Source organism: Acanthopagrus latus, chromosome 20 (assembly GCF_904848185.1).
Source record: "Acanthopagrus latus isolate v.2019 chromosome 20, fAcaLat1.1, whole genome shotgun sequence".
Taxonomy (NCBI): domain Eukaryota; kingdom Metazoa; phylum Chordata; class Actinopteri; order Spariformes; family Sparidae; genus Acanthopagrus; species Acanthopagrus latus.
The window spans coordinates 20,470,568-20,684,114 of record NC_051058.1 but is presented as its reverse complement, the minus strand read 5'-3'; the positions used below and the strand labels follow the sequence as shown (position 1 = coordinate 20,684,114).

The 213,547-nt window shown below is 42.6% G+C and overlaps 8 protein-coding genes and 1 long non-coding RNA gene across 53 annotated transcripts; 6 read left to right on the top strand and 3 right to left on the bottom strand.

Annotated features, from left to right (window-relative positions):
- Nucleotides 1-16,273: 16,273 nt before the first annotated feature.
- Nucleotides 16,274-141,903, top strand: ank3b (ankyrin 3b). Of its 43 annotated transcripts, XM_037080225.1 has the most exons (52): nt 42,912-43,653; nt 69,801-69,902; nt 71,020-71,118; nt 71,997-72,095; nt 74,146-74,244; nt 77,178-77,363; nt 78,507-78,530; nt 81,030-81,128; nt 82,507-82,605; nt 82,831-82,929; nt 83,038-83,235; nt 84,554-84,652; nt 85,338-85,436; nt 86,391-86,489; nt 86,869-87,066; nt 88,254-88,352; nt 88,471-88,569; nt 90,023-90,220; nt 90,612-90,710; nt 90,886-90,984; nt 91,101-91,199; nt 91,323-91,418; nt 92,146-92,218; nt 92,634-92,693; nt 94,933-94,968; nt 97,783-97,906; nt 100,670-100,681; nt 103,222-103,306; nt 104,812-104,856; nt 105,263-105,369; nt 106,849-106,881; nt 107,830-108,054; nt 112,565-112,719; nt 112,822-113,033; nt 113,200-113,407; nt 113,853-113,949; nt 114,047-114,275; nt 114,801-114,926; nt 115,711-115,833; nt 116,362-116,388; nt 116,975-117,056; nt 118,345-124,599; nt 128,205-128,279; nt 130,311-130,442; nt 130,849-130,992; nt 137,003-137,714; nt 137,803-137,995; nt 138,149-138,232; nt 139,605-139,688; nt 139,864-140,142; nt 140,925-140,996; nt 141,801-141,903. In XM_037080225.1, the coding sequence occupies exons 1-51, from the start codon at nt 43,537-43,539 to the stop codon at nt 140,970-140,972; spliced, it is 12,570 nt and encodes a 4,189-aa protein (XP_036936120.1). In that variant the 5' UTR covers nt 42,912-43,536; the 3' UTR covers nt 140,973-140,996; nt 141,801-141,903. The 43 variants fall into 43 exon arrangements, with proteins under 43 accessions (XP_036936130.1, XP_036936153.1, XP_036936152.1 ...); XM_037080235.1 differs by lacking the exons at nt 42,912-43,653; nt 100,670-100,681 and adding an exon at nt 16,274-16,756 and having other exon boundaries at nt 103,207-103,306; XM_037080258.1 differs by lacking the exon at nt 100,670-100,681 and having other exon boundaries at nt 42,901-43,653; nt 103,207-103,306; nt 130,849-130,929; nt 137,636-137,714.
- A 410-nt stretch (nt 141,904-142,313) lies between these two features.
- On the bottom strand, nt 142,314-148,036 carry LOC119009234 (zinc finger protein 2 homolog). Of its 2 annotated transcripts, XR_005071663.1 has the most exons (4): nt 147,768-148,036; nt 146,916-147,101; nt 144,923-146,521; nt 142,314-144,888 (listed from the first exon to the last, which is right to left on the bottom strand). XR_005071663.1 is itself a non-coding variant. In XM_037080271.1 (3 exons), exons 1-3 carry the CDS (start codon nt 147,883-147,885, stop codon nt 144,996-144,998), a joined length of 1,830 nt encoding a protein of 609 aa, XP_036936166.1. In that variant the 5' UTR covers nt 147,886-148,036; the 3' UTR covers nt 142,314-144,995. The 2 variants fall into 2 exon arrangements, 1 of the variants encoding a protein (XP_036936166.1); XM_037080271.1 differs by having other exon boundaries at nt 142,314-146,521.
- Nucleotides 148,037-150,435: 2,399 nt separating this feature from the next.
- On the top strand, nt 150,436-159,429 carry LOC119009923. Its single transcript, XR_005071851.1, has 4 exons — nt 150,436-150,587; nt 152,086-152,164; nt 156,667-156,756; nt 159,290-159,429. It is a non-coding gene; the product is annotated as an uncharacterized LOC119009923 (long non-coding RNA).
- On the bottom strand, nt 158,826-162,631 carry g6pca.2 (glucose-6-phosphatase a, catalytic subunit, tandem duplicate 2). Its single transcript, XM_037081658.1, has 5 exons — nt 161,531-162,631; nt 161,330-161,439; nt 160,525-160,645; nt 160,061-160,176; nt 158,826-159,768 (listed from the first exon to the last, which is right to left on the bottom strand). Exons 1-5 carry the CDS (start codon nt 161,758-161,760, stop codon nt 159,266-159,268), a joined length of 1,080 nt encoding a protein of 359 aa, XP_036937553.1. The 5' UTR covers nt 161,761-162,631; the 3' UTR covers nt 158,826-159,265.
- Nucleotides 162,632-162,895: 264 nt separating this feature from the next.
- On the top strand, nt 162,896-166,558 carry g6pca.1 (glucose-6-phosphatase a, catalytic subunit, tandem duplicate 1). The gene is made up of 5 exons (XM_037081659.1): nt 162,896-163,113; nt 163,201-163,310; nt 164,703-164,808; nt 164,878-164,993; nt 165,129-166,558. Exons 1-5 carry the CDS (start codon nt 162,896-162,898, stop codon nt 165,635-165,637), a joined length of 1,059 nt encoding a protein of 352 aa, XP_036937554.1. The 3' UTR covers nt 165,638-166,558.
- A 2,093-nt stretch (nt 166,559-168,651) lies between these two features.
- Nucleotides 168,652-172,527, bottom strand: psme3 (proteasome activator subunit 3). Its single transcript, XM_037080944.1, has 10 exons — nt 172,370-172,527; nt 171,815-171,847; nt 171,669-171,731; nt 171,093-171,197; nt 170,959-171,007; nt 170,724-170,842; nt 170,451-170,587; nt 170,269-170,323; nt 169,486-169,572; nt 168,652-169,383 (listed from the first exon to the last, which is right to left on the bottom strand). The coding sequence occupies exons 1-10, from the start codon at nt 172,409-172,411 to the stop codon at nt 169,303-169,305; spliced, it is 771 nt and encodes a 256-aa protein (XP_036936839.1). The 5' UTR covers nt 172,412-172,527; the 3' UTR covers nt 168,652-169,302.
- Nucleotides 172,528-172,550: 23 nt separating this feature from the next.
- Nucleotides 172,551-187,376, top strand: nbr1a (NBR1 autophagy cargo receptor a). Its single transcript, XM_037080942.1, has 22 exons — nt 172,551-172,804; nt 173,148-173,210; nt 174,347-174,365; nt 174,484-174,506; nt 174,959-175,141; nt 175,389-175,466; nt 175,942-176,165; nt 176,267-176,386; nt 176,656-176,955; nt 177,330-177,489; nt 177,896-178,144; nt 179,282-179,407; nt 179,531-179,606; nt 179,722-179,832; nt 180,496-180,675; nt 180,775-180,921; nt 181,085-181,230; nt 181,306-181,763; nt 182,330-182,415; nt 182,807-182,894; nt 183,100-183,199; nt 185,677-187,376. The coding sequence occupies exons 1-22, from the start codon at nt 172,703-172,705 to the stop codon at nt 185,863-185,865; spliced, it is 3,228 nt and encodes a 1,075-aa protein (XP_036936837.1). The 5' UTR covers nt 172,551-172,702; the 3' UTR covers nt 185,866-187,376.
- Nucleotides 187,377-188,721: 1,345 nt separating this feature from the next.
- tmem106a (transmembrane protein 106A) lies at nt 188,722-194,378 on the top strand. 2 transcript variants are annotated; one of them, XM_037082321.1, is made up of 8 exons: nt 188,722-188,878; nt 190,425-190,580; nt 190,788-190,851; nt 190,947-191,100; nt 192,424-192,567; nt 192,664-192,707; nt 192,822-192,875; nt 193,848-194,378. In XM_037082321.1, exons 2-8 carry the CDS (start codon nt 190,430-190,432, stop codon nt 193,954-193,956), a joined length of 720 nt encoding a protein of 239 aa, XP_036938216.1. In that variant the 5' UTR covers nt 188,722-188,878; nt 190,425-190,429; the 3' UTR covers nt 193,957-194,378. The 2 variants fall into 2 exon arrangements, with proteins under 2 accessions (XP_036938216.1, XP_036938217.1); XM_037082322.1 differs by lacking the exon at nt 188,722-188,878 and adding an exon at nt 188,930-189,031.
- A 2,078-nt stretch (nt 194,379-196,456) lies between these two features.
- On the top strand, nt 196,457-200,069 carry arl4d (ADP-ribosylation factor-like 4D). The gene is made up of 2 exons (XM_037082577.1): nt 196,457-196,598; nt 198,329-200,069. The coding sequence occupies exon 2, from the start codon at nt 198,456-198,458 to the stop codon at nt 199,062-199,064; it is 609 nt and encodes a 202-aa protein (XP_036938472.1). The 5' UTR covers nt 196,457-196,598; nt 198,329-198,455; the 3' UTR covers nt 199,065-200,069.
- The last annotated feature ends 13,478 nt before the right edge of the window (nt 200,070-213,547 follow it).

Here is a 213,547-nt window from a genome sequence, read left to right as displayed (position 1 = left end):
GCTGCTGGTTGTTCTGGACCAGATGGAGCCGATTCCAAAAATCAGTATTTGGTCACAATGTGTGAAACCTGGTTTTCTTGTCTACAAACAGTGTAAACACTGAAAATGGTGTTTCTGAATATCTTCACCCTGGCAGGAGTTCTCAAAGAGCTCAGTTTTCCGTATACAGAAGAGCAAAACGCATAGAAAAAGCTTTAATTTAAGAAATACACGTATGCAGGTTCTTTACTCCATGTGACAAGTGAACCTATCGTCATATAAAACAAGCGGAATGCCCCTTTAAATGTTCGTGTTGGAGCCAGTGTGACAGAAAATGAGATTAATGTCACATGTTAAATACTTTTATAAGGAAAGAGAAGCAGAGAGCACAAAACATCGACACCTCAGTGAAACTTTGAGACTAATCTGAAAAACATGAACCCAAACTTTGAGCTGATCATCAGTAAGTGTAATATTTGTTTCTGTTGTTGCTCGTCGCCCTCTTGTGTTATAAAACTGTCCCTGCAGCTTCTGATGCTTCACTGAGCTGCAGGATTCAGCTGAATCAGTGCACGTCATCAGTGGATCAATAAAGTTTTACTTTGTCACTAAATTAAATATTATTTAAATCACTGATAGTTTGTATTCTTGTACCAGTTGAATTATTCAATGTTAATCTTACTATTTTTTTTTTTCTGGATAATTATTGTGGTTTAAATTTTTAGACTTATTTTAATTTCTGGTTTTTATTTTTTTTAATAACATTTTATTTTTCTTGTTTTTATTATCAGATTATATTTTATAAACTTTTTAATCAAAATGTTTGTGCAATATTTAAATTTCTGTCTATCATAATTTTTACTACTTGTTTTCATCTTTTATTCTTTCTCTTTTATTATTCTAACTTTTCATTTTGTTGCAGCTGGTGTTCGTGCATGTGCAGCTCTCACCGAAGATTGAACAGAAGGTGAGACGTCTCACTCTGTTGTTAAAACGGAGCGTTCAAGACACATTGTGTTAAGCGCTGCTGCTGCGATGCATCATAGGAGGAAAATAATGTGCTTTTTGATAATTAAAACATTTATTTCATAGTTTATTTATCTTATGCAGCAGGAGAACACAGCATTTTTTTTTTTTTATAAGCACTAATTATGTCCTCCAGAAAAGGTGTTAGAAACTGTAATCTGACGAGTAACCGAAGCTGTCAGGTGAATGTAATGGAGTATAAAGTCATGTGATCTGTCTCCAGCCTCCGGCATGTTGCAGGGACTGTGGCCGGATGCTGCCCTCTAGTGTCGGCTGTCCTCTCAGACTCGCTCCGGGCTGCAGCTGGCTCCTGCTCCGCTCCACCTGGAGTCTCCACCGGGACAAACCCCCCCCCCACCCACCCCGCCGTCCTCCGCGCGCTGCTTGTGACCCGTGAACGCACCACGTCCCTCCGGTCGGTCAGACGGTGAATCTGTCCCGCAAATGTCCCCCCTTCCTCCTTCTGATTCTTCTTATGCGTTCACACCGCGATCATTCCGAGAGGATTTACCTGCTTTTTCTGCTCAACTCGTGTGATCAGAGTTCACCTGAGAACCGGAGCAGCTGCTCGGCTTCAACATGGCTTCTTCCGACACAGGTGACCGCGAAGAGCAGGTAAGCGGACCGAAGCGACTCAGGAGCTCTGAACCAGGACTCATCTGCTGGTTTCTGCTCGTGTTGTCTTGTTGAGAGAGTGTGAGATACACAAACCCAGAGGAGCGAGTTTGTTTCTAAGCTCCTGATTGTTTCCTTAAAGTTTCATTTCCTTATTTCTCAGAGGAGAAATCTCTCCAGAATGTTTTAATCTGACGTTATTTCACTTTAGTTTTCAGTGAGTGCAGTCATCCAGCTGTCAGATACAGATGTGTGGTTGTGTTTTAAGTTGTACCTGGTTCATTCTGATCACAGAGCTGCTTCTTTAATGACAGTCAGAGTTTTTTTTTTTACTTTCACTTGACTCCATGAAGCGACTGCTGACAGGATCTGTCTTCACCTGAGCACATAGTTCATGTCAGAGAGAGTTGTTCACTGACCGGATCACCATCAGTCTGTGTGTGTCGCTCACTGTTTTTAAATGTTTGTCTTGCAGCTTAAAAATGTCAATAAGCAGCTGTTGACTTCCATTCATGTTGACACTGTCACACATTTGCTATTAATGTCGCCAAGGTCATTTCTTAAATGTGAATATTGGGTAATTAACTGTGTTTCTGGGGAAACCTGTGGATTAGTAAGTAATAAAACAGACTTTTCCTCACTATTACAGGCAGCCGTTGACCTCCATTCATTAATATAGGAAAGCAAACTGTTGATAGAGTTAAACTTTTCTATTTATTTTACCAAGGTTGTTGAAACAGCGTCCTTTTAGATAATTAACTTTGCCTCTGGGGAATTCTGACTTCATGGACAAAATGATTAATCAGTTAATCTAGTTAAAACAGCATGTGGCAAGTTAATAATAAAACAGACTTTTGTCCTTTTGTTACAGGCAGCCGTTGACTTTCATTCAGTCCAGTTGAAACAGTCAAACGTTTGCTGTTATTGTTGCCAAGGTCATTTAAACTGTCCTTTTTTAGACAAAACTACCAGTTTGATCCCTGTTATGGTTCTTAAAAGTGAATATTTGCTTGTTTTTGTTTTAAACTGTCTCAACTTACAGGAAGTTAAATATATTTAAATATATTTGGGCTTTGGACTCTAATCTAGACAAAACGTTTAATATGAATAATTTTGACTCTTTACTTAATCCAGAAAACAATCTGTGGATTAGTCAATAGCCAAAAAGTTAGTTGCAGCCCTATATGCTGTTTTCTCCCCATGATTACAGGCAGCCATTGACTTCCATTCATTTCTATAAGAAAACAAACTTTCAAACAGACTTACTTACAGACTCTTACTTTTGCTGTAATTGTTGCCAAGGTCATTTAAAAGGTGCACAACAAACAAACTGCCACAGTTTGATTCCTGTTCTGGTTCTTAAATGTGATATTTAAGAACTTTATTTTTATTATCTTTACTTACAGGGAGGAAAATACCTTCAATGTGTTTTTATCAAAACAAGTAATATGAATGAAATATGAACTTTGCTTCTGGGAAATTCTGATTCTCACTTATTTCTCAAACGAACAAATAATCACTTAATCCAGAAAATGGTCTGTGGATTAGTCAGCAACCAAACACACCATTACAGGCAGCCATTGACTTCCATTCAGTCCTGTATCTTATGAAAGACTGTTAGCAAACGTTTCAGACTTTCTCGAGATGCGTATTTCATCAAAGATGTGAAATTCCAGTCAAAATTATGATGTTTTTGCTTGGAACATCGACTTCAAGATTCATGATTTGCCAGAAAACCTGAATAGCTGCTCATCTGGTTTGCTTAACTGTAGTAAATGGGTTCAAACATACAACATCATTGGTAAAATACTCTATATTTGATTAGTGTGCCTCATAATCTTGTTCCATAATGAGAAATCTATATTTTATTTATCTGGAGAAACTACAAATGTTGCATGGTCTCTTCTGGAAATGTTCTGACAACATCCTGAAGGAGCGTCTGAGGTGACTGTAACTACCGAACCAGAATCCTTGTCACCAGAACCAGAACTCAACCTTGACTCAGTGGGAGACTGAGTTTTTTTTTTTACTGCAGGATTGAGCTACGAGCAGACTGTGTGTTATCAGACCGGATCATCAGTAACATGTCGCGACCTGTCTGCAGATATCAAAAAGCCTGTCTGTCTGCACAGGTGTCTTTCCTTCAGTCGGACTGTCTGTCTGTCTTTCCTCTCTTGTTTCCTGCCTTTCCCCCGGCCCGATCAGCAGAATGTGGTTCTGGTTCTGGTTATTTACGACTCCTTCTGGGTATCTCTGTGTTGTGTTCTGTATCTTTGCTTTCTGAGCACTTAAAGGCAGAATATTGAGAACGCGTATAAGAACGATGCAGTCGGAGCTGAACAACAGATATTTCTACCCATCCACTCTGAAGTTCTGGTACCGTAAACAGTATAATCATGTTCATGAGCGACTCTGGCAGGTGCTGTAGAAGAACTTGACGGGCTGCATTGTTTTGTCAGACCAGGAAATAATCTGTGCAGCGGCCGACATCAAACGAGTCGCAACCGCAGAGAGTTGAACATGTCAGGAACGGCTTTAAATCTGTTTGTCATTTCTCCAGCGACGATGTAATTAAAGTATGTTTGCAGCTGGTTTGCACCTCGTCTGACATCGTACGCCCCTTGTGTATATGTTGCTTCCTGTCCATCTGGGCCTGTCGATCTCTGTTGTTCCATCCTGTTTGTCTTTGGTTCCTCCCATGTGTCCCATTAATGGTTGACCACAGCTCTGAAATGTGGGGAAAATGGAGGGGCGGTTCAGTTCTGTCAGTGGTGGCGGTGATCACTGCCTGTTGTCAGGACGCTATGCAGGAGGTTTATTGTGGCAGAGCAAACAGACTCCACCTAAGTCCTGGTGGAAAGCAAATGGACAGCACGGTGATCTCGCTCCACCTGCAGAGCGGAGTGTGTGCACAGCGCTCCGACAGGAACGACATCCAAGTACGAGGAGGAAGTTAGGAAGTGGGTTGTCCTTTAATCACAGTGCAAATAGCAGCTAATTATACACATGTATGCTGGTTTGGTTGCTGGTAACCAGTCGCACCCGTCACAACAACACAATCTCATTTCGTGGGCGAGTTAGCGCCAAAACTACTTGGTTAGGTTGAGGAAAAGTTCATGGTCGGGGTTTTCTCACATTGGCGCAGCAAACTGTCACAATCACACGCCGTCCTCCGGTTGATTGGTCGGTCTGTTACATGTTTCAGTGTGATGACAGAGTCACAATCAACATTTTGCTGCTGTAGCCTGATCAGTACGATCAGGCTACAGATATTCACTTTATTATCTTGTATCAGTACAAAGAAAAGCATCAAACCATTTATTTGAGCAGTTGGAGCCACAATATTTGGATTTTTTTGCTGTAAAAACAGTTTATTATTTGGTTTTCAGTACAGATGCCAGGTAACAGTCCGGTCTGACGGTCGACTAATCAATAATCCACTACTTGTTGCAACTCTGACTGGCTGATAGATTGATCGTGACCACAATGTGCTCCAGAAATCAACTGTTGCTCTCTTGTGCACAGACTACATCACGTGGACACTGTTTCTATCTCTTTCTTGTTGCTTACCAGACATCATATGTCAGTTCCTCTACATCTGCAATGAGCTAACTCTCGGCCTGGATGATTGATTATTGGTTCAGCCCCAGTGTCGTCATACACACTAGGATTTAAAATGCCAAAATAAAAGAATCATCTCTGGGAGAAGATTTACTTGAAGGGACCAATTAAAACAAACAAAGCTGAGCACAGTGATTCCGGTCTCAACCTTTCTTATCAAGATGACATAAAAGTTGATGGTGTAACACTACGCTAACGCTAACAAGCTACAAAAGCACCGGACACTAGGTGTTAATTAACATTTAACTAAAACCAGGATCGTTCTCTGACACCCTTTTTCTGTCGGACTCTTGTGTCAAAGTCCGGCTGTTTGTACTCCAACTAACCACCTGATCAGCTCCCAGCGAGTCTGACTGTGAATAAATGTGTCGCTTCATTTACTTTAAAACACACATTGCATCAGATCAGCTGCACTTATTTCAGACAAATGCAATTAAGTTAGTAAATGTCCTCCTGCGACTTCATATACTGACATCCTCCCTTCTATCTGTGGGTCTTTGTCAATCGCTGCCATTCAGCCTGTGTGTCTGGCTCAGCTAGTCACAGACCAGCACACAGACACACACACACACACACACACACACACACACACACACACTTGAAGTGCAGACACATGCTAACGCTGCTAACGTGACATATATCCTCTTGTTCGTGCCACATACATAAACACTATAAATATGATTATAACCGCTCGTCTCCTCCACAAACAAACACCGACTGACTGACTGACTTGACATCACCTCATTACATCTGAGGTCATGTTTACTCACCACAATAGCCCGCACTGACTGAGCGCCAGAGGGATCAGTCAGCTCGCTGCCCTCACGCAGCGGCGCGCTGACTCAGCTCCACTAGACGGTTCTCAGTATAATGAAAAGACTCGTGCTGTATAAATTAATACAAACACCAGAGAGATTAAGCAGGCGAGGTTTTAACCTTTTGTGTCCTGTGGCCTCTCTGGTCCTATGAATCATTACAAAACTCACTTTGTGGACACATGAGAGTATTTCCGAGCTACCTGTGCAGCAAAGATCCACTGATTTGAAGAAAATGATAGAATAGAGTGAAAGATGATGATCATAGTTTGTGCAAAATAGTCCAAAACCCAAAGATGTGATGTCTGCTTTCACGTAGAAATAGAAATAATCAGTCCATTATCACCTTCCAGATGCGTGAAGCCGCAGGATGTTTGTCGTGTAGCTCAGTAAACGACTCAGTGAGAAGGCTGTTGTCACTTAGCGTTGATTGACAGCTGGTTGGTGGTTGTTTACACTCTGATCCGACCCTGGTGTGAGTTTCCGCTATGAGTCACGGTTGTTGATTATTAATCCAGCTCCATTAATGTTCGAGGTTTCAGCTCGCATCTCGTCGGCTTCTTGCAGGATCTCACTGAAGCGGGATAACTCTGTGGGTTAGCTTAGCTTTGTGCATCAACGGAACAACACTGTAAATTCACAGTTCATCAAAAAGGTTCATATTTAAACCACCGACTTTGGTCCCATAACTGTCTGCACACCGTTCGTATTTTGTGGTGCAGTTTGGACTGTTTAGAGAAAAACAAAGCCGACCAAAGCAAAAGGCTTTTGTCGACTTAACACAATCGTGAAATAGTTTGATAATTTGATCATCTACCCCACAAGATCGGAGGTCTTCAGCTTCAGCTCCTGATTGAACTCTGGTGGAAGGAAACTGCATCTGAAGCGAAACATCTTTTATGCTAATCAGAAAACATGCGGTTGAGCTTGTTCACATCTGACGTTGCTGTAAATATGTCACAACATTTCTCACCCCTGACAGTAATTTACCACAGCCACTCATAAATATCTCCCGCAGGATATAAACAGGGAGGACGTTTGGTTCGATGACAGGAGGAAATATAGGTTTTATGTTATAGATCGGTGTTGACAGAAGCCTTCCTGCGACAGCATGTCTGAACTAAGAGCCTGTAACTGATCCTTGCATCATCGGAGTTGGTTAGAAGGTGATTAGTGACGACAAGGCAAACTTCACACGGTCTCCATCAGAGTCGAGTCTTTTATTCTACCTGCAGCAATAAAAAAGAGCTCATAAAAGAAGAGATGAAAGTCAGACAGTAATAATTAACCTGGTTTATTTCATGTGTGCAGCACTGAGGGCGACTTCAGCTGTTAATTATTGACAAAATTAGGAAGGTTTTCATTCCAAGGAAAAGTATCTACACATTAACAAAACCGTGTTGCTCAGTTAATTGAAATAAAGGTGCACTGCTACTTTTAGAATTGCAGGCGGTTAACTGTTTAAAGTATACTGCTGATGATAAACTCATAATATATCTCATTTATAACTGAAACTTTGTGCTGTAGCGGCTGGAAGCAATGTGCCGTATCTTAACTCTGAGCCCTATTTTGAATTTATGACACTACAGGTCAAAAGTACAATAAAATATACTGCAGAAACTATAATCATGTCGGTACAGGTAAAGCTCCAGGTACGAAACTGGAGATGGTTGTGCAATTATTCAATTACTGTGGAATTTAGACACGAAAAAAATGACACCGTGCTTTTATTTTGAAAGGTTTAACTTAACTAATGTTTCGACATAAAGATTAGATGATGTTTCAGCGACATTTCAGGAATAAAACTCTGGATTTGAGATGATTTTCAAAGAGCAGCATCATGACCGTGACTGTCTGAGCATCTGCACACATCTGGATCAATGAATGAATGAGCGCCAGTGTGTCAGGACACACAGACACACACAGACACACACACACACACACACACACTCAAACACTACATGCAGGGTCACAGCACTGACTGACACCAGGGTGTTCAACAGTACAGTATGGGATGTATTCTGAGCTGCTCTTATGTATCTATGAATGGATCAGTGTGTGTCAGCTGACCCTCTTCTCTGGAGCTTAAAGTGCGTCTGACGTTGGTGAATGTTCCCATGAATGGGTTTGTCAGTCAGGACTGATGTTGTGTCCGGACAGAAGGAGAGAAGTGAAGCAGTGAAGTGTGTGTGTGTGTGTGTGTGTGTGGAGCTACACTGCAGACTGGAGGCGCTGCTGTTGATCCAGGACCATCGTGAAAACAGACCAAAACACTAAAAGTCCGAAGCAATCTGCGGCTGAACGGGTCAAGTACAGGACTCGTGAGCCGGGATTTATTTACCAGTTGGAACATGTAATTTCCTGCTCACTTGTCGCTATTTGTTCAGTTTAGGGAACTAAAATACTTGGTTAGGTTAAGAGAACTAGAATATTCGGTTAACTAAAGGGAATCTTCCACTTCATGGACACAAAGTTAAGGGAACTATAATACTTAGTTGAGTTTAAGGAACTAAAATACTAGTAAGGTTTAGGGAACTAAAATCCTTACTTGGATTTAGGGAACTTAAATACTTGATTAGGTTTTAGCAAACTAAAATACTTGGCTAAGTTAAGGGAACTAAAATACTTAGTTAGCTTTAGGGAACTGAAATACTTGATGAAGTTTAGGGAAATAAAATACCTGGTTAGGTTTTTAGCAAATTAAAATACATGGTTAAGTTAAGGGAACTAAAATACTTGGTTAAGTTAAGGGAACTAAAATACTTGGTTAAGTTTTAGTTCCCTTAACTTAACCAAGTATTTTGGTTCCCTAAAGGTATTTTAGTTACCAAAACACCTGATTAGCTTTAGGGAACTAAAATACTTAGTTATGTTCTTGGAACCAAAATAGGTTTAAAGCTTATTGTTGCGGATAAAGAAAAGACTCAGTATGGTGTAAATAAGGAGACGATGGCACACATTTTGAGACGGTCTCTCCTGGAAGACATCCAAAATGGATCAATAAATAAATAAATAAATAAATAGATAAATATGAAATGATTTGAACAGGAGAGCTGTGGTGCCGCCACGCAACAAGCCAGTCGGTCCAACAGGAGTTGATCCAGTAGAATCCACTGATCGCAGTTATTCCCTTTAAAGTGTCATAACTGCTGGCGTGACGACTCTTTTATTCTCCTCAAGTGTCACTTCTCTTATCTGACGCTCACTTCCTGCCTGAGGCCTGATCTCCATGTAGGCTGCTCCTCCATCTCCTCGCTCTCCCTTTCTTTATCTCCCCTCTCTCCTTCTCCTTCTTCTTTCTTCCCTAACTGTTGATTATCAGCAGACTTTGCTTCTCTGGCTTTTCTTTCTGTCTCCGATAAAAATGTGATTTGTTGTGTGGACTGCTGTAACCAGACCAGCAGCCCGGTGTCTGGAGTGAAAAAGCACTTGATTCATCAACGGCTCCCAGAGCTGTGGAGCAAATAGACGGATGTTACCAGGCCACAGCGACGGACCGAGCGTCGTACATTTGTCTCGTAGTCGCAGACGAGGCTTCAAACTCCTCATGACTGTATGATGAAATAATGGTAGTGTACAAGAAGCAGCTCGGTGCTAGAAAGTGAGTCAGGATCCAACTTTCCAGCTCTGCTCCTGTCACCGGGCGGCTCACTGTTGGCGATGAGACCATTTTAGGCGTGGAACCGCGTCCCCTTTTTTTGCTGCCATTAGCATTGTGTGAGCGCGCCGGGACCCGAGACAAAGACGGATTGTAAATCAACGGGAGGTTGGAAAGTCTGTCTCTTTGTGTGTCTGCTCTTTGTCAGTGGTGGTGTTTGTGTCCGTGTGTGTGTGTGTGTGTGTGTGAGGGAATCCTTCTTGTCCGTGTAAATGAGCCTCTTTCACTTTACGAGTTTTACTTAACCTTTTTCATCCGACGCTCAGCTCGTGTTTTCTCAGGCGTGTTGCAGAAACACACGCCCGTCTGATTGGTCCGATAAAGGACAGGTTGAAAAATTCCTCTTACCTCAGCAGCTCATTCACTTATGTAACTGTATGTTTGATGCTGCAGTTTGTTGGAGCAACATATCAGATTATTATTTTACATGAATCCCTGACAGATGAGCAGATTTTTGGGCTGATTTCAGGGTAAAACAGACTCAGATATGAATAAAAAGAATGATAAAATCCTTACATAAACAATATAAGCCTGAAAAAACTAAGAAAATTAGTGAATCTGGAAAAAAATTAGCACTATTTTACTTTCAGGTAACGTCTTTCACCTTTATATTTCATGTCCATCTTATCTTTTCACCTGAAGATACATGGGAAAAAAAACCCCGCCCTGTCTGAAGTAGCTGTACATTTTGTGTGGATGTATCCTTTACACATCTCGGCCCAGGTGATAAACCCACCGTAGGCCACCTGCGTCCGTGTTGACCCTCAGATGACTCCAGAAGAAAGTGGGTCAAACTGCGACTGAGACTCCGACACACACAGAGTGAAACCAGTAGCTGCACTGATTGTGAAATCGAGGTGCTGGTTGTGCCAAACTTCCTCTCCAAATCCCCCCGATTGGTTCATCCAGTGGGATTTTCCAGGTTTATGGCGTCGTCATGGTGAAATCATGTTTCCATGGGGATCCACGGCACAAAACAGGCATGAAATCAGGCTCATTTCCTCCTGGCGGGTCATTATGGAGATATCATTAATATGCAGAGAGGATCACTGATAGTTCGGACACGAGCGTTTCTAATTTTTCATTCAGTTCTGCATCTAGTCGGTCGTGTGAAGCCACTATCTTCTTTTGGGAGGAGAGGTGATGACAGGAACGAGTGAAGTGAAGATATGAGCAGAAGATGGTTTACATCCAGACGCTGATCTTATCAGGCGGCCTGGAGACATTCCTCAACGCCAGCCCACCAGAGATGTTTTTAAAGAAAGAAACCTGTTTGGAAGAGAGACACGTTTTGTTTCCTTTTTGTGAGATTGTTGCTTTTGATGTGTGTGTTTTTATATTCTGATAATCATCTGCAACATAAAAGTGGCATTACAGTTGTTATCATGAGCGCCGTGAAGTGATTTCACAGAGCGAGTTTTGCCTCTGACTGTTTTTTTATTTTTTATTGCTGGATTTCACAACCTTCCTGCTGCACGAGACAAGTTCACACCTGCGCTCTGGAGTGCATCAGGAGGAATTTTTTGGGGTGGAAACAGGATGTATGAGAAGTGATACGGTGGTAGACCTGCATGTCTCAGAGAAAGTGTTAGAAAATGCAGAAAGGAAATCACAGAGTGGATGATTTACAGTATAACACGAGTTCGAGTCTCATTAGCTCACATCAGCATCTATGTCACAACAAAACCACTCGGCTGGTCGGGCTGCGATCTCTGAGGCACTCGGAGACAAAATCTCAGGCTTCAGCGCAGAACCACACCTGACACTTCAGGCTCTCACAGAAACACCGAGGACGCGCCTGCAGATGGCTGAAGCTCAGAGCTGTGTCAACTTAAAGAGCCAGAAACTGACAGAAATTCAGAATCGTTTTAAGACGGAAACTGCATGATGATGATACCATTAATGCAGGTTTTTTTTTTTTTTTACTACACTCTGCCTCTGTGCAAAAGTGTGAAACTGTTTAAAAACATAGTGTAGATTTAAGCGGATGTGTATATTTTAGGTAAGACTTATTTTACATGGCTAAAATCATCTTACTTGCTGCAGGTAAAACACTGACTGGGCCTCACACAACCCCACGTTTGACCCGAAGTCTCCCTGAAAGTGCAATTTTCAGGTACTTTACTTGAGATCGCAGATTTCCTGCAACTTTATTATTTTATCGGCAATCTGACAGAAAAATCAGCGACGATGGGAGGATGATGAGAACTGAGCTGAACGTGCATGCACAAATTTTTTTTTACCCAAATTTCAGATTTGTGACGGTTTTTGTCGTGACTTTTGTTGTGAAGTGGAAGTAGAATAATCGTTGCACACACACACACACACAGAGTCATCTTTGAAGTGTTGTGGTCAAAGTTCACACCCTCCTTCTCTCTCCGGCTGAAAACCAGCCGAGCGGCACATGAGAGCCTCGCCGCGTCCGTCTGCTGTGAACTTGCAGACGAGCGTCGTCGCTGCAGCGAGGAATGTAACGTACAGATCTCACTGTGTAAACACGGAGCTAAATATAGACGCCGGCTTTCTTTCTTTTACCGTCCCTCTCCTCTCTGATCCGTCCCATCTGTCTCTCACCGACGGTTATCTCTTCTGCCTCCCATCGAAAAACATTTCCACAATCATTTAAAGACGCCGTTTACTGATTGTTCTGGTCCACGTTAGCCAAACCGCCGGTGCTCACCAGAACTCTATCTCCTGTAACCACACGCTCCTCTATAATTTACGTTTATGGAGGCCTCGCTGTGGGGTTGTAAAGCCTCGCCCTCTTCCAGCACGCCTTTAATGGCTGACTGAAAGAGAATATTAGCCATAAAAGTATTGTGTTACCGCTGGCTGCATGGATGCAACCAATTTGCAGGCACATTATTGTGTGTGTGTGTGTGTGTGTGAGGCTGTCATATTGGATTCAGGCTGTAAGATGAGGAGACACATCAGAGAGACGGGGCTAGAAGAGGAGAACAGGAGGGAGGCGGATGAGACTCTACAGTGTTTGTTGATACACAATCTGAAATTGAACACATTAATAAAGAGATTTTCGGCTGAATAATGTCCTCAGAACGTGCAGAACAACAGTTCAAGCTGTCGCGTACGTTTTAAAGACGTCTTTATCCCTTTTGAATATGATGTAATTCCTGTTAAAGTGGCAATAAAGCAACTGGAAACTAACAGAATATTAATTATAAAGATGCTGTTTGGTTTAACAGGATGACTTCAACCTTTAAGGATGTGGAATGGCTTTTATTGGTTTGATTTTTATGCTCACACTTAAAAAAGCAGGATGAGCTCATGTTCAAGATATATTTCCAGAAAGCGACAATGTTTTTTTTGGGGGGGGGAATTAAAGCAACACTCGCTGTCAGTATCTGCTCAAGTTTGTGCTTCACAGCGTCGCAGCATGAAGCCGATAACGCACAGTTAGGAAATATTAACGTCTCAGTTATGCTGACAGAGACTTTTGTGGCGCCGGAAGTCCACAAGAGGGGCGGAGAACCATGGGACCCGAGTCCGAGTGCCTGTTCTGGGCCGTCCTCCCGTGTCCGCTCCCTCTGGGTGACCTGGTAGTTGGATAGATCAACAGAAGAAAAGGAGCCCCGAGTTTAATCAGACAATAAAAGAGACGTTAGTTATCTAACGTGCATGTTGAGTGTGGTGATAGTGGGTTGATTTATGAGGGGTTATAAAAATTAATTGAGGACTAATGAGATACATTTGAATTTAATATAAAACAAGTTTCAATGCATGGGAAACACATGCAGTGTAACTTTTAATATAAAACTTGAACTCATTAATTAAATATGTTGTAAGCATAACTTCAGGGGCTTTTATTTTGGTGTCTTGCAGTTCAATTCACCGCCATCATTGTTTCAGAAGCTGTTTGAATTAGTTATTAAATCAATTTACATATTTGTAGCACTTCAATATATTCAGATATGTGATCTGGGGCACTTCCTCTGGATGGAAGTGTAAAATATATTATTTCTCATGTGACTATAGCAAGATAATCGTGTCGAGGACTGAACAGAGGTCACAGGAAGAGTTTAAATCCAATAATCTGATTCAGATTGTTGAGTTATAGATGCTCTTTAACTCTCCACAGACGCTAAAAACTGGTCTGGACAGCAAATATATTGATCACTGATTAGTCATTGAGTCATTTTTTAAAATGCAGAAATAGTCTGGTATGAATGTGGAAGCTTTATTTGAATCATATCTAGTATGAGAACATCCATCTTTGTTTTAATCTTTGTGCTTTTTATGGGTTTTAGGTTGTTGGTGTCACTGCAGGTTTTGGCCACCAGGTGTCAGTGTGGACTCTTCAGTTCGAACAGGAAGCGTGACAGTAAAAAACTTGAAAATCTCGTCACTGAGAGAGCGTGAAGCGGTGATTACCATCGACTCTGCTAATATCAAGAGAAATGTGACAGTTTATTGACTTTTAAAGGGTTTTGTGTGTGTGTGTGTGTGTGTGTGTGTGTGTGTGTGTGTGTGTGTGTGTGTGTGTGTGTGTGTGTGTGTGTGTGTGTGTGTGTGTGTGTGTGTGTGTGCCCTCCTCCACTGAGATCAACAATAATGAACAGCCCTGAATACAATCCTTGAGTCATTGCCCTTCTCAATGGATGATACAGTTATAATTGTACTGGGCGAACTGGCTCACATTGGCTTAATCCACTGACGACACACACACACACACACACACACACACACACACACACACACACACACACAAAGAGCAATAATCCACAGTGATCTGCCACCAGGGGGTTTTCCTCTCTTTGTTCATTATTGATAAAGGAGGTGGGGGGAGGCAGAGGGAGGTGTGCCAACAGGAATCCATCGCTGTCCCGCTCACTTTCCACATAACTGTACCGACTCGCCCCGTGTTCCGGGTCGTTCCTCGGGGTAGGTTCTGTGAAGACGAGACAACGTGATGTCGGACAGCTTTCTTCACACAGCCTGAGGGAGAGTCGCCGGTTCATCGGGAGCTTTTAAGTCGCCTGAAAGAGTCGCTGTTATCAGCCGAGAGGTGGAAACATGTCATGGTCAAACGCTTTGGTTAAAAACACCAATTTACTTTTGGACTTTGGTTTGTTCGATTAGCAAATCATCAGTGAATCTACAGTGAAGCGTCTATAATAATTGACACTGTTCATTTTAAGCTGAGTGTACAAGCACAGTGAAAACATTAATAAATGTTAAGATACGCCTTTATTTTGAAATTCTGTGACACCATTTCCGTCCCTGTGCAGCTCCTTTGGAAACAGTGCCACCTATTTATTTATTTATGTCCTGAGCCGACGATAAAATCATGTTTCCACTGAAGTTACAGTAAGTTAATAAATGAAACAAATTTTGTTAAATGGGAATATGATATTGTCTCAAATTATCGCGGCTTCCTGTATCGAATTGAATCGTATCGTATCGTTGTCCTGAGAATCGATATAATATCGTATCATGATGAAACTTGTGCGATTGACACCCCTGTTGTTTATCCAGCGTCCAGAAACGGCTAAAAGCGACAAAACGAAACAGTAAAACACGTCTGAAATATAAACAGGACGAGACAGGAGTTGAGTATTGATTTTAGGGGGAGACGTGGCTTGTTGGCTGCCATCACGGTCAGTTGGATGCAGTAAAACTGATGAAGGAGCTAATGGGCTGCGACCCGGTTTGACTTAACATTTGGTAGAAGAGCTGCAGAAATAAATAATTTTATCCTCATTCATATTCGACCAGCAGAAGTCTAGAGCACGCGCTCTGTGCAGAAGATATTTATTGTGATATTAAACACGTGAAGTCGAACTTTTTGGCTAAAATCCTCCGACTCTGTTCTTCAGGTGTCATCATACGTCTAACACTGTAGCTGCTCGAGCTAACGTTAGCTTCACTTTTTTTTAAAGGGTTTAAAATGCGTCCAAAAATGAGTCCAACCGATATATCGATATTTTCGACCTATCGCAGATGTATCAGTATCGGCTTGTACGTTGGCTGACATGACATCTTTTTACAGAATGTTACGCAGAAAAAGATGCTTTTAGAAATTAAAAATCATTAAATTCACAGTGACGTTGACTGTTTGAGTGCACTGATGTCATTTTGGACAGTAAATCTTCTTGTTAGACTATAAAACATCCTGTTATCTACTAGCTTCGTCTCGAGTGTTCAAACTAATATATCCAAATTTAAAATGTTTTTTATACTGCTTATCAGTATTGGCATTGGCCCCAAATATCCAGGATCGGTCGGGCTGCATTCCAACATAAACTCAAGATGAATCTGCAAAAGTCAGAGTCTGTTGTTTCCTTCGTCTTTGAACCTGTTGAGGAAACATCTTCTGTCTCTGCACACAGTAACACGCTGATGGGCTGATATTGATTGCTATTAATACTCGAGCCCCCGTAGTTTCTCTTGCTGCTCTCGCTCTCTCACTTGTGGAGCGTGTGGGAGGCGACCAGAGCCACAGACAGGTAGAAGTGAAGCGTGTGTGTGTTTGTGTGTGTTTGTGTGTGTGTGTGTGTGTGTGTGTGTGTGTGTGTGTGTGTGTGTGTGTGTGTGTGTGAAGCAGGAAGATAAAGAAGGAGGGAAAAAAAACAATCACAGCACAGAGACGACGAGAAAGAGCGAGAATGTTCGTCTCTCCATCGCTCCAGCCAGGCAGCCTCGTTGGCTCCTCTCCTCCTGTGTGTGTCTGAGTGTGTGTGAGTGTGTGTGTGTGTGTCTGAGTGTGTGTGTGTGTCTGTCTGTGTGTGTGTGTGTGTGTGAAAGTGGGTGTGAGCAGCTGAGCGAGTTGGTCGCTGTGCACGTTGAGAGTGGCCGCCACTCCACTCTGCTCCGCTCATCCATGCTGGATTAAAAAAAAGAAAACCCCCCCCCTTTTTTTTGTTTGGGGATTTTTTTTTTTCTTCCTTCTTTTTTTCGTGGGATTCATACACACAGCTGTTCGGGACACGCACACACACACACACTCACAGCTGCTGAAATGAGCGAGGAGGTTAAAGAGAAGGCGGCGGGGAAGTCAGCTCATCGCAAGAAGAAAGGAAAGAAGGTAAAAGAGGTTTGAGTTAGTAAACAACACGGTGTGGCCGGATCGTTCTGAGCGGCTCGGAGGCTCAGCTGTCACCTCTTTTATATTCATGACTCAAAAGTTGTGGAGTGTTTCTTGTATATACGTCTGATTTGACATTACAGGATGGTTGTTGGGCTGTTTCTGAGGCGCTGATTTGTCCTTTTGGAAGTTGTGCTTTTGTGGATGGAGAGCAGCTCTCTCATCGTGGTCTCTCTTTGTTAGCCTGGGATTTGATGACAGAGCATTATCATGGCACAGCAGAGTCTCTGGTGGTTAGTTGGGCTTTTGTTCTTCACTTATCCAACAAAACAAATGGCAGTTTAATCACTGTTGATGTAAGACTTGTTGTTAAAATTTACATTTTGTGCAGGTAACTCATCCAGAGGGTTTGTGATGGGGAGATTTTGCCGGAGTATTTCCATGAATTTGCATTTTATTCCTCCCCTTCATGTGTCATGCGCTGTGTTTTTATTTCCAGCATCCGTCCTGCTGTCTTTATTTCATGATATTCCCTCCTTCTGTTCTCATTAAGTAGAAAAATCCTTGTTTTTGTGCCACAAAGTGCATCCGCAGGCAGTCGAGCACCTGTTAACCTGCTAATGTGCCCACAGGGAGCTGAGTGGAGGATAAAAAATTTTAAAAAAGAGAAAGAAAGAGAGAGAGAGAGAGATCAGATCCAAACAGATAACAAAAGGAAAAGGAGAAGGGAGGGAAGACATGACGTAAGGTAAAAAGGTAAAAGGAGCTCGAGGAGGGAAGCAGGGCAGGAGGTGAGAGTGGAAGTGGGAGGAAAGAGGGGAGGTCACGATCAGACGCACTTCCAACAAACGTGTCTGCGTGTGAATCAACACGACGGCCTACAGATGCCTCTCCAGATCCATGTGGACGACAAAATGGAGAATTTGCTGTGATTGAATCCACAACGAGCAACATGAATGAGAATGAGACAACATGGCAGCGATCTGAGGCACGAAATGCCTCCTCAGCTCACGATCTGTGATTAAAAAGGCCTTTTTTTTTTTCTTCCTCTCTGCTCACTGAAAACATCTAGGATTTATAGTTCTACATTAGCTGGCTGTCTGGATGAGTGGGTGGAGTTGTGTGTGTGTGTGTGTGTGTGTGTGTGTGTGTGTGTGTGTGTGTGTGTGTGTGTGTGTGTGTGTGTGTGTGTGTGTGGCCTTTTGTTTATGCCACAAAATCACATCTCAACAAGGAAGGCGATCTGAAAAAGTCTTCCCTGGAGGAATATTCGCAGGACTTTCTGAGCAGATCAGGTTCTTGTTAATGAAGGTAACAAAGCGAGAATGAGATTAACGTTTGGTTTAATGAGTTTAGTTCGGGCGTGTTTTCATACCAATACTGACATTATATATGATATATTATAGCGCATAAAAGACTGATTAAGTCGCCTCAAAACAACATGGCCACTGCAGCGTACAGCGACAGGCGGACCTTCGTCGTGCAACCACAGTTTGTTGATTTTTATCTGAAAAATTTATATAAACTGATTTTATGGGTTCTTATTAAGATGCACACAGCTGAGGAACGTTCATGTGGGGGGAAAAAATAATTGTGGGACCTCGAAGTCAGCAGAAATCTACCTATCGACCCATGAAATCCTTTGTTTCAGCTGATGTTTGGAACAAAATGGGAGAAAACCTGATAAATCTGATCTGTTATCATGAGAAACATGATCAGATGATATTCAGTTGATTATGTTACATGTTGGGGACCAAATGAAACACGAGTTACGATGAATAAATGTCTGGAGTTCTCTGGATTTGAACATTTGTCGGATTTGGGACGATGTAATCACACAAAATGCATCAGAAATACAAGATTTTAATGTGGAGATGGTACATATTACATCCTGCACATTTATTTTATGTACTCATGATGATAAATGCGTAAAATGTCAGAACATGACTTGCAGTTTTGAGAGATCTTTAAAGGACCAGTTTAAATCACAGGGCTGTAATCTGGGTTATCTCTGTGAGTTTAGGCTTAATTTAACTTTAAGCCTGGCAGTAAATTACAAATCAGAGCTGTGGAGACGGACGTGGAGGATCTCTCTGCCTCTGCTGCTTTGATTTGCACCAACTTTATTTAAAATCCGTCTGTTGAAAGTCCAACAACTTCTGGATATCCCCCTTTTTAGATAAATCTCAGATCCAGCTTTCAACCAAACTCCAATTTAAAAAAGAAAAACTCTTGACAAGTTGATTGATTGATGACAATCACTCTGAGACGCCGAGTGTGTTTTATTGACACCTGAGCTCCTCCGGCTGAGGTGTTTCAGCGGATGGTCTTCGCTCTCTCTGCTCTCCGGTCTCACCTTCATCGCGCCCACATCCAGACGCTCAGTCGTTTCGCTCCGGTCGGCGTTCCCAGTCGCTCACACATCACATCAGCTACTGTGGTTACTGTGGTTTCATCGCGGCCTTAGCAACAGGTGGAGAGAGGAGGCAACACTTATCTCATCCAAGCAAAAAAAAAAAAAAACATCTTCCTCTCCTCCTTTTTTCCCCCAGATTACTTTCTCCTCTCCTGATCTCTCTATTTATCTTGTCTGCTCCCTCCTTTAATAGCCTTCCTCTATTTTCTCCTCCTCTTCACGTCCCTTCATCTGCCTTCCTGCCTCCTCCCTAAAATAGAGCCGTCAAGAAGCCTCCCTCTCTTCCACTTTTCTCCCCCCCAACACTCGTCTTTTTCATCTGCTCCTCTCTCCCTCCACTCCTCCACGCCCTGACTGTCTCTTCCTCGCAGGATCGCGGCGACACAACAGTCATCTCTCATCAGTCGTGACGCCGTCTCGCAACAGAGTCGCGAGGTTATCGCTCCAGACTCTTGATGATTTATCTCTTTCTACCCTCGTCGCCTCCCGTCTCCCGACTCTCCACACCTCAGCATCTCGTCCTCCACACCCCATTTTTGACTCCTCCTCCTCCTCCTCACCTCTTCTGGTCTCTCTTTGTCTCAGTTTGCTTCCTTTAAAATGCAAAAAGAATCATTCATCTCAGCAGCAGGTAGCCAAACACACACACACACACACACACACACAGGTACAAACTGTAAGAGGACGCAGCATCCATATACTGAGACGCACTAAATCATAAACCCTGTTTGTTGTCGCCTTTGTTCCGCTGCACGAGCCAAAAGCACCTGTTACACAGAATAAACAGAGAAGACTGCGGTGTGTGTGTGTGTGTGTGCGTGTGCGTGCGTGTGTGTGTGTGTGTGTGTGTGTGTGTGTGTGTGTGTGTGTGTGTGTGTGTGTGTGTGCAGGGAGACAATTAAGAACAGCTGACTAAACATAAGGCTGAATCTTATAGAATAAAGGTGCTGAGCCAGCAGCCTTTTCTCACAGCAGTGTGTGTCGGCTCTGCACAGGAACACACACACACACACACACACACACACACACACACACACACTGTAAACACACAGATATGTTAATGTATAGACACACAACCACACGTTAAGCCTGCTGACTGAGCTGCGTTTTTGGTTCTGACTGATTTAAATGTCTGTAAGTTGCGACATCACATCTAAAAACGTGAGTGTGTCCAGTTACTTTATACTTAAAGACACATATTGTACTTTTTTTCAGCATTAGCTTCTTTCCAGGTTGCAAGTTTTAAACAAAAAATGAGGCTTTATTTGTATTATAACATTTATTTTGATACATTTATTTACTAGTTGTGTGAATAGTTATTTGTTTTATATTGTTGCAGAGATGGAATGTAATTAGATACATTTACTTAAGTCCTGTACTTTACTGTATCTTACTTGAGTATTTTATACCTCCACTCTGCTACATTTTAAAAACAAATATTATACTTTTCCCTCCTTTACATTTATATCCTAACTTTAGTTACTAGTTACTTTGAAGACTGCAGATACTTCTACTCAGCTTCAGAGATATATATTTTACTTTTCTCTCCACTTGATTAATTTGAAATGTTCCAGATTACAATTTTACCAAGAAAAAACACAATGCATTACACTTATTGTTATGTTTATTCGATTACTTTAGTTTCTAGTGACATTACAAGTTAAAGAAACATTGATTCTGATAATCAGAAAAGGGGAAATTATTAGATCTTATAGTTTATTTGTACTTTTGCTCCTGAAGTACATTTAATATCACGACACTTTAAGATTTGTACTCGAGTACTATTCATCTGGGTGACTTTCACCTCTACCAAAGTAATATTTCAACATCATAGCTTTATTTTTTACTCAAGTGCGACTCTTGACTATTTTTTACAACACTGGAATAAACAAGTTTCCCATGTGTCCACATTTATAAGGGTATTTGATTTTGCTCTCTCACTTTGCTGTATTTTTTTTTTTTTCCTTATTTGTGTGTGTGTCAGAGTGCGTTGAGCTCTCAGTGTCGATGTAAAGAAGTAATGTAACGCTCAGCTCCAGCAGGTGTTAACCTGAAATTACTGTCCCCTTATTGATGATTTATGTAAACGGTCGATTCGGGAATTCACAACCAAGATAAAAATGTTTTAGAGAGTGACGAACACGCCGTGACGCATCCTCCGTATTTGCCTTTTTTCTGCTTGTGTCTCCAGCTGTAATTACATGCCACCGGTCCTCTGTGAGTGTGTCAGGAATGGGAGGGAGGAGGGGAGGGATTCGCGGGGGACCCGAGAGCTTAGCAGGTGTGTTAATGGATGTAACCATGACAACCAGAGACCCGCCGGGAGAAGGAGGAAGTGAGAGAAGTTTAGTCATCAGGAGGGAAAAAAATCACACACAGCTCAACATCGAACATCGAGTCGGTTTAGAGCTGCGGACCTCCACCAGTGCGTCTGTGATTGAACTGGATGAACTCGAACACAAATTGATATGAGCCGCCTCGCCCTGCACTGTGTGTGTGTGTGTGTGTGTGTTTGTGTGTGTGTGGAGTGTACACACATATGCGACGGGCTCGGTATGCAGTTTTACATATTTGCTTCGTAACTCAAAGCCCGTCGGGGTGAGTCTTGTAACTGAGGAGGGAAACAGGAAGACGGTGGCAGACGATCCTCTCTGGCGAGACACGTGTACCGAGAAATACCTCAACAGAGTGCAGACGGAAAATAATCAGTTTAATGTGCTCGAAACTGTTGCTTTTTTTCCCCCCTAAAATTGGATGAAAACATCAATTTGGCAGCTGTACGGTACCAATTTGTGCTAATAATTGGAATCAAAATCCTGGACATGACACGATGTAATCAATATAATCATAATTTGTGATTATTTCGTCTTTGTTTGTGAGCAGAATCGGCGCTCTGCTCTGTAATAATGACAGCTCCACTCTGATAAAACATCCCATCTGTTTCGAGGGAGGCGAGCAGCACATATATGCATGATGTATCAGTGTTTTTGTGCTGTTTTAACTGAGAGAAGTGGACTGTTGCTTATGTAACATGACTGCCCACGTTCAGTCATTTCTCAACCCACACCCTCTCCAATGTCAATACTGTCAATGCTTTCAATAGGCATGAAGTGGTAGCTTCAGCACACTGGCAATCTGATTTATCCAAAGTGCAGACGAAGAAAAATAGACAGATTTGTTCACTGGAATTGTAGTCTGTCATTTTCAGATCAATACATTTTGTACGCGAGTGACCGACGAACCTCTAGTCATTCATTCTTTTTCACCATCAGTAAGTTTGTGCATCTCAACGGGAACCGCGCTCGATTTCAAAGTGATACTACGACCCAAAAATCTGTCTTTTTAGAGTAGGAAGCTCTCGTCCTGTGTGAGGCTGTAAAAAGGTTGGAGGAGGTTTAGTCTTCACTGAGGCGGTGGTCAGCTCGGATCACATCCAGAGATAAAGGTCAGCTCCTGAAACGTACTCCACTTCTCTGCTGTCGTCTGTCTACGCTCAGCATTTTCCAGACAGACATACACAATAAACAATGATGTATAGATCATTTAGCAGGAGGTGTAGGGGAAATTAGATCAGATTAGAGTAGATTAGATAATGAATTAACCAGAGATATCTTCCTTTTTAGGTGTGTCATGGTCGCAGTGGAAAAATGTAGCATGTAAATGAGTGATGCTAGCTTCAAGCAAGTGTTTATTCCTTTTCAAACAGCTTCGACTGCAGCCACAAAATACTTTTATACAAGTCTTTAAATACAGATTATTGAAAGTAACATTTCTTCAAGAGTGCAAGTGTCAAAATACTTAATCAGCGGAGAAATGTACAGAGTTTATTTTTCAAAAACTGTCTTGGAACAAACCTTCGGGACTGCTGTAAGGTTGTGATGTCAGCAATAACTCACAACCGCAACAAGGTGGGCGGAGCCTGCTTAGGCCTGTGTGAGCTGACCAATCAGAGCAGACTGGGGCATTTTTTTTTTTTTTGCTGGGGGCGGGCCTTAAAGCAACAGGCACTCAAACAGAGCATTCAGACAGAGGGGGTGAATAAAGGTGCTGCAGCATTGAGACAATATGAGACAAATAATGTGTTTTTTTGAACATTAAACACTTTCTAACACCTAGAATAAAAGCATGAACCTGAAACACCGAACTGATTTAACACCTCCTCTCAGCAATGCGCTCTTTTGTTTGTTGACTGCAGTGTAAGTCGACCCAACACATCCATACTGATGTATATATACTTATAGTTTTTGTCTCTCTTCATGTCCTGCTGCTGCCTTGAAGTGCAGGACAGGTGGAATCGCTCTTCAACACCAGTTGAACCATATGCTCGCTCGTACGCCGTCATGGTTCCAGGCGACACGAGGGTAATTCCACCTTGGACTGAGTTTCATCGTCTTCCAGAAGGGTGGTACTGGGTGGAGTCAGACAGGTTACTCTATACCGGGGCGTAATCTCAGCTGGAATGCCTGGCGCACAGCATTTCACGAGCACGGTGCTGGCTGCCCTCCCGTACAGTTCATCACTCCTGACAGACGTTGCCAGGGATATCTGATCACTCCTCGGGCACTATCACGAGCCATTCAAAGGGTTTGGCCCGGTTGTACTATGGGTGCCATATTGCTCACGCTTCTCTGAAAGCAGGAAGTGTTGGCTGTAAAGTGTAACATTAACTGAGCTGCCCATTCTTAAATTCTGCTGGCTTGCTCAGAAACTCAGCAGTGCTAACCTTAAGTCTCACCCCTGGCAGGATCCGTCTCTGGAGTGAAAACAGGGAAAGCATTTATGAGCACCGGTTGTAGAAACTACTGGGCCAGTTGTGAGTGGGCCCAAACACCGGTGTCATTACCACCGTGGGTCAAGAGTCAGAGAGATCAGAACCAGAGACTCTTAAGGCAAAAGAGGTAGCTGGGTTAGCACAAGCAAGCTAGTGTTAGCTTTTACAGACCAGGAAGGTACTAGCTTACAGATCACAATACGCTATGGATGGCTCAGACACCTTGACTTCTTATGCTGTTAGCATGATTACTATCGCTGGCTGGAAACTCAGTGCAGACCTACGAAAAATATGATGTGTTAAAATTTCTCACCTGATTGATGAACACTATATCTACATGTAGAAATCAGCAGGAGGAGAGCTAACTAGCTGTTAGCAGCAGAGTCCTGCAGTGTGTTTAACTAAATGAAGAGAATAGCCTGAAACTAACAGAGCTAACTGAGCAAACAGCTAACAGAGCTAATAGCCTACAGCTAAGAGAGCTAATGGAGTCTGCTGGCTAATGGCGCTGATAGCCTATAGCTAACAGAGTTAACCAAATAACAGCTAATGGATCTTATAACGTAAAGGTAACAGAACTATCTGAGCCAGCTACAGCTAACAGAGCTAACCAAATAACAGCTAATGGAGCTGATAGCCTACAGCTAACAGAGCTAACTGAGCAAACAGCTAACGAAGATAATAGCCAACGGAGCTAAACACACAGCAGGACTGCTCATGAACATGAAGTGTTAAACAGACAAGAGTCAACTGTTAAAGTATAATTTAGAAATATTTTGATTGCTTATACTTTCTACTACAAACCATAAATGATTATAACTTAGTAAAGAACTTTTTCAGAACAGTTAAAACTGTTTCGTTTAAGGCAGGTGGAGGATCTGGATCTTTACATGTGGCTTTCAAATGCTGGAACGAAGTTTGTAGTAATAATGTGGTAACAAAATGAACATTCAGTCTAAATATCAGCCACCATTTGCTTTTCACAAAATGAAAAAATGAAGAACTGTTGAGGTAAAATTCCTTGGAGTGATACACAAAAAAAAGGTCAAGAGCTTAATTCAGTCTTGGTTTGTAGTTTAGGTCTGCAGGGTAAAACCGGGTGTCCTTGAATCACAGAAGGAACACGGCGCACAAAATATGATTATGATAAAAACTGAAGCAGCCATGATGCGATGAAAAGCACACATGAAGAAGATAACAAGCAGACTCAGTGTGAATACACGATGCTGCAATTTTCCTCCCCATTCATCATGCAGCGATTTTTCACCCCCCTCCCCGGTTTATTGTCCTGGTAGAGACTCCAGCACGCGGCGTAATGAAGCCCATGATATTCTTCGGGGTGAGAGTTGCTGCCAGCCGGGTCCTTTAGAGCCAACATATTGTGTTTTTGCTGAGGCAGCCGTGGAGCAGAATGCTGCGCTTGGCTCTATTTCTCACACTTCACGGGAACAGGATGAAGCTCTGTTAGCTCTGTTAGCGCTGTTAGCTCAATGTACAGGCCTCTCTCTCTATCACATACAGAGAGAGAGAGACAACGAGGAGTTCATGGGAGATGATAAGCTGAAGGGGCTGAGCGAGGCAAGAGAGAGAGAGAGGAACAAAGTGAGACGGTCCGACTTGTTGGCCTGGACCGGTTGGTTCTGTTCCAAGTGCACTTTGCTTGTGTTCGCCTCGCTCAGCAGTTGACTGCGACCCAGGACTGCAGATCTTTCTTCCCTCTTGAGATCTTCGCTTTAATCAACTCCTAATCCTCAGCGAGACAGTGAATCTGTGCAGCATCCACTCGTAATTGCAATGAAAAACACGGGCTAATGGATGAATATACTGATTCGTACGTTGTTCTCAAACAGCGATCGACTCTAAACACCTTTAAGGTTAATTAATAAATTAAGTCAAAGCTGTTCAAAGACACCAGCATAAGCCGTCAGTAGGAAACAGGAAATGAACAGCACGTCGAGTTTAGTCTGTTTTCACCTTTCATACTTAATATCTCTACATGTTTGTAGGTCTTCCTTTATTTTCTCTTCAGCTTCCTGTCTGTGTTTCATCCGTCTGACTCATTTCTTTCCCGTTGTTGTCACGACCACTTCCAGTATATTACTGCTGACGTCATCGCAACGTCTAATATCTTTATTAAAAGCTGCCTGCTAGTGCAAAGGACGGTAATTTTAAGATAATCAATAGTGAGGAGAGAATAATTGCCTGGATGTGATTTGGTATTAAACATTTTGGGGTTTTTAATCAGAGCTAAAAGTAGCGAGATACCAGTTTACAACAGGAAGGTAAGGCGAGTACGTTTCCTGCGCTGTGGTGAACATATTAAACTAGTCGTCATTTTTATTGCTTATTCCCAAGGCTCGTTCCAGTTCATTAAAAACAAACACACGGCCTCGGTGTTGCTCTTCACTCGACGCGTTGAGCCGGTGTTAGTTGTGCAGTTATAAATCTAATAAATCCAACTGCTGAGTGAAGTTATTGCTGAGCGTGAGAGGCTGTAGTGAAAAGTTAGAAAGAAAAAAAAAAGTGCACAAATGACACATTACTGGTGAATTAGCTTAATGTTACAGCGACTGACTAAGCAGCAGCGGTGGTCTCAGAAGGAGCCGCGGTCTGCAAGAAAAGCTGGCGTGGTGTCAGCTATAGATCACCGCTGAGCAGCCACAGCAGCAGAAATGTTCTCAGATTCATTTCTTCCCTCGGTCCTGATGGAAGCAGAGAGGCAGGGATCCCCCGAGGGGTCGCACGAGGATACAGGACAGGAGAACAAGATAATCTATTTATCTTTTTTTACATTTGTTTCTTTCCTTTTAATGTGAATTATCAAATTTATTTACTTTAACATGATTTTGAGGATTAATTAAATCAGTCAGTTAGCATTTTAGCACCTCCAGTTCAAATTCAGCTGTTTTTTTTAAATGATTTTTTATTAAATACCTAAAAGAAAGTTTACAGTCAACACAAACATGAGAAACTGAAACAAACTTAAATACCCTGCTGTGATTTTAAATGCATTTACTTTTCATCAATGGTTGGTAACTTTTTTTGTCGGGGGGTGATGCTAACTTCCAGGCTAGCCTACAAAAACACGTCGCCTCATGCTGCTCCCCACCGAAACACAAGCAGTACGTTTCATCAGAGGTGCTCGACACCTTTCCAACGTCGAAAACGCTGCGTCAGACCATTTCTGTAAATTTTCAATACCTGCCAGCTACTCAGCCGGCATCTTGGCAACATTTGTACAGGCTAACAAGATCAGACACCTGGATTTATGAATGGGGAGAGAGCCAGAGCTTCACTTTACATGGTCACCTTGACTTAAAAATGTAATATATCGCACATTTATAGTTTTGTATTTATCTCTATAATGTCAAAACTGGCAAAAATCTATACAAGAAAGCAATGTTTTGTTATTGGTAGAGTATTTTTTGATGAGGGAGAACTCATGAATGAAATCTGTAGGCTCTACGACAACAACAAACTGGATGATGGAGTTATTTTTGCGTCTTTAACCTCTCTGGAGACTCACGCAGCTCTCAGGCTCAGTCCCAGCTGATTGTATGTACACATAAAAACAACGTGGACGGTTTTGTGTCTTTACAGTCCTCTCTCTCTCTCTCTCTCTCTCTCTGTTGTGTTGTGTGCTCCTGTTATGAACTAATTGGCTCCAGACTCGATCTCCAGAGTGCATTCGTTCATCATATCTCTTAAAGCAGCCTCACTTTGGCCTTCAGGCCGGGTGGTGGTGGGCGAAATACAATATATCAGCTTCCATTCAAATCAAAATGACAGGAGGAGGCAGACCAGACACGGTGAAGTGCACAGCGACCTGGAGTTCAGGCGTGGAGCCGGACGAAGGCTAAGCGAAGGTGTCAGACGGCCGTATGATTAGGCTAATGTGACTCTGTAGCCATGGCAACAGGAGTGTGCAGAAGGTGATGTAATGGTTTCAGGGGATCCATCCATCTCTCTCCTTTCATATTTGTCACTGTGCATCACTCCGTCACACCCTTTCTCTCCTTTTCTCCCCTTCAGTCCCGTCTTTGTTTCTCTTTCTTTCTTTCACTTTCAGTCTCTGGTTTTTGTGAGTGTTGCCGTCGCTGTTTTGTTTTTGTTTTTTGTCTTTGTCTCACTCACACATCCTCCCATTACCTCCTCCTCCTCTTCCTCCTCCCCCTCCCCTCGCTCACTTCCTCCATCCTCCTATCTTCCTCTTCTTTTTCTCTTTTTTTCTGGTGGAGACGACGGGCAGACAAAGGCAGAAGTAGGCTGTGCCAGGGAGAAATGTGGACAGACGCTTATGTAGGTCAGATGTTTGGAAAGTAAACTGGCACAGACATCTTAACCCTCAGAACCAACATCTGCTCAGTTTCTTCTCACTTTATTTATCGTCTTGTTGCTGGTTCAATACTGCCCGAAGGTCTTTTATCAGGTTATCAGGATAAATCAGGCTGCTCAGAACTGCTAACATGTCTAATATACTTTCAAAGCCCTGTCAGATATTTGAACCACTGACGTTTCAGTCTGTTGTTAGCTCACTAGGATAATTCATCAGTTTACATTAAACTTTAGCCAACTATTTCAACCCTCTGCTGCTTTTAAATGTTATAATATCACATACAGTCTTTTACTTTTACTGTAGCATAGGCTACATTTAGCTTTCTGTGTTAAATGTGCAAGCTAACATTACCGAAAGCTAATTGTTTCAGCAGCTTGTTAAGTAGTTTTAGCTAACTGTGCTGTGTTTATCTATTAGCACATAATCTTAACTGTTTATCCATTTCCCAGTAACTTACTATTTGATCTATCCATCTAATTTTAACTAACTATGATACTTAGCTAAGTCTTCAACTGTTTAGCCATTGCTTTTTTTGGCCAATTGTCAATTTTGTTAGCTAACTATTTCAACAGATACTCATAGCTAATTCATCTCTTTTAGCTAACTATTTCAACTGTTTATCAAATGCTTTTAGTTGACTTTTCAAACTTTCTGTTTAGTCTATCCGTTGCTCTTAGCTAAGTATTTTAACTCTCCTCCTTTTAGCTAACTCTTAAACTGTTTGTGCATTTAGCTAACTACTTGTTGTTAAATAGTCTAGCTCACTTTTAGCTTAATCGTCAACTGTTTATCCATTGTTTTTAGCTCAGTTTTCAGCTGTTTATTTACTTTTAGCTTTTAGTTTCTTTTTTTCTAACTTTTAGATAATTTATCAATTGTTTTAAACCAATAATTTCAGCCATCTTTGTTGTTTATGCTTATCTAATAGGCCTACGTTGAGCTAACTAGACATATTTCAGCCATTTATCCAGTAGGATACTGTCTATTTCTACCCATTAAGGCAATTTCAAAGGGTTTTCCATACTTAGTGCTAGTAAGCGCTAAACAAGAAGAAATCAAATAGCCTAAATATATAGCCTAAAGCTATTCCTTTATGTAAATGTAACAGAAGCTTTAATTTCGGTGGATTTTGTCACCCCTCTTCTTCTCTTCTGTGGTCTGAATGATGTAAACAGTAAGTGTGACAGTGTGATCCTGCCATGGAGTCAGTAAATTAACTGAGTAATGACTCTGAGAAGAAGGGTGACGATTTGTGACAGAGCGTGCATCAGTCAGACGCTCCTGTAAGGCTTTAACTGCTTCGAGCAGATGGCGGACGGACGAGTAAACATGACAGATAATAAAGAAATAAAGAGAGGAAGAAGAACAAGCGATGATGTGAGGAGGACGAGGAAAAGGCAGAAGGCGGAGGGGTTTCTGAACTGGAACATTGAGAGTACTGGCAGGTCGCCTGCTGGAAATACCCAGACTGTTCCTCACACACACTGAGATGGACGTCATCGTTGTCTGCATGTGTGTGTGTGTGTGTGTGTGTGTGTGTTTGGGCGCTAGCGAGGACTGTGTGCTTACAGTTAATCGCGCCATCATCCATCATGTCATGTTGCGCCGCTAAAGCTAAAGGTGCAAACTAGCAGACGCACACAATCTGCTTGTTTAGTGTCCAACATGAGCGGCATCGTACCTGCAAACAGCACATCAGAGAAGCACGCGTGACATCTTACATCCTTAATGTTGCCGTCTATCTGTCTCTGTCACTTAGGCACACACACACACACACACACACACACACACACTTACACACACACACTGATATGTCATATCAGCACAAAAACAGCACACATGTACATTAAAGTAATTGGTTTCATTGCACGGTTGAGCACAAATAGGTGCAAACGCAACATTTCTGAGCTGACCACATGTTATAAAACCCACAAAATTAATACGACTGCTGGTGATATTAACATCAGTGAGACATTTGTTGTTTAATATGACCTTGTAGTGTAAAAACTCAGTGCACATTCGACCCTTCTGCTCATGTTCTGATTCCTCTCAGAGGCTTTTTACGTTTCTTACACTTGACAAAAATGTAAGTAAAGACGGAGGGATGGGAGACTTGACTTATCTGAAGAAATATTCCACATTGATGTAAATAAGCTGTTAGAAGACATAAAGCTGAACATAAATCCAACTTTTGTGGCGCTTGTATATCAGTCACACACTCACACTCTGTCAAACATTTCAGACTTTTTGAGCTCGTTGTTGTCTGCGACACCAGAAGTTCTCGGCTGCTTAACAAGTGATTCAGACTCCGGTTTGCTTCTGTAGTCATCGGTAAGAATCTCGTTTATACTTGTTATAAAATGACTTCCTCTCTGGCAGCGTTACAGCCCCTCGAGGAAGTTGTCATGTTGCAATCACAGCAATTAAGACAAATTCAGCCGTTCCCTGTGAGTTCTGCACGACCTTGCAAATCTTGTCTGCAGACGATATTCTGACATTTACCAACATAACAATACTACTTGAGACTGTGCCAGGAACTTCACATGCGAGTGCTTTTATTCCTGCAGAACACACCCAGAAATGGAGGGCATGTTTGTGTTTAACAGCTCAGACATTTTATGCCTCAATAATCTGAAAAAAAAAAAAAAAGTCTGTGAAATCCTGGAGTGACTGCGAATACACGCTATATCAAGAGAGAGCTCATCAGAAACTCCAGTAGATTCATGAATAAAGGGATAAAGATCAATTAAGGGGACAAAAAGACCGATCAGGTTCAGTTAGTCATCTGTTAATCCATTACTTGTACTTGTCTTGTTGAACACAGAGAGCAGATGCTGGTCGACACCTGCAGACACATCAGTCTAGTTTACAGCATCGTTAGCTGCCGTCCTCGTTCGCTCCTTCATCACCTCCCTCGTCTGACACGTTCCGGTCTCTTTTATCTTGTTTCTCATCACGGCTGCTTCCGCTTCCTCTCATTCCTCATTTTTTACCCCCTCCATCCTCCATCATCCTCCTCCTCTTCCTCCTCCTGCCAGTGACCACATGCCTGCCTCTTGATGTGTTGCCATGACAGCCGGCCAAGGTGTCATCGCCAGGGTCATTTGCATAGCTCTACTGAGCATGCCCACCAGAGTCGGGTCAGGATACCCGTCCTGAAGCGGCTGCGTCCTGTTGCGCTCGAGTATGCTCGCTCTCCACGTGTGTGTGTGTGTGTGTGGAAAGTACATGCTGTTTGTGTGTGAATACGCGGATTAGGATGAGCTATCAGTGTCTATAATAGAAAGTTCATGTCTAATTAACCTTTATAATGTCAGGGAGGGTTATCATTCCACATGGATTAGAGCGCAGCCTCCAGACGCACACATACATTCAGATCAGACGAGGGTGGGGGACATATTAAGATCTGATCTCTGAAGACGTCGACGTGAAAGCGAGCTTTTCAAGATGATCCTCAAGGAGGCGACGCGAGCCATCGCCGCGGCTCCTACGGTGTTGTCAAGCCCGAAACATTTAATGAATGTAGTGTCGTCTTGTTACGAGGCTAAAAATAAAAATATACTACTCATATTCTTGTTGTGAGGCGACCCAGCAGACGCGCCTCGTTCAAACCAGAAGTTATGAAACTTGCATCATTATTTCATTAGAGGACGAGCTGCAGTTTTAGAACATGAAATAAACATGAAGTAACCCTGAGTATTTAATATTTAGAGCTGGGAGAAACAGACTGTCATTCGTTTCCATGAATCATTTTGCAGATAAAATGTGAGAGAAGTGATCTTATTCAGGTACGTCGTTTTATTCAACAAACAGTCTGAAACTCAGACGCCTCGATCAGGATCAGACCACAGGCGCAGCTGCTTCAAAAACACCACAAAACTGAGATTAAATGCTTCATGTTCATGTTTGTTTGTTGGTCAAATGAAAATAGTATGTTGTCACAGTGCAGTGCTCGTGGTTCGGTCAGGTTTCAGCACAGAAACCACGACAGAAACCTGCTCAAAAGAAATTAATTCAGGGTTGAAAAGACGCAAGAATCAAAATATTTGTGTCTGTTTTTTAGACGTCTCCTCAGCGTTCACTAGAGATCATTTTAGACAATCTTTCAGCTTCAGGTAAAGACGTTTGAAGAACTTCTTGTGGTTTAAAGACGACCAAATTTTACTCCTTTCAGCAAAAGCTACACGGTGGATTCAAACCCCGAGCCTCGACCTCAGCAGCCTGCATGAGTCGTTCTCTTTACCAGGAGAGCTATTTTCTTTTATTCAGCTTTCAAAAAGCTCCATGTTTTGGTGATCAGCTTCAACAACACCTGATGACGGTTTGATATAGATTGTTCACATATCCTTTAATTTTAATTTCCAGTTTGAACAAAAATTAAAATGATACAGAAACATAGTTCTTGAATGTCTGACATGTGAAAATGTGGATTGCTTTTTTTTTTTTTTTTTTAAGAAAATTTTATAAACGAAAATGTCCCTCGCAATTTTTCAAGCACCAAAACTGACGGCATGAGCTAAATTCAGAAAGACCTAAACTAAAACTTTAGGATATTTAACATCACACCAATCACACAAGCGGTCAATCAGTAGGAAATACAAACACCTCGTTCCATCAGTGAGATCTATCTGTTGCTGCGGAGTGTTTCTGAAGTGTGTCGGGGTGCGATGTGGCTCGATGTGGCGGAGGGATACTCTGCTCGGAGGAGCTATTTGTGGCTCGTGTATCCGGTTGCCGTGGAGACAGCTGGCAGAGAGCCAGCAGGAGCCCGAAGTTGACCTCAGACAGACAGACAGACGGAGAGACAGACAGTTACAGATAGATGAATAACAGGTGGATGTAAACACTGCAGGCAGACAGATACTCCTGAATGTTCAATACATGCTGACTGACTGTCTCCCTCCCTCCCTCTCTCTCTCTCTCCTGTAGGTAAGTGGCTGTAATGGTCTCTCTCCCTCTGAATGTGGTCTCAGCCCCTCAGTTATCCCTCGTTTGTCACCCGGCCCACCAGCTGTGCCTCGCTGTCTCTTATCTTGGGAAGTCAGCAGGTAAAAAGCAGGAGTGTTTTTTTTTTTTTTTTTTTTTGTTCTTCTCAGATGTGATTATCCTGTTTTTGACATTTGAGAGAGGCTGGATGGAGGTGCATGAACGAGGGGCGACCGCTGCTCTGCCCACACCAGCTCGACCACGAAGTTAATGGACATTTATCTTCTTCTTATGGGCGAGCCACACCCAGACTCCCTCTCCTCCTCCTCCTCCTCCTCCTCCTCCTCCCGAATGTGATCTAATATTCCTGTCCTGATTCTGCAGGCCGGCATCATCTAACAGTTCGCTTGAGTAATATGCACTTACTGTACATGCATCCTCATCTAGTGTTTTTAATCGGGTTTACGGTGTGTCGGATGTCTGGATTGTGCTTTGTCAGTGTCGGTGGAGTGAGCGAGGGAGAAGTAAAGTGTTTGAGAGCGTCAGAGAGATTCACAGAGAGTCTATCAGACAGAAGATGGAGACAGCCAGAGGAGAGAGAGAGATGGAGGGAGGGAGGGAGAGAGGGAGGGAGGCCACGTTATGTCCAAACAATGAGAGCACTTCTCAGACATGACGGCTGAGAGTCGCCTCCAGGGCTCAGCTGGAGCATTTAATCGTATAGTTATGAGAGAGAGAGAGTGATACTGAGAGTTAAAAGGTGTAGAAATAATACTGGCACGTAAACACGTAACGTAGAACAAAACTTGAAGATGTTAAAGATATATTTCATGCCTGTTTAATGATTGTGGAGCACCATCTGTGGCTCTGGTAACGACTAACGGAAACACAAATAAACAATTAATGACCCACTGCTGGAGAACTTTAGAAACTACACCGCTGAAACTTTTAATACAGTTCGATTGTTTGACGTTATTATCTACCGTTTAGCGGTAAAGTGTCAGCTGTAACAAAGACACCTGTGGAGCTGAGCTGATTGGCCGTCCCAGGGCTCCTGCTAACGAGCTACACCTGAAAAATCCAGGTGTGCTGAATGTGAAATGGGCATTATATAGTTTTGGAGATCATAGTCACACTCAGAATTTTAAAAAGAGGAAAATGAGGTTCCCCAGGATAGAAAGGTGGCGGGGTCCGCCATATGTAAACAAAGTGAAACGGTATGAAACTGTGTTGTCAGTTTGTTTATTTAGTCAGTGAAGATCTTTCTCACTACTGATTGAAATGTCTTTCCTCAAAACTACACAGTGCACCTTTAACGCAACGTGAATTATGGGAACATTTCTGCAGTTACAGTCACAATTTGTTATCGTTTCTGTTGTTTCGCTGACAGAAGTTGCATACGGTGGATTTAAAGCCTCTTTTTGTGCCACTCTTTTCCTACTTTCCCTTCTTACTCCTCAAAAAAAAACCCGACTACAAATAAATAATTTTAGCCAGTATACTTTATCAGATCAATGTCAGCGTCTGGCTTAAAAGTACTGTATTGATCGTTTATGGGAATTGGTCTTAATGTCGTCTTGTTAGAAGGTGAAGCTTGTTGAGTAAATCTAAATATCGTCCTCTTTAATCTTAAACGCATGAGACTTGACCTTTCATACAGAACGCTGTGACTCAGGTGAGACGCTGTGAACGTTGTTTTTTCCCGTTGATCTCAGAGACAGAGAGCTCTCCTCCAGCACTGTTTTCACTTTAAATGTCACACGACGTTTGCTGTAATTTGGCGGGGGGGTTGAAGGCCGAGGGGGTCGGAAGCTTCTCACATATTGGCCCTGAAATGTGTCCCGGCATCCGCGTCTCCGTTTCGGTTAATTAGTATATCGGTTTGCAAGGTTGTCTGTGCCCTCACACGCTGATACACAAATAGAGATGGAGTACGGCTGCCAGCGAGACGCAGCGTAGCGGCAGCAGCAGGACATCCTCGTGTCCTGTTTGTAGTGATAAGGCTTCGACGATCAGCAGGTGTCGTGACAAGATAAAGAACAAACAGAGGTGGATGTAAGAAAGGAAACTCAAAGAGGGTCGTAGAGATAATTCAAATCAGTGCAGCGACCCCCTTCAACGCTGTTTTATCAGTTAAAATCCTGCTTTTCTTGAAACTAGTGGAGAAAATCTGCTCGTGCGGTGAGATTTACTTTCTTCCAGTCAGCTCCTGACTTCAGTCTTGAGAGAATTGTGTTATCGAGCACCAGCAAAGTAAATTCTTTTTCACATCATCAGCATATATTTGTGTGAATGCAGCTGCAAACAGAGAAGAGCGTCCCATCTTTTACATTCAGACACAAATCTGTGTGATTTTCTGGGCGTTTACGACGTCAAACCCGTGACCAATGTGAAAAGTTTCCGAGTGGAGTTTGAGTCCTGATGAAGCCGCATGTCGAAAGCGTCTTAATGGCATCAAATCGGAGGCACTCTCCTATCGATTCAGGATACTGTGGTGGGACATAATGCAGGGCTAAATGAGTGGGACATCGTTGCTTGGCCAATAAGATGGAAACTGAAGCTCCAAAATGGATTAAGGGACACCACACAGGACCAGACAGACAACGAGGAATCACATTAAAAAGTAATTCCATGGGGGAAACTTTAATGGAACATCGAATGACACAACGCTAATGTCCTGATGCTGTAATCCTCACCCACCTGGTGCTCTGCGCAGGTGGAGGCGCATTGCAAGAACAACTTCCAGTGCTTAAATAGTTCCTTTTGTTCATGAGCAGGTGTCCACGTTTGTGTCTTAACACAGAGACGTTTAAAGGAACAGATTAACGGATACCACATGGAAAAAAACTAAATATTAACAATTTGTCATCTTCTCGTGAAAACACTGTTAAAGAGTTCATATTATGCTGATTTTCAGGTTCATACTTTTATTCCTACAAGAACAGGTTTACATACTTTAAATTTCAAAAAACACATTATTTCTCTCCCATGGTGCATCACTGCAGCTTCGCTTTTCACACTTTGGTGAGAGTTGCACATGGGCATTACTTATCGGGCAGCATGTAGCCAATCAGAGGCAGCGTAGGGCGAGGTAGTGTGATCTAAAATAACGGCTACAGCAGTAGCAGCTGCTTGTCTGTTGACTGACTGGAGTGTGTATATTTTATGATGAATATATAAAAATATATATTTATATAACTCCTGTCACATAGTGACACACATGATTTACTAGTTACTTAGTAAGTTAGTCAGGGAGTTACTCAACCCCCTTATATGTGTACTTTTTCATGCACATAAATGCTGCGTAACACGATAGACGATTAATCCATAATCGATGGAAATGACTGCACACTGTAGCTCATGATAAGAGAAGTCTGAGCTCTGCGGTTCGCTCACTTTGTGTTCCTGTCAGCTGGGCTGGAGTCCAGCTGGAGGATGTTAAGTTGGAGTGCTGTGCAGACACTTTATCGACAGAGGCCTGAGCTCTTTATTCTAATTAATCACCAAGTGCACCGCGTATCAGATTAAACTTGACTTCCGGTACAATTTAAATCTATTTAGCAGCACATGAGTAATGAGGGATGCCTCGGGTTGGCGCATAAAAAACATCATATGTCTGATTTGTGCATCAGATCAACTCCAGTGAGGCTGAACAAGACCGGAGTGACATTAATGGATACCTGCACACCTGACAGGTTCATCTGATAATCTCCCTTTATTGAAAAATCACCCTCAGTTTGTGGTTTTAAAGTAGAAACAACAGTGAGGCATCAGCTGTGATCCTCCTCTCTCTCTGCATGCTGCTGCCCCCCAGTGGTCAGATATGAAAACTGCACCTTGTACACATTGTACTGCATCAACAAAACTGGGTTTGTGTTTAGTTTCCATGGCTCAGTAACCAGTAACACCCTGAAAGTAAAACACACACTAAACACACAATCCAGATCGTATCTGTTGGATCAAAATCAACCCTCAGTATCATCTTGTTCTGCAGAGCTCAGGCAGAAAACTCACATTACTGTAAATTAACTTCACACTCCCCATATTGCCTTCTATATTATTTATTAGGGTTGTACGTCTAGTGGCTGGAATTGCTTTGCAGGCTTCATGTGTGGATGAATAATTCACAGGGCCTGTAAACACCTGAAAGATTTAACATCCACTCTGGAAGCTGCTGAGGTTCATGTTTTGCCACTAGAGGGAGCCAGACACCACAGGAAGCGACTGTAAACATCAGCGTTTGTGCACGAAAAGGTGCAGAACAGTTTGTTTCAGTGCTTTTGCTTTTGATTATTGTTAAATAAAACAATATAATTCTTCTCTACTAACCACACCTCTCTGCACATTTCCTGGGAGGGATGTAAACTCCACCCGGGATAACTCACCCTCAGCTTTATTCATGCGTCCTCTCTCCCCTCCTGTCGTTACGCTTTTACTGCCTGACTCTGATCCATTAGGCACAAACACAACCCACCACTCTCATGTATATTCACGCCTGCACATGCGATGTCTCCAGTATATACGCTGCACACTGTATGTGAGCCGGTCAAACAGGAATGTTTAGTTTCTGCTTTACATTTTTGATCTGCACTGCAGTGTGCAATCTACTGCGGTTTGTGTGTGTGTGTGTGATTATGAGTGATTGTGTGTTTTACAAGGTTGATGGTTTAATGCATATATATGAAATATATGCAGGAGGTCTTTGTGTTCCTTCATCTCTCTGGTCCTCTGCAGGAGGAGCTCAGCATCTCACTGTGGTGGAGGCTGATGATGAACATGTGGAGTGGGTGTTTGTCGTGTAGTGTCCTCGGACTCTGTGCAGACTGGCTGATGGTTACCAATCATGCTCTGGACGGGTTTAATCCTCCCCTGGGTCGCGCACCAGTGGGTGATGTTTCCAGTGTGACCGCCATTCCGAACAATCGATGGTTTGATATTGAGTCGGTCCAGAAACGAGCTGTTGTTACGGCTTCTTTGGCTTTTATTCTCCTCCGTGCATCATCATTCATCACGCTGCAGTATAAGCAGCAGTTTGCATTTTACATTTTAAAGACAGTAATTCACTGTTAAAGTAATTTTTTGAGCCATACTGCTGAAATTTGAGCTTCTTAGATGTGAAAGTTTCCTTCTTTTATCTGTTTCATATGATTGTAAGTTGAATATCTTTGGATTTTGGGCTGTTAGTCAAACAAAACAAGCAAATTAAAGGTCTCGAGAACATTTTTGGGGCATTTTATCTAAGTTTATTGAAAAAATGTTCTAAAATTGTAATTAACAGAGCTCTAATTCATACAAATTCTGAATGACTTTGGTTGTAAACATGCTCACAGCTCAACAGTTCAAATCACATGATATCTGTGTTGTCATGTTCATGTTTTCATTTATAAAATGGGCCTCAGTTCTCCGATTAACCCTCGAGGCCGCGCTGTGTTCATGCTTCCAGGGTGCAATATCGTTTGTACCCTGTGGAGGCCAGTAACACACACGAGCCCGCGACTTGATTAACTGCAGTTTCGTGGTCGTGTGCACCGAGCGGTTTGCTGCAGGGAGCGAGTAGCATTCAGAGGGGTTAGATCAGCAGCACAGGGACACAGAGATTGATACAGCAGAGATGGAAAAAAAAAAAAACCCAGAAAGGATGTAGGAAGAGGGAAAAGATGATGAACGAGTACACGGAGAAATAATGCATCTGACTGGCATATTTGCTGCTGACCCACATCCAGAGCCTGACGTTACTCCTGAGTGTGCTGTTTCCCGTCCGAGCAGAAAACGTCGGCTGTGCAGCAAAAAAAAAAAAAAAAAGGAGGAGAAACATGAAAGTCCGAGATTAAACGTCATGTCGCTGTGAAGACATCAACCCGAGACAAAGCGAGCCTAAACTCCTAAACCTTTAACATCATCATCTTTTGTTGGGATAGTTTTAAATTTCTGATCCGTGTTCAGAGAAATCACCTGCTGTTAATCCCAGATCCAACACAGACAGACGGCCTTTATGGTCCCATTCATAAGCTCCTCTTACAGATGGAGATAATGAAGGATTACTTTAATATATCTGGAGCCGCTCTCTGACTGATGACTTATTATAACTGCAGTTTGGTTTATGATTAGGCGGGTGAGGATTTACTACTTAATGTAAGATCTCGCTTTGAACATGTTTCTGTTTTAAAGGCTGTCGGAGCGTTTGTCACATTAACCTGAGTAGAACCCAGAGATTGTGAATAAAAGGCGAGAGACAAAACTTTTTATTCTTTATGGCTCGACGGTGGGAGCGACAGTGATGGATTTCATGAACTCGCAGGTGTTGCACGGTTTATTTTGCGGACAGGCTTTGAACAGATTCATATAAAACTGCTTCGAGCGTCGGTGTTGTAACCTTTAACAGCTGCAGAGTGCAGCTGTGCAGTCTGGGGCAACATCTGCAGCCGGTGGTGGAGTCTGAGAGATTCCAACCCCACCAGTTGTTTCACTGTGGTACCATCATATTAGCCGAAAGCTACAAAGTTAGCATCCTGTGTTATTTGACTTGTGTCGACATGATGGGTTTCTGCACCCTCTGTGCGATTTGTTCATTTCCCGTTCCTCCGTTTCCTCCATTTTTGCCGTTTAGTTGCTGACTGGAGTCCTTCCTGAATTCTTGTAGTTCTTTCAGTATAACATCCACCGATTGGTCCCGACTCACCGTCCGTCTGCATGCTGGTCTCCATCTTGCTAATGCTACTAGCTAGCAGCTGTTTATCTGTCCTGTCATCGTCACATTTCTTTCTTTGTGCGAGTGTTTTCTTCCCCTTTCTGATGGGAATACTCACTCACTCAAATATTTTGGGAATATTGCAGGAATGTTACAGGCAGCAGTGTGTCTGTACGATCCTGTCATGACTACATGCTCCTACTTTTGACTTGGATAATAAAGAACTCTACAGATATAGTACAGAGATAAGTATTGACAGTATCTTGTTTGGAGATGCTGCTGAGTAATCGTAAGAAATATTTCAGAATATTACAGGAAAACTACAGACTGTGTCTCTATGATCCTCTCGCTCCTCCACGCCGACATGTCGCTTGTCACTATGATCATGATGAAGCTGACAGTAAACAGGCCACAATATAGAATAGAGTTGAGTATTTAAACCCTGGATTTATCAATGGACAGCACAGTCAGGCTGATGATGTAGGTTGTAACAGCGATACACACTCAGCTGACAGAACCCAAAAAGGTTTATCGCCCGACCCGAACTGTGTCCACTCCTGCTCCTGAATTATACACGACGTCATGCACGATAAACGTGGAGTGCTGTTTACACTTGATGCTGCGGTTAATGGCATTCAAGTCAGGTCCAAGTGTTCATTCACTGATTGGCTCGAGCCCAGAGGGAAATATCTGGGGCACGAGCTGTGGAGCAGCTTGGCTGTTACACTCGAAGGTTGGTATAAATCATATACCAGTGTGTGATACCGCCACAGATCATCCTCAGGCGTAATGCGGACAGATAATTAAATATGTAAGATCTCTTTATGTCTTGTAATCAGCAGGTTGTGACTCGGATCATTAGAGGTAGAGTTGATGCAGATTTTCTGTATTGAGACATCTTCTTCTCCTCTCTTCTTCTTCTTCTTCTTCTTCTTCTTCTCTCTTTGTTATTGTCATGTTGTAGGTTGGGATCTTCCCTCTCCATTTTAGCCAATTAGGGCTCGCTCACATCCCAGACAGCCAATAGCGAGGCTGCCCTGCTGTCACATGTCGTTGTCAACTGCTGCAATCCTGCATCTTGGCTCCCATGTTGTTAATATTCAAAGACTGAAATCTGCCCACATGAGCTCATACCGGCACTGATCTCACACACACACACACACACACAGACACACACACAGACACACAATGCGCAGCTGTAAATCACCTACATGAGTACATATCGACACACAGAGGACGACATCACAGGCCTGAGCGTGTTGTCAGGTTTTAGTTCTTGAGCTTGTGTTTTGTTCAAGTCGAGAAATGTAATCATTGTTGTCGCCTGAGGCAAAAATCTGCACGTCTTTCTTCTCATTAGATCAAAGCTGATGGATGCAGATGCCTTGAATGTAGCTAATTGCTCCGATACCTTTAAGGTACGACTCTCTTGTATCTGTGTATCTCAGTTTATTATGAATAAAACATTAGATTCTCAATAATTGATCTGTTATTGCACAGCAGCCTGTGTGAACCTCTTCTGTTTATCTCTAAAAGTCAAGTGAAAGTGTTTCTTTTCCAGGTCACTTACGCCAGCGAGGATTATCGTAATAAATCCCATGTTTGTCGACATGTTGAGATGCTAGCATGGCTAAAAATGCTAATAGCTGTTAAATTGCTGGTAAATGCTTATTTGGAGCTGGATCGTCTGAATGAATCGAGTCCGTCCTCATCAGAAAAAAACATTCATTTAGGTCGACTGTGAAAACATTTTACTGTGACCCATTTGTAAATGTTCTGTTGGGCGGTGACCTCCAGTGGTCGTAGTTATTATTACACCTGCAAAGGAGGGAGTGAAGTAAAATAGTATAAAGAGCGCCAAAGTCTGTTTATGGAGCTAGTCGGGTTTGACAAGCACAGGACTTTCAAACCCAGAGCCACGATGATTTCCTGCCTGCAAGTGTGTGATGAAGTTCTGGTACGACTGTTGCTGGTACGCAACGGTCGTGTTGTTTTAGGAATCACCAGCAATCATCCTGCTCTGTTGTTTATGTATCAGGATGTGTTGGAATCATTGCATTTATCTCCATGACACAATCAACCTTTTTTTCCTGATTATTAACATCAGTTCATTTTGTTTCTTGTTCTGTTTTTGTTAAAGCTGCTGTAAACTTCCAGTCTGTTTTCTACATTAACATAATGACACGACTCCTGTCTCTGTGTCGAGGCAGCTCTCTTTGTCTGTTTGGTCGTATAAGTCACCACCAAAACTCTAGAATTGGTAGTTCTGCCATTTCTGGTGTTGTTTAGCAGAACAGACGGATCTCTGCAGGTTCACGATCAGACTGGACCGCCTCTTCATGGAGTTCTCCGTCCTGATTGGGTAAAGTGTGCAGGGATACTGCAGAATGCCAAATATCACGCCATTATTTGCACTTCTGTACCTGCGGTGATTGATTTGTTGATCACTTGGTCAGTCGTCTTAATCATTGTCTCAGCCTGACTGTACGTGATTCAGACGTCGTGGCTTCTTTTGTGAATTTCACGTCAGAAATCTGAATTCCGCTCGTCGTCAGCTCCTGTTTTCCGGTCCGGAGGCAGAGCGGGAGGTATCGGCTCGGCGAAGAGGCTGCGTTGAAGAAGTTTCATAACAGGAGCGTCATGGCTGCACACTTCCTGCACACTGAGCTCTGCTGGACTCCCAGCGTGAGCGTGTCCTGTACGCACCCTGTGTGAAGCATCATCCCCCACCTTCTCTCTCTTTATCTCTCTCAGCCATAGCCAGCTGGTACTAAGCAGAGGTATTCATCCATCCCTTCTCCCTCCTATTTTTTTTTCCTGCTGTCCCAGCTGCTCTCTCTACCTCCCTCTCTGCCCCCTCCTTCCTCACCCCTCCCTCCTCCTCCTCCTCCTCCTCCTCCTCCTCCTCCTATCTCAACCTCCTTTCCTCTGTCATTTCCATCCTGTTCATATGTCCCGGCGAGACGTCGCGGGCTGAGCGTGAGAGTGTGTGTGTTTGTGTGTGTGTATACACAGAGGATGGCTCAGAGCTCAGGTGCAGGCGGCAAGCAGCTCTGGGAACCAGTCAAGCAGGCAGCCGGACCAGTTAATGTACCCAGGAGACAGAGCACTCTGCTGGGCTAGAGGCTGGAGCTCGGACCTCCAACCCGGAGCCCTACGAACAAACCTGGACCCGAAGTGTTTTTATACATTATTCTTAATCAAGAGGACATTTCATCAGGCTGTGGACCAGATACATGAAGTGTTTTTGTATTTTTCTCTAATTGTTTTGCACTTTGAGCACTGGGCAGTGGAAGCAGCTGCCTACAGCGGCGGGAGGAGGTTAACCACAGAGGAGTATGAACAGTCTCCGTCCTGCCCCGAACTGGACCGGTGTGGATAACTGCTGAGGGAGATAAGGAACAAAAGAAAAAGAAGGAAATCTTGACAACGAGGAGAGGAAAACCCTTCCCCTCTCACACACCTGTCAGGGCTCCTTCTCTGACAGAAAAAAAACACTCAGCCGAGGAACAAAAAGATAATTAGGAGCTGAGAAGAAAAGAGGCTGCAGAGCAGACTTTGGGTCCACGCTCTACTCCTCCACCCATCCCTCCATCCTTCTCCCGTTTCCCCACCTGTGAGGATTTAATTGGGCTGGAGCAGCATGGCGCATGCCGCCTCGCAGCTGAAGAAGAAGGCGGATGAGAACCTCAACGCTGCGGAAGACGAGAAGGAGAAGAAGAAGGTGGCGAGGAGGCGTGCGCGCGTAGAGAAGAAAAAGGTAGAGAAAGAGGAGGAGGAGGAGGAGGAGGAGGAGGGAAAGTGATGGTGATGGTGATGGAGGAAAGGGAGCTGACACAGGGGAGGGAGGCTTGAGACGTGTCGGTCTGGTGGAGTCTAGGAGGTTCTCTTTTGTCATGATGCAGCCTCCTCACACACACACACACACACACACACACACACACACACAGTGCGATAATAGTGCCGGGTGGTCCCACTGGGAATACTGGGGGGGGGTGGAGGGCGAGAGAGACGGAGGGAGATGGATGAGCCGAGAGCACGGACAGGGAAGAAAAGAAAAGATAACAGGAATCAGACAGAGAGGACGGATTTTAGGCTGCGTGTTGCCAACAATATGACGAGTGTGTGTCAGTGTGTGTGTGTGTGTGAGAAAAAGATGGAGATGATGACTGCTGAGTTATGAAATATTTCTCACGGACATGAAATGAGTTGTAATGACTCTTTAGCTGTTCAGAAAAAAAGCTAAAAATAGGATCAAATGTACTTTCATATCCAAAATGTCTCTCTCACGATCAAGTTGTGTGTGTGTGTGTGTGTGTGTGTGTGTGTGTGTGACTTGCACTCAGTCACCCCGCTCCGTCTCCATGTTTTCACTTTCTTCTCCAAAAAAAAAAAAAAATTCTTTCCTCTGTTTCATCTCCCTGATCTGAAAACAATGTGTGTGTGTGATGTGTTGGTGTGAATTCAGGGAGGAATCTGTTCTGAAGCCAGGAGCGTCAGCAGTCACACCCTGCGGTTAGGTGTGGGTTGTTTTGGTGCGTGTGTGTCTGTGTGTGTGTGTGTGTGTGTGTGTGTGTGTGCATGCGACATTGTGCAAGGACAAAGTTAAGACTTGATTCGGGCGATCGATAGGTCTGACTTGTGATCAATAGTCATTCTCACTTCAGTGGCAGCTTTTGACAGAGCAGTTCAGCCGAAGAAGTGTTTGGATAACTTTGTTGACCCGAGTGTGTGCATGTGTGTGTGCGTGTGTGTGTGTGAGATTATGATTGGCTCGGTGCTTGAAATCATTTGTTGTTTGGCTCGAGTGTGTACATGCTGACATTTGGGCGTGCGTGTGTTTGCTGACTGGCCCGAGGCCGTCATTAGCCCGAGGTCAGCCACCTGTCACAACCAGTCGATACCGCTGACCTCATTAGCATCAAGGTCAAGCTGGATTGAGAGGCGACTTCCTGCGGATCCAGGAAGTCGCCTCTCAGGTCGTTGTGTTGGGTAGTTTTACCACAAAGACGAGAGTCCAGAGAGAAAGAGAGACGAACGCTCTCCGGAGGGGCATCTTTAAAAATCACACAGTGTCCTCCCAAGAAATGTCCTGTGGTTTTGGAAAATGCCAACAAACGACAGATGTGCCCTTCAGCGGTCGCAGTGGGGAGTTAGTAAACGTTGTTATAAAGTACGTTTCTACCCGCCTGATTTAAAAAGGTCATATGATCATAGATTAATTTTCAAAAAAAACACATCATTTTTCTCAAATGGTGCACTGCTGCAGCGTCACTTCTCACACTGTGTCTTGCACAGAGTGAGACATCTCGCCTCTGTTTGATCTTCGGTGAGTAGGGCGGGTCATGCCGAGCAAGGTAGTGTGATCTAAAATAACGCCTGCAGCAGTAGTAGCTGTATGTCTGCTGACTGACTGAAGGATTTATAGTTTAGAATACGAATATAAATATATATATTTATATAACGCCTGTTACATAGTGACGCACAAACCAGATGTTTCAGGCAGCGCAGGAGTGTTTTCTATAGGAGACAGTTACTCTCTTTGGCCTGGACTTTTTAATTTTGCAGAACTTTTATATGCACAAAAATGCTTCATAACACAATTAAGACAAAAACCCAAAAAGCATCATATGTCCTCTTTAATACACATTTTCACAGTGTAAATGCTAAAAATGTGGTAAGCAGCCCTCACCCTCCCCTGCAGAGGCCACTAAAGATGAGGAAAATCACATAAAACAATCTGCAGATCCAGTTTGGTTTGTCCTTTCTGGGCTACTGTAGAAACATGGAGTCCTCCGCTCCTTCTTTATATATAAAAGTTTCATGTTGAGGAAATAAAAACCCAATTTTTAGTTTCAGATGATGAAATCATAATCATGAATATTATGTTCTATCTTTTTTGAGCCGAAATCTACTTAATTCCTGCACACTGGACCTTTAATTCACATTTTCTTTAGCAGATTTTATGGAAATTCCGTTCAAATTCACATTTAACGCTAAACGATACTGTTGATGTTGGTTTCGTTTAACCATGTAGTTGTTATTGGTCTATTATAATGACAGTAAAGTTAGTTACTGGGAGATGAACGACATCCTTTAAAAGACTAAATGAGGTCCTTGTCAGGAAAATTTGATCTGTTTATGGCTTTAATTATAATGTTTTCTAACTTTGGTTTAAATGGCTCGGTGCCACATTCACGTTTCTTCACCGATCAGCCAAGAAAAACAACGTTACATTTATAATAGATCTCGTTCTGGTTTGCAGCAGTATTGTAAATTGCATTACATGCACATTTTTGAACGAGTTTTGACTTGGAAGAGAATAACAGAACATTATTGATCCTCTCCCTCGTGTTAGACGTGTGATCGATCTCCTGCATTATGACGAGCTTCCATCAAACACTGACAGGATTTTTGAGGCAGAACTCTCTCTGGATTCTGCCGCTGAGGCCTGAATGCGATCAGAAATGGAGGAGGGAGGTTTGACCTTGACTGCGCAGAAACGTGAGCCTTTCTGTGATCTCAGACTTGGCGGTTTCCCTACAAGGCACCAACAGGTGAGGGGAAACGTGTTGCTGCTGTATTATGTGTGTCAGGTGGCATCAGCAGTTTCTCTGTGCTTGTAGCGTAGCGTTGTAAGGAGGGTATCAGCTGTCCCGGGCTCGCTCAAGGTAAATCCATAACACCGTCTGCCCTCGGCCAATTCTTGGCACCGCTGGGCAAAAAATATCCTCTCCCTCCTCGGATCGCATCACCTCAATTAGCTTTCTTTTATTTTTCCTGGCCTCTCCTTACCTCACCCCTCTCCTACAGCCGCTCCTGTTGTGTCTCTACCTGGCTCGGCTTCCTGTCCCCCTCTCAGGTGATTTAACAGACACTCGTCCTCTCTCAACCCTCCCTCAGCAATTCAGTAATGATACATATTTGCTTTCTCTTCCAAGAGTGCCACAAGAAGATCGATATCAATTTCATTTCTGTGCATTAGCCTAAGTACAGTGTCAGAGTCAGGAACGTGTTAGCATAGCTTAGCTTAAACAGCCTGCCTCTATACAAAGCTAACAAAATAAATCTACGTTTGTTTTATTTTATTTACAGCTGTTTGTTTCCCACACATGAACAGAAACAGCGAGGCGAGGGTCACGTGATTTATTGTTACCCCTAGCTAGCACTACTAGCGAGCTAATCTGCTAGCATGTCTAGCACAACGACTTTATTTTGTTGTCATGTTCACCCACTTATTTTTTTCAACGATATGCAGCGCTGCATGTAATAACCTCGTTCCCCTCCGCTGAACCTTTCACTTTAAATTGATTCGGTGATGCGTTCCAGGACGGTAGCATCCGCTGGCCCGTACCGCGCACCGTTCGGTGTGTTTATGGGTCTTACAGGAAGAAAACAACAGCCGTGCATTACGAGCAGCACTCAGATTCACTGTGCAGCTGCCACTAAAGCTTTTAGCTGCATGCTTCACACAAACATGTAATGTTGAACTAAGTCATGCTTTAAGCTGCGACGTATGAGCCAGTCGATCATACTTTTCAGACTGGCTGGTTGGTAAGATGACTGACTCGTCCGCTCTCAGCTGATCGGCTCATTTAGAGGCTGTCTGTCTGATTGCTCTGCTGAGTTTTCAGTCCAGCTGTCTGGCTGACAGTCTGATCGGCTTAGCAAAGCTAAAGCTACACATCAGTCGTTAATATGCAACATCTTCTACGTTTTTGAAGCAGTCAGTCATTTTCGAACACAAATATTGATATTTGTGCGAAGCGCCATCTGTGCGCTGACCTCCCGAGGCAGTCGGAGAAAGTAATATATGTCTTCCAGCAGAGACTGAAATTGGCAACTGGACAGAATCAGTGTGTGCAACCAAACGGGTGTAATGAAAACGCTTCTCCCAGTCAGAACTGTTGGCATCGCTCGTCTTCTCCCACTTGTTTCCTTTCATCATGTCTGGATCTCGTGCTCTCAGTGAGGGTGGAAGTCCAGACGCTTCACCTCCGCTCCGTCCTCCGTCTCAGATAACACTCACTCAGACACGAGGACGATGACGGATATAATCAAAGGAGAAGAGGTTATCTCGGCATACATCGCGACGTGTATCCTGATTAATCTTTGAGTTTATCAATAACAAAAATGGGATTATTCATAACCTCAACCTAAATTACGCAGATTATGTCCGGAGGAATAGTTTTTGCTGAAAGATGTGACACAAAATTATTATTCTTACTGATCATGAATAATATCACAATCATAATATCTGTCAAGATAACAGTAATATGTTTTTTTTTCACTGTAACCTGCAGCCTTAGTTTGTAGTTCAGCCTCAGTTGTGCTAATTAGTGAATGTTAGCATGCTAACAGGATAAACTGATGATAAACGATACACCTGCTCAGCATTTATGCATGTTAGCATAGCATTTAGCTCAAAGCATCACCGCACAGCTTCACACATGTACTTTAGGACTTTTAATATAACTTAACATTATATGATATAGTAAATGTTGATGGCTGTAGAATAATCACATCATCTGCATTTAGGTTGTTCCATATAAACTCACGTTCTCACGTTCACTGTGCAGTTTTATCTGCTAACAGGCACCAAATGAAGACTGACTGGTGATCTGCGGTCGCTCGAGTTGCAGCCTGGCACCACTTCTGTCTGATTTATCGTCTCCATTAGACAATAAATGAGTAAACTGACGCCTCGGCCTGTGTTGTCGCTGCTCGGAGGGGAAACGAAGAAATAATCTGTTTGCGTTTTGTAGCAGCGGCGCCAAACGATGCTGCCTGGAAAGACGCCGCGGAGGGAGGGAGGGGGGAGCTGTTTGTTTCAACTGTAAGGAAAAAAAAGCAATTTCATCCAAATCTGTTGAAGAAATACTGTGGGATTGTTTGAGAGGATTAAGATTAGATGGCTCCTCTGAAGCATCCTACAGATAATCTCACATCTGACGTCCATCACAGATCGTATACTGGGATGATTTGAGATGAGAATAATCGAGGGGAGGGTGGAAAAAAAAACGCTGCTTCTTCTGAGGTTTATTTTTGGGATGCACTCGATTCTGGCTTCTCTCTCTCTTTTTTTTTTTGTTCATCGGCAGACTCCTCTCCTCTCCTCTCATCTCCTCTCCTCTCCTCTCCTCTCCTCTCATCTCCTCTCCTCTGCTGTCACTCCCCCACCTCCCTTTATCTTCCCCTCTCCCTCCCTCCCTCCCTGCATCCCTGTCAGCTGGCGGAGGGCTGTATTGTTCTGCCACACTTCTGCTTCTGGGACCTGGGGGGGGAGGAAATCTGGCTACCACACACACACACACACACACACACACACACACACACACACACACACACACACACACACACACACACACAGCTCCCTTGTGACCAGGCATTGTACCGCATTAATCCCCCGACACTTATTTAAGCCGAGATTCATATTTCCAGCCCCTCGTTTCGTCCTCCTGCTCTCCAGCCAGCGTCTCTGCATCTCTTTGTTCTCCACTTAAAAATATTCAATCTTTACGTTTTGTTTTTGTTTTGAATACGCAGCCGATTTACATTCGTCAAAGGTTGCACAACGTATAAGAACATTAGTCTTTTGGTAGAAGATTGGAACTGTTTTCCAGAAAAAAGGTGTTTAACATAGCCGAGAATTTACTTTAGGAAACTGACATTTGAGTGAATTTCAGTTCCTTTTTTTATCAATCAATCGATCAAACTTTGTTTATCAAAATGCAATTCAAAGTGTTTTATAAGTGATTTTATGAAAGTGGGTTATTAAGAAGACAAAAACAAAGAAAAAGAGACAAATATGATGAGAAAAATGGAATAATTAAAGATAAATAAATAAAAATAACGATTTTATCATAATATAATGACAATAATAGATATAAAGAATAAAGGGTTATGATAAAAAAAAAAATCAGACTATAAAACTATAAACATTAAAATCATGAATGTATAAGAAGCTACATGAGAGCATGACAGAATAAAAACATTTTTTGGTTTAAGTTTAAAAATATTCATATTTCCAGCTTCTCTCTTCCGTCTTCAATCTTCCATCTGTTCAAAGAAGCTCGTTACATTTTCAGTGTTTACAGAGCAAATAAAATAACGAGTGGATCAATACATGAACACGCAGAAGATTAATTTGAGGCAGTTTAAGTAATTTTTCATGCCAAAAATCTCGAACTGGGGAGACTGAGCGCTCGTCTTCATATTTCATAAACACGAACGATCTCTGGCTCGAGAAAGTAATCAGCAAATTGATTCATAGTGGAAATAATCATTCTTTGTTTTTGTTTCTGCTTCCCTCAGTCTTGCATCAATCCGCTCTTCAGTCAGTCAGTTAATCAATCACTCTTGACCCTCGGGGCAGTGAAATGCAAACACAGGATAAAACACAAAAGATCATGTGTGTAGAAATATAAAATGAGAAGAGTTAGTGTTTAGTTGTAAAGACATTAAACACAACGTCACCAGACTGTCGCACGTCTTTATAAAGCTGATATGATGAAGATAATCAGTGACTCGCCTCCTTTTTGCTCTGTTTTTGGTCTCCACCACCACCTGAAAGAAATATGTGACTCGTTAGCTGCAAAAACCATAATCTATAAAAGTGATTTTGTAATTACCACATAAATATTGTAAATATTAAGATTTTGAATTTGAATTTTTCTCCAAATCTACGTAGTGCCCCTTTAATAACCTCATTCCGGCCCTTTGATTGTTGAGCTAGAAGGCCAATTAGCTAATTTATTAGTTAAGTCACAAAAATACTCTTATTTCTTTAGAAAAATGTATGAATAAAAATAAAAGTGTCTAATGTGTTTTCCCCCCTGCTGCCTTCTTTTGAATGTATATTGTTTCTTTTTTGATTTTGAAAACTAATTACCAATCAGGAAGAATCACAACAGTCACATTGCACATTATTATAGATATATTGATCGGCAGCAGCTCTTATTTGTACGAAACAGACGTCTTTGAGTATTTTTGTTTCACAGTAGAGTGAAGCTCACAAACAGCTCAAAGAAAATGTGCAACTCGACTCAATTACAGCTTCATAAATCGCTGTCACAACATGAAACGTGGCCGACGTCTTCTGTCACTCTCTCCTTTGTTGCTTTTTCTTTTTTCGAGCTGAAGCAACTTATTTCTGTCATCGGGAAGAATGCCGTCGTTTGTTAGTGTAACGCTCAAAAAAGGGAAAAGGAGGAAACTCATGTGGAGCAACGCTGAGAATCTGCCAGCACTCAGTCGGGGATGACGAAGTCGGAAACGGGTAAACCGAACGGAGGAGAGAGCGTTTATGAATTATGGAATAAATCCATTAGCAGAGCAGAGGAGGGACGAGTGGAGGGAAGACAGAGCAGAGAGCCCGAGATGAAGTCTGAGATGAGAGGAGGAGGAGGAGGATGGAGGGGTTAGGATGGCGTCTGTTAAAGGTGGCGTGGTTGATGCCACCCTCGCGGCACCAGGCTGTGATGTTCGCTGTCGAGGGGGTTGCTGGGCCAGAGGATTGGTGCAGAGCCTGCCAAGCATCGTGATTGGAGGATAAGGGGGGGACGAGGAGGGGTTGGATGTGGATGTGGGGGAACACATCCCCAACACACTGCGAGGAAAGAGATAGAGAGCGAGAGGAGGAGGAGGCGGATGGGATCAAATTAAAATGAAAGAACGCGTGCAGAGATGGAGGAGAGCGATTGATGAGGAGCAGAGAACGAGGGGGGAAACTGGAGAGAGAGAGAGAGAGAAGATGAGGATGTTGTTCGTTGGGCCTTTCATCCTCCTCTCCTCCGCCTCCCTGCAGCTCCTCGCTCTCCTCTCCGCTGTAAAGTGGAAGATCGACACTCAGAACTGGGACAGTCCATTTACTAACACACTCCCACACACACACACACACTCGCATATCAGCATATCCACATTTCACTGAACACGCTGCTTGTTTTTGTTTTCATTTTTTTTTTCTTTTCTAGGGGCGGATTAGTGTTTAGCTGCAGTGACACGACAGTATATTAAATTAATCTGGCTGAAAGAGACGCCTCCGTGTTTTTTATATGTGCCGTTTGCAGCTTTTACAGGCCGTTACTGTCGCATGTAGCTGAGCGCTGATGACAGACGGTGTCGTCGCTCCGCTGTGCATCCTGCAAACAGCTGAGAAAAAAAAAGGTATAGAAGATAAGTTGCGTTTCCCTCAATTGGAAATGAATTTGTGCGAGCCAGATCAGTTGCTTTTCCCAGATGAGGCAGTGGAGACATTACCACAGTCGTCCACAGGGGGCGCCAGAATCAACAGAAAGAAAAGTTTCTCGTTGCTGCTTTAACTAGAGTCAAATCAATACTTGATTTTCAGGACTGAAACTGATATTAGCATCTTTTTCTGCATAATTATCAAAAACAAGTTGCGCATCTTAAATTATATAAGCTGATACTTCGTGTTCATATGTCATTACATCGTAGAGAGGTCTCAGCAGAATGGAGAACGTGACTTTACTGACTCTTTAGTGTTTTATATTTTGCGTCGTGTCGGTCGTTGACGGCCCTCTTACACTCCTGGATTTCTTGATTATGCAAAGCCGACATAATACGCATAATTATACATCACGTCTGCGCTTTCATGGTGCATGAGCGACCATATTGTGCCGTTCTTGCAGTGACATTATTGCAGATTGCTGGAGGAAGTTTACAGTATTTTGGGTCGGGACAGGTGCTCAGCGGTGTCGCCACAAGGTTCAAGGTTTACACGTGTTGACTTAAGAGTTTCCTTCTGGCTCTTTGGCTTTGTACACAGTCCAAAAACAAACAGGTTAGTTGAATTTTGAAATTAAAATGGAATTACAGGACTGAATACTTGTCATTATGTGAGTTTAAACACTTGGACATTATTTGTAAAAGATAATAAAGTGAATGTGGCTGCTGGTGTTTGTCTTCACACGCCAGGTAAGAAAAGCACAAGCAGAAAACAGCAGTCGGTATAAACGGTGTAAGAAAATCTACGATCGAGGGAATTCCAGCAGAAGAAAAGAGAGAGAACCGGGGGAACAGGATCATGAGATGTGTGGGACCCCGTGTCGGCTCTCAGTGGGCGAGGTGTTGATCCGCGGCTCGGGTCCAGCACGGAGTCACGACAGAGACAGGATGTGAGTCTGTCTCCTGTATTCTCAGGGTGCTAGCGGACATTTTGAAGGTGAGCAGCAGACAGACGGAGGATCACACAGTCACACACAGTTCACCGAGAAAGAGAAGCTGGTCGAATTGAAAAAGTTGGTTTAGCATTAATTCACTCTGGTTGCTTCCGAGCGCCTAATTAGATCCTGTTGTTGTTTGTCCGAGGCCGAACTCATTCTCGTCTCGTCTCGGCTCCTAAAAAAAAAGCTAACGGCTGAGTTTTAACTAAGGAAAACGTGTCAAGGTGAGAAAGCAGGTGTAGTGGCCTCTGGTGTTACCCTCCTGTCAGAGGTCGTGTTCTGGATTTAGCTGCTTTACTCTACTTGGAAAGTCGCCATTTGTTAGCCGAGTTGTTGGAGGATTCTCAAAGACAGTTGCTGCTTCTGTTTGGAGTTGCTGACGATGATGCCAATATATTATAATTATATCAGTGACGGAGTTAAAATGATGATGATGTTTATTGCAGTTATTTCTGGGACAAAACATCGTCCAACAAAAAGTAGCTTTGGTAACAGGCCCGATCTTAAACTGGACGAATCAGTTTACTGATCAAACTGAAGTAAGCGTTTAACCTCATGAACACACCTTCCACAGTTTTGGTGTGAAAGAGGCTTTAAGTGATCTTTCGAGAGCAGCTACAAGAGAAATCAGACTGTCGAAACGCTCAAACTGCGAGACGGCCAACCAGAATATCTGACATTCCAGAAAAGCCAGATCTTTGAGAGGCCATGAGCTAACACTAACCCTAATTCTGGGCTAAAATTGGTCCAAATCGGCCCTCTGCTGCCTGGTTTTAGATCTTGTATTTAACTTTTCTTCACACCTCTTTTTTTTTTTACAAAGCTTTGAGTATGCATGCGCGTCAGCTGGAGCTCCATTTACTCTCATGTGAAGCCTCATCATCATCTCTGATGTATTTGCAGAGCTTCTTCTCTTTTTCGTCTGCAAACGAATTTTCATTTTTATTTTCTCTTTCTCTAGAGAGTGTTTGAGATTTAGTCCCGCTCTGTTTCAGGGATCTTGTTTCGAGGACGATTCGTTGGCATGTCGGGATGATTCTCAGCCTCCTCTCACCTTGAATAAGAACGTGGAGGTGTATCTAATGTAAATCCTGTGTGACTCTCTCTCTCTCGCTTTCTCGCAGTGCTCCAGTCGGCTTCTCTCTGTGAAAAGCTGCACTGCTGCTTTTTGTTTGAGAGGTTTTCAGGGTTTCTCAGTTTATCTCTGCCATGGCCCACTAACACTGTGCAGAGGTTTGCAGCAACACGAATCATGGGAGTGCTCGAGAGCCAAAAAACACTGTCCTCATTTACACCGTTCCCTGCTCCCCCTCTCTATAGGAGTCCATGTTGTTCCTTCTTGCTCTCCATAGAGCTCATTACATCTCCCGTTAGTCGGACGCTTGTATGATTTATTTTCAGTGTGTTCCTGAGATTGACTTTTTTATGATATAGCTCCTTTCAAAATGCCTGGAAGCTCAGCAGCAGTTTGATTAAAATATGGTGGATACTGTCTGTGGAGTCTTTCATCAGCATCAAAAGGATTTTCAATGAATTAGACTATTAAGCATCTGCAGCTTCCTCAGTTGTTAGGTGGCCTTGCACTTTTATAATTATATATATTAAAGAAAACAATGACTTTTTTTTTGGTGCAAAATGATCCCAGAGAGCAGAAACTATGTTATCGGAGGTTATTTTTACATCATTCATTTTGGCACTGATGTCATCATTTAGTCACCTTTACCCTTTTTTTGATTATATTTTAATTTTTTGAATTATTAGTCTGCTGTGCTTTTGTATTTTATATTAATGTTACCTTAATTTTGAGCCTTTTCTAGAACTAGAATCTGCTTTGGGATCAAACAAGTTGTACCATATCATACTGTACCGTACCGTACCGTACCGTATCGTATCGTATCGTATCGTATCGTATCGTATCGTATCGTATCGTATCGTATCGTATCGTATCGTATCGTACCGTATCGTTCTGTACCGTATCATTCCTTACCGTACCATACTGTACTGTACCATATTGTATCGTTTCTCACCATCGTCAGTGGGCTTTTGAACAAAGTTTTCCTGCTTCTGGAACCCGACCAAGAAGTTCTGGTTTCACTCTGCTGTCTTTACGATCCACAGCTGAGAGAAGGAGAATAAAAACAGAATGTAGGATTTCAAGATGGCCACCACATCCCTGGTGTGTGTGTGTGTGTGTGTGTGTGTGTGTGTGTGTGTGTGTGTGTGTGTGTGTGGCTGGTCAGCAGAGAGGAAGCAGCCGTGCTGATGCAGAACACACAGCTCGAGTGCCTTTATTGATTCTCTGAGTAATTCCTTAATTGCCTTTTGGACTGTATGAGCTGCGAAGCTGACGGTCACTGCGCTCCTGTTCTGTCTGTTTACTGTAGATTTCATCAGGCTGGATGTTTGTTTAATGTGTTACCGGCCAGCGAGTGGAAAAAACAAATATTTAGCAACGAGCAGGAACTGAAGCTGAATTATCAGAATAACAATATTGACGGATGGAATCACAATCACCACATTTTGTCACAGAGGAGGATTGTTTCAGTGAAAATCAGAAGCTTTACATGAAAAGAATAAAACTAATGAAAACTTTTGGCGATAAAATGTGAGAAAATACTGAAAAATACATTAAAAAAAATGTTTTACAGATATTTACAGATTCTAAACTGAAGACGACATCATCAAAATGTCACCAAACCCCCAAAATATTCAATTTATAATCATGTAAAAACCACAAAAGCAGCAAATTGTTCACATTTGAGAAGCTGAAAACATTATTTATTGTTCTTTCTTTCTTCATGACATTTAATCAATAACCAAAATGTTTGATTGCATTTTCTAAATGAATTCATTCAGCGCTGAAAACACTACTGACCACTGTTTTGTTTTAATATGTATTTACACACAAGGTACATCAAGATGCCCAGAGTCAGAAGAAAATTAACTGAAATATATTTAATAAATCAAGTAAATAAGTGAAAAATATCATTCCAGTCTGTGAAATGTCAGGAAATAGTGACAAATATCGATCAGTGATTCACAAAACACTTTCACGTCTCGTTTAGTCCACAGAGGAATAAAGACACCAGAACATATTCACATTCAAGATGCTGAAATCAGCTAAATTTGCGAGGAAGGACGTCGACAAACGTGACTAAACATAAAGCGAATGAAACTTTAAAGTGTCTCCTCGCCTGAGAACATCTCTGTCGGACAGACAGTCATCAGTAATGTTCCTCACGACGACACAACCAGGCCCACAACCAGAATCGACACACTGGGTGTTTAAACTCTGCATCACTCTTTGTCTCTTTTATCTTTATTCTTCTGTCTGCGTGAGTTCACATTCACCACACTCTCCCTGTTGGTTCACTGTGTGCAGTCGGCCTCGGCCAGATGTTAATTTATTCATGACCAGAGCGCCGTGTCTGTCAGAGGAGATTAACCCAGCAGTGGTACAGTAGCTTCAGTCCTTCTGCTCTTTGGACCTCAGTGTGTTCGTGTCTCGTGAGCTTTAGTTGTCGTGGACACACCAGCAGACGTGATCGGTCTTTCTGATTTCCCTTTTCCTGGCTGACCAGCGTGTCTACCTTTTTAACACTTCACCACATCCAGCCTGACATCAGCACAGCATCTGTAATCCAGCAGCAGCACCACGTCACCCGCCTGTCGTCCAATGAGGGGCGAGCGGAGCAGATCTCGCTCAGCCAATCGCGAGGGAGCCCCGACGAGGGCCGGAGCCTGCAGCTGACAATGAGAAACAGTCGGGAAGGAGGGAGGGCTCTCTCTGACGCACAGCGCGAGCATCTGATGTCTGGAGTTTGGACGTCTTCAAAAGAGACTAAAAATACGTCCAGATTGTGATTCAGCTCCTCAAAACACGTTCAGACGATTCAATAAAAGATCACAGATCTGGAGTCAGTGCAGAGGAGCGAGGCAGGAGAGAGCAGCAGATGAAGAGTTGTACGCTGTGTTTTCATCCGGCCCTCAGCCGCCGTGAGAGCACTGAGACTGCAGTAGACAGGCAGCCAATCAGACGGCAGCACTCGACACACACACACACACACACACACACACACACACACACACACACACACACACTCAGGACGCTTTTATCTTCACATTCTCTGTCGATTTCATAATTTATACCAAAAACAAATGATACGAGGCTTCAGCTAAAAAAGGAAACTGACTCGTTGTTATGTAACGAGTTCTTCAGATCACTGTGTCGCATTGATACAACAGTATTGATTCTGTATTAGATATTTGTGTTGTGTACTTTTACCACTTGTCTTTACGACAAATGAGGAGGGACGTGTTTTGATTTTTTTTTTATTAGTGTTTACATTAAAAAGACGTTCATCATCTCCTGCTGCAGTGGGTGCAGTACCACAGAAAGACCACCAGGGTCCGATAGAGGACCTGAGAATTAATGAGAGTGTGTGTGTGTGTGTGTGTGTGTGTGTGTGTGTGTGTGTGTGTGTGTGTGTGTGTGTGTGTGTGTGTGTGTGTTACTCTACACTTGCCAGTGCAGCAGTCTGTTTTTGTTTTGTCCATCTCACACACACACACACACACACACACACACACACACACACACGTAGCTGATTATTACTAAAAATAATACTGTTGGCTTCAGACTCGACCTCACTTTTAATCATTCCACAGTAAGAAAACAAAAAATAGGATCAAAACAGCTATTTTGATAATTAATTGTTTGTTTCAGTAATTTTTCAAGCAAAAATGTCAAACTTTCTTTATTTTAAAGCCTCTCAGATATGATTCATTGATTATCTGAAGGTTTTTATGTAGGAACCAAGTAGGAAACAGTTATTTTGTCCGTTGATTAATCAATTTGTCAATTAGTTTTGTGTATGTAATGTCGGAAAATGGTGAAAAATGTTGATCAGTGTTTCACGAAGCACCGAGATTACGTCCTCAAATGTCTTGTTTCAGTTTACGGTCCAAGAGGAGGAAAAGAAAACAGAAAATATTCACATTTAAGAAGCCGAACCAGTTACTCAAAGGGACGAGTCATAGTTTGTTGAGTCGTTAGGCGGATTAATCAATAATGAAAAGAATGTTTATATGAGCCTCTTTCTGTAACGACCCCTGTGAGATGTGATGTCATCAGTTTAAGTAACAGTACCAGAACTCGATGTCTCACTGCGAAACGTTTTTTTTTCGGCAAACATCTTTTCAAATTCGACAAAAACAGCCGATCAGACTGATCAGATGTTCAGTGTTTGTTTGGACGCAGTCGTACGGGAATTTTTCATAAATTAAGTTTCCATGGTTATTATTTAAAACAGATCTCTAACTTCAAATAATTTGACAATAAAAGGTTTAAAGAGTTGAAGTCTTCGGACTGAAATATCTGCATCAGTTCGTAGGAGAACAGCTGGTGTTTCCACTGCAGGAACTTTCCTCAGAGAGTCAGAGGAACATCTGGAGGGTCTGAATTTAGGATCGGCAGCATTATTTTGCATCCGTGCTCAGGGGGAGGAACTTCCCAAAACCAGGACCTCTGAGGACGGGACCTGCAGCACTAAACATTCCTGAGTGGACGATTACTTGCTGAAACTCTCGGCGTAGGAACAGATTTCACCTCTTCATACGTCAGCAGACGAACGATTAAGTTCCTTTTAAAAAAAAAAAGCAGTTCCTCTGATTCACAGTTCTGTCTACATTTAAACATCTGTATCCAGACGGTCCAGATGTGTCCGAACAGACTCTCCAGGTCAACTAACCAACATGTCAGCATGTCACAGTTCTGACACCGGATGGTTTTTATTCATCCCACATCAGGCGGTGAAGCCGGTGCAGCGCTGCTAAATTTTGGAGCTTCAGTTGCCATGGTAACCCCCTTCTCTCCCTCTCTCTCTCTCTCTCTCTCTCTTTCTCTCGCTCGCCCTCCTGCCATGTCGTCCCCCCCGGTACAGATGTCATAAAACACCAAAGACAGATCACTGAACTGTGTCTGTGTGTGTGTGTGTGTGTGGGGGGGGAGTGATGTGAGTGTCATGGTCGACTCCCACCTGCACTGACAGAAGAAGACACACAGTTCTTTTTTTTTTATCTTAGAGCCGGAAAGATTGAAAAATAACCTGCGTCAGTCATCATGATAATTCATCTTACGTCTACGCATGTCGCTCTCAGCAGTCAGTGAGTGTGCGCCTGAATGCATCGTGTGCTGCAGCCGGATTGACAGACATTAAGCGATCAGGTGGAGGATTCGGTGTCGAGCTCAAGGAGACTTTCGCGGCGCTGTGTGTGGCTGTTGTCTGGATTTACTCTGTAATCTGCTGCAGTTCAAGAGGTTCTGGGCTCGGCTGCCTCCGTGCCTGATCCAGTCCAGCGTTCATACGTGTGGCTATCTGGAGGTGATAAGGAGATCTGCCTCTGTCCTTTATTTAGACTTTCCGGCAGTGTGTGGTCAAGTCCAGCGAGTGAACTCATTCTATAAACACACTAGTCATTCTCAGAGGTCACAAATCCACTCTGAGACGATCTAAAGGAGTTTTAATGAGGATTTTTTTGCACATAAACGACATTTTCAGTTTCATAGTTTTATTTTGGGTTAATACGAGACTAGGTTTACATGCTTTAACACTCAAAAATCACATCATTTATTCCCCCTCTGTCTGAAACACTCCTGTCTCTTTGAGGCCCCTCCCCCTTCCTGAATACCCAGTCTGCTCTGATTGGTCGGCTCACAACAAAGCGGCTTCGCTAAATCAACTCTTACATGTCAATCTAGCCACTACACATAAATGATACACATGTGTGTGATGTGGTGATGTCACAAAGTCACAGAGTTAAAGGCGGGACTGCTGATGAGGCAAAATCCCATTTTCAACAAGGCCTCCTCGTTAGCCGTGTACGTATTTAACACATTTAAACCGACACTCTTCACTCTACCTGGTGTTTACATGGTCTGTAAGCCAGAAGCCATCCTGCTTGAGAGTTTCAAGTAAATATTTGTCTCTGAAACCCAGTTTTTCTTTTTGTACGCCCCCGTTTTTTATTTTTTTGAACTCTCACTGTTGAGCTAATAAACTGGCCGGTGCCCGATGCAGCCTGCCTCTTTAATACCTGAAAAACCATCCAAATCCTGCTAATCTGTCTCCTGGGCTCCGGGCCTGATCTCTCTCTTTATTTTTTTGTTGTGTATGTGTGTGCGTGTTTGAGTAACCTCAGCGTGTTGCACCGGCTTCTCGATCCTACTATGTAGAAAGAAAGACCAGGAGAGGGAAACATACTGGAGGATTTTACTTCCACAGTATGGTTCATTTACATCAGGCGCTCCACAGACGGCTTCTCCTGCGAGTGGATAAGTTGGCGATCCCTGACAGGCTGGAGATTATTCTGGGTGCCGGAGCTGCTGTGTTTACTATGCGACCAGCGGCTCGGCTCAGTGGAAGCAGGAGATGGTGGATTCAGATATGGTGAGTCAGACCGAGGGATTCCCTGAACATGTTCCATGCACGCAGACACACAACAGGAGACGTAGTCGTACTTTAAACCCATGAAACTCACTTTTTCTGTCATTAAAGGATGATTTCTCAGAGCCCAGCGTCACATGTGCAGATATTTAGATTCGTCTCAAAGCATTTTAATAGAGAGAGAAGCAGTAAATCCTCATGATAAGATGCTGAAGCCAGCACGTTGTCGGCATTTTAACTTATTTTATGAAAGCTTTTGTTTCAATTTACCAAAGTGACACTAAATGACAATCTCTCATCATCTGCATCATGTTTTTGCAGCTCTATCTTTGGATTTCTTTTACAGGTAAACTCTTAGTTTGAGAAGTCATCAGTATCCACAGCTGTCAGGTGAATTTAATTGGCGTATAATCAGCACAACATCTCCCTCGAACATGCAGCGGAGTAAAAGTATAAAGTCGCGCTGACTGGAAAAGTAACTTCACACACTGGTTGCGGCGCATCTGTGGACTCTGATCCCACGTTGCTCCAGTGAGAGTCGGTTTGAGATTAACGCCGGAACTCGTCTGTCTCGCCCGTCCCTCACCCTCCCTCACCCTCCCTCACCCTCCCTCACCCCTCCTCCACGCTCTGGACTTTCTCACTGCAAGCCAGGTATTTTTAGCCGTGACATAATGCCCCTATCTCCCCCTCCCTCCCTCTATCTCTATCTCATTCACACTCTTTCACTCCCTCACCCTCTCTCTCTCTCTCTCTCTCTCTCTCTCACCCACAGTCAGTCCCTCCCCCTCTCCTCTCCTCCCCTCCCCTCCCTCACCCCCTCTCTCCCCTAGCTTCCCCGGCTATAGGGCTAGCTGCTACAGTAATTGAGTGCTCAGGTTTCACACGTTTCAGCTGCAGGGCTGAAGAAACATGGCAGTGGAGGAGGCAGCAGACTATTTGGCAGAAGTAAGTCTCTACTGTCTGTACTTTCCTGAGAGCTGACTCGCTGTAAACAGACGTCCTATCTCTCTCTCTCTCTCTCTCTCTCTCTCTCTCTCCTCACACATTAATCCTTAACAAGATTTGGAGGGGAGAGGAATTTATAGCCTGTAGGATTTGCTGATGTTGTGGTCGGTTAGCAGGTCCGGAGACGGGACATTTGTTGGATGCTGGGACGGGTCGCAGTGGCAACTCTGCTGCACCACTCTGCTGCAGTGTGTGTGTGTGTGTGTGTGTGTGTGTGTGTGTGTGTGTGTGTGTGTGTGTGTGTGTGTGTGTGTGTGTGTGTGTGATTCTGCTTGTTTAAACCTGCTGATTCTGGACATACAGTTGCTGTGTGTGTGGGCACAGTTTCATGTTGCACAGGGATGTTGCATGGGAAGCACCTGACCTTGGACAGTGGCGCATGCTCTGTGTGTGTGTTTGTGTTTTGTGGAAATGGTGAGAAGAAGTAGAAATTAATAAATCAGAGGACGAGGAGAGAGGTTGGAGGGTTTTTTTGTAGCAGTTCATCTTGTAATTAAGTCAGATCCAGTGAGTGAGGGACCTTCAGGAGCTCCTGGGACGAGTCAAAGTCTCCCTAAAGCTGGTGATATGTGATATACAGTATGCAGTATGTGCACGATCGGCCCGCTGCAGGAGCTGAGCAGCAGATCTGAGCCGGTCGAGGTGATCCAGGATCAGATCTGCGTCTAACGGTTAATTTCATTATCGATTACACTGCTGATTATATTCACGATAAGTCGAAATGTCATGAAATGTCAGTATGTATCATTTTTACTGTGCAAAACACGAAGACTCTTCGTTTACTGTCACAAATGACAAAGAAAAAAAGCAAATGCTCACATTTAAGAAGCTGGAACCAGCAAATGTCTGATAAAAATCAAATTAAATCAAGTCCAGTGATGTAAATCTAACGTACCACAAGTGTTTTTGTGAAAAGTAACCGTCAGAAAACCCAGAGACTTTCAGAAACTGGCAAGAAAAGCAGCAAATCCTCATATTTCAGCGGCTAAAACAGCAAATATTTGACTTTTTTCCTCATGAAAAATGACTGAAAACATGAACTGATTATCAAAATAGTTTGAGGATGTAAATCTAATAAATTAAATTGTTAAAAAATGAAGCTGGTGATGTGTCTGTCTAACTCTCAGGTTGCAGGGGGCAGCACCCATGTTGAAATGATGAGAGTTAGTTAATTTTCTCATTAGCTTAAAATCTGCTGATCTGCGTCATCATAAAAATGTGAATAAATGCTCAACAAAACACCAAATTAAAGTCTTTAAAATTGCCTCTTTTGTTCAACCAACTGTCACATTTAAGAAGCAAATATTTTGACATTTTTCTGTTTTACAATTATGAAAAATGATGTTATTCGCTGTCGCAGTTCCATCTGCAAAGAAAAACTGAGTAGGAGGAAATAAATCTAATGAACTGTACTGTTACAAAAAGCCGGCTGGTCACATGTCCGACTAACTCTCTCTGTGTCGTCACTGTTGTCGTGCTCTCATGCTGAAATGGTGAAAAAAAACTAGTGTAGAACTATAAAATGAAGCTCAGAGGACGATGAGAGAGTTTTTTTTGTTATCAGTTAATTTTCTTATTAACTCAAATCTACCGAGAGAGTGACCTTCATGACCAAAAATGACAAAGACAGGCAGCAAATCCTCACGTTCAAGAAGCTTTGCTTGAAAAACGACTTGAATCTTTGAATCAATCATCGAAACGGTCGGCGATTAATTTTTCTGCAGATAAAACAAAGTAGGAGGATGTAAATCTAAAGTGCTGTAGTGTTGTTTTTGCTGGATGTTGGTCAGAAAGGCCGGCCTGTGTCCTGGTCCTGGTCCTGGTCCTGGTCCTGGTCCTGGTCCTGGTCCTGGTCCTGGTCCTGGTCCTGGTCCTGGTGGTCCTGGTGGTCCTGGTGGTGCAGGGGGCAGCTCCCATGTTGGAATGTGTGTAACCGTATGAGCGTGAGGCAGCCTGCTCCGGAAAAAGAGCGACTGTAGCATTCTTTGCATATCTCATGTATAAATAAAGTCACAGCGACTGAAGCCTCCACTTCTGCTGTGACGACCACAAGACGACATTAACGTCTGAAATGACTCTGAAATGATGTTTAATAGAATTTTTGTTCATTCGGTGACCAACTAACACTTTTAAATGTCAGCCGGAGCAAAGTGCTGCGTGTCAACCGGACTTCAAGTAAATCTGAGCACGTTTTGTCCACATTTATTCAGACCTAAAATCTCTTTGCTTCTTTCTGTCGAGTCATAATGTTGGACGAGGACGATTGTTTCCATTATTCTGATTATTTTCCTGATTATTCGCCTGAATCTGTCGTCTGAAACCAGAGTTATAGTCTTTAAATTGCTTGTGTTGTGTCTTAGGTCAGAAGATATTTAGTGCTATGACTATATACCACATCGAGTCAGAACTACTGAGTGGTCAGAGTCTAAAGGATCATGTTGCACCTTGTTTTTTTAGCAAATTGATGCCATTACTTGATGCCGAATTATCAATTAGCAGTTTCTGTTTGCACTGCACACATTCCTGTACAGGCAGCGATCACTGGATCACTGTGGCGCTGAAGAAAATGTAAAAACACGATGATTTTCAGGGAAGTTTGGTGCTACGAGGAGACTCGTTGTTATGATGTGTGGTTTGAACGTGTTGTTTTTTTATTTGCCGTGAATCCTGTGGGTGTTGAAACGTGAATAAATCGTATAAAGAAAGAACTGAATGATTGTCTCAGCTCCTAACGTGGACGCAGGAGCGGTGAGATAAACAACATTGTCACTTCTGCATTCCTGTCTCACACCAGCTGATGTGGCAGCAACACGATAGTGAAGACGGAGGACGGCAGCGCTGCCTGGCATGAACATCCACACGAACAGAATGCAGTTTAATTGAGTCTAATTCTGTAGTCGAAAGGCCTCCGTGGAGTCTCTGCAGCGGCATTCCTGTGTGCACGTGTTTGTGGATGAACAGCACATCATGCATGTTTCCTGCATGACTGACGGGAAGCTTTGTTTTATTCCCTTTAACTGCTAATATCTTGTTTTCTTGTCACATTTTTTTCCTTTTTGACACAATACAAAGATGCCAAACAGTACACAGGCTTGTGAATATATGAGCCTCTGTTGTTAAAGACTGAGCTGCGGTTGAGTTGTGCGATCACGCACGCAGGAAGTGAGGCGCTGAGGTGATGATGTCATAGTAAACGGTGAACAACATTGATGTAATTTGTATTAATTTGAGTGTGCAGGATGACTTACATCTACTAGTTATTAAAAACAGTTTGCAATTATTTGTTTCGCACTGTAGTAAAGAGCGAATCTGAGCACCCAACACGCTACAGGTCAAAGCAGCCAGACTCCCTTAAGAAATCACTCAATTTTGTGAGTCGTTGAGTTAAGAGAAACTTTACAAACTGTGTGAAACAATCAATATGATGAATTCTTACATAATTGGGCCTTCTTGTTAATTCGGCATATGTTATACATTTAGTTATTTCTTTCTTTGTTAGAAACATGGTGGTTTTGTCGGCTTCATTTCATGGGTGCTGCAGCCCCCTCAGCAGCCCTGGTGCACATGTCCATGTGTTCAGTATATTAAAATATTCCAACCTCCCACCAGTCGTTAGCCCAACAGCTAATGACAGTATGTTCGCACAATTTACGATTTTGCCACGTTCCACCAGCTCTCTTAGCTTTTTTTATGTGCATTTGTGTTTTAACAATTCAAATAACAGCGATGACAAATATAAAAACAAATGACAAAGTTCTGCAGTCTGCTTGTCTGTAATGAAAATATAAAGGTTGTGACAAGTTGTGATCTGAGATGTTTATTCATTGTATTTTGTAACGTGCAGCTTTTGGTGTCGGATTCACAAAAAAACAGAGCGTCACTCAGCTGGACTTCGGTACTTTGTAGGAGCAAGATGCTTTGAACTGGAATTCTGATAATGCTCTGAGTTATGAGCGGCCGAGCCCGGTGCTCCATTTAACTTAAAAGGCTTGGCATGGTGCCTTACAACCTTTCTCAGGGTTTAGAAAACCTGCACAGCACTCTGCAGTCTCACAGGCTGCTACTTCCATCAAACAGTGGCTCAGTCATTCGCAGGAAAATCATGTTTTTGTGCATCTTTTCTGGCCATGTTTGATTCTTTTCTGTAATGTGATGACATGCAGGTCACGTGACACAGGAGTTAATATCTTAGTCATTCCTCTGCAGGATGTTTTGAAGCTTCTCCAGCAGACGTTAGTCTGTTTCACATGAAATCATAAAAAAGAGGCTTGATGATGACAGAACTTGCCTGAGAATCATCATGATTTTAGGTTTTCTTCAGTATAAAAGTCATCCAGTGATATCTGTGTGGACATAAACAGGCACACTGCAAACACAAACTGCTAACAGATTATTCGGCATACTTGTTTTTATGGTACCAGTTTGATAAAATGTGGACTCACTCACACAAATCTGTGCCAACAGTATAATTCCTCTTCACATCTGCCAAAGCCTCTAAAGTTCGAGACCTACAATCTCACAACTTAGTGCATGATGAAGAAAAATAAATAGAAGTGAGACGAAGAACAATAACAGGAACGACTTTGATAAAAGTCCATCATATCAATAGTGACGGTGGTAGTTTGTTTAATTAGACACCTTTATCTTTACTGAAGAGGCTAATAGAGTTACAGCAGCTCATGCTAAATTATTTTGCAAAGATGGGGGTGGACTGTGTGTCAGAACGGTGAGATAAGTTAAAAAAAGCAGAAACATTTGCTGGTTGCAGCTTCGTAAATTAAAGGATTTGCTGGTTTAATGAGTCGGTAGTGACGGTAAATGAGGAGTGTTTGAGTTTTGGACTGCTGGTTGGAGAAAACAGGCAATTTGAAGACACAAGACATTTTTGTGCCATTTTATAGACAAAAGGATTTGCTGTGATCAATCGATAGTGTTAATAATCATAAAGTAGCTGCAGACACAGACATGAACTCTGACAGGGAAGACTTCACTATTCATCAGGGAACTGAACTCCTGTTTTACATCACTTGATGATGCTTTGACGATGACGTAACAACGTTCAGAAACATTTACAAAGACTGAAGAACAGTAATAATGTCAATAAGTGATAATAAACGATAATCTAGAGAAGCGTTCATTCAGTAAACTTCTGCTGTCATGACGTCCGGTGAGCGCCCCACAGGCTGGGTGCTGACAGCAGAGTGTGTGTGTGTGTGTGTGTGTGTGTGATGATGAACTCAGATAAGATCCATTCACTGAGTGGGAAATGAGCTCAGCGATCAGCTTTAGCCGACAATCTGTCTACGATAACAAACCGTCACGCCGCAGCGAGCACGGCGAGACTTTCTGCATCGCGAGTTAATCCTTTAAATTACAGAAAACAAAACTCTGTGTTCATCGACAGTTTTTTAAAATCCAGTATCATGTCATCGCATGAAGCTGTTACAGCAATAAAAGCCGGGATCAATAGACGTGCTACGACTGTGGTTAGCATTTATTGTGAGCTTTCAGGAAGAGATGTTTGAGTTCTTCATGGAGACATTTTTACATTAAATGTTAATGTTCTTTATTTTGTTTTATTGGGGATGATTTTACAGCATATTTGCGTTCTTTGGAAACTTTGAGCTCTTTTTCCCTTTTAGAAATAAAAAGTAGAATTTATTAGCGGTAAATCATTGTTGAACTGGTGTGAATGTTTATGTTTATGGTGGCAAGAGTTTCTCTAGCTGTAGTGTCTGTTAAATATCACTGTGTAATAACTTTAACTTTAAGACTTAAAGAGACGAGAAAATAACATTTTTTTGTGAGTTTTTTGTTGGTATTTTCGAGGCACCGACAATAAATTTGTTGAATGACGTTAGTATACCAAACATGTACAGTAATTGACTTTTTCCTTGATAAAACAAGTTTAACAATGAACCTGAAACCAGATTACCAACAGATCTGTCCTTTAATGCGTCGTCTCTGACTGCTGATCAGCTCTAGTGTCTTTTCAGGAGAGTTGTGTGTAAATAAAAACAACTCATTTATATTTTTGCCTGTGAATGTTGAGCAGTTAGGAGTCTTTTTCTGAGCGACGTCTGAAGTGAAGCGGCAGTTTATGTGTCGCCTGAGAGGCAAAATTTGGGGCCCGAAAATAAACAAAAGTCAGAATCACACGCCCACACCTTCCTAAACATCACGTTCCCCAGTGTTTCCAGGACTTTTCCAGGCCCATTTGAATCAAATTCCATGACCCAACATGGCACAAATTGAGACACAGATCCAGGTTAATATCTTCATTTCTCATTTTTATAAACTAGCAGGTTTGAATGTTCATTCCACCGACTCCTGAGAGCTGCTCAGGGCCGCCAGCATCCCAGAAATTACTGTTTACAAACACTGTAGTGCATTTTTTTTTTTCTCAGAAGGCAGCGAAACTGGGACACACACACACAAACACACACACACACGAACACACCTACTACATGCAGCATGAACAACAGTTTTGTGTCTCAGGGGGAATCAGCAGCAGCAGCGGCAACAAAAGCAGAACAATTTGCAGTTAACCCGTCAAGACTGACGATTATCATGCTGAGCTGTGGAATTTACAACAAATACTGTGTGTGAACATGTCTATCCGTGTCTGTGTGTGTGTGTGTGTGTGTGTGTGTGTGTGAGGATTCAGGGTGTGGTTTGGTGGATGTGATGAGAGCGACAGAGCGAACGGTGACAAGCGAGCGTGGGGATGAAAAACCCGGCGAGGACAGGCGGGCAGGAGGGCAGACGGGCTCCGATTTCTTGATTGCAGTGCAGCGCCACAGCCGGCCACACCCATGTGTTCAAACTGATACTCACACAGCTTCAGCACTCTCCAATTACCCTCTGCTCCGGTGCTTATTAACCTACTGTATTCTCTCATTTACACACAAAGAGGGCAAACACAGGGGCTGGAAACAGGCCGACGCTGCAACATCGCAGACGGTATTCTCTCAGTTCTGCGTCTGAGTCGGAGCAGAATTTATGTCCAGAATTGCTGAGAGATGATGGAAATATCTACGACTGGATTATTGTTAATAATCCCCATTTATTCTACAGTGAACGGGTAGTAATGGGCCACATTTTAAAGAGGCACTGTGAAGTTTTTGGAGAAGAAATACAAACTCATAATTTGAATATTTACACTGAAACAAACTCGTTTTCCGTCACGGGATAAACGAGAATGTTCTCAGATGAATATAAGGTCCAGGAACTCTGTCTGAAGCTGGAGAAGGTGGCGGGGTCCGCCACATATAGACACAGTAAAACAGCATGAAATTAAAATGAGTAGTTTGTTTATTCTGTTTGTTTAGGTATTAGAAAATCGCTCAGTGATTCCGTCCCCAAAAACTACACGGTGCTACAAGTTCGATTCATGAAAGTCCTGCTGATGTGATCCAGATGTGAGACGCTCTGAGGTGATTAAAGGTGTGTTGCGCAGGGTTTCAATCTTTCCTTGAAGTCCCTGGAAGTTTAACAATGTGAGGGGACTTTCACAGTAAGAGCAGACACAGAGTAATAATACACTCTCTTCTTCTTCTTCTTCTTACATAATTATGTGCATACATCAGGAGCAGCGATCGCCGGAGATATTGTATATCGGCAAGAATCCAACCGAGTGCATCTGTAGCTGGCACCGAGCGAACCGTCTTATCTATCAGATATAGTAAATCCCTCGGCTGTAGGCCTGGATTTGGCAGGCTGGTTATTCCTGGCGTGCCGTTGTTGTTGCCCTTCACTGAGCAGCAGGCGTGTTGGAGACGATGTACTCTCACTTCTCTTCTTTCACCCTCAAAACCTGCTCAGATGTTTGTTGGGTTTTTGGCTTTGAATCAACTTCTGTGAGCTGTCTGAGGGCTTGCCACACAAAATTTACCCTATTTTTTCCCCAGTTAATAACACACAAGCCCGCGGAGGATTCATTCAACTTATCTCTCGTTGCAGGGATCCGGGAGGAAGCTGTGGCACATAAAGCCGCAAATATTATTTATTATTATCATAAAAATAAATAGAATGAATGAGCTCTGGGTTATTAGAGAATGTGTAATTGCAGTTTTTGATTAATTCACGCTGTTTATTTGCACGTAGAAAACTGCAAATGGAATTAGTTTTGAATCCCGTTTAATTTTTACCGACCTCACGTTGTCATTTTCTCCTGGCTTCACACACCTGCAGTCACCTTTTCCACGTCAGCTCACGAGTCGAGATGACAAACCAACTTGTTCTCTCTCTCTCTCTGTGTTTTCCCGCAGACGGATGTAAACGCCTGTTACCTGCGATCAGCTCGAGCCGGGAACCTCGAGAAAGCTTTGGACTACCTGAAGAATGGAGTCGACATCAATATTTGCAATCAGGTGAGCCAACACACGTAAATCCTCAGGAACAAGAGCCGCACTTCCACTTCGTTGTCGTCTTTTTTTTCAATCTTTTACAATCACAGTGAAGCTGAAGGTCTGCAGAGATCTTGAAGTGATACTCCAACTTGAATCAGCCTCTCAATTTGTCCTGTAGCAAATGTGGAAAATGTTTTTTTATATTCTGGGCAGATTATTTTAGAAATGGTGAGATTTGATTGTAGCTATGGAAGAGGTGTGGCACTTTGGACCTGGACTGAAATATCAGACTGATATTGGGCTGACACGAACCCGTCAGGGTGATTCCCAATAACTTTGATAATCTGCTACGGCAAATGTTGGCCGTATAACCTTCTACCGTAAGGTCACGTTGGACCATCAGACACCCGACAAACAAAAGAAGATGAGCTAAAAAACTCAGTTTTCCACGTCGACATATAAACACTGAAACACGGCGATTCTGAATATCCAAAAATGCTGTTTACATGTGTACAGAAGGTCAGTCTTGCTGTTTAATAACCTTTATCTGCAACATCCTTCGTCTAAATGTTTGACTTTAACTTTGAGTTTTGCGTTGATAAAATCTGAGTTGTTGTGGAGCCACGGTAAAAAATCTAATTCATCTGCTGTAGAAAATATTTTGAAGTTATATATTTTACTGTATTTTTCTTCCTGAGGTGGCTGTTGTTCATGTTTCAGTCTGTCTTAATCCTCTGTTGTCCAAAGACGACTGAAAACACATCGACGAGCCTCTCTGGAGTTTAGTTTGACTGAAACCCACGTTCACCAAAATGCAGCTGGAAATAATCCCTGACAACAAACTTCTGTGGTGTGTAAACAAACTGCAGTTCAGTTCACAAAGAGATTGGAGAGGCGGACTGAGGCGTTGTTGGTTTTGGTCTTTTCATTGCATTTGTCAACAGTAACAAAAAGTAGAATAACATCAGCCGAGTTCTTTCATAAGGATTATTCGCAAAAGTTGTAGCGTTTTGTTTTGGATGCTTTACGGTCAGAAGTTTAATATCAGCCAACTTTTAATATCACTAAGTAAAAGTGCAGAAAGCTCTTTAAAGGACGGACGATAAATAGAAGCTCACTCTCTGTTTTCTCCCTCCAGAACGGACTGAACGCTCTCCATCTGGCCTCGAAGGAGGGCCATGTGGAAGTGGTGGCTGAGCTCATCAAGCATGGCGCCAACGTGGACGCAGCGACTAAGGTGTGTGTGTGTGCCACCCAGGAGTCACACACACACATACACACACACACACACACACACACACACACACACAGTCACCCACACAGGCTCAAAGTGTATGCATGACTTCACACACACACTTTGCTTTGTCAGCTTCTTCCCAATGTCACATTGCTTAAGCAGCAGTAAAAGAGATGAACGGCTGTGTGTGAGCGGACTGATTTAGTGAAAGGGGAATAATCCGTCCTGTGTTTTTGCACGATGGCGTTTCTCACATCAGAGTTTTGTCGGCCGGTCGGTGAACCCACTGTAGCCTCCTGAAACCAGCAGGGATGAAAGCTTTCAACTACAAACCTCCCTGTTGGGTTGCTAACAAAACAACTAAGTGAGAAACCAACACTTGCTAATGCAGCCGTGTATTCACCATATCAACTTTACAGGGTGAAAATATATTAGTGTTGTGTTAACAGGTGGTTAATTGAGGTTTAATTGAGCTAGCTACGTAGCCGTCATAGCTCACGTTAGCTAATATCGCTCAGGAGTCTGCAGCTCCTGTAGGAGTCGTGAAGCTGGAGAGGAAAACGAGCTGCAGCAGGAGTTCAGACTCAGGAATGAGGGAAGTGTGTGTCTGGAGTTTCCACCAGCAGCTGCTGAGCTGCTGAAGCTGACACACATGCGACAGGTGCCTCCATTAGAGGCTCTGCATCTCTCTCACACCGAGACAGTCTCACTTCCAGCTCCTCGTTTTTATGGTTTCCATGAGCTGGACGTCAGATAGCGACAGCTGCTGCAACTGCAAGTGTTGATAAGTGGAACAAACCAGTGTGACAAACTCTCCACAGTCCATCACCTCCATTTCAAAGTGTAAAATGTTTTTTTTGGTTTTTTTTGAATAACAGAAAGGAAACACAGCCCTCCACATAGCTTCCCTCGCCGGCCAGACAGACGTGGTGAAGGAGCTCGTCACTCACAGCGCCAACGTCAACGCACAGTCTCAGGTAAAACACACACACACACACACACACACACGCACACACAAAGCTCTCCGACTGTGAAATCATCTTTTTGTGGAGATCCGTGTTGAGTGTGTGCGCTCATGCAGATCGATGCGTATACAACTGTTGTACACACACACACACACTGTCCATCTGTGTGTGTGTGTGTGTGTGTGCTGTGTCAGCAGCTCTGCAGTGCTTCCTGGCCCACATTCAATAGTCAGCATGCACACACACACACACACACACACACACACACACACACACAGCTCTGGTCCCCACAGCAACGATAATAACGTCAATGTCAAAGCCGAGGTCGGAGCTGTGGAGAGGAGGAGAATTAAGTTGGTATCGATGAGCTGTAACTTTTATTGCTCTCCTGAATCTCGATGAAAAGTTTGATTTTTGTGATCATCTCTGAATTTATTGAAGAGGAACCTGCCAAACAAATGAGACGAGCCAAAAGAACACAGCTGTTTCTGAGTATCTTCACCCTGGCAGGAGTTCTCCAAAAGCTTTGAGTTTCGTTTTCAGGGACGTGAAACTGTGTTTACACGCGTACAGAAGGTCAGAACACACAGAAAAAGCTTTGACTTTGAGTTTTGCGCTGATACAATCTGAGACGCTGTATACAGAAACACTTAACACCAAATTTGACTACTGTTGAAAATGATGCTGGACCATCAGAAACCTGCCAAACAAACAAGACGAGCCAAAAGTTTATTGACGAGCATAATTAACGTTACAAGAGAACCAGACGGACGGATCAGTTGATGTGAACTCGATGAACAAAAGTTTCAGACCGTGTTCAGGTGTGTGAAGTTTTAAATTCCACTGAGTCCTCGACCACAGCGGCGCTCTGACTGTGAGGTTTGAGGACGAAGCTTTTGGTGCATTGACACCAGAATAAATACACAGACGAGGAGGAGGAGGAGGAGGAGGAGGAGGAGGAGGAGCGTTTTTGCATGCTGAAGTGATTTTTGGATCGTTGTGTTGCTATGGAGATGTGCCTTCTTGGCCTTGTTCTAGTGTCGCACCACACTCACACACACACACACACACACACACACACACACTCGAGTCCTCTTCAGCAGCTTCTGCTGTTATCAGGTGTGAGTGATGCGGCGAGGTGGCCGTATGCACCTCATGACGGCTCTGCTGCAGTCTGATGCGTTCAGGTGCAGTCGGAGAGATCAGGAAAAAAACAAAACAGATCAAGTCTTCGATCTCCGGTGCTTTTACAGGATTTAATACCGATAGAACAAATCTGCCTGAAATTCATTTAAGAAACCATTTATAGATTAAAAACCTGGTGTCAGTTTTTTTTTTTTTTTTAGGTACTTTATCACATTAATGCAACAATCCTGTAAATCCAATATTGCCATGAAGCAGTCCTGCTTATTGATTTTCAACACGGCCTGCAATGAGCTAATGCAAGTGGAGAAATCGTTGAGATAGATATTAACTATCTGGAAGACATTTTTAAAGCTGTATCACTGTTATATTTAACTTCTGGTTTTCCAACAACGTACAGAAGCTTGTGAAGAATTTTCTGCTCACTGTTTTTACTGCAGTGGTCCAACATTTTCCCTGATATCGTCCTGGAAATTAAATTATTTATAACTTTAAATGTATCTGAGACAGAATTTCTCTCATTCTAAGACTGCTAACTTTCCACCAAGACCACTAATTATGATATCATATTATAAAAAATATAAGTTAATGGCTTTTTACTGTGTTTACTGTATCAGAATTGTCTTTATTTTCCATTTTGACATGTTTTCTTCGATTTGAAAAGGTCAGCACTTACACAAGTATATAAAATACAAACATACACCATGTAAGAAAATGGAAATGGTTCATACAGAAGCACAGAAATGAGAAAATAATCTCAAATGTTCTCCTGTTATGAGATATCAACATCATAATCACAAGATAAGGCCTCCACGTTTTTATTTTGATGAATGTAGGGCACCTCCTTCTTCGCAGAGGATTAAGCGGTTTAATGAGCCTCGCGAGACAAACGTCACGATCGTCTTCTGTTCTCTTCCAGAATGGCTTCACTCCGCTCTACATGGCGGCTCAGGAGAACCACATGGACGTGGTTCAGTTCTTACTGGACAACGGCTCCAGTCAGAGCATCGCCACCGAGGTAAGTGAGCAAACACAACAACCTCAGCTCCACTCTCTCCTCTTTTAGCCACTTCTGGCTCTCGAAAAACAAAGATGGCGGCGGCCGTGATGTCGAGCACGAGGCTTCACAATGTTTACACCCGCCCTTCATCCAAACCCTCAGTTAGCCTCCCTGTGATTAGACGGCAGCATCACGAACAACCGTGGCTCATTTAGGAGAGTCGTCCTTTACTGGGATGAAGTTCACTGTTTTTCTGGATGAATCTGTTAAAGAAAGCGAGGGCGGTCACTGACAGCGGCGTGTTCAGCTGCCTTCAGAAGGAAACTAACGCCGTTACAGAAGTCTGTCACGTGAGGTGTGATCGAGTGTTACAGCCGAGAGTGTGTCAGAGCGATCCATCACCTCGCTGCCTGAAACACGTTTGTGAGGTCACTGATTATCACATTAAAGGGTCACTCCGCCTGTTCTACACGTTAAAGTGTGTTTACAGGTGCACTAAAATAGTATAATGCCTTTTTGTGGCTCCAGAGGAAGCTGCATGTGAGCTGATACATTTCCTCCTGTGATGTCACTTGGTGGCGAGGTTGCATTGTGGGTAATGTAGGCAGCAGGTTTTTGAGAAGGAAGGTGACGTCTCTGGTTGTGTATCAGGTTTTGATCAACTGTCCATTATGAGTTCAGCAGTGTCAGACCAGTGGACTGCTTTTCACACACTGGCGCCTACATTACCCACAATGCAACCTAGCCACTGAGTGACATCATTAAGTTTTTGCTCTGTCACAACATATCTGCACTCTACACAGTCCGGATTCAACTCGTTTGTTTGCAGAGCTCGTTCCTCGACAGCTAATTCTTCTTCTTCTTCTTCTTCTTCTTCTTCTTCTTCTTCTTCTTCTTCTTCCTCTTCCTCTTCCTCCTTCTGTCTGCCTCCTCCTCTCCCTCGCTCCACCACATCTCGCAGCACTCCCTCTTCTCCTCCTCCAGTCGGAGACGGAGTGAATTATTCATGCGGGGAAATCTATATCCATGTTTGAAGCAACTCCGGGTGTTAAATAATTCACGTTTAACCGCTTCAGCAGCACACGTGGCAGAAGAGATCAGAAAATCCTTTGTTTTTATAATCTTTTGTCTGCATATCATATTTTTTTAATTGTGTATATTATATTCTGGAGCTTTAGATTACATATAAACATATAAATGTATGTACTGCAGTGCAGAGTGTGTTAATATTCTGCAGTTATATCCACATCTGACCTCATTATTTCCTTCATGATTTGAAGCTCGTGTGCGTGTTTATTTGTCAAGTTTCAATCGCCTGATTACAGTGAAAACAAGTCGTCGTGTTTTTTAATATTTGCTTTCTGTAGTTTAATTTCTTTGATTTGATTTTATGAATTTAATCTAATTCTGTTTCAACGAGGCAAATTTGCTGAGTCACTGTAAGTTTCAAAGCCTGAAGATAAAGATCAGAACTCCTCCGTTAGCGCCTTTTTTTTCTGTTTCTGCGCTGCTGTCTGTTGTGTTTTGATGTATTTTCAGGAGATTAAAGTGACTGTGTGTCTTTTTTTTTTTTTCCTGACTCCGTGATGGAGCAGATGAAACGGGAGGAGGGTGGAGCTCAGGGACGGCTTCTGACTTCTGAAAATCTTAAAAAGGCTAAATTTATGCGTGATCGTGCACCCGTGGGGGTGGGCCGTATGTTTGTGTGTGTGTGTGTGTGTGTGTGTGTCTGTGCTAACATGGGTGTGTTTGTTTGTGAAGGTTGTTTGTGCAGTTGTGTGTGTGTGTGTGTGTGTGTGTGTGTGTGTGCTGCAGGATCTCTGAGGGGAGGTTCTGCTTTGATGTGTGGGTGTACTGATGCTGACTCGGTTCTATCCAGACAGTCTGCGTCCTGTGTAAACACACACAGAAACACACACACACACACACACACACACACACACACACACACACGTATAATCGCTGTTGTCTTGTTTTCTCCTTGATGATTCATGGTTACCGCTGCTGGTTGCCTCGGCTGCATCCCTCATTTGTTACTCCGCCTGTGTGAAGTGTGTGCTGCAGGATGCAGTGAGCTTCGTCTTGTCTGCTGCTCGATCTGCAGCCATTAGCAGCTAAACGTCCTTCGATTTGTCCTTGTGTGACACTAAACTTGTAACGAAGCACTCAGAATATCTTCAGAGCATAAACTGAAGCGCCTGAATTGCCGAATGGCTGTAAGATTGTCGTGCAGTTGTTTAGTACGGGCGCCCCTTCACGTTAATCTGATGGCGCTTCAACACGTCTGTCTGAATAAACGCTCCGGCAACCTGAACGCCAGAATAGATGTCAGCTACGTGCATTTCTGCAAAGCCACAGATAAAGTTAACAACTAAACACTCTTTAATCACGATGCTGTGTTTACCCACAAACAACTTGGTTAGGGGCAGGAAAGCGTCATGGTTGATAGAGATGTTTGCAGGTGTCACTTCAATGTAAAAATGCAGGTTGAATTGTTGAGCAACATTATGGAGTAATTCATACTTTCACAGCGATTTTTCGCTCCCACTGATTCTTGGGAAAGTGAATACAATCCTCCTGTAACAGTTTGCCAGATGTAATGTAACGTTACGGCCTGGCTACAAACAAACCTCAGCACGTCGTAACAGTGTTACACTCTGAAAACGTTTGTCTTGAAGTTTGCGCACAACTCAGAACAGCAGCAGCAGCACGATCAAGCTAACAGAACCTGTCCAGAGACAACAGCAGTTCGCTAGCAGAGCTGACTTGCGGCATTTACAGGTTGCCTTCAGGAAACTCTGTAAATCGCAGAGAGTTGACGCAAATCAGCGAAAGGGGGATGAAACTATGCTAGCTTTATAAAGTGACAGATGTCTTTAGGTGCTCGCGGCTAACAGCAGCATCCGTCTTGCCGCCCCCTGCTGGTGTTGACTGGTTCTGCTGCTTCACAGGATGGTTTCACTCCTCTGGCGGTGGCGCTGCAGCAGGGACACGACCAGGTGGTTTCACTCCTGCTGGAAAACGACACCAAAGGGAAGGTCCGCCTGCCCGCGCTGCACATCGCTGCGAGGAAAGACGACACCAAGGCCGCCGCGCTCCTCCTCCAGAACGACCACAACGCTGACGTGGAGTCAAAGGTACAGAAACAGAAACTACAACGGGTTTTATTTATGTCTGTACAATCCAGCTTATCCCTAACCACATGATTTAAATGAATTCTGGGTGTGACTTTGGGAATCCTCTGTCGCTGAACCTGTGTCTATGAGTATGTGTTGAAGTGTGTTTCCTTTTCTTAGAGGATTTTAGAAACTAAATACGATAAAAAATGTGAATTACTAAGTCTTTTATGTGCAGGTGGACTGAATCAGACTCGCTGTTTCCACCTATTTCTAATCTGTTAGCTTGGCTACATTAGCTGTCTGCTGGTGGCGGCTTCATAATTAGCGTACAGACGTGATGGTTGTTGATCGTCTCATCTAATCTTCAGCAAGACGGCGAATAATTCCCAAAATCCTGCATGTAAAGGTGCTGAGCTAGTTTAACATAGCATCTGTCAAAATAAAAAAGATAAATTTACACTTTTCTCTTTTTAAAAAAAATATTTTATAGATATATATTTGTATTGCTTTTACTTTATTATTTGATAGTAGAACCAGAAATAGACAAGAAAAGGGTTCAAATCTAAACCGGGCTGCTGCTGCTCGCCTTCCGGAATTGACCATAAATCAAATTAAAGTAAATACAAGACATTGCAATAAAAATGGTGAGAAGGACTCTCAGAAACCTCCGAGGACCTCTAAGAAAAGTTAAAACACACGTAGCATACCGCTAACTACTCCAGGCAACAGCTCAGTGAACGAGGTGGGTAACTTCCAGCACTTATATTCTGATCTTCACACCTGTCACAATCTGAGGGTGAGAACGATGTAGTCCTTATTTTAATAAAATAATATGCAGATATATTTATTGCATATAATTTCTCAGTGTAGAATAAATTAACAGACGATGAGGGAGAGTCTCAGTCCGTCATCCAGTCGTGTGAACCTCTCTGTTTCGTTTCCTTTCATTTCCTCATTCTCATCCACCCATCCTACAGCTTCGTGCAGCCATAGTGTTGGTGTTGCTGTTTCAGTTGTTGTGGTGCACTAACCACCCCATTCTCTCCTCCTCCTCCTCCTCCTCCTCCTCCTCCTCCTCCTCCTCCTCCTCCTCCTCCTCCCTCTATTTGTTCCTTTTTTCTGAACCTACCGCTTCCCCCGTTTTCCCCTTTTCCCTTCTAGATGATGGTGAATAGAACAACAGAGGTACATCTTCTTCCTCTTCTCTTCTCTTCTCTTCTCTTCTCTTCTCTTCTCTTCTCTTCTCTTCTCTTCTCTTCTCTTCTTCTTCCTCTTCTCTTCTCTTCTCTTCTCTTCTCTTCTCTTCTCTTCTCTTCCTCCTTCTCTTCTGTCATTATTCACTCATGGTCACCATTGCTCAAAGCCAAAGCCTTCTGTCTGCTAGCATGAATGCTAAATGCTGGCATGAATGCTTTTGCTGCTGACCGTCTCACCTGTGTGCCTGTTTTCTTTCAGCATGGATCGCTTTTTGACTTTTTTGCTTTGCGTCCAGCAGCTTGCTGCTTCTGTGCAGAGATTGATAAGAAATATAAATAAATAAGAGTTTCAGTCGTCCTTGGAAACCATTTCTCCTTCATCACAGGCTGATTTGGGTCTCTTACAGTTGATAATTTAATATGTGTAATTTGATTTATAGCAGGATTAGAGTCGGCATAATGTACATTTGTACAGCAATTAAGAGTCTTGTTAGACTTCGCTGCTCTGATTTTTTTTAACTTCTTCATTTTTACCAATCGATGTTAAGCTGCCGTCACTTCCTGGAGGATTTTCACTGTAAAAGACATAATCAGGAAAGTTTTGAGTTTGCATCAACTGGAAAACAGGTGAAATACTGAGGAACAAAAGCCTGTTTTTAATATGAGCCTGTTAGAAAATAAAGGCCTGGTTTGCTCCATAATCCAGGTCAATAAAGTTGTCTTCTTCAGGAGTTTATTGTTTGTATATATTAGTTACTTTACAACTATCCGGCTGTTCACTGATGGATCTTTCGACAGATCTACTGGTAGATGTCAGTTGTAACTTTCTGGTCAAACTACAACGTGTAAAACATGGACGTATTCTGTCTTTAAATGTTATTTAAAACTGTTATCTTAGCTCAGCCTGTACCGAATCCATTAGCTTAGCTTAGCTTAGCACAAAGACGGGAAATTTGGACAACAGCTAACCTGGTTCAACAAAATCCACCTACTAGCACCTCTAAAGGGAACGTATTTTGAAATACCCGAACTTAAATGATTATAAAGTCATTTTTATTTTTGTGGTTTGGCCAGAAAATGACTGACATGTATTGCTCATGCACTGAAAAATGATTCTTGTTTGTTTAGTGTGTTTGTATCAGAGCACAAATCAAAAACTCACAGCAGGACGTCACAGTTCGCATCCGCTACATCGCACAAAATATAAAAAGTTCAGTTTTTATCCTTTTATCCCACTTTGACGTCTCTTCTTCCACAGCAGCGCCTCGAATTACAGCGATAGTTTTTACATCCATCGCTGAGGAGCAGTGCTTTCGTTCGAGCGACTGCATGTGACGCACATCTTCTTCAGTTGTCTCAGTGTTGTCCGTGCTGCTGTTCACTAACGTCCTGATCAACTTTAACTGAATTTGGTTGTGCATGTGATCATCTATCTCCTGTCCAGCTGTCAATGAGAGGGACAAAACTGGAGGGCTGACGTGATAGTAATGACGAGCATGCCCATAGATTTTTAGTTAATTGCGTTTTTTTTTTTTTTTTTAATGAGCAGGAAGTGGACATTTGTGCTGACTGTCCCTTTAAGACGATGCAAATTAGTGTCAGAAAGCAGCTTCATCAGCTTTAATTAGAAACGGCAACCGTAGCATGTTAACGTATGTTGGCACAAGTTCAGGATTTATGGATTTATTTATCGGATTAATGCTTTTTAGAGCACTTGAGCTCGTTCGATCTCTTAAAGGAACAGTTCGCCCCAAAATGCAAATCCAGTCAGTATTTACTCACCTTGATGGATGATGGAAGCAGTCAGGTGAAACTTTGTCGTCCACAAAACACCCTGAGATCCCAAATTGATATGAAAAGATGCTAATTACATGCTAAAAGTGTTAGCACGCACCTCGTCTGAAGCGGGTGCACAAGCTCGGCCGTGTGTTGAGGATTTAAATAAAGTCTTTTGGAATCTTGGGGCTTTGAGCGACCTGGATTACAGCTGTGTTCGATGACTTTCATTTTTTGGGTGAAACTGTCCTTTAAAGTGGTTACTTTAGTTGCTGACTGTGTCTTTAAAGCAGCTTTTTTTAATTTCCAAAACTATCAGATCTAGATAACGCATGCTCACCTGCATGTCTGCTTATTATCTCCAGCCTGATGAGCACAAATCACAGAAGAGTGCAAATTTTAGGCGCTGAGAGAAAAACTACAGATAGACTCACAGAGTTTTGGACCCTTGCATGGTTTTCCGTCTGACAGAAGCTTCACGTGCTTCTGTTTTTGAGATCCACTGAGAAAAGTGAGAATCCAGCATCTGATGCACGTTCAGCTTCTGCTCAGCTCCGGTCTGCTGCGCTCTGTTAGCTTGCTTTTGGCAAAAGAAACCCTCAAAAAAAACCCATCATGCTTTGCCCATGTCGCATTACGAGAGAGATATTCCTTTTTCTCTCTCTCTCTTTAATTGACTCCATTGTTTCTCTGTGTCTCTCGTCCCTCTCAGAGCGGCTTCACTCCTCTACACATCGCGGCTCACTACGGCAACATCAACGTAGCAACGCTGCTGCTGAACAGAGGAGCGGCCGTGGACTTCAAGGCGAGGGTAGGCACTCGCCTTCAAAGATGGCACACACACACACACACACACACACACACACACACACACACACACGCATGCGTGTGTGTGTGTGTGTGTGTGTGTGTGTGCAGGAATCCAGCACTGACTCATGTTATGCTACAGCTGTTCTTGTCGCTCTGCTGCAGGACACTTATACATGTTGTCTGTGTGCTACATGATCCTGTAGACTCCAGGAATGTTTCTCTGTTAGTAGATAATAATAATAATAATAATAATAATAATAATAATAATAATAATAATAATAATAATATAATATAATTGATATGAAGATGAGGCTGGTAACAGTTTGTATTTTTCTTGGTATTTGACAAAACAATTGAAAAACACAGACATTGAGATTATTTTTGACTGAATCTTTCATAGAAAACTGCTCAAAATCAACTCTGTGAATTTGACTAGTTGCTCCTGTTCGAGTACAATTTGCTCGAAACAACAATGATATCCAGCTGTATCAGAGAATTGTTGAGCCATTTCCTTTAAAACTGAAGCAAAGTGTTTTATGTAAGATAAGGAAGAAGGAACGTGTTGAGAGACAGAACAATACTTTTTGATTTTGTGTTCGGGTGAAAACATAAAAATTGAGATTTACAACAAACTGTGAAATAAGAAATAAAAGTTCCGACGTGTTGCATGGATATCTACTGAATGTACAGTCCGGACCGCTAACTGCTGCTAACTTTACCTACCGTTAGCGATAGCCTCGCAGTTAGCGGTCCGGACTGGGAGCTCTGAGCGTTTTGCTCCCTCCTACTTGTTTTGTGTACATTGCACGTGTGACACCTTTAAGTAAAATCTAGAATAAGTCACATCCTTTAAGATTTACTTCAGAAAACTGTGCAAATTAAGGTTAAACAAATAATATTGTGATTATTCTGACAGATGTTATGATTTTGTCATGATTCAAGATTAATTGGAATGATTATTTTTTTTGCTTAAACATGTTTTCTTGCATCTGGAGGAGAAGATGTGTCGGCTTCAGCTCTTCATTATAACAATGTTTGTCTCACATGCAGATGGTGTAATGAAACTATAATGAGTAGACCACATGTCACTATGTAAGCAGATCATGATAGTATATAAAATACAGTGAAATCTGAACAGTGTGCAGCTGAAGGTGTCGGAGTGTTTCTGTTCCTCTAGAGGGGGATGTTTGTCAGTTTTCCTCCGGAGACAAATCGAGTCTGAAAAAGTTCTGCAGCATCATTTTTGGCAAATTGTGTAATTGTAGCCCATCGTGTTCACAACATAATACGGAGACAAGAGTCAGGATGTTCTGTGCCTCGTTTCTGTCGTGTTCCTCGCGTCTCTGTGGCTGAACGACGCTTCTTGTTCTCTCCCTCAGAACGACATCACGCCGCTGCACGTCGCGTCCAAACGAGGGAACAGCAACATGGTGCGCCTGCTGCTGGAGAGAGGCGCCAAAATAGATGCGCGGACCAAGGTAACCACTCAGTTTAATTACCATAACTTACAACATCAGTAACATTTTATCATCTCAAGGTCTTATTAGCAGCTGATGGATTGTATCAGCGTAAAAAACAAACACTGAATCCCCAAAAATCCTCCTGAAGCAAGTTGTCTTGAACCCCCTCGGTGCTTCATCGAGGATTCTGTCGGTGGTGACATGAAGCCGACGCACCTGTAACTTCTCTGTTTGTGTCGACAGGACGGTCTGACTCCTCTCCACTGTGGAGCGAGGAGCGGCCATGAGCAGGTGGTGGAGATGCTGCTGGACCGAGGAGCTCCGATACTGTCGAAGACCAAGGTACGTTTCACCGTCTCCTCTTCTGTTCCATCTCGCCTTTCGTTTCTCTCTTTCCCTCTGTTTTGTCGGTTCAACACGTCCATCCACATCTCCACCTCCTCCCTGCAGAACGGCCTGTCTCCGCTCCACATGGCGACGCAGGGCGACCACCTCAACTGCGTCCAGCTGCTGCTGCACCACGAGGTGCCCGTGGACGACGTGACCAACGACTACCTGACGGCGCTGCACGTCGCTGCCCACTGCGGCCACTACAAGGTGGCGAAGGTCATCGTGGACAAGAAGGCCAACCCCAACGCCAAGGCACTGGTGAGGATGAGGGGGGGGTGGAGGAGGACGCGCTCCACCTATTGTAGCTGATTCAGCTTTAAGATTTCCTTATTGTCTGAGGCATGAAACACACATTTTCTATCAGTTTAAGAATGTGCAGTAGATGAATTCAAAGGCAGAAACTAGCAAATAACTTTTTTAAGGTCAAAAAGGACAAAATAATTGTTGTCATCTTGTATTTCCACAGTGTGGGCAAGTGTAGAACTTGTTGCAGTGCGGCCTGAGACTCCTTCACAGTATTTTACGGCTTAATAAACAGATTATTATAACTTTCTTTATGATAATTAGGGGACTAATTGATTATAGCACATCTCTCAGCAGAAGGAACAAGCGGTGCATTGTGTCGCTCTCTGGGTTTCTCCCTCGTGTTGCTGCAGGCTTCACTTGAATGTTTGCATGTCGTAAAAACTTGAATTTTATTGTGATTTTCTTTAGTAATAGAGATTAGAATAGATGAATATCTGCCGACGTGCGTGTTTGCAATCAGCTCGCGATGACTTCAACCACCAATTAACCAGAAATGTCTTCCTTCCTTTCAAGTCTTTGATTTCCTCTCCTCCTCCTCCTCCTCCTTTTCTCTCCTTACTTCCTGACCTCCCCTCATTATCCAGACTTTCACCTTTGTTTACAACAAAGAGGCAGAAATAAGATACTTTAATGGAGAACAACAAAGCATGAAGGAAAAATTAATGAAGGAAACAAACGAGAGAAAGGGAACGTAAAGAGACTTAATGACCTCGACCGGTGTCTCGGTGTAAGACAACCATCTCTGCTGTGTAACGGGAGAAGTCTGGGTGTGGTTAGAGCGCTGGGACTTCATAGCCAGAGAGAAAAGAAAAAAAAAAAGAGAGAAAGAAAAGAGAGAAACGGACACGGAGAGGAAAATGAAGTCATAGGATTGAGCCAGAAACCTCAAAGTGGAGCGAGTGGGAGCGGGAGGGAGGGGGAGAGCGAACGTGTTGGCTGCAGAAGAGTTGAGTTGTAAAAAGAAAAAAGTATCTGTTTCAGCAGCAGTTTAATTTTTTTAACAGCTGAGAGTCGATTGTTTCCACACATGCTCGTCTGGTTCGTGCGCGCCGAAGGGTTAACAGAGAAAGTGTAAGAAGGAAAAAGAAAAAGAAGGTTTCCTCTCGTTACTCGTACTGTATTTTCCACTCGCCGTTCCAGATTTGTCGTCTGCCAGCACCGCGGGAAAAAAAAACCCAAAAACAAAAGAAAAAGACCTGCAGCAGCAGAGAAAAACTATTTTTTATTCTTTAAAATGTTTCTGTTTTTGATCTGATTGTCTTTTTCTTAGAATGGTTTCACTCCGCTGCACATTGCCTGCAAGAAAAACAGAGTCAAGGTGATGGAGCTGCTTCTGAAGCATGGAGCGTCCATACAGGCGGTCACTGAGGTGAGTGTGAGACTGAACACGTCGACTACAGGGAAACAATCTACTTTACTGCTGTCGTCACTTCACACGCTACACAAACCTTCATCTTACAACGTCATCTTTATCTTTATTTCATCCTAAATGTCTTTTATTTGAGTCCCAGTGAGGCGCCGACCTCCCGCTCGCTGTTTGATTTAGCCTTGTACGCGAAGCGATTGGTCAGTTTCGCTGCCAATCAACATATCAATATCTTCAAAGTTACTAAATCTTGTCCCTAATCAATTTCCTCCCGTGTTACTTCTGTTAGTTATGAGATATGAGGCACGTCACTCAGCTGATAGTCAGCTGATCGTGGCCGTGATAGACGCTAACTCAGCCCAGCAGCGTGTCGCCCACAACAAACACAAGACTGATTCCTCATCTGAACCGCAGGAAGGTTTAATCAGGAATGACTCAGGATGAAATGTGGGCCGCAGATATTTTTACCCTTCACAGCTCCAATAAACTGCATTTAACTTAATGAAAATAATCTTAATGATTCTGAGGAAAGTGATAAAATGTGCAGTTCACAGATATTTAACACTATTAAGAGTCTCTTAATACTTCACGTCCATTTCACTGATCACAACCTGAGTAACTGTTTGATTTTATATTCAGTGTGTTGTGTTAACTTCTCTCCTCCTCTGTGTGTTTCTTCTCTGCTCAGTCCGGTCTGACTCCGATCCATGTTGCAGCGTTCATGGGACACGACAACATCGTCCACCAGCTGATCAACCACGGGGCTTCACCCAACACGAGCAATGTGGTGAGTTCAGGAAGTTCATCTTTGTCTCATTCTGTCTCGCGTCCTTCTCATACTTTCTTGTAGTTTCTGCTGTCACTAGTTGTTTTCACGAGTTATTTTACTTTTTACAGAAGAACTTCTGATACCGACAAATGTATTTTTGGCCGTTTGAATTGTAATTAAATGATTGTTTTAGGTCCAAAGAGTTTTTCAAAAAGCAAAGATTTCAGACAGCTGAAAAAAAGGTAGATGAGTCAGATTTGTTCTCTAATCGTCTCACAGTCTACTCAGATTTCTATCTAGTTAAAGTCAAAGTTAAATGCTGCTGACAAAATAATAATGAGTGAATATTTAAGGTGCTTTGTTTAAGGTAAAGACAGAATTTCGGTGCTTTGACATCGTCGTATTTTAACTGATATCTGACACCTGAAACACTAAATCTCACAGAGTCACACTCGGATGTTCGAACATGGAAAAATGACCTCACGGCAGCCTTTATTAGTTTGTAGAAAACTGAGCAGCGCCTCGATAGTAAAACTCTGAAGTTTAAGGGAGGAAGACATGAAGTCTGTTAGTGTCATCGCAGGGAAAAGATAAAGTAAAGAGCGATCGATGGAGCTGAAAGAGAAGAAATGAGCGAACAGAAAGAGGGGGAAGAGAGAGAGAGAGAGAGAGAGAGTCCTGCACAGTCAACGCTTCAACCCCAAAGTATTTGGTCGCCCACGCCGTGTCTGTGGCCAGGTTACCGTAGAAACGGAGTATTATGGCACGTCATTATGGTGAACTGGGTGTGGAGAGCGGGGGGGTCTCTCTCTCTCTCTCTCTTCCTGCACACAGGGCGAGTTTCTGGAGGAGTTGTGTGTGTTTTCATGAAGGAAGGAGGGCAGAAGAAACGTAGGAATAATAATCATCAATCCCTGTTTTTCTTTTGTGTGTGTGTGTGTGTGTGTGTGTGTGTGTGTGTGTGTGCTCCAGAGGGGGGAGACAGCCCTCCACATGGCGGCGAGAGCAGGACAGTCGAACGTGGTCCGGTATCTGATCCAGAACGGGGCGCGGGTGGATGCCACGGCCAAGGTTAGACCACGTGTGACCTCCAGATAAAAAGGAAAAAAGAAAAAGTCTTCCTTCTAAATAGAAAACACGTTGATCTCGTTCAGCCGCGACACTTTTGTGGTTGTTTGAGACGCAGTAATGAGCGCGTGTTCGCACGCGTCTAATTACTGAGTGACGACGTCGTGGAAACTTTCCTCGTGTTTCCAGTTTGAGGGTTTGTCTCCAAGAAAAGACGGTAAAAGTTTGGACATGATGATAGAAATCCATTAATTTGCTTTCCTCTTATCATGGAGTCATTCCAAGTTGTGTGATTATCTTAAATTGATGGTTTCTTGGATGTACATTTAATTAAAAATGGACAAAAAGCTCAGTTAAGTGAATTATGTCTTGTTTCCATCAGGACGACCAGACTCCGCTGCACATCTCCAGCCGTCTGGGGAAACAGGACATCGTCCACCAGCTGCTGGGAAACGGAGCGTGTCCGGACGCCACCACCAGCTCCGGCTACACACCTTTACACCTGGCAGCCAGGGAGGGACACAGAGACGTGGCCACAGCGCTGCTCGACCAGGGAGCGAACCTGGGAATCATTACCAAGGTGACTGTCACACACATAAACGAGAAGATGTGATCTGTGAAGAAGAAGAAGGAGATGATGGAGAATAACTGTGAAAATCAGCTCTCGTATCGATCAGTCGTGAGAAACTGATAACTATCGTTTATAGATTTCAGCTTAAAAACATCATGCAGCTCTAAAAAGAAAACAACAGTAAACTCAGTGAAAAATCCTCAGTAGAAACTATAATTACTTTGTCTGGAGAGTCAAACGTTGGTTGTTTTGGTGGCCGGAGGCTGAAAACAGGCCGATATAAAGAACCTGTTGTGTCGAAGAGGCAGCGGGACATTCAGCGTTCACTGAGTTATGTTTTGTGTTTATTTAAAGACGCGACTCACATTAATTAAACACGACTTGTCCACATGTCACGGCGGTCGACAGCTGCAGATCGAGGCTGATTTCACATCCTTGATTTGTCGCTGGCTGAGCTGGAGGCGCTCTGACCGTCTGCCAGCGGGACAGTTTGGTCGGAACGACTTTCTGTTCTTGCTGTTCCTGGAGAGGCCATCGTTCTGAATTACTCGTTTCGTAACATCTATTTAAGCTGTTACGGAGCAGTTTGATGGGCACGGTTCTCGACGCCGAGGAAAGTCCCTAAACTCTAAATACAGTCGAGTACAGAGGAGCTGATTCCAGGTCAGAGGAACAGACTCTACGTGATGAATTCGTGTTGAGGATCGACCGGTCCAGTAGTCCGATCTAAGACAGAATAATGTGTGTTCAGGTTCATGCATCATAATCATTCACCCATCCACCAGAGTTATGGATTCATATCGGTAACATTCAGGGATCTCGAGCCAAGAACCCGCTCTGGTTTCTGTCGTCGAGTCCCGTAACGATCAGCCGCCTCTCAGTTGTGCACAACCGGGTCTGTCTGCACTGAGTCGGTTCTGTGTTGCCTCATGGCTGAAGAATCTGATGTAAGACGCTCTCCACACCCTCGCTCGGTTTAAATAATCAGTCTCTCATGTTGTCATGACACAACCCTGCAAGCCCCCTCAATTATAACTGATTGAACACATGTGGCTCTTTCACGGAGAGGACCGTAACAAACGTATCACCTGGAGTGTTTTTTAACAGCCGCAGCACATTAGTCGATGAGATTGTTGTAATAAATTTTGGCTATAATATTATTTCTTGTCGTCGTGTGTGTGTGTGTGTGTGTCCAGAAGGGCTTCACTCCACTACATGTGGCGGCGAAGTACGGGAAGATCGAGGTCGCCAACCTGCTGCTGCAGAGAAACGCTCCGCCCGACGCTGCAGGGAAGGTAAAGACGTTTATAACTCACCTCATTTCATTGTTATTCTCTTTATCACCTCACTGCACTGTTCTGTATCACCTCACAACACTGGCTGTGTGTGTGTGTGTGTGTGTGTGTTGCTCAGAGTGGACTAACTCCACTGCATGTGGCGGCGCACTATGATAACCAGAAGGTGGCGCTGCTCTTGCTCAACCAGGGAGCTTCACCGCACGCAGCAGCAAAGGTAAGAATCGGTCGAATGTTCCCGACTGCATGAAAGCAGCGAAACATCCCTCCCGCTCTCTGTTTTTTTGGCTCTGGGTGAAGTGAAAGCAGGCTGACCTAGTTTCAGTCACTCACATAGTGAAGCGGGCCGAGCGGAGCGTCGTCATTGGCTGGCTCGGATGGACGGATGCCTCTTCCACAGCATCTTTTCCAGAGAGAGCTGCCACTGAAATTAGCCAGGCCCCAATAAAGCTTATTCCCTCGTAGAATATTGAATAAGTTAGTGTTTCCAGGCAGCAAACCCGGACGAGATGGGAATCTTTTAGCCGAGGCTTTTCTAGGAGAGAAAGATCTCCATTGAGTAATTTTTTTTTTTTTTTTTTTAAATGCCTAAACAAACTGAATGTGCTTATATGTGGCGGACCCTGCCACCTTTCTGGCTTCAAGCAGTGTTCTGGGATCTTATTTTCCTCTGAGAGAAGCTCGTTTATTCACTTATGGAAAGAAAGAAATATATCTGAGTTTGTCTCGTCACCTCATAAATATTGTTGATATTAAAATTCTGAGTTTGAAGTGTAAAAATTATGCAGTTCTGAAATCCTTAGTAATGAAAAAATGTCGGAAAATTGTCGACATTTGGAGGATATGGCTAAGATTAATATGATGATATGAATAAGCGTCTTTTTCTCGTGTTTATATCTTTATCACAATATTGCAACTTTATGTAATATTGTGAATACGTTTTTTTTCTATCATCATTTGTTTTTTTACAGCACAGAAGTCTTTTCATATCATAGCTGACTGATAAACACATGTGACAAAAAACAAGAGATCACCCGCCGAAATCCTAAAATTTAGATAAATAATCAGACATCAAAAGTGAGAACAAAAGACAACAAAGACTGTCAGTAAAACCAGAGCAAAGAAAATTGCATATGATGCATAAGATAATAAAATTGATTGTAAAATTGTAAAATGAAAAATGTGCAACAGTTATTTACATGTAAAACAAAATATATGATTCCTTTTTTTTAAATTTTACTTTTCTTGGAACAATTATTACACTCGCTCTCGTCTCTGTCCAGTAAACATGAAGCTACATCCAACAGCCGGTTAGCGACGATTAGCTTAGCATAAAGACTACAACCCACTTTTAGGCTGCAGCTTGGACCGAGCTACGCTAGCTGTTTCCCCCTGTTAACAGACTTTGTGCTAAATTAAGGTCACAGTCACAAAATCTTCACATGCAATTATTGTCAAGACAGCAAATAAACATAATTATCAAAATGTTTGAATGTTGATATTGTTATTCAGTGTTGTTTTTAGTGACAAATGAGTGACATGTTCTCTCAGTACCTTCTGATGTGTATAACAAGGTTAAAATACAGTTCCTTGTGACACTTAACATCTGTGTGTGAGCTGATAACGTCGGAACAAAGACACAACTGTCCTCCGTCTCTCTCTGCGCTCAGAACGGCTACACGCCGCTTCACATCGCGGCCAAGAAGAACCAGATGGAGATCACCACCACGCTGCTGGAGTACGGCGCCTCCACCAACACGGTGACACGCCAGGGAATCACGCCTCTGCACCTCGCGGCGCAGGAAGGCAACGTGGACATCGTGACGCTGCTGCTGGCTCGAGACGCTCCCGTCAACATGGGCAATAAGGTTCGACGTCTGTGAGAAGGAAATGTCTCGGTGTAAAAACAAAAACATGACAGATTAATACCTCAAACACATGTAACTGTCATTTAATTCACATGATTTAAGAAATCTCTGGCAAAAAAATGTAAAATAAATAAATCTTTCTTTTTTATCTTAAGTTTCCTTGACGGTCTTTACTTCAAATTGAACTTTAAGTTTTCTTGTTCCTGTCACATTTTTACTCATTGGGGGAAATATTTAAGTGTTACATGGAAACCAAACAATCATGGCTAGAAATATGTTGCAGTATAACGTATAATATTCATACAATATTGAAAAAATGGTTGAAAAAAATGTTTAAATGTGTACAGTTTCTCTCTGTCTGTATGTTTATTTATTTCCTGTCTGTCCTCAGTCCGGTCTGACTCCGCTCCACCTGGCTGCCCAGGAGGATAAAGTCAACGTTGCTGAGGTTTTAGTCAACCAGGGAGCAACTGTCGACCCGGAGACCAAGGTAACGTGACGCGTGTCTCCTTCAGGCTCAACTGATTATGGTTTATTATAGTTTTTATCAAGCAAAAAAACCAAAGCAAAAAAATCTCTCAGCTCCTCTGTAGAGTGTTGAAAGTGTTTTGGACTGTTGGTTGAGAAAATAAACAATATGTGGATGTTTCTTGCTTTGACTCCAGCTGGGATACACTCCGCTCCATGTGGCCTGTCACTATGGCAACGTGAAGATGGTCAACTTCCTGCTGAAGAACCAGGCGAAGGTCAACGCCAAGACCAAGGTAACTGTTCAGAACCTATCCCAGGGTGCAGCGGAGATTAAAGTGCATGAATGTTTTTTTTTTTTGTTTTGTTTGTGCGACTCAAACCTTTTCTCTTGTTTTTGCCTCGCCTGCAGAACGGTTACACGCCGCTCCATCAGGCGGCGCAGCAGGGACACACACACATCATCAACCTGCTGCTGCATCACGGAGCGTCGCCCAACGAACTCACCGCTGTCAGTACACACAGATCAGTGACACGCACAGATATTTAAAGTTTCACTCTGACCTTTGCAGCTTGTGATCTGTTTCAAACCCATCGCTCACCTTTCTCATTTCTTAATTTTTTTGCGTTCCAGAATGGGAACAGCGCTCTGTCCATCGCCAGGAGGCTCGGATACATCTCTGTGGTCGACACTCTCAAAGTGGTGACAGAGGAAACTCTGACCACTCAGGTGCGTATACGTGTTTTGACTGAAACGTATTATTTCCCCAAATCTTTCTCTGTCTTGACAACAACAACAACTGGTGCATAAACTTCCTTGACCGCATTTCTGTCGGACGTTTTGCTTATCTGCTCTCTCATTTGCTGTTGATGACAGTTCAAACTCAACAATTCCTCCTTGTTTAACTGATAATGTGGCAAATTAAAGATGGGTCTCAAATATAGGCCGGGAAAAAAACAAGAGCCACGTTATGTGAATGCTAACTAATCATAAAGTGGATTTCTGTTGCTTTAATTTAATTAATTCAACACCCAAAAAACTTCCCATTAAAAGTTTCACAATAAAAGCATTGTCAGGAAATGGAGAGTCTGAAAGTGTTTCAATCTGGAATTGATGCAAAACCAATATCTGAGTAGAAACACCACAACTCTGCTGAGGAGACATTTGAATCTGAGATTTGTTTAACAGTCGTGGCAAAACATTACTTGTCTCACAAGTTTTATACGGGACAACAACGCTGGACAAAAACGTCTCTCAGCTCCATCCTCTTCTTCTTCTGTTGGGTTTTCTAACATGATCTGCTGGATCTACTGTCCCTTCATCCATCTATTCCAGCGCTGCATGTGTGAAAAGGCAGCAGAGGGAAATTTACACGGTGCAAATGATTCACCAGAACACGTGTGTGAAGCTTCGGTCACCGTCGACACTTTATTAAGAGCGTGTTTCTGTTCGACAGACGGTGATCGAGAAGCACAAGATGAACGTTCCGGAGACCATGAACGAGGTGTTGGACATGTCCGATGACGAAGGTACGGATTCTCTTTCACAGCTTTATTTGTGTGTTTGATTTAAAACAGTTCCCCAGTCGTACAGCCTGACCCCAGTCACAAAATCCCAGAGAGACTTCCAGAGTCTGTAAAAATCTCATGGTTGACTCATATTTGGCTTTTGGGCTGGAATAGTTTGATCCCAGCGCCGGTCTCATGGTTAACAAACGTCCTGTTGTTGTTTCTGTTGCTGCTGCTGAGTCATGAAAGTGAAAAAAAAACCCATCATCATTAACTTGTTTAGTTTCATCATTTTACCTTTCAGTTCCAATCATGATGATTTAAATCTTTATTTTCCAACAACTGAATATGTGCACTCGTCACTTTGTTGTTGATTTTTCCATATTTCTTTTGGTTCCCCTGTTTTCTAACCTTCTCCTCCATCCCAATCACACAGTCTGTAAAGCCAATATGCCCGAAATGATCACAGAGGACTATATATCTGATGTGGAAGAAGGTATTTTCATCTTTCTTCGTTTTTTATTTGCTCTTTCGCTTCTTCCATGCTGCTTTCTGTATGTCCTAACATTTCCAATCTTCAGTTGCTCTTCCTTCTATAAAACTCTTAGAAGGTCTAGAAATCTGTTGTATGTTGTCTTTAACTTACTGTAAAGTTGCTGTAGGTGTTAAATGTGCAGTTTAAGGCTGCTTGTTATCTTTCTGTGGTTGCTAGCTAGCCGACAAGCTACAGATGAGCCATGATGAGGCGATGCGAGTTTGATGTCGAGTTTTAGAGATGGTCGGCAACGGCAGGAAAAAAAAGCACGGTGTAATTTATGACGAAAATTGTTCTGCTGGGAACAAAAAGGCGTGAAAGCCGTTAAAAATGCAGCGGCAACTAGTTATGCTATGCTAACGTGTGCATTTTTTAGCATGTAGCACAGCGGAAACTTCATCACACTCCCTCACAACTTCTCCAGAAGCAGTTTTACGTGCCACGATCACAAAATGACACTGGCGACTTGTGACTAAGTACATTTACACAAGTCCTGTACAGTGCAGTTTTGTGCTACTTTATACTTCCACTCTACTGTACACATGTTGGAGGCAAATATTGCAGTTTTATCACAGACATTACTAGTAACTTTGCAGATTGCAAGCTGCAGCAGAGTAAATGTTTACCTGCAATTGGATTTAAAAAAAAGAAAATTATTCTGATAACCAGAGAAATGCTGAGGTTGACTACCCCTCAAGTTTTCAGGAAAACAATTACCTCAGAATTATCAGGTAAAGTAGACAATTTTTTAAAAAGTGAATTCACTTTGAGGTACTTTTTACAACACTGTAAAATGTTGAGGTGTCGATGGGTTTTTCACATGTTGACCACCGGTCATTCAAGTCGAATGATGACACTCGTTTCAACTGCATGCAATGTTTCCCACTATTTCCTATCAAAGAAACTGTTTTGACATTTGTTTTGGTCTAAATTTATATTCATTGAGGTCTAAAAAAAACAAAAAAGCATCTAATCTGAATCTTCTGCACTCGAGTCTCTTCAGCGTCTGCGTCCCCTCTCGACTCTCTCATGCTGTGTCTTTGTAAAAAAAAAAAAAAAAAAAAGACCAGCAGTATTTTTTCATGCATCAAAAATGCAGGGGGAATATGTCTTTCTCACGGTTGCCATGCCAACCGTCTGCATATGGCGCGTTGTGTGCGGTGTGTAACAGATTTCTTTCTTTTCACGGTGCGGATTGGACGCGCACACACTCGACCCCTTTGTCCTCCGGAGGCTCGTCGGTGACGCTTCTATTGTAGATTCACGCGTTTGGGCTAAAAGCAAACATGGTGTCAGCTGCTGTGTGTGTGTGTGTGTGTGTGTGTGTGTGTCTGACTCAAAAAATGGCTGAACTTGAACTCGTCCTGACCAAATGTCACCGATCGAGGGAGGAGAAAGAAATAACGAGGGATTGATATATTGAAGCTTTTTTTGAATCGCCCGTCTGTTTTCGTTTCTCGCTCGGCCCTCCGGTGCTTCTGCTCATTCATGGTAAAGAATGGCCGGCTTTCTTTTTTAGGTGGTCACATGTTTTCTTTGCCCTCTGCAGCTCCAGGTTTTTGAACATCAGCAGCCTGCAGAGATCCACATTTATTTAACACAACTGAAATAGTTGATCTCCAATAAATATTGAGAATGTGTACGGTGAGATTACGAGGTGTGATGTACCTCAGGAGATTGTTCAGGAACAGAACAGGATCTGTGCTTTACTTTAGTACATTTTAACACGAGCATCTGAACTTTCTGCTCCTCACATTTTCAAAACAGGCTAGTTGCCTTAGATTTTATAGATTTGAGTGGAAAAGACGTAAACAGACAGAGAGGGAGGAACGGGGAGAAACGTTGTGTTAGAGAGTTTCTTATTTTTTCTCTTTCTTGCTGCTCAGGAAGCTTCGCCAACCCAAAATGTGTCTATTTGACGTCCTGGGAATGAAACTCAAAAACCAGCTATCTTTGTGGTGCGTTCAGGAACAGCTGGGACAAAATCCTACACTTTAAGTGTAATAGTCTTTGAATTATATTGATGTGACGTGAGCTTCCGTTAGCTTTGCACAGAAACGTCCTTCAGAGGGAGAATTTAAAGGTTTTTTGACGCAACAGAAAACAGAGATGGTGTTGAGTAGTTGAGTTTAGAAAGAAAATATAGGTAAGGTTCCTGAACATGTTGGGTATAAGGTGTATTTCTGCTTTGTCTAAACAGAGATGGATGTTGGAAATATCTGCATCAGCTATTCCTGTAAGTCCAGCGAGCCGTGACGTCGCTGTAACTAACTCCAGTAACAGTCTGAAGTGTTGCCACTAAACTCCACCGCTGTGATTTTTGGCGTGCGCTGAATCTGTTGTTGTTGTTGTTGTTTGTGTTGTAAAGCTTTAACGGAGCGCCCGTCTTTCATTCCTGATCTAAAAATATATCAAGTGTAGCTCACACACACACACACACACACATGCAGGCCCACATACCAGATGAGCAGCAGCAGCGATTAACATCTCCGGTAACACACACGGCCGAAGGTCTAAATCTGTCCGGCCCGTAAACCCTCCGCCGTCTTTTGTGAACCGCTGAGGGTTTTCCAGAGAGCATTTTTGCAGAGTTGTGAGTTAGAATTCGTTCAGCGTGGATAAAAAAATCTGCATCATGACATAACGAATTACGAGGAAATAACATTTTCACTACATGTGCGATTATATCTGTTAGTTTTCTACTTGTTCCGGTAATTTATGTGGTTAATCAGCAAGTCTTTAGGGCTGTTTTAGGATAAATCTACTGTAGGTTTTTTAATCCTTCAACAACGAGCCTGTCTTTGGTTTAGACGTTTTATATTCTAAATATAACACGGAATAAAAGACAGGAGCACACTGATAATGGACACTGATCAGTGTACAGTAACTCAGATAATACAAAAGAGGCTGTTTGTACTTTTAAAGTTAATTTTGCAAGATGGGGCTAATAAAATGTTGGTTTCAGTCTTTCCTCGCAGATTCAAAAGGTTATTTATTTAGTATCATCACCATGAAGTAAAACACAAACTAAAAACTAAACTACTTGTACAAATGGACATATCAGCAACTTGCATCATCCATCTTCATCAACTTGATTTAATTTAACGATTTGGATTTATACACTCCAATGATTTCTGCGTCTTTTTAGTGCCGTTGGTTTTAGGATGTGGGTCAAATCTGCAGCCACACTTTCAGAATTCAAACCTTAAATTTTACTTAATTTAAGAAGTTTGTCTCTGAATCAGGACATCAGTCTGAATTGAGATGTTTCCACATTTCTCTCACAAAACTGCTGCGAATTATATATATATATATATATATATGTTGCGTCTTTGGGGAAGTCTCACTGGACATAGCTGTGAATTTCTGCAAACACTTCCACCTTTTTTCTTTTAAATTATCATTAACAAAGTCATGACACAACTCGCAAAAATATTGAAACCAAGAAACAACTTTATCAACATATTTATCAACAGGCCAAACAACCTAAATATGTAACAAAACATTACATGAAAAATAAATAAATTCTTGATTGCACTCCATCTTTATACAGAAATGTCATAATTAGATGTAAAACACGTCTAGCTAAATAGAACATAAAGTAATATAATGAACTTTGTTTAGTAGAATAAAAGACAGAAGAGGCTCAGTAATGTTTATCATTTAGTCGATAGAGATGAGAATATAAAGATCAACACATGAAGGAGTTCAGGAGCTCAGTGAGGACGCCCGAGTCACACACCCACTTACTATTTCTGTCCTGCAGTGAGATCTAGGTGTCTCTTCTGAAACTCACACACACACACACACACACACACACACACACACACACACACACACACACACACACACACACTGGATTATCCGAGTGCCGGGTGGGTAGGCGGGAGAAAGCTGATCTGTTTGTGCGAGCGCCGGGCTGTGAGAGACAGTGAAACCAAGTCCGGAGGGGTTGAAGAAAAAGAGTCGCAGGAGAGAGAGGGGAGAAAAAAAAAAAAAAAAGTTAGTTTCAGGGTTTGAAATATCCCGAAGAACTGGACTGAATGAAGTGCTTTAAACGAGGAGGTGAGTCTGCAGAGAGAGAGAGAGAGAGAGAGTTGGAATGCGTCCAGTTGGGGGTCTGTAAAGTGAGTTTGGGTGGGGGGGAGTTTAAAGGGGGAGGTGCAGCAGCAGGGGGACGAGGGGACAGGAGGGTGGTGCAGGAGGGGGTCTGTGGTGCTTTGTGGTTGCTGGAATGCCTTCCCTTTTTTTCCTTTCTCCCTGTTTCTCCGCCTGCATGCACTTGCTCCCCTTCATTCCTTTTTAACTCCTCCTCTCTCTTTTCAACTCTGCGGTCAGCGGTTCATCAGTAGGTTTGGATCTACAGTACCTCCGAGGGGGGAGTAACATGCTGCTGCTGCTGCCGCTGCTGCTGACTGTGTTTTCTCTCCTGCTAGGCCTGTAAACGTATGTGTCCAACACTTTTCTTTTAACAGCTTGAATGGTTTTGTTGTGCTGTTGTGACGACACGACTTCTGCCGCCTGGAGTGTTTTTTCACGTCACTTTAACGGGACGATCTGTGCTGCACATGGATCTGTGCTCAGTGTAATTTACCTGGTAACTAAACTAACCCGGCATTAAAAAGAAGAAGCTTTACTGTCTGTTTTTCAAGCTTGGACCACGATCCTTTAGTGACAGCGAGACTTTTGTTTTGTTTTTCTGTGTGTGTGTTTTGTTGGACTCGAGCTGAACTGGAAAACAGCCTCTGGGTCGAGGCTGCATTGATCTGTCTGTCTACAAGAGCCGGTCTGTTGTGGTGCTCATAGCGACACAAACAAGGAAACACAGACGGGAAGCCAAACATTTTAGAATTTGCATTCACAAAATATCCCCACCACCTTGTTAAAGATAATCTGGCACATGGAGCAGGATAGTGGAGAGATTTACTCATTCATTCTCTCTACGCCTAAATCCCTCTCAAGTCCAAAAGTTTGGCCCCCGGGAAGAGAAAAAACAGATTGTCTTTCTTCAGGTGACATTTCTTCTGCGCTGTGTGTTTCCGTCCATCAGGTGACGATGCGATGACGGGGGACACGGATAAATATCTGGCCCCGCAGGACCTGCGGGAGCTCGGGGACGACTCGCTCCCTCAGGAGGGCTACATGGGCTTCAGCGTTGGCGCCCGGTCACAGAGGTAAGAGACATCAGAAATCAATCTTCAGTGTTGCATTTTGGTACCAAATATGTAATGAAACAGCTGTCAAAACTGAGGATACTGTCAGTGACTTGTTGTGAATACATGTGAGATGTGTGAAGAGGCCCGGTCACACCAGAATTTAACAGGGTCAGAGGGTTCAACACCGGTGAACTCTGACACACAAACTCACAAAGTCAACCGACAGCAAACCATCTTGACAGTTCGGATATTTGAGCGAACGTGAAGCGAAAGAATCTCAAGATGGAGGAACTTCTTGTACCTCGTTAGCCGGTTTACACCCTCAACTTTTAACCTCTGCTGGAGTTTAAACTTCTCCACAAAAGAGGAGTAATTTAGAGATCGTTATAAGACACGATTCAATGCTACAACTCACTGTCCTGTTAGCAACAGGGCTAACAAGCTTGCTAACTGACAGTTGCTATCTGTGAGAGCTTTTTTCCCCTCTTTAATTACTCTTTAATTAATGAGTTAATCAAAGAGAGTGGAGTCCATGCTACAATATGTCTTTTACATAGATTGTGTGACTTTATTCACCTTATTTTAAATGTTAACTCTTTTGCGAGGCTTCCTGTCAGGCACTTCCAGCCGCTGGCTAGCTATTAGCTTGTTAGCCAGTGGACAGAAGTGCTTACCATCTCCAATTTTAGACTGTATTTAATGAGATTATAAAAATGGGTTAGCACAGTAAGAAGAGGAGGATTCATGCTACCAAAATGTCTTGTGGATAAAGTGCGTGAACTCACTGTCCTGTTAGCAACCAAGCTAACAAGCTTGCTAACTGAAGGTCAGACATCATGCTAGTTGTACAAGTCTTTTGTTCAGTTATTCTTTATTTAGATAATGCCATTGTTTTCAGGATAGTTACAAGACAGGTGCACATATGTTACAAACATATATTTTTTTAATTACTGCGTGAACTCACTGTCCTGTTAACGGGCCGACACCTGATGTACCAGTTAGCCTTTTAACTGTTAGCAAGCTTGCTACCGTAGCTGTGTGAGCCTTTTGTCCTAGGCTTTAATTTCTCTTTATTTAATGAGATCATCAAAATGGCATGAAAGAGTTATAAGACACAAATTCCTACCAGTAATATGTGAATTTGAATAAACGGTTCAAACTCACTGTCCTGTTAGCATACAGGCTAACAAGCATGCTAGCTGGGAAAACTTTTGTTCCCTTCCTCAGTTACATTCTGTTTAATGAGATAATGTACAACTATGAGAACAGAAATACTCAGGTTGAGTTCACGTCATCAGGATATTAATTGCTGGCTAGCTTGTGTGAATGATTTGTGTTAGCCGGCTGGACTAGCGGCCATCTTGCTAGCCACAGTAGCGTAGCTCTTCGAGTAGACCTCGCTGTACATGCGCAACTTTGACAACTAGCTACATATTTAACAAAGATGTGCGGATGACTTTTGTTTTTGCCACTTTCTGGTGTGACTGGGTCTTAAAACACACATCAGGTGTTTGTAGGATTGCTTGATAAAATGCTCATTATACTGAAGAATACAGGAAACTGCTTTTTTACACAGGAAGCAACTTAATTTACAGGCTGTGTTGTCTTTTTTATAGCTGGCATGTGTTAGACATTCCCACCACGGTCTCCCCTGGTTATGCTAATTACCCACCAGAGGTGTCACAATTAATTTGATGCACCGAATTGAGTCTTTTTGAAGAAACACAATGATTTCTTAATAATCTTCCAGTGAGTAATGGGTTGACCGGGTTACGCTGGAGGCGCATGAACTGGTCCGAACAGAACATCAAGTCTTGTGAAAACTCGTGACCTAAAAACCAACACAGTCGTTAACTCACAGAGAGTTTGTTTTATCAGTTTAACATCGCGCCGTTTCCAGTTTCCAGTAATTTGGTAACAGAAGAGATCCTCCTCTCACCAGTGGGAGGTCGTAGTTCGCTCTCTGTTGAGCTCACACAAAAAAATATTGACACACTGCGACCCGCCGGAGAGGGAGGAGGGGGAGTTATTGAATATCTGAGGGGTGACACACATGGACGCCGAGCAGCAGGAAATTAGCAGCATGTTCGATTGTGTGGCCTTGAGCGCTGGGTTACATCAACACACTCTGTTTGAGTGGGGAGTGTGTGTGTGTGTGTGTGTGTGTGTGTGTGTGTGTGTGTCACGCCACGTTTACAATCGTTTTTTACAAATTGGTGCACTGCAGGGTTCAGATCACTTCCTGTTCAGTCAATTTAGGACGGGAAAATCTGTATCGGCGAGGTGAAAGAAAGTCTGGGGCATCACTGATAACGTTTTCTTTTAAAACGATCAATACATCGTGGTTTTGATCGTCTGTGAAGGGGAAAAAACCCAGTCAAGGTGTAAGGGGGGTCGAACATAGAAACACACCTGTCTGCTCTATAGCACTTTAGATTTAAGTTCGAAGTGATTATTATTTCTTAATTCTGTTCTGATGATTCAACCAAGACTCACATCCTCATTCAAGCTTTCAAGGTGCCGAAAATAGATTTAAAAAATAGATAAAATCACACCTAAAGAAATCCGTGCAGAAAACAAACGAGCCTTTCACAACTGGAAATGAAAAATGAAATTGAAACTCAGTCAGTCAGTCAGTCAGTCAGTCGGCAGCGTCTTGCATCATTCTACCAAACCTGCATCTCTGCTCTGGCTTCTTCTCCTCTCTGCATCTCTTTGTCTCACTCCCCTGTTTGTTCATGACCTTTTTATTCTCTCCTCATGTCCGTTTCTTAATGTTAGTCCCAAAGTCAGGTAAGGCTGAAGGCATGACGAGGCCTCCCTCCACCTCCCACCTCCGCCCTGCCTCCCCCATTTCACCCCTCTCCCCTCCCCCTGGACTCCAGTCACTCAATCAATATCATGACTTTGTGGTCCAGTGTAATACATATTTGTATGTTTGACTACTAACGTGATGATTTTGACCCGTTCTTTATGTTTTTTGTTTGTGTACTGTGGTTTTAACTTTTGTGACCTTTATGTCCGACTTCTTACTTTCAGTTGAAAACAAGTGCTGCTGTGTTTCCCGCTTTTAGAGAACAGCCTGTTGTGTTTGCTTTTGTTTTTTTGACCGTGGTCTCTGTATCGTTAATGCCTGGGTTATTTAGCTATAATAAGTGGAGCTTTGCATCATTTTGGTTTTCTGTGTGGAGTGTTCCTTCATCGAGCTTCCAGGGACCTGAACTGATAAATCTGTGGGCAATAGTTATTGCCCCCATCAGTTTAGAGTCAAATAGTGATGACAAGTAGTGAACAGTGCAGAGTTTTCTCACTGTATGTTGTCAGACACTCTCACTGGTGAGAAAGATATGTACATTTCATACAAAAATGTACATTTACGCACATTAAAAAAGAGTTTTTACAGCAAAAATACCTTACCACGTGTTTATTTTGAAAAGAAACAACAGGAAGTTGTTTTGCTTTGTTTCTTAAGCACCAGAGATTATTTAGTTGTTGTTGTTGTTGTTGTTGTTGTTGTTGTTGTGCACTGCATCACCTGAGGAACAATTATGCAGTATTCATACAACAAATGGTTTTTAAGAAATTGTTTTATAAGTAAACAGTTTGTAGGTTTTCTTTGCTTATGCTTTACACAAACCTGTATTTGTTATGTAATAGATGCATTACAAACAAATGTTCAGGGAGTTCAGATTACAACTATTACTTTTAAATCATATGTGTTTTTGTCTGATACGGAAGCCAAGAGCGGCCACGGTTGCAAATTTATTCTCCTGTCATTTCAGGATTAATATTGAATGTTTAAAAATGCCTAAACTTAAGAAAATATATAAATATATACAGATGCACAACACAAGCCTGAATGTATGATTGAATAAATGTCTTATAAAGACAAATGTTTAAAGAGTTTTAAATACTTTTATATCAGATGTATTTTTATCTGATAAGGAATCCATGAGTGGCCACAGCTGCATATAATTAATCCTCCAATTTTAGGATTGTTTATGGAAGATTTTAAATGCCTAAATTAAAACAAATCAAACATGCAGAATCCTGAATTCAGAACATTGTAGATTACAATTATTACTGTTTAATGATGTGTGTTTTATCTCATACAGAAGCCAACTGCACCTGTGATTGGAGATTTTTAATTTGTCATTGTAGGATAATTTATGGAACATTCAAAATGCCTAAATTCAAACAAGTCACAAAACAAATAAAACAGGAATAATGTGATCGAAAGAAAAGAAAATCCCTTAGCTATTTGCATGGGAAATACACAAGCCTAAAAAAGTTTGACTAATTTGAACGACACGATAAAATTATGTCGTTATCCAAAGTTAACGAGGTATCAGGATCATAATCTCATTAGGTCCTTTTCTTTCCACGAGACAGTTTTAAAGCAAAATCATTTGCAACCGTGAGGAAATAGGATGAAGAAGTTTATATACTGCAGCCGTGATCCGTCTCTGCTTCTGTAGTTTTGTCACGTCAGAATACGAGTTGTGTTTTTTTACCATATTTTGATGGATTCACTTCGGTTTGATTGTGTGGAGCAGATAGTTGTGTTGTAATTGCGGTCGATGTTGCAGGCGAACATTCATCACACCTCATCGCTCAAGAATGCTCTTTATTTGCCTCATTAAAAAGCTTCTCCCATCGCAAACAGCATCAATGAGACAAAAACAATCTTTTGAAGAAGCTGCAGTTTATTATGGATGTGATTAACGCTACAGAAAAGCTAATTACCCTGCAGATTTGTCATCGCGACGGCCGACGCCAGCCTCCTGTCCTCGCTCTGTGCCTATTGTCCATCATACAGTAATCTGCTTAACTTTCATAAGCTACTCTGCTTCCCTCAAACTCGCATGGTTGCATGGCATGAACAGTTCAGTTGCTGCAGGCAGGTAAAGACGATATATATCCACACATTCACCATCCGAGAGGTTTTATCATAGAATCAAACACTGACAGCTGCATCTGGACGTGTACAGATGCTGTTTTTGTGCCGCAGACGAATTAGTCGCTTTTTGCTCAACAATCACTTCTTTCTAGTTTTTTGGGGGTTTTAGTCTTGGATTGAGTCTTCGTCAGCGTCCTTTCTTGCCTTGTGGTTGTTGCTGGTGCCATACAGTCAGGTTCCTGGAAGCTGCATGCATTTTAATGTGTTTATGTTTGTTTTTTCTGTTCACTTTCATACCCCCCCCCCCACACCCACCCTCCACCCAACTCCTCCTCCTTCCTCCTCTTCCTCACCTCCCCTCTCCATCATTGTGACTGTTGTCTTGGTAATCCGTGACTTCAACGGCAACCACACCAAGCCTGCGTTCCTTCAGTTCTGATAGGTCCAACACGCTGAACCGGAGCTCGTTCACGCGGGACAGCATGATGATCGAGGAGATGCTGGCGCCAAAGGAGATGGTACGTACGCGGAAAAGCTGCATGTGTTCTGTCTCTGTCCTCCGTCTCTATTTCGGTCGGTAATCCGCAGGTCGTTAACTTCACGCGAGACACAGTTCCCTCTCCAAATGTGCCGAGCTGTCTTGCGTCTGTGCCAAAAGCCAGGCTACTCACCAATCCTCTTACCCCTGAGTTGGTGATGACACAAAGACGACCAATCCAGTTACATTTTACTGAAAGAGGAAATGAGATTAGCGGTTAGTTCTGCTATCTAAGAGGGATTACAGAGATGGCACACCTACTTAAAGGGTGCAGAAAGGATGGCACTTGAGTGGTAGCTCAGGTAGAAGGTGTGTGGAGAAAATATCCAGCAAAACCAAAAGACAGCAGGGCTGCTGTCAGCGGACTGTTGCCTCGGTAGGAAACCTGGTGAGATGGGATGTATGGATGCAGGAATAAAACTCAGATACAACTGAACGTTTTTGCACCGAAGTCAAAAGTTTTTAATTCTGTTTTCAGGTTGTCCGTCAGTTTCTGTCTTGTACATGTGATATCTGAACAACACCTCGAGATCTGGCACCAATGTCTTTGTTGTGATTTTGTTGTGACCCTTAAAAAAAACAAATGTTTGGCCGTTTCTCAACAATTAATCTGATAATTATGACAACAGGATAAAATGATGATACTTTACATCCATTTTTCAATGCCATGGCTCAGGAACAGTAAATTAACGGGCTTTTGATTACATGCCTGAAATGAGGTCTGTGGTTCACAAAAGCTTAAGATACTGTTGAACTCAGAGACTATGCTTCTCGCTAGTTTGTTGTAATGGGACAACTTTAGCTGCAAATTGTTCTCGCTCTTAACTTCACAACTTGTAGATAGAATAGTTTATCCTAAATGTGTGTGATATAAAGTTAGCTTTTACTTACAAATATTTTTTTCAATAAATCAAAATCCAACTTTTTGATGCAGGAACCAGAAGGATGCTAATTTCTGGGTTAGCCTACAAAAATGCGTCATCCCTGCAGCACCTAAACTTTTTTGAAACATAATGAAACACAGTATTGCCGACACACTGTATAAATAATGGATGTTGACAATTATAATACAAAGAAATCTAAACATATACATCTGTTGTGTGAAGCAAACAAACATCTTGTTGAACAAATATGAAAACAAAAGCAACAAAACAACGACAGGAATTACTAGAAACACAAGACAAGATCAGCTGTGTGTGTGGAAACGGCTCGGTGTTGTTAGAAAAATGTACGTGCATAAGTATAAAGTTGCATCAAGTACGTCAAAGTATAGTACTTTGAGTAAAATGTACATTCCATCGCTTTATCTCCAAACAAGGGCCTTCATTAGGAGTCTGGAGATTCTCTTCTGTGCTGTTATTTTCTGTTGCTTCAGCGCAGTGAGACGCAGGATCCAGTCATTTACCTTCAGAGTAACATGATTATACGATCTGTGAATGTAGCAGCTGCTGGATAACAGCTTGTCTTCCTCTCACGCTGCTGCAGATGCTCTGTAAGGAAAGGTCTTTCATTGTAGAGCAACACAACAAGGTAGATGCTCATCGAGTCGCCGTGCACTCCCACCTGTCACCTGCGCATGTGAAGGGATGTCAGTCGGACTTCATGATCATTTATTTTATGTTGCTTCATCAGAGCATGTATGTAGTCATCATTTAATATTCATTGCTACAACGTACAGAAGGATGTGTGCATCTACTCATGGACGAGAGGCTTGTAAGCTAAGCTAAGTAGCAAGTCAGCGTCCATGAGTAGATGCAGTTTCATCAACACGTTTCATTTTCTTCATTTTTGCTCTTTTTCTTGGTTGCACGACTTTACGAACAAACATTTTCTTTTAAAGCCCACTCAGATTTCAAACACACGTCCTCATTTCTCGACTTTCTTCTCCACAAAACACTCGAACGTCTGTGTGACCTTTGTCGTCTCTCTTCCGCAGCATTTGGCGGCGGCGAAGGACGCGGATAACGACTCGCTGAGGAGGTACAGCTGGACGGCAGACGCGCTGGATAACATCAACCTGGTCTCCTCGCCGATACACTCTGGGTAAGCATTTTTTTTGAAGGGATGAGTGGATAAAGATGGGAGGAGAAGGGAGGGAAGAAGAAGAAGACAAGGATCAGGCCGCATGCTGTCTCACCGAGCAGCAGTCGAGAAGGAGGGAAAAAAGAGGAATTAGAGGTGTGACGGAAGAAGAGCTCTACCTGTTATGTATTCTCTGTCTGTCGTCCTCACCGAATCTCTCTCTCATGTTCTTCCTCCTCGAGTAATCGGCTCCTACCTGCAGCGGTTTCTCTTCACCCTCTATGATTGTCGGTTCTTTTTAAAATTTTAAAGCTAATCTGTTCTCAGAGGTTACACCTCCCTCATTTCCCTGATTACTGTGTGATAACATCATATCAAAACACACCCAGAGCCACCTGCTGCTGCTTCAGAGGGACGAGACTCGGCTGTAATTCGTCTCTACAGTGCAAACAAATGCAGAAATCTGAGCGGCTCCCACCTGACGCTGAAGGTCAGGTGAATTATTGACCTGGCAGCAGCAGATTCACGTGTGAGTCGCCCAACTGTGGAAATGAAGGAGCTGTAACTCAAAGCAACAGTGTGACATTGTGGGGAAAAAAAAGACAAGCTCTCTTTCTGGCGGAGTTAAATGAAAAGATTGATACGACTCTCAAGATAAAAAAGAAGCTCAGAGCTGCTTATCTTGGCACAAACGACTGGAAGCAGCATCACTCTGTCCAACAAAAGAATCCACCTGCCGGCACCTCGTTGTATCTCCTGTTAAATCTGTACAAAACCTCAAGTGTAAAAACAGCAATTCCAGTTTTCTGCTAAGCTAACAGGCTAACCAACACAGGCGTCAGCACAAGATAAAAACAAGTAATTATATACAGACATAAGTCACAAAAACGACAAGATAACAGTGTTTGCCTCCCAACATCTCAGTTTAAAGGAACATTTAAAGTCAATTTCAATTCGAGTGAAGTTTCAGGTGAACCCTGAGAAGCCCTGAAATCCCAAATTGATTTTAAATGATCTTATTTTTACCCTTTATTAAGCAGAAATGTCAAATCAGTTAATCTCAGGGCTTCCAGAGTTTTAGATTATGCCGGACGAGATGTACGCAGCAATTTAATGTTTTACATCTACTTAAGCTGTGTGGAAGATGCTACTAAACTGTTTTTCTGTTAACTTTACTCGACTTTCCATCAGCATGGGGGTGTGTTGATAATTCTAAACTCCAACACCACAACAGTTTGTTACGTCAGGGTCTCTGTGTCGTCCAAAATATGTTTAAAAGCACTCGAAGAAATCCGATTATGGAGTTTATTTAACCGACAGACATCAGAGTGGTATCAGTCTCCTCATCTAACTCTCCAGCAGAAAGCCAGTGAGCGTATCTCCCAAAGTGTTGAACTGTCCCTTTAAAGGACTCCGTGGTAAACGGTCAGTGGTGTTTCCGATGACAAAGCTCTGTTGTTGACCTGTCACTCCTGCGTTGCTTTGTCGTCCATCCTGCAGTTTTTCCTCTCCGCTCCCGCAGTACGACAGCAGGTGATTGACTGTGATTGGTTGCTCTTCTTCATCACCACCCACCGACCTTTGTTTGTGTTTTACTTCCTGTTTCCGGTGACATCACCCTCCTCCTCCTCCTCCTCCTCCCCCTTCTGTGTTCACTCATAACATCTGTGTTTGCTCTCCTCACAAATGAACTGTGTTGTTACAGACGTACAAAGTGGTTTGGATTTCTTTGACTTTCGTGTTGATGTCTTTTGTTTGGAGGACGTTGTTGTTGTTCGTCTCTCGTCGACGCGGTCAAATAAAAGATGAATTTACTGCAACCACAGATTTACATTTGTGTTACTCAATCATACTTCTCATACGATGATTTGTGCAAAAATTATGTTTTATATTCTCACCATTCTGTTGGACAGCAACATACAAACTAACCTGACATCTCGCTCACCGTATTGCATGGTGTGGATTCGTGCGTGTGTGGATTTGTGCGTGTGTGGATTCATGTGTGCGTGTGTGGATTCATGTGTGTGTGTGTGTGTGTGTGATTTCCTAATTTAAGTCAAAACGAGTTGCACACAGATCTACACCGCCTTCTAACATGGATCAAACACAGGTTTACAGCGGAGGCTCCTGTGTTGGCATCTTGGCGGCTAATTCACCTGCATAACAGCTGAGCATTTATTCATTTATAGTCTTTAAAACTCTGATTTTAAAGTGCAGCCACTGCCAACACAGAAACCTCCTCACATGGCCGTTCCTCCTCCTTCTTCTTTAATCTTCTCTTTTTTCTCACACTTCCGTTTCTTGTGTTTTGAGGATCACGGCATGGGAACAGACCTCACCTCAACTAAAGCTCCTCTCTCTCCATCATTATTGCTGTTTCACTGATGATGTATTTTGCTTCTCCTGTACTTTCTCCCTCCCTGCTTTACTGTCTTTCTGTCTCTTCCTCCCTTTTTTCCTTCCATTTCACTCGTCCTTCAGGTTTCTCGTCAGCTTCATGGTGGACGCCAGGGGCGGCTCCATGAGGGGGAGTCGTCACAACGGCATGCGGATCATCATCCCGCCCAGGAAGTGCACGGCGCCCACCAGGATCACCTGCCGACTGGTCAAGAGACACAAACTGGCTTCGCCTCCTCCGATGGTGGAAGGAGAAGGCCTGGCCAGCCGATTGGTGGAAGTGGGTCCGGCGGGAGCTCAGTTCCTCGGGTAAGACTCACCTCTTTTATAAAAAACTCACTTGTATTGTTTCGTACTTGCATATTTTTTCCACGTCTGTTCGGTGACTTGACATCTCTTTCCCTCCGCTTCTTGCATCGCCATCCCCAAAACCATCTGTGTTGATATTTGAACGTGTGAATGTGTGTCCGTGCATGTCGAGGCGTAAAAAAAACAAAAACCTGCTGTTTAAGTTGCAGTTTAAGTGTAAATCGTTTCAGTGTGTGCTCACCCTCAAACGTCACGTCCAGCTGTGGTTTGCCATCGGCACAGTGAAGGCAACATCACTGACAGATGTGACGTGTGTTAAAGTTACAGAGATACAAATATCTGTTGCACTGAACCCTCTAGTGTTGTTTCTAATGGAGCTTATAACTTGGAACTCATTTTGTTGATTGTTGAAATTGAAATCCCTTCTGATTTATCGATGAGGTCTCTTAATTAATATTTTTTTCCTGCTGTAAAAGCACCCAACACGGCATTTTTGCAGCGTTTTTCCCAAACATGGCGTCACCCAGCGGTGTACATGTGCTCAACTGATTTAGAAAGAAAATAAGCCAGACATTTGTGTTTTGGAGAGAACATGAACACACACAAGAAGGATTACAAATTAGCGTGAAGCTGATCTTTCGTTTATTTATCGTCACAATAACCTAAAACCAGATAACCAGCAGATAAGATGTGCAGGAATCGTCTCCCACAAGCTGAAAGATAAATGTCTGAAACATCCAGCAGCTGCAAAGTGCATTTAAGATGAACACATGCTTCAAAAAAAAAAAAAAAAAGAGGACAACATCTATTCAAAAGAAGACATTTGTTGTGTCGATGAGCGACTAATTCTGAAGCCTTCAGGGGTTTGTCAGCAAAATAGCTTGAGACCCACTGATGTCATTTTCCAGAGCCTGTGGTCATGTCTTAAAGGGATTGATTTGTCCCAAAAAAACAAAAATATCCATCATAAAAAAACAGAAGACAACAGCACATGCTCACATTTTCAGAGATGAAAGCAGACACTGTTTGGTATTTCTGCTCGATGAAACACTTACAGAGTAAGAACACCAGGCGGAGGAGCATTTTTATGCCGTCTCTGCTTTCACTTCTGACCACGAGTGACACCTGAACGCCACGCAACCGCCGCTGACCTTCCTCCCCTCAGACCTGCACTGAGACGCACCGAAAGATTTTTGAAAGGCTTTTTGTTCAGCTCTCAGTTCTTTCGTTACATCAAACTGAATCTCTTTAGCTTCTCTCCTGCGTCCCCTGTTTGTACTTTTAAACATATCAGCTGTATTTTACTTGTTATGACACAGTAGTCTCGATTAATACTCGATTCTGATTGGCTGGCAGGTGTCGATTAGCTTTTGATAGCTAGACAACAATTTCACCAGTTCCAGTGAAACTCCCTGTTTACCGAGGGGCTCATTCAGTGATCACTTTTATTGATTTGTAATAAGTGACATGGCGTGTTAGCTAGCTTGTATTGTTGTTTAACATGCTATTTCCTTTGGGTCTTGCTTGCAGAAACGTTAGCTATCCTGGCTACGAGCTGAGATGAAGGCTTCAGGCTGAGCGGACTAGTTTATCTCCTGTTGATAATGTAGTAGTTGAATAGTGAACGTTTCCATTACATACGAATCCTACTGGACTGTAATGATTCTTTCAGCTATTAGTCACTCTCAGGTTTTGCCAGAAAAACACAGTTTCTGCTTGTGAAAAATGTTATATTTTGACCGCAAAGCACGTAAAGGTTTGCGTTAATGGTCGTAATGTTTTTTTTTCTTGGGTAAGCGGCCATGTTGGAAGCAGAATAATGCTCTTAAAGGTATAAAGGTGTCTGTAATCAGGCAACCTGTCCTCCACGTCCATTATCTCCGTCCCTTACATAATCGATCAATACGTTCAGGCCTGTTTGTTCTTAAGTCTGCAGCACGATTCATCAACATTAGATGCAACTCTGCAGTTGTCACTACTGGAAAGAAGGAAGAGGAATCTGTTTACTGACTTTGCGAGTGTGTTGTGTTTTGTTGTATGAATGTGGGTGCGTGTGTGTTTCATTATCTTGCGGACGCAGTAAACTACATCTTCCCAGAAAGCTGCCAGCCCTTAATGAAGGCGAGAGCCTGGTTAGTCCAGTGCTACAGCTGGGACCCAGAGGAACTAGATTTGTTGGGTAGGAAACCAACTATAGCTACCTCCCCCCTCCTCCTCCCTCCTCCCTCCTCCTCCACACTCCTCCCTTCTCCTCCCCCCGTCTGTACCTCCCACCTCTCCCGAGGAAACGACATGACAGAGGCTGATTCATGCTGATGGATATGATTATTTTACCCATCCTCCGTTGACTTTGATTTGTTAGGATGCAGCATTACTACTACACTGTCTGGTTGCCATGTAGTTTTGGGAAGAAGAAGTCAATGATATTCACTTACACTTACTCACAAGAACAACTTCTTACTCATATTTAAAGTTGGTTGGACGACGAGTCAGAATGTAGTTTGTTTGTTTTTTTTTACATTTGAGATATTTTAAAATTCTTCCTAAAACTACAGAATATAACTTTAAATCCATTACGGTTACTTTCCAACCACTTTCCATTTAGAGTCCATCGTATTTTTTTTGTTTTTTTTATTTCGGAAGCTTTCAGTGGGCTTCTGATGTCACTGAAAGTCAGCGTTTTGATTGGCTGTTTGGACTGGACTGCGCTTGTTGGGCATGAGCCTTTTCCTCCTCAAGCCGAGCATCATCCTGCTTCCCATGACCGTTGTTACTTTACTTCACCTGAACGATCAGTTTTATGATCATCATCTCACAGTGTTTTGTGTAATTAATTTGCAGAACCATTGATAGAAAGAGTCCTACTGATCCGACTTGACCCAAGTGCCAGAATAAATGTTGGCACTGCACATTTAGGCTTTAGGCACAACAACCACTTGGTCACAGTTAGGAAAATATCTTGTTTTGTCTTAAATTACCAAGTATGCTGCCACAAACATGTCCTGACATTTTGGTAAAGATATTCGGTTTTGTTGCCACAAAGACGGCTTGAAAATGTCCTGACGTCTCGCCTTTGTTGTTGCCATGTCATTATGTTGAGGAAGATAATGTTTTGGTTTAAAATACCCAGCGTGTCGCCACAAAACGGCTGGAAAACGACCAGATGTCTCGTTAAAAATATCCAGTTTTGTTGAAGCAAAAAAAAGTCTTGATATTTCGCTCTCATGTTGCCACATCATTTTCCCTCAGAGAAATAATGTTTTGGTTTAAAATGTCCACAAAGATTCTTAGGAAATACAATAATGTAACAATTTCATTTTGTCCAGGAAACGTGATTTAGCAAGCTTGAAACTGGATGGTTTAGTAGAAATGTATGAAAGTTGCAGCAGCTAATTACAGGACAGAAATGGGTGTTATAAAAAAGGTCTTGCCGTCTGTTAAAATGTGATTATAGTTTGTTTAAACGCTAAAGTCTTAAATACAGAGTTTGATGACATTTGATGACATTTCTTCAAAATAGAACTAGCTCAACTTAAAACACCTAAAAGGCAAAATCCTTTTTCCTATAAAGATATAACGTAGTAGTTCTGTATTAAAATGTCTAAAAACAACTAGAGTTATTGTCAACTTATCCTAAATATTCAAACGTTTACTCAAACTACCAGCATGTTTCATCTGGTCGTGTGTTCCCACTTCCAGGATATTGAAGTCTTCAAACTTAAAGACTAAACTTAATGTGAATAAACCTTTAAAACACGACCTTGTTCGTAAATATTTTGTGCCTACGGATGTAAATACTGTGTTTATCTGCACCAAACTCGCAGTGAATTCACCAGCAGCTCAAGTTTTCTCTTTTCTTTCCTCGTTTCCTCTCTGTAACGTCACAGTCACAAAGTAAACAACCCGGATTCATCTCCAACATTACCAGAAAATAAAAAGAAATTTGAGGATATCTCAATCTTGGCGGGATGATCAGTGAATATGCTTCTTCTGATTGCTCCACGGTGGTTATTTTAGTCTGTCTCATTCTGCCCTGAGAGAGAAAACAGTCCTCAGGCTAGATTCTGTTCATCCTCCTCTCTTTACGTTGCATTCATGCCTTGTCTGAATCGGGGCTGTGCAGCTTTCTCTCTCTCTCTCCCTCCTCACTCGTCGTTTCCATCTCACGTGTCCCGTCGAGTCACGCCGACGCTGTGAATGTCTCATCCAGCCGCAGCACGGCCGCAGCTGTCGTCACGACACAACGCTGTCATCGGCACAAGTTCATTCACACCTGTGCAGAATGCTTCTGAGACCCTCAATGTTCCTTATTAATGTTTCACTTGATTGTAAATGAATTAATGTAAAGAAAATCTTGATGCCGTCCTGTAGTTTTTTGAACTCCAGATGTAATTTTGCATTAGTTTAACCCGAGAACGAGAAAGAACAAAACTCTCCTCTCTTCTTAGATTTGACCACATGCTCCTTTGATTAAGTGTGATTAATTAAACCATGACGTCTACCTCACCAGGCCTGTGATCGTGGAGATCCCTCATTTTGGCTCGATGCGAGGCCACGAGAGAGAGCTGATCCTGCTGCGCAGCGAGAACGGAGAATCCTGGAAGGAGCACCTGTACGACTGTAAGACCGACGACCTCAATCAGCTCCTCAGCGGGATGGATGAAGGTAAAACTCTCATTTTACATCTTTTTACTGTGATTATTACGTCTTATAGTGATGCAGAATCGAGTTTGAAGTGTATTTTAATGGGTTTTTCCATCCCTGCAGAACTGGACAGTCCTGAGGAACTGGAGAAGAAGAGAATCTGCCGCATCGTCACCAAGGACTTCCCGCAGTACTTCGCTGTAGTGTCTCGAATCAGGCAGGAGACCAATCAGATGGGACCAGAGGGCGGGACTCTGTGCAGCCGGAGCGTCCCATTGGTTCAAGCGTCCTTCCCTGAGGGGGCGTTGACCAAGAAGATCAAAGTGGGACTGCAGGTGAGAAGTTTGTTGTTTTTTATTTATCCGTCTCACTCACAGGACCAAGAACCACGCTGAAGAACGAAGATATTAAAAAAAAAATCAACAAACAAACATATAGATAGAAACAGTTACATCAACATCAACACACACATGAATTAAACTCACTTCATCTCTCTCTCAGGCTCAGCCGGTTCCCGACGACACGGTGAAGAAAATCCTCGGTAACCGAGCAACCTTCAGCCCCATCGTTACCGTGGAGCCCAGGAGAAGGAAGTTCCACAAGCCCATCACCATGACGATCCCAGTCCCGCCCCTCTCAGGGGAGGGGCTTAGCAACGGCTACAAGGGAGACTGTACCCCGTGTCTCCGCCTCCTCTGTAGTATTACAGGTGTGTGTGTTTACCTGTCTTTATGACAAGTTGTAGACCTTGAGAGAAAGGACTTAGTTTTCTAAAAGCGACGATATTTTGGCACTATTTTATTTAAAATCAAGTCAAAATTTCATCGTGTTGCATATTTCAAACAACAATTTCAGAGGATAGATGTCGTTTTGAATATTTTAACTCGTTAATCTTTTATGAGCAGACGTAAAACAAGTCTGGAGGGAACGTTTTATGAAAAATGTCCAAACATTAAACTTATCTTAGTCGAGCTTGTAACCGGCTGGTCCTAAAACAGCAAATCTTATTATTAAACTATAATTAGAATAGCATGATCACGATGTCTGTCTTTTAAATCCCTCTCCATGTTCGCCATCCATTATATTAAAAAAAGAATCATATTTAAAATGAATCTTCAGGGTGTTTGATGTGTTTTTATCTGATTCTCTCTCAGGTGGAACGTCCCCGGCTCAGTGGGAAGACATCACCGGCACAACTCCCCTCACCTTCGTCAATGACTGCGTCTCCTTCACCACAAATGTTTCTGCCAGGTGAGACACACCAAACACACTTTATTTTGGGTAGAACTCTGACGTATTTCTCTCCGCGTTTGAACTGTTAATGATTTCGCACACGTCTCTTGTTCAGGTTCTGGTTAGCAGACTGCCACCAGATCCCAGAGACGGTGGGTTTGGCCATGCAGCTGTACAGGGAGCTGATCTGTGTGCCCTACATGGCCAAGTTTGTGGTGTTTGCGAAGATGAACGACCCGGTCGAGTCCAAACTGAGGTGCTTCTGTATGACAGACGACAAGGTGGACAAGACCCTGGAGCAGCAGGAGAACTTCGAAGAGGTGGCCAGGAGCAAAGACATCGAGGTACATGATCACTGGGTGGTTTTATCTATTCTCATCCTGTAGAAAGGCTTTAATTTGAAGCATTGTCTAAAATTAATTTGTAATCAACCCCATTTCTTAACATTGCTTAAATTCGAAGCCTTAAAGGTCATTAAATTACCTTGAATTTTAATTTGTGACGTCTTAATGACACAAACTTGTCATCTCATTTAATTTATCCATCTTGTAACTGCTTGTCGTCAAAATTAGTCAAGATCTTCTGCGTGAAAGTCCTCGCTTCTGATGTTACAGCTACGTTTTCAAACCTACCACTGAATCAAATACTCTCTCTTACTTTATACTTGAACTTGAACCTTATTAACTCACTCAATTAACCATATTCCCACATAAAACCTACAGGATTTGTCCAATAATTGGTCTTAAATTAGGTTAAAAATTATCTGGAAAATTTTAGACACCACAGTTTCAGCGGTGGGATATTTCCAGACCTCACCTCACAACGAGTGATGCATTTTGTTTTTGTATGTGACCGTTGTTCTGTCTCAGGTTCTGGAGGGCCGGCCCATCTATGTGGACTGCTATGGAAACTTGGCTCCTCTGACTAAAGGTGGTCACCAGTTAGTTCTGAACTTCTACGCCTTCAAGGAGAACCGCCTACCTTTCTGTGTCAAGGTACCGCAGTCCACACACTCTGTCATCAACACTGACTAACAACACCTCGATGTCAATATGATGTGTTCCCGTTACATCACTGCGTTAGATTGTTTTAACTCTGCTCTACTTCCTACACTAACTTTCAATACAGTGAACCCAGGCCACGGGGGATGACCTCGTTCCCTTTGTCACCGCTAAATGACCTCATGTTATTGATCAGACAACATCATGTTCTCTGTAATCAATCCTCTTGCATCATTTGCTGATGTGTTATGACTGAAACTATCGAGCTCGATCAGACGTCACTTTATCGCAGCACAACTTATTGGAACTGCAGAAGCACGGCAAACATTTGTGTAACAGAATTTGCAAACAAGCCTGTTTCATAATTAATTCAGTCAGTCAACCTTTATTTATAATTTATAACGACAGTGAGTCAATTACAAAACAAAGGAAAACAAAACAAAGAGACATATAGAGAAAAGAAAAGATAGTATCACAATTGGCTAATAAAACAGCAGCATTTCATTTGAGCAACCTCTAACTGCTGCTAACTATTGCTGCTGTTAGCTAGTTAGCTCAGTTAGCCATGCAGCTAGTAGTCCTAGCACAGTCGATTTAGACCGGGGCTAGCTGGTTAGCACTGGTTAGCATGCCAACTTAAATATCTCTTATAACACCAAAACTTCACATTCGGCTGATAATAGTAGTTAATTTCTGAATGTTTTTACTAAAAAAATCTTACACGTTGCACTTTTCAGGGAAGAAGGTTTCATAAAGAAGCATAATGTTCTGTCTGTAGGTGAGAGATCCGAGCCAGGAGCCCTGCGGTCGTCTTACGTTCCTCAAGGAGTGTAAGATGCAGAAAGGCCTGCCGCAGACGGCCGTGTGCAACCTGAACATCACGCTCCCCGCGGTGAAGAAGGTAAGGCGGCGTGAACTCACCATTCTCTGTCGTCACCTCCATAACCATGATCACGGTCAGGGTAGTTTCGGCCCCAATAACACTGATGAGATGAAAGACGGAGGAAGACTTTGGCCAAACTGCCGCCACTGTGTCTTTTATCTGTTTAAAGCTTCTCTTTTACATATACATCGGTTATCTTTGCAGTGGATTCTCGCCATTGGCTGTTTCATTTCGTTCCTACCTACCTTTTGATTTGGGTGACATGCTTATTGGCTGAGGGCTTCTGTGCAAAAGGCTTTTATGACTTTAAGGCTGGCTTTCTGTGGCTTGATTTGCTGTTTGCGTGTTGGCGCCTTTTTTTATTTTTGTGTCTGTTCAGTCTTTTTTGTTTTTTTTTTTGTTTTTTTTTCTCATTTGCTTAAGCGGCTTCTCTTCTGAGCTTGAGCTTCTGTCAATCACTCCTTTTTCACACCCTGATGTTTCTTTTCCCCCCCTGCTTTCCATTATGTTACTCCCCCTGTTTCTGCAATGCATCTTGGGAACCAGGAAATGGAGTCAGATGCCGAGGATGAGGTAAACCACACCCTCCCCACCATGTGCTGCCCTTTTGCGCTAGACCTTTAGCGGCCCTGCTCTGCTCATCATAGCCTTATTCTTTCCGCTTCTACAAGGGGCAATACGAGCTTGTTCGAAGCAACCCGTAGCTGCTCAGTTTTGCATGATATATTGTAGATATGAAAAATAATAAGTTGTTTAATCTCCAATTCTTATCCCCTCCACTCTACGGTATGTGATACAAGTGGCGTTGGAGTTAAGATGTACTTAGATTGTCCCTAGGTTAAGATTTCATCTTTAGAATAAATAATCTAGAACTGATTATTTGTACTCTATCATGATTAATTTAAGCTAATTTGACTAGCTCAGCATAGAAACGCTTATTGTAAGCATCAGTACTTACAAAACTAGTTGATTTAAGTGCAGTGAATACTCTTAAAGGAGAATTTGCTGCTGTATTGTGCAACTGTTAAATATGGGCTTTGTCTTTCTCTATTGGGTTCACTTTAAATTAACATAATAAGGTCCAGATGTTGCTCATTTGGCAGCACTTTACACAATGTAGGGTGACCTAGAACTGATGTGTTGTTTGCTATTGTTGCAGACTGAAAAGCCAGAGCGACGTCATACCTTTGCATCCCTAGCCTTACGTAAGCGCTACAGCTATCTGGCCGAGCCTGCACTGAGTGAGTTTGACATTTTCACTAACAAACCCTTTGATGAACATAATAATGCCAGTTTTCGTGGATAAGTTAGTTTATTAACAATTTTAACTAACCTGTGAAAAAAAAAAGAAAAAAAAAAAGATGCGTGATCAGTATGTAGATAGTTGTGACTTACGTAATGTAATAATTGCATATTTCTCATCCCACATGACATGCACTGTTCACATGCTTGTTTACAACATGGTACATATTTTTGCATGGGTCAATGAGTGGACTTTTAAGTTTTTGTGCTGTGCTTGCCCACGTTGTGAGTTGTACTTCTTCTGGGTTTGTTTGGTTGATTTCCACTGCTGAGTTCCAGAGGTTCAAATGCATCAAAAATTTTTCTTTGGCTTACCAACACAGGCGTTCGGGAAAGTCAAAGTAAAATTGTATTTACTTTTCATTTGTCCCCTCAGAGTTGAAAGCTCTTTTTGGCTTTGTGATGGTGTAGCAGCAGCTTTTTGTGGGACAAAAATGCATGTTAGGAGGTCTTGAGTTTGGCTTTCTTCCAGGTTTTTCTTTTTCAGTTTTATTCACACTCTCTGCTTGTTTCCAAGTCTTATCGATCTTGCATGACAAAATGGGCCAAAACTTTAGTCTTGGAGAACACATTTTGTCATATGTTTGTTATATAATAAAAGGAAAATGGAAACTTCCGCAGCCCTTGGCTGTAGTGTATCATAGTATCTAAATTGCCGCTGGGGAATCTGTCATTACATAATTTTTGGACCAAACAGATAAAAGGCACTTCAAAAAGCGGATTGAAATCAGAGCCAGAATCAATATGAGATTTTAGAACATCTGAAGTCCAAAGAGAGAAGTTGTTTTTGTGTTAATCCTGGTGCATTTGTCCTGCCATTTTTCCGTTGTCAGCTGTTAGTCCACGCCATCGTCTTTGGAATTTTACTTTGCTGCTGTGTGTGCTTCGTTGAGTTTATTCATTATGTTGTTGTTGCTGTCGCTGTTGTTTGAGTCATCTCCCAATCCTGAATCACATAGGATCACAACTGTTTCTTTTCATAACTCCATCTTCAGTCAGTACTCAAATATCTTATCTCGGCACTTCATAAAACTGCTGTTTTTTTCCCTCCTTGATACCAGGACTGCGTCACTGACCAACTCTTCCTCCTCTGATCTCTTCCTCTTTCACATTTTTTCTTCTTTTCCTTCCCCAACATCGTTTTCTTTTACCTCTTACTACTCCACATCCTTTTGATTATTTTTATCCATTCCTTCTTTGTTATTATTTCCACAAATTCATCTGAAGAAACAGCGGTTGAGCGAAGCACAACAGCAAGAACACTGCCTACTGGTTACCCTCACAAACCTGTCTTTCCAACCAGACCTTACCCACCATGGTCGACTGCTCCTATTACCGTCCCTGGCCAAACAAGGCCCGTCGGAGTGGGGGGTTCCCTCAACACTACCGATTCACCGGCAGGCTCACCAGCTGCTTCTCCATTAAAAACAACCTGGCCCCTTGCCTCCCCCTCACCTGCATGTGCTGCAACTATGAGAGTCACCCTTGGAGCCCCGCCACCAGTACCTACCCAGTCAACCCCAGTTAAATCAGTTAGCGACAAATTGTCCTCATCCCCCAGCAGATCTTACAGGACTATGCCTTCACCCATCAAAACTGTTGTCCAGCTGGGTCAGTACCCTGTCCAGGGGTCTGCCAGCCTTATGTCCTCTGGAAGCCCATGTAAAGCTGCCACAGATCCAGCATCTATCAAAAGCCTTGCCTCAGCATACACATCCACTTCCCCGCTTCACTCAATAGCCAACGGCTCCGTACCAGATAGGTCATCAGCTCATATGACTGCTCCATCATCGCCAAAGACATCGTACAACATGTACAACTCTAACCTGCCTTTTAAAACTGCCCTCGGGTCCACAGTTGCAGATGCAGTGGCACCTAAAAGCATCTCCAGCCTGTCGTCTTTGAAAACCGCTGTAGATTCAACGCTCTCAACCAGAGGAGGGAGGTCGTCCCACTCGTCTCTCTCCTCAGCTGGGCAGACAACCATTCCTTCCTCAGAACTGTCCATGATGAACGGATCAGTCTCGCCCGTTAAATATCCGTCCTCCTCCTCCACACCGTCCTCCCCTTCTTTTCGCCAGCTCTCAGAGAGAAGTAGCAGCCTTCAGGAGAGGATCCAAGCCACCACCCAGGCAGCGACCTCCGGTGTCAGTGCAGCCATAAATGAAGCTATAGATTCTCATTCTGTGTCAGGCTATGGCACTCTTAGATCACTGTCCTCCTCGCGTAGGACTGCAACAGCCAGCTCTGCTTACGGATCTCTGAGATCTGTAGCTGCCACCTCCAGCCCGGCAGTTTCGTGTAATGCAATGACTGTACCTGTGTATTCCTTAGTCAACGTAATTCCAGAGGCCCCTGTCAAACCAGGGCCAGGGTCTCTCAAAATGGCACTGCCTGACCCTCCTCGTGCCTCACCCATGCCTTCCTCCTGTATGTCTTCCTGCGTTACGACATCAAAAATCAATTCCCAGCTGAAATCTCCTCCATTTATCACGCCGCCTATCATCCACCCAACTGCAACTTCCAACCAGGAGATTCTAAAAGATGTAGCAGACATGAAAGAGGATCTTATCAGAATGACAGCTATTCTTCAGACAGACACACAGACGGCAGCTAAAACTGTCCAAACATCCCACACTGGCACTCCGAAAGAGGCCAAGTTAGAGGATGAGGAGCCGTATACACTAGTGGAGAAAGTGAAGGAAGATTTGGTGAAAGTCAGTGAGATATTACAGAAAGATATCATGAGTGAAGGTAAGGCCATAACAGGTAGAGAGAAAGTCTCAGAGGACGAATGGGAGGAATTTACTAAAGACGAGATCGAAGAGGCACAAAGAAGTGCCCTCTCTGATTATTACCCACAGTTTGATGAAAACACACTCCTGCTCAAACACCAGGCCATGTCAAGCAGAGACTTAGAGTTGGCTAAAGTAGTAGACTTTTTAACAAACGACATCGGCGCTAGCTCTCTCTCCAAAATGGCAGAGATAAAGTGTAGGTACGAGGAGGAGGCAAAAAGGGAAGGGGAGGAGAAACAGAAACGTGTTCTTAAACCATCTATGTCGATACAAGAGCACAAACTCAAAATGCCTCCTCCGGTCTCAGGCATGCTCAGGTCTCCCTCAGAGAAAGACCTGAGCAAACTTGCTGAATCGTATCAGGGGACGGACACTATTTTGGAATCACCTGAGGACCTGTCACATGAGCAGGATAAGAGTCCCCTGTCAGATAGTGGCTTTGAGACAAGGAGTGAAAAGACACCATCTGCTCCTCAGAGTGCAGAAAGTACAGGACCGAAGCCTTTATTCACAGATTCACCCATCCCCCCCTGCGTAACCGAGACTAGAACTGAAGTGGTCCACATTAGGAGTTACGAGCAGCCTGATGATCTTTCTGAGCCTGTACTCATGGACGAAGCTGCATCTGCTCTTCCATCTATAGAGCCAGATGCAGCTTCAACAAGCTCTGTCAAAGCCTTACAGTTGAAAATGCCAGAAGAGGACTCAATGATGAACAAAAGTGTGTGTCTGAAAGAGGAAACTCATATTACGACTACAACTAGAATGGTCTATCACAAGCCCCAACTGACTGACGGAGCTGAGATGATAGAGGAAGGTATGTCAGTAAGCGATATCATGAAAGCCTTCCAGTCGGGTAGGGACCCCTCCAAAGAACTGGCAGGTCTATTTGAACACAAAGCTAGCCAGGATTCTGTTAAAGGTGATGAGCTTACTCCTAGATTTCTCGACAGAGACGTTAAATCCAAACCCAAAGTCGAGAGGATAATCGAGGTTCATATTGAAAAGGGCCACAGCACGGCAGAACCAACGGAGGTGATTATCAGGGAAACCAAAAAACACCCTGAGCTTTATGTCTACAAAGGGGACCATGGGATTAAAGAACTTACTGATTATGATGAGGCCCAACAGGAAGAAGAGGAGCTCACTGCTGAAGAATCACTGCCCTCCTTCCTAGAAACATCTCGAGTTAACACCCCAGTGTCACAGGAAGAGGACAGTCGGCCAAGCTCTGCCCAGCTAATGGCAGATGATTCATATAAAGCCCTGAAACTATTGAGCCAGCACTCGGTAGAATACTACGATGATGAGCTATCAGAAATCAGAGGCGAGTCATATAGGTTTGCAGAGAAAATGCTCCTCTCAGAGAAACTAGATGCGTCATCATCTCACTCTGATACAGAGGATTCAGCAGTGGGGACTGACAAACAACACCACTTAGCTTCTGAAGAGAGTGGCAGCCGTGGCAGTGAGAGCATGAGTCAGCAACATGGAAGCCCCAAAAGAGAGTTTGTTTCTAAGTCATCAAAAGATGGTTCCCCTAAATCTGGTAGATTCGTGCACAGGGATGAACCATCTCAGTTTGATAAAGTGACAGTGCTTCATTACTCCACAGAACAAGGTAGCCCCAAACACGCTGTTTGGATGCGATTTACAGAGGATAAACATGACAGGAGTAGGGATAAGCTGCTTTATGAGGATAGGGTAGACCAAACTGTCAAGGAAGCTGAGGAAAAACTCAGTGAGGTATCACAATTCTTCCGTGACAAAACAGAGAAGCTGAATGACGAGCTGCAGTCCCCTGAGAAAAAGCCCATTAGACGAGAGCCAAAGGAACCCAGGTCCTGGCCTAGCTCCGCCTGCAGTAGTCCTGAGAAAACACAGCAGAAACCTAAATCAGGTGAAGAGGTCTTTAGTAAAAGTAAACTTAAGGAGCCCTCTGTTGGTAAAATGTTTGGCAGTACCACTCCAACAGAAAAGAAAAGCTCTAGCTTACCAAGTAGTCCCCAGAGAGGCATGATATCTCGTGTCAGTGAGGAGAAAATAAAACAACAAACTAAAACCAGTGAGTCTGAACCGTCTTCTCCAGCTCATGCACAGTCAACATCCAAAGTCAGTGCAGTGAGGATGAAGTTTGAGTCTGCAGCTCAGAAACAAAGTCAGTCTAGCCCAACTAAAACTCCTCCTCCAGTGCAGCCAAAACCTTCAATTAAGAAATTACAGGAGAGCAAACTTCCTGTTTATCAATTGTTCACAGGTAAAGCTTCAAAAGTATCTGAAACATCAGGAGAAGAAAGCCAGAAAAAGGATGAGAGGGACACATTTGCCACCACAGATAGCAGTAAACCAGCTTCGATATCGCCAACATCTAAAGCCCCAAAACATTCAGGAGAAAAACTGGCCAACAAGAACATCCCAGAGGCCTCGGTGCAAAAACCAATTAGTGGAATTGAGACTCAAAAGGCAACACCTAAAGGGAAAGATGTCGCTTCCAGTGTTACTCAGGACATTAAGGACAGCAGTAAAAGTCAGAAAGTTCAGACACCTGTTGTTCATGATACTACTAAACCACAAGAGAAAGACAGTGGTGTTAAAAAGTACCAGCAAGTCACAAAAAGTGAGTCTGCTTCCAAAGAAGTAATAGCTGAGGTTTTAAGAAAAGACACAGAAGAAGCACTAAATAAAAACTTAAGAAAAAAGACGGAGTCCCAAATTCCTGTAAGGGCCTCTCCTACTTTGGATAATGACCTCACAAAGAAACAGACGGTAACTAGACCCTCACAGATACCTACTTTATCAAAGAGTAAAATACAGATGAGTCTTGAGACAATCCCAGTGAAAACAGATGAAACTCGGACATTTGAAATTCTAGATAATGCACCCAAAGATTCCAACTCTAATAACCTCACCAGTCCTAGAGAAACACTGGAGAAAGTCATTACCCCTTCACCTGTGGTAACAACCAAAGAGAATTTCAAGGGCATCAAAACGTTACCTGTTTATGTCAGTGTCCAGGTGGGAAGGCAGGCAGAGAGGGAGGCCAAAGGGACGGTGTATACGGTAAAACAGAAATCAAACTCGGCACTCAGCCCAATTAGCCCCGATGATGACACGCTAGAACAGGTCTCGTTCATAGACAGCTCAGGTAAAAGCCCAGTTACACCAGATACTCCCAGCTCTGAGGAGGTCAGCTATGACCTCACGTCCAGGACTACCGAGTGCTTTATGGGATTCATGCCAGGGAAACCCAGCCCCATCATGGAGGTATCTGAAGAATCAGAGGAAGATGACCAAGGCAAAGTTGTGTTCTCTTTCAAAGAGGCCTTACCAGAAAGCAAAACTAGTGTTCTTGCCACTCAAGCAGACCTTGTTAATGCTAATAAGGAGGAAACTAAAATGAATGATAACCAGCAGGAATCAAGTAATAATCTCAACCAGCAGGATATAACTAATGGCAGGCAAGATGAAACAACAGGGAAAGAGCAGCAAGAAGTCTCAAAAGACAAAGGTATTGCATATATTGAGTTCCCTCCCCCTCCTCCTCTGGACTCTTCAGAGGCTTCAGACCAGGAAAGGAAAGGTTCCTGTGCCTCTTCAGAGACCGAGACAGAAATGATGGAGGTGAACTTACAGGAAGAACATGACAAACACTTCCTGACTGAGCCGATTATACGTATCCAACCTCCTACCCCAGTGCTCCCTGGGACTGATGACAGTCAATCAAATGATGAAGAAGATGACGAGTCAATCTTCCAACCAATTCCTTGTAAGAAATTCACTGCCAAGGTTCCTGAGGAGGAGGAGGAGAAGAAGAAGGAAAAGGAAAAGACATCTAAACCCAAGAAACATGACAAAAATGGAAACAACAAAGAACCTAATGGGACCAATGGCTCCAATGGTTCCAATGGCAAAGGAGAGGACTATGATTATGAACAAAATGGAAATGACCAGTCAATAACTGACTGTTCAATAGCCACAACGGCTGAATTTTCTCATGACACAGATGCAACAGAGATAGACTCGCTAGATGGGTATGAACTTCAGGATGAGGATGATGGCCTGTGCGAACAGGCAGATTTACGGCTGTTCGGTCTACCAGACAGTAGGAGAGACGTCTGGGCAACAGATACCTTTAGGTCCACTGACCGCTCTTTTCCGCCAACAAAACTGGAAGTTATTGAAGAGGAGAAAACCCCAGAGGAAATCCAAAAGGACACTTGCAAAAAGGATACACCCTCAAATGGTGAAAAACCTAATGGTGTCAGTAAGGATGGGGTTACAAGTCAGGAACAAAAACCCTCGGATAAAGAGGGATTTTCAGACACTTACTTTAGCTATAAGTTAGAAGAGGAGTTTAACTCCCCTTTTAAGACTGTTGCCACTAAAGGGCTGGACTTTGACCCCTGGCCCAGTAAAAGTGCAGAGGAAGATGTCGTTGACATGGGCGGGACGCGGGAAAGCAATGGTGAGCCTAAGCCTTTTGGACTGGCAGTGGACGACCAGTCTCAGGCCACGACACCAGACACTACCCCAGCCCGAACACCAACGGACGATAGCACGCCAACAAGCGAGCCAAACCCATTCCCCTTCCATGAAGGGAAGATGTTTGAGATGACGCGCAGTGGTGCGATTGACATGAGCAAGAGGGACATGGTGGAGGAGAGGCTCCAGTTTTTTCAGATTGGTGAGCATTACTTCTCGGCGGGCAGGTACAGGGTCAGGGACCTGGAGGTTGATGATTCCTCACAACACAGAGATCAGTTTGATACTCAGAATACCACAAATACCTTAACAGCCCCCCAAGTCCCTATTCAAACTACAACTGTCCAGCTAGAAATAGCAAATTCAATTGGCAGTTACACCACATGCAGAGACTCAGCTTCCAACACTGAGCCCACATTCACCACTTTTAGAACAGGATTTAAATTGTCATCTGACAAAACCTCAAATTCGTCAAGTAGCAGTTCTGAATCGAGACTCCCGGGCATTTTTGATGACTCCAGTGACATAACCTCAGGAACAATTGTAGATAGTTCTCACTCTGTCACGTCAAACTACACAGATTGTTCTAATTTTAATACATCAGGCATTGCAGATAACTATTTGAGCAATAGACCATCAAGTTTCACAGATTATTATTTGAATCACAGAATTCCTTCAGGTACGTCCAATTTGGACTGGAATCAGAGCACTTATTACCAAAGCACAGATTCTTCTTCCGCACTTTCACAAGAGATTAGAAATCCCCAAACTTCAAGCAGCAATACCAGTAGCAACATCCCTGACTCCCATTATAGCCATTCAGATGTCATTCAGGCTGGCAGTATTGTGTTCAACTTGTTGTCCTCTTCGATACCCACTCTGCAAGAGGTCAGCAGGATAGAAGCATCCTTCAGCCAGCTGGAGGAGAACAGCAGGGAAGGCCAGGCTTTTCCTTATGTAGCAATAACAAACACAGGAGCCAAAGAGGTCAAAGGCAACATATGCAAGTCCAGGTTACCAGTTAGGGCGCCCAGCCACAAACTATGCAGTCGAGGTCAACCAGTAGTGAAAGAAAAAGCTCGAGAAAGTGCAGATAAAGTCCTCGTCAGGAAACAAGCCAAGCATAATGTCAGGGAAAGATTAGATCCTTTTGAGAATCTATTTCCTAAATCTAGAATCCCAGTATTGAAAGCCATGAAATATCCCTTTTGTTCTCATGATCAGAAGCAGGTTAGAAGCAAATCTGTGGTTACTGATAGAAGCATTAAAACTGCAAGGGGCAAAACACCAGTAACCAAAGGCAGATCCAGTCCCGGAAACAGATGTGGTTTAGGGAAAACCCTGGGTAGAAGTAGCACGAATGACACAAGTAAAAAAAGCAGTGCAGTGGTCTCAAAACACTTTAAAACCAGGTCTGTCACTAGTCAGGCAGCCAATCTTTTGGATCAAACCACTCCCAAGGAGGCTGAAACAAAGTTAGAGGGGAAAACATTGCCCACTGAGGACGAAGAGAGCTGCAGCCTCAGCACTACCAGGAACACTTCCCTGTCAGAACCATCTAGAGCTTCTAGAAGTTCCTGCCCTTCACGCACCTCTACCTCCACCTGCACCAGCACCACCACACCAACACCATCTGCTAGAGATGTGAGAGCTGAGGTTGAGCAGGCCAGCAGTGAGAGGATGAGGAGGAGCAGGAGGAAGAGTAGGCGGACACTTGGAGGGAAGGAGCAAAAGCAGGAGGAGAAGGAGGAAGGGAGTCAGGTTGATCAACCAATCGCGGCTCCTGTCACGGAGAACCAGACTAGTTTGTAAACTCTTTCTAAACACTTTATATATACTTTATCTTTCTCTATGAGATGCATGTAGCTGTTGTGGGTGCTTTGTGCTGTGACGTTGTGAGTGTAGCTGTCACTTCTTCTTCTTCTTCTTCTTCCTGTCATTCTTGTTATCTGTGTCCTGTGCCGTCTGATTTAGACAATGGGGTATAGACACGGACAGTCGATGACAGAATCAGCGATACTGTTAGGGAAACGGGTTGCCTGTAAAGGTGTTTAAGGAAAAAATAGTTACAGGAAGTCGATTTCTATATCAGCAAGAGCTTTAGAGTTGTCAGTATTGGTTTGCAAGTAAGCACACTTGAGGGGAAGAGCTTAGTATGCATTACTTTCTATTACTGTACAGGCTACCACACACATTCTCACTTTTTAGATTAGCCTTGCACCTCACCACATGACACCACACCCACTCACTTCCATGGTCGATACCTAGATGAAAAAAGATGTTTGGGGGAAATGCGACCTTGTGTTTTGTTTTGGTCTGCCTGCCTGGTTTGTAGATTTCATCTGGTGGTCTCCGAAAAACAATTCATCGGCTGAACTTGACAATCACGTGAACGCCAGCTGCACACGCGCGCGTCAGTGTAGTCAGTCATTATCAATGCGGTGGAACGACTTCGCGCAGCTGGGTTACTTCTGATTTCAAGTTGAAGCCATGAAATGTTTTTATGAGTGGGAGGGAATGTTGCCTGACGGTAGATGGTGTGTTGTTAGTGATGTGGAACGAAACTCTTTAACTCTTTTAACTATTACTACTTATACTAATACTACTGAACATCAAACATTGTAGTGTGAAATTGTGATTTTTGTTTGTATTTTTTTCTTTTCTGGCCTCACTGGTCCTCATGCGTTTGATTTTATTTTAATTATCAGTTGTCTCTGAGCCATTTTATTAGACTGATATTTCATTTTTAGCTGTCCTCTTTAGCCAGGGTATAAAACCTAGTAGAAGATGGTGTGGAAATCTTCACTTTTATAGTACGAGAGACTTTTTGTCCCAACCAGAGGGCACGTCTGCATTTCACAAGGTTTAATAAGTAAGAGAAAAGAAAAATCATATTTCCAACAAATAATCCAACGTAAGGCTGAAGACATACTTGCTTTTTAAACCTTGTGTTCACTTAGACAACCAATTGTGTTGAGAATGTAATTGTTTACATACTCGTGCGTTACTGGAGGATTCCACTAGAGGGCACACCTGAGAACTCAGGCTGTAAATAACTAGATGTAAAACATGGTATTATTTTGTAGAAAATTGGTCTCAGTGGACCAGCGATTCATAAACTGGTTCAGAGATCTTGAATGCACCACTGGCGCCGTCCAAGTTAGAGATGCCAACATGGAGGGGACGTCAGGTCAGTTGTCCCGGGACGTGGTCTTGCGATAAGAATCGTTTCCAGTCTTTATGCTAGGCTAAGCTAACCGTCCTCCAGCGCCTGATTCATTTTTAATAGACAGAGACAAGTGAGCGGTATCGGTGTCCTCGTGTGATTCTCAGCAAGAAAATTAAGCTTTTTTTTTTTACCAAAAATGTTTGAACTATTTTTTGAGAAGCTACTATCTGAAGTGAATCATTGAGGAGAGTCTGGCCAGAAAAACTCTTTCCCTTTTTTTCTCAGACCTGAGACCTGGGACAGTGAGCTAAAGTTAGTCTTTTTGTGAATTCAGTCACCAACACTACAGGGAATACTATGAATAATTATCGGTAAAAAGCAAAAAATGACAAAAAAGTTTAGTAGACACTGATTAACAAGGTATTTAGTAAGTTTTTCTGGTGAAACCACATTAATGTCAACAGACAAACTTTCAGTTCACAATCCCAATCTGTTTCTTTCGGTCCCCTCTGCGGCCATTTTATAAGAGCCATTCTGTGTACCTTTTAGTGAGAACAACATTTAATTAATTAGGGGATTGTTGTTGTCGTGCTGACGTTAATTGTTTGTTTCCTGCCCTCCCCTGCTTCCTCGCACAGGCCCTCAGAGTCCCTGTGAGAGAACTGACCTCCGCATGGCAATAGTAGCCGACCACCTCGGACTCAGCTGGACTGGTGAGTCTGCACACATATTGTACATATTTATTGTTTATTTTGTTTTTTGTTCTGTCTCTTATGTATTTGTTGTTGAGCTTGATATATTTTAAAAGCTCAGGTTTCTTTCCTTAGACATATAAGCATTAAATAAATAAATAAATACCCTCTGAATGCACCAAAGAGGATTCAGCATGTGAATTGTAAAGAACACCCACGTGTGACTGAATAAACTGGACTGAACCCAGCGCTCACGCCTGTCAGTGCTGCAGTGTTTGTTGCCATCTGGTGGACACGTATCATAAAAACAATATCTGAACTGAGCAGCACTGCAGTCACATGCATCTTATCAGTACACATATGATGTAACATCAGAGTAGGAAAATACTCAAAACTCAGCTTGCAACGTCATTTCTTGATTGGATTTTTTTTTAATTTATACACACTCCACCTCATGATGTGACTTATTAGCAGCTGGGAGGCTGAAAACACTTACAGGAATAAATATATTATTAGTTTTAAAAGCAAAAGACTTGTAAAGAGATATAGACATATATACATTAATGTCATGTAGGTTTTTGTTTGAGTGTGTAAGAGGAACCATAAGATGATTTTGTGTATAAATGGCACTGGAGCAGTGTTAAGGGTGTGGCCTCTGCAGTTTGGTCCAAGCCTGACCACCTGCACTGCAGCACTGGCCCACGCCTTCCTGCCCGCATATGTCTGAGTGGGCGTTGCCATTTGTGTGTACGCTTGTGTATATGTGTGTGTGTGTGTGTGTGTGTGTCAGAGAGTGCACAGTGTACACTGGCGCCCATGTGAAGTGTGTACGAGTGTGAATACTTGTGTCCGTCCAGTGCAGCTACTGTCTGACTGAGTGTTCAGCAGAGACAAAACAAAAAAATAAAAAAAAGATGGTCTAATGCATATTTAATGTGTGTTCCTGTTGCAGGGCTGCAGTGAACCAGTAGATCAGAAGCAGCACATTATGTTCTCGTGTCTTTAAATTTACAGCCAGATTTTTGTGCCTGCAAGCTGCATTTCACTGCTTCGTTAGCTTTAGACTGTGTTTGGCACGGCTCAGTGAGCTCCAACAGGGATTTCAGTGTTGATTTCTAGTTGAAGACTCTGTGAAAACGTGTCACAAAACACAAGTTTGTGCAATTATTTGGATTACTTGTTCATTTGTAAGTTGAAAGAGGGACAATGTTGATGGGCGTAATGTGCTCAACACAAAGATTCATTTAATGTTTCATGTGTGCGTCCATGACATCATAACAGGAGCAGTTAGATGCATAATGTAATAAAGGACAGTCAGAGGTTTGATGGTTCAATCCCTGACACCGACAGTGAAATAGAAATAGATAATTGCAGGATTTATAATCAAGACTTTTTTTCGTCCGCTACAATGCAAATATGCAAATAGAAATCACATCCAAGTGTCTCAGTTGAACACAAGAACTACAAATCCTGGTCAGATTTTGGTTAGAAAGACCTTGAAAAAGGTATTTGATATATTCATTAATATTAATTTCATTACTTTAAGACTTGAAAAAGGTCTTTGTGACCCAAATGTGGACCTTTTTCAATAACATATCAATGCAGAAGTGTGCAGAAATGTGTACCTTTTTGCTGAAAATTTGATCTTTTAGGAGATTTGATTCCCTGAACCGCAAATACAGATGAAGGAAGTCGAGTCGACTCCTATATGATGTGAGGCAGCAGCTTGTCATCAGTTGACTGACTGTTTTCTAAAGTCTTTGCATGCGTGGAAGCTTTTTTTTGTTCATTTTGCAACGCTGTGACTTTTACAGTACTTTTGATTTGATTCTGTCAGCCGTGGAGTAACACCGAACCTGCCACATAACGGATGATAAATCACAGAGCCTCATTGTCTGTGCAGACAAGAGACTCTTATGCGTCGCAACGTCAGCACCGAGCGACGAAGGAAAGCAGCTCTATGTTGTTGGTTTTTTTTACTTTCTCAAGACAAGTGTTTTCTTTTTGGTGTGTGTGTGTGTGTGTGTGTGTGTGTGTGTGTGGCTGTTTCAGAGCTGGCCAGGGAGCTGGATTTCTCTGTGGACGAGATCAACTTCATCAGAGTGGAGAACCCCAATTCCCTGACAGCACAGAGCTTCATGCTCCTAAAGAAATGGGTGCACAGGGACGGTAAAAATGCCACAAGTAAGCAGTGTGTGTCTCTCCTGTATGTGTGTGGGTAAAATGGTTAAATTCTAATATGCTGTTCGAGTTTTGGATACAGTCTTTGAACCTGTAACTATATTACTTTCGTAATTAATTGATTTATATTGCCAGGTTATATCGAAGTCTACTTTAAAACAGGTGACACATTCATGTGTTTTCCTTCTTCTATGGGATTTCTGCCAAACTCGTGGTTGGTAAGAGGTCTTACAGTCAGCCATGTTTCTGTCTTCAAACTCATCTAGGTGCTAATTTTAACTGGTCTATTATTCCGACTATTAGTGGTATATTAGGGTCTGTGTACAAGCAGCTATGAAGGTTTTGTGGTCATCAAACGTGATGTGAAATGAGATTAAATGAAATGTGTTTTTCTCTCCTTCTCCTCCAGCGGATGCTTTAACTGCGGTGCTGACTAAGATCAATCGGTTGGATATTGTGACTTTGCTGGAAGGGCCCATATTTGACTACGGTAACATTTCAGGCACACGCTGCTTTGCCGATGATAACGCAGTATTCCCGGATCAGTCCGATGGTAAAGTGTAGCCCACCCTAGCTGAACTCTCAGTCTATCTCTCAGTCTATCCCTTCACCCTTCTTCACCTCCTCTCTCAGCCAGATAGTCAGACTGTGTAAACGATTACAGAACCAATCGGGCTCGACCAAAAAATTCAATTAGAACTGAACTCAAAAAACTGCTTAATGCCTCCAGCTGGTTCATTGAGCTCATATCAGTTAATGGACCATCAGGGTTATAACATCAGCATTAGAGGAGTCTGCATCAAGCAGTCGGCTTGTTTAGTTTTTCCAACACTGTTCGGTGCTGTAAATTTGTAGCACTCAGTCATTGGAACATTAATGGCAAGAGATAGATTTTTGGGTGATTATTGTTAACAATATATATCTTTAAACTTCTATCAAATCTGTACCATTTTGGGTGCATGACACTTTTTATTTTTTTCAGTTTGTGTGACTGTTTAAAAGCATGAAGCAAATGTAAGCCTCTAAATGAACCGGCGTCTCCGTCCCACCCTGATCGTTTTCAGATGGGTCGGGGCGCCGGTTCAGGATTTGGTTCAACAATAGTTATGTTTATGTGTATGTTACGAGTTTTAAAAACCTTAACCGACACCCAGCACCAGTCTAACGCTGTTAGAAAAAAAAAAATTAAAAATACATGAAAACATAATTATAAACAACCAAGTTATTATGATGGCATGCTGGCTTTAAGCAAGTCTTTTTTTCTCTCTTCTTCTAACTTTCTCTCTCTCCTCTTAAATGAAAATGAAATGTGGCAGCGACCAGAGTTTTCTGATTCTGACGGACACGATGAGGAACGTTTCAGAACTTTGAGGACAGTGTGCCGTTTGTAACATATAGTTAATTTAAATATACATATAAGATATATTAAAGGTGCTATAGTCTGTTTAGCAGATTAGTTTTAAAAAAAATAACTACTGTAACGTTTTTTAAAGACATCTGTGCATTGTGTAGCAGAGGCTACTTAAGCTAGCATGCTAACCAGCTAGCCCGGCTCATCACTTTACAGTGAAACCACTCTGAGCTCCCAGTCTAGACCCCTAGCTGCACGGCTAGCTCAGCTAACTAGCTAACAGCAGCTGCAGTTAGCGGCTGCTCACATGAGATGCTGCCCCCTACTTTTACTTAGAGGTACAACAAGGAGTTTATAACTCAATTTCAGTTTGGTAGAGATGCAACTATTGGACCTACATAATCAAAACAGACCATCAGCGAGAATATTGGCTGATTTAATATGTTAATATAGTTATTTTTAATCTCTATCACCAGGTCATAAAGTCATAAAATTATCATTTTTATGGAACTGTGACTGAAACTGTAAAAAGAAGAAATGTAGATATAATGTAGTAAAAATCAGCTCAAGCACAACTACAACATTAAAATGCTTCATGTTTAATAAAAATAAAATAATAATTTATGTATAATAGTGATGAAAATGGCCCATGCAGTCATCCATAATGTGTGACTAAGTAATTCATTCACAATTGCATCAACTGCAGGCTTGCATTTGTTTTCACTGCTTTTATTGAGTTGCCTCCATCAGGTCTTTATATGCATTTTTCTATGTAAGTCAAGGAAACTACTAAATAAAGAGCCTCTCGTCAGTAATCAGAGGCCAGACCTGCAGAATTAGCCTGTTAGCGAGGCACACTTTGCAACAAACTTCTGAAATGAGCCTCATCTCTAGTCTTGCCTGTTGAGTTTTTTTCTGAAAGTCGTCTTTACAAAAAGATCGGTGTTATCGCATTTTTGTATAACAGGATCTTTGTGCAGAGACGACTTGTAGTGATTTACCAGTTGAAAAAGAAACAACAAAGATGCATGGCTCTGGCTTTGTGTGAGAGGCTGCCTGCTCTGATCGCTTCACAAACGATACACTTTTAACACTCTTCAAACGGGTGGAGCCTTTTCAACGCGCATCCTCGAGTGTTTGCTGTTTTTGTTTTTTTTTGTCCTGCGCTGCACGTGGCGATCAGGAACGTTCTTCTGTCTCTCGGCGACACTCGCAGATGGGTTGAAAATGAAACACCTTCTTTCAAAGTGTGCAGTGTATAATTCTGCTTCTGTGTCACTGCTGTTAGCTGTTCTGTACCCGTCATCTCCTGGGTTTTTCCTCCGAGCCTCCCAGCTTCTACGCGCCACTGTAGCTTCTCCTGCTTTGAGACCAGCAGACTCCCTGCCGCCTCCTCTTCCTCCTCTGCCACCTCCTCCTCCTCCTCCTCCTCTTCTTCTTGCTTCTGACTGACTAACTCCTACAGCAAATTCCCCTGTCAGCGCTAAGCACCACTAACCAGCTAATGTCCAACAAGAGCTACCTTTTTGCTAACTTCAACATCTTCTGGATCCAAACTCAAACCCCTCGCTGCTGAGCTCAGGCTGACTAGAGTTGAGACTGGAAGTACAGCAGCGCCCCCTGGTGGCAGCTGTCCACAAGTCATGCAGTGGATGACATCAACAGCTAACTAGCAGGCTTTAGCATTAGCATTCCTCCCCCCAAAAAAACATATGGCCCTTTAAACAGGACCGTAACTTTGATGAGGACACCAAGTTTCTTTCAACATATTTCTGGGAATGTGATGTTTTAAAGGACTGAGACGGGAGTTTAAGTTTGAATCAGGTTCCTGTTCCTCAATATTATAAACTTTAATTAGTTTTTTCTCCAAGAGTGTGTTGTGTTTTAAGGGTGAAGTGTGTTATGTTAGTTCTGCACATATTATGCATTGAACAACGAACAGTTTAAATCAAGAAGTCAAATAAATGAGGAAGAACCAGAGATTTTCCTCTTGGTCAGAAGTTGTAACATTTCCCACAATGCAACGCCACCGACAACAGTTTGATTGGAGGTTGAGGTGTGTTATGCTAGTAGCAGCTGATGTAGCCTCGAGCTTTCTAACTCTACAACAATGCATTTTCGAACTTGCAGTCTTTCATTCTCTCCCTCCAGAGAGACTAAAGAAAAAAATAAATTTCACAAATGTAGTCGTACTCGTCTCGTACCAACAACTTTGATGCGTAAAAACGGTTTCTGTTAATGTAACAGTTCAAAAGTGGCTAAATTAAGTATATTCAAAGCTGTTAATGGACAGAAACACTTCACAACACACACGGGAAATATAGTAGTTATAAGAATATATGTATTTTTTAAATAATGTAGTGAGAATTGTGGCAAGACAGCCAAAGAATTATATAAAATCATTTGTAAGACATTTACCAGCTTCTTCTTCTTTGAAGTTTAATCAGCACTGACATTTGAATGGATGTTTAACTGCTGTCTAATGTATTTTTGACAGATTGTTTGACTTCCTGTGCACAAAATATATGATAAATATAATTAATTAGCATCCGTGTTGGGTCAGATTACTTTAAAATGTAGTCAGTTACTAAATACAAACTACATGGTAACTTAAGTTGTACTTCGTGAAAAGCATCATTCTTTTCATGGATATAATGAAAATGTTTCAGAATCTTAAAATGTAATCTGATGACGTAATCCCAGTAAAATGTAATCCATTGATATCCAACCCTGATAATCCTAGGGGAAATTAGGTCCACGACCCGATCTCACAACATCCCCGACTGAACAACAACAGTCTTTAGTCTTCGTTGATCCCAGAACCTTCTTCTCAGGCAGGACCAAGCCAGAACATCCCTGCTGTTGACTTAGAGGCCTTTTTTCCTCCTGCTTATCAATCGAGATCAGCAATCCTTGTGATTCTGGTTTGCGGTATCTTCGCTTCTGCAGCTTCTTCCAGCCTCCATCAGTCACAAGTTCACTGTGTGCATCGACTCTGTTTTCAGTTTCTAAAAAGCTGTTTGTCTTCTCATCGTGTCTAACTCGTGTCCTGTTTTCTGTTTTTTTGTCTCTTGTGAACTGTGTTAAACGCTAAAAGCTCCAAAACTTCTGAGGTCTCTAACGTTCCCGCTGTGTACTCGAACGCCTCGGCCTGTAGCTCCTCCTCCTCCTCTTCCTTGCTCCCTCTCCTCTTCCTCTCCTTCTTCTTCTCATCCTGATCCCATCACTTCTTTTTCTTTCCCCTCTCCTCCCTCCGTCTCCTCCTCCTCTCCGTCCTCTTGTCCCACTCATATCACCTCTCTCCCCTCCCCTCCTGCTCTCCCCTCTCCTTCCTCCGTCTTCCTCTTCCCGTCTCCCCCGTCCACACCTCCCGTTTACTTCCTGCCCGTTGCTCCCGTCCTCCCTCACTTCTTCACCCTGTCTTACTCCCCTCCTCTCCCTTCCTCCCCCCGAAGCCCTCTCAGCTCCACCACGTTCTTCTCTCCTCGTCACCTTCCTCCCTCTCCCCTCTGTCTTCCCTCCACTCCTCCCTCTTCCTCCCATACTCCTCTCGGTCCTCGCCCTCCTCCGCTTCCTGCCTCCCCTTCACCTGTCCAGTCATCTCCCTCTCTTCCCTCTCCTCCCGTTTCCTGCTCCTCTCCCCCATTTCCATCTCCTCCTCCCTTCTCACCTTCACCTCTTCACGTTCCCCTTTACGTTCCCACTCTCTCCCCCTCCTCTCCTCCACTTCTTCCTCGATCTTCCCCTCCGTCCTCTCCTCTTCCTTCTCCTCCACCTCTTCCTCTGTCTTCCCCTCCATCCTCTCCTCTTCCTTCTCCTCCCACCTTGCTCTTCCCCTCCCCTCCTCCCTCCCCCCTCCCCCCTGGTGTCCCTCCTCACTTCAGGCGGGATCGTTCGGTCCCTGAGGTCTACATTTAGCTGTAGCCCGTCGCTCGCTCCGCTCTTCTTCTTCTTCTGCCTTCTGTTGAAATCAACGCGACTAACCTGCCTGAACTCTTCTGACGCTTTCGCTCATTCTCATATAATTATTGAGACGATGAGCTGAAGTCTTTAAAAGTGCCGTCATGAAGAGACCCTCAATTTTTTTCTTTACTACTGTTGCATTGCAATTGAAATCAGAGTCTGAATTTAAGTGCCAGTTTGAAACCTCACCTGGAACGACAGTAACACTTCTGCAGATGACGTTAGTGTAAAATAATGTGTATGAATACAGTGTCTGTGAAGTTTCTATATCACTTTTTATATCCTGTCTTTATATTCTGTTTCCATCTCTTTGTGATCATGTGTAGTGTAGTTCAGAAGTCACACACGAGTCCCCCCACACGTCTTCACTGAAGGAGATGCACTGCGTAAACTGAAAAACGACAACAGAGGTCAACTTTGAAAGCAGCTTACCATTTTATATCAGTATATAGTCCTGTATTCTTGCACCTCAGCCCTCCATAACTCAAAGTACAAGCCTGTTTTCCTCTAATGTGGCTTTAAAGTACATCCAACGCTCGTGTTAGCTCCTGAAAAACTGATAGTCAGCGTATCAAGAGTCCTGTTTTTGTTTATCGGCCTGTACAAAAGTTTCGCAGTGCACCTTTAAAGCAGTTTTAGGACACTTGTGGGCAGCAGAACAATTAATAACAAGTTGGAGAACATTCACTTATTTACAGATCTAGTTAATACAGAGCATCATTAGCATTAACTGGGGTCGTGTTTTTAGTCCTTGACTTGCTTTCGGCCCCATTCAGACATGAACAGCTAACTTTTTTACGCCAGGTCTCATAATAAAGACACACTACACTGTTTACGCCGCAGGGCTTCACTGCAGATCATTTAATGAATATTTTCCTCATTAAAGACGAACCATCTCACCCACCAGCATCCCATCAGCTATTAATCACAATTACAGCTTACATTACCCAGCGAGGTGACGCATGTCTTAAAGTTTGAGCTTTATGAGGCGATAATGTGTCAGTACTGTGTTTACGGCTCGCTCTGCTGCCACCATGTGGCCAAAATCGGTCACTGCAGTGTGTTGGGGGTGTTAACGCCTGTGTGACGGCTGAACAAACGCGACCCGTAAATGTTCCAAGTGTTTCTCATTTCATCACCGTCACCACTCTACCTCTCCTTCCATCCCTCCTCTCCTGCCCTCTTTTTTCTCTGCCCTCCCTCGACGATCCCCTCACCCTCTAATCCTTTACTCCTGCCATCCACCCAGGATACCACAATATAGATCTGGAGCTGAAAACCCCCACAGACCTGACCTACGAGCCCCCCACCCCGCTGCGCTCAGACAACTTCTTTAGCGAGGGCGATGCTAGCGCAGACTCCCCTACCAAGACCACGCTTACTAGACCTAGCGACCTCTCCCTCACTCAGACCACCAGTACCTCCAGCAGCGACCCCCTCACAGTCGCCCCTGCCCCCGGCTCCAAGGCCCTCGAGCCCCCTATCGTCGGAGCTGAAGACACAACCCTGACCACCGACGTGAGAGGGATGTCTGCAGAGGAAGAGACAGGGCTGGTTTCGTATGAGAGGCCGGGTAACGACAGAAGGGCCGTAGAGAAATCAGGAAAGGGAACAGACGGGCTCGCTGAGGCCTTAGAGAAAGATCTGAAGGCAGGGGAAGGCGTTGCTCCGGAGTGTCAGGGGGGAAACCAAAAAGAGGCCACGGATCACGGAAATGGACGGCAGGAAGAAGAAGAGGAAGAGGAGATGACCCAGGAGAGGCTGCAGAGTCTGCTGGAGGATATAACCCTGGAGGGAGGCTTGGAGGACGTGGAGATGACGGAGGAGGGGGTGAAAGCCATCCTGGAACAAGTACGGCAGGCAGAAAAAGACATGTGTTCAGTTCCAGGCTGGAGCAGCGAGACGTCCGGCGCCATCGGAGAGTCAGGAGCCCCTGGCCTGAGCGCCGCTGAGGAGGGCAGGTAGGATCAGTTCCTCTACCATATTTCAGTTTAGAGATTTACCCTCCCAAGTTTTTCTCAATTCATCTCCTTATTTCACTCCCCGCAGCCCCGACAGTCTGGCTGATTCGTTGGAGCAGCCCCCGGCTCAGACGGGCCGACAGAACGGAGATCACAGAGACGCAGCCAGGGAAGGAAAAGAGAAGGAGGCCAAGAAGAACGGCTCCCAGGAGGACAGCAGCACAGCGGGACCAAGCAGAGGACGGGAGGAGGGAGGAGAACGATCCCAGCACAAAGTCCAGGTGAGAGTCGCTCCTCAAAGACACGGGTGGAAACATCATGTTTTTTTACCTTTTAAATGTTTTTGTGAGGCCTTTGAAAAAGTCGTACACCATCTAAATGACCCCACAAAGTCATTCAACACGCCTAAATCCCACTGGGCTGCCTTTTGTCAGGGGAGCGTCAGAGCCGACGAGTCCGGCTCTGACGGGGAGACCACCGTCACCACCAGGGTGTACCGCAGACGAGTCATACTCAAGGTGTGTGAGGCCTGCTGGTGTGTGGACGCCTCGACGCAGAGTGACAGAAAGATTGTGACGCCATCTGTGTGTTTTTACAGAGTGGAAGTTGGACACAAGTTGTTAACGCTTGGCTGTAGTTTCATGCAGATATTTAGCCTCTGCTGCAGCATGAAGTGCCGCTCACTGCTTGCTGGTGTGAGCCGCTGCAGCACCGGCCCGGCTGTGGTGGTTGTGTTTGTGTTTGGCTCGTTTTAAAGTTCAGTGAACTGTGTGTTTTCTGAGGCTCGATTAACACGAGAGCAGAAAATCTGATCGGCCCGTTCACTCCTTGAAAAAGTTCACTCTAGAGCTGATGAAATGATTTCTCAATTACTCGTCGACTATTTATTAAGGAATGAAATGTCAAAATTCTCTGATTCGAGCTTCTTAAATGTGAATATTTTCTAGTTTCTCTCCTTTTCCTCGACCACGGTAATCCTAAATTTCTTGGGGTTGTTAATGAAACCAGACAATTTTTCACTTTGGGGAAACACTGGCTGACATTTTTCACCATTTTGCAACAAAAGAACTGATCGGTTTATCAAGAAAGTAATCGTTATTTGCAGCCCTAGTGACATTTTACACTTATAAACTGCAAATAACTGTAACTTAATTTAAAGATTAGTCCTGTCGTCTAAAATAGTTTCCCAGTTTTGTCTGATCAGCAGTGCAAAAGATTAGATTATGATATAATGAAATTACAAATGAAAACAGGAAATTATCTCAGCTAAGAATCTATAAGAACCAGAGTTTGTTAGAATAACTCAACCGTCCAATTATCTCCTGTGATGCTGATTTGCTGTCTGTCGACCAATCGCTGCAGCTGCAACATTCAGGTGACGTGTCTCCGTGTGAGTGGAGCCTCAGTTTCTAGGTGACAGCATCGATACGTCTGTGTGCAGAGTTTGCAGCTGAATGTTTGAAGTTTTGTTTGTGTTGATGTGATTTTACAGTTTAGAAAATAACCACAGTTGTGGTTTCTGCTGCAGGCGTGTGAGCACAGAGCCTTTGTGCTGCACGAGCATCAGTTGGGTTTCCACAGAAAACACACAAATCTGCAGTGAAATTTACATTTTAACATTTCTCAAATCATCTAAAGCAGCTTGAGAAGTTAAGTTTCATGCCACCAGAGCAGATTTTCCTCTTTAGAATTAAACTGCTCTTAATTTCTTCATTTATATCAAATCCGACGCAATTTTCACATTTTAATTCTTGATTTTAACAGCTGGAAACCCATCGGCTGTGACAGGAAATGTTCCCTACTGTCTAAGTAACCAGATAACCTCTCAACCCTCCCCCTCCCTCCCTCCCTCTCTCACTCCACCATCCACCTTTAAACCTCCACCTTCAGGGAGAGGAGGCCAAAAACATTCCTGGCGAGTCTGTGACGGAGGAGCAGTTCACAGATGAAGACGGGAATCTGGTCACCAGAAAAGTAACCGTCCTCGCCCTCCTCCATCACCTGTCGCATCTTCATCCTGCAGCTTAACACACACACACACACACACACACACACACACACTCTTTTCCCATCTCCACCCTCCTTTCCATTGCTTCTCCTCACAATACGCTCCTCCACCTGCTCCCCCCTGACTTGCTTCTTCCTGCAGGTGATCAGAAAGGTGGTGCGCCGTGTGTACAACACGGAGGAGAGGAGGGACAGTGAAGGCGACGCTGTTGCAGAGGAAGGAGCTGCTGGTGGTGCTGGTGGTGCTGGTGGTTCTGGTGCTGGTGCTGGTGTTGGTGGGGATGTGGCGACAGGTGGAGCAGCTTCTCCTTCAGCAGGAGCAGCGACAGCAGGAGCCACGGGGGGGAAGGGCAAGAAGAGGGGGAAGCGAAACCGACAGGGTCACAAGTCTGGAGAGGAGGCCCAGAGAGGGAAAACTGAGGTTGGAGTTAAAAACCAACCGACTGACGTAGTTTGCTTGAAGTGGCTCACTGACTCCTGCATGACGCTTGTAGTTGTAGTAAACACTGAATCAGAACACAAACACAAAGAAACTAACACCAAAATCCGCAGCTCTTCGCAAGAAGTTCATGTTCAGACTCAAGAAGCTCGATCTCGGCCCGTAGACCACTTTGGATCCAGGTTCTGACCTGATCTTGAACCCTGACCAGAGTTTCTGTCGAGCTCAGGCGATCAGAGTGACAGGAAACACTTTGAGCAATACGCGTGTTTCAATCCACTTGTTTTATACAGAATTTCAAAACAAAGAGTGCAGAAGGACACAAAGTAAGCAAATCAATCAAGACGCACATGAAGCATCTTACTCAGACAGTCATCCAGATTTCTGCTTAATACTTTGGGTTTGGGATAAACGTTGCGCCGGTTATAGACGAGAGCAGAAAAGAAGATAAACACCACAGTATCATCACAGCTGTTGTGTTTACATGTGCAGTCTGCAGTGGTTGTGTCGTGTTGTGTGTTTCCTCTGTGCTGCAGAACGACTAACATCACCAATTCAACTAACGCAGAACAGATTTTCTCTCTTTTAACATGCGTTGTTGACGCACGTGTGATTTCAGAAGCGGTGATTTCTAACATCCGTTTTTCTCTCCTGATCTCTCCATCCAGCATGTCGCTGCTGTGATCTCCACACTGCGCTTCACTAACACTCGCAGGTCGTCTTCACAACTCTAACTCTCTGTGTTTCTCTCTCTTTCTGCACAGCCTGGAGACGGCGCCAGCAAGAAACAAGGGAAGAAGAGTCAGTCGTAACAGCCGAGCTCTCAACTACACCAGGTAGGAGGCCGACACCTGGACGATCGTCCACTCACCAAGTCAACAAGTTTGCCCTAAAATGCACAGTTAGCACTACGATTAATTCTTCTTCTCTGGTGTTTAAAACCAAGTTTTGGATTTTTTTTTATCGAGACTATATTTCCGCTGTGCATTGACACAAGATGGAAGAAGCCAAAGATATTGATTTTATAATGATAGAAATTGAGAAAAGCAGCAAATTCTCACATATTTTTCACTTGGTAAATCAATTAGATGATTGATCTTTTAGTTATCTTTCACCTGTTAGTTATTTTGGTACATTCCTGCACACTGCATAACTTTTAAAGCACTTTCAAAGGCACATAAACAAAAGATTTACAGACTTTTGAAACCTCTAACTATGCAACTATGAAAAATAGAGTTTACATTGTCCCTTCATACCCACAGAAATCAATCTGTATCGTCACTTCTTCAAATATTAGTTCCTGTTTTTGTGGCATATCAACTTGCTTCGACTGTGTTTTAATTGTGATAATTTAATTCTTGCTCGTTTTGACACCAGGAGACAAATAAAGAATGACGACAGGATTGTTTCATTTCAGTATTTTTGAGAGATTGCGTCGATGAAGTTGAACTGAAATAAGTAATAAGTAATTAATCATGATCAGTTAACTTCCTTGAAACAACAGATTCTTTTTCAAGGAGTTTATTTAAATTCAAGCATATTACTAACTTTAAAAACATAACAGTTAATTTTTAAGCATTTCTAAAAGAAACACTACTGATCCATTTGTTGATGTAATCTTGTTGTTCTTCGTCCTGCAGGTCCACCGACGTCCACCTGCGACATCACACAAACACCCTGGGAGGAAAAAGAAAACCAGACTGAAAAAGCCTTTTTGTCGAAATCGGCCGGGGGAAAAAAAAACAAAACAACAACAACAAAAAAACGTGTCTGAAGCTTTTCACTTTACAACGCATGGTTTCTACAGCAAGACGAACGCAACAACAAACTTACTACTCTCTTTATTTTTTATTTTTTAATTTTTTTTTGATTTCGCATGAGCATGTCACCAAAACTCACTTCACTGTCGGACACCTGAAGGACAAAGCGTGAGTGGAACGTGAGCTGGAACTTTTCTCATCGGCGCGTCCGCGACCAAAGACGGCGAACGACAAAACAGGAAACGACGTGTGACTCACTCTCTCTCTCTCTCGGACACTCGCCTTATATGGTTCTATTTTTTCCTCCTGGACCCGCAGTATTGGGGTGTACCATGTGGTTCTTTTTTTAAAAAAGAAAAAATGAAATATAATAGTAAATGGGTGATTTTGTTGTATATAAATGACACTGTATAAAATCTTTAAACAGAAAAAAAAAAAAAAAAACAAGGAGAAAAAAAAAAAAGAAATCAGTAGCTTCATGGATTGTTTCTGCACTGATTTGAGTTGAAGCTTCGCAGAGTTTTTTCGGCGCGTTCGTAACCGAGAAAAAAAAGGTTCGACACTGTTTGAGCAGCCTTGAGTGTGCGTGACCTGACATGCTCTTCCAATATATTAAAAAAAACAAGAAAAAGGAACAAAACAGCTGTATGTTTAAAACGAGAATGGAGGGAAAAAAAAACAAAAAACACTTGCTCGGTTTTTGAAAACAGAGGGACATTTCTTCAGAGAAACGATATTTTGCTGCATGTGACGTCACTTTATTTTTAACGCTCTCCTTTTTTTGTTTTTCCTAACTCGACGCACTGTAACAGAACTACGAGAGGGTTTGATGGTACTTCTGTCTTCTGTGAGCGCTCATAACAACACGACCATCCGTCATCTATAACTGTTTTTAATTTTTTTAACAATAACACACACACACACACACACACACACACTCTCTCTCTCCGTGCAGATCACTTCACCCTCACGCTTCAGGACGGTCCCTGAATGTAACCTGCTAGCACCACCCACCTACGAGTGTGTGTGTGTGTGTGTGTGTGTGTGTGTGTGTGTGTGTGTGTGTGTGTGTGATAGAGTGTGTGAAAGTGTGTGTGTGTGAGTGTGTATCTGTACGCCCATCATGCAACTCTAGAAGTGTCTGCTTTTTAGGTCTGCTGTGGTTTTTTAACAGGGGGGCTGTTTTTATTTCTGATCTTTATTTAATAATTACGTGAGAACAGAGAATCTCGTTTTTCTTTTTTTTTTCTTTAAGCCCCCCCGGCACTCAAATCTAATCATTTTTACTAAAAAAAAAAAAAAAGAAAATCACTGTATTGATCACACATTGTTAAAAATCAGATTTTCTGTTCCTGTGTAAATCTTTTTCTTTTTCTCGCTCTCTTGTCTTTTTTCATACAAAAAACACCCGAGCATCCGTTTGTCGATGATAAAAATCTGGTACCAACATGTATGACGAACCAACATAGCCTACACTGGATGATCCAAGTAACTATTTAAAGCAGAAAAATAAATTGTGTTTAAACTGAAACGCCTGTTGAGTCCGTCTGGTTTCTGTCAGCTGATCGAGATCCAAAGTTTGATGGTTTTAACCCGAGATTAACAGCTCTTGTTCCAAATATATACCTGGTGGTTTTGGAAAATTAAATTCAGAAACTCAGAGAGGTCGAATGTACGTGATTTACAAGGCAATAATTCAAACGCAGAGATCTTTATTTTTCACATGAGTGAGTAAACGAGCTGTTCTAGCTGGAAAGGTGGCAGGGTCCGCCACAGTTCTGCAGCATTGATTCATCAGGAAAAAACCCGACATGGCTTCTTCGTCTGAGCCAACAGGGAGAGTTTGTTCACATTCAGTGCATTAAATCGCCTTAAAGTCTGTGTGTGATGATCATAAGGATCACCTGTTTGTGTATCTGTTTCATGTAGATGGGAACAAATAAAGTTCTTTGAATTTATTTGAAAGACAGGAGAGGCAGACGTGTCAGATCACATCTCTGAGGACAGAAACAGTCAGTGATGAAAGATTTCCTGCATTTATTCAAGATTTCAAACAAAATACTGCAGCATCGTTGTGTGTGATAAAAGAAAAATGTATCACACAACAATAAAACAAAGACATTAAGATATTCCTTAAATAAAAAATATACATCTTGTCTAATTAATAATTTTGGTTCATGATCAAGCTGAGACACATTCATTCAAAGACATCTGATAAAAGAACATATTATATATCCTATGTTGACTACTGATTCACAAGATAAAGTTAAAAACATGGCATTGTTGTTCATCTTGCAGAGATCAGCCTGATTCGTCACCACTGAAGGTTTCTTTATGTCTGCAGCAAATTTAAGACGTTATTTCCTGTTTGTTTGGCGACATGATCACTGGACTTTTAACAAAAACATTCAGAATATGTTGTACTTTGACAAAGAAAAATACAGAAAAAATAATTTAACTTTCCTGTAAAAACAACTTTGTGACCATCTTAGTGTAATTAATTTAATAGCTGACAAACGATTCATCGTTCCAGCTGGAGAGAACATGTGAAAAAACTCAGATGTTTATCATTTGGAAAAAGAAAATAATACCAAATGTACCATTAAACTCACCACAACACTGTCAGAAAAGAGTAGAAAAATTACAATTTTCCTAAAACATCTTCAAATGGCTGATTGGTTTCATAATATGCTTATTATCTGGTTTATACTTAATGTTTACATGTTTTAATGTTCAAAAAACACTTTTTTTTGTGTTCTGTCCACAGCTGCAGCACCTCTATTCACCCTCTGTCTGAACAGTCCTGTCTCTTTAAGGCCCCGCCCCCCTTTTCAAAGCCCTGTCTGCTCTGATTGGTCAGCTCTTACAGTCCTGATCCAGCACCACCCACCGTGTTTCCACAACAGCTCTGTCAGTGTTTTTGCAACAATGGCGGTTCTATTTTCCATATTCATATATTCATATATAGCTCCAAGGTCCGCTTCATAATCAAAAACACACAGTTTGGTGATACCGCTACAAAGAAAACAAATTAATATATTTCCCTAAATAATGAACTGCTCCTTTAACTGAGCATCAGAGGCTGGTCAGCTGTGTGGATTCGTCCCCGTGAGTCTGAGCGCGTCTCCTCGGATCTCCTTTCCTTCGCTCGCCCTCGTGGACGCCCATGTGTTTGGTCAGCGATCCGCCCGCCGTGAAGCTTTTCCCGCAGACGTTGCACAGGTACGGTTTCTCTCCGGTGTGCGACCTCATGTGGATCTTCAGCGCGCCGCTCTTGTAGAACTTCTTGTCGCATATGACGCAGCGGTGCGTCGACTCGCCCGTGTGGATCATCATGTGCGTTTTCAGCGTTCCCCTCTGTCTGAATCCTTTCCCGCAGACGCTGCAGAGAAATGGCTTCTCGCCCGTGTGGATCCTCATGTGAGCCGTCATGTATTCCTTGTAGCTGAAGCTCTGACCGCACACGCTGCAGCCGTACGGTTTCTCCCCCGTGTGGATCCTCATGTGTCCCATCAGGTTCCCGTTTTGAGCGAACGCCTTGCCGCAGATGGCGCAGACGAACGGTTTCTCCCCCGTGTGGGTCCTCATGTGCATCTCCAGCTGTTTCTGTCCGTCGAATTGTTTCCCGCAAACCTCACAGTCGTTCGTTCGGATGTACGTCTGCAGATGAAGCCTCAAGCTCTCCTCAGAATCGAAATGTTTCCCACAGACACCACAAACATCTGCATCCGTCTCGTCTTCCTGCACATGCTTCAGAAACGAGGTTCTGTAGCAGAAACACCTGCCGCAGACTTTGCAGCTGTATTTCAGGTGAGATGAGTCCTTATTTTTAGATCCTTTAGGTTTGTTTGCTCCAGTATTTCTTGTTTTTGATGGCTTTTGTCCACAACATCTTTCTTTGGTTTCATCTTTCTCGCCGTCACTTCCTTCACTTTCCCTCCAGTCCTCATCACTGTCGTCCGCTTTGCTCTCAGCGTCTGAATCCGTCTGATCCCCGCAGACGTTTTCCTCACTGTGTTTCTGCAGATGCACCTTCAAGCTCTCGTCAGAGTCCAGATGTTTCCCGCAGGCTCCGCACTGATCTGAGCTCTGCTCGTGCTGAAGAACGTGTTTCAGAAAAGAGCGTTTGTACCTGAAGAACTTCCCACAGACTCTGCAGCAGCTCTGTCCTGCAGTCTGAATCTTGTTTGTTGGAGTTATTTTACTTTTTTTCCCTTTACGGAAAGACATTCGACGCATTTTGCAACCCTGGTTTTGTCTCTGAAGTGTCTTTCTTTTGTTTGACTTATCCTTTCGCTCTTCATCACTCTCATCATCATCGCTCCCAGATTCTGAATGTCTAGATGAAACAACCTCCTGGTCACTCGGTGCCTCCCCACGCTGCTCTCCTCGTGTCTCTGTTTCTGTGGTCGAGGTTCCCTTTTCTGCTCTCTGTGTCTGGTGAAGATGTGAGGCCTCACCCTGGTTTAACTCAGAGTCCGTCTCTGTAGACGCGTCTTTTATCTGTGGTTTATTTGATGTCTTCTGGACCTGATCGCAGCTCCGGTTCTGCTCAGATGACACGTCCATTTCACAGCCGGACCCAGAGAGCAGCGATCTGTCTGAAGGGAAGATCACAGAGAAAAATCTGTGTGAAAATACTGTAAAGAAAACAATTTAATCTATACACTGTGTGTGCATAAGCAAAGCTCAGTCAACAGGTGAGCATTTGATACACGATGTTACAATCAGTTTAATCTGTTCAAGTAAAATCTCTAAGAAAAAAGTCAAACTCCTTTGATTCCACCTTCTTCATATTCATTTTTTGGGTTTCTTTGCAGTCTTTGACAATAAACTGAGTATCTTGGTGATTTGGAAAAAACGAGATATTTAAGCACTTCATTTTTCACTATTTTCTGACACTTTATAGACCAAAAAACTAAACAATCAGTTTGAGAAAATACCAGCAAGAGAATAAAGTCAGTTCCAGCTGTAATAGAATGAAATAAAACGTACTGTGTAAATTTGTCTCTGTTTTTAACGTGATGTCCAGCAGCTGGTGACGATGTTCGACCTCCTCGTGGGAACCGGACACCTCGGCCTCGTATTCAGCCATCATCTCCTCCAGAATCCTGCAGATCTCGTCAGCAACCAACGACAGACGCTCGAGTACGACCGCCCTCTGCTGCTCAGGAGACATTTCTGTAGGAGGGAAGAAAGAATCATATCCAGCCAAAGGAAAAATAAATGATTCCCGTGTTTACTGCAGAAATGTTCTGCCCAGTTCATTAAGTCCCACAAGAATTTGTATTATTTCATGTTATAAATGATTTATTGATAATAGATTGTGAGGGCAGCCGACTATCATATAAAAAAAATACTGAAAAATTTGCATCCCTAGTTAGAATATGTTATTTTTCTTGTCTGTATTGTTTTAGAATAAATTGTATGATTTTCTGCTTCAATGCTAATCAACTTGTGTTGCATTTTGTGCTTTATAAATAGTTTGTTGTTGTTCTCATTATTTATCATCATAAAAAGACACCAGTTAGATTTTTTCTGGAACTGAGAGAAATATATTTGGGGAAAATAAGATTTAAAAAATGACTTATTCGGTTCATTTGAGTTTCTAATACACTTTTTTTTTTCTTTTAATAAATGCACAATCTTAATTAATATATAAACTGCTGGGATAAAAACATGACGTCATGCTGTCTTTATTTATAGGAGTGGAAGAAGAAAGTGACTGTTTGCACAAACTTCAGGCTGAATTGGAAAAGTCGTAAAAAGAAAAAGAGACATTAAATAAAAATAGATTTTCCTTCAAAGAGTTGAGACTTTAAAACAGCCTGTGTTGTGTTCACTGACCTGCTGTGTGCAGCCTCCTCTTCTTCGTCTTCTCTGTCATCATCTTCTCCACAGCGCTGAATATCTCCTCCACAGCAGCCGTCAGTCTTTCGGCCACCAGCGACCTCAACACCTCCATTTTAGACGCGACGGGCCGATAAAAGTTTAGTTTTAGTGTGCGAGCATTTTAAATCTTCACCCGTGGCTTCACAAACAGTTTAACAGCCGTCAGAAAACTAAGAAGTTGGCTGTAAATCATACTACTTCCGGGGTCGTCTTCTTCTCTCCTGAGTTGGTCAAATCTCACGGTTGACTGTACACAGCGCCACCCTGTGCTCGTGAGTGGTACTGCAGCCACACACTGACAGGAGACGCTTTACTCTGTTAAAACTGGAAAAATCCTGCATGTATGTAAGTATTGTCATAAATCTACTCGAACCCATTAGATTACAGATTACAGGCCGCATTAGAGCCAAAGAAGAGCATTTTTAATTCACTGATTTTTATTGGCAAACAGGTTTTTTTTTTTTTTTGTTTTTTTTTTAAAGAAATCACAAATACAATAATCTGAAAAATCTTAAATATTGCATCTGTCTATTGATCATATTGTGTAAAAGCTACATACATGTAAACATATGAATAATTTACTGACACTTGAAATGTTTGTGCGGACTGAAAATTTGTCTTGAAGTGAAAGTACATTTAAAATTGCTTATTTTAAGACTTTACTGAAGCGCCATTTTTATGAGTGACTTTCACTTTTACCAAAGTAATAATATAAAGTCTCACAAAATGGAATTACTCAAAAAAGTACAAGTAGTACATTATATACAATGCCTTTGCTTCATGTTCATACCGGATACCTTTTGATTTATAGCTACTTTTTAATCAATTCTTATATTTTTCTTGTATTTTATTCTGAGTAGAATCTGGCCTTGGCTCTCCTTTCTTCAGTGTGAACAATATGCAGAGCTGTGAGAGAATAATACGCTGGATTCAACAAGAAAATTACACCCAGAAGAATTTGAACCATTGCTACATTGCACTGATGTTAAACCAAAAGAAAAGCAGACAAAGAAAAGATCTCTGAATGGAAATGAGTAAAAGCTTCTGCAATGGCCTTTTTTCAAACATCTCCTGGGTAATGTAGTTTTTTATATTTTGTAAAGGAGGGCATTGACATCAGAGTGGGTACTGATACCACATGTGGTGGATCTCACGTGTCTCGGTTTCAGCTCTGCGGTCGTTCACGCTGGTCTGTACAAACACAACACAGGACTGCAGGATCAGCAGTTCAGCTGTGAATGACGGGAGTTTTGTCTCTGTGGAGAGAATTCGTTCACTTCTAGATAAACACAAATACTAATTTTAATGTAAAGATATTGAGATGCACCACATGAATAAACCCTGTATCCAAGAAAAATATGTTTAATTCATCTGCAACAGAAAAAGACATTTTTGCAACAAAAAAAAACATGCAAGTCTATGTTGGCATATAAAAGAATATATTTAACTCTTGCAGTCCTGAGTTATTTTTTAAAGCTGTATAGAAATAATTTAGATATAACAGGATTAAATCTTGACTCAGTGTTTGTGACACGACACAGAAAAACACACGTCAGTGACACACAAGCGTTTTTTATTTTACCATAACTCAGCACTCATCACAGATGTCGTGTGTTTATTCTGCAGAACACAAACAGACAAATACTGAAAGTTCAGCTCGGCCTTATGTGCACAGGCTGACACACAAACACACACACACAGCCGTGTGACGTGTGGATCTATGTCATCACTGCAATTTGGGTTAAAGGGCTTCTTTGGTGCTGAGTCGATGATTTAAAATGTGTCAGTGTTTATCTTCTGGGGCTGGACTAAAGCTGACATGAGACACGGGGGATTTGAAATTTGGGTCATGTGCATTTATTTCAAACCCCTGAATTTATTTATTTATTTATTTATTTTTGTAGAAATAACCTTCCATAAGTATGAGTTTTGAGTTAAGGGGCAGGTTCACGTCGGTGCTCTAAAAACTGGAGTTTGACTCATAGTTTTAATCCGCTTGCTTGTACTCCTCCTGCTCACAGTTATCATAACTCAGACTAATCTGAACACACAAATACAAGATGAACATATTTTTAGATTCAGTGTGACTCAGGAGAACAGTTTAAAAATCAGTTTAGAAATCACAGAGGAGAAGACACTTGTTATGTCTGTGAAAAGAATAGTTACATTTTTAAGTTTTCAGTAGTATCAATGCAGTTTTTCCTTTGTTAGTGCAGTTTAGGCCGCTCTCATGTCAGAACCATGTGACGTCCCAACACAAACACAATGTGATAAAATATTAGAAACATTTTCTTATGTATGGCTGATCAGAATATTATGTCACTGACCTCCTCATGCAATTCCCAGGGCACAGCAGCCTTAATTTGATTAATTTTATGGTCACAATACAGAGCATAAATTAATAACACTTGAGTTGAGGTGTCCAAATTACCTGAACTCACCTGATTACACTCAAGTAATTTTATTATAGAATGCAGCAAAGGACTCGAACCCATTGAAAAGATAAGCCCTATATAATTGGAGCCCCTACTCTCCCAACTTAGCTAAACAGCTTTTAACTGTTCATAAACTCTCTGGTTGAATGGACTAAACCACAAATAAGTCCCGCCCACAGACTCCTTGAAGAATCCAGGTGGTGCGCGCCAAAAGGGGCGGTCTCGCTCGTTTCCCGCGTGAAGTTACTGCATTTCCCTCCAAAATTATTAGCTGCCTATAATAATCTCTGCTGGATCTTCACTCTGATCAGAGCAGCTCTTCCCTGAGGACACGAACACGGTCAGTAAACGCTTCTGTATGATTCTGCTTTATGTGTACAGTTACCTGCTCGGTTCAGGTGTATTCATGTCTGTGTGGGAGGTATACAGATCATTTATTACTTAATGATAAGGCCAGGTGATGTTCATTCATATTTCAGCCAGATCCACAATAGTAACTATCTTGTCTAACCAGAGTAAGTTCTACAAAAGTGCAGGTTAAAATGGAGCTAGCCTCCCTCTGATGTTCGTGAGATTTGTTTTTGCTTCAAATGTTTCTGAAATAACTCTAAACAAGAAGCTGAAGACGTCTCATTTAACTGTTAAGTGTTGAGGTAAATTCGGCTGGAACATAAGCCTCTAACTACATTCAGTAAATCCGCGATGGACTTTATGTTTTGCTCCGTGAACCAAACTCCATTGTGATTTTGGTCGTTTTATCTCTTCTGTGTTTATTACATGAATAATGCTAAGTTAATTAAACGTAGGTCACTTTCTTAAAACAAGTCGTTAGTTTCGGTAAAATCGGCATGATTTTTTTGTTTTAAATGTATTTATTTGAACGGCATGAAAGCTGGTTAGCTAACCGTTTGCTCGCCAGTTGAAGTGAGTGGCCATGTTATGCTATGTTAGCTAGCTGGCTTTAAAGTTGTTGGATATGCACTGTACGGTTTGGAAACACGTTAGCAGCGGCTCAGCTGCCTTTATTAGTAGGTGAGGACACATGAACCGGGTAGTGAAATTATAACGAGCTTATAAAGACGTCTGAGGGATTTCGTCGTAGTGTTTTTACAGACAGGTTTGCATGTTAGCTAACGTGTGTGTTGCAGAGTGTTAGCATGACGCCATTATGTGCCGTGTAATCTTAACTATTAATCGTTACAGCTGAATATCAGAGTACAGCGCAGTTAGCTAACAGGCTTCATGTGTTGTGTTTGATAATGTCTCAGTATGTCAGTGTGTCAGCTTCTAGAAGGTCATTTTGAGCAGCTAAAGTAGTTTAACACATTTTGAAGCCTCATTGTAGCTGCACAGAATGTGTTCAGCGTGTTTCTCTCAGTTCTGGTTTAATGTGTCATTTAAATCACTGCACTGACTCCCTGTATTTTAAAAGATAGACTTTAAAATCATATTACTTGTGTACAACGCACTAAGTGTTCTCAGGACTGAATACATTTGGTTTACTTTTGGTTTACCTTTAAAAAAACACATTTATCAAATCAGATTATTGTAGATTTTACAGTGCAGAGTGATGTGAGACTCCTGAAGTTTTGTCATGCACATGGTTACAGACTGCTATATCATTCTTTATTATAAATTATATAAATTATAATGTAAGTAATCCCCTTTTTGAATGTGTCTGTACTCTCATTACATCTTCTTTTTTCCTGTTATAATCAGTATATATATGCACACACACACACACACACACACACACACACACACACACACACACACACACACACATACATATGCATGTAGTCATCATGTTATACTAAAGTACCTCCTCGTCTCTCCAGGTGTCTTCAGCTTCAGGTGGAACAGCTCTGACCTGTATGGTGATCAGACCTGGAGAGGAGAGACACCTGGTCCAACAAGGTCAGTGCAATGGAGGTGCAAAAATTAAAGGCAGAAAGTGTGAGATTTGTCAGTTGCTGTTCATTAATACTCTAGGATAAATAAATGATTCTAGAGAATAGTCGAGTCTCATTCACAGGTCGTTGAATACCGACAGTTTGGGTTGGCAGAAGCCACTACAGTGTCACTGTTGGCACGGTAGTCTCTCTTCCTCTTTTTCTGTTTGTCTTTTAACAAAAACTAATTAAAAAGGCAAATAAATTTGCAAGCAAGTGATGGACTTTAATGGGAAATAAAAGAAGGAAGTAAAAGTAGTATTTTAAATGGATTTTACTAAGTGCTATATTGTAGGCAACTGGCCTTGTTTCAGTTAAACATGTTAAATGTTTTTTTTTGTTTTGTTTAGTGCGATGAAATATAAACAGTGTCTGTTTAGAATGCCTGCATTAATTTGATCTCATTTATATATAATATAAATGATACAATCATATTTTATTTAACACGTATATCTACATTGTTCAGCCACAACATTAAAACAACTGACAAGTGAAGTGAGCATTGATCATCTTGTTACAATCAAATGTTCTGCTGGGAAACTTTGAGTTCTGTCATTTCTGTGGAGCCTCTTTGACAAACACCACCCACCCAAACCAGACCAGAACAACTGCACCCCCTCATGGCAAAGAACCCAAGGCTTCAATCTGGCCTCCTCATTGTCCAGATCCCACTTCAGTTGAGCATCCACGGGATGCGCCAGAACCAACTCCCATCCATGTTGGGGCCCCCATGGATGGTTCTTGGCTCAGACTGCATCCAGTGGAAGCTCAGCTGGATTGAGATCTGGGGAATCTGGAGGTCAGGTTGACACCTTGAGCTCTTTCCCACGTTCCTCGGGTCGTTCCTGAGCAGTTTTTGCAGTGTTGCAGGCGCATTGTCCTGCTGGGGGGGGGCACTGCCATTAAGGAGTGCTGCTGCCATGAGGGGGTGTACTTGGTCTGCAGCTGTGTTTGGGTGAGTGGTGCTTCTCACAGAGGGGTCCACATGAATGCTAGGACTCATGGCTTCACAGCCGAACATGGTATTGGAACACTATGATCCATGTTATTCATTCCACCTGTCATTGGTTCTAATGTTGATGCTCTCAGTGTGTACACATGTGAAATACCCTGTGGGTTTTGAGCTGGGACTTAAACATTTTAAATGGACAGCTTCATTTATGTAGATTCGGTATTAACATTAGCCTCAGCTTGTTCGCCTAGCAGGCCACTAATAAGGATCTTATTCAGTTTCTGACGTGCAACTGTGCAGTGGTGAAATTTTTTGGTTTAGAAGTGGTTGAGCTACAAACAGCTAGTCAGCAGAATGACCAGAGACATGTTCATTTCTGGTGGCCTGTGTAAGGTTTCTCTTGAGCGGTTGTTAGTTTGTCTACGTCCTTCTGAGTGTTTAAACTATGTTGAGCAGAGCCTGGTGTTAACTTGGGTGTTAATATTCATGAAAGAAGTGGAGTGAATTGAGAGCTACAACACCAGCAGAACTGAGCGAAGACATGTTGTTTTGGAGGCCTTGTGGTATAGAGCTTTCTAGGGATAAAAGTTCAGTAACAGCAATCCAGTTGTTAGTGGTCTGCCAGGCAAACCTGGTGTTATCATTGTAAGTTATAGGTTAACTTGGCCAGACTTCAGCTATCTTCAATGGCAAATGCCCGAGTGCTGTCCATCGGAGCTGTAAGCAGTGGTTTCCATGAATGGCAGTAGTCAGGCCTTTGATCAGTTGCTGGTATTGGTAATAGCGTATCTTACGAGCCCTCGTGCGATCCCGCCAACTTACAGGTCCCTCATGTTCAGACACCTATGGTTGGTAGAAGCGTGCACAAAGTGTGCGTGTTTAGCTTGGGCCTCGGCCTGGCTAGGGACATGCTCAGGGCCACGGTAGAAGCTAGCCTGACGCCACTAAAGCAGCTTGGATCTCTGCCCTCATCTGTCCATGACGATTCCCCTCGCGAGTTCAGTGTGTATGGGCGCGATGCCTTTGCTTGAAGATAATGTTGAACCTCTGTGATAAAACAAAATGACAAAAAAAAAAAAAAAAAAAATTAAGAAATTCAATTTCTTTGCAGCTGTGCGCAACAGCATCCTGCTTGATAACACCAAGCAGAGATCATTACAAAGCTGTTACAGGGCCCTCGGCCTCAACGCCCAGCAGACCACTAATAACAATCCAGTTGTGTTGTGGTGACGTTTTTTATGTGGAAGCAGTTGTTGTAGTTATGTTCATGGTGGAATTGCAGCAAACTGATAGCTACAAACAGCTAGAGCGGTTGTTAGCTTGTCTGCCTCCTTCTGAGTGTATTGAAGGTTTGTTTTCAGTTCAGGTACATCTCCACTCGAGCTCACAACTATGCATTCAGAGAGTGCTTGATAAGCTTTATGAAGCCTTCGGGGTTGTTGTCTTGCGAACTGATAGCTACAAACAGCTTGAGCGGTTTGAAGGTTTGTTTTCAGTTCAGGTACGTCTCCACTCGAGCGCGCAACTGTGCGTCCAGAGAGTGCTTGATAAGCTTTATGAAGCCTTGGAAGTTGTTTGTTTGCTAGTGCAACATAGTGGTATAAAGCTTTTCAGGCTAACAGTTACTACGACAACCAGCAAACCCGGTTATCAGGCTTGTGTGAACCGACCAATCAGAGCAGACTTAGGCCCCAGCTCAAAATGCACAGGATTCAAGGAGTGTTTTTACAGCTACTGGATAAACACACAATATATATATATATATATATATATATATATATATATATATATATATATATATATATAAAAAAGATATATCTTGAAATGAAGTGTATATGAAAATTCAAGTCTTCTCACTGTTTTTTATTTGACGACCTGAGAATGAGACTCAAAAATCAGCTGTCTTTCTACAAAAATGCTTTAGGAGTATGCCGACATCACGCAGTTAATCAGTTGATTAATAATTGTTCTCCATAATGCAGGACACTGGCTTGTCTCATATTTCCTCTCTAAGATCTCAACTTTCTGCTTTTAATGCTGATTAACTTAATCTTCAAAAATACATCATGTTTGATCAGCGAATATTTAATATTGATTATATGAATCTGCAAAGTAACTAGTAACTAAAGCTGTTAGACAAAGTATGAATAATGTAATTAAAAACTAAATGTATGCAAAATATGAAAAGTAATTAACATGTATATCTACACTGTTCAGCTGAAACATTAAAACAGCTGACAAGTGAAGTGAGCATTGATCATCTTGTTACAATCAAATGTTCTGCTGGGAAACTTTGAGTTCTGTCATTTCTGTGGATTCTCTTTGACAAACACCAGCCACCCAAACCAGACCAGAACAACTGCACCCCCTCATGGCAAAGAACCCAAGGCTTCAATCTGGCCTCCTCATTGTCCAGATCCCAATCCAGCTGAGCATCTGTTGGATGCGCCAGAACCAACTCCCATCCATGTTGGGGCCCCCATGGATTGTTCTTGGCTCTGACTGCATCCAGTGGAAGCTCAGTTGGATTGAGATCTGGGGAATCTGGAGGTCAGGTTGACACCTTGAGCTCTTTCCCACGTTCCTCGGGTCGTTCCTGAGCAGTTTTTGCAGTGTTGCAGGTGCATTGTCCTGCTGGGGGGGCACTGCCACCAAGGAGTGCTGCTGCCATGAGGGGGTGCACTTGGTCTGCAGCTGTGTTTGGGTGACTGATGTTTGTCAAAGAGACGTCCACATGAATGCTAGGACTCATGGTTTCACAGCCGAACATGGCGTTGGAACACAATGATCCATGTTATTTATTTCACCTGTCACTCGTTCTAATGTTGATGCTCTCAGTGTGTACACATGTTAAATGCTTTTTACAGATACACTCAAACACACAAAATAACCATAAATACACTCAAAAATTCACAAATTAACAAAAAACCTCCATAAATATACACAAAATCTCCACAATGACACACAAAATCATCACAAAGAGACTCAAAACCTCCATAATGACACACAAAATCGCCACAAACTTCCAGAAATTCAATAAAAACTTCCACAAATACACAAAAACCTCCACAATGACACACAAAATCTCTACAGACCTACATAAACTCACAAAAAACATCCACAAATCTCCACAAACCTCCACGAATTCACTAAAAGTTTCCACAAATACACAAAAACCTCCACAAATACACACAAAATCTCCACAAATACACAAAACCTCCACAAATATACAAAAACCTCCATAAATTCACTAAAAACTTCCACAAATACACAAACATCCACAATGACAAAATCTCCACATATATATACAGACCTCCATAAACTCACAAAAAACATCCACAAACCTCCACAAATTCACTAAAAGTTTCCACAAATACACAAAACCTCCACAAATATATACAAACCTCCATAAATTCACTAAAAACTTCCACAAATCCACACAAAACCCCCACAAATACACAAAACCTGCACAAAGAGACATGAAACTACCACTGCTCTTCTTTCTCATCTTGCAGGTGATGGACGGTTGACAGGACGAATCACCAAGACGAACCAGACGAGCCAAACAATGGAGACGAGCCGCCACAGGAGCCTGAAGGGAAAGTGTGAGTATCTTTCACCTGGACTTAACGAGGGGGATCAAACATGGCTGATACATCTGCAGAGTGCTGATGCTCACTGTTCATTTCTGTTTCATCACTGTTTCATTTAATAAATATAGGCATTAATATGTTTTTTATTAGTCTAAAATAAGATAAATTACAAAGTTTTTAATATCATTATTTAAGGATTTTGACAAAGTAATACTCGAAAAGCACCCAGTAAAAGTACTTAATATTATTCATGCAAGTAGTCTAGGAAGTATTTATGGAAACAATGATTTTTACATATGGAAACAATGTTTACCTTTGTGATACCTTCAGTTTGTTACCGGGAATAATTACTGTAAAAGCATTGTAATTTTCATGGGTCTGATGTGACTCTGCAGTCTGACCCACAGTCACTACCAGCAGCTCTTCACAGCGGTGTCACTGCGATTACTGTAAATATTCGTAGATTCGCGCCCTGGAAAAAAGGTCCAGATGATTTGACCAAGCAAACGCGAACCACAGCTGGCTTGACCGTTGTTAAAGTTTCGCCCAGTCAGGATAAATTGGGTCCCGGGAGAGATTTGTTTTTTCTCGGGACAGCTGATGAAAAAAGAGAACGATTGTGGGAAAACAGGACGGGTGGCAACTCTAAAACAGCCCCACGTGAAGTAATGTTTTAAGGTACCTGTACTTAACTTTAATATTCAACTTGTCATGAACACAGAGACAAGACAGACGCTCGCCGACTTTCAATCGGATTAAATATCCAGAAATCCACTTAGAAAACGCAGAAAAAAGACGCTCCCTGGAACTTGCCTGAGAATAGTTAGGTTTCTAAGTTTGATGTTAAATCAACATAATTCGGTGATTGCTGTCTGTACGTTGATGAACACAGTATTAACGCAAACTGATTCTAGCTAATTCGGCATTCTTTTGTGCCCCCAAGATTGCCAAAATTTTAAGAAAAAACGGGGAACAAGCTCACAGCTAACTGACTCAACTCCTACTTCCTGTTTACATCCCAAGACCCCCAAATGGAGTTGTTACAGTTTTAAGGTAACTTACTTTCAATTTTCTAGAGTATATGTTTATCTACTCACTTTTAACTTACGTATATTAAGTGTGCTGACCAGCGGCATCACCGTGTGGTACGGCGCCTGCTCCGCCTCCTGTAGAAGGACCCTCCAGCGCACCGTGAAAGCAGCAGAGAGGATCATCGGTGCCTCTCTCCCCTCCATCCAAGACCTCTACACCTCTCGCCTCACCCGCAAAGCTCTCTGCATTGCGAGAGACCCCACCCACCCGTCACACAGTCTCTTCACCCTGCTGCCATCAGGGAGGAGGCTGCGGAGCCTGCAGGCCAGGACCAGCAGACTGAGGGAGCTTTATCCACCAGGCTGTCAGGATGCTGAACTCTCTCCCTGCTCTGCCCCCCTTCCACACACACACCCTCCCTGGACTCTGACTCTCCACCTGCTGCCCCCCTCCCCCCAATCCACACACACACACACACACACACACACACACACACACACACACACACACACACACACACACACACGGACTCTGAATGCCCCCCCCTGCTGTGCACACACACACACACACCCCGCCCCTGGAAAACAACAATCAGACCTTCAGACACTTTATCACTTTATCATCCCTAACCCCAACCCTAACCCAGATAAATAAGCTCTCTTTATATATATATATAAAATAAAAAAAAACCCTATTCTCTCTTTTTGCACTACTGTTTACATTCACGTTTACATTTGCACTACTGTTACTTGCCTTGTCTATTTATGTCATTCATAATGTCAAATTGTACAGTTGTCTATTTATTTTTCTATTTTTCTATATATTTATACATGTTTATTCTTTTCTATATGTTAAGTCACTAGAGGTTGAGAGTAACGAAATTTCGATTCTCTGCTTGTCCTGTACATGCTGCAGAATTGACAATAAAGTTGACTTTGACTTTGACTTAAGTAACATACATTAAGTTAATGAGTATCTTTACATGGAGGTACTTTTATGAGGAGAAGTTCAGTATGATTGAATGTTGCAGTAATAAATGAAACTCAAAATACATTTTCAGTATTTTTTATTAAAAATATTCAAAACACTTCAAAAAAATACTTTTTAAAAACATTTAAAATACATTACTATTAAAGTTGAGACACCATATGAAAGCTGGGAATGACTGTTTTTGTCTTTAAAGTGAGTTTTGACAGCAACTGGAAGAAAATATTCTCGTTACAGTTCGTCATGTGTCCTTTTCCCGGATTCTGAAGCAATTGTAATTATCACGTTGTGTGAATGAATGCAGAATTGGACTTTGTAAGTGCCCCTGAGCCTCCTGGATATCGCTTTCACACAGTGTCACACTGTGCTCGCAGAGTTCAGCGTCCCCAGACAGCAGTGACAGGCTTTTCCTGAGGGTCAATTGGACGTGTGAAGTCAAAAGCACCAGAGAAAAGCTTTTTTTGTTTCTGTTTCACAAGTCTGTATAATGTGAGCTCATCCCTCACATTCCCTTCTTGTTCTGCAGGCTCAGGGCTCCGTTCACGCAGTACGGGATGATGCTGACGGTGACCAGAGGCACGGTGGCGCTCTTGCAGAAGGACAGCAGGTAGAAGAGGGCGGCGGTGTGTGTGGGAGGCTTGAAGGAGTCGAACAGGTGGAGTAGGACCAGAGAGCTGATGACGCACCCCGCTTTCACCAACGTGCTGCTGCTCTTCTTGGTCTCGGTGTAGAGGGGCGAGTGCAGGCCCAAACCCAGGCCGAACAGGGTGCCCATGTTGCGCAGGAGGCTGGCAAAGGGCGTGCTGTCCAGGTGGACCCACTCAGGCTTGATGCACCACTTCTGGGCTTTCTCCAGGGTCCAGAGCAGGTCCACGCCCAGCGCTTTGAGCAGGACGTAGAAGCCAACAGCGAAGCAGGTCAGGAAGAGGGTGGTGTAGAAGTACTTCTTCATGCTGGCGTTGTAGATCCACTGAGTTCTGTCGAAGGCTTCAGCCACGATCATACCTAGAAACCGTTGAAACATCCAGGTCAATATTAAGAGTTAAACAGTGCCAGTTAATACTGGACTTAAAGAAACAATATGTAACTGAACAGAAAGGTGAAATAGTTAGCATGCTAATCAGCTAGCCCCAAGCCTCTTTGTACCTCAGGAGCTCTTAGTTTGGCTCGCTAGCTGCACAGCTAACTGAACTAAGTTGCTAATGCACCATTAAAGTTGCAATTAGTAAAAAAAATAACTTTAAAAAAGTATTGTTAAACATGATATATTGTCATAACAGTGCAGACACATACTGACCTGTGATAACTCCAGCAACCACCTGGTGTGGGAAGTGGGCGGCGATGAAGACTCTGGAGAGACAGACGCACACCTGGACTCCACAGAACAGCGTCCACAAAGCAGCCTTCAGATACCTGTCAAAACAAAAGTTCAGACAACTTTGATTATTTTATTTTAAAACAGGTGAAAATAGAGAATGCAGATGTAAAAAAAAATCCTTTGCTGGTCATCATCCAAAACAAACAAGTTAACCTCTAAAGCAATATAACAATTAACACAGTTTTTCTTGGCTGCCTGGACGTCAAAACAACTCTGTATAATCTCTTCTTCAGGACCAATAGTTCTCAGGAGTCAATGATCAACCACAGAGCAGATAGCGTGTCCACAGCGATAAGCTCCGGATGGAAAATGGTAAACAACACAGACAGAAGAGTGAAGCTGTGCTGTGTCTGAACACTTCTGAGGTGAGCTCGGGGACTCACCAGGTCTTGTTGGTGGATTTCTTGCCTCCGAATTTCTTCTTGCTGGTCATGACGGCGAGGATGGAGGTCACCAGGGTGTAGTAGACGCCGGCGGCTCCCATAGCGTGTCCGGAGGGGCTGCCTGGATAACACAATCAGATATCAGACGCTGATTGACTCAACAAGAACAATGACCACTCCGTTCATTTGTGACATTTATGTGACGACTTTAGTTACTTGTTGCTTTGCAGATTTAGTTTTAATTGATCCTTAGCTGGAAACTCACAAGCTAACCAGCAGCTAAAGTTTATGAAGTAGTTAAACCACCTTTTATATAATATTATAATTATAATCCAATAATATAATGTACAAAATTCTACACAAAATAATTCTTACATTTGGTACTTAAAGTATATTTCTATGCAAATACTTTAATACTTCACCAAAATTGTAAATGCATGACTTTTACTTGAGTACAAGATCTGACTTTTGATACATCCCGACAATTTTGCTGCTGATACTTTTATTACTTGTAGTGAATTTTAGATGCTACAAGTTAAATAATTTGACATTTTGCTATAAGAACGTGTCCTCGTCACATGTCTTGCCTCAAGTAAAGGTTTTATGTAATTCTTCAACCATCATTGAAAGAAAAAACATGACCAACATTACAAAGTTTAACTGTGTTGCTGCTGGTTTGTTGTCACTCAAAGGGCCTCAAGACGGGTCGGGATTTATAACCCAAACTTGAGGTCCAAATCTGCAGCTGATGTTGGACCTGAATAAGTAGATTCATTTCTGTATGAGTGGAGTCAGTGTCTCTCACCTGGTCCGGTCTCACAGGTCATGGGGTACTGCTCGATGTGTGGACGGACGCTGCCTGCGTAATAAGCCGTCTCGTGGACCCACCAGTATGGCCGCTCTCCAAACAGAATCCTGAAGAAGACAGCAGAATAATATTCTCTCTTTAAAACCCCGCTAAGGACGTTTAATTTAACGTCTCTTCGATGAGAATCTTCTGACTCACCATTTGAACACCAGGTTGAGCCAGTCTCCAATCACAGCCACCCAGATGAGCTTAATGCCCACCGACGCCCGCAGGTGAAACCACAGCGGGAAGAAGATGAAGAAGGTGTTCCTGAGGTCCGCGGCCCAGGACACCCACAGAAACAAGCCCTGGGCGTCCTGGTAGTTGGTCTGCAGGTAGTGGGTGGTGCTCACCCCAAAACCCTGCACGGCGTCCATTAAAGCGTTCATCTTTAGCCTCTTTAGAGAAGGAGAGAAAGTCTAGTGATGTGTGAGTGAGTAAGAAGTGAAAAGGACTGTTGCTATCAGTAAGACAGCTGGTTGGTTTTATACCGGAGGGACCCACCACCCAAACGCATGCACACGCTGATCTTTGGACCTTGCACATGTGTAATAAAACACAGGGAGTCGGGGGAGTTTGGGAGGGTTTGCCTCACAAACAAAGGTGAAAAGATAGCAGGGAAACAAAACGTCAATCAGTATCATCGTCACTGTACGCAGCACAGAGGAAGTCAGGTGACCAGGGGCTGACGGAATTAATCACAAACTGTTGGAAGAGCTTGTTCGAGAAATATTTCCCAGAACAAATCCTCCTCAGTGCTTCAGTTTAGGCTAAAAAATGCTGTTTCTTTTTCATGCAGCCCTCTGAGTGATAATCTTGTCAGTTATGTAATTGTTTCTCGCCGTTGATTTGGTGGCATCTCACCGGTGGAGGACTTACATAAGGAGATCAATGATTAAATGATCGGGTTGAGAAGCAGAGGAGATAGTCGGGTGATAAAACAGAAAAAGGTTGGAGGTCATGTACAAGCTGACGGTCCTGTCACCACAAACAGATGAGCTCATGTGTCTTTGTCTTTTTTTTTGCCTCATCGCTTCTCACTTTGAGGGACGAGATCTGAGCGGCATGGCCTTAAAGGACGGGGTCGCCCTAAAAATGAAAAAAAAATGTTTTAGTCTTTATGTAGTCGCACTCATGCTGATGGGAAGTCAGTATCAATCAATAGTCTCATCACGATTTATTGCTACATCCTGATTTGGGTCGGAAAGAAGGAGATGACGCACTCGTCACTATCCGCGGGACACGGAGGATCACACCGTGAGCCAAGATCGATGGATTACACAAGCAACCGGCTCAAAAAAAGGTTTTCCCAGAAATGTGAACCATCAGAGAGGCGGACGCTGATTTCTGTGATGATGGATTTGAGCGGAGGGGCCTCTGGGGGGGGCGGGGGGGTGTAAAGGTCAGGGGACTCGTCTGCTCTGTTCTGAAGGCAAACACATTTACTAGCCTTGAGTAAAGTCCAGTGGGGATCTCACACAGTGGCAGACCAGACCAAACACCCCAGATTCAGGCCGAGCGATCATGGATCTTCTGCACAGCTGGGGGGTCCAGCTGGCGGTCCATCTGCAGACCACATACAGCAGCTATGAGGGCCTGTTCGGCCTGGCGTCCACCGTGGCCGACCTGCACACCACCTTCTTCTTCTTCTTCCCCGTCTGGTTCCACCTGCGGCGGGACACGGGGCTCCGGCTCATCTGGGTGGCGGTCCTGGGAGACTGGCTCAACCTGGTTCTGAAATGGTAACAGAGCAGAAAAAAAAGCCGTGAAGTGGATCCGAACTCATTGAGAGAAACGGTGTTCTGAGTGTCTCGGTGTCTCCGTGGCAGGGTTCTGTTCGGGGAGAGACCGTACTGGTGGGTTCATGAGACCCGGTTCTACGGCGCAGCACCGGCCCCGGCTCTGCGGCAGTTTCCCATCACCTGTGAGACCGGACCAGGTAGAGTTCAGGAGGAGAGGTTGAACTATCAGCCGGGTGGAGATCAGATCAGGCGTGTTTGGCGCGTGCACACGGCGGTCTCTGAATGAACATCATACCAGACGTGATAAGAGTGTTATAAACGTGCTACCTTTGACCTTTTGTAGTGATTTTAATCTGTTAATCTGCGTAAAGTCTCCCGCTATGATTGTAGACTGACTCCGATGTGATGATCACGCTTGCTCCAGTTTTATTCCTGAGTATCTGTCTTCATATACGGAGCAGTGAGGTGGAACTGAGTACATTTATTCAAGTACTTTTTATACGTTTTTCTGTCTTATTTTGTATGATTTTCCTTCTTTATTCTCAGATGAAATGTACATAACACATCAAATTTAATGTAACATAATCATATATTATAAGTGAGCGCTATAAACTACATTTAGCACATAAAGACAGCTTTCGTTACAAGTAACACTACAAATTAGGATTTCATATAAAGAGTTTAAAGAATATGAAGCATCACTGTGGATTAAACTGCCACACAAGTTATACAAGCACAGCTGAAACTGTATCAATGCGTCTCAAATATGAAGATTATCTACTTTTCTTTTAAATAATAATGTTTCATTTCTGAATTTGTCTGTTGTCAAGGTCACACATGGATCTAAAGTTTCATAAACCCAAACAATCAGTTTATTTATCAGGAAGATAATCTGCAGATTCATCCATGAATGATGGAAATAATAATTTGTTGTAAACTTAATGCATGAAATCAGTGTTTTTTTTTAAAAAAAATGCCAAGAGTCACACATAAGTTAAAGTAAAGATCTTGCTTTTATTTACTTTGGTAAAAGTGAAAGTTGCCGATACGAATAATACTTAAGTTAAAGTTTTAGAATATCTGATGTTTAATGTCTTAATGTATTAAAAGTACAAGTAAATTGTACACACAGTTTGTTTACATGCATGTATAAAAGCTCCTGTTGATTTGACCAGTTCAGAGATCAGATATTCAGCATTTTTGGCAATAAAATTAATTAATTGCAGAAGAAAACCTCTACTTTGAATCTGATGTAATCTGCAAAGTAACTTGTAACTAAAGTTATCAGATAAATGTAGTGTAATATTATAAATGCATGAAATTTTAGGAGTGTTTTTCCTTCTTTTACTTGAGCGAAGGGTCCTCGACATGTTTTAGATTATTCAGAATAATATATAAACTCACTTCCAGATTAACGCCGACACTTTCAAACATGATCTAATCTTCCTTCTGGAGTAAATATAAGTTGACTTTGACTTATATAACACAGATAATGTGACTACAATCAGTCTGCTCGGCTCATTACGTGACGTTTATTGCTTTCTGAGGAAGACGCTGTGTTTGATTAACTCTGAGTCGGTTCCCTCCAGGAAGCCCGTCGGGTCACGCCATGGGAGCAGCTGGCGTCTGGTATGTGATGGTCATGGCGCTGCTCGCCACGGCGACAGAGAAGAGATGCCCTCCTTTACTATACAGGTGAGTCTGTGATAACACATTAATCATTTCTGGCCCTCAGAATCTAATTAAACTGTCGTCTATCGTCAGATTCTTGCAGCTGGGCCTGTGGGCGCTCATGGGCCTGGTGGTTCTGGTGGTCTGCATGTCCAGGGTCTACATGGCGGCACACTTTCCCCATCAGGTCATCGCTGGAGTCATCACAGGTGAGAATGACGTATTTTGTGGTCAGGTGAGACTCTGCTCCTCCTGTTCACCTAACAGCAGGTACAGCAGCCCTACTGGCCCAAACAAGATGGTTCTGTTTGATGGACCGTCTCCCTCCTGTGGTTTTGTTTCAGGCGTACTGGTAGCTGAGGTCGTCTCGAAGGAGAAGTGGATCTACGACGCCAGCATGAGGAAATACTTCCACACCACCCTCTCCTTGACCTCCCTCGCTGTTGGCTTCTACCTCCTGCTCAGAGTTCTGGGTGTGGACCTGCTGTGGACGATGGAGAAAGCCCAGAAGTGGTGCGTGAATCCCGAGTGGGTCCACCTGGACAGCACGCCCTTCGCCAGCCTCCTGCGTAACATGGGCACCCTGTTCGGTTTGGGTTTAGGTCTTCACTCGCCCCTCTACAGCGAGACCAAGACGAAGAACACGAGCACCGGCTTCAGGATGGGATGTATCATCGTCTCCTTGTTTCTGCTTCATCTGCTCGACGGTTGGACATTTTCTTCTGAAAATCTCACAACCTTCTACTTCCTGTCTTTTGGTAAAAGCGCGGTTGCACTTTTAATCCCGACCACTCTGGTTCCCTTCACTCTCTGCTGGATCCGTCAGGGGAAGACAGAAGACAAGAACTTGTGATTCAGGTCCACATTTTTTGTTTTAAGTCAATAGTTTAATTTTCTATATTGTACCAGGATCATTTTGTCCTCATGTTTAATACAAAAGACATGAAGACTTCCAGGACAAAGTCCCTGAAGTGATTGTGCTGGCCTGGATATCAGTTCCTTTAAAGAATATCTCCTGTAGTTTAACAGTTTGGGAAATTCGCTGATCACTTCCTGTCAGAGTTCGACAAAAACGTTGCTTCCACTCTGACGTCAGCAGCCGGTTAGCTTAGCTTGCAGGTAAGAGCCTGGCTCCATCTAAAGGTAACAATATCTACCAAGAAATGGCTGTAAAATATGTCAATTAACATGTTTTATCTCAATTTTGTTAGTTGTACGAGAACAGAAGTATTAAAATGCCGATTAGTGGTTTTATAAAGAGTTCTGTGTTGGATTTTCTTGGCAGTAGTGAGCTTTAGAGGCGTTAGTAGGTGGATTTTGGTTTTCTTTGGATGGAGCCAGGCTAGCTGTTTCCACCTGCTTCCAGGCTTTGTGCTAAGCTAAGCTAAGCTAAGCTAACTGGCTCAGGCTCAGTGGTGTCAGGAATCAAACTGCCGGCTAATGGATGTTTATTTTTGTTTGCATGTGGCCTTCGAGGTCTCTCAGTCTCGTCTGCTCCGAACGTTTGGTTTTGTTGTTCCAAGAAGTTCATAATTAACGCTGTTCGATCGTTTCAGTTTCGGAAAAAGCAACTAAGCCCATCGCTTTAGCCAGCTGCAGAAAGTATAAGGCTCTCTGTCTGGAACGTATCATTATACTGTTGACTTATTTTTAAATGAAACCCACTCATATTTCCCTTTTTTATATTAAAAAAAAAAAGTTTTAAGTCAATGGTGCATAAATGATGGAAGGAAAAGATTGTTAAGAATTTAAATAAAGAATGTTTTTATAACTATTTGCTCTCCACAAAGAGTCGTGCTTATTATTCAACATTTATTCAACATTTGTGTCCATTTTTCAGGGATCTGGATTAAAGAAATCTGGGATGAGGTGGCTGGTATGACACATTAATGCAGATCTGGCAGATTTAAATGAGTTTTATTTTGTTATTGGATCAGACTTCATGAGTTTCAGGTGTGTTGTGGAGGTCGTCCCCGTGTGTTTCAGCGCTGTGCTCTCCTATTGGTTTTCTCTGAATGTCTCAGACTGATACTGATTAATTCTCTGGCAGGAACAACCATTAAATATTAACCCGAGCATGCCCCCTTCACTCGGCAGGCCCACATACTGACGCCGCCGTTCACCACAGCCATGAGCTTTCAGAGCGACACGGAGGGTCAAGGGGCAGAACAACACGTGAGTCCTGCACGGCTCTCGCAGCAGGATGGAACTGAGATAAGCAGGATTACAGCGACAGACGCAGCTCTGCAGACCGTTTTGTAATGTGTGAAACCAAGTGGAGGAAAAGTTGTTTTTGGAAGTAACTTTTTTCACTTAGTTTCACACGATTTGATGAAATTAAAAACATCACTATAAATGTATTTATTTTTTGAAAGTGTGAAACCATGTGGAAAGAAAAAAGTCTTGAAAGGACATTTTTTTGAAAGTAAACATGAAAAAGAAAAAATAATTCTCCTGGACAAACTTTACTTATGTTTTTTTTTTTTTTTTAATTATCATTATATTGCTTTCACACATGATTTTCTTTTCTCCTGAAAAAAAAGCTAAAAATATCTATACTTTTTTCACACAATAAATGAAAGAGATTTTCTTCTGAAATCGTATTTGCTTATATTTTTTCGTGATTGAAACTGAATAAAAAAAGAAGTTTTCCATCTGTGAAAATGTGGAATTTTTTTTCCCACATAAAAAAGGAAATTCAGGACAGGAGAATTGTTCCAAACTTTTTTTTTTTCAGATGAAAAATGAATCAACGTTTTCTCATTAAATTGTATTTGTTTATATTTTATGTGTAAAATCAAGTGGAGAGAAAAGTTTTAGCAGGAGAAAAAAAAAATTCCATCTGTGAAAACATGTGAATTTTTTATTTTTTATTTCACTGTTTCACACATAGGAAAATATTAAATATTCTCCTGAATTTCAAAAAATATTTTTTGGCCAAGTGTGGGACCAAGTGAAGAGAAAACATTTTTACAGGAGAACATTTTTTTTTTTTTTTTTAAGTAATAAATATATAAATAAATACTGAAAACATTTTATTGTTTTACTCCTTAACATCTAAAAAGTTTTTCACTTTTCAAAAACTTTTATTTTTCAAACAATAAATGATAAAAATGTAGTTTTTAATGTGTGAAAAAGTTTTGGTAGGAGAAAAATTTTATTTTCCGTGTATTATGTATGCATTATTTTTCCACGATTCCCCATGTGATTTTTTTTCCATCAGTAAAAAAAAGGAAATTAAAAAGATAATATTTGGAAAACATTTTTTTTTCCCCCACCAATCAGGGTAAGTAAAGTGTTCACTTGTAGACGGAGTCGAGGTGGGATGGAAGATGTGAGACTCCATCGATGACATAATAATGGTGGCTGTTAAAACCATCTTATCTCTGAGGGCTCGTAGCTCTTTTCTGCTGCGTCATATCTTTAGGTTGAACAGCAGCAGCGTCACACACGGTGAACATCTCCACGCAGCTTCCATCAGTTGTGCTGGACGGATCTTATCTCATCACCAGAGTTTCTTCAGGACAACAAAAACATGCAGCTCTGTTTCACAAAGTGTGTCACAGTGTTTCCAGACTGAATTTATTCACCCAGTGTTTTGAGTCAAGTGTGTGTGTGTCTGTCTTCTGTTCTGCTGATGGTGAATCGACGCCACAGTGACACCTGCAGGTCGAGATCAAACATTACAACCCAACTGTGTCCTCGGTTATAAAATCTATTTTATTGTGAACCTCAACACAAACGTACGGATGTGTGACTGAACATCTTGATATGTGCAGGAATAAACTTACTCTACACTTAATCTGATGTCCAATAAATCGATTTCTACAAAACAGACAAAAAGAATACCAAAAACAAAATCAAAAATGTTATTAAAAATGTTTTTATTAAATAGAGTCAATGCCCCGGTGAAAGACGCTTTGGTGATTTTCACTGAAAACCGATAAGCCTGTGGAACTAAAACCTGCAGACTTCATGTTTGTTATGACTAAACTGTGTAATGTACAACATTCAGAGGAAAAATTAAAACAGCATCATGTTCTGGATTCTTTTTAAAACTACCGTCACATGCAGTGAATCTAACACGAGACTTCAGTAAAGAGTCAACATTCAGTGGAGCGGCGGGCGGGAAAACGATGTTTCCTAAGAGCTATAAATGAAGCAATTTCACAAAAAATCTGAGGACGAAACGTTTAATTAAAATTAAAAAATACATAGCGCTTTTTTGTCGTCTATGAGAATATTTATGTCTTCCAAGGGTTTAAAACAAGAAAAAATATTGTACAATTAAAACAAAAACATGTGCGTCATGTCCATCTATGGAAGCTGATGTTTCTGTACTGGGCTGAGTTGATTGTACTGAAGGAGGTGAATGTCTAGACGGAGTCCTTTGGACCAGGACCAGGTTACTGTAGCTGGACAGTCATGGCAGGGAGACGGAGGGGGAGAGGAAGAGGAGGAGGAGGAGGAGGAGAGAGGTGGAGATGGGAGGTGGAGGTTGAAATGGCTGGATGAACATCAGTACAACGCGTCAGTATTACTGCTTCGAGGCCTCTTAATCTTCTCAATGTTCTTCAGGATCATGTCGTGTAACGTTACCTTCAGAAGAAGAAAAGAAAAGATGGTGTGAAAATACTTAAATTAAAACGTTGGTGTGAAGGAAAGTTTTAAAGCGAAATGAGGAATAAAAACACAACGTACGTATTGATTTCGGAGCTCCGATACTATGATCTTCAGACTGATGTATTCCTTCTCATCAATCTCGGTTACTGTGCGCCGATAGTCCTCCTATTAAAAATAAATAAAGGAGATACTACAATAAACAAATTATCTATCAAAAGTCTCACAGTGAGCATAAAAACAACCTTTTTCCTCTTTTTACTGCTTTGTGACCTGAAAGTACCATATAAAGTTGAATTGTTTATTGTCTGACACAACAGTCGGGTTCAGTTGAAGTTATATTGCTACTAGCAGACTTCTTTAGTAGTTGCTACTTAAAGCTTTCCTAAAGAAATGAATGAAACCAAACCCCATTTTTCTCCGACATTCTCATCCTGGCTTCAAACATTTCCTGTATGAAGGACTCGCAGGAAATGATGCAGCAAATAATCCAGGAGTTCAGGTCACATTTCTTATGGCTGCTATCTCACAGTAAAAGCTTTAAAGTGAGGGGACGTGTCTTGGCTTCAACAGGACTAAACAGACCAGCCTCATTTCAGCTTCAGTATCGATAACAAATAGATGGACGTCAACCAATCAGAGAGACAAAACCCGAACTACAAGTAGTTACATCACAGGCAGGTTGGGTCATTTCTGGTCACCCGTCTGGTCACAAACCTAATCTACAGATCTCTTTTTTTGACTGTTTTCTAGTCCACTAATCTTAGTTCACGATGCAGTTTAAAGGTGAGGGAGAGTTGATGTTTGGAACATCCCAGGTCATCTGTTGTGCTTTCATTAATTTTTTAGATAATATTCACTTACCACATGTGGATATTTTGCTATTTTAGAAACCAGCTTTGCCCTTGTGATGTAGTATCTAGGGGTGAAGAAGGGAGTCAAAATTTAAATTAAATCATAACCCAAAAAAACAAAAAACAAAACTGTAGCAAAAATAAGTGCTGCAGCTGAGTGATCTGGCGTGTCAACAGTTTCATGCCTCGTACCTTGATATCTGATCGAGGTAGGATGCTGCCTCCCCTTCAACTGTTCTGAGTTCAGCTACCGTCTCCTCCTGGATGGACACTCCGAAGTTGTTGCCGTCCTCTATCCTGGGGATCAGCAGCTGAACCCACATTTTGACCTGCAGGTGAAAAGTCCTCATTAGTCCTTCATTTATTTTAACCTCAATGCTTGTGACTTGGCACTCATGCAGGGTCACTGCTGCACAACGGTACCAAGATAAAAGAGTGTGACTAATGTTTTGAAACATTACTTACAGTGTTACATTTCTCTATGAGCGTCCTGATCTCTGGTTTGACCTTTTCGATAAGATCAACAAGGTTACCGTTGCTCTTCATCATCCCACCGGGCATGACAAAGACCTTGGTGCCCGTCACTGGGTGAACAAGACAGAGGAGGGTCAAATAAATAAAGATTTAAGAGACGAACTTAAACCCGGAATGATGATGATGATTAAATAGATGATGGCTTGACAACCATTTTTCTACTCACCAATGTCCTCCTTGTCTCCATCCTCCAGCTTCCTCTTTTTGGCATTTTGCTGTGGAGCAGATAAAACAGGGTCTCACCTCTGCTCTTTACACAGTAGTTGAATAATTATATCAGCTCTTAAAATGGAGCCTCACCGCTTCTAGTCCGTCATGTAGGTTTGGGAGCAGGATGGGGTCCGGCACCGTCAGGTTTATCTCCGAGTGGATCTCCTTCAGTTCAGTGATGTTTATGATGGGGTCCTGAAGAAAAACAAGGAAACCAATTGAGCTATTTTTCTTGATGAAATGTAATTTTGTATTTGTTGCATTAATCTGAGGTGTATGTGTAATGTTGGCAGGTATGAATGTGAATGTTTTCTGGTTTCTTTCCTTCTCTTTGACAGTAAACTGGATATCATGTGGTTGTGGGCAAGACGAGAAAATACATCATCTTGGGCTCTGGGAAACACTGATTAACATTTCTCACCATTTTAAATCATGAAAATGATCAACAATTTAACTGATATTTTTCCAGGATGTGTGGGAACCCTGATACACACCATTAAACTACTTTTTCAACACAACATTTATACTGTAGTAGTCACCCCCTTTATCATGTCTGTGTATGTTACTACAACATATAAAACTACATTTAACCACCCACTCCTGACAAAGACAGACACAGATCTGAAACTACACAACACGTACTTGATTAGAATAACATTTACTAACCTTGAGGAAGTGATCGAGTTCCAGTAACTTCTTTGGGAAAAAATTCGCAACTAGATCCTCTGCCTGAAAGAAATGCAAACTGTTAGCCGATTCTGGCTTGAAAACAACTCTTGTTTGTTTTGATTATAATAGTATTTATTACTTACTTCTGAAGTTATTCGTTCCCTGAAAGCATCAACCTGCAAACATACAAAAACAAGAGTCCATATGTCAGACAAGATCAATGAGAAAACACGCTTAGTTTCTTTGCTAAAGGCAGCTGATGGTTTCAGTTGTATTAGACTTGGTTTATTTAGTGATCACCATGAAGACTATAAATGACATTAATATAGAGGCTTCGACGTTAAATTGGCAACATGACGCTATCCAGACGGCAGTCTGTTGGGTTGGCTAACATGCTAACTGAGGCCCTTTCCGTTCATGTGCTCTCCCAACATTAGCTGTTATGTCATAGAAAGAGCGATGTAACATTAACTTCCATTCACTCCTTGTGAGTCTTAACGTCACCCTGACACGTCACCTGTGTGAAGGTCTGACAGGTGTATCGTAGCGGGCGGGAAACAAGCCGGTTAGCCGTTACTAGCCTGGCCTTATCAGAGCTCTCACATCATGCTACAAAAAACGTGGCTAACATGCTAGCAGGTAGATAGCAACAACGCGCCGTATAACCTCAGCGCGGGCTCACAGGAGACGACGCTCACCTTGGTTTTAATTTCATTGTCCACCTTGAGGAGTGAAGACATCTTATGTGGTCAAATATGCGAAGAGCGATTGTCCCAACAGCATTAAATTCGGTCGCGAACGTGTGGCTCACTGTTTGTCAGCCACACTTGTGAGCTTAAAGATGACGTCGTCGACGCGCGACGCGGACGCAAGGCGCGCAAGGGGCTTCGCTGCGCACGCGCGAAAACGTCACCGTATTTTTCTAGACGCAGCTGACGATGTAAACAAGAAAAGACAGTCGAGGGCAACAGGGATCAAATAGGCCGGTGTCACCGCAAATGATAGCCATTATACACGCATAGACGGCTGACATGGGGCTGCCTGTAACTATTAAAGTCAACTTCCGGGGCAACGTGAAGAGATTTCTGGATCAGGATCTGGACAAACTGGAGTGGGAATCCGTTGAAGCCTGGGTAAGCAGCTAGCTGAGCGTGTTGGCTAAACGCTGGCGCAGTTTGGTGAAAAGTAGGCCCAGACGTGGCCTAACCACGTAAACAATGGGCCACCTGAAGGACAGTCGGTACCTGCTGCGACAAAACGTGTTTACAGGCAGTTATTTTAACGTTAACGAGCACGTAACGTCACACGTAGGTGAAGCTAAATCTTTTCAGTTGGCTGTGAATCGTTTTGTACAGCAAGCTAGCTGTGGAGGTTTTTTTTTTCTCCCTCTTCCATTATTGATGTTTTCATAACACGTGTGGGACAGACAAGAAACGTGTGCTGTGGACCTGATGTCAGCTTCCTTCTATGTTTCAGATCAAGGCGTCTTTTGGGATCAATCACTTTCAGGTCAAATACTTTGATGAGGATAATGAAGAGGTAAGAGTGTGTGTGAGTGTGTGTGCTCGACCGATATTTAATTTTTGGAGCCGATGTCGATATTAATATGCGAGAGCAATTATTGGCCCTGGCTGATTATTGGGGCCGATATTCAGAATCGTCTGATCGTCGGTATCTGGGATTTTTTTCTGTCAGATAGCTGAGAAAATAAACTAATTTTTAAAAACGTTCCTACAACAATATCTAATAGGTGACATGCTATAATTAATCAGTGTTGGAGGTTAAAAAAAAACATGCTGTCTTTTCCTGTATGCTATACTGTTTGCGTCTGCCCTTCTCACAGTTGGATTGTTAGCAAAATTAAAGAGCTGTAAATGTTATATTGCCTCCGTCATTCCGATCATGAGGCTGTACAGTTGGTTACAAGCCATCTGGACAATATAACTGACATGCACAATGAGTGGTAAGGTTGTTTTACTGTATTTCTGCTAACTCCAACGTACTCTAACGTGTCAGTTTTCTCAGTTGATATAATAATGGCAGTGATGCTGTAACAGCCACAAATATGATTTTTCAGTCTCTTGATTTTTTTAATCACCAGTATCGGTTCTGAAACAGTTATATCATTCGACCCCTAGTTCTCATGATATGAGACTGTGTATCATCTTATATTTATATACCGTTAAATTGTTGAATGACATTAGTGTTGTCTTCTCCTGCTTTTAATGGCTGCATTGAAGTTAAGTGATGTCATTCATTCAAAAAAGCTACACAATATGCAGTGATCTCATATGGAAAAGGCAGTGATAAACATGTTTAACTACAGCATGGTGATAATAATAACATGAGTCCTGTGATAAAACGCTCGCTGGTGTTGTTGTGTTATTTCCAGATGCTGGTAAGAACAAGGAGAAAAACAATAGAAACTGTCTTTTCTCACAGAAAACCATAGTTATATTAATATTGTAAGTTTCTCATTTAAGGACTATTAGAATATTGGAAAATCATGAGACATCACTATTTCATATCGGTCAGTATATCTGTCATGGGCCAGTATCGGCCAGCTGATATATCAGTCAGGCTCTAGTTTTTACATTACTTACAAAGCTGTGATAATGTTTTGGTTTCGCCTGAGTTCATTGACTCATGTTGATATTATTCTCTCTTTATTTCAGATTTGCATTAACAGCCAAGGTGAGAAAAATACTTTATCTCAATTTTTAGAATTAGTAGAATATAACCAAACATTGTTAAGTGGTTTTTTGTCAATCGTCCAACTAACTTACTCTTTATTTATTTATTTTTATTTCAGATGAATATGAAGAAGCCATCAAGGTACTGGGACACTACTGGATATTGTGTAAAAGTTGGAAACTAGATTAAATTCAACTTCATGTGAATAAAGTCACTGTTAGGAAATGTTTTGTAAACGTTGCCGTGGCAGTAGAATGCAGTGAACTTTACTTCATAAATAGAAGATAAAAAGAAAAAATACCTCTGATTATGTGACAAAACATGACTCATTCAATATATACTAAGGGTGCTGTGTGTGACGTCACTAAAGAGATAAAGTAGTTAGAAATATGTGCCTGTTCCAGTGTGACAGCATTCACGTAGTCAGTCACTAAGCTCACAAGAAAAGCAAATAGCAGAGACATGTTGACGGATTGAATTCCAAACACTCATGAGTCATTTGATATTTGTATGTTTCTTTCCTGTCTTGAATATTTGCATATTCCTGCGTCAGTCTCCTGTGGTATGTGTCAAATGCTTATTTGTGTGCACAGAGTGCCGAGAAGCAGGGCAACCAGCTGCACATGAACGTGTACAAGATGAAGGGCCAGGCCTGCGGAGGCCCACTGAAGACGGAGGTGAAGGAGCTGAAAGGAGACCTCCGGCCGGCTCCTCCTTATCCATCGAGGGTCAAAACTGTGGACAAAGGCACACAAGTCACCCCGGAGAGAGAAGCTGTAAGGAACCAATCAGATCCTCTTCCACTTTCCGGCACCACGTCTTGAACACAGTGTCGGCCTCTGTTTGTCAGATCTTGTGATACAGTTCGATGTGGCTGGTGCCTCAAATGAAATTACTGTCTTTCATTGCCTGTTCATTCATGTGGCAGCGGTGGACCGGTAGAGTCACTACTGCTGAGTCCATTTCAGTCACTCGCATCCAGTTATCGAAATCAGGCTGAATTACTGATGTACTTTGAAACAGGTCACGGTTAAGGACACCAAGGGGAGCAAACCAGAAGATGAGCCACCTCCTATGTGGTTTCGGTCGTACATGGAGAAGGTGAGATTATTGACCTTTGACCTTTTAGCTTTGATGCAGGATTCACCCAAGTTCACTCAAAAATATAGACTCAACTCATGTTGATGGAAATTCAGGTGAAGTTTTGTAGTCCACAAAACATTTCTGGAGCCGCACGGCAGAACAGCACCACAGCGTTCTCCTAAATAACTGAATAAAAACACATCATATAATGTCTCGATGCAGTTTGTCCAGAAGCCCTGAGATCATTAAATTATTTTAAAAGATTTTAATTATACACATTTTGAGACGAAACCTTCACTGTAGCTGTTGAGCTAAGTTAAGTAAGCATTAGCACACACCCTGTCTGAAGTGGGTGCACTTGTTTTGTAGACTATGAAACCTCACCCGTCTTTCCATTAGTCTCCTTTACCTTTCCTTGAATATTTGCCTCTTAAATAGTCAATTGTTGCGACCAGCTCCCGCTAACATCAGTCAACTCTCTCTTCTCTCATAGTTTAAAGACGAAGTGGTGAAAGAGGTCGTGGAAAGGATGTGCAGTGACTTTTCTGGCCAGTGTTGTACCCACAAATCATCTGACGGACCACTCGAGGTCATCGGGGCCAGTGGTGGTATTATAGGGCCCAGGCCGGGTCCCTCCACCTCGAATGGGTCCCTTGGCTACACCCCGAACTGCAGCAGCTGCAACAAACTCACCTCTGAAGGGGCCTACAAGTGCAGGTAGACATAAAACACATTGTGATTTAAAACAGAAGCCATATCTTGAATGTTTTTTAGCTTTGCACTGCATCCATACTTTTGTTTTTGTTTGTCCCGGTCAGTGTGTGCCCGTCCTGCATCCTGTGTGAGTTGTGCCGACACAGCCACGACCCCAGCCACAACCTCGTGAGAACCAAGACACCTCTCTCCATCCCTGAGCATGGCATGTCGGGAGAGTTGAGGTAAACCCCCAAGACTGAGGAGAAAATCTTCCCTCTTCTGGAAACAATAAGACATTTTAACTTCTACAACTGTGCTAGCCCTTTCTGCTATCCCTTCTCCTACATTAATGGAAGAAAACGTCAATATAAATAGACGCAAGAACATGTTTTAGCAGCTAGATTACTGTAAGCTTTTGAATTATGAGTGTGTATGTGTGTTTTTTTTTGTTCTTGGAAAATAAACTTTTGATAGTCAACAAATAGGTGTTCCTGATGACATTTCAAACCAGGTTCCCAAGGCGAGGAGACAGGACAGTGCGCAAGGCCGAGCGACAGCGGCTCAAAGCTGAAAGGAGGCAGCTCAGAGCTGAAGTGAAGGAAATCAAGAAGAAACTGAGACTGGAGAAGAGGGGGCTGCAGTGGAGCGGGCCCTCTACCTCAGGCAGAGCCAACCTGACAAACATGGCCTCCGCGTCCACCCAGGTCCCAGCCCTGCCCCCCCCTGCTGCCTCAGAAACAGCCTCAGGTCCAGCCCCAGCCCAAGGTCCCATCCCCGCCCCGGTCCCTGACCCCCAGGCCTCCAGTCCAGAGTAAGCGCCACCTCGGAAGGGCGTCCGACAGTGCTGGGTACCTCCAACCCAGCATGGATGCAATAAAGTCTTTTTTTCCAAGAAAAGAAATCAAAAATATGCCATCTTTGTAATCTAGTCTGTATGAGTGTATCGCTGGCTGCTCTGGGGTGGTGGATGAAAAATGTTGGAACTACCTCAATGTGAAAACTGCTGCTGCTGCTGCTTCATAGATTTTCTAAGAAAAAAAATTGCTTTTGAGCTGCAAAAAAACAAAACAAAAAAAAAAAACAAATCTGGGGGTCCTGCTTTTTTTGATTCGTAGAGAACAAAAGAGATGGGTATTATAAGAGACCAGGGCTTTTTTCAACAATGCTCTGTACACTTGAAACTAGGGGTCCTGGGGTCTCGCACACGTCCTTGGTGCCCACTATGGCTGCCTTGTTTCTGGATGAAAATCTGCCGGACGGCACCCGTCTGGAGCCTGGTACCAAGTTCATCAAATACTGGAAGATGAGGAACTCGGGCACTATCAGCTGGACCTCAGAGACTAAGGTACCCCTCCCACCCTCTGAGAGGACAGGCTCCACTCTCTCTTTGCCCCCCCCTCCTCTGCTTCACTCCCACTCTGAGCCCCCCACTCAGCTCATTGCCGACTTCTATATCCACTAACACAAGCTAAGATTTCACACCCAGCCTAATACTACTTATCCCCTCTCCGTCTGAGATGTTTATTATTTACATTCAGTTAAATCCGTGTCGTTGTTTAAGTTTTTAAGTCTTTGTCATCGTTTGAGTGTGTGTGAGTGAGTGTGTGTGTGTGTGTGTGAAAGTGTGAGTGTGTGTTTCCCTCACTTGATTTCTCTGCAGTGTGATTTTTGGTCGCATGCCCTCGTCTTTGTGCCTTTTTCGCATGTGTATTCCTATTTTGTGTTTTGTGTATGTGTGTACGTGCACCCAGCTAGTGTTCATGTGGGGGAACCTCGGCCTGGCGTCAGAGGAGAAGAGGGAGGTGCCGGTCCCCCTGCTGCTGCCCGGACAAGTGGGAGTGGTCAGTGTGGCCTTTGTGGCTCCTGTGATGGAGGGAACGTACACCTCCCACTGGCGGCTGGCGCACTGCGGGTGCCAGTTTGGCCCGCGTGTCTGGTGCAGCATCGTGGTCGAACACGGCAACAGCCGCAACGCGCTCGGGCAACAGAGCAAACGACTGGCAAGTCTGCTAACTAATGACACGCTGTGCTGCAGAACATCAGCTGCTGACACATGCTGCTAGAAATACATGTGACAACCTGAGTTACCAAGAAGTAAATGTAAAATGTGTTATTTTTACACATCTGTTCAACTACGTTTTAAAGGAAATATTGTACTTTTTGTTAGAAGAGTAACGCTGCACATTAAAGTGTGTTTTTTCCTATGTAAAAGTCGTTTAAAGTATTTTGTGGCTTCAGAGGAAGCTGCATGTAATCTGAGAAAGCGCCTCCAGTGATGTTAGCTAGCTACGTTGCATTGTGGGTAATTTAGGCACCAGGTTTTGAGAATAAATGAGAATAAAAAAGGTGACATCTCTGGTTCTGCTGTATCAATTCGATCTAAACTGATTTTTAAACAAGTGGACAACTTTTCATTAACTGGTGCCTACATTACCCACAATGCAGCTTAGCCACTGAGTGACATCACAGGAGGCAATTCGTCAGATTACATGCAGTTTCCTCTGGAGCCACAAAAGACTTTAAACTATCACCAAGACCTGTATAAACACAAATTGGTGGAGCTGCCCTTTAATAAATGTAGTTACGAGTTGTGTTACAGATTTCACAAATGAAAATTTTCGATAAGATTATGAAATGCAACACTTTGTGAAGGTTAAACCAGTGTGTCTTAGCCATTTGTCTTGTTATGTACACAAAAAAAAACGTGTCTAACTGAGGCCTTATTTTTCTTCAAAACCTCCGTCAGTGTTTCATTTAAAGAACTTCTTGAGGCTGAAAGAGTCAGAATTGTTCAGTGTTTCACAAAAAGACAGACATCAAGGAAAACTCCCAAAAATGTAAAAAGATCTTTTGTAGCAGAACTTGCATTTTTACTTGTAACGAAGTATTTTGACACAATATAAGATATATATATATACATGAATATGACCGAATAAGACGGGTTCCAGGTTGATAATGGGAACATAATGAAACAGTGATGTGTGGATTAGGACTTGAAGAAACAGATAATCAAGACTGATGCTCCTTAATCCTTCAAATCTGGAGGTAATATATGAAATATAAATATGATATAACAGGGTCGTCTTTGAGGGCGTACTGTAGCGACGCTACTGATGTTATTCTTGTGTGTGCTGCAGAAGGAGGAGGTGAGGCAGGTGGAGAAGGAGAAGGAGGTAAGGTCCAAGGACTGCTGCCCTGACTTGTCTGTAGACGTGAACCATGAAGACTACTACTTCCCCTCGGTCGACCTGCTCACTGCACAGGTGCACACTCACAAAGCAGCTCCCTGAAAACATGTTCATGTGCTGACAAAGACCTAAAGAAGCCAGACGACTCTCACATGGTGATTATGTGTTAATTCTTCCTGCGTGTGCTCTATTTCTTAGGATCTTCTGTCATTTGAGTTGCTGGATATAAATATCGTACAGGAGTTGGAGAAGGTTCCTAACAACACCCCTGTGGGTAAGCAACGAATCAAACATCGGAGAAGACGAGGCAATCGTTACTACTTTACAACATTCACATCAACGTTTTTAAGTCTGTTAACTGTGTTGTGTTCGCTCTCCCTGATTTGTAGATTTGACACCCTGCATATCCCCGCTGCCCCACGACGCACCAGTGTTGGAGAAGGCCGTCACTTCACAGCTGAAAGAAGACACAGAGGCCACAGGCGTCAGAAAACTCTTTGGTAAGGACCGAGTGTGTACTTTAAAAACCTCCAGAATAGTTTGTGCTCGATGATGTGAGTGTTGCCGTAATGATTACCAGACAAGGAAACGTTGAACAGACATAAAAAGAACCTAAATTTTTATGGTGGTGGATCATTCAGGCAAGACTCCAGGATTCAGCTGATGCAATCTCTATCTGATTGAATGGCTTTTTAAATCGGACAGAAGACAATTCTGCTCACGCCTGACATGCCGCTTGTCTTGTGTTTGAACATGTTTGTGACACAGGATACGTAGTTAAATGAAAAAATGTGGGTTTTCATACAAAAAAACGAAAGTCTGAAGGTTTGTAGGGGCTGGAAAAGCTTGAAAGTGCTTGAATTTGGCTTGTGAGAGGGTGTATGTTAAAGGAAACACCAAAGTGTGTTTACCGGTCTTTGCATATGTGAAAAAAGTTTGTGAGAAGCATTTCCCGAAGAATCTCCGCAAAATTGCCTTAACTGATGTTACCTGAGTTATTAAGGCAGAAGACAAACATCTGTAGGTGTCGAGCTGGTGGTTCAAGGCTACATTAGCCACTGCTAGCAGAACACAGAGCTGTTAGCGGTTGAGTTGCATTGTGGGAAATGTGGGCAGCAGGAGTTGTGGAAGTGCTCTTTTAACGTTGGTTGTGTTTTGTCCAGGAGTGAAGCTGAGGCAGCAGAGGGAGCTGCTGGAGCCTGCGGCCCAGGAGGAGGACCGGGAGGAGGAGATCAGCGGAGCTCAGTTCCTCTGTGAGACCGTCATCCGCTCCCTCACTTTGGAGGAAGCCCCCGATCACAGACCCCTGCGCAGAGCCCAGCACAGCATCCACAAACCACAGAGTAAGGACCTCCGAGTCACACTGTTATAACGTCTAAGAAAATACAGTTCTTTTTTTGTGTTTGTTGTCGTACTAATTTTAGTCTATTAAACCTTTCCAGTTGTTTCCCGGGGGCCCGTGGATGCTGAGAGGACGGAGACGGTGCAGGAACGAAATGAGGAGATCTGTGTCGGAACTCTGGAGAGCTCAGTTCTTCCTCCCAACGCAGGACTCAACCAGATCACCCCGGGAGAGGAGACGAAGCCAGGTCAGAGGAAGCTATCCAGCCCTTTCTGTACATCAACAGATATTTTTTTAAAAAAGCATGAAAAACTCAAGGACTGATTGATTGAACTCATCTCAAAACATTCCCTTGTCATAACTTATGTAGTGATCAATCAAACGAGCGTCCCCCTGCGTGTCTTTTCCAGTTATTCTGCTGGAACCAGTGAATGAAAACCTGCATATCAGTTCACTTCATGATAACGAGGACGAAGAGGTGATGGGCTTGGATGACATGAGAGACGCTCATGAGGAGAAAGAGGAGGGTGGAACCAGAGGAGAAGACTGGGAGGAGGTGAGGTTTCCTGCCAACAGTTATATTATGTGATGACGAGTAAAGAGTCAATAACTGTCCTCTGTTGTGTCTCAGGTCAGCAGCCAGACGTCCTCCGTCTCCTCCTGTGATGATTACATCATCGTCCTCCCCGACTGCTTCGACACCAGCCGGCCTCTGGGCGAGTCCATGTACAGCTCCGCCATGTCGCAGCCGGACACCGCTGCCGTGTCCTCAACCAATCCAGACATACGGCAGGAGGAGGAGGAGGAGGAAGAGGATGAAGAAGAAGAAGAAGAGGAGGAGGACGAAGAGGACTGTGAGTCAGTCAGGGCGGCACCAGTGAAGGAGAGCCAGGAGAGGACAGAGGAGGTCGATGTGGAGGTTTCATCTGTGAACACGTGGCCTCCGCCTGTCCCTCCCATCCACGGTAGCGTGAACCAGATGCTGTGCGCCTCCCAAACCCTGGACGCTGTGACGCTCACCCCCGAGGTGGTGCGACCACCGGTGCTGCACGACCCCCTGCTGGCCCCGCCGGCCCTCTACTCACCCAGGTTAGACGGGTGGAAGATCTGTTAGCGTGCATAAAAGAAATATTTCAGGATGTATGAACAGAGACACAATAGGTACGACCGTAATTGGTCTGTGTGAAACAATTAAAAACAGAATCCAGTTGTTGCAAAATAAATGTTTAACAGTGTTTAATGACGTTATACATGAATATTCAAGGTTGATTTAGGGTTTTATGTCATTTTCTATCAGAAGTACTGTGAGACTTTAAAATAAGCAGAGCGATTCAAACTGGAATTTATGTTCTTGTGCTTCAACATGTGTCCTGTTTACAGATGAAACTGTCTGTGTTTGTTCCTTTTGAAGCCAAACATTGATTAAATTGATGTTTTGCAGGACAAACATCAGCAGCAAAAACAGCTTGTTGTAAGACTTTTGCAGCAGAAAGTTGAACAAAGTAAAAGAATAATGTATTAGAGCTGCAGTTCAGCCAGAAACACAACCTTTTGATAATAATGTTTAGTAAATTCTTTGGTTTTGGATTTAAATCAACCCTAGAAGTTATTCTGATATATTAAAATCTTCTTGTTTGTTCACTGTGATTCTTCAGGTCGGAGGCCCTGTACCTGGCTGAGGACCCGAGTCCTCCAGCCTGTGACCCATACGAGCCACACCAACCACGAGTCCACCTAAATGGTGAGTTCTGCATTTGAATCTCTTGATACGAGCAAATCACAGAATCACTCTGGCACACAGCAGGATCAGTGCAACATCTCCTCTGCTGTTTTTACGCCTGATATAAATGGGACTTTGACTTCAGCTCAGATTGTTAAACTTGTGTTGCCTCACAGCCGCATGTGTGACTCACCGCGTTGACCTGAATTAGCAGCGCGGCACTTCGAGGAGCTTTTGGCTCCGTTAGGCGAGAGAGGAAACACATTTTGGCTTTTGTGGGAAGACAGGAAGTGAAGTGGCACACGAGCTTTGGGGGATGTGTTGCTTCAGCAGAATGATCGTTGTTCTTCCTCCTCTAATTCTCTGCGTGTTATTTCCTTTTTTTCCTTTTCTTTTTTAACCCGCTCTGCAGTTTCATCTGGTTTGTCAAGATCAGCAGGCTCAGCATCCAGTGCCTTTGAGACATATAACCCCAGACCCAGCAACGCCCTGCAGCCGAGGTGCAAAACAAATTGATGCTGTAGTTTCTCTTTAACCGCCCTGCTCAGGTTCTGTCCTGTCTGTATGATCAGTGACAACACATGCAGCAGTGTGTGTTTACTCATATTTATGCACTTTTTTTTTTTAACCTAAAACAAACTGGAACACGTTGTTCTGTGCAGTGCTGTTACATAACCTCACCACATCCTTCTCTCTTCATACAAGGGGCCAAGGAGGCATCACAGAGGGACTCGTCAAGGGGGCCCTTTCTGTCGCAGCGTCCGCTTACAAAGCTCTCTTCACTGGACCAAACTGTTCAATACAGGTACAACACACGGCGGCTCTTCTTTCGACTGTTTTTAAATCTGTTAAAACAGTTATTACAGTTACAGCGGCAGCAAGTGAGTCGACGATTCTCACAAGAGCAACAAAACAAGTAACCTTCAGAGAGGTGCTCAGGTTGTGAGTCAACGCTTCCTTATGTAACAGCCAAACGTGCCAGAGTGCCAGAGCGTGTGTGTGTGTGTGTGTGTGTGTGTGTGTGTGTGTGTGTGTGTGTGGCTCCAGATTGCTGAAGTTTTTGCAACCATTTTGTCTTATTTTGATATCCGTAGCATCTGAAGCAAATATAGTCAGTGACGGATGCTGAAACCCAGAATTAAACAGGAACCCTGCAGCTTAATTATTGAAGACCGTAGTGTCAACGAGCTCTGATGTTGCCGGTTCTCTTAATGGTTTTGGAGAAATGAAAACATTCGTCTGTGCTGCATTTCTTCCTTTCACAACTCATAAGACACATGTAAATCCTGCTCTTAGTGACGATGTCGGAGAGAAAATAACACTCTAAAGTTTGGTGCGACTTCACTGAAGTGCGAACGCGATGCAGACGACGCTCAAACTGCCGCAAGTTCAGTGTAAGAGTCAAAACAGAAGCGTACAGGTGGGAAAATGCACAGCTTGCGACTGCCTAGCTCGGACAAAAGTGCATTCTATGATTAACTATCAGCCGGCTGGTTATTTAACTTTAAATATGCAGTTATGAATACAATGTTGAATTGTGAGAGTACAGAGAGCTCGGACTGTCCTCCCTCGCCACTGAGCTCAGACCCGCTAGCAAAACACGTTGTCAGTCTTGAGTTATTTGCCAAGTTGCCTTACATGAAGTGTTGTGGACTGAAACAAAAGTATCTTGATTACCCGCCTACTGTGCTGTTTTTGGTTGGGGTCAAATTAGGAGTGCATACCTGCAGATTTGGGTAATTCTTAAATTCTTAAATTAGATTTTTCCTACACCAAAACACAGACGTCCACCTCTTCAGATTAAGGTAAATAAAGGATTTATACATCGCCTATATTCTGTCAGTAGATTACAGAGAGTGAAGCTTTTGCACACCTATGGATTCCTGAAAATGTAGCACAGAAAATAGAAATAATAATTAGCTTGAGCAATACTTTTATCTGAACAGCTGATCAGATTTCTGTCGAAGGTCCTCGGCTCTACAGAGTTTTGTAACGTCTTTCAGCTCATTTGTTTTTATGGTTTTTAATGAGACTAATGTGGTGGTTCGCTCTCGCTGCCCTCATAGTTTCATTTCCAGCGAATAAGCTCTTATAAAACCTGCTGCACTGTAACCCTCCCGACATCAAGCCCTCAGTCAGACGGTGGCTTTTATGTGATGAGCGTAGAGGAAACACTCAGCAGATCCCCTCAGGAGTTGGTAGAGATCACAGCAGAGACCGTTTAGTGGACATTGAGGATGTGGAAACTGCTCCATCGTTAGCAGCTTTATAAAGTGATCATGTGTCGGGTGTTTCCACTGTAAACATGTGACTGTTCAAAGAATCTGCTGATAATCAAAGTATTTGATCCCACGAAGGGTAAAAAGTGTCAGACATTAAGTTCAACGCACTGTTTAACCTGATTTTCCCCTGAATTGTGTCAAGTATTTAAACTTTTAAAGCTTTTTTACTGAATAGAGCTGTCGGCAACCTTCACTCGACACCTGATCTGTGCCAGTTGTGTAATAAAAAGGTTCACTTTGAACTTTACATAACTTTGGAGGAAGTGTTGCCTGAGAAGACGAATGCTGGGGAATTTAAATACTTTCCACTGTTGCAGAGACGTTTGTGAAGTTTGAAATAGAAAAACAAAATCTTGTCCAATTTTATCAACTGGGGAAGTTTCATGGTGATTTCTTATTTTCTTTCTCTTTTTTTGTCTAAAAATGTACATTTAATAGACAGAAATCTCCATTTCAGCAGCACTTACACACCAGTCTTTCCAGTTTTATCTATATTTTGAATATTTTCACACAGGAGTTTGTTAATATATCTTAATATATATTCATAGACTAATGAATTGAACTTTTTTATACCTCCTACATACCTTTTTTCTGGCTTTTTTCATTATATGATAATTACGACAAGATTTTGATGGATAAAATGATAACGTGAAGACATTTTATATCCAGAAGGTCAGAGGGTTAAATGTACTATGACATCATAATAGTCAACTCAGCTGGTGCGCAGGTCAGTTTCATGGTGATTTCTTACATAAAATTTTACCCTCTTCAGTTACGTCTCCCCGTAATTCTGATCAGGTTCACGAGGAATGGAGCATTTTTCAAACTTAGCCTCTTTGAGAATTATGACATTACATCTTGCGATCCCAGCAGTATTTCATGTTCAGCTACAAAATATATGCATCAACCTTTCAGACGAATAGAGGCTCCAGATAACACCTGAGACGGTCAAACACAATAACATCCACCGTCTCCTCTCTGCGTTGTTCCTCCTCTGCAGCGAGGCATCGACCCCGCCACCCGACAGGACCCTTCCATGATGGCGATGCTGCTTGAAATGGGCTTCAGAGACCAGCGGCTCAACCAGCGGCTGCTGAAGAAGCACGGCTACAGCCTGCTGCACACCGTCAACGAGCTGGTGCAGATGGCCGAGGACAGCCAGAACCGAGCCGTCAATACTCGACACTGAGGGACGCGGAAACAACGCTGAGGCTGAAAAAGAGTCACGAGAAGGAAATTCTATGACTTTAAAATGTAAAGAGAATATTTAGATCACCCACCCTTTGCAGTGTTCGGATCTATCTTGATTTACTTTAAAGAAAAACCTATTTATGATTCACGCAACTGATTGATTTTTCCAAAAAAAAGAAGAAAAAACAAGGGTGGTTAGTTGATTTGGACCAAGAGCTAAACGATGAAAAGAGGATAAAAACAAAAAGAGGAGCTGATCAGCGAGTAAGAAATGAACAGCTTCTTCTTCTTCTGCCTTTGCCTTTAATTTAGCTTCGACATTTTTTTTTATAAAAAGTTAATCCACACACACACACACACACACTTTGTAAATTATAACTGAATCGTGGTGAAAACGCCTTGTTTACCGGGGCCTTACGTGTTTTGGGTCGGACGGAGCCGGAGCTACAGTGTGTGTTTCAGCTCTTCATCTTTAGTGTTCGTATGGCTGTTGTAGCTGCTTCCTCGGCTTGGCTAGATTCTTCTCACAAAATAGAGCAGTCAAATAAAAAAAAATCTTGAATGTCATTTACAAAAAATATAAATATATATATGGTAGAAATGCTCTGAAGAGCAGCCAGTTAGCATTTTAAAGCGCGATGCTACTGAAGCTAAGCGGACGTTCTGGGTGTGAAGGGGGTCGGCGGTGCAGCAGTGACAACAGCAGATATTAAAAGACCTTTTTTTTTTTCTCTCGATTTTATCGTAGTGAAATCTGCCTAAACAATGCAATCTTTTTTCTGTATCAGAGTACTGTTATTTTAGACGTTGACATGTGGAATGTATACAAAAAAGAAAAAAAAAAAACCCAACCCGTCTGACACGGGTTAAACCTGCTCGGGCTCGGATGTTTTTTCTACCGCTTTTTAGGAGACACCTGCATGACAGGTAGAGGCTTTAGAGATGAGTCGTGTTCTCGTGGTCTTAGCACAGTCACAGTGGAAGAAACAAAATGTCCGCTTTTTTGCGTCATCGTTTAAAAAAAGGTAAAAACAAAACAAAAAAAACACACGCACACACCTGCCTGCATTTTCACCTGTCCTCATATGACAACAAACCTTTCTTAGCATTAATCGGAGACGTGACGTCTCTAACGACACATTCCTCGAACTCACAGTGGAACCAAGTCTGTTTTATTTCATGACATTGCCTTTTGAATGGACGACGATTATTAGTTTACTGAAATATACATGTGGTGATTCTGACATTTGTGGTGTGACTGTGCAGATTTAAGTTAATTTGTTTTTTTTGTTTTTTTTTCCTCCCGTGTGTGTGTGTGTGTGTGTTCGGTTGAGGAGTGTTTGAATCATGTTTTTCTTACGTTGTTTCATGTTTTAAAGAGTCATGCTCTAGAGAATCATTCTGAATATATCTACTACTGTATGCTTGGCAAGTTATCCCTCTGCCACAGAGTGTATACATTAAATACCCTTCTACTGTCAATCCGCCAATAAACTATTTGCACATCTCCCTCGTGTCTTCGCCTGGTCTGTTAATGATGAATGTCTGAATGTAGGTCGTTAGGCTGCATGTACTTTATGTCTTTTATACAGTACATGTCGTACTGGGTTAAGTTGATGCTGACTAAAGTAGGCTCCCTAGGTGAGAGTGTGCAGATTATACAGCTGTTGTGACAGAATGAGGTTTGGTTTGACATATTTTAATAGTGCAGCAAAGTCCAAAATCCACCAAGACTGCACTGTTATAAAAATGTGAAGGCGGCGCCTCGTAAACAAGATGTAAAATGTGCTATATGTGGTGCAAAATACAAAATAAGTTGTGTTTGAAGTAAAACATTTTTGCAATAAAGCTTATTCGTTTTCTGGTCTTGAGAAAAATGTATGAATGTGAAGCTACAGCTAGCACCCAGTAAGCTTAGCAAAGGTTGGAGATGGGTGAAAACAGGCAGTTAGCTTGCTGTAGTTCAAAGTTTAAAAACAAAAGCTAGCTGAATTAAGTAAATATGTTATGTTTTAATGAGCTTTAACAATGTTGGTGTGTCTATTTTAAAGCTTTGGATGGAGCCAAACTAGCTGCTCCCCCCCATTTCCAATCTTTATGCTAAGTTGAGCTAGCAAAGTAGCCTACTCGACACACAATCATGACAGTGCAAAGCTAATATTTCCAAAAATGATTATCCTTTTACTTTTAAATGCTACACCACTCTCACGACTGTGTAGTAAACGTGAAGCTACAGCTAACAGCTAGCAGCTAGTAAGCACACAGGCTGGAAATGGGGTAAAGCTAGCTCGGCTATATCCAAAGTTTAAAATATACACAGCTAAAGCTACCTAAAGTGATACAATATATAAATTTCTGAGTTTTAATGATGTTAGCAGGTGTGTTTGTTAACTTGTGCTAAAGTTGAGCTAGCTAAGTAGCCTACTCAACGCACAATCATGAGAGTGCAAAGCTAATATTTCCAAAAATGATTATCCTTTTACTTTTAAATGCTACACCACTCTCACAACTGTGTAGTAAACGTGAGGCTACAGCTAGCAGCTAATAAGAACAAAGCCTGGACACAGGGACACTATTATTATAATTTACACACCATTTTGATGTTGCTTCTGATACAGTGTAAACTCGTGGGAATAATGTTCTGAAAATTGTCATGTTATGAGGTTTGGTGGCCAAAAGGGGCCCGACATGTTTATTTTTGCCCCTCCGGCCTCAGAAAAGGTGAATCCGGCCCTGGTGGATTAAATAGATATATACAGGAAATTAAGCTCAAAATGGCCTCACGTGAGTTCCAGATCAGTGTATAAATTCTGATTCCAGATCAGTGTATTAACACTGATAACAGGACAGTGAGTGAGACGGCCGACCTGTCACCTACAGCAGAAACAGGAAGTGATCCTCCCACTTCGGCTCATGTTGTCGCTGCCTCTCTTCACGAGGCTGCTTCAAACTTAAATGATCTTAAACCAGCTGTTTCGCGTCAACATCTGGAGTTCAGCTCGTGTCGTCAGGTAAGGCGAGCTTTTATTTTAAATGTCACCCTCTGTGATCTGATCCGGGATCAGCTTCTCCTCGCACATGTTTCTGCTGCTGGAGTGGCGGGACGCGTTTTTAACCGTCACAGCAAGAAACTATTTAACGTCTTAAATCTTCAAAACACGGAAGTGAGTCTGAACCTGCACTTTAGTAAAGATTGTTTTAATAAAGACGATGTAAAAACGAAGGTTTAACATCCTGGTGATCAGATGTAGGTCACAGAGTAACAGCTGGAGGACGTGTTTATATATATATTTAATATAAATATGTATAAATATATATATTTAATCAGCATTAGCCTGTTAATAAATGCCACCAAAGTGATTAAAAGGTTTCAAAACGACCCCTCTGTGTTTATATATGATGTGTTTGGGTTGATATCTTTGCTGTGGCTGTTTGAGATCATATACATCATCATCATCTTCATCGTCTTCATCAGCTGTTTGTTGAATCTGATTCAATTCTAACATGTTGTATCGACTACAGCTGTTAAAAACATGTCATGGAGGAGGAAGTACAGTGTTTTGTTTTTATCTCAGGCCTCCAGTACAAAGTGCAGAGTCATGCAGACTGGACTTGTACTTAAGAGTAAAAATGTACTTGGTTACTTTCCTTTACTGCAGAGAGGTGCTAAATCTGGCTTTCACCGTAACAAATATCCTCATTTTTAGTTTTTAGTTTAACTGCAAGATAACAGAAGTTCAACTGTGTGAAATGAAGAAATAAATGTGTAAATGGACATAAATAATCATGTAAATAGATTAAAAACAATTAATAAATAATGGAAAATTAAATGGTTACGTACATAAATCGTTGAATTTTACAAAACTAAATACATTTAGAAGGCAAATTACAGCAGAAATATTTATTTAGTCACTGAATGCTGCCATTTATTCTCAGTGTTATTTTTGGCACATTTAGTGTCATATTAATAATTTATTGAGACATTTATACAGTTAAACAGCTGGAACAGCTGAGCCACACAAAACAAAACTAGTGTAGCTTCTTCGCTGGAAAATGTGGAAGTTCAACCTTCAAAATGAAGCTATTTTTAACACAAAGTGACAATGTTTAATTTTATTTTATGTGACATTTACATGCTAAAAATACTACTCGACTGTTGAGACTAAGTTGCTGTGAAATGTTATTAACTGTGTCTCAGGTTTCACATGTTTTTCTGTCGTTGTGAAAGCGGGATGATTCAGAGTTTCCAGGAATAAAACTCATCATTATTCACTGTGGTAGAAAAACCCTGCGTGTGTGTTTTATCCAGCAGTAAACAGGACGCATAGGCTGATAAACGACGCTGAGTGAGTCGTGTTGTTCACATTTATAAAGCGTTGTAAGTAAGTTCACTCCCACAGGTTGGACTCTGCTCACATTCTGATTTTGTAGCGCAGGAATGAGCGTTTTATTGGCCTTTTAAAGTGTTTGTGAGGGAGCACTTTTGGTCTTTGTGCTGTCATTTTGCTGCTGAACTTGACGAGTGCACCAAACTCTTTTCTCTCTCTCTTGATAAAGGTGTCATGGTCACACCGACCACAAGCAGCAAACCCACCGAGGGACCTGAAGAGACGGAGACGGAGAAGCAGCACAGCCTGAAGCACTTCCCCACGTATGGCACCATGAATGGGGACACCTGCCCCACCTGTCGAGGCACCGGGCGAATCCCCAGAGGTTTTATTTATTTATTTATTTTTTTTAAATCTCTTTGTCTAAAATGTCTGAAACATTTTTCACACATTCATCCGAACCTTTTCGTGTGACCCCTCGGCTTTTTTGTTGTTTTTTTTTCGTCGCAGCTGAGCTCGCCACGTTTCACTTTCACATCACTTTTGTGGTCGAACCCGCAGTATTTAAAAAATGTCTGTTTTGTGTCATCAGGAGATAAAGACCGGCTGGTGGCCGTGATACCGTGCAACGATGTGAGGCTGGAACCCAGACGCACGTGAGCGCCACGGAACAAAAACGTCCTGTCTGTACGGTTTAATAACACGATACGATTTAACGTGAACAACTTTTGCTTTTTTAAAATTTTCCCAGGAAGCTGTACGTGTTCATCTCCATGGCCGTGTGTCTCTTCGTCTGCTGCCTCATCCTCTTCTTCCTCTTCCCGCGGAGCGTCACCCTGTCGCCCGTGTCCGTGCAGAGCGTCATGGTCTACTTCAGGCCGGACACGGTGGACTTGAACATCACGGTAAGTCAACATCCTGAAAAAAGACAAATTGTACTTAAGCCAGGAGTTTTCTTGCGGTCTGGTCTCGGCCTTGGTGATCTGCATCGATTGCTCCGGCGTGTGTGATCGCAGCAGGATCTGGCTGCTACATCGGCCTTTATAAAGAAGTTGATGAAGAAATGTGAAGCTTACGATGAAATAACTGGTGGAAAATGATCAGCATCTGTAATGTCACCCAGCAAACAGCTAAAACGAGAAACGCCAACAAGGAAAATCCCAAAGCTAGCTCCTTATCTGGAGACACGCTAACACAAGAGCGAATGTTAGCTTAAAAAAAAAAATGTGCTAAATAGTTTACTTAAAGGAACATTACACAGCTTTTTCACCTTGAAATAACAGCTTTAAAATCATGTCACACAACATTGTTTTTACGTGATTAGTTTGTAGCGAGCGCCTACGTAATGTCTGACAACTAACACATTTTTGGGGGGCGCCAAATCACGACATTTCTACAACATGTTGCTTTAATTATGTTGATGATTAGTATTCAAATGCAAGAGGGCTGACAAACAAACGTAGCTGCTGCGTTTTCCCCTTGTTTTTAGCAAACGTTACATCTTCATTTATGTACTTCGCCCCCCTTTCAACTAAAACTAGCCTAGCTTAGCACTCAGCGTCTGACTCCAGGGGGATTCATGCTCATTTTATTTAAATGTCTAAAGTTATATATTAAATTATTACATTTGTTGATTAATTCAAAAAGAGAAAAAGGGTAAATACGCACATGTTTTGTTGCCTTCTCACTTCTGGTCTTTAACATGTTAAACCATTTTTTTTTTCACCGCTTCAGTTTCTATTCTGCTCTCTGCTGAGCTGTATTCAGACTTACACTTGAGAACATATGACGCACTATTAAGCGTTAACCAAACGTTCTGACCAAAGGATGTAGCTTAATATACAGATAACTGCATTCTCACCACAACAACTCGAGAAAGAGGAAGAGAATTTCCTGCCTGGGCTGCTGTGTGTCCCGGAAAGCTTCCAGGAAAAAGAAATGCAGTGGAGCATCTTTTAAAAACACAATGAAGAGTAAAGAAATATAAGAATAACGACTGAAACATCGAGATTTATATTTTTGTCCCACAGAAGGTACATCACCGTTCATCGCACCACAAAGTGTTAAATATCCGCCTGATACTTGGCTGAGCCAACATGTTCTTTAATGTGTCACATGACGGACTAGAAAGCTGCCGTGCCTGTAAAGGACAAAGTTCCCTGAGACTGTTAAATGACAGAAAGGTGAGTTGGATCCACCTGACGAGCTGCGTGTCTCCTCTCCTGTAGAATCTCATCAACATCACCAACGAGAACTTCGTCCCGGTTCAGATCGTCAAGTTCTCCGGTCAGGGTCTCGTCAACAGAGCAGTCGTTGGGAAGATCAAGCCGGTCAACATGTCGACCGCCATCCCGTCACGCTCGCAGAGATCGGTGAGTGTCACACGGGATGATGATTCACAAATACGAATATTCTGTGAATACGTTTGTCGTGCAGTTTTCTCACTCCTCTCTCGTGAACTTTTGCAGTACAACATTCAAATCGACCTCGTCATCACCGATGACGGCATAAGGTGAGTTTGAAATAAACCTTGATGTGGTTTCCGACTGAAAACTCGGTGTGACAGTGATTTTAACACTCGGCCCTTCGTCTGAATTCACGTCCTCGCTGCCTTGATCTCTTTCAGCAACTACTGCAAGTCGAGCACCATCAAGATTCACTCGTTGTTTCTGGAGCTGCAGTAAGTGTCGGTCTCTCAATCTAGAGAAAAATCAGCAGAAGAAAACAGGAACTTGAACTTATCTCAAAGCTGCAGGGTGTCGAAGGATAAAAAAAAACCACAACCTGCAAAACAGGTTCTCTGAAAAAATTCTTCAAAGTTTAATCGCTAAATTTTTCTTTTAGATAAAACTACTAACCGTAATATTATGTGGTTTTTAGAAACATGAGAACCTGCACTTGTTTTGTATTGAACATGTAAAAGCAATTAAAACAATGATTCGTTCTTAATAACGCTTTTGGAATTGGTCCAGTAGATCATCTCAGCTGGCTTCATGCTTCGGGGGAACTGCAGCCGTCAAAGTTAAGAAAGATTCAACATGCAAACGAGGAACAGTTGATGATTAAAAACTTTCGTTTCGTTTGGAGAGTTTCCTCAGTCCTGTCAAGTTTATAACTGCAATATTTTCTGCAGTGACGTCACTACACGCAGGGAAGTGTTTGAGATCACTGTAGGCAGATTTTCTAGTCTTTAGATCCGAGTGTACGCAGGTTGTGAACTCACCTGTGTGGCCGAATCTTCTCACTAAAAACACTGGAAACAGACTGCAGACCGGCTCTGTGTCGCTTTCCGCTGCCTCGCTGTGCACCTGACCGCACCTTCACTTTAATAACAACATGCTCAGGGATTATTTACACATCGTGGGCTGTTGGTGTGAAAATGACAACTGTGTCAGTCAGAAACAATCGCCTGAGTCGACGTCTGCCAGCTGCCGGCTGCTGGAGACAAACTGGACCGTTTCCAAAACTGTTGATCAGTACGAATCATTTGCAGACTCCAACATGTACATACAGCCCAGGTTTACAAATACTGGGGTTCATTGTGTTCACTTGGCAGACGTACACATCATTAAAACATCATGAAACCCTGACGGAGAGGTTTCTGTCTCCATCCGTCTCTAACGATGTTTTTCCTCCTGTTCTGTTTCCCCAGAATGACGCTGAACATCTCTTATCTGTCTCACACGGAGCAGCTGTCTCTGGACACCTTTGAGTACATCGACTGTGGCAACAACTCGACGATTCCTCATCCTATGGGCTGATGATGACGTCCACATGAAAAAAAACAACAAACACCCAACTGGAAGTGTGAAGAAATGAATATTCTGCTGCGTTTTCAGCCGCGTCTCTTCTGCGCGGGGTGTGAAAATGCATCTCATCTTATTCTGTATGTTGTTTTAGCATACCTGAAGACTTTAATCAACCACTACAATGTTTTAAATTTAAAATATTGATGCTTCGAATACAGTTTTGTGTTTGAACAGATGTTTTTTTTTTTTCTTTGCTCTTATTTGTTAGAGATCCAACTGTAAATCTCTGAGACAGGGCAGGTTTTTATATGAAGACATGGACGTTTGTTGTCAGGACGCCACGTATTGTGTAAATAGGATGTTAAACTCTTACCTGATCTGATTTTTTCTTGTCTGTTATCATTTGCACTTCATTAAACTGTGGCCTTCCCTCAGTTTGCTGCTACTTTTTCTAGACGCTGTACAGGCAACTGTTTAGCACATAGTGGCTAAAATTATCCTCCTCATGTTGACGTGTTGGCGGCGTGAATATAGTCAGGAAACCTCCAGATCTAAACTATAACCCACTGTAAACTTATGATATATCTAAATATCTCACAGTGTCTCACATATTTTCTTCCTCAGTGGTTTTACTTTTCTTTATTCAGCTTGTGAGATATCAAAACATTGAATATTTACTTTTAGAAACTCAAAAAGCAGCACATACGTCCTGCTAAAGTTTTCCCACTTACTCTAAATCATCCTCAAAACAAACTGTCAACTGCGTGTTTTTTTAAGCAGGCAGAAAAATGTGTGCGACAGAAAATAAGATCTGTTCACGGCGAGGTCAGAGACAACTGAGATAAATTTAAGTGAAGGTGAAGATTGGAAAGATAGTGGGACACAAAAAAGCCCAAAGTAGTAAAGTTGTTCAATCGTAGCGATGAATGAAACAATTAAAATGCAAAATATATTCATCAACTTCAACAGGAACGTATAAAAACGACTAATTTAGTTTATTTTACCTTGAAAAAAGCTGTTTGTTGTTGTTAAATTTTATACAGTATTTCCATTTCATGCTTCCTCTTGTGTCTCCTGTTGTCATTTGTCCACCAACAGTCTCCCAGTCTGGACAGCTAGCTGCACGGCTAACTGAGCTAAGTAGCTAAAGGCAGCCACAGTTAGCAGCAGTTAGCGGTTACCCTACAATAATGACCTTTTGATTATTATTGTATTGTTAGTGTTGCCTCAAAATGTAGAAACTAAAAACATCTACAAACAGCTGCTCAACAGATAAACAGTGTTCCTGCTGCAGTTCTCAGCAGTGACCACCAGGTGGAGCTGCTCCTGCGTCACACTGACAGTCAGGACACACTGAGGTGACCTGACAGGTGCAGAAATGATGCTAACTCAGGTAAATCACACGAGTGTGTTCCTGCCAGCATCTTAAAAACAGTAGATTATGCAGAGAACTGAACTTAAATTCGTCCACTGAGAGAAAAACTGTCGATGCCTGAAAGTTTCAAACCGTCTACCTGAGTCCAGGAGAGGTTTTTTTTTTTTTTTAGATCTTCAGGCGATGAGGAGCGAAATGTCTCCCATGAATAGAGAAATGTTCTGCTGTAAACAAACATGACAGAGCTCATTGTCTCGTGAAGAAAAAGCGACTCTCTGTGAAGTTTAATTAAACAAAAGTCAGAGCCATCGGCTCCAGAGACCAGCAGGTTCACCGCTCTGCCGGAGGAGGTCAGACTTTGTTTGTGGAGCTCTGCTGGATGCACTCTAATACTCAAACATCCTCCCATTCATTCTGATTTCTTTTGGCAGGGTGGTCATGAAAACTGCTTCAGGAGGGGAATCTTTTATGTAGCAGGGTTTTCTTTGTCAAGCCTGGAAGAGAAGGCAGAATATCTGAAGACCGAGCTGCAAAGACAACCTGTAACTCTGCATGGAAAAGAAAATATGATGTAATGTTGAAGTCTCGTTAACCGCATGTGACCTCGGACACGTTGTGTGCACGACATGCAAATATAAGAAATCAGTGAAAATCAGTCTTATGGCAACAAATCAAGAACATGGGTGTCCTATGTCCTTCTTCTTATAGATATTATATTTAATTAAACACCTGGAGTGATGATAAACATCTTGAATGATGCAGCTGTGTGTCAGTGTGCTTGTGTTAAACATTTGTCATTAGACATTTAGATAAAAAATATAATAATAAATATATTATTGGCTCTTGCATATTAAATTTAATTCCCTTGACACTTTTTGGAATAAAGCTCGATAAGACTTCCTGTTTCCGGTCTGGGGTTGCTTCTCCCTTTAAACATATCATACATGTAAACACCTTGAGTGACGTCATTGTGCATCATGGGTACTTTCACTCTGATTACCTGGAGCACAGCAGAGCACTTCTACACTTTGTCGCTGCTACTTTTCCTGTCCCGAGTCTCACTTTGGGTGCAGTTCACCTGCGCGGCCGGCAGGGGGCGTGGCGCGGCGCTTGTCCAGGTGGCCGTGACGTCACCCGGGCTCTAGGTGCCGTGTGAGCTCGAGCCTCTCCGGAGCTGCTCAGAAGCCGCGCGAGCAGGAGAGGAGCTGACGGAGGCGACGCGCGCTCAGACATGGATGTTTCTATCAGCGCTGCTGGAGGATTTCACAGAGTTTCACAGGTAAATCTGCCTCCACTCACCTGACTTCTGTCCTGTGATCGATCAGCAGCGCTCATTTCTGTCTGCCGTGTCCTTTAAAGTGAACCCTGCAGGCTCCTGGTAGGACAGCTCGAAGTTTTATTTAAATTCCCACACCAACATGGACGGATGGATGTGTGTGTGTGTGTGTGTGTGTGTGTGTGTGTGTGTGTGTGTGTCAGGCAGCAGAGGCTCAGCTGAAAAACTACCAGATATAATCAATACAAACACATGATGATCAGACTGATCTGATCTGGGATCGATACTCGCTGGATGAGACTTCTCGTCGTGATACATTATATGTTCATGCAGACACACATATTGAGTGTGTGTGTGTGTGTGTGTGTGTGTGTGTGTGTGTGTGTGTGTTGTGTCCAGAGCAGCAGTTTGATGGTATCATCATGTCAACAACAACCGGATTAGTGCAGCTGCAGCACACACACACACACACACACACACACACACACACACACACACACACACACACACACACACACACACACCATCCAGCCCGAGCACTGACATCAGTGTGTCCCGGGAATGAGCCCTCCAGGTCGGGCAGTCTGGAGAGGATCAGGCTGCAGAAACACCTCCGACACACAGACACTTATTCCTCATTAGAATCAGTTACTGTCTTATTTAACTCATATGTTACTGGGCTGGAGTACAGTTGTGATTTGCACTGGGAAAAAAAAAAAAAAATCTTCTGGATTTTTCCTCTTGTTGCAGATGATTTCTGTATTTTTGAAACATAAAACTGTGAAGAAATAACAAGTTAACTGTGAAACTGCAGGATATTCACATGTTTCTACAGACAGTCGACCTTTTTCCTCCTTTAAAAAAAAAATACAAATCATATTTATTTATTTAATAGATGAAATCGTTACAGTGAAGTTCAACACTGTAATCAGATTAACTGATTGTTATCAGTGATAACAGTGAAAGAAGTGTCGGTCCTGCAGTTTTACATAGTTCAGGTGACATTTTCACAACAAAACTGTATTTTAATAAGAGAAATGTACTTGTGAACAGAATAACAATTTCTCAGTGTGCTTAAGTACAATTTTGAGATACACTGAAGAAAAAAATTTGAATTATTCCTGTGTATTTCCCTTTTAACAGTCAAAAATATCCATAATATAGCCAAACAAGCCGTCATGTCACACATCTGATGTAGCTGGATACACGGAAAATTCAGATTGTTCTACAATTTCAAGATTTCCCACGTAAAAAAGCAATATTCTTTTTATTTAACAGGTCAAACTTTTAACACTGAACTTAAATTACCTCAATAATATTTGTGCCAACAGTAAACGAAGTGTTGCTTCTGTAGTTTTTGAAAGGTTTGTTTGATATTTTGCAGAATTAAAAACAAAATATGTCTTTATACTTTATTTATTTGTTGTTTTATAGGATTCTTTATCGCCCTGGATTTCAGAATACTGCTGTTGTAACTTTTACCCAAGAAACATTTTAATATTTGTACTTTGACTCAAGTATCTTTGAGAAAAACTGTATTTCAGTATAAATCTCAGCTGAGGACACAACAGGAAGTCCCAGCTGATGAAATCCAATCAGCTCGACTGATTATCATCACTATCTGTTCCTCTGTCTTCCTCAGAGTTAACACCTGCAAACAAACACTCCTTAACTACCCATTGTCTTTCATTAAATCTTAACTCTGTGTGTGTGTGTGTGTTTGTTTTGATAAGGTCTCCAGCACCATCTGATCCCATCTGCCCTCCGAGGACAAAGAGCAAATGCCAGTCCAGTGAAGAAAAAGGATTAAATCAGGAATCTGTCGCCTCACTAAGTAGGTGTGAGTAGCTGGCTGCGATCATGGGGAACCAGCTGACTGATATGGCTCCCAACACGCCGTCCTTCCTGCCAAACTTCCAGTGTCTGCACGTGGTCGTTATCGGGCTGGACTCGGCCGGAAAGACCTCTCTGCTCTACAGGCTCAAGCTGAAGGAGTTTGTCAAAACCATCCCCACCAAGGGCTTCAACACGGAGAAGATCAAGGTGGCGGTGGGGACGTCTCGGACCATAAACTTCCAGGTGTGGGACGTGGGCGGACAGGAGAAGCTGCGCCCGCTGTGGAAGTCTTACACCCGGCGGACGGACGGGATGGTGTTTGTGGTGGACTCCACCGAGCTGGAGAGGATGGAGGAGGCCAAGGTGGAGCTCCACAAGATCACCCGAACGTCGGAGAACCAGGGCGTCCCCGTGCTCGTCCTGGCCAACAAACAGGACCTGGACGCCGCCCTGTCCGTCGGCGAGGTGGAGAAGCTGCTCTCCGTGCACGAACTGAGCACGTACACGCTGCACCACGTGCAGAGCTGCAGCGCCGTGGACGGTCAGGGCCTGCAGCCGGGCCTGGAGAAACTGTACGAGATGATCCTGAAGAGGAAGAAGATGCTGAAGCACAACAGGAACAGAAAGAGATGAACTCCGGGGGCTCACGCTGTGGACAGATTTATCCACTGTTGAGACACTTCCAAAAGCTTAATGGTCCCTTTTAATGGGAGAGCGATTTGTGCCAACAAAACAACAATTACAGACGGCCTGAGGGTCAGGAGGAATGGATCTGCTCGTAACAAAAGAAGCAGTATTGATGGATTCTTTGTTCTGCGGTCGTGCAGCTGCCCTCTGAAAGATTAACTTGTAGATGTAAAGGGATGTGTGATAGCAGTTAGTCCTCACTAAGTGCTTTTTTACACTTGTTTTAAAGAAGAATTTCAACATATTTGTTAAGTTTTAGGAGTAATATATAAACACGGTCACATTAGGGCTGCACAGTTAGTCCAAGTATTATCAGAATCGAGTATAAGCTGCAGTTTTTTTGATTAAGAGCGACAAATCAGGATTATAACGTTGTTCTCCAGATGTTAGAAGATGTGTTTGTTCGCCACATCATCAGGATTTTATTAGTTTTTTTCCATCCAATATGAAATTTGTGATGCAGAAAATGATCATTCTCACTAATTAGACCATATCGTTATCCTAATATCTGACAAAATTATCGCAACATGATCGTTTCTACCACATCGTGCAGCCCTAAATCACATCAGTGTGGTAAAGAAATATATAAGATACGTTTAGAAAAGTCCTTATAATCTTTCACATGCTTGCACAGACTCTGACCCACTTAATGTCTGTTTTTGTTGATGCTTCCCCCGAAATATTTATTCCACATCTTTGTGTTGTTTGTGTTGGACAGAAGGATTTTCTTTTCTTTTGTAAAATGTTATGAAACAGGCCAGAATTCAGTGGCTGATCGCCGGAAGCGCCACATGATGTTAGATTTCATTGCCATGGAACCAGTAATCCGAAGTGCATTCCCTTCATGGCCACAGAGGTCCAGTTTCAGCTACTTTAACAATAGTGTTCATACAAATTGTAAATTTTTTGTAACACTGAAGACTTAATAAAAATCGAAGCACTGTACAGAAACCTCATGGATTTTCTTGTAGTTGATGGAAGTCAGTAAAAGGACGATGGTCAAGACAAGATTTAGGCTTCCAGACTCGTTAAAGCTGCTATAATCCACACGTTTTATGTTAAAGGAGCAATGTGAGTTGCACAGCTAGCAAGCTAACGGTAGCTAGTTAGCAGAGAGAAAACATGGAGGCAGTCAACGTGATGTCACTCATAGCCTTGTTGACAGCTAGCTAGCTAGCTTTAATATCTCTAAAACGAGTGAGTTGTATAAAATTACCTCTCATTCTTATATCGTGAGACCAAAAATGTTCCGTGTACGCGGTTCTATGTATGTTTCTTTCTGCTGTGAAGTATTTTATTCTGGTAGTCGAGCCACAACTTTGCAGTTTCGGTTCACTCTCACACTGCTTTTGCTTTCTTTGTTGACTGTTTTTCAGTTAAAAATCTCTGAAAATACACCGTACCCAGGACCAAACTGTAGACAGACACAGTTAGAAACTAGCTGGTGGACTTCGTGGAGCATTTAGTGGCTGAACAGTCAGATGTTTCCCTCAGGATTCGGTGGTGGAGACCAAAAACAGAGCAAAAACTGGCGACTCCAAATTAATGCTAATGTCTCTCCACAGTGGTTAGATGTGTAAATATGCACATTTTTAACAACAAATTCACAAAAAGACAATCCAGGCCCTCCAAATATAAGACTTAGATATAAAAAAGCCTTTATTGCAGTGGTGAAGACCTGCAGTGGTTGAAATATGTTTGCTTTTTTTCAAGACTGAGCCATTATAAAGGTTGTTATTTTGTATTTTGGGTGCCTGCTGAGTATAAACAGCAACCAGCCATCTCTTTTTCAATACGTTACTGTTTCCACCGCCTCCAGTGTGCCCAAAAAAATCACATTATAGCATTTTTGAATGTCTGTATCATCTAAAACAGACATTTATTGGGTTATAAGATGACTTCCATCCCCATTTTGAGGTCTGGGGTTGTGACCTTCCCCCCCCATTCATGTCTGAATCAGCAAATTAGTCAGCGCCTCCTCCCCCACACAGGCCAAAACAATCCATCCTCTTTGGTTCCCACCTTCCAGTCTGCCAGCTGCTGACACTGTAATTGCATCAATTAGTGGTTGAGGTGGCTCAGAGGTGAGGCGGGTTAGTCCTTTTGTGTGATCATGTCGGACTGTACTGCTGTACTTTACTTCTGATGCGCTGATTTACAAACCCAAAACAGAGTCAGTCAGTTTCGTGTTGAGGCCACTTTATTTAAGTCCAACAACCACAATCTGATCAACAAGGTGACCTGAATAAGTAATATTGTGTATGTCTTTGCGTTAAACAAAGATGAGGCTGTTTCTTTAAAGGTATCACAACACCGGATTTCTGATGCGTCTTGCCAACAGCTCATTATTGCTGCATCATGTCATGACCAGCAGAAATCATTAAAACTAGATCCTGCAAGGGTCCCTGATTAAAGGTTTTAATCCACTTATCCGCAAATCTCCTTGGTTGACATTATGCAACAAACAGAAGGTCTGGTCTGCAGCTCGGACACACTGTCGACGTGCCTGTGTGTGTTTTTGTTCACATTTGTCTCGCTCGACACGATCAGATAAAGACTTGTTACCCACCAGAAGCCTCCTGCTGAGACTTCTTCGCTGCTAGAAAATGTCAAAGCTGCACACACGGTATAAAAATACACCTACACACCTACGCTCACGCGCAAGCACACCCGCGCACACGCATCTCGACTTCTGCGACCTCACCGGCCCCGTTATTAACAACGGTGAAGCTCATTAAAAACTTTCGAGGGTGCCTTTTGCAGAATCATCTTGACACAGCAGCTGGTCCCTGAATAAATTAGCATGGTGATGTGGCATTTTACAGCAGCTGAGACACACTGTGGGCATGCGGAGGCATCGATCAGCCAGAGAGAAATCTTCTGCCCAGAGTACAAGATGTAAAAGACGGCGTGTTGCGGCTCAGGGAAGGTGCTGTCATGCTGACACTACACTGCACACTTGATTGACTTGCTGATTCGGAGCTGTGATCCATCCTGTGGGGTTGAGAACCTGTGGGAGCTGCACGAGCATCGCCTTCTTCTCTTTTCTTTTGCATGTTTCTGTCACAAACTACACAGACTCCCCGCTCCCTTCTCTGCCTCCCCTCCTCTGTTTTAAACCTAATGGAGGCTGACAAGAAAACACACAGAGGAGGGGAAGCCTTGAGGATTGTGTGTTAGGGATTAGGTGTATCCCTCAAAGACAGGTTTACCAGTGGGCTTTAAAATCCACAACAAATTTCTCTCAGTCATCCCAAGAGCGTAAACAACCCCGATAGTTCATCCTGTTCTCATTTTTCTTTAAAAAAAATTTTAAAAAATGCTGCAACAGCTGTAAAAAACTACAAACAAGACTTAAGAGTACAGAAACGCTGGAGGCAGAACTCAGGCACAGTATTGCTTTGAGCTGAATGCTAATATCAGCATGCTAACATGCTCAAGAAGACAATGTTAATGCTAATACTTACTGATTAGCACTAAACACACTACTTGGTCGGGTTGAGGAAAAGATCATGTGTACTGACATTAGCATGCTAACCAGCTAGCCCAAGCCCATCCTGTCTCATGATATTACTCTGTAATTTTCTCTTTTACAAAACTAAGATGATTATTCACTCTAAAACACGCTTTTTAAAAAATTATTATTATTCCAATTCTACTCACTGCTGACTGACCTGACTCGCTATCGCTCCTCTGTTACCTCTCTTAAGATAAAGTCCTGGTCAGAGCTGCTGTAAATCGCCTCCATACTTTATCTCCTTTATCCATTCAATAGGGTCACTTAGCTCAACGGCTAACTGAGCTACTTGCTAATGGCAGCTAGACGCAACAGCCAAAGATAGCTATGGCAGCAGCAGTTAGCGATTATGCCGCCCTCCATGTTTTAGGAGCCAACCTTCAAATTCTGGTCATTTCTTACAATCACACCATCAAAGGCAAAACCTGGCAAATTCTGCACCAAAGACAGACAGGAAGTCCCCGAACTAACAACTGAAGGGAGGCTGAATGTTTTTTCTTCCTGAAGATTTTGGCCCACAGGAACATTTTTGTGGCTATTGGCTGTTTGGAAATAATCAATTTCAGAGCCATGAATAAAAGCAGGAACCCAAATGTCAGTGTAGACCCAGGAACTTATCAGGCCATCGCCCGGTCCTCCTCTTCTCTTCTCAAACACATGTGAAAGCAAAGATACACAAAATCTCCAGATAAATAACGGCGGAGCAATAATACTCTGCTTCAGGGTTTTTTTTTTTTATAGCCCCTGTGCTGAAATTCAGTCGGGCGCTGGGCACAAATCCAAGCCTCTTAACAAATCCAAACGGGGTCTAGACATAATTTTTCTGTCACCATGGCAACCTGAAGTCAGCAGTCACTAAAGGGTGACCTGCGAGGGCAGCGGTGGGGGTCAAATTGCTTTTTTGTGGCTGGATGTCCAATCCAGCTGAGGTTACCGAGCGGGCAGGGAGATTAGAAAGAGAAGCTCAGATCAATACAGGAATCCTGAGATCACCACCTCACACTGTCCGTCCGTCCCTTTGTGTTTGTTTTTCACTTCTTTATCTCTGTTCGTCTGTCCGATTTAATCTCCTTTTGTCTTTAAAGTTGTTGACAACCCCCGTTTTTGTGTTTGTGCTCTCCTTTGTCTTGTTTTTGTTGTTGTTGATGTCAGGAAATATCTCAGATTTCACACCGAGCGGGTCCTTCGAGGGAAATCGACCCTGTTGACACTGATGTGGACGGAGGGGGGTTTGGGTTTTTTGGGTTGTTAGCAGAATACACGCTGCAGAGTGGAGGTTCAGAGGGGACGACGTTTGTGGGAGGGCTGGATTAGTTGCTGTGGCTTTTATTCCCGAAAGGTCGTAAAGCTGCCACTTGGCCTTCATTTAGAGGAGAGGCCGCGAGGTTGGATGGATGAGAAGGGATTGGAGGGAAACTGAAGCTTGACTTCAGCGTACAGAGGCGTCTTCACCCTCGAGGCTGAAAGTGAAGGAAGAACAAACAGACGCTGTATTTCTGAGTCGTAAAGAAGACAATGTCACAGCGGGGGGGGGGACAAAACATACGGATGTTATCAGTTTTACTCTTCCTTAACAATCAGCATGATGTTTACTGTGTTCACCATCTTGGTTTAGTGTGTTAGTATGCTGATAAAAACATTTTTAAAACCGTTCAGCAGAGGCTTCTTTTTATAGGTTTGTAGTCACTCACCAAAGTCCAGAACAAAACCTGATCTGACCCGTGGAAGCAACCTGTTCTGAGTCCTTCTAACATTAACAACGTTCTGCAACAGTTCGGTCAGGTTTAGGAAAAGATCCCTGCGTTAAAATAAGTATGTTACGTTTCGTTATGCTGCGTTACCTTACACCATCACCATTACACCATTATTTTACGTTATGCTTTGCATTGTTCTGTCACATTGCGTTACCTCACGTTACGTTACATTATCTTGTGTTGTGTTGCGTAACGATGTTGTGCTATTTTACATTATTTTGGGATATATTACGTTATGTTGCCTTAACATTATGTTACATTACGTTACGTTACATTGTGCTGCGTTACATTTCATTATCTTACGTTAGAGTAAGTGTATTCTTGCATTGCGTTACAATATTTTGCATTACATTACAGTATCTGATGCTATATTGTCAAATCATTTCATGCTACGTTATAAATTATTTTGTCATCATGCATTGTTATGTTACATTACGCTACATTATTTTACGTTAAGCTATGTATTATTACGTTGCATTATGTTGTTTTACGTTACATTACACCGTCTGATGTTACGTTACGTCAAACTAATGTACATTGTGTTATTTATTGTTACGTTATGTTACATTATTTTCCTTGTCCGTATGAGACGTTATGTGTCATTTCGTATCTTTTTTTGTTATGTGTTACTACTTTGGGTTATGTAATGCATCGTTACATTATTTTACATTGTCTTGTGGTACTTTGTGTTTCGTTGATTTACGTGACAATAACGTCTGTGGGAGGGCTGGATTAGTTGATTTGGTTTTTATTCCCGGAAGGTCGTAAAGCTGCCACTCGTCCTTCACTTACAGGCGAGGCTGTAGGGTTGGATGGATGAGGAAGGGATTGGAGGGAAACTGAAGCTTGACTTCTGCATGTAGAGGCGTCTTCACCCTCGAGGCTGAAAGTGAAGGAAGAACAAACACAGGCTGTATTTCTGAGTCGTAAAAGAGACGATGTCACAGCGGGGGGCCTCTGAGGTAACCCTGCACCAAAACATACGGATCTTATCAGTTTTATTCATCCTTCACCATCAACTGAAAGAAAGCAATCATTTTTATTTCATACGTGAATAAAATGCATCACATCAGGGATCAGGGAGTGTTTATTCATATTTATAAATACACCTCTTGTTCCCCTGCAGACTGACACAGTCAGAGATGAGTCATCTCTCACGGGAGCCATGACGAAATTATAGACCACACATTTACTGTGATTTAAATTTTACAGCTAAACTTTTCCGTAACTTGTTCTGCTGCAGGGGGGGGGATATAATTATGACCTCATGGATGATTTCATGCTTCCACGCAGACTCTCAAAGCGTCGGGATTAAATCACTTTTCATGAAAAACCTCGAAGCCGAGCCCTCGTGAGGTGTCATTTCAAAACATCTGGAGAAACGTCCTGCTGTTGTGTTTTGAATTACAACACACACGTCTTTTCCTTTGTCTTCATTTTGCAGCGATTAATCCGGTGTGGATTTCCGTACACCCACACCGCCTCCCTGGGTCTACCCCTGATCCCACGCTTTAGGATTACCCACAAACCCATCTGGCACATGCCAGCCAGCGAGGCGCACAGTGGCCACTAGACACCAGCTCCTGTTAATCCCGACTATTTTAAAGCGGCGAGGCCTCTGGGATGGATGTGGAGCAGTCACGCTGCGAGGTGCTATATCAAGATCTGAGCTGTTTATTTGTGTCGCCCCGGCTGTGGGTGGATCGGGGAATGTGCTGACTCGGGTATTATGTAGCTTGATTTACTGCAACACAATAGTTTAATGTGATCGAGTGAGACATGAATAATTGCTACTGTTCGACAGGGACTCAGAGATCACGGCAGAGACTGCGGACACCGAGCCGTCAGGAGTGTTTACAGGAAAACACAGCGTGTGATTAACTCCCCTGTCAGAAGATTTGAATTCTCTGCAATGGATAGTGCACTAATAAAAACAAAAAATCCCAGAATGCACTGCTTAAAGGTAAAGATCACCCCAAAACAGTCAGTTATTATTGTCTCATTCAGTCGGGGGAAGCTTCACTGTCCACAAAACATTTCTGCAGCAAAACCAAAGAACTGAAGAGGAAAAAAAACAAATAACCAACAGAAAAAAACAGAAAATGGATCCAGACAGCTCGTTATGAAATTCTGAATAGATGTGAAAAGATTATTTACACACCTGACAGACAGTGATGCTCTTAGCTGCAGTGAAGATTTTGACTTAAAGCGTCAGAGGAGCCGTATGATGACATTTTTGTTGTTGTTTTTTAAGTTTTAAAAGACGTCTCCATCTCCGTCAGTTGTTTAAGAGAACGCCGTTTTGCTGTGAAGCTCCAGAAATGTTTTATGGACTACGAGACGTCAGCATGTAGGCGAGTAATGACTGAATTTTGATTCTTGCTCTATAAACTCTCTAGTTACAACATGTTAATGAACCTTAGGCTGCACTGAACCTGTCCGTGACTCACAAGTGTCCTAAATATCAAATGACTCAGAACAGAGCGACGGTGGATGAACAGCAAATTTTGTTTCTAAAGAAAAACCTGCAAAGCTACGATAGAAAAATTGCTCCATTACAATTCCAGCCTTCAAAATAAGAGGACCAAGAGTGTATGAAATCAGAAACTGAAATGTAAAGTTGGAACTTAGATTTTGTGTGATTGTTGCTCAAAGGACTCAAATCAAATTTTAACACTGAGGACATCTTGTAAATGCGTTGAACCACAGCTGTGTCTGAAGAAAAACACGGCTCGGTGCACAACAAAACACACACTCCGTCGTCGAGGTCACGTCATCTCCCCCCCCGCCTGGCTGTTGTTGACGCTGCGACCCGCCTGGCAGGTCGGGATCAGAGCTCGATCAAGTGCCGGACCTCGGAGCTGTCAGCGGCTCTCCCCTGGATGTGGGAGCAGCTGTAACGAGGCCGGCCGTGGTGTTTCTGTTCAGATAGCAGGAACACGTGGGAGCGAGAGCGCACGTGAGCCGACGAGCTCATGGCAAAACAAATCATCCTGGACTGACCGCTCGTGTTGAGAAGGTTATTTTTTTTCTCTCTCTGCCTGTCGTGAGGCGCCACGATCACCGTCCAGCAGTGCTGCTCATGCATGTCTGTTTCTTCACTCTCTCTCTCCTTCTTTCTTTCTCTATTATGTACTTTCTGTTCTCAATTATTTTCCCTTCAGTCCAAAGAGGACAGTTTTATGAGAGTGACTGTTTCGTGGAGCAGGTTTGGTGGAAAGTTAAAGGAACAGTTCACATTCAGTCCCTGTGTGATGGAAAGGTGAAGTGTCGTAGTCCGCAAATCATTTCTGGAGCTTCACAGCGAAACTGAGCTGCAGCATTCAACTAAACTACTGAAGCAGATGGAGACTTGTGTTAAAACTTCAACAAGGTGCCTCCACACACGTCTCCAGAAGACCTTCGATCCCATATTGGTCTGAAAAGACGTTATTTACATTTTCACTGTTAGCGTAGCAGCTGCAGTGACGATTTCCAGCTGAAAAAGGGCGTCAGTGATGTCATTTCTAATTAGTTTGGGATCTTGGGGCTTCTGGAGACTTGGATTACATCAGATGAGCTTTATGGAACCATTCTAGGTATATTTTGGGTTATTTTTCTACTACATCCACTCTCAAAACAACGCTGTTGTTATCTGAAGCTCCAGAAATGTGTTGTATCAGCGTCAGGGTGAGTAGATAATGACTGAATATTCATATTTTAGATGATCTCCCTGCAGGAGTAAACCAGAAAAGATACTAGTTGTCCTCATCTGAGTTTCTTTTGTCACTTATAGTAGATTTAAAATGTCGACTCGACTGATTCCAGGTTTCCAAACCTCTGACGTGAGAAGTGAGAAGCAGTAAAATGGTTCAATAATCCACAAATGATGTTTGTCCAACTTGTGAAACTCACTCAGTCAGAGAATACCTCAGTTAGTAAATCTCATTATGTGAGCACAATGGGCTGAAAACCGTGCTGCGGAGAAGAACCCAGGAATCTTGACCGGGCTTGTGAAGGGGAACCCATGCGGATCAGATCTGGTATTTGGGGCTCGTTCTCCCAAATGAGACGCCCATAGTGGCCTTTTTGTTTACCCCAGCGAGGCTCGAGCCGTCGCAGCTTTCCTTTTGTTGCCGTTTCATGTTATTTTATCAAAGATTTCAGTGTTCTGAGGGGGGCTGGAGTTGGACCAGACTGTCAGGCCACCGCTCCAAATCAGGGTACTCCAGAACCGGCATCATGCTTGGCTAAAGATGGAGGCTTTTTTTTTAATTATTAAGGGTCAGCAGTAAAAGATCCCGGTCCTCCAGGGGCCGATACTACACAGGACAACCCGGCCTGAAAGCTGCTGATCTGACAGCAGCAGTGAGTTCATTCCCACATGGAGATGTGGTCATTTGCTCGAATATCAACCTGGATTTAAATGAGTTCCTTACGCACAAAGAGCAGCTGGCCGTAAAACGCTTCGGCACACTTTCCATTCGCTCATGTTTTTGGCCAGCTCTGCACTTCGTCAGCTCGTTTGAGAGGCGGGAGTCTCAGTCTGGACCCGGTCGTCCTGCCGAGGAGGACTGAAGCAATGTGGCTCTGAAACTGTTTGACTTTATTCCTTAAATCTCTTGACAACAGTTCAGTTCAGTCCTTCTGACGTTTTGTATTGTTGCCGCTCATCACGCATCAAGGGCGCTCTGCTGTTTGTTTAACCCGCTGCACATATAGGTGACGCGTCCTCCAGCGCCGCTTTAATCCTGTTAGACAGAACCGACGCTGGGAGTGTTGCCAGAAGTGTTTTCCACCGGCGGAATGAGACCAGCAGGTCACAAATAACCTTAAGTCCCGTCTAGACAGGAGAGCTAACAGACGCTAACACCTTAATGTACACATGTCCCGCCAGCTGATTGAGAAGAAGACACGTCAAGTCAAGTGTCGACTTCCTTCAACGGTTTTTGATGAGAACATGATCTAGTCTATGCTTTTATGTTCTTTATTAGGGTTTATAATTAAATATCTTTGGATTTTTGGACTATTATTTTCATTTTCTTTTCTTTTTAAAAACTTTTTACAGACAAAAGACAAAAAATCTTTGGTTTTCTGGACTAAAATTGTGTTTTATTTAGTTTTTATTTTTGAAATTTATAAATTGTTCTCATTGTTTTGACTCGCATTCAGTCATTTTCTCCAAAATAGAATCATTTTAAGCCTCTGATACCCATTTGGCGATGTTGGTTTATAAGGATGCTGAAGTCGTCAACTCCATCTTCAAAAAAGCCCTAAAAGTTTCTGTACATTTTCAGATTTCAGGATATTTTTCTGACATGTTTTGCCTTTATTTGACCGCAGGAGACGACAGTGGGGAGAGAGAAAAGAGGGATGACATGCGACTGAACTCGCGCTGGGACGCCCCGTCTCAGTTAATTTAACGTTACGGACCAACTCGTTCTGTGAGCGAGCGACACTGAAACAAAAAGACAGAATTTACTATCCTGTGGATCCTCAGAACTCATCAGCATCAAACAAATTCCCTATTTTTTCCCGTCTTTCCTGATCACTTTCGGCCGTGCGCCGTTGATCACGGAACAGAAAATATTCACAGTGTCCTTCACTTCCCTCGTTACGTCCTCACATGGTGCAATGTGGTGAAATGTGGAGTTGGCGTCAGGAGTGTTTGTCTTGCTCGATTGAGCGTGCAGCCTCATTTATTTATTTATTTATTTATCTATTTCACAATGGCACCCGTGTTCACACTTGAAAACATCCAGCCCAGAACCATCAAGCCAGAGGAGGAGGCGAGGGAGGTGGTGGTGTTGGGGGGGCACAACCATTGTGCTTTCCTTTGTCTTGTTGCCTGAGACACCCCGGCCTCCATTACTATAATAGCAGAGGAGGAGGAGGAAAGTAAATGGAAAGCCATTGTGTGAATGCTTTTTGGAATACGTCCCGTGGCACACATTTAAATCACCCTAAATGGAGCATCCAATGATCTGTAACTGTGCAGAGGAGATTGAGTCAAACAGCTTCCGCCTGCCCTCTTTCATTAGGAACTTATTAAACCTGAATGGAAACTCAGAGAGTGCGACAGTAAGAAAGGAAAAAAAATAAAAAAAGAGACAGAAACGCCTCAGGCATCAGTTGAATGCGACTAAATACCCTGTCATTCTGTCAAGGGCGCGCTGCAGTTTTAGGGAAGTGCAGAGGATTTTCTAGACTTCGGCGTTTCACTCCTCTGCTTCTACTTGGATGTAGTTTTATTAAGGCAGTGAGGCCACGGGTTTTACCATTCCATTCATTATTCACCAGCTGTGTTTTAGCTGTGTTAACGGGCACACGCTGGAGATTTAGAACAGCTGGGTGGAAAAACAGCAGGAGGTTCGCAGGAAAACACACCGAAGGGCTGAGAAAAAATAAAATCTGCTGAAATGTGATTTTTCCACCACGATGGAAATGGAATGCTTGTGTTGGTGAGACTGAAGACTGAAGTGTCCACCTGAAACAATCCCTCTCACTTCAGAACCACTTCCCCAAAATGTATGTAGCTCTCGCTAGCTAGCAGTGAGATGTATTAGCGGCTCGTTCACTATGTTCTCTCTCGGCTTTTCTTGTTTAATGACTGTGACAGTTACTTGTAAATGCTGTTGTTGTGTGCTTTGTGCTAACATTAGCTGCTAAAGGGAGGCTGCTGCTGCCTCTTCTGCTTTGTTCTGGGGCTGTGTGCTTTGTGCTACTGAGTTAGCTAATGCTAAACAACAGGTTGTGAACTTGTTGTCAAGAAAACACAGAGCAACAAGAGTCAGAAAAGGCTACCCAGCTTTACAGTTACTCCTCACTGCTGTATGTGTGCTTTGTGCTAACTGGGTTAGCAGCTAACCCTGCTGGGAAAAAACAGCATAAACCGGCAACAAACCCAACACCAAACACAACATATGCTGTTCTTGCTACCTGCTGTTATTTCCAGCAGCTAAATGTTAGTTTGTCACTGCTGCTCACTCGTTCTTTGGCTCAGGGGCTGTGTGTTTTGTGCTAACTGGATTAGCAGACAGTAGTCACTACTGTCATGCTAGTATGGTAGCATTGAGACATTGTGGCTGCACTTCTTGTGCCACTAACTTGCTAATAGTTTCAGCAATACGCTTGCCTAGCCTTGTGAAGGACTCAGGTAGCCTCTTATGTCATTTCAGACTTATGTTAGAGTGTTTGGTTCATTGATGCTGTTCGATTTTTGGCAAATCTAACAAAAATGCTTCTAGAATAACTAACCAACCCTCAGCTTAGACATAGAGAACCCTACGATTGCACATTTTCTATTCCTTTAGGTCAAGAAGAGGACAAAAAGCAGCTCTTTCTCATCGCTGTCAGCTGCAGTGTGGCGCTCACAGCTCCAGGGGACAACAGCTCAGAAGGTGAAGCGTGAGGACGGAGGAAGTGTGTATCGTGTTACTCGCTGTGCTGCCCGGTGGTTTGTGCACACAGGGGCAGGGATGACGGGCGGAGGCCGGCGATGACAACACGGCGGTGCATATGCTCTCCTGACAGCTTCAGACGCCGCAATGCAGAAGCAGGCAGAGGAGGAGAGGGGGAGGACACGATTACAGGTGCACGCTGACACCAATAACTCCCATTCTGTGGTGTAACATGACTATTATTAGACAGTTTCTCTCTGACATGATTGAACGGTTATTAAAAATGCATGAATGGTTCCCAGGTAATTTTTCACACACATGGGGAGGAGAGATGGTCTGTTCGGATGATGACAAGATGTAGAGTATGATAAGTAAAACAGTGGATTGACTGTTAATTATCTCTTATATCCACCTTAATCACACATCACCTTACAACAACATGTCAAGCTGCAAGCTACACTTCCCACTCCCAGAGTCAGTAAGGATGGCAGGCCTAAATGGGGAGAAATGAGCATAAAATGGTGCAAAAAGGAAAAGACAAATGTGTAAAATACTGTATTTTAGGCTTGGATTAAAGTGTAAGTTTATCTTAAGAGTGAAAAGGGACGGATTCCTGTTTCCACCACAACATCTTGCTGTGCACTTGACGGATGCACTGTGTTTTTGAACGTGCAGGTCGACATCAGGACGAGGAGACGTGGACTACATGTTTACGTCACTGATGCTCAGTTCACTTTCACCCCGACCCAAATTAAAAAAAAATGCACTAAGACGTAATAGCTAGCTTGGCTTTGTCTTAAGCTAACGCTCACTGATGTCACGTTTGTTCAATCTGTACAGTGCGTGAGTGTAACACACTCCTTGTTTCATGTCCTTATGCTAAGCTAAGCAAACCGTATCCTAGCAACAGCTCCATAGTCAGTGGACAGACATGACACTAGCGTCACATATATGATGGAGGGGGTCATATTTATTTTAAGGATATTGTGTTGTTATTGCATTTTATTGTAAACGTATTATTTTGTTTGTCGTCTCTGACTTGGATTCAAAAAGTATTTTAGAAGCTAATGTTTGTCTGTAGGGACTTTTATCCTCAGCATGGCAGCATTAACATGATTAGCACTGATTAATGAGGTTGATTGATCAAGCTATTTAGAGCTGTTTAATTACAATAATGACACCGTGTTGCTGTAAATAATCCCTTACAAAAGGCTGCTTTTGTTTTTCGACACAATCGCTGTAAAAATGCAAAAGGAGCTTTCTTGGAAAACAGCCAAAACATTTGGAGATAATATTACAAAATCAGTAATCTCTGCTCCAGAATGGCTAATTAACCACACAAATTAACAATCATACAACTGGGAATGCATTTCACACCATTAGCAGCAATAGCCCACATGCATAATGTGCAATATAAATGTGCAATAAGAAGCAGAGGCAGCGGGCCATTCGACACAGATGATAACTGGTGTGTGCGCCGTTTGGTTCGGAGAAAATTCATTTATTAATAGTGAGTGCACTACTGACTGAATTTAATGCATTTGTCAGCCAATAGGAATAGGAGAGTGTTTCCTGTGAGGCTTGTGGCTTGTAACTTGCCTTCAGGCAGGAATCAGGGCCGCTCAGGGAACAAGAGTCAGTCTTTCACTCTGCACCAAGAAACAAACATCCGCCTCGTGCTTTTTCATCCCAGAAGTAGGTTGCTTCATCTAATCTGCCCAGTAACAGTTATGCAGTGTGCATATGTATGTTACAGTGTGTGTGTGTGTGTGTGTGTGT

Coding starts and splice junctions, on each gene's coding strand:
- arl4d (XM_037082577.1), top strand. CDS start 198,456: ATGGGGAACCAGCTGACTGATATGGCTCCCAACACGCCGTCCTTCCTG.
- ank3b (XM_037080224.1), top strand. CDS start 43,537: ATGGCGCATGCCGCCTCGCAGCTGAAGAAGAAGGCGGATGAGAACCTC. Junction 94,969..97,782: donor TATCTGCATCAGCTATTCCT/GTAAGTCCAGCG, acceptor TCCGTCCATCAG/GTGACGATGCGATGACGGGG. Junction 116,389..116,974: donor AGTCAGATGCCGAGGATGAG/GTAAACCACACC, acceptor CTATTGTTGCAG/ACTGAAAAGCCAGAGCGACG.
- psme3 (XM_037080944.1), bottom strand. CDS start 172,411: ATGTCTTCACTCCTCAAGGTGGACAATGAAATTAAAACCAAG. Junction 171,732..171,814: donor GGGAACGAATAACTTCAGAA/GTAAGTAATAAA, acceptor CATTTCTTTCAG/GCAGAGGATCTAGTTGCGAA. Junction 169,384..169,485: donor CGGAGCTCCGAAATCAATAC/GTACGTTGTGTT, acceptor CTTCTTCTGAAG/GTAACGTTACACGACATGAT.
- g6pca.2 (XM_037081658.1), bottom strand. CDS start 161,760: ATGAACGCTTTAATGGACGCCGTGCAGGGTTTTGGGGTGAGCACCACC. Junction 160,646..161,329: donor GACCTGTGAGACCGGACCAG/GTGAGAGACACT, acceptor TGTGTTATCCAG/GCAGCCCCTCCGGACACGCT. Junction 159,769..160,060: donor GGTTGCTGGAGTTATCACAG/GTCAGTATGTGT, acceptor AACGGTTTCTAG/GTATGATCGTGGCTGAAGCC.
- LOC119009234 (XM_037080271.1), bottom strand. CDS start 147,885: ATGGAGGTGTTGAGGTCGCTGGTGGCCGAAAGACTGACGGCTGCTGTG. Junction 147,102..147,767: donor GAGGAGGCTGCACACAGCAG/GTCAGTGAACAC, acceptor TCCCTCCTACAG/AAATGTCTCCTGAGCAGCAG. Junction 146,522..146,915: donor AACAGAGACAAATTTACACA/GTACGTTTTATT, acceptor TCTTCCCTTCAG/ACAGATCGCTGCTCTCTGGG.
- tmem106a (XM_037082321.1), top strand. CDS start 190,430: ATGGTCACACCGACCACAAGCAGCAAACCCACCGAGGGACCTGAAGAG. Junction 192,568..192,663: donor CGTCACGCTCGCAGAGATCG/GTGAGTGTCACA, acceptor GAACTTTTGCAG/TACAACATTCAAATCGACCT. Junction 192,876..193,847: donor TCGTTGTTTCTGGAGCTGCA/GTAAGTGTCGGT, acceptor CTGTTTCCCCAG/AATGACGCTGAACATCTCTT.
- g6pca.1 (XM_037081659.1), top strand. CDS start 162,896: ATGGATCTTCTGCACAGCTGGGGGGTCCAGCTGGCGGTCCATCTGCAG. Junction 163,311..164,702: donor CACCTGTGAGACCGGACCAG/GTAGAGTTCAGG, acceptor GGTTCCCTCCAG/GAAGCCCGTCGGGTCACGCC. Junction 164,809..164,877: donor TGCCCTCCTTTACTATACAG/GTGAGTCTGTGA, acceptor GTCTATCGTCAG/ATTCTTGCAGCTGGGCCTGT.
- nbr1a (XM_037080942.1), top strand. CDS start 172,703: ATGGGGCTGCCTGTAACTATTAAAGTCAACTTCCGGGGCAACGTGAAG. Junction 174,507..174,958: donor AATATGAAGAAGCCATCAAG/GTACTGGGACAC, acceptor TTGTGTGCACAG/AGTGCCGAGAAGCAGGGCAA. Junction 177,490..177,895: donor GCTGGACCTCAGAGACTAAG/GTACCCCTCCCA, acceptor ACGTGCACCCAG/CTAGTGTTCATGTGGGGGAA.